The 212,439-nt window shown below is 41.6% G+C and overlaps 11 protein-coding genes and 1 non-coding gene across 20 annotated transcripts; 6 read left to right on the top strand and 6 right to left on the bottom strand.

Moving 5' to 3' along the window:
• Window positions 1–1,958: 1,958 nt before the first annotated feature.
• Window positions 1,959–8,526, top strand: arxa (aristaless related homeobox a). Of its 2 annotated transcripts, none has more exons than XM_075452599.1 (5): window positions 1,959–2,471; window positions 2,816–3,374; window positions 4,820–4,865; window positions 6,325–6,656; window positions 7,515–8,526. In XM_075452599.1, the coding sequence occupies exons 1-5, from the start codon at window positions 2,282–2,284 to the stop codon at window positions 7,780–7,782; spliced, it is 1,395 nt and encodes a 464-aa protein (XP_075308714.1). In that variant the 5' UTR covers window positions 1,959–2,281; the 3' UTR covers window positions 7,783–8,526. The 2 variants fall into 2 exon arrangements, with proteins under 2 accessions (XP_075308714.1, XP_075308715.1); XM_075452600.1 differs by having other exon boundaries at window positions 7,490–7,577.
• Window positions 8,527–13,183: 4,657 nt separating this feature from the next.
• On the bottom strand, window positions 13,184–65,603 carry pola1 (polymerase (DNA directed), alpha 1). Of its 2 annotated transcripts, none has more exons than XM_075452494.1 (37): window positions 65,401–65,603; window positions 64,663–64,790; window positions 64,166–64,262; window positions 63,992–64,066; window positions 63,789–63,904; window positions 63,559–63,621; window positions 63,236–63,337; window positions 62,952–63,105; window positions 62,685–62,862; window positions 62,101–62,273; window positions 61,882–61,994; window positions 61,684–61,797; window positions 61,501–61,575; window positions 61,262–61,400; window positions 60,934–61,088; window positions 60,461–60,545; window positions 60,182–60,243; window positions 59,597–59,686; window positions 59,340–59,456; window positions 59,047–59,222; window positions 58,758–58,887; window positions 58,249–58,368; window positions 58,052–58,142; window positions 57,833–57,957; window positions 57,606–57,755; window positions 57,125–57,247; window positions 43,971–44,003; window positions 43,432–43,524; window positions 43,111–43,316; window positions 42,780–42,912; window positions 42,439–42,570; window positions 42,186–42,360; window positions 40,983–41,164; window positions 37,552–37,683; window positions 28,664–28,780; window positions 20,983–21,076; window positions 13,184–14,274 (listed from the first exon to the last, which is right to left on the bottom strand). In XM_075452494.1, the coding sequence occupies exons 1-37, from the start codon at window positions 65,585–65,587 to the stop codon at window positions 14,138–14,140; spliced, it is 4,572 nt and encodes a 1,523-aa protein (XP_075308609.1). In that variant the 5' UTR covers window positions 65,588–65,603; the 3' UTR covers window positions 13,184–14,137. The 2 variants fall into 2 exon arrangements, with proteins under 2 accessions (XP_075308609.1, XP_075308608.1); XM_075452493.1 differs by having other exon boundaries at window positions 62,952–63,108.
• A 1,157-nt stretch (window positions 65,604–66,760) lies between these two features.
• pcyt1ba (phosphate cytidylyltransferase 1B, choline a) lies at window positions 66,761–81,016 on the top strand. Of its 2 annotated transcripts, none has more exons than XM_075452793.1 (8): window positions 66,761–67,078; window positions 71,869–71,968; window positions 76,456–76,572; window positions 76,678–76,829; window positions 77,317–77,395; window positions 77,506–77,648; window positions 78,722–78,910; window positions 79,113–81,016. In XM_075452793.1, the coding sequence occupies exons 1-8, from the start codon at window positions 66,764–66,766 to the stop codon at window positions 79,335–79,337; spliced, it is 1,320 nt and encodes a 439-aa protein (XP_075308908.1). In that variant the 5' UTR covers window positions 66,761–66,763; the 3' UTR covers window positions 79,338–81,016. The 2 variants fall into 2 exon arrangements, with proteins under 2 accessions (XP_075308908.1, XP_075308909.1); XM_075452794.1 differs by lacking the exon at window positions 66,761–67,078 and adding an exon at window positions 68,046–68,251 and having other exon boundaries at window positions 79,113–81,015.
• pdk3a (pyruvate dehydrogenase kinase, isozyme 3a) lies at window positions 80,887–90,803 on the bottom strand. 3 transcript variants are annotated; one of them, XM_075452797.1, is made up of 12 exons: window positions 90,430–90,803; window positions 87,458–87,599; window positions 87,278–87,349; window positions 86,587–86,771; window positions 86,402–86,491; window positions 84,910–84,987; window positions 84,628–84,704; window positions 84,440–84,541; window positions 84,219–84,326; window positions 83,970–84,083; window positions 83,344–83,464; window positions 80,887–81,424 (listed from the first exon to the last, which is right to left on the bottom strand). In XM_075452797.1, exons 1-12 carry the CDS (start codon window positions 90,530–90,532, stop codon window positions 81,414–81,416), a joined length of 1,203 nt encoding a protein of 400 aa, XP_075308912.1. In that variant the 5' UTR covers window positions 90,533–90,803; the 3' UTR covers window positions 80,887–81,413. The 3 variants fall into 3 exon arrangements, with proteins under 3 accessions (XP_075308912.1, XP_075308911.1, XP_075308910.1); XM_075452796.1 differs by having other exon boundaries at window positions 83,340–83,464; XM_075452795.1 differs by having other exon boundaries at window positions 80,887–83,464.
• A 1,269-nt stretch (window positions 90,804–92,072) lies between these two features.
• On the bottom strand, window positions 92,073–101,578 carry slc51a (solute carrier family 51 member A). 2 transcript variants are annotated; one of them, XM_075452619.1, is made up of 9 exons: window positions 101,554–101,578; window positions 101,133–101,435; window positions 97,988–98,139; window positions 97,803–97,876; window positions 97,422–97,580; window positions 96,223–96,334; window positions 94,033–94,179; window positions 93,723–93,828; window positions 92,073–93,548 (listed from the first exon to the last, which is right to left on the bottom strand). In XM_075452619.1, the coding sequence occupies exons 2-9, from the start codon at window positions 101,206–101,208 to the stop codon at window positions 93,400–93,402; spliced, it is 975 nt and encodes a 324-aa protein (XP_075308734.1). In that variant the 5' UTR covers window positions 101,209–101,435; window positions 101,554–101,578; the 3' UTR covers window positions 92,073–93,399. The 2 variants fall into 2 exon arrangements, with proteins under 2 accessions (XP_075308734.1, XP_075308735.1); XM_075452620.1 differs by lacking the exon at window positions 101,554–101,578 and having other exon boundaries at window positions 101,133–101,451.
• Window positions 101,579–106,368: 4,790 nt separating this feature from the next.
• On the bottom strand, window positions 106,369–119,167 carry zdhhc20b (zDHHC palmitoyltransferase 20b). Of its 2 annotated transcripts, XM_075452864.1 has the most exons (14): window positions 119,021–119,167; window positions 117,680–117,706; window positions 117,233–117,327; window positions 117,026–117,146; window positions 116,865–116,934; window positions 116,649–116,681; window positions 116,227–116,347; window positions 115,631–115,666; window positions 115,272–115,404; window positions 111,687–111,813; window positions 111,399–111,488; window positions 111,209–111,327; window positions 109,835–109,882; window positions 106,369–109,739 (listed from the first exon to the last, which is right to left on the bottom strand). In XM_075452864.1, exons 1-13 carry the CDS (start codon window positions 119,136–119,138, stop codon window positions 109,839–109,841), a joined length of 1,134 nt encoding a protein of 377 aa, XP_075308979.1. In that variant the 5' UTR covers window positions 119,139–119,167; the 3' UTR covers window positions 106,369–109,739; window positions 109,835–109,838. The 2 variants fall into 2 exon arrangements, with proteins under 2 accessions (XP_075308979.1, XP_075308980.1); XM_075452865.1 differs by lacking the exon at window positions 115,631–115,666 and having other exon boundaries at window positions 119,021–119,166.
• Window positions 119,168–119,173: 6 nt separating this feature from the next.
• LOC142370343 (arylamine N-acetyltransferase 2-like) lies at window positions 119,174–120,966 on the top strand. Its single transcript, XM_075452866.1, has 2 exons — window positions 119,174–119,281; window positions 119,485–120,966. The coding sequence occupies exon 2, from the start codon at window positions 119,654–119,656 to the stop codon at window positions 120,518–120,520; it is 867 nt and encodes a 288-aa protein (XP_075308981.1). The 5' UTR covers window positions 119,174–119,281; window positions 119,485–119,653; the 3' UTR covers window positions 120,521–120,966.
• LOC142370340 (E3 ubiquitin-protein ligase MARCHF6-like) lies at window positions 120,812–134,192 on the bottom strand. The gene is made up of 25 exons (XM_075452863.1): window positions 133,823–134,192; window positions 132,414–132,513; window positions 131,043–131,116; window positions 130,669–130,812; window positions 130,000–130,072; window positions 129,739–129,907; window positions 129,215–129,401; window positions 128,601–128,662; window positions 128,434–128,466; window positions 128,261–128,312; window positions 128,095–128,153; window positions 127,935–128,015; window positions 127,683–127,751; window positions 127,123–127,197; window positions 125,498–125,632; window positions 125,133–125,353; window positions 124,644–124,781; window positions 124,273–124,495; window positions 123,380–123,449; window positions 122,992–123,173; window positions 122,592–122,726; window positions 122,428–122,517; window positions 122,042–122,174; window positions 121,674–121,809; window positions 120,812–121,336 (listed from the first exon to the last, which is right to left on the bottom strand). Exons 1-25 carry the CDS (start codon window positions 133,839–133,841, stop codon window positions 121,249–121,251), a joined length of 2,748 nt encoding a protein of 915 aa, XP_075308978.1. The 5' UTR covers window positions 133,842–134,192; the 3' UTR covers window positions 120,812–121,248.
• Window positions 134,193–134,566: 374 nt separating this feature from the next.
• trnat-agu (transfer RNA threonine (anticodon AGU)) lies at window positions 134,567–134,640 on the top strand. The gene has a single exon. It is a non-coding gene; the product is annotated as a tRNA-Thr (tRNA).
• Window positions 134,641–135,934: 1,294 nt separating this feature from the next.
• On the top strand, window positions 135,935–137,992 carry cmbl (carboxymethylenebutenolidase homolog (Pseudomonas)). 2 transcript variants are annotated; one of them, XM_075451988.1, is made up of 6 exons: window positions 135,935–136,028; window positions 136,313–136,530; window positions 136,655–136,762; window positions 136,909–137,051; window positions 137,134–137,225; window positions 137,325–137,992. In XM_075451988.1, the coding sequence occupies exons 2-6, from the start codon at window positions 136,316–136,318 to the stop codon at window positions 137,502–137,504; spliced, it is 738 nt and encodes a 245-aa protein (XP_075308103.1). In that variant the 5' UTR covers window positions 135,935–136,028; window positions 136,313–136,315; the 3' UTR covers window positions 137,505–137,992. The 2 variants fall into 2 exon arrangements, with proteins under 2 accessions (XP_075308103.1, XP_075308102.1); XM_075451987.1 differs by having other exon boundaries at window positions 136,316–136,530.
• A 94-nt stretch (window positions 137,993–138,086) lies between these two features.
• Window positions 138,087–142,099, bottom strand: cct5 (chaperonin containing TCP1, subunit 5 (epsilon)). Its single transcript, XM_075451986.1, has 11 exons — window positions 141,861–142,099; window positions 141,403–141,463; window positions 141,044–141,208; window positions 140,644–140,842; window positions 140,276–140,468; window positions 139,732–139,881; window positions 139,493–139,612; window positions 139,121–139,306; window positions 138,897–139,034; window positions 138,591–138,771; window positions 138,087–138,422 (listed from the first exon to the last, which is right to left on the bottom strand). The coding sequence occupies exons 1-11, from the start codon at window positions 141,963–141,965 to the stop codon at window positions 138,295–138,297; spliced, it is 1,626 nt and encodes a 541-aa protein (XP_075308101.1). The 5' UTR covers window positions 141,966–142,099; the 3' UTR covers window positions 138,087–138,294.
• A 232-nt stretch (window positions 142,100–142,331) lies between these two features.
• On the top strand, window positions 142,332–171,275 carry mtrr (5-methyltetrahydrofolate-homocysteine methyltransferase reductase). Its single transcript, XM_075452146.1, has 15 exons — window positions 142,332–142,393; window positions 143,300–143,444; window positions 143,528–143,681; window positions 143,832–143,949; window positions 144,077–144,581; window positions 144,670–144,783; window positions 144,878–145,034; window positions 145,225–145,313; window positions 147,252–147,432; window positions 150,496–150,538; window positions 153,163–153,343; window positions 154,002–154,120; window positions 160,695–160,787; window positions 165,528–165,722; window positions 167,623–171,275. The coding sequence occupies exons 2-15, from the start codon at window positions 143,301–143,303 to the stop codon at window positions 167,765–167,767; spliced, it is 2,238 nt and encodes a 745-aa protein (XP_075308261.1). The 5' UTR covers window positions 142,332–142,393; window position 143,300; the 3' UTR covers window positions 167,768–171,275.
• The last annotated feature ends 41,164 nt before the right edge of the window (window positions 171,276–212,439 follow it).

The following is a 212,439-nucleotide window of genomic DNA, read 5'->3' on the forward strand; positions in this document are numbered from 1 at the left end:
TGCGCCTGTAAACTTTTAGAACTCATTTCGGTTTATACCCACCAATACTGAGCTTACCGAGCTCCTATTCCAGTACAAATCTCAGAGGTGTCACAAAGCTGTTGCTTCAAAATAGATAAAGGCTGAAAAAAAGCCAAACAAACTCGAATGGTTTTCTTGACATGTTTTTTTTTTTTTTTGTCCTTATTGTTACTTTTCGTTTGCTGCCAAGCTCGGGCAGATACATAGCGGAGGGGAAGAGGAGACGCAGAGGAGAGAGGGGAGAGTGTAAATTGCAGCTTGCTGAAGTTTTTGGATTGAATTCTGAAAATGATCCTTTTAACAGTGATGGGTTCTGAGGCGAGGATGGGGGTCATGCCATTCGCAGCGGGTTAAATAGACTTTCATTTAAAATTACATTCTCGATCCATCTCTCCCCCTCACCACTGCGGAGTCCCTTGCATGCTACCCCCCTCCCCAGTGCTGCCACCCTCACCCTCTTTTTTTTTTTTTAAGTTAATCCCCAACTCCAGCAGAGAGCAGGTGATTGGTGGGAGACAGGACTATAGACAGATACAGATATCAACCGTATCAATGCTTAAACTTACAGCGCAGTGCTTTAAAATAGTACAGTCTGAAACAGCTTCTTTTTTATTTTATTTGGTGTTTTGTTTTCTTTCTTTTCTGGCAAATAGATGATCCCACTATTAAGGTCTCTATTTCTATGAGACCGAGTCTCCGGCATGGCTTTCGCAGGTGCTTGCTCGCTGTGGTTGAACATAAACTCCGCGCCAGAGTTTTTTTTCCTTCGCTCTCGGCACAAGGATTCAAACTGAAAATCTTGGTGGGATTCAGCCTGAACTACATGGAAAGAAACAAAGAAAATTGATGGAGATCACGACATGTAGGACTGCAGAATCTGCGCATGATAATAATGGATCTCAGAAAACAAAGACCTGTTACATTATTATTGCTACTTTTGTGAATTAGTAATAAAGCAACTATTTCTATTTTGCACAAGAGATATCAAAATTGGGGAAAATTAATAAGGATAATTGTAGCAATTTATCATAATGCCCAATTGATTTAAATGAGAACTGGTTGGTTTATTAGCATATTAAATTAAACACAATAGGCTACTGCTTCACCTTTGGATAGTATCAGGGCTTTGTATGATAAAATCAGGTAGAATCAGGCAGAAAATTCGATGGTCTTGTCCACTATTTAAAAAAAAAAAGTATTTCAGAAGACCCAAAATACTGAAGTTATGTTGTATTAAAAAAACAAAAAAATAATAAAATTAAATAACAAAATAAACTGGAATGACTTTGAGGCTCTTGGTAGATATCAGGGACCTAACACACCCCTCTGTTCAGTTTTGTTCTGCACTCATATGAAGTGACTCATATAATAGTTTAAAAAAAAATCCTATATTAGTATTCACATTTGGGCACATGGCAAAAACACACAAAATAAGCCTTTTCACAGCAGGCGTTTTGGCTCTGTCGTTTGAAAAGGACAGGTGTTATTAATAACATTAACGGTGGCTCTGTTCGAGTGTCCGATAAAGCCTGTGTCGGTGTGAGCCAGCTGAATGGAACTCAGCCATGATTAATGTTTATTGTTTACACCTGTCACGAACCCTTTAGACCGGCAGTTGTGCTGATTAGCTTATTGTATTCGTACTTTTTAGCACATGATCAATGTTATCAAACACATGTTTTTGCTAGAAGCAGCACTGTGCCCAGACCTGCCAGAAACTGTCGCAATATCAAACTACGTCACTTGAGTGCTGATTCTGGCTGGTTTTGAATAAAAAGAAAAACTGTTTAGATGTGTTCAGGCCCCCATTTATCCGCCGAGTTCGTTCCGTGTAAGGAAACGAACTCCATGGCGGGTTTTGCTGCCTTTCCCTCAAATTAACTTTAATGGTAAAATATATAAAGCAGCTCCGCGCTGTCTCTCTGCTGGCATACACACACACATACACGCAAGAGCCAATCAGGCGCGCGGTGACAGCCTACACGTATGCCGAGCAAGCGCGCGGAGCAAAGAAGCGCCTGGCAGACACGGATTGAAGCGCGAGGCGGCCAAACCGCTGTCTGTCATTAGCTGAGAGTGTGACAGAGGAGTGACTGAGGGGAAAGAGGAGACGGAGGGAGGAGTGAGTAGACCCGGTGAAACAGACACACCGGCCTGAGAGGACAAGCGGGAGAAGGGGAGAAGCGAGAACCCCGTGAGCGTGAGAGGAAGAGAGCGGGAGACTGACAGGCGTCACCGAAAGACGAACCCAGACGTCGACATGAGCGGTCAGTTTGAGGAAGATATCCACGACCGGGGCGAGAGGAAGAGCAGTAAATCCCCCACACTGCTCTCTTCTTACTGCATAGACAGCATTCTGGGCCGCCGGAGTCCCTGTAAGGTCAGACTGATAGGGGCGCAAACTTTGACGGGTCTGCCGGGCAGAGGGGAGATTGACAAGATGGCAGATGGTGAGTTTACTTTAAACAATAATTGAAAAGGTTGCCCAAATTGGTTACTTGGGAGTTATAGCGGGAATGTTGCCAGGTGTGAAAAAAAGTGCGCTCATTTAGACTCAAACTCTTCAGATGGTGGTGCGTCAATAAGAGTTGGGTTTAATGTAGCCCCATAGACTATTTCAGGGTGATTTTATGGTGTATACAAAGCTAATATATTAGTTTCATATTAGTAATGCAGTCTGAAGGAATTGTTGGCAGCCAAGCAAACGAGTTCCACTTTCAAGATATTTGAACAGCTTCATAGGGGTACAGTTTTGTTGTTCATAATTTTGACTTCTTTCGCGTTTCTTTCTCAGGGCCAACGAAAGAACCCCTTTCTCTCAGCGCTGACATGCACCTGCCTCCCAAGCTCCGCCGGCTCTACGGACCTGGGGGGAAATACCTACACGAGCACGCTGAGAAGCTGGACAGGGAAAGGCTTCTCCTGGAGCAAGCCAGCGACAACCTGAAAATCAGCCAGGCGCCGCAAGTGAGCATCAGCCGCAGCAAGTCCTACCGGGAGAACGCCTCGCTGAGCCGGGGGGAGGGCGACCAGAGCCCCGGGGAAGCATCAGAAGACGGTAGCCTCGGACTGGTGGAGCTCGGCCCACTGAAGTTTGAGGAGGACGCGGGGAAGGAGGAGGAAAGCTGCGGAGACGCGACCGCGCTGTCCCCGAAGGACGAGGAGAGCTTGAACGCCGGGGATGGGGACGTGAGGGACGGGGAGGACAGCGTGTGTCTGTCGGCGGGAAGCGACTCCGAGGAGGGGATGCTGAAACGAAAGCAGAGAAGATACAGGACTACCTTCACCAGTTACCAGTTGGAGGAGCTGGAGAGGGCTTTCCAGAAGACACACTACCCGGACGTCTTCACCAGGTGAGAAAAATGTAATCTGTGAACTGTGTTCAAAATAAAATAAGGAAGTAAGAATTAAATTTAAAAAAATAGGGTTGGATATATATATTTTTTAACCTTCTAAAATATCAGAATTCTTATTATTACTATTATGTTGATATTTCTGCATTACCCTATTGCATATGCAAATAATAAATAACAATATACGCTTGCACGTTGAAATATTAGCCTATAAACCTCCAGTAATTATATTACACTTTATTGTTCTAATAATAATAATAATAGCAACAATTATCATTATTAATTATTATTAATTATGGCCGAGTTTAAAAATATGTTACAAAAGACGCTTAATGCACAAAACGCTCTATTTCTTCTTTAACGATACCACGCAGTAAAGGTGATAATTAATAGCATTTATCTTTAAATAAACACTTCCCTGGCCCATAACATTTTCCGAAGCCCGTCCCAGTAATCCCACACGTCTGTAACGGGACACTGTGCGGGATCACAGCTCATAAAATGCCCCCCAGCAGTAAAACCCGTGCCTCGCATAGGTGAACACAATAGGCCTATAAGTGCTGTCGCCGCGAGGACGGCTTCTTCTATTTTTCTTTTTTTAAATCTGTATCCGCTCCTGATCATATGGAGGAGTGTGGTGTTCTTGTCAGGAGGAATAATTAACTGAAGCAGCTCGGGTTACCTGCTGGACTTGATACTGTGCAAAAAAAAAAAAAAAAAAAAAAAAGGCCCAACTAACCTCAAGCCCAAGGGCAGGTGTGTGTTTGCGTCTGCGCGCGCGCACACAAACACGCAGATATCCACAGCAATGTCTTAAGGATTTTGAAGTAAGAAATGTTTTGCAAAACACCATAAATTAGGAGCAACACCAAATTAACTTGCAAACAATTTTCTATTTTTTGTTTTTTTTTGGGGGGGTCCGCTTTATTCTGCTTGGAAATAAAGACCAACAAAGACACAACAAGACACAAGAAGCTACATTTCCACATCTTTTAGCGCAGGGATTATTCATATTTTCCAATCGATTTACTTAAAGGCGACTCCAAGGTCTAATTTGGACTGCAAGCCAATCTTGTATAGCTGAGGGGAGCGTCAATTGCTTTGTGGCAGGCTAGTTTAGATGTCATTATTCCAACCATTATGTTGTTACAGTGACAGGCCTTGGCTAAGGGAAATCTAACAATCACTAGGCCTATTTCTACCCATCCGTGACAGGGAAAATAGAATATGGCTATGGCGTCTTTCTACAGTTCATGGCGGCTTGGGGGGAGAAAAAAAGGAGAAGAAAAAAATCCAGCCTATTTTGGTCGTCTATTGTTGACAGTTAACAACAGGAGGGGACAAAACAGCAATTCTGCGTGCTTCCAAATGGTGAACTGTAACCTTGAATCTTTCTTACTGCCTCTGTCTTTCATCTTTTCTGTCTTTTTTCAAATTCTTTTCAGAGAGGAACTTGCCATGCGTCTGGATCTGACCGAGGCCCGCGTTCAAGTAAGTGGCTCCATTTGCCTTTATCTAAGAGAAGCATGCCTCTTGTAAATCAGATAGAAGGGGAAAGCAGCTTCCCCCTAATGTTTTATCAATCGTCTGTAAAACATCCCCGGGTATACAGCGCTGGATAATAACCGCCGATATGCGTCACTGATTGAGGATCAACGATTATGGGCCAATTTGAGGCAATAATTCATTACAGTAAAATGTGTTAAATGGCCCCAGTCGCCGTGCGGGGAAGGTCTTTCCTGTTATTGAATGTTATTACACGCGAACAGGGAACGTTTTAGTGGCAATTAAGCCGACGCCGGCGATTCATAAAAGGCTCACTTAGTGCAGGAGCAAACACTGTCTGTAGTCCTGGGATGAGATGGTGTTTGAATTCCCATCAAAGGGGACAGATAGGGGGCGAGGGCGAAATGTGTGTGTGTGTGTGTGTGGGTGTGTGTGTGTGCGCGAGAAAAGGACTGGTGCGAAAGGGAGGGGAGGGGAGAGAAAGCGGGGAGGGATAATGCTATTTGATTTCCCATTATGTGATTGCAATAGTCCTGCATTGATCCGATGCTTTGCACTTGGGAGCGAATGAGAGACCATTAAAGGTGTTTGCCCCCCCGCTCCCTCCCTCCCTCCCTCCGCTTTGCACTCAAAGCGTGGCTTGCATGTCGAAAGCCTGGGCTCATAACCAGAGAGACAGTTCAAACACGGTGGAAGCACCAAGAGGTTATGGCCGACGGTAAAACAACAGATGTCTCTTTAGGGGGCCGTAGGTGAACAAATCACTTAACGGGCGCCACCAGGAGGTGATAAAAACTCATAAATTCCCGAGGGGCTGTGTAATGCTAAACAGCCCTCTGGGAATAATGCGTGTGTGAGCGTGTGCGTGTACATGTCGCTCAAGCCCGATCGTTCAATCACTTTCCACATGTTGACATTTTGCTCATTGTGAGAGCCCCGTGCTTTCTCAGTGCAAACTGGGCAACGGTGCATGCGTGGGAAAGTTAAATACTCTCATGGATGGAAGTCGCTTGTTCTACGTCTCTTAAGAATTTAATTTAAAGCGCATTAATTGTTATTGGTGCCAGTTCAGCGGTAATTTTCTGGATCTTTTGTTAACACCGCTCTTAATTATCTCTCCCCACCCTGAAGCCCGTAAAGGGATGGGGGGTTTAATTAGACAGAAAGTAGATTTAAGGAGCCGTGAGCGGCGGGGTATACCTTGCATGTAATTACCGCTGACTTTCCGCCTGTTGGTCATGCATCCGAACAAGACAACTATTGGACTGCACTGACACGACGTCATCAAATATGCACGTCAATGATGCTAATGCCAATGACATATAGCTGTGAAGAAAGCAGGACAGGAAGTTAATCTACACCTATTTTCCTCCTTGAAAAATAAAGCACATATCTGAGGAACCATCTCAGGATAACCATCATGATCTCCCTCTCTGCCCCCCAGGTGTGGTTTCAGAATCGCAGGGCCAAGTGGAGGAAGCGTGAGAAGGCCGGGGTGCAGGCCCACCCATCAGGCCTGCCGTTCCCAGGTCCACTTGCAGCGGGTCATCCTCTCAGCCACTACCTGGAAGGAGGGCCCTTTCCTCCTCACCCCCATCCTGCCTTGGAGTCTGCCTGGACAGCTGCTGCAGCCGCAGCAGCAGCCTTCCCTGGCCTGGCCCCGCCGCATCACAATGGCTCCACCCCACCTTTGGCCACCCCACTGGGACTGGGCACTTTCTTAGGAACGGCTGCCATGTTCCGCCACCCTGCCTTTATTGGACCCACTTTTGGCAGGTGAGTTACAGTGATGCACCGACCTCCTGTGGATCTAATATCTACTCTTTACACATATTTACATCTCAACCTGCCTATCACTGTACCAGCAGGACTTTGCACCCAACCTCACATAAAGCACAAGCTTCACATTTATCCCTGCATTTTTAAAGTAAATCACAACAGTTGTGCAGAAACTGTGCAGCAGCTTAAAATAAACTCTCGGTACATCATGCATCTCTAACCGAAGATGTTTACAGTAATCTTCAGTGACACTCTGTCACTGTTTATCTCAACGTCTGATTATAAATCTGTTACACCGTTAACCATACACAGTGGTGTGTAATCAGTTTGTCAAATGTCTTAATAAATTAACCAAATGTGTGATGCTGCAAATCAAGCTATGAGGAGGGGATGACAGCACACACACCATGCAAGGCAATTAGCTTCTCCAATATACAGCATTAATAACCATGTTCTCTGCATTTAATCTTTCAGATTAGGCAAGTCAGTGTGATGATTTAGACAAATGCAAACTGCCAAACTGAAGAACTCGGAGAAAAATCACAAAGCCCATCTGAGGGCCCATAACAATGCATATCTCAGCATGGGGGGGGTAAATAAATTAATAAATGAAGCCAGATCCATATAAGAGAATCTGTTCTAGGCTCATGCCCACCTCAGGGAAATCTGCTCGAGACAAACAAACTGACCGAACCATATAATGTCCTTAGCGAATGCTAAAAAGGCTCCTTCCTGTGCTCCAAAGTAATGACCAAACAGTTTGTTTTAGCTGAACAGGTATAACAGCTTTGCTGCATTGAAATCCATGAAACCTGATTGTTTTTTTTCAGATGACACGCTTTGGTCTCCTTTCAGGCTCTTCTCCAGTATGGGTCCTTTGACCAGTGCTTCCACCGCTGCAGCTCTCCTCCGTCAGCCCGCACCTCCTGTAGAGAACCCCACCCATGCTGGCTCCGTCCTCCCTGACCCTTCCTCTTCATCCACCACCTCATCCACCTCAGCAGCAGCAGACCGCAGGGCCTCTAGTATCGCCGCACTGCGCCTCAAGGCCAAGGAACACTCAGCTCAGCTCACCCAGCTTAACATCCTGCCCGCCGGAGCCGCAGGGAAGGAGGTGTGCTGAACACTCAACACCAGCTCTAGGCCTCCGTGTCCCGGGCTTATGTCCCATTCCATAACACCCCCCCCCCCCACACAGTCATACCTCTGGAGGCTGATGTCCTGATGTAACTCCTGCCCAACCACCCCCGTTACCTCACATTTTCCCGACAAAATAGCACGACCAAAATCAGAAGAGCACTCGTTAAAAAAAAAGTGTGTGTTTGTGTGTGTGTCTGAATGCAGCTACTGTATTCATCCCTTTTACACTGGAACCACACACTTTCCAGAAGTGCAGAGCACCAGATTTAATATCTTACACACTTTCATTTAAATAAGAATTTAAATATTTTAGAAGCAGCCACTAAAAAAAGAGGAAAAAAATAAACCTTTTTTGTTTGTTTAAATATAAGTGTTTCTTTTTTTTTCACAAATTGTAGATTTTAAATACAAAATAGCTGATTGGCGTAAAAGTATGAGGTACTGCTTCAAAACAAATTCATAGGCAGTATTTGCAAAGATTAGAAATTAGACTCCACCGGTAACATGTAACTGAATCATAGCAGTATCACATTCAGTTCTGTCAGTTTAAGATGAGGTTACTACATTCATTAATTAAAAAAAAACAAAAAAAAAAAACAGTGACAGTTCTGATGAGTGATTCGGTTTCTTTTTCTTCTGTTTTCGCACACACAAACACGCACGAGCACAGTTCTAGCTGCAGAGCCACAGGGGAACCCAGATCTTTATTTTTTGGTTTTGTTTTTTTTAGAAAGGATTCTTGTAAAATGTGGAGAACAGAGTGCTCGACTTTAACACCGCTTAATCTGTATGCATTGATGTGGGCTGAGCAAGTCCGCATTTCGGAGGCGAGTTGGAGGAGGAGGTCCCCCCCTACCACCCCCCGCCCCCCTGAACCAAAGGAAAACTGTCCATAGACCTTCCATAGCCTTCTCTACAAGCCTGACTCCTCTCCACTGCTCGCCTGTCCGTCAGTCAAACTCAGCAACACGACTTTCATTTAAGTTTACATTCAAGACCATTTGCATCCACGTCAGTGCAAGATTTCAGTAAATTTGCGACTTCACTTCTCCCTCCTTTATTATCACCACAGCAGTGGCACTTTCGCTGAGTCTGACTACAGGGCACGCCAGCATGACACGTGAGATGTGTGTCTATAACGACCTGACTGTGTGAGAGAAAACTGTACATACTGTGTAAAAAAAAAAAAAAAAAAAAAAAAAAAAAAAAACCAATACGACAAAAAAGGATGATTTTCAAAACGAGGTCGTGTATATTTCAAGAGACCGTGTTTTGATCATTTGCACTCGGTGTAGTGTTCAATGAATGTCAGCCTGTGTAGAATTCCACCTGTGTTTATGAATTATTAGATTTTTAGATAATTATTTATGTCAAACGTCCCGTACCCCCAGAGGAAATGAGTAAAGGGCGTTTTTCTCTTTTCTTCTCTTTTTTTTCTTTCTTAAGTGATTGTAAGTTTCCTGGTTTAATAATGCTAATTTGAATAAATTACATTGGTAAAACGAGTTATCTTTTATTATTTCAAAATTCCTTAGGACTGACATGCCTAAACCAGGAAAAAAAATAGACTATTATAGAACTATTAATAAAAGGTATTATGAAAAAGATGGGCTGTCTGTCTTACATTGAAGAACTCTTCTTAAGGAAACTTATGGGGCTGCTTTTTTGCTAAAAAACACAAACAAACAAAACAAAAACAGTTGAACATGAACTAAACCCTCTTGTGGAATGTGAAATAAATATCCAACTCCAGTGACAGGTGCTCAGAATGCCTGCAGGCCGGCGGGGACAGGAAAACAAAGATGATGAATGTGTCGCTGCGGAGACGCGCAGCTCCACCTGCAAAAGCGAAAATGTGTGAGGTGTTTAATCCCGTGCGCTGCGTGCGTCTGTCCTCTTCAGCGCAGTTGACAAAATACTAACCATATATTCATGAGCCTAATCCCCAACATGTGAAACGCGCGACAAAGGCGAGGGGTTTTCAATTAGATCGCCCACTTTATCTTGGGGGGCCCGTCACAAAACTTCCTTTAAAACCCTTTAAAGGCGCTAAATTGGTCTTAACATCTGTAATGCCGTGTCGATGGAAGAGAGTCTCCTTTGTCATTAATGAAGTAACAAACCACTTCATCAAACGGCTTTTCACTCACACCCACACCCACACACACAACCTCGCAGAGTTAATTCCCCCCCAAATCTCCCCTCTCGACTGGATCTCAGCACTGATGCGGGACTATTACAGCAATCAATGGTTATTCTCCTCCGTTTGACCCAGCTATGGTGTCCGACCAAATCGCGTGAAATTACCCCGGGGATTAATGTTGTCCTTCTTTATCTCGTCTGAGTCTGTGAAAGCCCTCCTCTAATTCCTTCAGCGCTCTTGTTTTGCGGGTCTCCACGGCCTGTACCTGTTAATCACTCAATTTACTCCAAAGAAGGATCCGATAAGGGACTGATGGAGAGCTGTGTTCATGGATCTCACCCAGCACAGCCTCAGGCAGCCAGCCCATTAGCTGCTGAAATGCAATACATTAACGAAAAAAAAAACAGGAGAATTTAAAGCAAAAAATAAATTCTCCTGTGCGCCCAAACCACAATCCGCGATGTGTGAGAGCTTAATGTTTAAAAAAAACCGTCTTTTGCTCCAACTCATTGAAGCGTGTGTTTTTTTTCTTCTTCCTGTATGGCCCTATAGGGTTTTGATGAGATTGTCCGAGGACCTTTAATCTTATTGTGAATATATCTAATGAATAGCAAACCAATTTGTCCCTAATATCTGGGGAATGCCAGGAGGCGGATGACCCGCTGGGCGCGAGTCTTAAACTTCCTTTGCAGCGCAAAAAGGCGAGAAAATTGAATTGCTGTGGAGGGCCAGTGGCTCTGGATTTATAAAGTCACACTTGTTGGATGTGTGCTCTTTTATTCAAAACGGGCCTGTGTTTGGGATTAGGTGCCAGGAGGCTCCTTCTTGCCTGAATGATCACGGTAATGAATGTTGATGCTTGAAAGGGAATTGGAACAACTGTCCAATCACGCGCCGTTTTCTTGCAAGTTGGTTGCAAAATAGAAGATAAATCTGCATCATTTGGTGGATTGTGTCGATGCACCGGGTCTGAATGCCCCCGCCCGCCTCTCAGGTAAATCCAGGTGTCCTGAAATGTCCTCCCACTGGCATGCCCATTTTCATCACCGCTATTCCACCCGCGCTCGTTTCCCTTCCCCCAGCTGTTGGACTTGATTTGGCCCGTGATTTGGATTCTCCCGGGCCTCGTTTTGCCCACCACGTCCCTACCACAGAGAATAGGTCCAATCACTCCACAGCCTCCGCCGGATCAGTCCTTACTCAGTCCGCGGGAGTGGAGCTCTAAAAAGGCGCTTTGATGAACACCCCCCCTTTTCCTTCCCCCTCTGCTCCCTCTCCCCCACCTCCCCCGAATGCGGCGAACCGGCTCCGATGAAAGACCTGAATGGCAGGGCCATGGCTCCGCGCTCCCCTCTCGGCTCGCCCCTTAATTCCCCGTCTCTCTTGCTCTCATCCAATTAGCTCAGTGTATTAAGCGGTTTATCGTCTCATAACCGCCCTTTCAGCTCCAACAAGGGAGACACTTTGCAATAGGACCAGCTCTCCTTTTGACACCCTCTCTGGTACTTGTATGTTCCACAGCGCTATGAATATCAGGGACAGAATAGGCGACTAATTCCCTAATCAAAGCCTACCTTGTCCGTCGCTGGTCAAAACGACAAGCAATAAAGCTTAACACGACAATACAAAGAGACTTGTTCGACCTTATTAGCTTAGCAGGGTCGAATTAATGCAGGGACCCAATTTGACTGGGTTTACTCCAAACTGGGGGGACAAAATGGGGGCCCTCATTTGAAAATCCTGCAGTTTGATATTGGGAGTAGCAGGGCCTGCGCACATTCAGCACACGGACTGTGAGCTGAGGTTGATTAAATCAGGGGGGGAGAGAATAAGCAACTGTGGGATAAGAAGTGGAGCCGATATGATTTAATAAATATGTAAAGTTATGAGCAGTAGGCTGTAAACGCACAGACACTTTTCTCTCACACAGAGCATGTTCTATCCATTGCAAAGTGAATCATAGTTTAAGTGTTCAGCCCACTTAAGGTTGCCTTCACAAGTCACAGAGGTTTGAAGTGATTTGTGAGGCACGCAGTGTTTATGGAAATGCGCACAGCAGCATGGAGTTGAAAGAAAGAAAGAAAAACGTGGACTGTATCAACACAAAAGACGAATTCTTGTAGGAAGGAAGTGCTCAAACACTTCAAGCAGCATGCTCAAGCAGATTAAATTCAGGCAATATTTAGAAGAGAGGGGCCAAAATACTGCATGAGAAAATATGCATTTATCAGACAGAGATGCAGTCTGTAGTGTTTTTCTTTTCTTTAGCATATGGTTGTTTTAGGCCTCGTCAGTGTTTGGGTCTGCTTCATGAACTTTCACACTGAGGCATGGAAACGCACTGACGTTTGACTAGGGTTAGTTATTCCAATTAAGTTTTTCAGTGTTTCCAGAAAAGCTGCCACATCACAGTGTGAACATATGTGATTGTAATGTGCTGACATATTATTTAATGAAGCTACTGTTAAGACAGTCGGTCACTGCAGTTGTTTTACTGTCAGAAATCAGGGTAACTCCACCATCTCTGAACACATTCTAGCCTCCAGATAAAGATGCTTTTCATTTTTACAAAACATTTGGTCATTTCTCTTTTTTTCCCAAATAAAGTTTCCTGAACATGTGACCTTTTTCACATGCCGATTAATTCCAGTTGGTGCAGTAAGCCAGAGGGGGAGACGTTGATCAAATTAAAATGACAACCACATCATAAACGATGGGTTGCGTTAACAGGTTCACTGATGAAATTTGGGGGTAAAAATGGAGCTCTGAGCAAGAGAGAAATTAGCTTCAACAACAGGTACAGTGACAAAGATCGGTTACTGTTGGATCAACTCACCAAGCCCTGCCAGGTCACAAAAAAAATAAATCGATTTCAAATCCTAAACTATTGTTGTTATAGTACTGCTAAACATTTTAAGTTTGGTCCTTCGGCGCTAACGTGAATCATTCCGGCGACTTCCCAATCACCAATTTTTTGTTGTTGTTGCATTGGATGACTTTTATTGTCTTTTCATGGTATTGAAAAGGATTTTTTTTTTTTCTTATCAGAATCGGCAAGATAGAGCAACAGATTTATCCTTTAAATGTAGTTTCAAATGAAGGTGAATTAGATGTGACTCGACAGATACCACAAATGTTGAGAAGTGGGGAGATGTTTTCTTGATGTTCCCTCGTGTGCACTGGTAGAACTAAAGGATTTCCATCCATCCATCCATCCATCCATCCATAACACAAGATCGACTTCTTACCGATGATGATTGAGTCTTTATTGAGGTACAACTATAAAACATGAGCATCAATATCAAAATACCCAATTCAAAACATTGTGGTCATTACAAAACAAGACATAAACCTTCCTGTGAAATACAACTGTGACAAAGAAAATGACATGCTTTAAAACACAATTTGCCCAAAGCGGGGAGGAGAAAAAACAAAAAACAAAAAACAAAAAAAAGGAGTAAAAGGGATGAAATGACATCAGTTAAACAGAAGCAGTGAAGGAGAAGCAGATCAGCTGTTCGATACTGGGACAAAAGAGCTGAGGAGCAGCGCGTGTGGCCTTCCTCACCCCGCCACTCCCTGCATCCTCCTCACTCCTTTCTTTCATCCACTGATCTGACACACACTCGTCACACTCACACTCGGGATGAATGGTGGTAATCAGAACAAGTGTCCGATCGCTGCAGGAATCCAGTGGTCTTAGTGGCTGAGGTCACTATCATTGGCTAATTAGCTGCCTTTGGAGACTACTGGCTGCTCAGAAGATAAGTCATTTTTTAAATTTTTATTTTATTTTACACACTGACACACACACACACACACACACACGCACACACACACACACACCGGGCTCAGCCAGACTCTGCACATACAATAGACGGTCATTTAGGTATGATTGCTACTCACCCTTACCATACAGAGTAAGGGTGATGGGGTCAAGTCATGAGTGTATATGTGTGTGCTGGTGGTGTCTGTGTGAGGAAAGTGGACAAGAAGAAGGTATGATTGGTGTTTTAAGGCATATAACAAGACCATTAGCTCGAGGGAGGATGACAATGAGGAGGACAAAGCCTTTCGATCACCAATCGCACCACATTTGCAAAACCCAAAAACACATGTGGTTGAATGTGCAAATCGCCAGCTCCGCATCAGTTGTCTGAGCCTTTTGGCTGCGGTTGTCATTGTGGGTGTGTTTTTACTTGAAGGAGGAGAAAGCCTGGAAGAGCTTGGCCAGGTTGATCTCCGAGTAGCCGCTGGTGGCCAAGGCTTTGTCTGCCACTGCCTTTAGCTTGCGATAGACCTCCTGTTCATAGGTCAATTTTTTTAATTGATCTAGAAAAAAGAAAGAAAAGCAGAGAGGAGAGATTAAAATAAAATACAGTGATATCCCGGTCATACCTACAGCCTCCACGGTTCAGCCAACTTCTAAAGCAGGAGGAAGCAGAAAGCCCACCAGCTTTGTCATCCGACTAAAAACACATCAGACCATTTCAACCTTAACAGCGGAGCTACCAGATCCAATAGTGTCTGAAAGTAAAGCTATCACTTTGAGGGCTGCGAGGGCGATCGCGCAGAATTGGACTGATGGGTCGATGGCGCAGGCATCCACGCAGGATCATGAGATCGATAGAAAAGCCCAATGAGAGCATGGAGTCAATATCATGTCCCTGTTATCTCTTCAGGTGGGCTGTAATAGGGCCAGAGAGAGGACTGAGGAATGGCTTCTTTGAGCAGAATGGCGACCACAACCAAATCGTCTCAATACTATATTGAGTATCAAGTGTAGATTAAGTACCATGAAACCAAGTAATAACATGTCATCAGAAAAAAAGTAAGAAAAAAAAAAAAAAAAAGAGAGCAGCAGGTTACACTGAGTATTACAGCGAGCTGACATTAGGAGGTCAGCGACTGATTTCAAAGCATCAACTATTTGTATAAATAGAAAACTTTATTTTTTTATATTTTGAATCAAAACTCACCTCACTCATCTAATTAACTAAATAATTGTTTTAACTTTCAATGCAAAGTATGGATCCTCAAACTCTCATCAGAGAAATCTGATCTAGAGGAAACAGCACCGCGCCACATATATGGAAACGACTATTTAAGATTTCCATGTCAGGAATGACAGATATTATCAGTTCTGTCAGAAATTGATCTTGAAAAGGGGTTTGAGTAACACTAATCTTAAAGAGTCACTGACGCCGAGCCAACTGAACACGTCTGCGTGGGTGTTTCCTCGGGTTCACAAACTAGCAATCGCAAGTCATAATCTGTTCATCCGTTTGTTAGAAGGTCCCAAACACAATACATTTCTTGACTCAATGTGGGGCTAAAAATATTTTTGAAAAAAAAAATCATTTGCAAATCAACAGATGATAAAAAATTGATGGCGGCAGCTGTCATTACATCATGAAGCATCAAGGTGAAGGCCTGGTGAGGCTGGTTTGTAGTCAGATGCATTTAGGCCTGATAAATGCCAAACGCATGCAGGGAACAGAGCTGGGGATTTAGGCTTTGTTGATTTACTAATTGTTTCAGCTTCGCTTCAAATACAAAAAGTGCAAAATTTATCGGTTTTCTAAAAAGAAGAAAAAGAAGTAAAGAATCTGTCTCGAAGAGTGATTTGTATTTGTTTGCAAGTCTACTTTAGTTCGGACTCTAGATTGCATGCGCACACGCAAAGTTGTCCATATGGCCGGTTGTCAAGCCCTCATCAACTTCACAGCCCTATCTCCTGTCTCGTCCTTCCTGCCTGCTGCATTAGTGGCTGCTGGATAAATATCGGCCCACCGAGTGCCCAGGGGAACAAGGGTTAGACACACACAGATCAACAGTGAGGCAGCCACACACACTGAAAGAAGATACAAGACAACCAAGGTAGTTAAACACTTAAAAAGCCCAGCAACACGGCCACTAAAAACATTCAGTCAGAGTAATCACACATGCATGTGTTCACACACACACACACACACACACACACACACACACACCGAGTAGAAGATGGTGTGGTTGACTAAAACGCCAGCGGCAACTATTACCAGATAATCCTCATTTTAGCAAGGACAGGGACGGAAGGGAGAAATGGGGAAGAGGAGAGTCAGGGAGAGACTATTTATCTGGGGATGAGAAAGGTGATGATGCATGATCAAGCGAAAGCAATCATGTCATCATTTCTGAAAGGTAGAAGAAAATAATTCTCCCCTTCTTCTCCTCTCCTCTTCCCCAACTCAATCACTGCGTGGCGAACAGATAAAAGAACAATTTAAGAGTCACAGAGAGGAAAAGAAAGAGGGGGAGATCTAGCTGTAAGTCAGGGCACAGCTGGGAGTGTAGTTTTACAAAAAAAAAAAAAAAAAAAAAGCCAGTGAGAGGTGGAAGGAGAGAAGAGAGGGGGAGACGGTGCTATGGAGGAGGCCCAGACGTTAAAGAGAAAGAGGTGAAAAAACAAAGACCAGAGAGAAAGACAACAGCATGCGGATAGAAAGCTCTCAGGTATGACTGGATCTATCACTGAGGCTCACCAGCCCAGATCTCATCGTTCCCTCCGTCACACTCACACGGAGTCCAGTGCACACATTCTCACAGTGAGTGTATCAGAGGTTATCTTTGCTCTAACTAGGTGTTGTCACACACTCGCACACACACACACTGGTGGAGCTGGGCACGAGTAGATCGGGGCTCTGCACGCTCTAACTAGGTGTAAATACAATAACAAGCCTGTAATTAAGTGAGCATGATGAAGTTAATGGAGATCGGCCATTCCGTCGGCCGCCTCCATGAATATTCTATTAGGCTGGTGGCGACGGGCAGCTGGAATAGCAGTTAATTTAATCACTACTCGGAGCACAGGGAAACTTCTTTGTGTGAGTGTAATTGCACAGAATGAATAATTGATTTGACAATCGCACCCGCGGATTTTGCCACCCCGCTTTGTATCGCCAGAGAAAGGGAGGGGAGCACGGAAGAGGAAGAGGGGAGCGAGAGAGGGGAAGAAAATGGAGAGAGAAAGGAGGAGAGGAGAAAGAAGAGAGGAGCGAGAGGAGGAGCAAATGCAGACAACCGAGAGGTGGCAGGGAAGCTGTCGGTAGACGGATCATTAGAGAAGCGCAGCTCAAGGACAATTTATATTTTATCAATGCGGCAAAATTACATTATTGCTCACACACGCAATCATACTGCCCACACTCAAGATTGAGACCGGGGGGGGGGGGGTAAAGAGGGAGAGCAGGAGAGACGGAGAGAGGAAAAGTGACATGAAATGATTTGAAAGTCATTGATATGGGATGTTCCCAGCTAAAGGACGGACAGCATGCTTTTTTTCCCCTCCACACTGTGCGTGTTTGTGTGTGTGTGTGTGTGTGTGTGTGTGTGTAATCTATTAAAGATCTCCTGCAGTGGATGAAATTACCTCCATGTTTTACTCAGTCGCAGCAATCAGGAACAAAAACGCAACGTACATGTAGATAAGACAGACGCACGCTTGCAAATGCGCACACACAAAAACATCCTTCAGCACTGTGGAGCACATACCAAAATTATAATCCGCGTTGAGCCACAGCCTTTGTGTAGCGAATGCACGGTGTGTGTCATATTTCCCATGAATGTCTATAAAATACTACACTGTTCAGTAAATTCTTGAACATATACAATCAGACTGCACCATGGCCAGACCCAGATATCATTTGAACTACGGAACTCTATCGGCACCGTCGTGATGAGTGTTTACATCCAGTGACCGTAGCACATCAAAGGAAGAGGGCAAAGGAAAACCCTGGCAACATCCTCGGTTGTTTTTAACGATAACTCCCTTTTGAAATTACCCAATTCAGCAGCTGGTGGAGCGTCTCTCCGTCGTATAAGTACAGCCATCAAGCGTGTGCACTGAGAGGAGCAGGAGAAGAAATACTACCTCTTTTACATACAAGTTAGTAGTTTCTGGTGGTGATCAGCGTTAAAGTGTTCATGCTCCACACTGTAGCGTCAGCCCAGGTAAAGTCAGGGAGAGGCTCTTTATACATTTACACATCCAGGTGATTCCTCCCCACTGTGACCTCTGATGGGCCTATGCTGGCCTATTCTTACCTTAAACTGCATTTTGTTGCTTTCCTTCAACTTTTGGGTCTCTCTGGTAGCTCAACTTCTGTTGTTTGACACCATCTTAGCAGCAGGCAAAGGCAATATGGCCAAAAATGACATCAGTGTATCTATTCTATGTTTTTTTTTTGGACAGAATGGTGACACAATGTAAACAACAAAGGCTTTCTGATGGGTTGCATCTGGTGATAAATGCCGTTACACTACTGGAATTCACACAGTGATGAGCTGACCACAGTCTGATTGATCGTCATTGACAGTTTGAGATCCTCAGTGGAGGAAAAAGTATATCAAAGCTGCATTTACAACTTAAGCCACCCGAGTACAAAGTTATTTGCATTCAGGGCAATCACCACCCGAAGAAAGATACAATATTGAGTTGAGATGGTACTCACACACAAACAGTTCCCATATATCTATATTTATGCACACACTCCCACAGACACGCAGAGCAGAGTTAGGTGTGTAGGGTTGTTTGTCTCCTCCCTGTAATCTGAGCTGTGTGGCCCCTGGGTGCGTAATGCAGTAATATGAGGTATTACTGCCCCAGGACAGACGGATAACACCTTCAACCTATATTTTATAGCGGCATGAGCGCGTGTATGATTACATTCGGTGCATCTTTCTTACCTTGAGGGAACAAGGGATGTGTGTTGATTAATAAATTGGATTGTAAGTCTTGTCAGACAGAACAATATGCTGCAACAATGTAAACCAGTACCAACAACACACTGACACATCATGCTGTCTTCAAGACACAATAGATCTGCTGTAAATGTGATCTCTCACCTAAACAGAAGGTATCATTGTTAGTATTATAACTGTTGGCCACCAGTCATATATTGTATGATACAATCCAGCCTCGTAGATTGATTAAGTTAAATCATGGTTGCTCTATTCTGATAAATCATACCTTCATGTTTCCAAAACCTAATAAAAAAAATAAATAAATAAAAAAATAAAAAAAACTGTTCAGTATGTAACTTTACTAAGCAGCCATAACTTTATGACCAGAGGCTGATGTTGAGAAAGTCCTCCTCTCGCCTCCCGAAGACCTTTGAGCAGACAGGGTGTGGGACAAAGAAGATCTGAGGGCGTCCTGGGGTGTCTGTGGGTTCTGAAGGTTGGGTGGGATATATTTGTGGGACGGGCTTGGTATTTGGCGAGTTTGGAGGCCAGGTGATCATCTCAAACTCATTCTGAAGTTTCCACTGTCACGTGGTGAGCAGTGTTACTCGCTTAACCCGTCGTCGGTGTTAATGCAGTGGCTGATCAGCATATGTAGCAGTGGTTACCAGATGGTCGCAAGATGAATTGTAGTGGTCAGGGGTCAGAATCATTGCAAACATTTTTCTGGCTTTTTTTTTTTTTTCCTACGACACATCAAAAACGGGGCGTATCCCAGGTGTCACTGGGCCAGAGGCAGGGTACACGTTGGCCATGTCGCCAGTTCATCACAGGGCCCCACAGAGACAAGCGAGACAAACAACCACGCATTCTCACACTCACTCCCGGGGTCACTTGAGAGTAAAAAATGAACCTAACATGCATAATTTTGGATGTGGGAGGATGCCGGAGTACCCGGAGCGAACCCACACACACACACACACACACACACACACACACACACACGGGAAGGTCCCTACCGGGATTTAAACCTGTGAGGCGACGATGCTAACCACCACACCACCGTGCAGGCCCTGTACAGTATTGTATAAAAAAAAGAAACCCAAGAAAAGAAAAAGCCTGAAAGGAATGAAATCAACAAGACTGCAAAGTGCAAGAGAACATAAAGAAAAGGAGGAGAGTCAAGAATTGATTGGTGATGATTTCTTGCATCTTGGCAAAGACAGAAATAAAAGAAAGCAAAAATGGAGGCTATAATCATGTTAGTGCACCCCCTTCCTCTACAATGGTCCAATCCCTCTATTTCAGCACCTTCCATGCTCTGAGTGGTCATCTGTTGATTACACGTTATATTTGAGTCGGCTGTCTTACTCTTTTGCTGCCTAACTCTGGTCTGAGCTCACACACTTTGCTAGATTCAGGCATACATACATAAATAACATACATACATAAATATTTAATCAAATAAATAAATCACTCAGCCCGGCGGCCCTTTCTAATCAAGTGACATCAATCAGGGAGAACTGTGGGTAAAGAGGTCTTGTGGCTGACGCCTACTGAGTGCACCCAGACCGCTGGAGTAGCGTCTATTTGAGTCCAAGGGGGGAAATATACGCTCCATGTCCCATTACAGGAGAAGGGCTATCCTTTCGTCAGCGCGCCCATTACTCCCCCTATCATTTCCCCAAATCTAAAACCTGTTTTCAATCAACACAGCCAAACGAGTGCCTGTCCAAGAGAGGCAGAGAGAGAGAGACAAAAAAGAGAGAGGGAGCACAGGAGAGAAGGTATTAGAGATGGACAGTAAGGGTGGAGGGAGGGCGATGGAGGGCTCTTTCCTTCTTTCTTCCAGTGATTGGAGCGTTTTGCATTCTGTATGTGTGTGTGATTGAATCCGTCTCCTAAATTAGGGCTGTCGACTCGAGGAGCTGAATGTCCTTAACCCCCCTCCCCTCAACCAATGCCCATGCGCAGCTACTTGTATGAGTGTGCGTGCGTGTGTGTGTGTGTGACAACACTGGTGAATATTTTAAGTGCAGCCTGGGTAAAAGGTTTATGTTGAGACATTGATTGCTAATGCTATGTTGTATGTGTTTTTGCGAGAAAGCATTGTTAGGATATTAAAATTCAAAGTTCTCCAGTGGCTCGACGAACTTGATTTAAGTTCCAAAAGCAGTACGACGGCAGAGGAACAAAGGCAGCAAAAACTGAATAGAAACTTGATGATTAAAGTAAGTTGTATAACTTCAACTCCATGCAGCATGAAATATGTGTGTGTGTGTGTGTGTGTGTGTGTGTGTGTGTGTGTCATCTTACTTTTCTCAGTTTGAAGCATTTTGGCGAATGCGTAGTCCCAGTCAAAGATGAACCGATAGAAGCAGAGCTGGTTGTATAGGGCCTTCTCCGAGTACTGAAAAGAAAGCAAACAATGTTACTCCAACGACACAAGACACACCAAACACGATGAGATGAGCTTTAATCTAAACATTGGGTCCAGTAGTCCTGATTCAAATCTTAACAAATATTTACCCATTCTATTGTTCACATTGAAATAGTTAAATGGTGTCAAAGGGCTACACAAGTACCCGTAGAACTGGAGATACAACCACAAACATCTTTTGGCTTTCCGTTAACCTAATGGAAAACTGAATGTGCTTTTCAAAGGGCTTTTGCAGATGCCGTCAACCTATAAACCACAATGCTATCCAAACTTTAAATCTCCGCCGTTTCACCCCAAAGAAACATCAACATGTCAAAGGATGACGGGTCTCAGGAAGGCCAGGGAGGTCCTCGATCAAGCCTTTGTTTCACCATTATCAATCAGAACGATTTAAGACCGAGTGTCTGCCCAACAACAGTCGAAAACTAAACACGATGAGTACAGCTAAATCATTGAATGTGAATAAAGTTATCGTTACGTGGGGATGTCAGGCAAGCAAATCTGGCGGCTACTTAAAACGGAGACGGGGCAAATTTTAGCCATTTAAAACGACTTAAACTTCATGCACTTCAAACGATCCTCATGATGACTATTGTGAATTTTAAACTGCTTTACGATGGCCTCAGACTGAAGAACATCCGGTAATGCGTTGGTAATGCGCCGCTGTTCAAGTAATCATTGAGTGGTGGCTGGACCATTTATTTCATTTCCACGATCCGTTTTGCACCATTTGTCTCCATATGTTCAGTCTTATATTCATTCCATTCACTTTGAACCTTTTTTGTTTCTTTCTTTTGCTGCTATTCATCTTGATTCCCATCTTTGCTTTTGCTCTACAAAGCACTCGAGTTGTGTTTGAAAAGCGCTATACGTATAAAGTTGAGGTTAAGATATTTCCCACAGCAGATATGTTGACACAACTCTTTAGGGAAGCTGTATTTTGGCACAGCTGATGTAAAGTTGAGGTGCACTCCTTGAACCTGATACTGATCAGTCAAAAAAAAAAAGAAAAAGTCTGACGTATGTTACCTGCACTCTCCATGTGATTAAAGACAACAAGAGACTGGGAAACAGGTTACATTATAGTCTTGTTTTATATTTTCACTACTTCAACCCATCAGTTACGTGCTGTGGATTGATGGAGGAGGATTTTTTTCCAGCCTTTTGGAGGCTTCCTGAGTGGTGAAGTGAGTAAAAAGAAACACTTCAACAAAGATTTTCGTGTCAATGGACTGTAATCTTTCATTTTTCAATGTTTTATGGTTCAAGTTCAAACAATAAAAGCGAAAAGGCAGTTGATTTTTTATTTTTATTTTGTTTATTTCTAAACTTCATGTTTTACACATCAACAGCCCACTTGAGAGGCTAATACGGATGCTATGGCAACAAGACCTGTCCTCTTGCATTATACCTCACTTGACGTACCGTCCAATCGTTAGCCGCTGCCATGGGCATGTGCGAATGAAACTGTGAGGGATATAAACATAACTGTGACCAGGAACTGATTACAGAGGGCAGCTGCTTCAACAGATAGCCATTATTGTCCAAAAAGAGCTACATCACAATGCTATTCTTCATCTGTCATGTTGTCCTGTGCTTACTTTATAAATGACTTCATTCATCTAAGCGATCATTTTTGTGCCACAGTCATGTTGCTGCTTAGTTCGGGTAAAGCAGGAAAGTTTGAGCAGCTGTTATCAATTTGATGACACAATCTGTAAAATTCCTCTTAGATGGAGATCAAATGGCAATGGCAACCCCTATCACCACCTGTTTGGTCCTTTATTCTATTTACTAATGAATAAACATTATTTCAGAATGTTGAAAGTAGAGTCAGTATCATGACAGGACAAAACAAAAACATCGACACCAGAGCTGGTTCACCCGGCAGATTGAGCATAATTCTAGCAGAGGATATACCCTGCTTAAATGACTACACCTCCCTGAGAACATCTCCCTTCCCCTGTGTGACACAGTGAAGCAAGAAAACAAATTTGCTTGCTTTGTTAATCTCCACTGCAATTAAGTGGAGCCACATGACAGCTTGCCAGAGGAAGAGAGGGGAGAGAGACAGGGAGGATGAGCTAGACAGAGCAGTGGGAGGGAAGAACAGATGAGGAGCAAAGGAGAGAAAGAGTAAAGATACAGAAAGAAGAGAGAGATAGCAAAAATCACACAGGGAAGAGGAGAGAAAGAAGAGAGGGGATCAGACCTGATACACCCTCCCTCATAATAGTTTGTTGTGATAAGCCATTGTGAGAGAGGCATGCGAACAGCCGAGGCTGTCAATTTGATTAGCCATTATACTGCATGTTTAATTGCAGTTATTGGCTCGTCATTTCCCTGCTACACTGCAGAGGGCACGCTAAGCCTCGACCCCACACTGCCATCAGGTGTGCGCCGAGTGCTTTATTATTACCACCAGGAAGAATCCCCTGACAATTCCTGCATGTGAAGAGAGTTTGTGTGTGCCCATTATACCTGCCAATCGGCAATGCGCGTAATTGTAATTTCAGTTTTTACTGCTGTGGCATAATCAAGTGGTGAGAGTATCTAATGCAGCTAAACGTGACGTGCGGAAGTGAGTGAGTGTGTGTGTGTGTGTGTTTTTAATGGCTTTCTATGGCTGCCCACATGGCACACACAGCTGTTGACCGTTGATGCACTGCCGAGTCAACAACCAAACCATGCACATCTCATAATGGAGCCTTGGTTACGGTTGCCAAGGTTGAACAAGCTTGGTCGGCACAAATACAGCACACACCCCTCTTCCTCTTGAACCCCCCCCCCCCAAAAAAAAAAAAAAAAAAAAACACAAAACATGCACACACACACACACACACACACACACACACACACACACACACACACACACACACACACACACACAGGGAAAACACTAACATTCAAACAATATAAAGCTGATTGTGGGCGGGGCAGTCGCTGCTTCCTGATTGACTGACAGGTGTCAGGAAGGTGTGGCTAAAATGTTACAGAATTGTTATTGAATTTAGAGCCCCACAACCCCACCTCACTCTCTCACACACACGCGCACGCACACCTACCTAGTCATTCAGCTTGGCGCTTTGTTCCCGCACTGACACCATTTCAATTTGCTCCACAAATCTGCAGCATTTTCAGCCTGACTGCCTAAGGAGCAAACCAGCTGTGAAATTGCCTCTCTCCCGGGAGTGTCGGACCCCCCAGCCCCCACCTCGTACCCCTTGCTCCTTTGCCTCCCTCATCCCCGACTCACGACTCCCCCGCCCCCACCATCGACACACATATACACATCCTGGCCCCTTGTACACAAGCAAAACACACAGGGAAATGTATGTGTAAGAGAAGAAGGGGGGGAATAAGAGGAGGCTAATTTATACAAAGGAATCCAACTTATAGAGCAACGGCACAATAAAACAACCTTTCAAGTCTTGCCCAGTTTAAAAGCACCTGTCTTAATCTTTGAAACAGACACACACAACCACATCTGACCTCGGAAGAAACTTTCTTTGCACAGTACTGTCGCTCGCGTACACCAGTGAGGCGGTTAATGAAAAAAAGGTAGTCAGTCAGACAATATTTCTGCATGCATGTGGGGAGAGAAAGAGCAGCGGCCTGAATACAAACAAAAAACACACACTGAGGATGAAAAGTGTGCAACCCGCTGAAAAATTCAAAGTATTTATCAACTGGTGCACCAGAGGCACAGAAAAGGCCTCACGTCGCACGCTTCCCTCCACACCCTTCCTTAGCTTTGCAGCAAACATAGCGCTCTAAACGCTAAAACGACAGCATTTAAGCCCTCGCACAACCGCAGCTGCAGAGAATGAGAGGGAGTGAGAAAGGGAGGGAGACACATAGAAACAAACATACATTTTCCCTCAGCTGTGAGGCCACAAGGCTTTAAAACTCTTGAGCTTTTTAGATGCGATGAGCGTTATTGCCGGTTGTGGTAGTCACGCCGATCAGCTTCACAAGACACCATAATGAGTCAATATATGTAAATCTTTACTAGGCAAACACGGCGGGAAACAAAGGCATTTAACTGGTGCTCTCGCCCGCAAGCCTCCAACGATTCAGCACCGGTAATTTCTCCCCATTGAAAGGCATAATTGCCTGCTATTTGAAGACATTCATGCTCAATTTTTGAAATTAATTTCAATTGGGGGGAAATGTAGAAATGTCAGCTCCAGTGAAAGGGATTTGATTTCAATTATCCTCGCTCAAAGGACTGTGATTTCCAAATACACTTAAGCAAAATTATGACAAGAATTTTTGTTCGGCAAAATTCAGTGTTTAAAGAGCGATTAGGCGATAATGGGGCAGCTTTGAGCCGGCAGTGAATGCAGCCGTCTCCCTCTGAAAGGCACTCAATTATCTCTGATTGCTCCCGCTATAATGTATCAAATAGAGATACCTGCTATTGCCGTAATTTGTGTGAAAATTAACATGCTGCAATTTCCACTAGAGGGAAAAAGGGAGCTCTAATGGGCGCCTGAGCGTACATCAATAAAACGAGGGGAGAAAAAGAGAGCGACAGAATGGGAGGGTGAGAGGAGGAGAGAAAGAGCGAGCCAAGAGAAGACAGAATGAGTGTAAGAGCTAAGGAGGGGAGGGAGGGAAAGAAAATGAAAAGAAAGGAGCAGGGAAGAAAACGGTGAATAAAAGGGGAGAATAAAAGGAAAGTCAGGACAGAGATTTGAGACAGGGTGAGAAGAAAAAAATAGGCTTTCTGAATCAAGCACCGAGGAGGGAGGGAGAGCTGAAGAGTGAGGAAGAGAGGAAGAGAAAGAAATTTAATTTACTGAAAATATTACAAATTGCACCTGTGCATAACTCCCTCAAATTACCAACCAATCAAGGCAGAGTGCCTATTACTCTCCCATTACATGGAGATCAGATCACGCTCTGAATCTGTGTCCAGAGAGAGAAAGAGGGAGGGAGAAAGAGGATGAGGCAGAGTGAGAGAGATGGATGGATGAGGGAGAAGAGACAGGCCCCATAGCGATGGTAAAAAAAAATGTAGCAATAGAGAAATGGAAGCGCAGAGTCACACGTTAAGATGCTTTTGCAGAAAACCTCTACATACACAAAGAAAAATACTTAACCGTCTTTCTGGCTGCTGCTGATATCAGCTCAGTAATCTACCATAATGCTGGCAAATATAAAAAGGAATTTAGTACACGTGGGCAATCGGGCAGGCGGAGAATCTATCTGGATGCACACAAATCTGATAGAAGTTTCCAAAACTACAACCTTTATAAGAAAATTACAAAACTCATTGGAAAAAAACCTCATTGAAACTGGTGGATTCCTCATCTTCTGTGACCAATCCGTCTTTCACCATTTCAAAACAGCCACGAATGGCCGATGAGTACTTCAAATAATTAGAAACAGTTATGAATGCAATCTGCGGGGCAAAGGTTAGCCTACTATGAGACATGATGTAAATGATTTCTAGAAGAAAAATACAAAGGAGGAGGTAGGTGGTAATAATCAGGGTTTATCTATTTGGCTTCGGCAGGGAATATGCTTGTAGTGTTACATGGCAGCTTGATACGAAAAAAAAAAATAATAATGATAATATATAATGTTTAAATAATTCAAATTTGAAAGTTTGAAGATTAACTTCATTCAATCGGCAGCTTTCTTAAAAGGTTTAATGATGAAACGTTTGACTTTGAACCAATCCAATGAGCATCACAAGAAGAATTATGATAGGCCAATCAGCTCCAGAGGCATTGCTAACCGCATTATCAAGGTGTAAACAGCAGCTTTAGATCACTTGAGAACCCTGTGAAAATATCCGTAGTCTGATTCAGTCAAAGAGAGGCTCAAAAAAAAAAAAAGTTTCTAACTGCAACAGCGCTCTGCACATGAAGATAAAAACAATTACACAGAGGATGACGTAACATCCACTGCAGTCAAGATACAGAACGCTTCATCGCTGTAGATAAATCAGGGAATTTGTGTTTAGAGCATCTTATCAGCCTTTACTCTGTAAATAGCAAAAGTGTGAATAAAGGGTGAGAAATAACATGGCAAATGTATGTGTATTCAAATGATAACTAGCAGCATCCTAAACTGCTAAACCTGGTGAGAAACTTGGATATGGCGCCATTCTACCAATTCGAATAGCTCGTAGAATTTACTCGTGCGGATTACATGGCCGATGACAAGCTAATTTCTGTCTTTAGTGATTGGATAGGGAAAATCCTGTCATAATTTGGGAGCTAGTTTGAGCTATTTTACATTAACGATACACAGGTTGTTCAAAAGGAGATATGACGTCTAAAATGTCTCTCCCCTTTCTACTTAAGTACATCTCTTCTACACTGTACGCCCCCTAAAATATATCCTTTGATTAAATACTCACAAGAAAGAAAGAGAAGATTGGCTTTTAGCACTGCAAATATATATGTTGTTTTTCTGGCTTTGTGCAATAAATACATCGAAAATAAACAAAGAAATAAACGGATTCATTAATAAATTGGCACATTATGTCTCAATGTGCAGCTTTGCATAAAGGGAGAGCAGAAAAAAGGAGTCGTGAGATGATCAATGGAAGAGGGAAGAAGAATTTAGGTTCGCGAGCACAAATTTTTGATGTTTTTCCAATTGTTTTCAACGATTTGAGGAACAATTTTCTTTTTTTTTTTTTAAAACAAAAACTTTTAATCAGATCATTAAGTTTGTACATTTTATGTGTTTTTTTTCTGCAAAAGTGTATAAACTTAACTGCACATTTTAACTTCTGCGGTTAACAGAAAGGAAGCGAGGTACAATGAAGGCAGGCTGCAGCTTTTTTTTGGTGGACAAAGGGTGCATGAGCAAGCACAGAAAGTTAAATGTTACATTCAACCCACAGCGAGTGCTACAGCCCTCAGGCACAGCAATGGCCTGCCTAAGTGGCCACGGTGACAGCAAAAATTGGCCTTCTGGTTTACAACCTGTCGCCACAGAGCCAGACAGAGCAAAGCAGGCGAGGGGCGAGGGAGAACACGTGGGATTTAAAACTGAGAGGAGTTCAGGGTAGGGAACGAAACAGGGATAGTGAGAACGGGACAGAGAAAGAAAAGACTAAAAGTAGATTGAACAATCATGTTCAAATTGACAGGGGAGAGTGTTCCTTTTAAACCCAGCGGTCAAACTAACAAAGCGTTCATAAGGCCAAAGCTACAGACAGATGCTTTAAATGGCTAAACTACCGTGCAGCTCTTGGTGCCTTTCAAACAGACGGAGGCGAGCGAGCATCCCTGTGTGCACGCACGTACAGAAAAAGCTATAGGACAACAAGGACATGAGATTGTATAATGTATGGCGAAATGTGACACTAATGAGCAGAGATGTGGAGGGGAAACTGCAGCTCCATAGCACCATCACCTGGAAAAGGCCAACAGAACACAAAGCATTCGGGTGTGTGGATTCAACTCAACCCCCCCTGCGTATGAGAGAAGAGGCAGCTTTTTGAGGTTCACCGTGTTACTCTCATCCCTGTGTGCATGTATTTAACCCAGCAAGCGTGCAACTGTGATCTCTGACGTTTGTGAGACTCACCTTAGGTCTGAGCGTAGCCCGGGAGCAGGCAGGGCAGATGGGTCCGTGTCTGGAGAAGGCGATGGGCAAACGCCTGGTCCTGTTCTGACAGGCCTGGTCCTCACACACCAACCAGCCCTGTGACAAACACATCAGACGATTTTACTTCCAACGACGACAAGTTCTCCAAACTTCAGAGAGGCTTGAATAGAAGCCTTAAAAACTAAACTTCCAACACTCAATTCTAATGCTACATATCTGGCTGCCTTGCCTCAGAACACAGAAAACCACAATACAATACAATACAATGACGTAAAAAAAAAGTTTGAAAAAAAAACCCAATATACTCTGCAAAATTGACCCATTTACTAAATTCTATTCTGTGATTTTTAAAGCATTAATAAACCTCCAAAAATTTCCATTACTGCAATACCACTGCTTTTATTTTCTTTTTTTAATTTAAAAGAAAACATAAACATGTCAAAAAAGACGTGATTAAAGTGAGCAATAGAAGGAAGGGCTTAGAAAACACACACATACAGCTTCACAGCAAGTCTTCACAACCTTTTGTGATTCCTCATTTCTGAAACATGTTCATGTTGCCGTTTACTTTGTCGATAAAGATGTTCTTTAAGAATTGACAAAAAATAAATAAATAAATAAAAAACTTTTTGTTGGACCGAAACACTTTTTTAAAAACGCTTCTGGTAATGAGGGAATTTTGCTGAAAATTGTTCCTCCCATTTAACGCCTCCAATTCGGCACAAGAAAAAGGAGAGTTTGTAAAGTGAAAACCGCTAAACGAGACGGGGGGGGGGGGAAGGAAAGATGGACGATTACAGAAGTACGCATGTGACTTCACGTCCTACCTTCTTGCCTCTCTTTACATTACATTACAACCTCAGCTGCCGTGCGTCAAGGTGCTGCCGGACAGCCAGAACAGCAGTAGTTAGGGCCTCCCGGGGTGAGGCAGTGACCCTGGGCAGGTGCTGTGTTCTAACCCTCTCAATCTCACCATATTCTTCCAGACTCCTCCTCCTCTCTCTGCTTCTTATGCCCTGTCATTACCAAGGGGGGGTATAAAGGGGAGGGGGTTAATGCCCAACTAATGACAGAGCATAAGACCCACCGCCATCAACGCCTTTGCTCTTCTGCTTCATCCATCTTTCTTTCCTTCCTTCCTTCCATTCACTCAAAATAAACCCCCTCTAAACCACTGCACCTGTCTTTCTGTCCAGAATCCATCTAACTATTCTTTTTCTTCACTTTATATATAGTGACTTTAATGAGACATACAATCATAAAAATCAAGTTGGATAACTTTTTAAAGTCAAACAAAACTATATTATAGTGTTTCTGAAGGTGATTATTTCAGAGACCCTCCAAATTAGACCAACGAACTGCTGGTACCAGTAAACAGTGCCAGAAACACGGTACGATTCTTTTACAACTGCGTTTCTGTGTTCCAGACAAAGCATGTGGTCTGGTTTTAATAACCCGAGTACTCTCATGGCTGCATAAAGTGAACCATCAGAAGCAGGTCACAGTTGGCATGTATTGGCAGCAAAAACGTGCAAATGTGTCGTTAAGCTTCGAATACTCTTAAAACATTTTTGTCCAATTAAAAAGTGGCGCAGCAAGCCAAATATATCCAATGTAATTCCAAACACTTCTTGTATTCCCATAAGGCTTTTACCGAAAAGGGATCCAATCTACAGCATACGCACGCTTGATTTATTTTGGAAAGTAAACAGAGCTGTTAGAAAAAAAGAAAAAATCTATTTTACAGGAAAAGTTTTAGGATGTTTAATGTTTGAAAGAGGAGCATTTCATACAGTCCATATACACACACAGGCTTATCACCACACACATAAACACACACACACACACACACACACGCACATCAGCCAAGCCAACCTCTAAATGAAAACCAAACACACATATGTCCCAAATCAATTAGAAAGTCTTGGAGTTCACAGCTTTACCCACAAATCCCAGTTCCAGCACTAATTACCTTAACACCTTTGCTGCTCTTCAGCAAAGAGCTGAGCATCATGGGAAATGAGACGACTGTGGCATCTATGATAAAAACCCAAGCATGACAATGGCTACACACACACACACACACACACACACACACACACACACACACACACACACCACCATTCACATGGATTACAATTAATTATTTCATTACAGTGAAGGCACACACCAAGTACTGAGGAGGTTACAAAAAGGAGAAAAGCTACCCAAAATACCCTTCTGCTTAGCTATGGTGACCCCATACACATCCACACAAGCCACACATGAGAGAAAATAAAAATTAAATTAAGATTAAGTGCAATAGACCTGTGAGCCACACAGAAAAGATTAAAAACAAGAAGCACATCAGGAGCAAGGCAGGGTGAAAAAAAACATCTAATTGAGGCATTTTGCCAGTGAGGGGGGGGGGAGGTGTTATACAGTCGGACGTGAGAGAATCAAGGCTCATAATTGCATAATTATAGCAGTGGATACCTGACACACTGAATGCAGACGTCAAATGAGTTCCACATAATTTAACCAAACAGAGGCAAGACCAGGCCATGACAGGGCCCACCACGAAATATACCCTCCCTCTGCTTCCTCCTCTTTGTCTGCCCGCCCCCCCCCACCCAATTTCTTGCAAAACCTCTTTGCTCTGTTATTGTTCAGTTCATGGTTTGAGATTTCTACATCCCGTTTAGTGCTGCACTTTTCTGCTGCAGCTCTAGGGACAAATTTAATGGGCCGTTTTTGAATTACAACTCCCTGCAGTCAGAATCATTCTCACCCCTAAACCCTGACTAAAAATGTTGCTTTATACGGGAAAAAAAAAAGAAAAAAGAACCCAGTCAACTCGACAGTCAGCCAAACGAATTGGCAAAAACTGTGATAATCTATTCGTTACTTCAGTGCTGAAGAAAGAAAAGCGCTCACGTTGGACTGTTCGTCTGATGGAACGTGACGGAGACTGAGCAGTATATCGAGCAAGATACAATATGGGTGAGATAACTGCATTAGTATCAATAAAGTTTAATGCTGTTCCGCTGCTCTTTTCTCAGCCGCGGCCCCACTCTCCTCCTACACCACCAAATAAACGTAGGGGGCAGGGGTGGAGCAGGGATTTTAAATGTGGGGGGTTACAGGGGTGGCACATGAGCGCCACATCAAGCCCATAGACACGATGCTGAAGTTGGCATCCGATTCGAGGAATTAAACGGATGGGCATAAAGGGCCATTTCACTGCATTTTGATCGCCCTAAACTAGGTCCTTTATGGAAACTACAATAGTTACACTGCTCAAATCTGGATAGAATTATTCTAAAGAGGGCACAGAGTCTTTAAAACACATTTTATGATTTGTTAAAACTTTATTTGGTCATTGAAAATTCAAAAAGGTGAAATCATCTTGCTGTAAAAGTGGGGGTGTCGAAACATCCCCATCCCCCACGGGTGCGACGCCCATGGTAGGGGGCAAAAGAAAGATTTTGGGTCTCCGTACAGCACAGTTAGCAACGTTGCCCTGCAAACATGAAGTCAACTGACATCAATGAGTTGCACAAGTGTGAACTAACTTTCTCTCCGAGTGATCATTTTACATGTAAATGTAACCAAAAATCACAGCGGTCTATCCTTAGAGTATCATCTCAGATAATTAGAAAATCCAGATTTTAGGAGTGCAAAGCTTAGAAGCTTGAGAGTGACGGTTGGATACATGCAAATGAAAACGGTTTTGAGAATTAAGCCGCATTAAAACAGTAAATACAGGCGGCCAAAGTAGGAGTGAAGCAGACTGTAAGACGTTAGATCTTACCATCATGGACATTATAAGAGTCGGTAACACCCACTAATACTCTGTGTTATCTGTACTTAGTGGGCACTTATTTGCTCCTTTTTCCAGCTAATTTTCCTCATGGACTAATTTGTTGAGAACTTTCTCCAATCATTTAATCAACCGCTCTATGATGGGTCAGAAAAAGGCTTCACCCATTGCCGGTTTTGGACCAGTTTTCCTCTATTCTGCTCCTCCGTTGTGCATCAAACATCAATGTCTGAGGGTAAAGAACTCAGTATGCATATATAAATGCGGCATGGTCTTCAAAGAACTGCCTTTTGAACCATTTAAAAAAAATCAAAACTAGGAACCGATTAGAAAAGGAATATAAATTGGAATTGATAAGAATTAAACAACTCCTGTACTCCTGAAGCGGAGGAGCATCTCCGCTACGACTCCTGTTGCAGAGCACTCCCTCTGTCACAGTCGCACACAAGCTGCAGAAAGACCCCCAAACTGGTTTCTGCGCTTCATCGGTCAAAACTTTCACTTCCAAGGAGAACGGGCCTAAAAAAAAGTGATCTGCTTCTCAAACACACTCTTTCACACGGACACACAAACAGTGAAAAGAGCTCAAACGGTTCCACTTTGTACCTCCTCCACTTAATCAAAGCTTCACTATTCAACAATTTGACCTTTTGTTCAAAACAGGATTATCACCTTCTCTGGTCTTCATTCACCCTTTCTCTCTCGCTCCCCCTTTCTTCACTTGCCCCTCAGCCCGTTTCCAGGGGCGACCCGCACGACGAGGGTAATTGCAATAATTTGTTAAATGCCATGGCAACGGTGGTTAGATGGGAGGGGTTTAAAAAAAAAAAAAAGAAAAAAGAAAAAAAAAGGAGAACGGAGAATGGGTGGTTCAGGAAACAAGCAAATCTCGGATTTTGCAAAAGACAGCGGGACGAGACAAGGAAAGTGTGACGTGTGTGTGTGTGAGATAGAGAGGGTGAATCATGTTTGCCCATTCTCAGGGTGCTGGTTTATTGATAAAAGTGGGGATAAGGGTGTTAGGAGGGGCCTGCAGAGGTAATTTCACTAACGATTAATGTCTCTGTGGTCCCAGCTCAAGACGCCAACACACATGTATGCCTGCTCTTGTGCACACACACACACACACACACACACAGAGCGGTACAGAGCTTTCACTCTATCTGGCCGGACAAACAGCTCTATTTGAACTCTCCCTCGGCCTGAAAGGAATCCTTAATTACACAATATTACCCCTCTTCATTGCCCCGCTGTGTGTGCTGTGTCCACTGCTGTTCGGCCTACAGTGGGTTGTGTATGTGAGGGAGTGCGTGTGTTGCTGTGTGACGTGTAAGTATTCAGTGGTAGCAGCTGTCTCACACATCGTGACAAAGGGGCTGAGCGGGACTCTCTCCCCTCACATTCACCACACTAATTGATTTCTGTTCAGCACTGTGGGAGAGTTACCCCCACATACACACCATTACAGACAGCGCATTCCACTCACCCAAGACCAAGGTGTTGGAAGCTACCCAGAGGGAAAGAGTCCTCTACAAAGACAACGCCGGCATCCAGTTTAATTGACTCTCAGGCTGCGGCCTGAGTACAGTAACAAACCTTTACACATTGTCTGTTTCTACTGTGTGTAAATGGAATCTGTCAGTTTGTGGATGTCTCAGTGTGCATGTACTGATATGAACCAGAGTGACACTAATCTACCTAGTTTTCCTCAGCATCCTTCATAAAACTATAGCAGTAGACCATTCATTTCCAGGCAGCAGCAGGACAACAAAGTTGCAGTCTTAACATTATGTTCAACTGTCATAAAACACCAAAATGAGCTCTGAAAGCCAGCATATGGGCACGCAGCGGCTTTTATGAACTTTTTATGAAGGTAAAAACTAAAAACGCGCTGTGTGTTCAATCTGCCATGCAAAAAACGCAGCAATACGGTAATAAAACGAATATGAGGGACCGCGTTAGCTGTTTGCGCCTTGACCAAAATGCCTGCCACTTCAGAGGAGCACAGCCAGCCCGACTAATCAGCCATGACTAAACAAGGTGCTGCCAACTTTGTGTTCCAGCTCAGGGAGGAACGAGGACCACCAAATCAGTGGCTGCTTTAATCCCAAGACCTTGGAGCGGCATTGCAATCTGCTCCCACCACAACCTTGACTTTAAAGAAACGGCTGCATCTGCATTCTAAAACCAAACTAAAGGCCAGGTACAGCCATAGAGAGTAAAGATCGTCCAAAAGCCGTTACATGTGATCTGTGGACTTAAGAGGCACCTGATATATGATGTGGGATACGCACAGAGGTGAGTTGTGGGATTTTTTTGATAGTACTACATAAAAAATAAAGTCTAACGCTGATTGTAGCTATGTGCAATCATATTGTAAGCCGAGGATGCAACTCATGATGCATAAAATTGTTAACAGATTAATAAATTGTAATAGAGTCGCGAGGACAGCAAAGATTCCCAGCTTTGCAAACTTTGCAAGGGAGGTGGTGAGGGGGATCTTCTGTCTGTAGCTCAGACGCAGAGACATGATGCAACGAATAGACTTTGGAAATCTCTGCGTTTTCTTTATGACTTGTTGTGAAGAGCAGATAAAGCTCCTTGTAGTGCTGATATCAGCACTGCGTGTGTTTGTGTGTATTCACAGTGGTGAGAAGCGAGGAGAGAGCACGCACGCACGCACCCTCACTTGCACAAAAACAATAAATACTTTGGAAAATGCGCCCATATGTCAGCATGCCGTCTCCCCTGCTTAGGATCTGGAGATTTTTTATGGGAGGCTGTGCTATAAAAAAAATTTCTGTTGTCGTCAATAAGGGAAAATATACCTGTGCAAAGGTTTATGGCAGGAATCCAAGTAGTATGAAGGGTTAACCCTGAAGTAAGAGTCACCAAAGCCAAAAAAAAAAAAACTTTATAGACATTTGTCATCATTTTTACACTTAACTATTAATTCGATGAGCAATCGCAAAAACAAACAGTTGGAGCAGCTTTGGCCAAATTCCCGACACTTCTGTTTATGTGCACATCGACTACAGGTGCTGGTCAACGAATTAGAATAATTTGAAATAGTGCAATCAATAAATTCTTTGAATGCATTTTTCGTGCAGAAAGCAAATCAGGTGTTCACCGCACCTGTCCTACTCGTTAGACTAATCACAGAACTCGTTACCTGTAAAAAATTTGCTCAGCTGATCTTTCCAAAAGGCCCATTTAGGCCATTTAACTGTGACACTGTTGTTTTATTGAATTAGAATAATGGAGAAACCGTTTCATTGAATTAGAATAATTTTTATTATAATTAGAATCATCACTTTCTCAGTATTTTGTGGCTGCCCCCTTGGCTTGTATGACTGCCTGAAGTCTCCGCGGCATCGATTTGACCAGCTTGTCGCAAGTTTCCGCACTCACAGCTTCCCAGGCAGTGGCGATGTTCTGCTTCAGTTGGTCCAGCGTAGTAGGCTTTCTGTCGCGAATTTTCCGCTTGATACTGTACAGTATATCAAGATGTTCTGGAAACGTTCCTGATTCCGACTGTTGAGGAACAGTTCGGCGAAGAAGACTTCATATTTCAACAGCATCTTGCACCGGCTCATGCGGCAAAGTCGACCAAAGATTGGTTCACTAAAAAACAGCTTGAAGTTTTGGCATGGCCGGCCAACTCGCCTGACCTCAATGTCATTGAAAACCTTTGGGCCATCGTCAAGCGGAAAATTCGCGACAGAAAGCCTACTACGCTGGACCAACTGAAGCAGAACATCGCCACTGCCTGGGAAGCTGTGAGTGCGGAAACTTGCGACAAGCTGGTCAAATCGATGCCGCGGAGACTTCAGGCAGTCATACAAGCCAAGGGGGCAGCCACAAAATACTGAGAAAGTGATGATTCTAATTATAATAAAAATTATTCTAATTCAATGAAACGGTTTCTCCATTATTCTAATTCAATAAAACAACAGTGTCACAGTTAAATGGCCTAAATGGGCCTTTTGGAAAGATCAGCTGAGCAAATTTTTTACAGGTAACGAGTTCTGTGATTAGTCTAACGAGTAGGACAGGTGCGGTGAACACCTGATTTGCTTTCTGCACGAAAAATGCATTCAAAGAATTTATTGATTGCACTATTTCAAATTATTCTAATTCGTTGACCAGCACCTGTATGTCAAAAATTTCTGGGTATGTGAAAAAGTCAGTTGGTACCAATTTAGAGAGCTCAGGATCCACATGTTCACACACAAGACAACCCGTGTAAGGTCATTTATTTGTAAAGCATCCGATCCAGTTCTATACAAAGTAATCATTCTAGTAGAGATACGTCCTGTATTCCGCCTCGAGCTTTCAATTCAATTTATTTTGTCATTTGTTTTTTGCTCAGATCAACACTTATGATCTAAAAGAACGGCATATGCAGGCCTTGCTCTGAGTGGAAAGTAAATCATGTACATAAATCACGCTACTACAACTCTCTCTGGAGCTCTTTACACTTTGCATGCACAGCATGCTCTTTGGCTCAAAATGCCAGCACACTACCCTGCTGAGGATCTCTTCATCTTTAGGCCGACATCTTTTACTTTTACCGCATCTGCTGCATCCCCCGTTGTGTTAAATGCAGCCCGCGCCTTTGATAGACACTCAGTTTTCACAAGTTCGCACCGTTTCGTGAGGCAATATAGCTGCTTCCCTGACCATTTAAGTGTGCATTTTGTTTGCCAAAGCGTTAACTTAATTTATCTAAAAAAAAATATGTGTTGACAGATAGTTTTACTACAACAGACGCCCAACAGTCGACTTTTTAGCCCAAAGATTTGCTCCTTTTAGATTCTGGCTCACATGTTTTGAGGTGGCTCATATAATTAAACTAATCTTTAATCCACCCAAACTTTATCTTAAGAAAACAGGGTTATCAGACTATCAGCTGGCTACCAGTGACAGTCTAGTAAGTTTTAACACGACACAGTGTCATGACTATCAATTTTTGCCCTCACAAAAATTGAGGGTAGAATCAGTTTCATTCCACAAAGTCTCACCATGATCTGCACAACATGCATGACAAAACAGAAATACTCACAGAGTAGTATTTTTTGATGTGCCGACGAATGTCAAGTAGGAGTTTGTTGCTGATGTTGACAACGCAGTCCAGAGGCCGACTCTCGCAGGGGACGTGACAGCATCGCCTCAAACTGGGCTCCAATTTGTCGCCCTGAAAAAGAAAACGGGTGTCACGTCACAGAAAATCTGCACATTAAAGACCACGAGATCTACAAAATATCTCCGACTGATCGTTTCACTGCAATGCAATGTCCTCGCATCCTGGAACCTCTGCTGATGTCATTCAGCAACAACCCAGTTTGACCGTCATCTGGTCCAAATCAATAACCCAAACATTCAGACCCCCACACCCGCAGACCATGTCCATGTCCCAACCAGTCACAGCTCTTGGTTTTAATGTTATGATTCATCTGTGGATTTTCAAACAAAGCTGTTCAATTGTTCAATTAATAATTGCACCGGGAAGGTTTCCCACTTTCCAAGCCGTACAGGTGCTCCTATTGAGTGTTTTAAAGTCGTCTATGTACAAAATAAAATGGACTTCGGGTGCCTAAAGTAGTCCCTCGTATAGCTTATTTCATGTGTTTTTGACATTGGATGCAAAGACCACTGGATTCAGGCCTGACGTGTTTTGTCAAGTTAATCCAATTTCTATTATTAAAGGGTCAATCATTTACTATAATCAGACTCTCTTCCATGAGCATAAACATACAGTTTGTATTCAGGAAATCGCCACAGCTACATTTTTAACCCTGTAATCAGGAAACGCAATTACGTGCTGTAACATAGAAACTTTGCCATTAACCTTAAACCGCCACAAGGAGCATGTCAAACACTAAAGGTCTAAAAGCTGAAAGCTCCCCTGGGTCTGGCAAATTTTTTACATTATTGTTGGCTGAAAGAAAACAGGTCAGCTTGACCCGCCTGAACTGTCCACTTGACAGCAAGGCTTAAAGCTAATGCAATGAAAAAAGGCAACCACGGTACATAACAATTACACTTAATGCAACAGCTTTAAACACTTGCCCCCTAGGAACCTGAACTCCATTTACCTGTCGCACTGACAGCAGCAAAAAAGAAAAAAAAAACCTTTTCTGCAGAGAAGTCAATGTCACAGAAGTATGCAAGCGACACCCACCACTGCGACACACACACAGATTATTGTTTGCTTGCATAATTCCTTTTTTAGAGAGAAAAATAGGCGAGATTTTCTGACATTTTGAGTCCCTCGGCTCATTCAACTTCTCTAATAGGCGGCTACATGCATTCACTCTCCCTGTCTCAGTCTAGCCTCTGCTTACTTTTCTCCTCCTCATTTTTTTCTTTTAAAGGTCTGCTCCAGATGAAAGCAGCCTCCCTTTTTCCCCCCATTCAATGATCTCCTCCACATCCTGCTCTTTATCTCACTTGTTTCATTCCAAGCTTCATTTTGCTATGTAAACCCTCCCACCTAAACAAGTTGTAGCCATTAATATTCACACACCACTGCCCTGGCAGTTATTCTATCACAAAGCAATTAATATATGAAAAATCCAAAGTACTTTCAACATTTGTTTCAGACTCTCGAGGATGGTTTGACGCAATCCAAAGACAGCAACTTTCAGCACTCGTTTGCAACTTCTACCAACTGTCATCTTTACCGCCTCACGTCTGCGCCTTAAATAACTGCAGCAAACCTGTAAAACACTTTTAGAGGTTTACAATGTCAACTGTCTAACCAGCCCAGTTTTCGCCGGTGTCTTGGTTTGATAATGGGCAGCTTTCACAGCGTTGTGTTTTAACTGCCCGTGCGGGATACCCAACGCTCTTTTCATCCCCCCCCTCTCCGGCTACCCCCATCAAACAACTTTCCTCCCCTGTCTGTCCTCCATCATCCATCACCGCCTCCTCCTTCCATCTCTGGCTCTGTGTCAGTGGAGGAGTCAAGGCCCATCTGTCCTCCCCTCTCACTGAGCTGTTAGACCATGTTTGCCACCTTAATTAACTTACTGTCTTATCAGTTCCAGTGCCTGCATGCATACCAGCCTCAAAAACACATGGCGGATCAGAAATCTGATGATTGCTGGTTAGCCTAAAGTTCGAAATGATTCTGATAGACTGTTTAAAAGACATTTTTCTTCCATTACAAGTAGGTAAGGTGTCTTTTCTTTTTGTGTATTGGAGAGTATTTTAATAAAAGTATTCTTTCTCCCCTCTATGAAGGCTAAAACTAAACCTTACTAGGGTATCTGCCAAAGTGTGGAATGATATCATCCTTTTATGGAGTGTGTGTGTTTTACTCCTGTTCTAATTTAATGCAAGTTCTCTCCTCCTGTCGAGGACAGAGGCTTGTCAGTTTTATTAGTGTCTTACAGACAAGAAAAAGCTGTGTGCCCTGCTCCTCATTAGAGGCTGATAACACTCGAGCACACGACCTTGGCCTGACAAATGGTAGGAGATGAGTGTGTATGTGTGTGTCCGCTGAGCGGCGGGGTTAAGGAAAGGCTTTTCAAGTTGTGGAGTCCAAACTATGCCAATGAAAACAGAGTCCGTTCTGGAGCCAAGCAGCTGTCTAAAAATACAGACACAGCCACAATATGGAAGATGACTAAAGCGTGAATCTTTGACAGGAAGTTTTACCAAAATGCCTTCGGAAACAACACTCTCCCATTCTCGTACTCCTTATTCGTGTCTCTGCTGACTAATCCATTATAATTGCGATACACACTATTAGTGATTACCTCTCTTTGATTCAGTCTCCCTCTAATTGTGTGTGCAGCATGTGCTCTTCTGCCACAGACAAACTAAAAAGGTTTAATGTGGTTTCAAGTGCAGCTCTCACGTCCAAAGACGAGTTCGCGGAAAGTTGATTATCTGGAGTGGTGAAATGACAACAGAGGTAAGAAAGAAAAAAAAAAAAAGAAAGTAAAGGAAAAGGGGGCACTTTTGTGGTTTAGAGAGGTGACGAATCAAAAGAAAAAAAACTATCAGCCCTGACGTTGAAGCAAAGCGGGAGCTCTGTTGGGGGGTTTTCCACCAAAGCCTTTCCGGGGTTGGTCTTGGCCTTCATCCATTTGTGATACTGCAGTTTGTGGTGTGTTTTCAGATGGTTAAAGATCTGATCGGTGTGTTGCTTTGCTGTGTAGACAACTCCACAGCACTCTTTGCGTGCGATTTGTTCACGTTTAACATCACTTTGCCTAAACGCGAAGTACTTTGAAGTGAGGGACAAGCTCTTCATCCTCCTCGTGAGGCGATGCCGCACTCATCAGGCGTGAGGTGTCACTAAACGGTTTTATGAATACAAGAATGACAAGGTGTTTCACATGTCCCGCACAGTTGAAGAATCAATGCGTATTCCAGAAGTATTCCAGTTGTTTGTGTGGTCCAGAAGCTTACTTTATCTTGTGTACTCTTTTAGTATGTTACCCATCTGTAGCTGAATCCGTGTTCTTTTACACATTTACTTACAGCTCCTTCGAAGACGCTGTCGTAGATGTTGTCGGTGCCACACTGAGGGCAGGTGAAGGTAAACCTCTCGCAGTCTTTATAACGCTCTTCGTCACTCAGCTGGAGAGGAGCTCCCAGCATGCCGTCAGCCTCCTCCTCCCTCAGATACTGCTGTTGGGATCTGAACTGAGTCGGGTCCAGACCTGAAATGGACAAAAGCTTTTGACAAATGTTCACAGACGAGCCTGAAACACATTTCCAACCCACATATTTATAAATATTTTTTTTTACTACTATGTCAGATGCAACATGCTTTCTTAAGGTCCTGTAAGACACGCGCTGCTCAATCTGACCGCAACTGAATGCATCAGCTTCAAACCTGAACAAGCACCCCTGGTGGTTTTCAGTGACACTCGTTGGTCGTTGGATTAGGTCAGACCTGGTAACATTTACTGTATGTATAGAACTTTCAACACAGCCCACATCTGATCTGCAGACACACAATAACAGTGGGTCTTAATTTTGTCTTCTGTGTTTCTGACAGATTGCAAAACTGAATATATACCAGTGCTGTTTGAACTTTTGTTACCATGTTTTTCCTGACCATCACTTGATGGAGAATCTATGTGTACTTTTCCCACAGTGCCTGAGCCAAACGAACAGGGGAAAAAAAAAAAAAAAAAAAAAAAGTTACAGTGGCAAATATAGCCACATGGCTCTCTCCTTTAATATTGAGGGCACGTCTGAATGAAGCCTCGAGGAGCGTTAACTGCATGGCATTACTTCAGCAGATTGATGAGGGAGTTAATGTTATGGATCTCATGTCTGACAAGAAATGAAGTTTCACTATATCAGTTGTCAATAGGCTTTATAAAAAGAATGATGACTAATACCATCACAACAAGGTTACTGGTGATATCAGGTATTTGTTGGTTACAGCTTATTGAAACCGGCAAGACAAATATTTATCTATAAATTAGTACAAGAATTGCACCGTGTTGAAACAGCAAATGAGACTTAATTTAACTAAATTATTTCACAAAGTGAGGCAAGGTGATGCCAACAACACCCCTATTTCATCTCAATTATCAACACGTACTTGAACTTTAGATTTCTTTGAATGCTAATCAGTATAATTTGTCATTTTTTCCGAGGCATAAAGCAACGTGACACTCCTCAAGTCAACGTCTTGTACAGTCAGATATCAACCTGTAATTAACTTACCCAGCCATGTAGCTATGAGCACACTGTCAATGCCCTCGATGGGGTCACAGATGCGGGAAACCACGGGGTGGATCTGCTGGGCCAGGTAGTACTGCGTGTCCAGACTGAGACCCTCCTGCTTCTGTAGCTGTTCCAGAGCATAGGCTCTCTGACTGGCCGCCAAGGTGGAGCCGTCCTACAGGAGAAAGAGAAATTCGTTTCCAGTGCATTACACAAGTAACACTGATTGCAGGTACAAAGTACTGACGCCCACCTTGCAGATGAGGTAAGAAACTGTATCTCCAGCTTTGACTCGGCGACCACCCTGTGAATTAATCCAAAGAGCTACATGGACGTGAGGTAGACTCTTCTTATCTGGGTAGTCCTGAGGATCCTTTGTCAGTGCCTGTTTTTTGTTTTGTTTGTTTTTGTGATGAGATGAGAAGTCAAGACAAAACATCAATCTCAAAGTGGCAGTTTATAGTCTAAATGTTGCCAGAAAACGTAGACGATGTGCGCTGTGATGACTTTTGTTGTGATTTGGCACCATATGAATAAAACTGATTTGAAAATTGAACTGAGTTGAATGGACGCAGAATCCAGCCAGGTCCTCACCTTGTGTATCTCGTACTGGTTGAGTGGTATGTCTCCACCCGTTACCTTTTCTCCCACCTCCACCAGGTGTTTCTGGATGTTCTCAACAATGACATCTCGGCTCTGGTCTGACAAGATCTGACCAATAACGTAACTAGAAGTACGGAAAAAAAGGAGTACATTTCATTACGCAAAACAAAGACTTACAATTGACTGTAATTGAAGTTCGTGAACACCCTCAAATTGCCTCGTAGGTCTTTGTATAATAACACTCCAGAAAGTTACCAACTAGAAGACTGTCAAAATGTTAACATTAGCCTTTATAGTGCCACATTAGGCTAATCTAACGTACTTGCCACATTCCTTGGCCAGGTCGCACCAATCCCTGCGGACGATATCCAAGCCTTTGAGCTCCTGTTTCACAGTGTATCGCCCTTCCCCGTGTTGCTCTACTACCAGCGCTGCATATTTTTTCTTCTTCAGCAGCAACAGCGACTTGAACACACCATCGATGTCGATCTCCAGTAGCTTGTACAGCTTGTTCACTTCTGCTTTTATCTGGCATCAAAGCAAGCATACGCAGACACATCACAAAACACAGTAACACCTAAAAGAAAGCCAGTGACAACAACACTGGGGTGGGGGTGTGTGTAAACACAAAAGGGACACAAACCTTATTTCCCAGTTTGTAGACCTCCTCTAGACATCTGCTGTTAGTGTTGATCATGATGGAGTCAGTATCTCCGTAGATGACTTCCAGACTCATCTGAGTCACGAACAAAATTACAGACAAAAATGTAATCAGCCTCCAGTTTCCAGCATACAGAGAACAAACATTAAAACTGCACGATTTTTAAAAACACAAAGCGTGAACCTCGTGAGATTCAGAAAAGCTGCTAGGGTTCAGCAGCTTAACAGAACTCAGACCTGGCTACGCATTCTAACTCTGCAACAGGGCAGCCGGATAAGTTTCCACCAGAGTGTCGATAATGAAACAATACATTTCACTGTCTATTACCGGCCACGCATAAACTAATCAGGGAAATACTAATCAAAAGTGACAACGTGAAGAAATTGTTGTGCCACTCATTAACTAAAGCATTTTTTGGGATGTCAACAATGTCACTTTTTCTTTCTTTTAGCATTCTATGAATTTGTCTTGTGTACAGAAATGATACATAAACTCAGCAGAACACGATGATAATAACTCACATTCTGAACCATGTCTTTGGTGTGCATCAGAATCTGAGGATGAGAGGAGACATTACAGTGTGAACGATACCAACAGCAAGCAACACAACACATACACAATCCCAGTAAACAAACAAATCACTCAGAAACAAACAATGATTAAATATTAACCTTCAATGTTATTTGTGTGTATTTGCTTTAGTGTGTGTGTGTGTGTGTGTGTGTGTGTGTGTGTGTGTGTGAGCACTCACTCAAGTGGACATGGGAGCAGAGCAGGTAACTTGCTTTTAAATGGGGAATAATTGGCTAAGAGGGCAATTATGAGCGCATACTGTGACAGGCGTCTTTTCAACCCACACACATTCCTCACCAAGCAACACACCATCAAACACACATACATGCACCCTAATGACTCGTAATAGCCTTTATAACCAGCAGGGTGAGTGATGGAGAAATAAGAGAGTTCCGATAACGCAAGTTGTCCACTCTGTGTGTGTGTGTGTGTGTGTGCAGGAGAAGAGGAAAGCAGCAGAGGGATTCTAACAGGTGGGGGCCCAGAGAAAAGGGAGGGCAGTGAGGGGGCCTAAGGTCGCTAATCTGGGGGGGTCGGAGGGATGGAACGTGGTGTGACCTGTCACCAGCAATCTGCTCCTCAATCAACCACAGAGGCATATATATACACCCCCCGACTCACACTGTGCTCTATGTGGGGACAAGGACGTGGCTATTTCAGAGTGTGAGGAAGGGGCGGGATCAGGCTTCCACTCCCTGAAACTAGAGCGGGACGTAAGCATGCTTTATGGGCTGCTACATACCACTGTACGGCGGGGGGAGTTTGAGTCATTCACAGAACAGCCTCCTCCGTTAGGAGCCACTGTCAAGGTCAAGGTCTCACCGCTAACACACACACGCGCAGACACACACAATCCCACACCCAAATTTTGGCCTAAGCACAAATGCTGTGAATTGTGCTGCTAAGCTTTGACGCAGACAAAACGACTCCTGCCTGCCTGTTTGGGAGAGGAAGAAAGAAGACGATGACACACATCTTAATGCCGACAAAAGCTCCCTGCACCACCTTAATTTCCGAGACATTTTCAAACCTTTGAAAATGATGCAACTTTTATTAAGCAAAAGCCTTTTAGTGATTAAAGAAAGTTGTGACGTGAACCACAACAACACACAGCGAGTGCAGTGTTGTGTAGTTAACACACACAAGCAGAACATGGTGTATCAACAAAAATATTGCCAACGGATGAGGGATTACAATCTTACCGAAGTTCTAACACCTCTTTTTAACAGTTAATGACTACCTAAATTACATACCTCTGTGGATTAAACCTGCTTTTATAATCAAAGGGGACATGGAGATGTCCTTCAAAAATATAGGACCTTAAGGTTAAAATAACCTTAATCGAGCAGAGTGATATCAGACTGAGAATTGTTGATCATTGTGGTGTAAAATCCTATTTCTTGTAATCAGTTTAATTTTCTCTGTAACAAAGAAAAAGCTTGAGGGAACGACTCTGAGCGGGAAAAAAAAGGCTGGGAGGGAAAGCTGGAGTGGTCAGAGAACAGATGAGAATAAAAAGTGCTGGAGAGGTGATGAATGGAGAGATGTGGGAAAGGGCAAGCGAGGTGAGAATACGTTGATGTAATTGATGTGTGGACTCATTTAGACAGGTTTTCCATATGCTGTCAGTTCCAGCAGGACGGACAGCTTTAAGGAATGAACTGCGTGAAAGACAAGTCGTTTGACCATGACGCTGGAATGCGCCCAACTGACGGCGTGTGTTCGGCAGTGCTCGTCTTTGAACACATACCGACATATGCATACTATACCGACCAATGCAAACACATTTCCCCAGGGGGCTGAAAAGAGTGTCTGTGTGTTGTTCTTCCCCCTGATGACTGCACTAGTCACCGCGGTGCGTGCCGCTCATACGGGGCCACGCAACTGAAAAAGCATGACAGAAGGTTTGTATTACTCGATACAAATTCCCGATATTGTGAGAGCCCTTTTAGAGAGGGCGATGTGATTCATCAGTCTCTACCCATGTTCTCCACATCAACTGTTGTAGAAAAAGGCTTAATGGCCCGAAAATGAAACGGTGACAAAGAACAATGTTGTGTTAAATTATTTCAACAATTCATCTGATTTCACTTGACATCCAACACCAGTCCAGCTCATTCTTCACTAATTGACTTAATTTACCTAGTACCTACTCTGTAAATGTATATAAATCCGGTAAAACGCTCCTTTCCTCACACCATAGGACATCACTCACGTTTCCAAGGTCCCTGCCTCTTTCCCTACTCGACTCGTTGGTGTTAATAAACAGTAATTAGACTGGACAGTAATTGAGCAGCTCATTGAAAAGTGCTCCCACGGAGTGAGGGATCATGACAAAGGACTTGTGAGCAGAACAGAAACTTTTCCAGATGCATTCAACTTGAATACGACATTTTAAGTACGAGCGCTGTGGAGTGGTCTTGCATTACGACTGCAGTCCAACTTACGATTGACATTTTTCTTTTGAGCAGCCCATTTTTAAAATCATAATGGACCCAAAAAAATCTCCGAGACTCAAGGACACGGGCTTCGGGGCACCAGAAAATTGCAGTTTTATAAATGGTGCCACAGTAGTCTGTAACAATCAAAGCTGCTGCAAAGTGATCAAGAGCGATAACTTCAGGAGCACGAACCCACGAGGAATAACGAACTGTCCAGTTGACTCGTGCAACTGAAGACAGAAAGAAAAAAACAAAAAACAAACAAATTTTTTTCCCAGAACAGCTTCATTTGGAAAGACTGCAAAAGATTTGAGGTTTGATGCTTTAACAAAACCCCTTAACACAACACCATCCCATTGTCTGCCGTGACTTTTCACAGCTTGTATTCCACATTTCATTTAGTGCTTTTAACAATGTCTTATGCCTTTGCGCGTGCATCTGCGTGCCAGCACATAAGCTGCATCCATTAGCTGTGAGTTATTGCACCCCGTCACGCTAACAGGCGAGTGGTTAGGCCATGTTGTGATATTTAGATTTTCCCAGCTGTTGCCAAGGTTTTTGTTGGTCTATTCGAGATTTGTGTCTTGTTTTAAAGTCAATTTTAAATAATCTACTTCCCCCTCTTCCTCATCATGAAATCCATTTGGTCTTCTGCGAGTTGCAGTGAAGGACGAAACCAACGGAACGATAGGCAGACAAATGAAAAAGGACAAAATCATTCGCAATGTGGTATTTTGACGCTGCATTAGACACCTCATTTCCCACGAATTTCTCCTCAGCTATGCCACGCGCTTTTGAGAAACGTGGTGAGTTGCAGACTTACTTCCAATATCTCCTCATTGTTGGCAACTTTTCTAAATACTTATTTTTTTTAATACAGCTAAATATAGCAACATGTTGGACAAGCCATGACAATTTCCTTTTCAGGAGGGTAGCCAGGACGGCTCGAGGGCTCGCTTTTCTTCCCTTACCTCAGCAGAGCAGCTGCAGCCTGACCGCGGCTGCAGAGGCGCGTGCAAACCAACTTTCTCAGACACATGTAAACACATGTGATATCATCGACAGACATTGGTTAAGCCATCACCACGTAACAACGAAACACCTAAATGACTGATTGTGTTTTTATGTCCATCCATCCATCCATCCATTATCTATACACCGCTGAATCCGTCGGTCGGGTCGTGGGGGGGTTGGAGCCTATCCCAGCGGTCAATGGGCGAGAGGCGGGGTACACCCTGGACAGGCCGCCAGTCCATCACAGGGCCACACAGAGACAAACAACCATGCACGCTCACACTCACTCCTAAGGACAATTTAGAGATGCCAATTAACCTAACATGCATGATTTTTTGGACAGTGGGAGGAAGCCAGAGTACCCGGAGAGATGTTTTTATGTCATTTAAAAAAAAAAAAAAAAAAAAAAAAAAAAGCCAACTAAACAGGAAAGGCAACTTAAATGGTGTGTTTACACCGTGTAAACTTAATGTCTTAAACTGCTTTAAAACAGTAAAATTTCATTATTAGTTTTCTTTAAATAAACACATTGACACACACAAGCACCCTCTATCAAAGCAGTGTTTAAAATAGCCGCTTTCGGACAGACCGTTCTAAGAAAGTAGTTATCAGAACTACCCTCCTCGAATTTCGTTCTGATAACTATCCTTCCCCTGCGGAACTGTTTCAGTCTGCATTCACACGAGTCGGGACCTGATAGGGACTGATGCGCCGCGTGCAGCCGTCTGCTTCAGTGACGTGTTAGCCGTTAGCCGTTTAGCGCTACATTCAAACACAAAACAAAACGGTAAAAGTAAGGAGAGTAGAAAAAACACCACCAAGAAGCTAATATGGAGAGCGGGGAGGCCACTGTGTTTATGGTCTGCATGATGGTGATATTAATCATGGACGATCACATCAGGCGTCTAATATCGAGGCTGGAAGAGCTCAGAGAGAGAGTCAGGAGACGATACTTTTTCATTTCATGAAGGAAGAAAGGAGAGCAGAGCGCCGCAGACAAATGAGACCAGTGTAAGTTTAACTTATTAAACACCCGCCGGTTGTGTCTGTGTCTATGAGGAAACATTTCAGCCTTGATAGCATGACATGGGGCGTAGCTACCGACCACCAAACACCTCCGTCAGATGTGTTCTATAGAACCATGAAAAGACCCGACCTTGGAGAAGGAGCTAAATAGTTATAGGAACTAAGGGAGAAAGCCCCGAGTTCCTGTATGTCCGAACACGGGAGAAAACGGCCCCGCGGATTAAAAGGTTATTAGAACTGCCAAAGGTTCCTACAGTCCGAAAGCGGCTTATGATGAACTGAAAAAAAATAAATAAATGACATAAATTGCATCGCAATCGTGTCTTTGTGGACATATTGCAACATAAAAGTTTATTCATATATACCATTCACCCTTCTGCTAATCAGCAGCTCAGAAGCGACATGTTGAACCTCAGTGGCAAAGAGCCACTTTTTTGAAAAGGAAAAAAAAAAAAAGAAAAGAGCCTGAGCCGCTGACGATTGTTTTGAAAAGCACTCAGCTGAAAAGCATTTTGGGATGACAGTCGGCCGACTGAAATAGCACATGTGGAAGAACACACCACTGTCAGAGCGGGGTGGGGGCAACATGTGCACAACACACAAAGGCGCTTGAGCCCGCGTATACATACATTTTCAGCACAGTCACACACACGAAGATTAAGATAAGTTTAAATCTCATCTACGCTCAGCTCCATACAAACCCACAGACAGTACAAAATTGTTCTTTCATTGAAATGATTTCACTTGCATGCAAGAATACATAAATGCAAAGCACACACACATACACACACACAGGCAGACACACACACACACTGTGGCACCTGTCCTGGCAGATGCCACAGTTGTGTTTTCGTGTCTGTTGCGAGAAAGGTCAATCGGTTGTAAAGCTGTGTCTGATTTAATACAACCGGCTGAGATCGCAAATGCCGGCTTTGATTGAAAATAACTCGACAATGCCAACAATCCTCCGGTTGTTTGGTCAATTAAAATGTGGTACTTTAAACGCTGGAAAGGACATCTCCTGGTATGCCACTGCATCTCCCCTGGCATATAGGCACAGATACATTTTTCACATGGTGTCAAGCAAATAAGTAATTTACGTGTTCATTATAGCGCTAAACTTGCTCTACGTTACTCAGAAAATGGCATCCGAGGCGCTTGTGTTAGTCTGAAAACACTTGCATCAACCCTGGAATGCAGAAAAGGAGCTTCGACGGTCACTTTTCCTGGTTTGCTTTTTAGAATCTTTAAAGTTTTATTGAACTGAACATGTATATGTAACTTCAGTTAAGTCGGTTAAAACCATTTACTAATTATCCACTCATTTACAACAATCAGCAGGCCTGACAAAGACACCAGATGTCAGATCAATCCATTATCAATTGTAATCCCTGCCATTAGCTCCGTGTCACATGGCCTCATTAGTAGGTGTTACTAACGTCGTCGATTGAATTCTAAACTCTTGTCCCTTCCACGGTCAGCCCTAACAGACAAGCTAATGTAGCCAAAATAGCAGCGCTGCTCCCATGTGACTATTTGTTAAGTCCAGTCCTATCAGGAGTAAAGCCGGCTCTTTAAGGCTGCGGGACCTTGGAAACATTCGTTTCCCTTGACGAGCTCGCCACCATGCATGTGCAGACACACTAATGCACATCAGCGAAAGCGGGCTTATATTCTTACATCTAATTCAGGGAAATGTAAATACGATCCTGCGATTCTGAGACAGCGGCAGGGACTGAGACCCTGAATGAAAGAAATGTGTCCAACAATGTTTAGTCGCAAAGTCTGACAGATGAGGCAACAGATGAGACGTGATAGCATGGTGGAGGTATTCTTGCGTCTAATTCCGAGAAATGGTTCGTCATTCTTGAGACAAGAGGAATGATATGGAACCTGAACGAGGGATGCAAGGGGCAACAACATTTACTTAGACTTCATTACAACCACTTCCACACATGTACATACAGGAGCTTAACCTGAACCAAACTCTGACCTCCCCGCACCCTCAGATCTGTCACACAAGCCCGCTTCTATCCTTCTCTATGCATGCCATCCAATAATGTCAAAGACGAGCTCCCGTCAGGCTGTTTTTAAACACAAGGACAGAGACTCAATTACAACAAAATGGCTTTCATCCTAAGACCCACACACACCTGCTAATGGTTGTCAGATTTGCTGGCAAAAGGGACAAAGGTCAAACCAATCTGCAATCCACAACAATCAGCAGCTTCCGCCGGCCTGTGCTGTTAACGTCACTCGTTAAAGAGGACATAAACACTAACGCACAACTAAAAAATAAAAATAAAGGATCTTCGTGTGTCTGAATCATTTTTACGTCCCCATTAATCTGGAACGACACCGAAAGAGATAAGCTGCATGTTGAAGTGAAGCACTTTTTGATGATCTCACACAGCAAACATTAACATCAGCAACCAGCCAAATCCTATAGCCTTTCCTGCATCTTAGCCAATAAGTTTTATAGTTTTTTTTCTAAATTTCCCTACTTCACAGTTCTCTTCATTTGTCAGGTAAAACCATCCAGTGATTATAAGATCCATTAACAAGTAGTAGATTTGCCTGTTGAGACAAAAATATTCATCAGCCCATTATAACCACGTGTTGAAGATGTCTGTTTCATATATCTGTTCCTCTGCACTCAACTGTTCTCTGGCGAACATACAAAAGAACCCAAAATAACGCTGAGGGGTTGAGGGGGACATCAATCTGTAGTGGACCCTCGACTGTGTAATCCTAAACCTTCACCTTCCTCTTAATACCCATCATCCCTCCCTTTAATACCCACACATACCAGGACAGAGTAGGCCACAACAAATGGTCTGCCGACAAAGGGCAGAGTTCGGCCAGTAGCACATGCACTGATGTATGCATATGTGTGCTGATACCCATCAGGCAAAAAGTCAGAAGACATACCCAAGAAACACAAACAAGAGTCAGGAGAAGAGATAAGTGGGGGGCTTTCATCCCTCTTGAGTTAGCAAATTTGACCAGAGGAGCCACAGCCAAGGGTCTGTCAACCCTCTCCAAGCGCACCCCCCCCCACTCATGTGAACTGTCCCATGGCTGAGAAACCACTGAGTCCCCCGGGCTGACCCACACTGCCAAATGGGGGTTAGGCCTCAATTTAAAATGAGAGTGAGAGAAATATGAGAGCTAAGCCAATCAATAAATACAGAGGACACATGCACATTCACTCTGTACACTGGTCCAAACGGACGAGGTTTAAGGCGTAGAGGGGCGGGAAGGTGGATTTACACTGCGGACAGAGTGGTGATCAGTGTACATGTTACAATTATAAAAATAAAAAGCCTCCTAAATCATGAGATGAAAGTAGAGTGCAAATGTGATGATTAAAATGGGGGCAGGAGAGCAAATGGCAATACCCACAAATACACTAGAAATGCAGCTATAAATGCCAGCTGGCTTTTCTGGCTCGCTGCATTTGGAGACTACTGAGAACTACTTGGCTTACGGTCTATTAACTTTAAGTTCTCCATGCAAATTCAGGAAAACTGGCTCATTTTGCTCATGATATTGCTGCTGCTGTTTGGCGCCTTGCCTGGACCACTAAGGATTCACACAGTCAAAGTGTGACAGTTCAGGTACTGGAAAAAATGCTCTTTAGTGCAACTTTTTCTGTCGAGGAGAACCAAAAATAAATAAATCCGGCACCTGGCAGAATATCAGTAGATTTTATGGATTTCTTAAGATATTTGACACAGTTTTTAAAACAAAAACAAATGTCAAAATGCTGATTTCCAAAGTACTAAATTATCCAAAAACAGCATGTGTAGAAACCAAGACATGCTGTTTGCGGATAATTTATTCACAATCCGCTTGGTTTAACAGCGGGTGTGTTGTGCCGATGCACTGCTTTACCCACACACATAACATGCAGTATAAATAGAGTTGTGTCCAGGATCATAGATACAAAGTAAACAAAACACTAAGATCATGAGAAGTGGGATCTCCTGCTACATCAGCAAGTCGAGGCACAAGTTGAGTACTCAACCCACATTGCGTTCAGATCTGACTGATGACCTTTTGATGCGCATCTCTGCGATATTTTCATAACACGTCTCACCGTGTGTGATGCACTAATGCAGTAAAGCTCCAGCAGAACACAATCCAATCTCTCTACAGTCCCCTCGGCACACTGGGTAACCCAAGAACATTGGGAAAACATTGGAGGCAAAGCAAGCTTTCACTTTCAAAAAGAAGCTTTCGTGTTTCTGGAACCTCTACTAGCAAATAGACTCAGCCGAAATTGTATTAGATACAGCCAGCTAACACCAATGCTCTGAAATACAACAATCCGATAATAAATAAACTGCCTTCTTTTAGTGCTTAACATTCAGTTTATTTAAATCTTTATAAACTGAAGGGAAAGAGAAAGCATAGTTTTATCCGTCGACGCAGATACTGTTTACATTTTTGTTTTTTTTAAACTGATTGAAAAAACACTGATAAAAATATCAAACTTGGATAAATATTGATAAAATAATGCCTGGAGTGGAACCCCAGGTCTGGATGATTTGAGGATATGTCAAGGATACAAAACAGAAACAAAACAGAGAAAAGAGGAAGTTTAAACCATCCTTCCATCGATCATTGTGGGAAGTGAGAGATCACTGGCAGATAAAATGAATGAGCTTGGTTCCCTGCAGCAGGAATATAATGAAGGAAATATATTTTTCTTTTTTTTTTTTTACCGAGTCGTGGCTACATGACAGACTAACACCTAACAAAGAGGACGGATTACAATGATTTTTCACAGCAGATGGTGTAATCCTGGTCACTGAGAGGGAGCGCCTCTGTATCCCCGATGTCGAACTGTTGGCTATGAGTTCCTGTCCATTTTGTCTAGAGTTCACCTGTCTTAAGGGCCATGTATACTCTCGCAGCAGTGTGTCGCAGTGAGCTTGTCGCAGGTATGACGCAGTTATTTTTGATTTATGCCCAATTTTGAAGCGCGGTCTGCGCTATGTTAATTCCACGCCACAACGCAAGAGGGACAATCACGAACAAACTAGGATTGTGGGTGTGGTGGGTGGCGTGTTTCTCTTCCGGTTACGGAGGTCATTTAACAACAATGGCGACTGGACGAATGCGCACTTTGATTGAGATGCAGCTGATCGATCTAGAAATAGAAGAAATATTGCTACTACTGGAGCTGGCAGAGAGGCGAAAGAATCGTCACGGTTAGCGTCACCATTAGTCGGTTAGCAAACCGGAAATACGCATAGTGTAGAGCGGATGTAGAGTTGACCAATCAGAGGCCTCCTTTCTCTCCTCCCTGCGACGATATCTGCGTCACTGTCTGCGGTCAGTTACAATTTTGGGGAGGTGCACCAGAGAGTCTGCGGAAGGGGGGGGGGCATATCTGCGTTAACTGCGACACACACGCAGACGACCTGGTTTCCGACCATAAACAGGCCTTTACCTGCCGATGCTGTGAGTGGCATCAGCTGAAAACACCTCTATCCATTCATGGAGATCTCTGAAGATTTCTAAACATAGTAAATATTTGTAAGCTGATTTCTATCTCATTTTATTTTGTTATCCATCTATGCAAAAGGATTTCTTTAATAATAGTTTATACTGCAGCAATATAGATATACACCATCTGAATTAAATAAACATGAAGGCAAAATTAGTCATTCAAAATAAAAGGTAAAAGGTTTAAAACTGTCAAAGGACCTTTGTTTCACATTTGTAGTTTCTTCAGAGGATGAGAAATTTAAAGAGAGAAAAAAAAAAAAAAAAAAAAAAAAAAAAAAAGGAGGTTCCAGTAGATGCTTTTTAGTCTTCTAGAAAACCCTCGTTTTTTAGAGGGTAGCCTCAAGTCCGAATGGGCTAACTGTATGGTCATTTTGGAGACTCCAGTTCCTGTTGAAGTGTCCTGCATTATATTGCCAATCAGTGTTTATTTTGGCAATGTGGGTGGGGTAAACAACAAACACTGCAGGGTATAATGCAGAGCAGCTAAACAATACTGATTGCAGCAAAGTGCTCGAAATTGTAACGAAAAGACGTTATAGTGGACAAGGACATTGGCTGATGCAAAACCGTCAAAAATAATCAAGGGCGTCCAGTGCACATACTCCTCTCTGTGATGAAATCAGTTGCTTCCTGATGCTCAAGCTAAATTACGACTAGCATACGACCTAGACGTAGGTTCCTCCTACCGTAAGCTAAATGTACCAGCAATCAGCATGCATAATGAGAGCTTATAATGATAGTTAAAAATATAATAATAATAATAATGCAACAATGTGATTACCCTTTGGGATAAAGCATCTTTTCATTTGATTTAATTTCACTATAGGGATTTGTGCATTGTTTTGCTCTTTGAAGGACTGCTTGTAAGCCTCTCTAAACACTCGTAATCCTGCGATACAGGACAACCTAGAATCTGGCTTATTTTCAGTCAGTTATTAGCATTCTACCACATCAGTGAGTCATGACCAGTACTATACAGCCACTGAGGTAGTCCTGGCTAAGTCTAGGCCGATAATGGCTGGACCCACAATTTCAGCTTTGTTTCATAATTTGGCTTTTTTCCTCCCATGTTGTAAGCAGCGGTGTTATTTTTGGAGATTACTCCAGATATCCTGCACAAAAAATAATGCACCTACTGTAGGACAGCAGCAGTTTGATTGGTCTACATTTCAGTTGTGTTTAAAGCAATGAAGTCAGTATATTCTGTCTTAACGGGGCAGCATTAAACTGGTACTAATGAATGCACAGCACGGCGGCCCCTGATACATTTGTATCTCTTACGGCTTTTGGTTTGGTGACAGTTCAATTTTCAGAATGTCAGGTAATTTGGAACAAAAAGTTCATGAAAGGTCCGCTGTGTAGGACGTAGCAACTTGTAGCGGCTGTAATTGCAAAATGAAATCGACTGAATGTTTCCCAAACACCCCTAAAATTGCATTATATAAAATCACAAATATTTTTTAACCTGTGCACAGTATGTTCCTTCATGTAGTTACATGGCATGGTGGGGGGGATGGCAAACAGAGCAAACCACATTATGTAACAATTTCAGAATCGTTGTGAATCGTTATATTGTTACGTAATCTGTTTCAAAAATATTCTTTAATTCAAAACGAAAACACTTCATCAACATTTCTGCCAAGAGTGCTCTCAATGTTACACACTGCAGGCTTAAAAAAAGAAACCTGGGGATAAATTGGCTGTGAAACTCACCGTTTGTAACGCTACTGCGCTACCTTTTGGTTGATTAAGACTCCAAAAACAATTAATTAAGACGTGTAAACAAATCCATTCGGTGAGCCAACTTGTACAGAAAAACGTCACCGTTTCGGATAATGATGTGTATCGTTCTTGGCCAAGACACTGATGCTTCCTATGTCAAGTAAAGCAAGCAGGAGGTAAAATGTACCGTAATTAACTCGTCCAGCTATGGCTGCTGACAGATACGAGCAGTAAGTTTAAGGAAGAGAAACTCCCACCTGACAAGTGAATCAAACGCACAACTTAACAATGTAGCTCTGTCAGCCGAACACTGAGCATGACTAGAGGCACAAATGGACTGATAAAATAACAAACAGGCACAGTGAGTTACTGCCCTGCCCTCTATTAAGGAACACAATGACTGTGTAAGGGGATCTTAATGAAGGACTCCCCTGAGGCAAAGCCTGATGCCTCTGCTGAGGACTTGTACTGTTAGAGCTCATTAAAAGAACATGAGTACTACCACCGACGTAGTGTGTGTGTGTGTGTGTGTGTGTGTGTGTGTGTGTGTGTGTGTGAGGTGTTCAGTTACAATACCAGCTTTAGCCGTTTATGTCATCCAGTACACATGCTGCTTTGCACCAATTTATTGAGTGTGCATGCCTATCAGACCTTACACAATCAGACTTTACATGGAGAGAGTGTAAGTTTCATGATGCGTCTGTGGTATTTTGTTATTGGAAAATGCTTACATAGTGCTATTAATATCTAAGACGCTAAATCGGGTCTTTTATTCTGGCATAATGTACTGGAATGACTGGTCATTTTTAGAACACAGAAGGGCACGAGGCAAGAGGACAACAGACAGGTTGTTAGGGGAAAGAGGAACAAATCTGAGGTAGGACTAAAAAAAAGAAAGAAAGAAAAAAAGAAGATAAAAAGAAATGATGAAGAGAAAGAAAGGAGGTGCACATAAGTGTGTGAATCAGTGTGGAATATGATATAGCAGCGCCCTCTTGTGAATGGAAATAGGGGCGTTTTAGACCTCCATCAAGGACAGACTAAAGAGGACTTCCAAGTGCAGATTGCACTGTTGTCTTTTTTATCTGTGAGCTATAAACCAAAACTACCAAAGTGGATTTTATGAAGCTTTATGAGAAGACGAAGCATGTGCAAATAAAAAAAAATAATAATAAAAATGATAATAATAATAATGCAGATCCAGATGACTTTTATAAGTGCCAGTCAAGGCTATGGCCTTGACTGAGGAATGCGCTCGGAGTGCTTCTTGAGTCTGGATTTGCATTAGATAACAAAGGTTCCACAGCGACAACATCGGATCTCCGTAAAGGACACAGTGTTAATTATGTGTTTGTATACAGTGTGTATACTTGACTCACCTCTCTACCCTTGTGTGTGACCAGAGCAGCGAGTGGCTTAGCATAGAAGCGGCTGAAACTGAATCCCAGACAGCCGTACATACTGTTAGCAGTCAGCTTCAAGGCCTTCTGACGAATGTCGTACTTGGGAACAAATGAAAACAAATTTTACTCTTCTCAGGATATCGTTAAACATTTAATCTAAAACATTACATATATTTTACACGATGAACTGATTTCAAACAGCAAATGGTTGACTTTTGTGGCCCAGATGCTTCTATTATAAGAGAAAAATCTTTGTTCTCCATCTTAAATGCCAACTTGCAAATGACAGAAATGAAATATGAAGTAAATCCACACAATCTGAGAGGGCTTCCTCTCACAGCTGGCTTTCATAATATGTGTATTTTTGTGGTTGTGAGCACAGACATTGTGTGTGTCATTCGCCTGCGTGTTTGTTTGTCATTGTGGACGCACACACAGCGTGTGAACGTGTGCGTACCTGCATGTAGAGATCTGGATTGAGGTCTTGCTGCTTCATCAGCTGTTTGACCTGTTTTCGCCGTTCGACCAGTTTTCTGATTTCTTTGGGCAGGATTCCCATTTCCAAGTTGGGATCTGGAATCTCAGGAATTTCCTCTGCCTCGTCCTCCTGTTACCATGGAAGAACGTGTTTAAAGAAGGTGGAACTTTTCTCTGGTACGTCGGCCGCAGAGGCACTTTACTCACATAATTCTTCTTCTGCGAGTTTTGAGCCTCCCTCTGCACAGTGGTGAAGCAAATGTTGAACTCTTGGATGATTGAGGGGTATAAACTGTTGAAGTCAAGCAGCAGCACAAACCTATCGTAGAAACCTGAAATGATAAATGGTACGGGATTTAGAGATCAAGAATACATGAACCGGCACGACGTGAACGAAGGTACGTCTCTAAGCCCGACGGCACTTACCGACTTTAGGATCCAGCACCAGACCGCCAGCATAGGCTGCCTTCTTCTTCCGCTTTCCCTTTCCTGCATCCACATCATCCTCTCTCTCATTCTGGAGCACAGGAACAAAGCAGCAATCACAAGTAAAACAACTGATTGGAAGGTGGAGAAAAAAAAAAAAAAAGAAGAAGTTTGCATGCATCTGTGTGCATCTTTACCGTCTCCAGCTGGGCTTTTTTGAAAGATGGTTTGTCTGGGACAATGAAGTTCTTGTCATGGAAGGCGTGAAGCAGCAGGAACTCGTTCCTCTCAGAGCGCCCGCCCATCAGCGTGCGAGACTACAGGGAAAAGGCAGAGAGGTATCAGGTGGTGGAAGCAGAAGAGAATAACATTCATGAGCCAGAGAGTGTGAGTTTGATCCGTCCTGAAAGAGTGTTTTTATAATCTTATTATAGCCATAGCCCAACAATTAGTATACCAGGTGACCCACAGCAGTGGCTTTTAATTCACAGCAGCTTAACAAAACACAGTGGCTCTGAGCCAGACAACATTTCTCAGAATCTGTCCTTGGATTTTACAAAAAGTGAGTTGCAACAAGGAATAAAAAGCAATCGTAATCATATTGGTCATTTGTGTGTTGATACAATGACATTGAGCAAAGTATGCGACTACGATAATAAGAGTAGCAAAGGTTGTTAAAGTAATCAGCTGCGTTGCTGTGAGTTACCATGACATTGCCAGCGATGTTGGTGATCTGCAGGGCGAGCGGCAGGACGTTGAGCTCACACATGATCTGGAGGATCAGCTTAGCGTCTGTCCACGTCAACTCCAGCAGGTACAGCAGCTGAGGAGAGTCACTGACACACAAACGCTCACAGTTCAGAATGAACACTTATTTCTGTGCATAAATGATTATGAAGGCAAAAGAAAAACAATTTACAAAGTTTAACAACTGACATACAACCAGACGTGTGTTTCTGAGGATTTTGTTTGAGTGATGCTTGAAACTCACTCACCTGTAGAGATTCTTAATGCCTTCCTGAGGGACTGTGGCTCTCTCAACTTTCAGCACCTGCGCAGCGAGCTCTGTCAGGTGATAACTTTTACAGCGAATCAGCTCCTTGGCCGAGATCTCCACGTCGCACACCAGGCGGCCACAGGTCGCACTCTTCTCCGCAAAGGCGCCGCGACCCTGCGGACACAAAAGCCACACGTGTATACTAAAATGAGGATGTGAAATGTTTATTCACGCGCGTCGTGCCATAAAAACGCAACACACTGTTCCTATTCCTCATCGTTTTTTTCTTACCCCTAATTTGGGCATGTTGGCCCTTCTTAGGCGTCCTATTTTAGACCAGTGGGGAACTTTGCAAACATTGATCCTCTGCAGAAGAACTTCCAAATCAAAACCAAAGAGGTCATGGCCCTATAGAAAGAAAAGAAAAGAAAAGAGGGAGAGAGAGAGAGGCCTGAATGTGGCGCAGCTGTAAGAGTCGATATTCTGAGGATGAGGAAAACTGTAAACACAAAATATATGCAATTGGAATCCCAGGCTCTAAGACTCACCACCAGCACATCAGGGTCGATCTTGTGCATCTTGGCTAGGAAGAAGCCAAGCAGAGTCCGCTCCGTCGCAGCTATCTCCACCTTCCCATTCTAACAAAGGGACAAAGTCTCACGATCGGTGTCCTCACATACAGTCAGTAAAAAGAATTAGCTCCAGAAAGGCTCACAGTATAGATCCAAAATGTATGCTTGTACACAAACATTCCGCAACAGCAAAGTTGTTTTTGGATTTTTTTTTTTTTTTTTTTAACACTTCATAGGTGATCTGAATGACGTAAAGCAAGGATGTCCAAAGTTGGTCCTCGAGGGCCGCTGTCCTGCAGGTTTTAGATGTTGTCCTGCTTCAACACACCTGATTCAGATCAAGACATCATTAACAGGCTTGTGCAGAACTTAACAATCTGTTGAAATGATCCATTTAATCTGAATCATGTGTGTTGAAGCAGGGCAACATCTAAAACCTGCAGGACAGCGGCCCTCGAGGACCGACTTTGGACATCCCTGACGTAAAGCAATCCAGACGACATGAAGAGAAAGGTCATTCTCGCTCAACAAGCTAAGGTTTACAGCCGCGCGATCACTCACCTTCTTCCTCACGGCTTCCTTGAAGTCGTAAGGGAAGATGCAGTCAGCTGGTTTACTGATCACTGAGGAAAAAAAAAAAAAAAAAAATAAAAAAATCACTGCCATCAGATGTTGTTCAGCACGTCCACAAAGGTTAGTCAATATGAACTCCAGCTTACAGCTGATGGTTATTCTAAAAGTGTGTCTGTTACGCATTTATGTGACAGTTAGATCTACACTCGAGAATGTTCTGTTACATTAACAATGAAAAAAGGAAGAGTAGAAACATCATTAACTCACCACAGAAATGAGTCTGATATGGAGGTTGAGGAGGAGCTTTATCCATATGGAATCGATAGTGGATCAGTGCAGCTAGAGACACGATCTGAAGAGGAAAATGAGGATTAAGTTCATGTTCCCATGGTGTTCAATCCTATGATAAAACAACGCATCAGTGTAATACTATCGCTGTTGTGCATATGCGTCACATGTAAATGTTTTCCAACTCATTTTGGCCTAATATACAGTATTTTATTACATTTGGCCTTCACAACATCTCGCCTCCCTTGCTTTTATGGCCCACTGAGAGATGACATGGTAAAATCCAATCCTTTGCAAATGTAAACACTGAGCAGAAATATAAGAATTTCACCCGTTTATACCCAAAACATTGTACATTTCATTGTGCACCAACACGATTCTGCATTCCTACTTACAATACCAAACTATTCAGGCAAAACAAAAAAAAAGATAAAAAAAGAGGAAGTTCTGACCTCGTTTTGGTGAGTCTTGGGGTTCTGAACAGTTTTGAGGCTGATGGACATGGCAGTGAGGGGCGGTGGTGGCAGGTCTTTAATCACACTGACCAGGTCGCTCCTCAGAGCGAGAGCCTCCACCTTACACCAGCTGACTGGATGGCTCATCAGCTCTAACATAGACACAAAGGGAAAAGTTGGCCCATCGGATTAGGATTTTTAATTGTCAACTTTAGAGGGAGTGTTTCAAAGTGTGGTAAGCTGACATGTTTTACATGTGAAATTCCTTTTGAAAGAAAAATTAAAACCAAGTAGATAATCGAGATATTGTAGAAGTCTTGCTTACGTGGCGTCTTGATGTCCAACCAGCAAGGGCCTTTAATCTTCCTACCGAGGAGGAAGTGCTCCAGGCTGGAGATGTTTGTTCCAAAAATGTGGGAAAAAGTTGCCCCCTTAAGGTCAGGCGGCAGGGCAGGGAACTCAGCCTGCAAAAATAAAACATTTACATCACTGTGCTTTCAAAACATACATCTGTAGGCCTGAAGTATCTGGGAATGCTGAACATGCGTGCGTCTGTCTGCTCACAGAGTATCGAACTTCCAGGTACTCGCTCTGACTGGGCACATCAGGAATTTCAAAAGCATAGTTCTTTTCCACTTTCTGCAGAAAGAGAGACACCCAAATCAAACACGAGTTCAAACCTTCACCTACCAACTCTCTGAAATGTGCATTTACACCTGAAGGTCCGTATCAACGGATGGTGCATACCTTGGACTTGAACTTCATAATCTTAAACTTCTCAGAGAGCTCGTTGAACTCCTGGTAAACATCCATCATCCCAACCGGTGTGTCCGACACCTCCCCAGTCTTTGGGTTTGCTCTCTGTTAATTACAGTAAAAATCCCTTCATACTGTAGCAGCCAATCAACGCGCAAGTTGTTTCGTTAGAAAAAGGACCAAACTTACATTTTCACGTGGGAGAAGGTACATGGTCCGCTCAATGTTTTTGACAGTGACGCAGCAGCTGACATGAGACTTTGCTGACTCAATCCACACTTTCCCGAACAGGTACACCACACCTAGTCCACAGTTAAAGTCCGATATCAAAATACGCTCGACCAGCCTAAACGGGATTCGTTCAAGCCTCAAACTGCACGGGTTCTTTATTTGTAAAATACGCCATACCTGGTTGGTTGTATGGGTCTTCAAAGGCATCCAACCAATAGAAGCGGAACACCTGCTCCCCGTCTGCCCCCTCCACCAGCGGGAGCTGACTGGAGTCGACCTGCACCTCCGCAGGAGCTTCACTGACTTTGCCCTCATCCTCTTGTCCCCAAGAGCCTCCAACTCTGCTGGACCTATAAGAGGGAAAATTATAGAGATAGATCAAATTAAAAATGTATTATCTGAAAGTGGAAACAATTGGCTTTGGTCGAATTATTTGAAAGACCCTCTAACTAGAACTAAAGTCAACCTCACACATGAGAACAAGAGCTATATAAGAATCTACTGTATAGCTCTGCCAATTACGAATCAAAATTCTCAGATTTGGATCCGAATGAACATCAAAAGACAAAATGTGTTTTTACTCTGGTAAAATCACATTTTATGCAAATCTCAACAGAGTCAAAGAAGAGCATTTCAAACGACTCCAGTAAAAATGGCACAATAGTTAAAGAGAACTTTGCTTTGTCCTGCAATCACACAACCTCTAAAACAATGGAGTAGAGAGCATATTAAGAAATAAAGACCAAAATAAACCAACTCACAAAAGAAGCGGATCCTGAAGCTCAGCTTTGGGCTCCACTTTAACTGCAGCCACTGTCGACGCTGCTTTAGGTGCAGCATCTGCGTCATCTTTAACCGCAGCCTTCTCCTCCTCCGCCTCTGTCCCAACTTCCATCGGCTCGTCAAAATTCACTCCATCAAATCCCAGAGAGTCATTCTCTGAGAAACACATTATCATAAAAATTAAGCCTGTATTATTGTGATGTGGTTGAACAGCAAAATGATACAGAGCTGCAAGCCTTCTTCACCTTCCTCTTGCTTCAGCTCCTCCACATCGGCCCTTTGCTTTGTTTGAGGAGACGCAGACGTGGATGGAGGAGCGCGGGCTGTTGGCCTGGAAATGGAGTCTGCAGGCGGTGCTCGAATCCCTTTGGCCTTTAGGGACATAGCAGAAGACGACTCCTGCTATCAGAGTGACATAGAGAATTTCAAGATTATTTCAGTGATGTTTCAACAGGCTAATTTACAGATCCTGCCATTCAAATTTAACGGCTCATCAATGCGGTAAAGAATTGTGATGAGCACAGTGTACCTTTGGCGTCTGAGGTTTGATGGAGAAAGGATTCATGGGCGATCCCACAGACTTCTTTTTCTTTAGAATGACAACTGGTGGAGGAGTCAGAAGAGCTGGTTTCTGGAATCGTGTTGACATATTGAGCGAGGTTAGGACCGAGAGATATAGGGAAGACAATGTGTCACAATGACTACGTACAGTTTAGTTCTTAAGCAACCACCTCGTAGAGGTTTCAATGTAATTTTCAGCACGCACGAAAGGTTCGGATAATTCTGGGACAGGCCCAAGTAATTCCTTTAAGTACAGGGTAATTTTGAAAGTGATGGTCAGCTTAGTCCCACCTCAGAGTGCAGGTCCTGTAAGATGTCTCCTAAGAGGTCATCTTTGGACAGGTCAACATCTTTCTGCAAGAGACAAAATTGCAACACTGCATGAGCAACAAGAAAATGGTTCGCTGTTGGTTTGTGCATTTCCAACCACTGCAATGTGAAAAAAAAAATAGAGAGAGCATGGACTAGACCAGGTACAATAAGTGCAGAAAAGGTTACAGGAAGCTGTCCAGAATACACACCTCCACAGGCCTCTTGACATTACTGTTCATGAAGAGGCTCTTGATGGTGTTAGGCTTGGATACGACAGATTTCTTTGCAGTTTTCTTTGAGCCCCCTACTTTAGCGCCTCCTTTGCCTGAACAAAAACAAACAAAAAGTTTTCACACATCCGACCTGTCTGTTTCCCCATCCCCACGTGAAGCAATTTACTCCCAGCATTTACCTTTGCTTTCCACCACGTCATCATCCAAGTCATCGTCAAAGATTTCTCTGCCATCCTCCACATAGCCTGTACCATCTGAAAAAGACAAGGACGCAATTAGGAATCAGGACTTCCAAAGCAGACCAGTTCATGAACGCACGTCGCTGCATTCGGAGTCAGGAGACCGGAGCTCACCGTCATCAATGATCCAGTCATCCTCTTGCCTTTCTCGTACCATCTTCGAGTACTGCTCCTCGTCCACCTCCTCGTACACACTGGTAAACTCCTCCACCTGGAAAAGATCAAATAAACAATAATAGAGGCATGGAACAAATATACACAGCTTGATGTTGGAGAAATTAACAACATATTTCTAAGATGTTTTTCCCAGAACAGGTGAGGCAGCCCAAAGGCCAAGGCTCTTAGATTTACAGGGATCCAGCCAGTTAAGATTTGGCTTTACAGATGACAGTTCAACAACCAAAACAATTTAAAATTAACTCCAAAAGTAACACTCCTCTATTTCATATCCCTTTGTCTAGTTCAGTGAAGATGTTCTTAAAATATCAAGTAAGGATGAAAGACCAAAAACATTAATAGTGATTAATTTCCCAGGATAGTATGGATCTAGCTGTAGAACACAACACAGGGAGAAGCAAACACACATTAACAACGTTTATATGTTGCCTTACCTCATACTTGACCTTTTCCCCCCTCTTGGCTTTCTTGAGCTGCTCCAGTGCAGACTTCCTCCCCACCTTCTCCCTCTTCTCCCGTCTGGATCGAGACTTTGCCAGACCACAGGCATCACCCCCGTCATCTGAGGTGAAGAGCATGTTGTCATGATGACGCAGCATCAGTTTGACCTGTCTAACTTTTTCCAAAGCAACGCTTCGCTGCTGCCAAATCTGCATGTCTAGAGCCTCACAGTGTTTTTCATCTCAGCATCATGCGAAAACACACCAGGTTTTCTATGTATCTATGTCAAAAGAGGGCAACCTTACGTCGTGGGTGCTCAGTCACAAATTGTAGATTTCGGGGCCTTAAGCATAGCTGTCAGTGATTTACCCAAATAATTTAAGTGTAGAAAGTGCACATTCAATGGAGCAGCTACAACACGTAATATACCTCAAAACATAGTCTAGATAATTAACAAAAACACGCACAACGGTCAGAACTCACGGCCAACAGCTAACCTGTTATAGCTTAATTGTGTCTTGTACTCTTTTAAACCCGACCAACATTGAAGCCATTAGATAAAATGTTATTTTAGGGGCAAACCATGTCGACAGACTTGAAAGACACATTCAGTACTACCGTCTGAAGGCTGTTAGCAGGTGTTGATGCCAGCTAGCTAATGTGTTAGCTAGCTACTTCGCATTCCCTGTAGCACAAGTTGGCAAAAAAAACAACGCAAGAAAGAAACTTACCACCGTCCAGAGCGTCCATGTCTTTATCCGTGTTTGATACTGGAGCCATGGCTTTAAGTTTTTGCCTTTCGCGTTTAGTCACTGACAGCTTCCCAATGTGGCGACGACGGTAGGGCAACACAACAACAGAACAATCCGCGCCAAATTCACCTTCCCGGGGAAAGTCATATGCAGGAAGTGACATCATAGTACTGTCGCCCAATAAAAAAAAAAAAGCATGCTGTATTTTGTCTGTCCACATGGTGGCAGTGTCGCACAGTGTAAAGCTCGCTCTGCTCTTCGGAGAGATCACAGGCAGCGTGTTGTAACTTGAAAAGGTAGGATGGGTGGGTGTCATGTAGTTGGTAACACTTAAATAGATTAGGGAAACCGTGAATCTGGCAAGATTACGTTTAATTTTTAAAACAGTTTATTTTTACTTTATTTAATATAGAAAGAGTAATCATCATAATAAAAGTTGAGGACTTTGAAGAAAAAGCATGTTTTTGAAGGGTAACTTGATTTGACCAAATGAAAATTCTGCTATTCTTTCCAATCCGATCTATCACATTGTTGATGAATACAATTTACCCTTAACCCAGTCCAGTTTTGGAGGTATTTTTGTACTTTCCATGTCCCTTATGGGACCAAAATCCTTTTGTGTAGCCTATTGATTTTTTTTCATGCATTCTTTTTTGTGCAAACATCTTATTCAGTTTAAAAATAATACAATCTAAGAAGTTCCACCCAATATATACATTAAAAATTATGTAACATATCACACATCTCCTTGTGCTTTAAGAGATTACTTTCTCTAGCTATTTCCGTATAGGCTGAAACTAGATGTTGTTTAATTACATAGCCTATTGCTTTTATTTTTATTTTACATAACTTGTTATATTGTTTTCACAAGTTATGTCTATTTCAGGTTATGATTTCACAGGCCATTATTCTCCATCCTTTATCCGTCAATGCCTGCGTGCACGATGAAGTTCGTCTCTATAGCAACAGGGCGGGTCTTTAGAGGGCACAATAGATTTCTGTCCCGGAATGGGGCCACAGTAGCTCTACAGTACAAACAACAATGCAAACACAAAGTAGGTTTTGTCCCTCCCCCCTCTGCCTATTTTGGCGTTGTGTAAATAGGACTGTAATAGCTCAGCTTGTTTCTTACAGAATTTACATTACCATAATCATCATATTAGGCTAACAAACTGTTTGAGCACGTTGTAACTTAGGCTATGCACCAATGGGTTGCCATTTGTCGTTGACCTTCCACACAATGGAAGTAAACCTATACCGGTCATATTTGGTTTTAAGAGCCACATTAGGCTTATTCAATTGATTAACCCAAAGTTTATACGTTAGGGAAGATGGTTCATGCATGTCCGATAGGATGGCGTATGGCGCACAGTTGGGTCTGGTCTGGCGCTATGTGGACAGTGGCCCGCAGTTGTCGCTGCTCGTCAGTGATGAGCAGCTGACCTGTCTCTGGGACAGAAGGGCAGTCGCTGCTCTGCTGCACTTTCCTGCTGCGCAGAAGCAAGAACAGATATCCTCCCGACCAGAGAGGAAAAAGCAGGGGACAAACAAACCAGTCTTTAATTTGAGTTTCGCCATGGTCAAACAGCGTCGCGTCAGAGCGCGCTCCTGTTGTGCAGCTGTTGCGCCTTTTTGCTCCAGAAGAGGACCAGTTAAGGTAAGAAGAACGAATTCCCAAAACATTAGCCTACCTTAAGCTCCAAAGTTACTTTGAGATTCTAAAAGACTAAAGGGAGGGATTTTGTCAAGTTGCAAACTGTCGCAACAAACGAAAGAAAGAAAAAAAAAGAAAAAAACAAAGCTCGTAGTTAGATGCCGGTCGCCAAATGTACATTTCTGTGCTAAATAATGATTTGTCTGTGGCTCAGCGTTAAAACAGACTGGCTGTTACAGCTAAAAGACTAACTCTGTAGCTGCTATTGCAGCTTATTAACTTCAAAAACGAACACCAAACGCGACAACACGCACTGTCCTACAGCGAAAGCGTGGCAAAGATGGATCACGAACCTCTAAGCTCATCTGAGTCAAATGTACCCATGCAATCTTACAGAACCTTAGGCTACTCGCTTATTTGACATTTGACACACATATTGCAGTGGCACCGACAGTCGCGCCGTTTGGCACCATTTTTCACTGATGGTGCTATTGAACACTCCGCCAATCCTGTCCGCGTACACTGCTGGACTGCGCGAGCTGTTCTCTGATTGGTCCATTCTCGGTGCTCTCTCCTCTTTCCCGTCGCCATGGAGAAATCTCCTCACAGAGCCCATCCCGTTTAGAAATGCTCTGCTGAGAGGCTGCCATCATGCAAAGATTGTCTATTAGGACAGTGGCTCACTCGCGGCTCACAAAAGTAGCCGCAGAAAGAAGTGGTTGCATCGTTGTTAAATTTAATTTTCGACGGAGAAGAGGTAGGCTAAGAGATAGCTACGGCACGCGATACTCTGCCTTCAAACTGACTGTGTTGTGTCTGTCGCTTCCACTTACAGCGCAGTGATACAATGGCACCGGCGAGGCCTTTCAGCTCAAAAGACAACGTCACATCGGGGGAGGTTTCGTTGTTTCACACGCGAAGAAATAGTCAAAGAGTGAGAGCTCTTCCGTGTCTCGTTTTCTGCGGCAGGGGATCGGGGAAGAGGAGGAGGAGGGAGTAGGAGTAGAGGACAGACAGAGAGAAAGAGCAGGGAGTGGGCGGGGAGAAAAAAGAGGAGACGGAGTTATGAGGAGAGAAGCATCGTCTCACTGATGCTGAGTCACATAGAGAGCTGCATCCCATGAGTCCTTGGGAATAATGGAGGAGCTTGAACACACCTGCCCTCATCCCCGGACGGTAGGGCAACTGGGCCTGAGTGTTTTCTTGCCTTGCAGTGAATGCAGAGTGTGCGTGTGTCGGAGAGATTGGGGGGGGGGAGACAGCGAGCCCTGCTTTGTCCCTTGTTATGAAACAGGTCCTCTCCAGCATGTGGCTGCGGGAGATGCTCAGAGTGCTGAGTGGATGATGTGTTTGTTTGAGTGTGCTGCCGAAAGGAAGAAGGGGTCGGCTCGATATAGCATAAATGTCCTGCTGAGGGGACACTCCTGCAGTGAGAACATAGAGCCTCTTGTGTCTTGGGCTTTCTCTCTTATCGCTCTTATCCTTGGTGTAATTCTTGGTATCCGTGTTTCTTCAAAGTCTCCATTTAGCCTTCTATTCGCCCTATCCTGCATGCATTCTCATGAGACCGTCTCATCTGTACTGTCTTTGTTATCTAATGCCCCATGTCCCCTTTTTGTCATCTTTTAATCCTTCTTATGCCAGATGTTCTTTGCTTGTGCCAGTGTGAGCTTTACTGAGCACGCTCACACCGCCCATTCTGGCAGGCCTTTGTGCGCTCGTTGTCACAAAGTTAAAGCTTTGCCATCTGCTCTGTGCTAAATGACTCCACTCTCGCCACGCTTGAGGGATCCCGGGTGATTAGGTTGCTCCTCAAGACGTTGTTGTGGCTGCTGTTAGGTTGTAGCTCAGATTCTTCCAAAATCTCGACAAGCAGCTGAAAAAAACCTTACATCAAGAATAGCTTTGAACAAAACAACAACATAATTTTGCATCTTCTTTAATTGCTTTGCCTGCTTGAATAAATGTTGTTGTTTTTTTTACTAGTCCACTCTTAATATACCTGTTTCTAGGCCTCTAAATTGCTGGCCACATCTCAGATTGTGTCCAGACGTCCATGTAATGAAATGGCATTTAATCTACCAGATCTAGCTTACTAGAGGACACATTGTGACATGCTGCAAGCTTTATATATTTGGGAATTTCCTTTAGGCATCTCTTCCAAATATGAGTCACGTGCAACCTTGCAACTTCTTTTTGACCGAAGGTCTAACAAACTCGTACTCTTTCTGGCTGCAGTATTGCCTGCAAGGTAATGGAATCGTAAGCAATGAAAATGCAGCCCAACATGGGATTTTTATGTCTTGGTAGTTTCATCGATATATTGTCAGAGTAGTTTATGATATCTTTGGATTTTAGAGTTTATAATCTGACTTCATCTCCCAACAGTAATTATGATAAAATTCAGCCTTCTTTCACCTTTCTGTACGTTTGTGTTGTATCAGCAAATCCTCAGAAATCCCTCCATTCCCTGTCTTAATTGACATATTAACTTACCTTAAATTGCATTTGATACCATGCCATCATGGTATTAGTATAATCAAGTACTGTTAATGCACTTTCTCATCAGTGCATATTTTAACGCTACATATGGGACAGTTTGTACCTGCTCTGCCTTCAACAAGATTGTTGTTAACTCATTCAAAAGTCCTTAAACAAGCCACAAAGTACAAAATGGGGAGCAAGGATTTGGGGGGGGGGGGTGGAGTCTGGGTTGATAGCAGCAATATGTGCGGCACCTTTAACAATGGACTTCAGTTCAAGACCGCAATCTAACAACAGGTTTTTGACTCCCTTGTTTTCATTCATCCACTTGCTGTTTATACATGTACTTGGTTACGATACGATAAGATGTGATACACTTTATTGTCCCCCTGGGGATATTTTGGGCTCGACTTCTGTCACATTAGCTTGCCTTCATGACAGATTGTTAAATATACATTAAAACCTGACAATACTCCATCTGTAACCAGAGATGCAAAGCAGTTGACCAGACAAGGGATGGGGTGAGGCAACAATTTCCTGGTTAGAGTGATCGTGCTTTGAACTAAAATTGTGTTCTTTCACATTGTTGCCTTAAAGCAAGAAGTTTTGTTGGTGGTTGGAAATTTGTGGTGTTAGTGGGCGGCGACATCCAGCCACACCTACCATTATGCACAGCAGGTACCCTCTGGCTTGATGCACTGGTTACAACTATAACAGAGCACAAAAAAGTCAACATAGTCAAGAAAACGCATACGAAGAAAATGTTACTTCAGTAATGATGTATCATGGCAACGAATGATTGAATTTATAATTTTTTTTAATATCAAAACGGGTTTTTACTGTCAGAGAATGTACAGTTTGTTGTGCTATACTGTGACATTTCCCCCCCTACGAAAAATCACCACTCAAGTAAAAATCTATTAAGACTTTAAAATGAGGCTATTTCTGAGAAATCCTCATGAAGTTAGGGTAAAACTATCCTAATTATCCATCCAATCATCCATCCATCCATTTTCTGTACCTGCTCTTTTCAATTCTGTGTTTGGGGGGTGGAGCTTATCCCAGCTGGCATTATGCTAGAGGCAGGGTTAAACAGCTTTTTGAGTTGCTTTACCCTGCAAATGAAACAAGGACCCAGATCAGACCTTAAGGGTAACAGGACCTCTCAGATGTTGTAGAATATAATGAATCGCAGCCGGCTCTTGAATTTCTACCGTCAACAGTTAATTTCTTATAGCTTGCTGCAAGATATGCAATAAATGAAAGGATTTATGATATATTTTGCTACGTTGCTCCTGTGCTGAGCTGCTTCACTTGATGCATAAAAACATTTTGACTTGATTTACCAGGAGACGAGCAGGTGTATTATTTATTTATGCATTTCATGATTAATACACCCGTGTGGGCACATGTCCTTGTGCTTTTCATGCCGGTTCTCTGTCTTGGCTTGCTGGGACACATAATGAAACTGAGCCAGAAATAAAACATGTTTCACTCGCGTTACCTGCTGTAACAAGTCAAAATGTCTGCGAGTAAAGCGACAAGGCGGGTGCTGCTCTATTATTCAGTCTCTTTATGTTGAAATCTAAAAGAAAGATGTATCTATTTTTTTTTCTTTTTAAACTTTTTTTCATCTTTCCAAATGAATGCGGTGAAGACTGTGAAAAACACTTGCTTTCAGAGTCATGCCAGACTCTGGTTACATTGCTGCTCCTTGAGACACTGACGTCAGGTGCCTTTCTTGTCCATAGAGAATAAAGCTGTTTCCATGTCTTCATCCGCCTCACCCACTTCTGCTCTGCACTGGTTTTCTTTCACCGGTGTGAATGAGAGTCAGTTAATATCTCCTGCAGTCAACAGATGGCACACACAGACAGTTTTTCATGCAGGCTCACACTGCAGCACTTTGACCTTGATGTAGTTTCGATATGAGCTAGCAAATACATCCCTTATCTCACTTGTCCTTTCTTGCTCTTTGCTTTGAAATCACACTGCTACTTGCTTTTATCTAGTCCAGTTCACCACACAAGATGTCCCTTTCCCCCCTTTGCATTTTAGCGGACTCCAACACCCCAGTTTCTGTCACGTTAATATACACATGTAGTTGGTTCTATAAGTGAATGTCAGCTCAGTTTCAGTAATCAATAACACTGATTGCAGCGCTGGCTGTCTCTACCACTCATGCAGAGTGAGCATCAGCTGTGGTCAATAACTTAATGGAGGTTACTGTTACTGGGAGGGATGGGCTAAGGGAACCATATTGTACCCCTCGTATACTCTATCTATAACCTAGTCGCTCTCTGTCTCAGACTCTCACCGAGCCTGCCATCTTTGCCAGGGAGACCAGCTGTGACTGTCGTGCACCTCATGAGAAGCTCACCATCGCGCAGGCCCGCAGGGGCACCCCAGGTACACCACCCCCTCATGATCTTCCTCTTTCCTCCTCTTCCCTCCAAGAAGCCTTCTCCCAGTGTTGATGTTTATCGTTTATTCCTCACATCTGCATTTCTATAATGAGGTTACCTACTATATCTACGCTGCTACTTTTTAAGCTATTACAATACTACAGCTGCTGCTAGTGGAGCTGCTTCTGCTAAAATACCAATACTAACATTACTTCTACCTCTTCTTCCACTACCGGTACTGCTGTTACTCCTTATAGGTCTATTACTGGGTTACAACTACCTCAAGTTCCACTTCTGCTGGGTTAACCATTTAATTTTCTACTGTATTTTTACTGGTACATTATTAGTATATTACAACAACTGTAAAAAAAAAAAACAGAACACAATCATTTACTGATCTCACAAACCAATATTTTATTCAGAATAAAAAACAGAAAACATCGAAAGAGGACATCGGGATATTTTGATATTTCACGAAAAACATTGGCTCACCTTGAATTTGATGCAAGAGACACTTTTCAAAAAAAGTTGGGACAGGGCCGTGTATACCACTGCGTAACATCTCTTCTCCTTTTAATGACCGTCTGTAAACATCTGAGAGCTGAGACCAGTTGTTGTACCTTCGGGAGAGGAATGTGGTCCTATTCTTATCTGATACGGGATTCCAGATGTGTTACAGTCCTCGGTGTTCTTTGTTTTATTTTCATGAGGCGCCAAATGTTTTCAGCTGGTGAAAGGTCCGGACTGCAGGCAGGCCAGTAGAGTGGAAGGACTCGTCTATTATGAAGCAATTCTCTTGTAATAGATCCAGTTTGTGGTTTAACTTCCCTGAAAAAGGCGTCATGTGAATGAGAGCATATGTTGCTCTAAAAGCTATTTATAGCTGTGCAGGTCTCCAGATTCTCTTGATATTTTGACAATATTATGTCCTGTAGATGGAAGACTATTCAAAGTGTTTGTGGTGAATATTGTTCTGAAACAGCTTCATTGTTTGCATAGTTTTTTTACTTCTGACCCGCTGCCAGTTAACCCAATTAGCTGCAACTTGTTCCTCCAGCTGTTTCTTTTTAGTATCACGTACTTTTCCGGCCTTTCGTTGATCCTGTCCCAACTTTTTGAGACATGTTACTGTCATCAAATTCAAGATGAGCTCATATTTTTAGTAAAATGGCTCATTTTCAACATCCGATATATGCCTTAAAGATTCTAAAGAAAATCATTGGCTTTTGACACTTGTAAATCATTACGTTTTCATGTGCCTTTAACACACCATCCCAACTTTGTTTGGAATTGGGATTGTAGTTCAACAATCCTGCTCACAGCCCAAATGATGGCAATAAATCTGGAAAGTTTTTTTTTTTATCTTTCAGATTCATGTCATAATGGACACCATTATTTTATTTTATCGTCCACAATTGGAAGCACAAAATCAGTGTTTTGTTTATTTATTGAAAATAAAGTAAACATCCCCTTGATATCAATTTTCAGATCTTTAACTTAATACTTTCTTAAAGCATCTTTGGAAGCATAGAGTGTTCCTAAAATGATTAAACAAACTTTGTGCACATTTCTTTAGAAGGTCCCTCCAATCATCTTATCAGAATAGTTTAGCTCTCCCGGGTTGGATGTGGAAAGTTACTGCAGAGCCATGTTCAGGTCTATCCTGCTCCACCGGATTCAGATCCTGTGTTGTTGTTGTTTTTTTTAGTGTTACTGCTTTTGATTCATATCTTGAAGTGTTTACCTTTTTTTTTTTTACTGTGATCCTGACCAGTCTGGAACAGGTTTTCACCAGGGTGCTTGTTATCTGTATTCATCAGAGGATTGGGCTTCTTATAGTATTAGTGTAGTGTTATATAGATTTGCTCCGATCATTTTTGATAAACTCCCAGCATGCTGTAAATTGCCTTTCTGAAAGGGGTGGCTTCTGTCTTCCTACTCTACCATAAAGACCTGGGGCCTGTACTTCAAAACAGGATTAGTAGCTTAGTGAGGTGACTTCAGGTTCTGCTCTGTATTTTTCAGTATCGCAAAGCTATCTTCCTTCTGAGCAGTGTTGATTGTCATGGCAACTCATGTGGGAAACCAAATCAGTTCCGGTAAGGGGTAGTTTACGATATAAGAGATGAACACCTGTAAAAGCACCACCTCGTGATCAATCGATTCTCTTAGACAGTGAAAAAAAAGATGTTTTTTTAAAGGTTTGTGGACAGAGACTCACAGACTCACTCCAAAGAGTCAAAGACTGACCATGCAGAGAAGCCTCTTCACCAGGGATATGTCAGCAGAGAGAAATGCTCATGTGGCCTTGATTTGGAATTAATATCATCTTTTTTTTTTATTTGTCAAAATCATGACTGGGTCAGAAAATAAATTCCTTGCCTTTTTATGGTTTTCTTGACTTTATAGCATAGAAAATTTCATCAAACTATGTCTGTTAGTTTTTTTTTTACCTCTATCCACAAAACACCTTTTTTAGCAAACATTTTCGAGAAGTTGACAGAAAATGAATTTAGACATTCACGAGAACCCACTGACTCGTTTGTAAGGGTTTGTTTTTTGTTTGTTTGTTATTTATGTTTGGTCAAAAAAAACAAAACAATTCTGGCAGAATAAGACTGAAACTCTCTCACATTTCAAGAATTCAACTCCGGTACATTCATTTGACAAAAAATACACAATCATTATATCTTAAGTTCTACTCATGCTGCAATGACGTGGCAGTAATACCACTTTGTGAATTGAAACATGCACACTGTCTGCATTCTTTTCATCATTTCATTTTTGTGCGTGTTATAAATACACGTTTGGGATTGGTCAGAGTCAGAAACACTGGGTTAAGACCATTACATCAGTTATTACATGATCACCTACTTAAAGGTGATAGAGAATGGTTGAATGGGGCATTAATTAGCCCAAAAAAATTGGTTGGGTCTGTAATGGCTCAGAACCTCCCTAAAAGGCTCTCTGAAACAGCTATGTTACTATGCTGGGTTTAGAATGCGTAGTTTGCCCTTATTGGCGTCGTTTCAGAGCTTATCTGGCAACCTCATTATGAAATGAAGGTAGGTGTTGGCGCTATTCGGTTGCCGTTGCTTGATTGGCTGCCCTTGCTCTCACTGAAAACAGAGCTATAGAGTAATACACTGACTGAAAAGAAAGCTCATCAGAATCAGAATTCGTTTTATTGCCATTGTTAGTGAACAGTGTTCACTAACTAGGAATTTGCTGTGGCGTAAGGTGTAAACATGTAACATAGGATATAATAATACAAAATAAAGAATAAAAATATATCAAAATAAAATGTACAAGGTGTGTACAACAATACACAGTATCCAATATACAGAGCAACAACAGTGCAGCTTCATTAGTGCAATTTTAATTATGGTAAAGTGATTATGGTAAATTATGGCAGGTTATGAGGTGATTATGAAGTGTTCATAAGTCCGACTGCAAGGGGGAAAAACTGTTTTTGTGACGGGAGGTTCTAGTCCGAATGGACCGAAGCCTCATGCAAATAGTCCATGTGCAGCGTGAGAAGGGTCAGCTGTGATCCGACCTGCTCGCCCCATAGTCCTGGAGAGGTGCAGCTGATCACCGGAGCGAGACACAGACTGCAGCGAGCGCGCAGCGAGCTCATAGCTCGCTGCAGTCTGGGTCTGTCCCTGTCGGAACTGACCATGAGCTGCTGGGAACGGAGCTTTGTGAAACTGTAGTCCGTGAAATGTGCAGCGCAAAGGAAAAGTCGGCGGTTGGGGATGCTGTTAAAAATAAATAAAAGCCATTGATCGCGAACATTGCTTTCCGGGGGAAGAATATGTAACGATCGTAGTCCGCTTTCACAGCCTTGGAAGGCTCACCTGTTCCTGTTTCTCGCCGAAGGGGCGTGTCTGAAACGGAGTGGCTGTGGATTTGGGGGGGGGGTGTTATTTCTGAAAAAGTGACGTCACTTTTTCACAAAAAACGGATAGGGGGATATATATTAAAAAGGGGAGTACTTGAAACAGAGGTTCTGACGCTTGGTGGCACTTCGTGTGTACTCCCCACAGCGGGGAGACTCAGAACTAACACCAAAAACGGGAAAAAGACGATTTTGATTCTCTATCCCCTTTAATGTAGAGGGTATAATTCAATGGTTTTAAATTGGTATGAAAACTTTCTCTTGGCATTTTATTTTTATGTGCTAGTCACCACCATTTCCATGCATATCATTACCACTGATACCAGCTTCCCAGCTGACCTCTTATTCGGGTTAATTCACTTGCCCCAATATGTCTTTTGACTTAACATAAGAGGCTCAGGGGTATTTGTCACATTTACATTCAATTAAGGAGAGGTTTCTGTATTTGTCTCACTGTCTCAACTTACTGGGACACCAACAACCTGCTCTTTTTTTTTCATGTTTTGCTTGACAGCTTGAGCCTACCTTAATAACACACCACTGCAGCGAGTCGTGCCTTTCTGTGACTGTTGTTGTGTGTATATTTTCAGTGGACCGGCCTGTCAGAGTGTACGCAGATGGCATCTTTGACCTGTTCCACTCTGGACACGCTCGTGCTCTCATGCAGGCCAAGAACTTATTTCCAAATACCTACCTCATAGTAGGAGGTCAGACGGACCACACACACACACACACAAACACCAGTCCACACCGATTTGTGCAACTGGTTTGGTTTAATGTATGCTTTTATTGGGTTTATCTTTCTTATTTAGTGTGCAGCGATGAGCTGACCCATAAGTACAAGGGTTTCACGGTCATGACGGAGCACGAACGCTACGAAGCATTGAGACACTGCCGCTACGTCGACGAAGTTTTGAGAGACGCACCTTGGACTCTCACGCCTGATTTTCTTGAGAAACACAAGGTGCGTGTGCGAGGTCCATTACAATATGTGGGCGTTTATATTGTGGGGCCACCATCAAAAAACGTTGGTCAGAACAAGACATATACGTTTACTATCAATTTCATTTCATTCAATGTGACTTGTGATGTAGTGCCGGTGGCTTTACTCCCCATCACTGACCTGCCGCCACTGGTAGACAAAGTGATTGAAATAGTCCAGCAACACACTGTCATCCATCACAACAGGTTCAGCCAGCTGGGAGTTATCTTTCAGAGTGAAACTCTTATCATTGTTTAGGAGGACTGCCTTAGATAAGATAAAGCACCCTGTGACTATGGCCCCAGGGTGTGTAATGATGTTTTTAAGACCAAACTCTTATCATGTCCTACTGAAGGCGCGTCTATGTTGCAGACCTTAAAAGACCTTCTGAGCCATGACTTGTTGAGGCATGATTCGAGCCTTGTTTTCTGCCATCCAGTAGCCTACGTGTCTTTTGATTGTTTCTCAGATCGACTTTGTGGCTCACGATGATATCCCATACTCCTCGGCGGGAAGTGAGGATGTTTATAAACACATCAAGGAGGCAGGTTAGTGAGCAGTGTCTTCGTGAGATAGAATAACTGCACGGTTCATGTGAAAAATGGATCCCCAAGCGAGTGATTAACTCCTGTTTGTTGTGATAATGTGTGTCTATCAGGAATGTTTGTGCCCACACAACGTACAGAGGGAATCTCAACCTCGGACATAATTACCAGAATTGTCCGAGACTATGACGTCTATGCCCGACGCAATCTTCAACGTGGTTACACGGCGAAGGAGCTTAATGTCAGCTACATCAACGTAAGACCCTGATCGGTTCTATGTATAAAATCTGCTGCAGTTACTATATTTCTAAACAGTGAACTAACCCCGAACAAGAGCAAGTTTGTTTTTCAGCTTCTAAGATTTCTGCATTGATTACTCATAAAATTTGATCTGATCTCTCTTTAAGTCACAAAAATGGATTTACACAATCCGACTCACTTAATGAAACAGTTTTACTTTTCATGTGTTTATTCAACACACAGAGATATCAGAGATATCTCTTGGGATTCAGACTGGGAAAAGTAAGTAATTAGTTAATAGTTTAGTAACTCGTAGAATCTCCATTAGCAACACCAGCTTCCATCAGATGTTTCCTGTTGCTGTTTGAGACTTTATGTCTAAATAAATGGTTTAATTCCATGCAAATTTCTGGTATCTCTCAACTGAACAGGCATCCTGAGGTCATGCTGATGTATCTTGGCTGGGTTAACGGTCAGGACTTTGACATGGCCATTCCAAAACATGAACATTCCCCCATTTTCTAAACTTTTTGTTTTACTTTGGATCATTGTTTTACCACCAAACACTCAAGCTAAATACTTTTAAACAACTTTGAATAGTTAAGGCCAAGAAGTAGCAAAGCAGCCCCAAATCATGATGCTCCCTCTACCATGCCTATTAGGTGATATGATGTGTTGGTGTGTTGTCCTGTCATGAATCATGAATAGGTTGTTTAATCCTGTACACACTTAGCAAGTAAGGACAACCACATATTGCCGTTTGAAATATACCAGACTCAACAAAATACTTTAATGGTGTTTAATGCTAAGCTTTCGGACTTTGGTGAAAATATATTTTAGCTATTCAACCATACCACAAACATTAAAAATAAAACTGAACCCTCCCGGAAACTGTTTGTTGCACCCCAGTGGGAGTCCAACTTGCTCTTTGAAAACCTCAGCTGTGCAGGTTTCTGCCAGTGTTTTGTTATGTTTAGGTTTCTTTTTTTATGTAATCAATCTATTTAGGTTGTGTTTGTCTGTAAGTAATTAATTAATTCATTTGTGAAAGTAATCAATAGCTCTTCCCTCGACATTTGTTCCCTTCAGGAGAAGAAGTACCGGTTACAGAACCAGGTGGATCGCATGAAGGAAAAAGTTCGTACAGTTGAAGAAAAGAGCAAACATTTTGTGTACCGTGTGGAGGAGAAGAGCCACGACCTGATTCAGAAATGGGAAGAGAAATCTAGAGAATTCATTGGAAACTTTTTAGAACTTTTTGGACCAGATGGGACATGGGTAAGTGGAGTCAGACGTTAACTAATGTTACAAGAAAGTGTGCAAATGTCTAAATCATACTGTACTATATTTAAGTACAAACGTATAAACAAGGCTGGAAATTTTATTGCATATTCGACATTGGACTCAGTTTAATCAGATCATGATCTGATTTCCAGTATGTGCAAGTGTCCACCCTCTTTTTTTCTCCCTCTTTGTACAGAAACAAGTGTTTCAGGAACGCAGCGGTCGAATGTTATCTTACGCCCTGTCTCCCAGAGAGTCCCCCTGCAATAGTCCTCCCCGCGAACTCTCCCCACTGCGGTCTCCCTCTCCCTCATCTCCGCCCGCCCGCTGGTACAATGCACGGCCTTCGCCCCCTAACTCCCCGAAAGGAGCGTCTGCTTCTATAAGCAGCATGAGTGAAGGCGATGAAGATGAGAAGTAGACGGACTCCTTCACACGTAGAAACACACGCCCCTCTCACGGTACACTGCCTTGGAACTCCTCACAAACACACACACACATACACTGCTGCAAACACTGGCTGGAAACCCGAGACAGTTCTCCTCAAAGACGTTGCAAATTTGCAGTGCCAACGGTGATCAGGGGAAATGTAGTTCTGAGCTGCAGAGCAAAGAAGCCATAACTGTTTCTGTTGTCTGGTCAACCAAGCAGACGGAAGGAAGGACAACAAAGATGAGGACGGGGATTTACCATTCACTCCGTGTCCCTTATTCTAAAAGGGACACGAATCCTGTGCAGTATCTGTCGAGAGGATTTGCTATGGAATGTCCAGCACTGACACAGACTCTGAAACAGCCTGCTTATAATATCACAGCGTTGTTTTTTTTGTCCTGTTATGTCAATTTTTAATTTTCTCCCTAAGATGCTAAGATTTCTCTATAGTACTTGGAATATAAGATGTGAGTAGGCTCAAAGTTATAAAAACTCTGTTTAGTCCTTGTAAACTAGAACTTTTTATTCACCATGTGTCATCTTGTGCTTGAACTGAACACTGCACCCCCTAGAATAGCAATGATGACACTGTAAGGAACCTCTTTGTACTCCAACACACGGTTAGTGTTAGTTCACACCAACTTAACTCAATCTCAACGATTGCCGAGAAACGTGAACTTCACTAAACACGTGATCCCATTTTTCAGTAATGACCACTTTCAAAAACCTACTTCTTATGATACGCATGAATATCTACATCGGAAATTACGAGCCTCTGAGCAGCCTGCTTAATCCATAAGAGACCCAACTGATAGAAAAAACAAAACCCAAAGCAATTCTAACTCACGTTACTAAATTCTGCTGTAAAACGACTGTGGAAAGATATTCACTCAGATCAGCCCATGAGGATAATACAGCAGTTATCTGTTTGTCCGAGGAATTTTGATTGTGTTGAGGCAGAATAACAGCCATCGTGTTAACTCCTGAATGTAAACTGAGTCTTGGTGAGACTGCATCTGGAGGGCAAATGTCATCATTCTCGTCTGAGGTTGTGCAAACACTTGAATCCTTCAGCACCACGGCTCTTCATCAGGCCTCGCAAATAATACCTCTAACAGCATCCTGTTGACAAAAAAAAAAAGTTCTTCGCGTTTTGTCGGTGTCGAGCGGACGTTTGTTGACTCTTCGGAATACGTCAGTAAAACCCTGACAAGCTTGAAAATATACAGTACACAAAGACATTGAAGCTACGTGGGATGAACCATCTCGTTGTCGCAAATGTTTTTGTTGCCGTTATCGAAAATGTGTATACCAATTGTTTTGCACAGGTCTGCGCATCCACAACCAAGCCGGAGGAGACCTTTCTTTCACCCAAACAACAGTAAACACCCTCATGCAATGTAAACACCTTAACGTCCTGTACGCACTACGTGTTAATCTGCACTATAGGTAAAAACTTTGGGAATATGTGTCCTTTTTTTATTTTTTAATGTTCAAATAGCTTGACATGTAAATAAAAATGTAGAACAGAAAGGGAATGAATCACACACAACGGTTTGCTTTATTGACACTTGATCTCTTGCTGATTCATGTTAGAAGACTGCTCTGTCGCTTTTTGGTGAATTTTGCATTTCTTGCACATCTTCGTATGGCTGCCTCCACATTGAAGGGCATGCAAATACACCATTTAAGCTGGATGTACAGTAGGATGGAAAACACAGTGATCACTCCACACTGCATGTACAGCAAATACATGTTATAATAGATATGTGATATTCTCTGAAATACCCTAAATATAGTCTTTGACGGTAAAGGTTCAGTACAAGTTCCAGGAGCTTGGAAGATTCTCAGTCTTTTTTTTTTTTTTTTAAATCAAGATGTGAAGTGTAGCTATTCTACGTCACAGCAATTCCTTTACAGCGAGCGTGTCGCCGAGCTTCACTCAGGGAGACTGGCAGGTTTCAAAGGCATTGGCAGTGATGAAATCTTAAAGAGAGGCTGAAATGCAGGCCGCAGGATATCGAAGCTTTCAAACTGAAGAAGCAAAGTCTTCTTTCATTTCACATCAGATGGAAGCTACAGGAGATGAGAAAAGGAGATCACTTCAGACTGATGAACGCCCCATCATCTGCTTTTTACACACGGGTCCAGGTTTGAACACACTTTTCGAAAGTCTGGTCTTTTGTCAGTAGTCGTTTAAAAAAAATAAAGTACCTATTATGGAGGGCTGACCTGGACTTTGGCCTGATAAACTAATTCTTGGGGGAGCGGGAGCTCTGAAATTATTGTTTAAAAGCGCTGTCAAGTACAAATATATGTGCAAGGTTTGTAAAGTGCACTAAAAGTCCCCTGAATATGATCCACATGTTGAAACCGAATGGTTTAATGACATATTTCAGTGCCCAGCAACGTTTTAGTGATTAGATGCTCTGCTCCTTTCCCCGCAAATTCCTCTGCCAGTTTTTTTTTTTTACAGACGCTTAGCTTTGTCTGCTGCGTTACTTCTTGTATAAATAAGGGAAAATAGAGTAGACAGTCTACAAAGTTACAAATAACCATTAAAATATAATCAACAGTAATCATCAATGATTTAAAAACCCAACAGGTATCAACTTCTCAATCGTGGAAATAAAACACAAGTGCATCTGTAAAATTCACAAACTTTGTTCAAACTCATTCAGAAGACTGTAAGGATTAGTTTTGCAAACAAATTGGACACACGGCTGATAGGATGAAGCCAAAAGCAAAGTTAGGAGAACAGGTCCAAGCTGTGAGCATGTTATTTACCCACCATGGCAGATCCACAGCAACATGGAGGAGTGCAATGGAGAAATGCAGAGCAGTTTCTTTTGTTAGGTGCAAAAAAACAGGTCCATTCCTTTCAGGATTTGTACAATACGTCTTGCTGGTGTGGCTATAGCTACTCACCACACAATGCTGGAAATGGTGGTATTTCATAAGCATATCATAAGTGCTCAGGACATAAGAGCTGGACTGCGAGCAGAAATGTCTGTTGATGATCAGTACCATCAATGGTCTACAAATGGGCGGCTGAATAAAGTCAGCGAGTAACGCGAAATCAGTAAGCAAAAGCAAAAATATTCTCAGCAATTTCATTTTGATCTTATCCCTTTCTGAACGCCTTCAAGCCAGATTCTTATTAAATCAAATATACCTTAGGTTTTCCAGAAGTAAGGCTTTTTCTCTCACTAAAAACCAAATGAAAAGGCCGACTCATCAATAAATATTCTTTTTTTTTTTTTTTCCCCATTTTCCCTTACAAAAGATGAAGAAGGAGTAGGGGGGAAAAAAGTGCAACCAAAGTCTTTGCCATGCTAGTGGCACACTGGCCTAATTGTGCATTCAATCAAGAAGCGTCTCCCAAAGGAAGAAAATGAAACTCTTCCTCTTTGCATTCGAACTGAAACTCTAACCCCCCCCCCTCCCGATACTGCCTGTGTTTTGAGTGGAAGAAAGATAATACAAGCTTTTTACTGATGGTGAGAAAGAGACTCAATCAGCAGGGCATGGCTTATTCAGCCACAGGGAGTAACGGCCTGGTCAGCAATGCTGGGGCTGGTAGAAAAGCACAACACGGGGAGAGGCAGCAGCAATGCAGTGAATTTAGCTTGAGAGGATGAGGTCCACATTTGTCAAGATTTACCAAAACTGGTTATTTGGAAATGGGGTTAGATGGTGGGGATCGACACTTTAGAGGAGGTTCGTCATCATCTCAATTTTGAGCCACAACAATGAAAGCTACGCTGATGAAGGTTATTGCCATCGGGTCCAAACTGAAGTCAAGGTAACCCCACCTTAACAAACCTTCGACTAGTGGAATGTAAAAGCAAGTCTGATTTCTAAACAAAGCCTTCACCCAAGGGAAACATTTCAGCGGACATGCTCCACGCAGAGTGCAGGCATTTAGGCTCCCAGCAGAGGGCAATGCCAGCAGGCCGGGCAGAATTATCTGTTGGCTTTGTATATTGACTTGCTGGCATCACGTGGCTCCTTGCTGGGGTTGCTCCAGTCGTCCGCCTCGGGGCTGGTCTTGTAATGTCGCCATGCTGACTTGTTGAAGACAGGCAGGCGCTCAAAGGACTCACTAGACAGAGCCTTTAAATGAGGAAACAAAACATGAGAGAACCATGGAATACCGTCAGTCATTTTTCTTAAATGGAACAGTAAGTTTCTTTATATAATTACTGCCAAAAACAGCAGACAATTAGCTTAGAAGAAGCTAAGTGGAAATAGCTAACATTAACATTTATAAATTTGGGCTGAGCAAGGTAAAGTGTTTTGTTTTTTCCTTCTTATCTTTTGTTAATGCTAAGCTAAGCCCATCATCTCCTAGCATTATCATGATAAATGACTAACGACTGTTATTTCATGGAAAACTATGAAATTATTTTCAAGCTAGGCTAACTAAGCGTAGCTTAGCCTAGCTTACTATAGCATTTAGACAATCCCGCGTCCTTGATCTGTCTAAGCCCACCATATTACCTGCTCACCAGATGTGTGAATCACAACAATAAAAACTGAATTAGGATAAAATAACATCAAAGCTTGATAAAGGAGAAGGCCGTACTTGGACAAAAGGGTAGGACAGAGATATAGTTACCTTCAGGTAGATAACAGCATCAGTGCCCACTCCCTCCATAGAATAGAGCTTCAGATCCCCCTGGAAGTATCGGGCATAAAGCCGTGAAATGGGTAGACCGTAGCCAAAACCAGCCTGGAATAGGAAGGGGGAAAAAACAAAACACTTTCTAAGTACCCAGATTTCATAAACTTTATAAAAAATACATGAGCTGTAATGTTTCATGTGTGACCATTGCTAATACTGAATTGATTTTGTGAGCCTGCGTACCAGCGGGACAGCTCCTGGCTCAAGGCTTGGCGTCGGGGCAGTGGAGTACATGTAGTTAAACAGACGGTCTATCTTCCTCAGAGCAACTCCTCCTCCTCTATCGCTGATCTTTGGGCAGATAAAAAAATAAAATAAATTCAGAGAACGAAGCAGGTGGATAAAGAAGCTCAAACAACACATAATATTTTCTACATTGATGCATGTTTTTGGTGTCCGTTTACCTTAATTGAGAGGTCCTCTTTGCCCAGAGTGACTCTTGCTTTTACTGGTGGTAATCCCTCTTTGGTGTTCTCATGAAGCTCCACTGTTGCCCTCATTGAGTTCTGCAAACAGAGTTCTTTAATTAAGCTCAGCTGAAGTCCTTCTAGGATTTCGGTCACATTGCAGTTCATTACACTGCCCAGCTCACCTTGAAGAGCTCAAACAACATGTGGAACAGATGTGAGGGCACATACACCGCCTGGATGGGCTTATTCGGAGCCTTCACTGGAAGGCAAGAATGCAAAGACTTTAATAAAGATTTGAATAGACACACACACAATGACACAAAGCTGTTTTTTGGGAAGTTAATGAGATGGTGAACCGTAATCGTCGCAGGGCTATATTTGTATTCCCAGGCTGCACCCACAAGCACTAAACAGAGAAACTGAGCACATGGTTTTACTGCCGCGCGGCACCACAAAACTCTTACTGTTGAACTCTTCGATCTTGAGCTTGGGAGCAGCCAAGTAGTACTTCTCGCACAGCATCTTAGCAGTGTCGTAGGCATCTGAGGAGGAAGGGATAAATCAAGATGAGACAGAACAGATGGACCTGAATCGCTCCACTGTTTAGGTTTAGCTTCCTGTTAGAGACCGCTAATGTAGCGTCTGTCCCTTTATGGTTTATAGAGAGTGCAGCTTTTTGATCCACGCTGCTGAAACCCCTTTAAAACGGATGCATGTGTGTGCGATGGAAGGAGCGACTCAGCAGTTTCTACAGATAGTACAGATGCCCAGGATGTCATCGCAGACAACATTTGAATGCAAGCTTTGACAAAGGGACAAGGGACAAGGACATTTGCTGGGCAGCCAGGGGTCAGGTTGTCCACTAACCCAAAGGTTGGTGGTTCAATTCTGGCACCACGCATGGAATCTCTTTTAGAGGGCGAGTGTAAACAGATGAATGAGAAATGTTTTGCAAATGACAGGCAAGACTAAAAATAAGTGGAGGCATCTTACAGAGTGTGACGAGCAACACTTTGGAAGATTCTGCTAACTTTGAACAGCTAAGTCAGGAGAAGATGTACTGATCTCCAAAAGGCACAAAGTCAAAGATCTTTCTGATTCAAAAATCAAACGGCTTGTGGAACAGCTTTAGTGTGAAAAAAAGGATGGAGTCTCCAGCAGGATAATGATCCTGGACAAGCCTCAGAATTCACAATAAACTACCTAAAGAGGCATAAATAAGCTGAGAGTTCTTACAATGGTCCTCACGGTCCCCTGAGCGAGGGGGGGGGGGGGGGGGGGGGCTGCTGTGCTTGTACAAGCTGTGATAGTTGCCAGCAGGGGGTTAGTACAAACTAACCACACAGTGTGTGCCCTAACTTTTTATTTTATGCTATTCTGAAATTGTTGAAAGGGAAAATAAACGCGCAATATTGCCACCAACATTACAGAAATTTGAAATGTTTAACTGCATGCCTTGGGGAAAATCAGAATGAGAGGTTTTCCCCACCGTACTGTGTGTCTCGGTGCACAACCTATCTGCTTATATGCTGAGCTTTGGGCGGAATGACTCTGCATTTTCTTTATGCCCTTCTGGAAGTCATTTGTAAGAGGCCCACCGAGTCACACTGTCTGCACTACACCTTCATGTGCATCGTTTCCCACGAACAACTGCAAACACACAATTCTTGGAAACCAAAAAAAGAACAGAACTCACGCGAGAGAGAAGGAAAAGGTGATTCTGTGTGGTAATGGAATATTAAGTGGTTAGAACAAACATTCCATCAACTGTACCGAAGAAGTCCACACTTTTGTTTGTCATTCAAAACTTTTGAACCTTGTAGCTGCTGCTGCTAAAAACTAATTCACATAATTAGAATGGAATTCCAGCATTAGAGGGAGCCCAGTGTGGATATACGTTAACCTGACTGTACAGTGATTTCACTTATAATAACCAACAGCGGCTCTTGAACTCACCGCTGACGACTTCAGCTACGTTGCAGCTGGGATCAATGCTGCCGATGTGTTTCGGATGAGCCGGGTTGGTGTCGTTGCCAAACAGGAGAGCTGGACACAAACACGGAGAGAAAGCTTGACTGCAGACACAGGTGGAAACACCCCAAACACACTTCAGCCTCAACAAACGCCTCCGTGAGACTCACTGTGCTGGTTGATGAGCATGCGGAACGAGACGCGGTTCGTGTAAAAGCGGTCGAGAAAGTACTGGATGTTACTGCTGATGAAGGGGTCAAAGCCGAACTTTTCCTTGTATTCTATGACCCCCTGAGCCATGGTGGGAACCACATCATTGTGACGGTTCCGGATCTCAATCAAGAGCTCCAGGAAACTGAGACAACAAGGCAACCGAACAAAGGAACAAAAAGAAGAAGAAAAAAAGAAAATGAGTCAAGGTTGTATCTTTGTAAGTCTCGTGGAATTGTCATACTTGTACACTATAATTCACACCCCTCCGGTGGTTCTCTATCATTGTGCGGCCACACAAAATGCTCAGTCAGACAGAGCGAGTATCAATCTTAAAGTTACTGCTGTTTCATTTCGAGCGAGCTCAACAACTCTTGGAAATGTGTTCACTAAGCAGCAAGGCTCTCCAAATTCCTGTCTGCGTTTATCAGTGAGGCTCGGCTGTTTATCAGGCGGGCATTGTTGTGGTATAAACACACGTGTTACCTAGATGTATGCACACAAAGAGGATTAGCTATAGTGAAGAGGAACTCTTCCACAGCAGCCTCTAAAACCAGTGTACAACCAGCTGGCCGCTCGACAGAGCCGTGCTTACCGCTCATGCGTTGTACTTTCATTAAGTTTTTAATCACGGAGTCGATATTCACTCACTCGTTTAGAGTGTGAGGGTCCTCCGGCTTCCTGTTCTCGTAGTCCAGCAGCTCCACAAAGCTCTGCATGTACCTGATAGAGCGAACAGAGATCAGAAGTCGACTTTTACGCACGCTCCTCAACAGCAGACCGCGACCGTAGAGCTGATCCTCTGCCAGCCAGACAAAGATAACTGCTTACCATTTCTGGACCAGTCTGACGGAGGGCTGGCTGAGCAGGTTATCAGGCAGCAGGTTGACCTCTCTCATGGTGTTGGCCAGCCGAACCGGCAACTCCTTCCGCAGGAACATGTAGGAGGTCTTCTCGCACGCATTCTCCCTACCTGAAAGGGGGGGGGGGGGGGGTATTTGTTGAGATTTCATCTTTGAGGAGGTCATATTATGCTTTTTGGGACGCTCCTGAGCCCTTATCCTTCACCTCGATGGAACATGTCATGGAAGAGGTTAAGGAGAGGTGGTTGGAAAAATTCTTAAGGACTTAGGAAGAGACTAGCCTAGAAATCTAGACGCCCCTAGCGACCGCAAATTGAATTTGCTCCGGGGCTTTTTGCTGTAGGGGTCTGGCTTGCTAGGCTAGGAAGAGACGGCTGCAATGACAACTCCATCACACGAAGCTGTGATGTGAGTCGACAGCAGTTAAAGTGCAGAAGTACAAGAAATACGCTAAGAAAAGTTTGGGTGGGTGAAAAAAAATAAAATAAATCAATCAATTCATGTACATAATCGTGATTTTTTTTCATGGGATGATTTTAAAAATAGATTTTTCTCCCCTGAATCGATTATATTACATCATATCCGTGTCCAGAAAAACTTCATCAATTCATTACATTAAGTTATGTTAAAACTAGCCCACATTTGTGCTGTGTGGACATTTCAATTAATTTTGTAACTGTAAACTTTAAAAAAAAATGCTGTACATGTTAAGTACCTCTTTTTGTCTCAGTTGAAATAAATGTCAGCTGCTGGACTGACTGACACAGACTGATGTGCATTGTTTATGGGAACAACTTTCATTCTAGAAGTGTATGATTCAACTTGTTTGTTTTTTAAGGAGGAAGAACATTGCAAATACTGATTATATCGAATCGCAATACTTGTAGAATCCCAATTATCAAGAATCGTGATACAAATCGAATCGTGAACAAAGCATATCGTCCCACCCCTAACAAAAAGTGCTTTCGACGCTTTGCCAAATGCAGTCTTATCACATTGTCACACAAAGCTCATCTCATATATATCTTATTGGAGATCATATGGAGTATTACGTTTATCAAGGTTTGTAATTAAAAAAGGAAAGAAAAATGCCTCAGAAGGTGAAATATTGTGTAATCGCAGACTGCTCACACTCAGCCTCCATGACAAGGTGGAAAATAATTGAGCGTCACTACGAATGCATTGTCCCCAAGGAATTACAGGACAGAAACATGTCCTTTCTTTAATGAAGGATGGGTCCGTGCATCCTATGCTAAAGAAGATCTTAAGTGAAGCACTGGAGCTCCTTTCCTGGGCATTTGGAGAGTTTAAACAGCTCTTATTCACTCAGTTAGGAAGGTTCCTAAGCAAAAAAAGAGAAGATTTTCTTCTGGACCCAAGTTAGGAGCAGCTGTTAAAATGTTTTTCCTTCGGGGTAAAAAAAAAACACCCAAAACACTCTGATACGGTCCCAGTCCCGTTAACAGGTACATAAGATTAAAGAATGGCCTTCTATCGCATTCCCATAAGCGGGTGAAAACCAAAAAAACGAGCGGGGGGCCAAAGAAAATGAAAGAACAAACACCAGAAAGTGGTTTTCTTTTTGATGATAAATATTGGTTTTTCACACTTTTCAAAGCAATGTGCCCGTGACACATAAAAGCTTACTATGTGGCAGCAGCTGCACTTACTGTCTGCTGACACGAGTTTATGGAAACTAAACTAGGAAATCATGAATCCATGAGTCAAAGAGAGGTCAGGCGGATTCTAGCCTCAGATTTAAACAGAGGTAAAGATTTACAGTGGTGGCAAATCTGCTCCTTTCAGGTTGTTCCAGCTTTTAGTAAAGGAACAAAGATGACAGAAAACCTTTGTGCAGACAACCGTGCTGCCACGTGAGTCACTTGAAGACTCTCACCGAGGAAACTCTTGTTGCGGAACAGGTTAAAAATTAAATGATCCAGCAGGATGAGAGGGACCGTCCCACCACCTCAGCTAAAAAAGAAAAACGCCAACTCTGCATCATCAGCAATAACAACAATAATGGAAGGCCTGTCAGGCAAAGCGGGGGAAACCACAAGATGTAAACCCTGGGATGAGGCATGCTGCCCTAAGAGCAAAAGGCCTGAGCCGACTATCCTCAGAGGACGCCTCATTTGTTCCCACTGCGAAACACACCGGCCCACTGCTTCCTCGACACCAAGATCTCACCCTTCACTCAACAAACGCCGAACACTTCCTGTTGCTCACGTCCAATCCACAGCTGTGAGAACATATTGCATAACAGACATGACAGGCGTTCAGTCACAGATGGATTAAGAAAAGCCGTGAGTGCAGCAAGAGGAGGCGACTGTCGTCTTGTACTTTGAGTCTCGTACATGGGTTCCTTTAGGTGTGCCTTGGGAACAAACCCAAGACAAAACTTCAATTTGACTTTTCTTTTTTTTTTTTTTCTCCCTCCACCTTACCTTAAAAACACTTTATGCAGAAAATGCAACAAGTCAAGCTCTTGAGACTGAAAACAACCAGAGAGGAAGAGTAAACCCTCACTGAGAAACTGGGCCAAAATGCTCACGATTCACTGCAAACTGTGCGTGTTGTAGTCCCAGTCAACACCTGCATGCATGGAGAGGTGTGCCAGCATGTGTTCACACAATAAACACGCATGCACCAGAGAGCCACCATGGAGGGCCATCAGCTTGCATGCTGCAGCTCGTACTGTTCTGGAGGAGTTGCTAGAGTAACCAATTCAAATGTCATATCCGATCATCCTCAGTATAATGTTTCACCGCAGCTTGTCGTGGACTTTTTCTATTAATATCAAGTCAGGGCGTGCATGTGACACTGGCAATGTGCAAAAGCGGTTGATAAGAATGACACAAGGTAGCCACAGGCCCCTGCTGAGGCTGCCCTCCCTAACAGCGAGTCATTCCTTGAAGATGGGAGCTCTGCACTACTCACCAAAATCCAAAAACTGCTTAATGGAGAGCGGGGACGGTGAAAACCTGGAGTAATACTCGATTTTCGGGTTCGCGCTTTTCAGGAGAGAGACGAAGAACCTCATATTGAAAGTTTAATGATGATGTCTGGATGTGACGTGAGCGTCAATAAAAACACGACCATATTATCCCTGGCAACTCTGGCAGACGTACGGACAGCGCTCCTCTCTCATCGGCGTCCACATTTCCGGCGGGCACGAAACGACGCGACACATTAATGTCCATGAGATTCCGATCAAAAAAATAACACGAAAAGCTCCCAATACGGCTTCCTGAGTCTACATTTCTAGACAATCAGACCAGGCTCATGAAAGTAAAGCCGGAGGAAAGGTATGATCTGTGTCCTGTGGAGCTTTTCAAAATAAAACACCGCAACTCGTCGTGCGGTGGTTGGTCGCTAATTAGCAGCAATAAATTCATAAATTGTTTAAGTTATTATAATGGCGGTTATGATTTTGTTGTTATTCAACAGTGAAACATTCATAAATGTCTATTGACACTTGGACAGTCATTTTAATCGTTTAGTAATGACTTTACAGCATTTGACATTGTATATTACTTGTTGTCTGCAGACCCCTTTGTATTTTCAACCATGATCCATAACGCACCTTAAACTACAAACTCAAAAGCCAAGGCTGTTAGTTAACCTGGTGAATTTGGCAGACTGAAGCAAATTATTGCACTACTTGATGTTTCATGGTACCAGCTCACTTTTGGTGTGTCACAGTCAAGTCAGTTGCGGTTCACTAATGGCTACCATTTTTTTGTTCAGGTGTTGGATTCTTAACTTTTGGAGCATTTAGCTGTGTTGAGAACAAAGACAAAAAAAGAGCAGTGTGGTTCTGGGCCATCATGAGAACTAATCATTTTAAGTGGCTTCATCTACTTCATTTTTCTCACACAAAAGCATTTTGGTGGGGATACCATAAGATATATCATTGATAACATACGTGATAGCCTATTAAGTAATTGGACAAAAATATTTTTGGAATTTCATAATACATTTTGTCTTATAACTGTGATTTATTGCCCAAATATCATTTGATCATATAAGTAAAGTGATTTTCTCTACTAAATATGAACACCCCAGCATCGTTGATCCTTCACCTGTCTGTGGGATCAACACTAGCTTAGAAACCGTTTCTATTACATGCCAATATTTTGTTTTGAAGGTTCAATCTGGCAGCATCCGGTCCATTGGGGATGTTTTCAACAGCACGTACTTCGTAAATTTCCAACTCAACCGCACTTGGCGGAGGCACTTTGACGCTCTCCGATGATTGGTCTAAATCTGGGAAGTGGCCAACGGCGACAACTTGATTGGTCAGAGGCGTTGTCAATCAACCTCATTTAAGTCACCTTGTTTATTTGTTCATATAGTTCATATAGGGGCAGCGCACGACGAGGACGTGTAGCTGTCAGAGCTGTTTTAAGATGAGACTGTATGTGTTAAAAGCTTTATGTTAAATAACGTTATGTTAACTTCCGTTTTATCAACAGTAAAAACGACAGGCACGATAAGATAATTACTGCAGTTTCACCGGTACTTGTGTCCCTCAGGATTTGATCTCCAACCCCATCTAGCGGTGGGATGTTATAACAGTCGAAAAAAAAAGAATGACACCAGTTATGCATCGATTGAATTTCTATCTGAATAAAATGCTTTTTATGTTGACAGAAATCCAGGGTTGGAAACACAGAATGCAAGAGCACAGTTTATGCTGTATCTGTAAATGTCTCACAAAAATACAACCGATGTGTATGTATATATATATACATACACATACACATACATATACACACACACACATATATATATATATATATATATCTGTATAAAAAAGTTTTAAAGCAGTCGTATACATACATATAATTTGTATTCAAATCGTTATAAATAAAAAAACATATTTGTCAATATTAAAAAACCATTGACCAAATATGCATCAGTTTAAAACTGCTTCTACATTCCCTGCGTTTAGTGTTTCAGCATTTAATAATGCATAGAAAAGTAAATGAGCATTATTTATCTGGGAGGATTTCTGGTTTTAAGACAGGGCCTAGAGGCAACAAGTGGGATGCTAAATTTGAGTGCAAATGGATAATTGGATTCTTTTGACTGTCTACAATTCCCTTCTCCAATGCATCTGTGGCTTCACCATTTTCCAGTTTGGTTTTACGTTGACAGTCTGTTATGTGCTGTACATATTCCATCGAAGGACATTACAGACCTGTAATGTTCGGACGGTGCAACGAAATGTGAGGATTTTTTTTCTCTCTTTCTTTTTGTTCGGGTAAAAACAAGTAGGTCAAAGAGGATACAGCATAGGTATGACAAAATAATCAGTCCTTAATTCCATTAGAATAAATTATATGGTAAAACAAACCAACTTTTTCAACACTCAATCCTTTTAAAAAAAAACAACCATTCATCAGCTATACCGCAGGGCTTTGAGGGAGGTGAAAGGCAGTGTACGCCTTGGACGGGCTGCAGGTCAGTTACAGGGCCAGCAAAGAGACAAATGGCAAGCTCCCACCCACTGCCGATATAGAAATACGTCTTCATCCAAGATGCGTTTGTTTAAACTTTGGGAGAAAGCGAGAGTAAATGGGCACAATGCAAACTAAAATCTACACCTTGTTGCTGCTGTTGTTGAAAACAAATGATAATCACATTGAAATATCAAGAACATCCTCAAGTTCATCAAAGCTTGACATCTATGAAATGAGAAGGAGCACATTTGGTATCTGTGAAAAAAACCTCCTTGGGGGGAGTTCAAATTTTTCTTTTTCAAGCCTCATTCATTCATTTCAAGATTCATTTACATATCATTCGTATTATTTATACAATGTCTTAATCAAATAGCTGCAGAAAAATGAAGACTGACACACACACACACACACACACACACACACACACACACAAATTCACTACTCATGCAGAGTCGGGTAATGGAACCATCTTGGTGTTTTCATTATCGTCTTGCTCTTCTGTGGGTAAAGGTTCATACTGCCGCCGATACAGCAGCCGCGTAACCAGCTTGATAATGAACATCTCCAGGATCAGCAGCTGCTGACTCAACACTGTGGAGACAGACAGCAGAAAGCGGTGGAGGTGTCACCGGTGGGGGGAGGGTGAAAGGTGAGTTCAAGGAGTCACCCGCAGTGAACAAATATATGGATACATGGACTGACTTGCTGCTAACATGTCTGATGGATAATCACACAGATGAATGGACTAATTGTATGTTGACTCACTGTATCCTCTGTCCGCGGAGGAGAAAGGTGGAGAGCAGGCAATAGTTCCATTCAAAGCCAAGATGTTGATGATGGCTGACTGCAGCTGACTCAGGATCAGCACCAGCTGCCAACACAAACACCCCTGCTTGTAAGCTCTGACAAACGTAGTATTGGAAAATTACATTTAAAAAAAAAAAAAAAGAAAGAAAAAAAAAGAGGCAATTCCGCAATCTAGAAAAGTACGGTTGCCTCTGCCAAGACCCTAATCAACACCAAGTGGTGGTGTGGAGCAGCTGTGGTGTGCAGCCATGCTTCTGTGGTGAATTACCTGATACATGGCATACTTGGGGATGATCTTAAGTGTTAGCAGGGCGGTCCTCAGGTGCATGAACATGATCGCTACAGGCCACAGAGCAATGATTGTCAAGATGCCCACGAATGGGTTGATCCATATGGCAGCTCCAGTGATTTCCATCTAAAATGTTTTCGCATTAGGTGATAAGAAAAAGCATTCATTATTCAATATGTTCTTTTTTTTCCCCCAACAACAAAGAATGCGAAGTGGTTTGTTTCGACAACATATTGTATTCTCGTTTGCTCTGAAGGTGTCTTTTTATGTTTGCACACACCCCGAATTCTGACAAATGGATAGAGTTTGTTTGTCTTTTCCTCAAAGTGCAGGCTTTGCCTCTAAAGTTATCTCAGTCCTGATCTACTCCTCGGATATTGGCACAGCACCAGCTTATTACTTAGCACATCTAGCTTTCAGCAGCACAGTTCAATTAGTCTTTGCAGGGTCCAACTTCTCTGCCTCATCTTTTTCCATTCTCCACTTGATTTGGACGATTTTGGCCCAAAAAAAACAAACAAAAAAACAACAAATCACACAACAATGATAGTAGGCGAAGTAATGAGAGAGCATTCTTTACGAGGTGTTTCTCCTGTCCCAGCATGCAACACAGTGTAACATACCCTCACCAATACCCCGTTTAAAGGGCTGGATGAAAACAACTCCTTCAGCACTAAGGAAAAGTTGCTCCTTACCTCAGTAAATAATTAAAGAAAAAGAGGTTCAAAGCCAAGAGAGGGGGCCGTGTTGGCTCTGTCAGGCTATGTTTAACTAAATGCTAACTCTAGCATGCTAGAATGCGCACAATGACAAATGGAATAGGTTACGAAATAATGTTTCTCATGTTCACCATCTCGTATTATCAAGTGTTAGCGTGCCACAGTGGCAGGCAAAAGGTTTTGGGCACTCTTCATCAAAAATACTCAGTTACTGTGACCATGTTTTGAGATCTCAGAGAACTTTATCAGTTATTTTAGCATGTTAGGGCTATGACTAGGATTGTTAGGAAAGGAGATGAAAATAGCAGTACTTTATAAATACCATTACTCTTCGACAACCAGCAGGGGTTGCTATAAACAGTTATAAAAACAGAATAAATGATATCAGCAAAGCTGAAGAATGCTATAAGAAGATAGAGAAGAGTGGAAGGACTGCTAATAGGATTGTCGGTAAGGACCATAATAAGTCTTATTCGGATTAAGACCTTCAGCAAGATTTAAGCAGATGGTGTGATAGTCTACAGTGAGGTGAGCCCTGTAAAAGGTCATCACAGGAAAATCTTCTGTGTCCTCGCTGCAAAACTGAGCATCTGAAGTACGCAAGTGAGCTTCTAAACAAGCCTGATGCTTTCTGGAGACAAGTCCCGTATACTGGCTGAGTCGAACTGATTTAGAACATTATAACAGGGTCATCATCCTAAACAACGAAGAATCCACAACGGGCATTCTGAAAAAGATGAAAGGTGAAGGTTTTACTTGGTCCACAGACTTTAAACCTCTTCCAAAAACGCCCCAGACGGCATAAGAACTAGAATCCTTTTCATGGGAAGAACAGGGGAAATCATCTAAACGAGAAGATACAGACTCTGTTTGAACATGACAAATGTTTCAACTTTTGCTTGTAGTAAGCCACTGGCTTCATTTTCCTTTTAAAATGCAAAAAGCTGTCACTTGCTCTCGCTGGCAATGAATGGAAATCAAAAGTGTGAACAGTGGGGCTTGGATTTTAGCACGCCACTAAATTTGATGCGTAACATTAAAGACAAAGTGCATCATCTAAGGCTGAATTATAAATCAGTGATAAACTCCCATCCTGCTGAGAAAGAAGAGGAGTTCAGAATCCATTCTACATTAATTCATGTGCCTCGGTATGGCTCATTTAGGAGTTACACATCAGTCTAAAGATTGGTGATAAAAGAAGATTTCAACTGTCGCATTTTAAGTGTCTGAAAATATATTGCTTTTCTATAGATGAAAAGATGCAATTTTACATGACAAAAATAAGAAACAAACAGTGTGATCAAAGGTATGTTGGCACCCTAATATACCGTAATCTTATGACTCATTCATCAATAAAAAAAAAAGCTAGGAAAATAATCTGTAACACCACAATTTAGGGATACAGATAAACAGAGGAATGCCATTCAGCTTTTCCACGTTTCCAACTTACGTTTCTCAGGTCAAAGTTCTTATTGGTCCAGAGGACAATGGAAAGGATGGTAAAGACAATCTTCAGGATGGCAAACTGGAAAGAGCCGAGCTTGAGCAGGAAGAGACTGCGCCTGGAGTTGGAACAGAGGAAACAATTTCATGGTCGCTTCTAATCACACGAAATCTACGACTCTCTAAATGCATTTTAAAGAATCCCACACTTCCTGGACTTTAACTGCAAGATGTTTTTGAACGATTCAGAGGAGTAATGGAGACGTCTTTATTGGGTTGAGGCAAGTCAAGATTGGAACGTGATTGTGCAATCACGGCAACACCGACTGTTACGATGAGGGGGCTCTATGATTTCTTATAAACGAATCATGCGAGAGGCAGCTGAACACGTCTCGGCTTGAACCTCGTCGGCAACACCGTGTGCAGACTGACTGTTTTTAAAAGGATTTCGTGCGTGTACTTTAGGGAGCAGCACAGCAAAGTACAGAAGATGGGCACATCTGTTTGTCATTGCTTAACATTAGCATGCACCTAAAATGAGATTCCACAACCGGTTAAATGGTGCAATCAGTATCTAACCAAAAAAATTGTAAAGACAACAAAAAAAAATAACTAACAATGTGTCCATTAGATTGTTGAACTGTGACACATTGTAAGAGTGCAGCTGGTTGCCACTCAGCCAGAGAGGGGCACGATGGGATCTTTGCATGCACGTTGCCCTGCCCTGACAGAGGTAAATGACCGTGAGTGCGTTCAACCTGTGTTCAGAGAAATACTGTAAGCACACAGGCTCTCTGACGCTGTTCAAACAGGCTAAAAACTACATCGAAACCATCCGGCATGGTTGTATAAGTCAGCACACCATCTGTGCTTCATCAATATCGCAAGATGTTCCACTCAATTACATCATCAGTGTCTCAGGAAGGTTAAACTTTGAGACAAAGCAGGTCTTTACCTTCAAATTTTCATGTGAGCATTTTCATACAGTCTCATTCAAAAAGATGCACCCATATGTCAGGGATTAAGGGAAGCTGCTCCACCTGCCAAACTAAAAAAACGCTTGAGTTAGCTGTTCCCAGAGGCTATTCACAGTTAGCGCGTTGTTCAAGGATGACTGTGCCCAGATCAGCAACCAAGGCACCTAAAAGCAAACTGGTGAAGCTGATTGTGAGAACAGCAGAATGTGTGGAAATCTGGGAAATCTACCGTGTGATGGCCACGTGTGGGAGGCAGGGGCAGCAGCAGCAGCACGGCCCCGTGCTAATCCTCAGTTTATGTTTCCCCGTCCTTTTCAGGAAGGCCTCGTCACCGCCTATCTCCTCCAGCATCATGATCAGGAACTTAAACACCACGATGGAGAAGTAGCTGCGAGACACACCAGAAAAAAAGTCGAGAGACTCAGGAGGAGCTGAGAATCGCGGAAAATTGAAACCACACACATTGCACAACAGCACTGGTGTTTTTTCGATGAAACACTCTGAAGGTTGTGAGGTTCAAGTTTCCCCATGACCTCTAACTGCGAGGTTTAAAAAAAAAAAAAAAACAACACAATGACAGCACAGTGATAGATTAAAAAGAAAAACCTACCAGGCAGAGGTCATATCAGTAAACATGATGGCCTTGGGTATCCACAACCCCACGCATGACATGGTGCTAATCACCTAAAAAAAAAAAAAAAAGGAAAAAGAGGACGACGATGAAGGAAAAGTGAGGATTAACAGATTTTTTCCCCCTGTAGCAGGTGTTAAATGATCCTCTAAACCTGTCCTTACCGGAGCTGCCCCATTCACCCAGATGATTACACTCTTCTTATTGGCGGGAACTTTCTTATAGATGAATACACATTCCTCTATGAAGACCAACAGGGAAACGGCTGCCATGAAGGTGAGGATGGAGTACAGAATGATGCCAAAGATGTCCAACTCTGAAAGAAGAGAGGGTAAGTTAAAAGAAAACTAGAGGTCGTTCGACTGAAGGAGAAAGTTGATGCAACCTTTGGTTCTGTTGGTGTAGAGTGTAACAAGTCCTAACAAGATTTAGACCCAGCCTCAAGGAACGACTATTGTTACTTTCTTATTTAGCAAGGAACTGCATGCAGTTGGACTCCGTTAGTTGTGCTGATGTAACAAAGCAGACATAAGAGTTTGTTTTGTGATTTCAGTAGGCCAACACAGGAAGCCAACCACAAAACAGTTTTAGAGTAATTCACGCTGACATTATGAAACGAGCTACATTCAAGAAGGATGAATAAATAAATTTATTTTGGAAAAATCAGTCAGAGGCGGACGAGATGTGTGAATTCGAAACAATTTTCAACACTTTTCTCAGAAGTTTGCTGAAGATTGTCCGAGGCTATGCGTCCGCCATTGCACGAACGTGCAACTGGTTTCGCACACTGCAAACAAGAGTAGCTGGCAGAGGGCGCTTTCCAGAAATAACCCAAAAGGTCGTCATCAGGTGACCATCATGTTTCCAAAAGATGTTTCAAAGAAGGGAAAAAGCATGTGAATGCAAAGCACCAAACAAAGGATGGAAGGAAAGGCTGTACACTGTTTTGGCTCGTTGTCCATAATTGGGAGTAATCTTCCTTTTTAAAATGCGTCATTTATTCTGGGGTAGTCTGAGTCATTTGTGGTAGTCAGAATGAAACCACACACGCAAACACATGCTCCTCTCCTGTGGATTGTTCTCCTCAGGTGGTCCACTGTGCGCGCTTGTTGTTTTTGTCCAGTCACCTTAAGATTAAAAAATGCCAATGCAAATTAAGACTTTTGAAACTTTTTCCAAGTTGCAATCACATGTACTTTGAATATTTTCAGGCTTTTGCGAGCTTGTTGTTTGTAGCCTCTTTATGTGAAACACAGCCGCGGACGAGCAAGGCCATACAGATCAACTTGTTCAGTGAATCGTTCGACTTATGGTAAAAGTTTTTCCTTCTCGTGCACAGTACAACTAATCCAGGATTTTTAAGGTCGGTGTTCATATTGAAATTCAAGACATTAAAGAATAAGACAAGACGCATGGCAAATAACTGACAGAAGACCTTATTTCTGAAATGACCTAAAAAGGCATATCTCTTCACTGCAATGTCTTGTTATTTATGACTCTGCACACACTGCTGGATCTGCAGTCTTTCAATATCGTGCAGTCTTTTGCAGTCTCATTCTAAACACATGGTATGTTCAGCAAACCAATATGTAACTTCAAACCAAAAAAAAACTATGATTTCTTTATGTTTAAAAGTGCATCATTGAATACCCATGGCCACTGATGTAGAGCTACAAATAGATCTGGCAATGTGTAAAAAACACAAAAACACCTCACAATAGAAGTACAAGTGATACCTTTAACCAATGCAAGACTCGTGATGATTTAATGCAGGGAGTTTCATGAATCCCTGCTGGTCCGTATTCATAAATATGTCCAATACTTTATGGAATTACTTCATAGGTCCTTTTTAAGGATGAATTACTTGATGAATGACTGACAATGAGATGTGTAATGAGGTAAACTTGTAACGGTTTAGTAAAGGAGGACCCAGGTGCAGACACGGGACAAGAGTCAGAAGTAAGTCCATTTATTTAGGAACAAAAAGCACAAGAAAAAGCTGGAACACTGAAAAAACTAAACTAAACATAAAACTAAGAAAATAACAAAACCAGACTGAAATACTTGCAGGAGTATGGACAAGGACCGACAAGGAAAACCATGGATTGCTATGACGGAAAAAAAATCATGTGAAGTAGGACGGGACAGTTTGACGGAGGATCTGACAAGGACTGAAAGGAACTAGGAGACTAAATACTGTGGGGAGAGTGATTAATGAATGGGAACAGCTGAGGATGATTGATACAGGTGAAGGGAGTGGAGCTGATGACCGGGCATAACAGGTGTTGTGCCGAGAAGTGCCGAGAAGTGCATGCCTGCCGAGAAATGCATCCCCCATTCGCGGGAGCGCGCGTAAACAGTTTCAGGCGTGTGGATTATTACATTTTTCCAATAAAGTTACAGTGATGATATTGAGCTGACAATGTTTTTTCATTCGTTCATCTTTTTTCTTCATGTAGATGAATAATACATGTACAGTACACTTATGATAATCCCACAATTGTACAGTTTAGAGCATCTCTTTCACCTATTATTATATTATTGTACAAATATTACAAAGTAAGGGCCGTGACTAACACTTTTGCAGTAAGCCAGAAAGCCGGTTGGAGACATTTTCTATGAATATCAATCTTTACTCAGTGTAGCCCAGATAAAATAATCCAAAAATGAACCTAGAACTATGAAATTTGACTATTTTAAATTTAATTTTAGAGACAAATTTGGACTTGTTGAAATTCACATCTGTTAATTTAATCGGGTAAACAAATTCTAATGTAGTTATTCCATTCCAGACTCTCTTTAAAGCAGGGAACCAGCAGGGGATGCATTTCTCAGCAGGCATACACTTTTCGGCATAACACCGGCAGGAGGGAACTGAGGAAAGGTGAGGAAATAGGAAGGCTAGACTAAGAAAACTAAATACAAACCAGAAAAACACACAAAACAACATGGAACATGACAAAACTGGATTGCAGTGACATTAAAGTCCAATCCGTGTTTCTATATTTGTGCATTTATGTTTGTATGTTGGCATCCGATGATCAAATGTCATCATATTTTATTAGAAAATGTTCTGCTTTCACAGATGCTGCGTAAATAACGACCATCAGTTCCGTTTCTACCACATTTCTACAGTTTGGAGATACAAGAAAAAAAAAACACAAACCCCCTCATCCAAACTAATTAAAATTCCAGCAGGGAAGGACCTGCTGGTGCGTAAAGTTGCTACACAGAGGCACATTAGTTGCGGCTCCCCGCAGGAGACGGGACTTAAAGCCCGATCTGTGCCACAGAAGCCGGTGTACTCACGTAGAATGATGTCCATGGCAAAGGGGGTTTCGCCCGTGCAGTGCGGGTCGATAGTTCGGTTTGATCCATTACTCATGTTGTTGGGTTTTCACGAGTGCGTCGCTGCTCGTTGCTGCCCTGTCGGCATCCACAGACTGCAATGAAGTCTGCTAACTTTCCGCTCAGAGGTATTTGCCTCTCGGGCACCCCAAAAAAGAAAAGGGAAAAAAAAACAAAACATACTTGCTGCAGTCACTAGACCCGCCTTCCTCCCTCCCGATGTCATGGGACATTGAACCATGAGTCGTGCACCACTGGCAATTTCTGTAGTAATGAAAAAAGAAAGCAGGCTAGGACGTTTAATTTGTTGCAGATCTGTTTGAGTATGTGTTACAGTTGCACTCTGCTGCCTTCTCATTTGGTTAATGTGTAGTTAACTCACCTTTCGTGGCTCTCACCTTCACTGAACCTCTGACAAACTCCATTACGTAGCCTACAGAAAGACAGCACCCCCCCCCCCCCTTTGATATCCTTGTTCAACACTTTTCTTTAAACCATTTTTGAAAGCGCACACAGCATGCTTTCTGAGCCTGTGGCCAACCCAGTCACCCGCATCACAAGGCCAACAGTTCCCATGGCAGCGTATACAGGAGGTATCATCATGTAAGGCATTTGCTTTGTGCCCTTGGCTTCTCTTGAGCTATTTGCCTATTTCCCGTTTTACACCTAATGGCCGCGATGCCAGTAAAACCATCTCATTAGAAGTTCCCTGCTTCTGAGTCAGGCATCCCTTATCAGAAGTAGCTGGGGGGGGGGGGGGGGGGGGGTGTTTGTTTGTTTGTTTTTATAGAAAAGTCTAATTGTTCTTTTCTTAGAATTCACCCCCATGTGTGCCATGTGTAACTTTCAACAGAGGATCCTGTTTATTCAGGCAAACCTTGGCTCCTGAAAGTGTAAACTGACTTTGCTCTCAATGGCATCCCTTTATCATTGCTTGCATGTTCAGACCCATTATGGACTGATTAACAGAGATGTCTGAGGGCTAAAAAAAAAAAAAGCATCTGTAGGCACATCATATCATAATGAATGAGTGTCCGCTACAAAGTAGGCTATTACATACAGGAAGGATGAGAAGTCCACAGCTTGGGGCAGCTTTTTGCGTATATGTATATGCACAGTGCACGTTGCCCTCTTTTACAAAATACATTTTATGAGCCATGTCTGTCTCACTTTAAAGACTAATGAATCATTTTTTATTCAAGTCTGAGCAACTTTCCCGATCCTGGATGAATGTGGACACACCTTGTTTGTGCTTCAGTGGTGCAGATGAGTCTGAAATCATTTGTCCTGACTAGTCTGAGTTTGGGAAAGACTTGGAGAGAAGAATTTGAAAAGTCAGGCTAGTAATATTCCATTGGATTTTTCTTTTCTTCTAAAATCCACAACACAGCTTTTGCTTAATTTTTACACCTACGTTTGAACAAGTCTATCTCAGAAGAGTCTGTTTGTTGACAACTATCTGAAAGGATCATGTTCATTTGACCAGACTCCTGCTATTTTACGATTCACATCTGGAAGCCAGATATTCAGATTAAAGACCATTGTTGTGCGAAGTTAGAAGCAACTAATAACTAATAACTTGATTGCTTCTGGTGTCCTGCCAGAACTTATTGTACAAGTAGCTTTGTTTGTAGAACCTGAGGTCTCTGTCCAAGATTACTGTTTAATGGTTGTACCTCAATGGATAACTCCTCTAATGGTCTTTAAAGAGATTGTGGCTGCTTCGGCAGAGTGGAATTTAAACCTGTTTTTTTTTTTTTTTTTTTTTTTTTTTTTTTTAAATCAGTGTTTTCCCTGACTCAAAAAAACTGACCCGGAGCTCATTACCTCGAGAAGCTTTTAGTTTACACGAGCATGGATCCACACATACTGTACAAACACATGTGCACGAAACAGGTGAGATCTGTTAAAGATTGAAAGCTTAAAAGAAAGCAGGCATTAGGGGAAGCTCGGGTTCCTCGGAATGAAGAGCACTTTTCTTTTCTTTTACTGTAATGCTGCTGTAGGTGTTTACAGTCTCACAGAAATATCGATGCCAAACATATCTGTAAGCAACTGGGGCTACACTAGCGTCTGTGCGACAGATTACCTGCGCTTGGGTTTGTGTAAGCAGTCATCTCTGGCAACTTCTCAAATGGGGAATATTCTCACTCAAGAGGATGAAAAGGGAGTGGAGCGAAGGAGCAGGGCGGTCAGCAGCAACATCTGTACAGCACAAGTCAAGGGCCTTGGTGTCACAAAGATAGCAAAGGTCAATGATCAACTGGGCTCCTAAAATCAAGTCATCCAAGAGTGTTGACTGATCTGCGGCCAGAGCTGTGTTTACTGTTCCTAATCACCGTCTCTGGCTGACAGAACAAGGCTGCACGCAGTTAAGCAGTTACTACATCACTGAGGGGATTCATCACATGCAGATGCTAATACTGGGGTCCGCTTCACAGAAACGATTTGTGAGAACGACTTACCGCAAATGGTGCCGGCACCTGATGACTGGCACTTTAATAGTGGCATGGAGGATATTAAATGTAAATCCAGTGTAAGTGAAGCGTGGTGTTTGTTATCTGCTGGTGAGGTATTTGTATATTTGTTTGTAACAGGGAACCTTTTTTTTTTTTCCACATTCAACAAAGCCAAATGTTACCGCCTCAGGAGATCTATTCTCTGCCACAGCTTGCACGTGGGAAATAAACTGACTCAACACTGTAAAAACTCCACTCTTCTTACTCAAATGTGGCTAAGGTACGCAACTGAAGCAATATTTACGAAAAGATTACAGCCACTCCGTCCACATTTGCTTAAAGATTAGTTTTTGCAGTTAAGCGCAGAATTCCACTTCTTTTTTCTTAAATCAAAGTCAAGCTACAGCTCTTAAAAATTTTTTTTCTGGAGCTCTGTTGCCAGCTCCACACCTCAAACTGAAGCTGCCAGCTTGAGGTTACACAAGTCACCCTTGCACTGTTTGTGCGGGTGGGGATAGCTACAGGCTTCAGGTTTTATCCAGAAAGAAAGCTTGATGATGCCAGCGAGGCGAAAAAAAACCCCAAAACAGTTCCAACAAGCTTGAAAGTCAATATTTAGTCTGACCAACTTTATTCTTCAGCACAACCTTGAACCCTCGGATACAAGCTTTCGGTCCTTTATTTAAAGATGCCCCCTTTCACCCCTACTTTTTGCCCTTTCCCTCGAGCCATTGGCACAGAAAATAAGACAGCATCCATCAGTACATCCCATCACTTTCAGTAACACAGAGCATCGTATTTCCTTATATGCTGATGACATCCTTCTTTATGTCGGCAGTGCTGGTTCCTCACTGGATACAAAATTAACTGGAATGAGTCCGCACTGATGCACCTAAACTCAGTTGCACTTCAAACTCCCCTGCCCTCCCATATACCAGTAGTTAAAAGTTTCAGATATCTTGGAATTGAAAATTTTCCCTCCACATCGTCCATTGCAATAAAACATTTTCAAGGTATATATAGCCAGAACGAGAAGGACTTTGGTCGAATCTCCCAAATTCACTTCAAGCCCGAATAGCAATAGTCAAAATGGATATACTTCCTCGTGTTAATTTTTACTCTGCCATGATCCCCCTTGCTCCCCCTTTGGGATACTGGGATAAACTTCAGTCATTAGTTTCTAAGTTTATATGGAAAGGAAAAAGGCCTCGCCTAAAACTTACAACTCTCCAGCGAGACAAGACCAAAGGGGGGCTAGCTCTGCCAGATTTTAAAATCTATTTTTGGTCCTATGTGTTACGGCCCCTATTTACATGGTTTAACCCCTGTTCCTCTGTTTCTTGGAGACCTCTTGAGGAGAATATTGTTCTACCCCACAGGTTGCAAGACCTGGTGTATGCTAACATACCATTAAAGAGAGACAAATTACGGCCAGGCCCTGTTATTTCATTTTTACTTGTGTCTTACCGTACTGTAATGAAGTATGTTGGCACAGATTGTAAATGGCATAATCACACACCGATTTTCAATAATTTCTCACTTCTTACTGGTAATATGCCCTTTTCATTTCCGCATTGGAAGAATAAAGGAGTGAATATACTAAAGGATCTATATGGTGTCCATGGTTTACGAGCTTTTAACGATCTACAAGCCGAATTTGATCTTCCTGGTTCATCCTTTTTCTTCTATATGCAGTTAAGATTAGCTATGAGCACATATGGTGTTCCGTGGGGAGCATCTCTTCCCACACATCCTCTACATAAATTGCTTGCTACAGTAGGTCCTACACGGGGGATGGTTTCCAAACTCTACAAATTCATTTCCGGACCCTATAAATCCTTACCAGTAGAGGGCATTTGGAGTTGAGATTTAAATGAGGTAAATGATAAAGAGATTTGCTGGGACACAGTGTGGAAAAACCTTAGTGGCGTTTCCAAAAACCCCAACCACCAGTTAATACACTATAAATATATTCATAGGATGCATCACCCCCAGAAGGCGTTATTCCATGAAGATTATCACATCTCCGAATTGTGATCTTTGCTCACTGAATGCCCAGGGGTCATTCTGGTGTGGTCGGATTTTGGAGGGAAATATCTCTAACTTTAAGTGATATTCTTAAGATCAGGATCCCTGCTTCCCCAGCATTACTTTTGCTCAATGATGAGTCTTCTTTAAATTTGTCCCTACAACATAGTCGTATTCTATGGGCAGGCCTCACAGCAGCCAAGAAAATGCTGGCCCTTAGATGGCAATCGCCACATTCCTTGGCTTGGCAGCATTGGGCCAATTCATTTCTTGAAATTGTCCTGATGGAGTGGTCTGTTGCCCGTATGCATGGAGCCAGCCATAAGACTTTGCAGGGCTAGGAAGCAGCATACAAGTTAGTTAAAGAAAGGGTGCAGCACCACTGACCTTGATTTCTTATTTATTTATTTTTGTTTTGTTTTTTCTCTTGTTGGTTTTATTTTGTGGGAGAGATCCTGGGTGGTATGGAGGGTTGTTATATTGTTATTCCTCTGTTGGTGATTTCTTGTTAAGGAATAAAATAATGTATTTGAAATATATATATTTGTACATTTCTCAATAAAAAAGTTGATCACCAAAAAAGAATTTATCATTTGAGAAAAAATTATAAATTTAGCCGTAGCAAATTAGAGTAAATTTGTAAAGTTGGTTCAAAGTATGATTTTTTTTTTTTTTTTTTTGTGTGTGGAAAATGTGGGCTCTTCCCTTGAGTTAATGTATTTTTTTTTTTTTTAAATAATAATTGAATGATTCAACAATCAGTGTTGGACAGCTTAGCAAGAAAACATTCATCTCAAATGTTCAGATACAAAGACGGGACTGAAGAGGACTGGGGGAAAAAAAAAAACAACCCAAAAACCAAAAAAACCAAAAAAAAAAACAGCCAGTGTTCAAAGAAAAACCTGGAAAGACCTTCAGAAAGCCTGTTGAACCATTGCTCAAGACCGCTCTGGAAGATTACAAGAGGGATTATCCTTGGGAGGATAATATAAAGAAATGAGGGCTTTGGCTCAAGACTTGCTGAATATCTCAAATAAATATGATAAAAAATTGAAGCTGGAGGTTTAGAAAAACAAAAAAAACAAGAAGACATTTATTATTTTCACGTTAATTGTACAGAGGCGTGTACTTCTTCCACAAAATAGGGACAGTAAAATTAATCAGACAAGAAAAATATGTTGTCTTTCTCTTACATTATCAACATATATACACACACATTGTAAAATAGGACAAAAAGAGAGCAAAATGTAGCGCTAAGCAAAGTTATGATAGGCTACAACCTGCACCGTCGAGTCAGACACGGCCTACATTTCAGTCGAAAAGAACCCCACAAAACTGAAATGAGATTTTCAGATTCTTCCGGTTTCAAAAGAGGTTTTATGGCTTCATTTATTCAGTTTTATACAGACCAGAGTAAAGCTAATTGAAAAACATGACACACACTTTGCAATAGTTTGAAATATATATATATATATATATATATATATATATATGTGTGTGTATATATATATAAAAAACACATCACAATCCCCGATATAATGACTGCACACATTTTAACATCAGTTAGCCATCATGCCTTTTTGAGCCAGTCTGACAATTATGCATGTTGACAGACGAGTAAAAATCTCATGGCTGCACAGAAGCATTCCTCCCAAGGACGACAATTATACAAAAGAAAACACTCACTGAAGCGTTACAAAATACACGCACGCTTAGCCTCGAGGCCGATCGGCCCGGAGAGAGAATATAGGCAACTGTTAAACAAGACGAAAAAGGTCAGATGTATCAGAATCGGCGTTAGTGAGCCACGAGTGGAACATGCCACGTTCCTTACATATGCGACAAAAAATAAATAAATAAAATTAAAATAATGTTTAGAAATCCTTCACTTCCACAAAGTCTCTGTGAGAGGTTATACGAAAACGTCTGCACATGATGAGAACATAACCTTGGCTTGGATAATAATCTCCAAAAGTAATTTAATCTACTTTTAGGTCCAACCACAGTGCGATAACGCTGTAACAAATAAGCCCCAGTCGCAGGTTCTTAAAGTGTGATTATAAATACACTTGGAAATATATAAAGTCCAAAGAGCAGGCTGTTTTGAACAAGCCCAATTTTTCCCGATCAAATACCTCCGCTGTCCCGTTTGTGGTGTATTCAGCACAGATGGGACATGATATCCGAGCAACACTTTTAACAATACAAGCCCACTCTGTACAATAGAAAACGCTGTAAACATGGACCTCTGAGTCCGTTTATCTCAGGAGCTTGTGTCCAGCAACAGGGAACGCGATCAGAGAAAAGAGAAGCAGCACACATCAGGAATTCAATGCGTTGCTCTTCACTGTTAATCTGAAAGCTGTACTAAAGTAACATGCTGTGGAAAAGGACGGGACTCCTTTCTGAAGAAATGGTTACTTAAAAAAGAAAAAAAACAAAAACTTTCTTTACAGCTTTTGCCTAAACACAGTCACAAGATAATCAATCTTTAAAGTTTTACAGAATCTAAGGCCTTCGACCTTTCACAACACTGAGCTTATTCCAAAATCACACAGCGACAACGAGAGCAGAAGCCGTAGTTGATGCCTCGGTTTCACTTTCAAAGTAAACTCAAATGTGAGGTAAAAGGAAAGCAATGCAGAACAAATGCATCCGAAGAAAATATGTCAATCCAGGGGAAAGCTGCACCTGTAAAATTAGAACTGAATTGAGCCCGGCCGTCCTGTGATGAACTCTCCGGCTGAATGTGAGCAGAGTTTTTGTCGCCACCTGCTGGTCTGCACTTGCATTGCAACGACATCATGCCCCGCAGTAGGTAGGAGAGACAGATACATGATGTATAAAAATATTGCCTCACATGTGCAGCTGATAACAAGTTTGGTTATGATGACACTGGCCAGTGAGGTTAAGATAAAGCTAAGATGCTGTAAACACTTTAGGTTCAGATGTCAGACCTCCTGACATTCCAGCCCTTATTTTGGCAATGAGTGTTGGCGTCTTGGTCGAGTTTGAAAAAATCTGAGTTGTAGAAAAACAGGCTGTAGACTTCACAGGTCAGACTCTTACAGAACAGGTAGCGATGGGATGTCGAGCGTAAACTGAACAGCATGTTTTAACACCAAGTCGGCTTCAAAGACACAAAGCTCAAATGTTTTCTTTAGAGCCTTTTAGTTGTTAGAAAAAGAAAAATGAATGACTGCCACTTCAACTGTTACATACATTCTATCCCTTACACACAAACACAAAGAATAAACCATTAAGTTTTATGATCAAACATCTGTCAAACCACGGATGCGTTTTGGACACAATTTCTTATAAAAAAAAAAAAGAAAAGAAAAGCAGCACGTTTCTTTTTTGATGGACACTAAAAATCAACAAAGTGCAAATGCGCCATCTTGTGCTCTGATATCCAACTTGCCACCCAAAACCTCGTCTTCGCTGCTGTGCACAGTCCACTGAGCCATGCAGTAGAGTTCTTGGGAAGACAGTCCAGGTTTTTGGTGGAAATCCATGAACCGTAGGTGCGTTCCAACGTTATCGGTTAAAAAAAATAAGACACAAAAACAGGTCACACGGTGGACTGATCCATCTCCACTGCATTAAAGAAACCAAAACACTGCACTGCTCCGTCTCGCCCGCCCCGCCCCTCACACCCTTTTCACTGCAGCATTGTGTCTGTACGATACGTCTCGGTGCGCCCAAGAGGCTTTGGCACAAAATGTTGTCTCATTAAAACACAGAGAGGCTCCAAGTCCCTCTGGGTCTGTCGAGATTTTCTTCATCAATTAATCTTCCACTTGTGAGAAGAAAACACAGCACAAGGAAATATAGAAAGCTGAATGTGAGAATGTGTGTGTGTGAGAGACTGGGAACAAGCGCTTGTCATATTTCTTCTGGAAGTGGCTGTGAGATGTGCTTATGAGACTACATGCAAAAAACTGCTATAAAAGCATCACTGTGCTGTGACGGTCAGTAGAGTGCATTTCCATAGTTACGGGTCTGTGTGGATGAGCTCGCTCTTGGGGGCTAAACTGTTGGGTTGGTTAAGGCATCGTATTAGATGACTGATGAGTTTCTCCTGTGGCAGAGAGGAAACGACAAAATAAAAATTGGGATTCAAAACGTTCACACATGCTCAATGCTCAACAGACAAAAGTGGCTGACTTTGGTTACCTGGTTAAGACTCACTCTCCATAGAGATTATAACAGCTTCACTCTCAACTGTGGAGCCAAACAGAACACGTGATAAATGTTACGTTGGATGTGTAAAACGCACATTAAGGGAGAATGCAATGATCTGAAAGCGTCGTAAACCAATATTTAGTTAATATCAAATGATTAAAGAGCACTTTTTATTTGATTAAAAAAATAATAGTTAATAGTGAAACAGGTCTCAAAAACATTTGGGCAGGAGTAAGAAAAAAAGCTGGAAGAACTTGTTGCAACTGACTCGGCCAACTAGCGACGTGTCTGCATCGCTGAGGTACTCTGTTTGTTTTACAGAGTCAAAGAATTAAAGACGGGCGGAAATTCTACAAATTGTGGAGCGATGCTCTTCAATATAAAATTGGGAAGACTTTGAAATTTCTATCATTTACTGTACATCATATCATCAAAAGATTTAGAAAATCTGGAGACTTCTCTTTGAGCAAGGGACATGACTGACAAACAGTATTAGATTTCAGATACCTTCCCTTCGAGCCCTCGAGTGACTCAGCATTTAAAACAGGCATGACCCTGTCGTGGAGATCACTGCACGGGCTCAGGAACACTTCCAGAAATCATTTTCTGCTCACACAATTCACTGTGTAATCTACAAATGCAGGTTAAAGGCAAGGAAGAAACCAGTCCTCTATGGGCCAAAACTTAAAATTCTTCCTCCAGTCTTAAGAGGAGAGAGACCTTCCAGCTTGTTGTCAACGCTCAGTTCAAAAGCCCTGCATCTCTGACGGTATGGGGGTGTATTAGCGCCAGTGGAATTGACAACATGCACATCTAGGAAGGCACAATCGATGCTGAAAGGTACACACAGGTTTTGGAACATCATGTGCCCCCATTCGAATAAGACTTTTTCAGGAAATGTCGCGCATTTTTCAGCAAGACAAAGCTAAACCTCTTCCTGCATCTATTCCAACAGCATGACCTGAGAGTTTGGGTGCTGGACTGACCCGTCTGCAGTCCAGACCTTTCATCATCCGAAAACATTCGGAGCGTCATGAAATATAAAAGACAACAAAGAAGACCCAGGACTGTTGAGCAGCTACAATCCTACATCAGACAATTCCTCTCCCAAAAGTCCAACAAAAGATGTTTACAAAATGTTGTTAAACGAAGAGCGGATGCTTCAAAGTGGTAAACATCGTCCTGTGCCAACGTTTTTGATAAGTGTTGCGGTAATCAAATTCAATATTAGCTAATATTTTTCATGAAACTGTATGAAACTGTATGAAATGTCTAATTCTTCATTCTTCACAAAAATCTACAATTGTATACATTGTCCAGTCTTTTTCAAACTGGGGCTGCAGTTTTATCCCTGCTGAAGCTCACCTGGTTTGAGGGCATCATCAGCCAGCTGGTCTGTAATGTTGTTGGCGTGCTGCTCGTTGCTAAGAAGGCGATTCTGAGACTCACTGAGTGGGCTCACAGGGACAGCTACGTCAGCCACGCTGCAAAATTAAGCATCTTTAGCACAGTTTCAACACTATAGGGGCTTAATACTATGTATTTTCTATGTCACCTTCTATTGGGCTCTGGATGCAGTGTCACAGTGGCCTGCTCCACATCAGTGTTGACCAGCCGGGTGGGGAACGTCAGACCATCGCCCTGACTGGAGGGGAGCAAGAAGGAAACTAAAGATTAGGGGCGGCAAACACGCTGTGGATGGGTTTTGATTTCCGAAGGCGCTGCAACAACCTGAAATGTCAATATTCACTACGCTGGAATAACATCGGAGTCACCTTTTTTCTTCTTTTTTCTTTAAGTGTAAAACCAAATTAATTGGTTAAACTACACATTTGTCTTTTACCTGGTGAAGATGGGCAGCAGCCAGTATTTCTTCTGGTCTCCAAAGACCTGAGCGATATTCTTCCGGAAACCCAGAGAGAAGCCATTCTTATCAGAGCCTGTTCTAAACACCGGTGCTCTGAATGCCTCTGTGGGGAGGGAGCAGCATGCAGAGAAGGTCATGAAACAATAAAACAGGGGAACAACAAACAGACTCCACCTGTTGAAAACAGAGCGGGTCGGACAACAGAATGGAGAACGTCGAGCCTATGCTTCAGCTGCGACACAGACATTAGTACGGACAGAAAAGGTTGAGTTCATATTTAGAAACACTAAAAATAAATATGGTAAATGTCACATTCTACCTTAACATAAAGAAAAAAAAAGGCAAAAAGATAGCAGTCTATTATATTTGAGAAGCACAGTGAATTCAGTCTTTTCTTTCTCTAGTTTTTGTGTTAACTAAGGCAAGTTTATTTGTATAAACAAGTTTATTTGTATAGCACAATTCAACAATGCTGTTCAAAGTGCTTTACAGATACATTAAAACAGTAGAAATAAAAAGCACGATTTAAATTTTAAACAAAAGAGAAAGAAATAACCTATAGATAAAATCAGTAGTTAAAATGTGATTAAGTTTTGAAACTCAAGCTTCAGATTTGGAGCTTTATTCAAATGCAGCTGAAAATAGGTGTCTCTTCAACCTGGACTTAAATACACTGAGTGTTTCAGCTGATCTGAGACTTTCTGGGAGTTTGTTCCAGACATGTGGAGCATAGAAGCTGAATGCAGCTTCTCCATGTCTGGTTCTGACTCTGGGAACTGATAAAAGACCGGATCCAGATGACCTGAGGGGTCCGGAAGGTTCAAACTGGGTCAGGAGGTCACTGATGTATTCTGGTCCTAGACCATTCAGAGCTTTACAGACCAACATCAGAACTTTAAAGTCTATCCTCTGATGGACAGGCAGCCAGTGTAAAGACCTCAGAGCTGGACTGATGTGCTCCACTTTTTTGGTCTTAGTGAGGACTCGAGCAGCAGAGTTCTGAATAAGCTGCAGTTGTCGAACTGACTTTTTAGGTAGACCTGTTAAGATGCTGTTACAGTAATCAAGCCTACTGAAGAGGAATGCATTGACTAGTTTTTCCAGGTCCTGCTGAGACATCAGATCTTTTAACCTTGATATATTCTTAAGGTGATAGTAGGCTGACTTTGTTATTGCCTTAATGTGTTTTTCCAAGTTTAGGTCTGAGTCCATCACTACACCCAGATTTCTGGCCTGGTTGGTAGTTTCTAGGTGTATAGGTAGAAGTTCTGTGGTGACCTGTAAACGTTTCTCTTTGGCTCCAAAGACGATTACCTCAGTTTTGTTTTTGTTTAGCTGGAGAAAGTTGTGGCACATCCAGTCATTAATCCCCTCAATGCATTTACCAAGAGTCTGTACAGGGCTTCGGTCTCCTGGTGACATTGTAATGTATATCTGCGTGTCATCTGCATAGCTATGGTAGTTTATTTTTTTTATAATCTGTGCCAGTGGGAGCATGTAGATGTTAAACAGAAGAGGTCCCAGGTCGGAAGCTTGGGGAACTCCACATGTGATTCTTGTCCGCTCAGATGTAAAGTTGCCTATTGACACAAAGTACTTCCTGTTCTCTAAGTATGTTTTGAACCAGTTTAGTACAGTTACGGAAAGACCCGCCCAGTTCTCCAGCCGTTTGAGTAATATATCGTGGTCAACTGTATCAAATGCAGCACTGAGATCTAGTAAAACTAAGACTGACATTTTTCCACCGTCTGTATTCAGACATATGTCATTAAACACTTTGGTCAGAGCAGTCTCAGTGCTGTGGTACTGTCTAAAACCTCACTGGAAGGTGTCATAGCAGTTATTTTATTTTAAAAAGTAATTAAGCTGTTGAAAAAACGCTTGAAAAAAAAATAGGAGATTTGAGATGGGCCTGTAGTTGTTCATTTGTGTCTTGTCAAGATTGTCCTTTTTCAGCAGAGGTTTGATTACAGCTGTTTCAGTGGCTCTGGAAACACACCCGACATTAAAGACAAGTTCACGATCAGTAACAGATCTGACTCCAATCTTTGAGACCCTTTTGAAAAAAGCTGTTGACAGGATGTCTAAACAGCAAGAGGAGAACTTCAGCTGACGTAAGATGTCCTCCAGGTCTTTGCTGTTAATGGGTTGGAACTGTGTCATGGTGTTTAAACGGGTTTTCGGTGGGAGACGGTACATATGCTGAACCTGCTGCTGATGTACCAACTGCTTGTCTAATATTTTGGATTTTGTCTGTGAAGAATTTGGCAAAGTCATTGCAGGCCATGGTGGAATGAAGTTCAGTTGCCACTAACACAGGAGGGTTTGTTAGCCTGTCAACTGTAGAAAATAAGGCCCAAGCATTATGACTATTTTTGGTGATGTCAGAGAAGTAGGACTTTCTTGCATTCCTCAGTTGTAAATTATGAGTGAAGTTTCTCTTTATAGATGTTATAATGAACCTGGAGATTTGTTTTTCTCCATCTGCGCTCAGCTTTCCGACACTCTCTTTTCCCATTTTTCACCAGTGTGGAATTTCGCCATGGAGACTTCTTCCTTCCAGAGATAACCTTCACCTCAATGGGAGCAATAGCATCCATAACATTTAACATTTTAGCATTGAAGCTACTGACGAGCTCATTGACTGAACCCCCGGACAGGGCAGGTGTTAAAGAGAAGACCTGGTTAAAGATCTCAACTAAGATGAAAAGGCTGAAAAATGCCATTCTCTGAAGTGGCTAAAAAGCTAAAGAGGCATTGTATCCATATCTCAGTCTCATGAACTGAGGAGCACTAGTTTTTCACTGGACAGTCACGAAAAAGAAAAAAAACCTGCTCTTTACTCTGTGGTCATAACAGAGTTATGTCATAACACGTTTTAAAGTGAATCTGATTCATGCGATTCACAATGTTTTCATATTTCAAATTACATTACTCGTGTGCAGCATTTCTTTTTTACAGTAACAATATAGTTAATACAACTACTTGGAATAAATCAAAAATATAAAATAATTTCAAAGTTATTTGAAACTTTTGCTCATGTGTTCATCCATTCTTCTGAAGTTAGAGTCCTTTAATGCTGAGGTCTGAAGCCAATTTTCCACTAATTTAGGAACACAAAATGGCTTCATATGGCTAAAATCCACTGGACTGCAGTTTAAGTTGATACAAGATGATTTTTTTTTTTACCTGTCCATGACGTCAGTCTAACATTTGATCATGTGATTAACAGATGAATGTATGAAACAGTGGTGACAAAGATGAGCTACAGCGTAATCACCAGCACGTACATAAGCATGTACCATGAGTCTGATACTTAGCACTAAAACCTGGATACATACACTTCAGTCACATTTCAAGAAGTGTCATTTACTTGTCAACTTTTTTTCCAGCTCGACTTGCTTTAATTTTAACTTAATGTCTAAAGACAACAGATGTATAGAAATCTATTAGTCTTCTTTGAAGTGCCAACTGACATTTTCAAACATAAAGAACATTTCTTTCTCATCCGCAACAGGCAAAACTAGTTAAAAACTTATTGAATATGTCAGCGTTTCTTACCTATAGTGGACCTGTTCTTCCCCACAAGCCAGAGGTGGTAGCTGAAGAGGGACAGAATACTGATGCAGAACATGGCCGCCACAAAAAAAAGAAACAAGACATGGAATTTGGCGTGAGTGTCTGGCAGCTCATTCTGGGGAAGACACGGCAGAAGAGCAAAGCGGGACAGGAATCAGTAACAAATTCACTTTGAGGATATTTATGGAACAGAAGGAAAAAAAAGAGAGGGAAAACAAAAAGACAGAGCGATAGGAGAAATGAGCAGAGTCTTGTGTGAGCCATGTCACTGCATGCACACCACGATGGCATAGATGGAGAGGCGCTTCAACATTAAAGGCTTCGGAGGATAGCTGGGTTACCTTTGGGCAGTTTTCTGCCGATTTCCTCCGGCAAAGCTTTAGTACAAACAGAAACAAGACTGGTTAGCAACACCAGGAAAAAACAGGTGGGAGGGCAAGGGAGGAGAGAACTAAGAAGAAAATTCAGGTTACGGCCAAGTTTGGTGAAACAGCAGAAAAAAAAAAAAAGAGTGGGGGACGGTGCAAGATGTGCCAAGAATTGAGAGAACAAAGGGATGAAAGAAGAAGAGAGAGAGGAAATCAAAGTGGTCCTGTTAAAAGAGAGAAAACAGAGGAAGGAGAGGAGGTGTTTGCCACTGCATAAGAGGTTCTGATTGATGGAACTGATAGTGGAGAGAGAGACAGAAAAGAGAGATCAGAGAACAATGATCCAGTGTGCGACAACTTGGGATAACAGAGGGGGGAATCAGAGAGGGGTCAGGGGGTGAAGGCTGAGAGAGGACGGAGAAAACAGAGGAGCAGCACAGGAGGGGAGAGGTCAGCACCATGCACAGCTAACTCAAGAGATGCTCATCCTGTCTTTGCCATGCAACCAAATCTGCATCTGCAGACATATATTCACGACAGACACGTACGTGTCTGCACGGTTTACTCACTGTCCAGAACTTTATGAAATACTGCAGAACTGTTGCTGCAATGAACAAACAGTACACCAGCGAGTAGGCCAGGAAAAGGATGAAAAACTTGTAGTTGGGGAAGCCTACACAGTTGTTCACCCTGCAGACACACAAAAGACACATTTGATATCACTTTCTAAGTGGGAATCTTATCAAACTCAACAGTTACAAAAAGTGGAGGCTTTGTGCTTCTGGTAAGGAAACACCAAACATTTTTTTTTTTTTTTTTTTTTTTTTTTTAAAAATCAGGTGCTTAGTAATTTAAAAGGGAGGTCTCTGGTGCTGCTGAGGTTCATTAAACAAAACCTGCACAAGCTATTTAAGGTCTGAGAATGAGATTAATGCACATAATTAGGCATCTGAACAGTTTTTGGCAGAAGCAGGAAGCTGGTCTTACATACCAGGGACAATGGTGGTCCATCTTCAGCACACACCTGTCACATACAGGGAAAAAAAAAAAAGAAAAAAAAAAGGAAAAAACAGAAGAAGCAGGAGAGATTAAAAAGCAAAGACCCACTTTGTTGTAAAAGCTCTGAACCAAGATAAAGTACAAATATATACTGGCTAAAACATGAAATATTCTCACAGCTGTTAGTTAGTAAATATGACTCTCTTACATGTCACAGGCAGAGCAGTGATGACACCGGTCCGGCTTGATGACTTGACAGCGGTCACAGTATCGGATTGCTGCAGCATGGAAACACAATCTTTTGTCATAACTGGATAGCTCTAACACAGGCAAATTCAATCTCATTAACATCTGATGTTACAGACGTACCTCCAGCACCAGTGCGGGTATACAGGGGCAGGCTGGCGGCAGCTCTCCACAGGATCTCCTGCTGGGACTCGGGCCTCTCCTCCTTCTCGTAACGCTCCTTCTCATCCTTTGGCAGGCAAAACTGGAGCGGGAAAGAGTGACATCGCAACAGGGGATTACAGACATGCAGACAGAGGCGGATCGTTTCATAGAGTTGAGTCATTATACCTCTTTGGAGGGGTTGGCAGGCTTGGTGAAGATGGTCTTCCAGTAAGACCACACAAACATGATGAAGGAGAGGTGGAAGAAGATCAGGTAGACAACTGGAGGGGGAAAACAACGTAAGCAGTCCAGTTTGTGCATTAACACTGAACACTGCTACTGTTGCTAAAATGAGAAGCTAGAGGAAGAAACTGTACATCTACATAATTAATGAAAGAGGAAAGCAAATAGCCAATACTGATTGAGGGGGGTTGCTGGGCTTCAAGCAGGAAAGCCTCAGCACTTTGAGAAGAGGCACAGTTTCTGTGCCAGCCCTTTTTAGAAAACTCTACAGAGCACATTTCAACAGACCTAAGGGAGATTAACCCAATAACAGGCCACAGGGCTCAGTTAAGCAAACTTTCAGTCAGAATGGATTAAATAAATGCTGCTTTGATCTCTTGGAACACTTACTCTTCTCTCCGATGCTGGGAATGGTGACTACAAGAGACAAAGAGAAAATGTAAACGTTAGCCCATCAGCTACACTGTGAACAATTAATGCATTTACAGAAATGGCTGCAGGTTTGACAGTCAGCTAAACAGGGCAGGTGAGGATTATAGAAGTAATCCATATTGCATTTGCTGCAAAGCATGCTGGACAAAATAAAAGACCACAGCATAGTCAAAGTGATCAGCTGGCATGTTTTATAAGGTTTTCTTTTTAAGTAAAAGGTTGTATTTTTCAACTTCCCTCTAATGGCTCAGACGTTCTGGAGCTTTTCATCGCATCACAGTCACACTCAGCAGACAGAGCTTGTGATTCAATTGCTTTGTCCACGGTTTCATGTTCACATTTTGATTTTATGTAAACCAAACTTCCTCGGGGGAAACCCCCCTCGCCCCCCAAAAACTATAAAACTATACTCAAATCTCAATTTGCTGTGGAAATCTGAACTTTCTCGGAAAAGTTTGTTTTTCAAATGAGAACGACAAAAACAAGAGGCTTCTAATGAAAGACATGTAAAACTCAGTTTGACAGCTCATGCTATATATTCTGTGGGCTGGGGATTACATGGGGAAAGCACTATTATTGAGCCTAAACACAGACTGAGGCTTCCTGAAAATATTCGTATAGTCATTTAAACTGCACTTTTGTTTAATTTACACGTTGCAAGAAAAAAACCCCAAAACATTAGACACAGACATCAAATTCTGTAGGGGTACATTTGTGATGCTACAACAGAGAAAAATTTGAAACCACTAAAAATAAACGAGCTGTACATAATTCATAAGTCAAGCCCATCAAATCGTCTCTTTCCCTCCATTTACCGACAAAGTTACAGCACTATCCCTCATTTGAAAAGGGGGGAAAAAATACATCTGAGCCTAAACAACCCGCTACTAAACCAATGTGCCAAGCTAATTACTGGTCCCAGCAGTCTATTTAGGATGAAAGTACTGATGTGGTCAGCCGGCCAAATACCGTTTAGCTAGCATTTCCATTCTCCACTCAGACTCTATTCAGCTCGACACAAAAACCACAAAGCCAAGAGGCTCAGCTCTGTGAACAACAAAATTAAAGTTTTTCTGTCGCCAAAACATATCCCCCCCGAAAATAAGGCGAGCCCACAGCTAATAATGAGATAATTCGCTGTATCTTTACTTGAACAGGCTTAACGACACCTTTGTTGAGCTGCACTGCATTCACTTCCTGATGGCAGCAGCTGTATGCTTGTGTGAACGGCACAATGGAAACAACACCGTTTGTAGACTGCAAAAAAATGCAACAGAAGGTAGCAGGACATCGACTTACTTATACAAAGCTCCACCACATAAGCGTAATAGGACCAGCAGACGACAAGGGCGATAAATATCACAGGTATCCATGCTAAACCCCGTTGACAGCATCTCAGTACGTGTGTAGGCGCCATCTTTTTTCCCTCTGCTGGGGAAAAAGGGAGTGTCGACATTTGACGTCACTTGAGCGAAACGAGACAGGAGGTGGTCTGTTAAAAAGGAAATTAAAAAAAAATCAAACAAACAAAAAAGGCAGGTCGACGTCCAATTTTTGACGGTATGAATGTATAGTTTTAATTATTTTAAGTGAAAACATTGAATGTTTATCGCGTTGACATCGTCACCGTCTGTTTCAACTAATTCACATTGCTCCAGAAAAGTGCCCCGTTGGTGTCAAAATGTCTTTAGGGAACAGTGTGTTCCTTGCAGTCATGTGATACGAGTTTTAATGAAAAACATGTGTTTTATGACTGTATCCAGGGAGATGTACTTTGAAGTTTGAACCCTCCTACATGGCACTGTACAGCAGCTTACACTTAGGCTAACTGTCCACTGACCGGGTATTATTGGCCTTGCTTAATTAGGCCTTTTTGGGACAAAAGTTGAAAAGCGAAAGTGACTTGGCGCGCGTCTACAGCGAGCGGCGTAAATGGCTTCCGTGGACATGGACGTGGAGAGGTATTTACTGCGGATTGGATCAGCGGGGTCCACAGCGGAGCCCTGTCTGGAGCTGCTGCGCTCGGTTCACACCCGTCACTTGCTGGCGGTGCCGTTTGAAAACCTCACGCAGCACAGCGGCGGACGTGCCAAGATTGATCTCCCCATTCTGTACGACAAGATTGTAAACCAGCGCCGAGGTGGCTTTTGCTTTGAGAATAACTCTCTTTTCTCCTGGTTGCTGACCAAACTAGGCTTCCAGGTCACCGTGCTCTCGGGTCAGGTGAAGAATTCGATAACAGGTCGCTATGGGCCTCCATTTGACCATTTGATCGTGATGGTGAATCTCGATGGACAGCGGTGGCTGTGCGACACCGGGTTCGGCGTTTCGGGTTTCAGCGCCCCCCTCTCGCTGGACACCAGCGGCCTCCAGGAGCAGGGCCACAGAGTTTATCGCATTAGAAAGGACATGGGGATGCACTTTCTGGAGTGGCAAAAGGAGGAAAACAGAGGGGAAGACGGTGACTGGACGGAGATCTATAAGTTCACCCTTGAACCTCGGTGTCTGGGGGACTTCGCTGAGATGTGCCAGTACCACCAGAGTTCTCCTTCTTCCATTTTCTTCTGCAAGTCCCTCTGCACCGTTTTAAAACCGGACGGAAGGCTCACTTACATGGGCCGCAGGCTGACAACCACCACGTTTCCGTCGGAAGCAACAGGAGGCTTGTTGGAAATCACAATTAAAGATCTAACAGATGAAGAAATCCCTGCTGTTCTCGCGGAGAAATTTGGAATTGTACTTTCATCTCCACTTGTACCAAAGGATGACACAATCACTCCACCCCCCGTTCTATACTGATCTTACTTCCATGTAGTTATAACAGTAGGCCCTATGCCTCTTATGACTCCAAAGCTTTTGTTCTAAAAAGACAACAACGATCACTTCAGTCTTTGAATGACGTCATCCAAATTAGTCTTCCATCCATTGATTATCATGGAAATTCAAGTCTGACTAAATAATGATATATTTACATGATTGTAATATAGTTCTACAATTAGATTGTCTGATTCTGAGCTGGACACCTACCGTCTGACTCAAATTTACCAGTTGAACCAGCCATGCTGCGTTGAGAACACGTACAACAAAAGATAAACTGTAATTTTGATTTAATAAATTATACATACACTTAAGATGTACAATGGTCATTGCGTTATTCCACAACTGTCCTTTTTCATGAGACAAAGTCTGTGTTCAAAGTATTTACACATGTACAATTATCAGGCAGCACTTTACAAAGCAAGGCATGAATGACAATACAGATGTTGGGCTTCAAATCAGACCTGCCTACACCGTTTGTTTGAGATATTACTCTGCAGTCCCATCATCAGGACTATAATACATTTTCCAACCCCATCTTCGATGGGTCTGAAACGAAATCGAACATCATCCATCAAATCCAACAAGATCCACAGAAGATTCAAAAGGATCTGAGGACTGAGCTGAAAAATCAAAGGACTGGGTAACCCACGTGGAGGGTATAGACAGGGTAACTGGAGCAAAAATGTGGCAAGGTGACGCACAAAGGTTTATTCTGCAACTGGGTTGGAAGGTGGGACTGAAGTCGCTCTGCCAGATTTCCGCTCATAGTTGACGAGCCTCTGGCCAACCAAGTACCTGCAGGAACAGAAATCAATACAAATCAATACTTCGTTTCCGTTTTCAGACTTTTCTGATGTAAAAATCACAGTTTTACACTGAAAATATAACTATATCCACTGAAACACAAGTTTAAAGTTAAGAAGACACTAGCTTGATGTTTTAATACAAAAACTGATCCACTGGCATAGAAAGGGGATTGAACCAAGTCTTTAATTTTAACAATTTAAATCAAAATTAGGCTTGATAAACCCCACTGTCACTGTTACATACAGGAAAAGAGGTCCAGCCCTCACTAGCAAACTAAAAACAAATGTAGCTTTCTACCGATGGGCCTACGCTAAGCGGTGCATACTTGTCGTTCTTGATGTGTTCATAGAGGCGTTTAAACTGTCTGATCTGAAAAGAAAGGATGCCGATGAGCGACACCACCATCAACAGGAACGGGTAGATCCTTCTCTGCATTAGAATCTCCATCTCTGGGGTCACTCCTGCAAAACAAATTTAGAACTTTATCCTTTAACATTTCACCTTAAGAATAATTCACTGCAGCAATGTTGTGAATCCTGTTAATAAGTTGACTGAAAATAATTACTGACAGGATGAATCGGATGGAAAGCGAGCGCTTTCAGTAAATGGTTTAGGGGAATGTGGAGGACTTTATTCTCTTTCTTTAGCCACTGTAATGAGCCTTTTAAACTTTAAGTTCATTCAGATACTGACCAACAGCAGGGACCACTCCAGCAGCGATCACATACGGTACACACAGGGACAACAGCAGGACTGAGATGACAGGAGCTGCCAGTCTTCGGATTATGAACTGGAGATCAATGTTTCGGATGCCATTAGCATAAACCTAGGAGAAGTATAATGTCACTGATCTCTTTTTTAGGAAACCTCTGCCTCTTTTGAAGTTGTAAGCATAAAAAAAAATATATATACTATTCATCTTGAATTATTGTTCTGAAATCCATTTGTAGTAATATATATGAGGAATTCTTATCAAGCCTTGCCCAGAGTATGGTAGTGTTAAAATGTCAGAAGTGAATTCCCAATAGAAACTTGGTTAAAAGGGAAATGACTGTGTCAAACACTGATCAAAAATGTACCTGCTCAATGACAGTCTTCAGCCACCACTGAGGGCCCATGAGAGTGATGGCAGCAATGATTTTTGCATGGAGCACTCCAAGAGCCCAGTCCTGCCAGTAAACAGAAATGTAAGAACTCCTCAATGCTTTACAGTACCTTCACGAAATCCTGCCGGTTATCATACCTGCCAGGGATAAAAGAGGGGTGTTTGGTCCAGAGGTACCCTGAGTGGGGCCACAATGACCAGTTCAAACAGGAGCCCCAGCAGCAGAGGAATGACCCCAGCAACCAGTAGAGCCACAACGAGGGTCTTCAGGATCTACCCAAACAAGTGAGGACATACAATTAATGAAAGCATGGATGGCATCTCCCTCGTGAGGTCAAAGTCTGCAATCGCTGGAAAGGTGGATAATGGCTCCAAATCTGGATTATTAATTCAAGGGAAATGCTGGTTCATTTTGGATATCAGCTAATGAGATTGTTATAAGCAACTAAACTCTGTGTTCAGGTCCAGCTTCAAAACAGTCAAATTGCTGGAAAAGGAAACTATTTAACACTTAACACCGATGCTCACTGATACTGACCATGAGGGACCACTCCTGGACTTTGCGCACGATAACGGTGCGTCCCTGTGGCATCCAGGCGAGCAGAACAGTGATTCCACGGATAGAAAGCCAGCAGACATACAGGCCACATGCTGCTGTGTAGAGCTCATGGATTTTGGAACTTCCTGTCCAGAAGGACATCAGCCAGCGGCCGGTGAACACTGAAAGACAGGCGGCAAAACAAACGTCCTCATCGCTGCCAACTTTATAACGGTTGTGGAGGAGGAAAATTACTATCCTTACTTAAAATAGATCAGAGAAAACACCCTGCTTCGTACAAACAGACATACCTTTTAATTAGGGTTTGGGGGTGGGTATAGAGAGTAGAAAATAATCATTTAGTTTAACTGCATGCATCACACCTCACCTGGTAAAGTTAAGCACACCAGACTGGCCACGAGCAGAGTGATGCACATGAATGCTATCAGCAACACAATCTGGGGAAAAGAGAACATGTTTTTGAGTTTGTCTTAGATGCGGTGATGTTTTAGAACAAAAAAAGGTCTCATATACGACACACCACATAACCAAACTCCATCTCCTGCTGCACTGTAAACATGTGAAGATATTTCATAGACAGTAATAATTACAATTGTTGTAACAGATGCATAGAATGGGGTCTAAAACCTGAAAAGATAAAACAGTAATGCACTTCTGCAAAAGTCCCCGTTTCTGCAACTCTTTGCCGTGCTGCCTGCAACCAATCCCCCTGTAAAGCTCATGATATCAATATATGGCTTTTTCACCGTCTTGTTTAAATTAGTTATTAAAGATGCATTTTGCAACAGTGCAGTTTGTGAGCTGCAGTCACCAGATTAATAGCAGTTTTAGAAAAAAAAGCAAGCAGTTTTTCCCTTAGCAATGCAGCTGGGGTGTGAATCAACTTTGGTGTTACAGACATGCGGTCACACATTTATTTATTAATGGTTATGTATTTTCTTGATACATAACCAATGGAAACAGAGTGGTTGTAAACAGCTCTGTACAGTCTTTAAGGACAGTCTTTTACAGTCAATATATTATATATATTCATTTATGTGTGTGGAAAGAGACTCAGATAAGACAGTGGAAGTCAAGTGCACACATGCTTTCAACTGGCTCTCTTTGGGTCCTTAAATGCACAAGTTTGTGGAGGCCCATGGAAAGATTTTTTCCCAAATGTGCTAAGAGAGTTGGAAACTTGGTTTCCCCAAAACATCTTGTGTATTCTGGATTCAACAATCTGCCCTGATAACGTTTAACCCCATGAGACTGTCTCACCCTAAAAGGGAAGCGGAGGGGTCGGTGGTAGGGCTGGAAACCCACAGGTCCCCCTTGCTGCAGGATGGCCTGATGGGCTGCATGCAGCCCCTCCCCAACAGCAGGGGCGGGGTTGTTATTGTTGTTATGATGACCATGCGGAGGGTTGTTGTTATTGTTGTTGTTCACAGGCTGGTTGGCGTCATTGTCCTCCTGCTCGCCAAGGAGGTAAGAGTGGAGGTCTCTGCAGACAAAGAGAAGTGGTGAGACATTCACAGGTAGCCACGGAAACAAAAGTGTAAAAGAATTACTGGGTGAGTAAGAAGCTTTGTATGATGGGCACATAAATGTAAAAAAATGTAAGTGTTAAATTTTGCTCAGGCTTGACTTACAGTAAATAACCAGCGCTGACTGTCCAGGCTCTCACCAGGCCTTTCAGCCACTGCCGAGTGTGTCCCTGCTCCAATAGAGCAGGAAGCACAACCTGAAGTAATAACAGCTCCAAAGACAGCTCACTGACGGGGGCGTCACTGAGGGCAAAGAAGGGAAGAGGGTAACCAAAAAAAAAAAAAAAAAAAACATGACAACGGTCTGCACCATCCAAAAAGCATTCGTTTTTCTCAAGTGTCTGCTGTCTTTTATGTTGAGTTTTTAACAGCTACGCTTAAACGGATAAGTCACAGCAGTCCTCGTCTCTAGTAAAACGCCCTTGTTGACGATACTGTACAGCACCCTGTTTTTGTTCAAGCTATCCTTAAACAATTTTATGGCTATCTACCTGAAAAGGAAGTGTTTTTTTCAACCATTCCAGAGACACAGCAGAGGTTTCACACAGTTTAGTTGAGAGGTGACCCATCGTGTTTTCCATGTTTGCTGGTTACCTGTAGAGCATTACGTTGTATGGGAGGAAAGTGGGCAGCAGCACTTTTATCAGCCTGATCGGCAGCCACAGCATGAGCAGCACGATAGAGCCAAAGACCACCACAGACAGGATGAACCGTCGCAGGTGTCTGTAGATGGGCAAATGAATCATCTCCTGCACTGGGTTAAAATCTGGATCGTTGAGGTTTCTAAGAAACCAAAGCACTCCAGGTCTCAGCACCTGATGGAGACACAGCATGTAAGTTAATAAAGCGGCTGATTTATTAAGTTATGTTCAATCATAAGCTAAATTAACCTGAGGCACACCAAATCGGACAATGCTTCCCTAAAATACGAGGGGAGTCTGTGTTTCTTCACGTCTTACCTCTCTCAGAAGGAGAATAAAAGACGCAAAGTAGAAGACATACACCATCCCCACAAGCCAGTGCAGGAACATGGTAGTGCCAGGTGCTGATTTGAAGCTCAGTTCTCTGTCTTTCAGTGAGGCATCAAACATTTCCTGCAGGCGATAAGACAGTATTACTTTAAAACTGACAATAAATTCAATCAACTTCAGCTTTGGGTCAAAGATGTTTTCTCTTTCCGTTGCCAGTTGTCCATTTTCTTTAGAATAAATTAGCACGTTAGTATAAGTATAGCATGTTAGTATTTCTGTTAATGGCCTCTTTGGAAATAAAGCATGTATCTGTGATACGTTAACATGCGTTTCTTTAAGTTAATATGTTGATGAATTAACTTTGCAAATGTTGTCTGGATTTGTGTAATAAGTCACAGTGACTGTGGCACACTGTATTGAATCGTTTTAAATTCATCCTTTACAGCGAACAGATTAGATTCCCGAGTTCAAAAGGCTGCTGACGGACACGCTGCGCTCCCATCAGCATATTTGTCCCAGCGCAGTTCATGCTTTTGTGCTTTTTCATGCCTTACGTTTTCCACACAGTCAGCAGATCGTTTTTTCCCGCAAATGTTGGGCCACAATAAGAGCAAAACCTACGATACCTGATGCTTATTTCTCTGCAGTACGTCAGCTATATAAACTTTCTAAGCCATCCCTAACGAAGGAGCATTTGTAGGTTTTTACTTTAGAAAAAAAATATACGGGTTAGAAAATTTATTAAAAGCACCACCACAACATGCAGCCTATTACACACAAGTCTAATTGAAAGCCGGTCAAGATTCTGTTCACAGCTGAATAGTCACAAATAAGAGAATTTTGGCTTCCTCTTAGGAAATTTGACGTGTTCCTGTCAAATGCTTTGACTGATTTGGAGAATTACAGAAATTCCAAGTTGTCACTGGAGGAAAAGACTGACTCTACTCCTGCTACTGTGCTGCTAAGCGTTAACCCACCCAAATCACCTAAAAACAGGAGGGAATTAGAGACAAAGAGTCACACACCACAGTACCATGGTACTCTCTCTCTCTTTCCAGTCCTGCAAACCAGTCTGTTCTCTGTCTTTCTTTGTGGTAATGAATGTATAAACTGTGTGAGCTACTGCATCCGCGTTTTGTTTTTGTGCTGGATAACCATGCTAAATGCCACTTCAATTACTTTGACAGCCTCTCCAGACAATAAACAACCATGCTCATTCTGACAGAGTGGATAAAAACAACTATTTCAAGTATGCTCTGAAATTTCAAGTATATCCAGTCACTGCAGCAGCAAGAAGCATTTAAAATAGGTTGAAAAACATATATATATATATATATATATATATATATATATATATATATATATATATATATTACCTGAATAAAGTATTTGGCACCATAATACATTTCTCTATCAAGAGACACATCAAGGACAATAAACAAAAGATAAGAAATCGAATAACCTTCATGTTTACATCATCTGAATCCAATTTAAGCTCCTCAAGCAAACTACTTAACAAGTTTAAGAGGAAACACAAACTAGTGTTGGAAGCTGAGGCTTAAAACGATAGGACACGAAATCATAAGATAAGAATAAGAGCAAGAATGTCTTACTAAAGAGCAGATGTCGAGCCACCAGCCGCAGATCAGTGGAAAAACGCCAATTTCCACAACAACCAGCAAAGACACCTGGAATAGAAGCAGAGGTTTGGTTTACAGAACACTCTGAAAGTTAAAAATTTAAAATCTCAGCAACTTCAATCTGGTCAAAGGGAGGTGGTCTTGTGACATGAACTTCAGGAAATTGAGGAATTTTTGAATGTCTTAGGCAGATACACGTTGCTGCAAAATGATATCTGACCAGTGCAAGTATGACATTTCAAATCTAAAACAGTCCGATTATCCAATTTAAGTATGAAAGGTCTGCCCGTGAGTGTGTTCTATTAATACAGGGAATTATTAAAGGAACAATGTCATCTGAAATCTGTAAACTTTGTGTCGGTAATCTAAAAAAAAAAAATCCTATCTTTTTAGAATTGTCAATAAACTCGTAGACAAATATCTAATTCAGCAATTACGTTTAGGAATAAAAGTGGAAATAAAATAAAATATTTCCACCGAGGTCACCGTCTACAAGAGCAACAAGAAAACAGAAATGCATTTAGAGAGGTTACCTTGACAACAATGTAGCAGACTCCTAGGAGGCGCCGGGAACGTTGGAACCTGACCAGAGCAGCCAGTCCCTTTAGATAGCCATTAAGGATGAATGCTGCACGCACAGGTTGTAATCTGCAATCTCCAAGATGCATCTATTTATATTCCAACAGGAACATGATCTGCATGTTTCAAACTCTCAGATTCTGCTTAGATTAAATTTAGCATTAGAGGAATTCATGGGCTATTTATCTAGTTAGGCAGAAGGATACATGACACAGGATGAGCGTCATGGCCAGCAGTATATAGCCCACGATCGTTGTGATTAGGCCCTCAAAGTGTGATGCTTGAACCTACGGTAAAGCACAAAATTGTATTCAGTGAACCAAAAGTATAATTCAAGGAAAGCATAACTGGATTTTGATGTCTTACGTATTCCTCAAAGCCAAGGCCAACAACGGAAAAGTGCCCAATGTGATAGGGACAAAATGCTGAAAGACACACAGAGAAGAAAACAAGGATGACAGTTCTGGATCTGTGTCTTTGGCGTGGCAAAAAGAACAAGAGTCACATGGAGTGTACTGTTCAATCTACTTACCAAAGACCAGGATGAAGAGTGTGTTTAGAGACACGACCCAAAACACGTGCTCCTACAGTACAAAGACAACAGTCTTTACTCAAGTCATCAAGTGTTAAGACTCGTTTTTCTTACGGCTCCTAAGCCATAAGAAGTGACATTGGAGAGAGAAAATTACAGATATTAGGACTTACCAAAAATACAAGTGAACCATCCAGGCCAAGCATCTAATGGGAAATTTAAATATTTCTTAATTCAATGTGCACATTATTTGTAACAGACATTGAATCCCCTTTAGAGAGCTATAGATGGTGTACAATGTGTTGGTGGTGTTTACACGAGTAATGTCGTGCACAGTTACCCTTTCCCAGGTGAGCTCCTCTGCTGCTCTGTCCCACTCCAACGCATTCCAATTCATGTCATCTACAGTCAGAGATAAATGTGAAATGCAGTTAAGATTACTACTCTGGTCTCATCAACTACTTGAAAAACTGAAGAATAAATAGCTTGCATTTAAACTGCATTTCTATGCTCGTCAGATTGCCCGTAGAACAAAACAGAGCCCAAAACATAGACCAGGCATTTCATGCGTTTGTAAAAATACTTATGAGATTTATTTCATTTTTCTTTTGGCTAATCTTTCAGCTTTTGAGGCAGACAGTTGGTATTATTAACGCCGGTCTGGTCTGAAATGCACCGATTCATTGATGTGTAGTGAAATGTCACGTCATAATAATACAATAATACAATAACAATTTGCTACCAGACCTTCTTTATTCACCTGCTGCAAAATCTCACCAATAATCGTATTCGCAACAAAACAAGATAAATGTGAGCTGAGTCATACTAGCAACATTTTGACACATTGTTATACCATTGTGGAAAATGTCTGCTGTAATACCAGTTGTACAGACAGTACGTCAATACTGAGCAAAATGTACCTAAATGTTAAAATGTTATAAATCGTATTCCAACCTTGAGCTCCATTGTTGGGGTCTGCATCTTCAGCGGCTGCTCCCTCCTCTTCTAACTCTGGGTCATCGGCCTGGTCTGGGGGAACATCTGGAGGCTCAGGTTCTGCCTCATTCTCGGCCGGAGGATCAGCAGGGGCCGGCTGGGCTGCAGGGGGCTCATCAGCTGCTCCCTGACCCGCAGCTTGTGCCTGAGAAGGAACACGAGGCACACATTTAATAGCAGTACAATGCGTAGCACAATTATGGGTTATTTAAGTATACAGTATGGCATGTAAATGCACAAAATAATACAAATCAAATGTGCACACCTTAAATATTCTAATGATCCTGTGACAAAGAACCAGATCCCTACTGTGTGTTTTTTTAAAACATTTGCTGGAGCAGATAAGTGCAATGCAATATCTGCAGATCTTCAACATTTACACCAATTTCTGATAAAACATTAAAACGTTGGCACTTCCAACGCAGTTTGCATTTGTAAACTGAGGTCATCCATTCATTTCTGTGATGAGCCAAAACGAGTACCACATTAGCTTGTCCGGCCGGGTTGGGGGGTGGCGGCTGGTGCTGCTCTAACCACTGAGGGGCGCCGCCATGGACTATCTGTTCTCTGAGCCACACGAGACTGATGAATGCACACAGGGTGCAGGTAACAACGAAGCAACCCTGTAGACAGTCTGCAAGGAGGTTCTCTCTGCAGAAACACAACAGAAACCCATTGAAACCTAAATAACTAAACGAGTTAGTCGTGTGGCTTTCATGCCGGTGAATACTGTTCTCACTTACGTAGAGAGCATGTCCAGCGGCAGCGTCAAAAGAGAGCTCACAGAGCCAGTAAAAAGACACTTGTAGATGCGACCTGTGATAGACATATCAATAAATTGGTGTCATCAAAAACGTATTTAATAAATTGTGTAATTACAGGTTTTACAAAACACCCCAACGTGACAATTTACATAATATGTAAGCATTGAACAGTTCTAGCCTACGTTTTACATTAGGAGGGATTTACATGTCGTGGAGCACACAAAGCATTGCTTGTTATGCAACAGTACTAGAGCAGTAATTCTCTTGATCATGTTAAACTATGCACATGTGCTCATGTGTAAAGCTTCTGCCATTTTCACTTAATCACTGTACGATGTCCTATAGAAGGAGGAAAAGTTAATTAAAGCTGCTTTACTTTTACTTTTATTTTATTTCTAATCATACTGGGTGGATGGGGGGAAAACATAAGCATCAACATACTGTATAAGAAAATATATCAAACAAGTTGATCTGCTAAATCAAAAATAACATTCTATTTTGTTTTGATTCACCAGTTCAACGGACAAATAACATTTCTAGACAAAAATTGACATCTTATGAGAGAGATGTAATCTAGTATCTGGGAGTTCATCCTGGTGACCATGACTATACGTTATCAGTGCATTCATGTTTGTGCACACTACTCACATGCAGTGAGGGGAACCACTCCAAGCCATGCGAAGGCAACCAGTGTGTAATGAAACCAGTAGCGGATGGCTGTGCCCACACTGGTCAGCAGGCCAGCACAGATGTCCTGAATGGGCAGACGTGAGGGCATATCTGGGGAGTAGACTGAAGTGGAAAGACGAAGAGAGTGAAGTGATCCAAATCTTCGCAGAGTGGTTTTATTTTATTTTATGCTTACGACACTGGAATGTATATTAATTAATCAAAGCTGTGTGTCAACAAGAGAAGATCCAACCAATAAATGTAAGGGCACATGCAGACAGAACAAAGACTAAATGAATCATCTTGTCCCATTTCCACTGTATAACTGGGAAACATAAGGCTGAAAAACTTACTTGGTGTGAAAGCAAATCTGTGTTTGCATAGTTCACAGTACTCCTTCCGGCTGTGCTTCAACCATTGGACCAAACTGCAAAGTGACATTTAAACGGTGAAATCTACTAATTGACTTTCATTAAAATTTAAAAAAAGAAAGCTGAATATTTTTATATTTTCAAATAAAATACTCATAGTGTTGACACGCTGCTCATCACACTCGCCTAGCAAGTGTACATTTAAAGAAAGACAAAAACATGACGATATCCAAAATATATCAGCTTTCTGGGTGTGTGATTAGAGCTCATGTGTATCTGCAATATGCAACTTTACCTTAACAACGTGCCCATGCTCACATGCTTAACAAGCGAGTGAGAAGTGAAGCCGTTCCACCGGCTGATTCCAACAACATGGCGGCATTAATCAGGCTTGATATCAGATTTACACGGACCCTGCTTTTAAGCCTTTTAAAGGCTTTTGTTTTTCTTAAATTCTTTTCCCATTGCAGGAATTTTAGGCCAGCTGCATGGTGCGCGCATCCTGCAAAAGTAAACTATCCACACAGAAGTGTGTAGATTTCAATTACCACAGAACAATCCGGGCCTGGCCTGCGAGTCTGCCTGGGGGATTTACATCCACCCGACACTCTTGGAACCAGTGATACTCGCACTACACACCAGACAGATGAGAACACAGAACCACCTCCAAATTACTTGCCAGCACCGGTTTTGTTTTCACGAGGCAAATCTAACACCCAAGGCCAGTAATCTGGAAGACTGTGCGCTAAGTGATAACCTCTGATACTTATGTTACTTTAGCTATCCAGCCACCGCTATAGAAATGATCACAATCCACGGCCCATGTTTCAAGTTATCCGGTTTCATAACGAACACCTCAAGTACACAAACCTACTCTCTTACAGAGTCGGAATTTCAGTTTCACTTTGGAGTTTCTCAGGGAGTGAGAGTATTTGCACTCAACTGTAATAATCTGGCTAACTTTGATTGATTTTATCATCAAAACACTGTTGTGAAATCAAATCCAGATTTCCTTAAACTCAGATTGAAAACAAATTGAATCAAAAAGTTTATTTTTTATTTTTCTTCATAAAAAAGACCAATTATCCTCTCAGAATGTTAAGTTCATATTTATGTAACCGTGATGAATAAACCTAATCGGTTGGAAACATTTGACATAGCTCGACGTTAAGTGTATTGAATACTATTGTTTTGGGTTGCGATGCGACAAGTTGCCAAGTTGTCTTGAGGTCCACGTAAAATATTCAGAATAAAAGCTGAACATTTTGCAGAGGGTGACTAAGGAAAACCATACTTTGCAAGGTCACAATAATGCCAGCCCCCACAGAAGAAGAACCAGCTCGACACACTTACCATTCCTGGTGGATGAACTTGATGCTGCCAGTGCAGACACAGGGGTGATACAGGGGTTTGTCCGGGGTCCCCTCGGAGCGGCACACCCGACAAATATCCGCTGATCGCACAAAGAAACACGCAGCATGTGACTGGTTGTAACACACGATCAAAACAGAGCAAAACAGACGTGCAGATAGACTCAGTATGTGGTCTTATTGGAGGGACACATTTAGAGTCGAGGAGCGATATAACGCAATTTCTCAGATAGGCAGCACACAGATATTTGAATGAGTAGCAAGATAATAAAAAAAAGAGTTTAACTAAAAGGCATTGGTGTCAAAATTAACTATAAGGTAATTGTAGAACCACAACTATTTGAGATGATTATAGTCATGTCTGCGTATTAGCCCTCAATCACCTGTGTTGAGTGAAAAGAACAGAAATGTCATAATTCTGCCTTGTTTTCCTCCATTTGCTAGAGATGAATGACTTAAGATTTTACACCCTTTTAACCTATAGCTGTTATTCATTAAGCGTTCTTAGAGCTGGATTTACAACATAGAAATCAACAGAGCAAGACAACAAAATCTTAATAATTGTCCAATAAAATTTCACAATAATTGCGGGCCTAGTAGTAGATGAACTGAATCACTTTTGTAATACCAGATTATTTGTGGGACACCCAAATGATCTGTGGTGCCCGAAATGTAACAGAGGGGGGAGCACTCCCACACAAGTCCAATGAAAATGTTTGCGGTTGTCAGCTAACAGTTAATTTTTGCTGACATGTTGGACAAATCGAACAATTACTGAAATTAAACCATGAGTGGCTTGGCTAGTTCAACGCAGGCACCTTAAATCAGACCCGATCCCACGTTGCATTTTGTCAAATGTTGGAAACAAAATCAGGCCAATTTATTCTTTATAGATGTGTTGAACAATAAAGGATTTGTACATGTTGCAGTGCTTGTTTCTCTGAACAGTATTCAGCCGCAACAGCTGTGAAATGAACAGCATAAAGGAGCACAAAGTACCTTTTCCCTAAGAAATTTAAGCAGAAATAGTACAAATATCTTAAGCTGAACTGTGTGTGTGTTTTTTTAATGAGTAAATGCACTCATTTACTTTACTCCACTAAGTTAATTGACATAAAACAGGAGAGTGATGACATCACCAGCAATTTCTGGTTCTTTCTACGTGTTCGACTTCATAACAGTTATAATACAGTCGGTCAATGTATTGTGCTCGTTTGCGTTAAAACAACGTTTAACCATCGTCTTCTGAATTAACCTCACACTACCCTGACAGACTATGCTAATCAGCTAAGTTAACCATCAGCAGGCCAACTCAACGGCAAGCTTGGTTCACGTTGTCTTTCCGAAGCTAATTTTTGTTAACGAGAAGTGGAAAAGTAATGCGTGGCTTACCCTCTTCGGCAGTGTCCATGTTACTGGTTAAGCACCAGACACTCTTTCTTCTCGGAGGACCTTGTACAATGAACCCATCCACGAAACAGGCGATATCGTTTGGCTAGCTAGATTAAGCTAGTGAGATGACTGTATCCTTATGGGTCGGGTGCATTGGCAGTCATAAAATGGTTTCTCCACAGATTAACAGCTAAACGTTTGCTTTGCTGTGTCCTTCCACGTGCAGATTGAGTTCCCTGATATACCAGTATGTCTAATTTACGATATAATTTCAATGTAAAACAGTGCACCAGTAAGACCGCGACATTCTATGTGTTGCTAAAACGACAGTTTGAACCTGGATGACAAATGGCTAGCTGCTAAACTGACTTTGCGCATGCGCAAGAAAACAACTAGATCCTGTCACAGCAGCTTTACTTCACCACAGCGTTTGATTTTTTACGACAGGGGAAACTTCTTCAACAACAATCATGTGATTTTGAGGATCAAGTTAATATTTTGTGATCAGATGAATGAAGGTGTTTGAACACAATTTAATTTCATGTGTTGACACAGGAGTAAGTTTTTCAAAGACGATTTAAGAAAATAAGCATCATATTTCAGTCACACGTGTCACAAACATATACAGGATGATACTTCAACATGGTTATATAGGTAACGCTTAATGAGTTAACCATGAAATATAAAAAATTACATAAAATCACCATATTAATAATTTGAGTGGTATCATCATGCTGGATCGGCGGCGCCGTGGCTTAGTTGGTTAAAGCGCCTGTCTAGTAAACAGGAGATCCTGGGTTCGAATCCCAGCGGTGCCTTTTGAATAGACTAAAAGCAACTTCATAGAGATAGATTCCTAAAATTCAATTTGGTATGTGGATTAACGTTCAATGTCCAATATTAAATTAGCTATAATGAATATGAATGAAATTTGTAGAAATCATAAATGTCATTGCAACATACAAGTTAATATGTGTGCAAAGCAACAACATGGTTATTTCTTGGAGACTGACCAAAATCTCTGATAGATATGTGGATTCAGTCTTCTGTTTGTTTCTTTCTTTTAGTTCCATGTACCTCCAGTGACAAAATGACAATTACAGTACAAAGAGAGAAGAAGTTTAAAAGAAGTTGATTTGCCTGGTAGATGTATTTTGTGGGAAAAAGATGTATGAACCATTATTTATATACTCCATATATTACATAACTTCTTGGTATGAATGGTGAACGATGGTGAAGTTTTCATTTGAATGTGTTCAAAAAGTAGTAGCGGAACGATCCCTGCGTACCTCGACAAATATTTAATTTTAGGTTAAATTCAAAGAATTTCTACGATTATCTAATTGAATGCCTTTATTGTCATTGGATGAAATAATTATAATCCAATCAGAAAGTGTGGAACACCAACTGTGCCATAGATCGCTTTGTATGAATCCTTTGAATTTAGAGGCTAAATATGGCATTGTTGGTGTTTTCTGTAAGAAGCTGGTTACTCATGACTTTTCCCTTTAAGTGAATCAATTTGAAAATATGACTATGTTACAGAAAAATGGAAGTTTAAGCAATGCAGTGTCTAGAGTAGGCACAGACCCTGAATTCTAACCTTAGGACAGTATTTCTATGCTCAAACTGTAGGCCCAGCTTCTAAAATCATATCTCAATCCATTCCTAATCCCCCATAACCAAATGTTGATGATGATTATATTTGTCCACTTCAATTAGTATCAATCCACTTAATAAAATTCCCTACACATGACTTCATAGAATGAACACATCTATGAACCTATTTGGTAGAAATATAATTAGTTTCCTTTATTAGTTATCTGATTTCGGCACAATATGGCTTGTTAGTGCGCAGATCTTGCAATCAGTGGTGCGATTCAGTAACTCCAGGCTAGGTCCATTCTCTCTCTCTCTTTTATTTTCTCTATCTCCTCTCTTCTCCCCTCGATTTTGGCCGTTTTTTAGCCAAACAAAACAAAATCTTACCAGACTACAATGGTCTTAAACTGGGGTTAATGGGAGAGCGTTCATCACAAGATGGCGCTAGAGTCCCGGCATAACAGGAGCAGGATAAAGGCAAAATCCGCCATTTCCAGTACTTTTACTTTGAAGGTTTTGAGCTTTGTCACGTGACCGAGTTGTCTGGCTGTATTCGAGCCCTGCAAAAGTTGACTTACAGTGGCTGAAAAAACAGGAACACGCGGTGAGTGTCTGATCAATGCAATTTTTGCAAGACTTTGAAGAAATTTTTTTAGGCATCAAGGGGTTTGACCATAAAAACTTAATTTTTCGAAAAACGCTTCGTCACTGTATTGCGCAAGACGTGAACTTCTCACCCCCTTTACAATTTGAGTAGCTAGATTTGTCTTTTTTCCCCTTCAATTATTTATTTAAAAGCACACAGAAACAAATGTATCTACTTTATACTTTTATATTTATAATTTGGCGTCCTTTTAATAAATTCGTCTGTTTGTTTGTGTGTGTCAGTAGATGGCAAATGAAGGCAAGCCATGCCCTTGTGATATTGGTGATCGGATTGAGTATGGAGGGCTTGGCCAGGAGGTCCAAATAGAGCACATCAAAGCATATGTAGTGAGACCCTCCACAGCATCTGACAAAGCCATTATAGTCATTCAGGACATTTTTGGGTGGCAGCTTCCCAATACTAGATACATGGCTGATATGCTGGCCTCTAATGGATACATGTGAGTAAAATCCAGTACATTAACTGGAATTGTTATTAAATAGATTGGGTTTATAAATCTTATATTTGGTTTGGTCTCATGGCTTTCGGTTAATTTTCTCGTGCTATTATTTTGCTCTGAGCAGCGCTGTTTGTCCAGACTTCTTCGTCGGTAAGGAACCGTGGAATCCAGCACATGACTGGTCCAAATTTCAGGAATGGCTTGAAGACAAAAAACCGACAAATATAAACAAGTAAGTGCACTATCACTTCAGGAGATTTGGCAGCTGAAGGCTGGAATGGGCTAGTGTCATCCATGCAAGCTTCCTTTTGCCTGAAATGTCTGTAGAGATGTGTGGATTTCTGAACGGCTTGCTCGTCTCAAACATTTCCTTCTCAGGGAGGTGGACACAGTGCTGAGGTTCCTGAAGGAGCAGTGTGGGGCCGAACGCATTGGAGTTGTGGGCTTCTGCTGGGGAGGGGTTGCCACACATTACCTGGCCTTACAGTATCCAGAGATTAAAGCTGGAGTGTCAGTTTATGGTATGCCATTCCCGCAGCAGAACATGCACTGTCAATTCTTCGAATTTGCCTTTTTATAGGTTTTCTATGTGTTCTTGTGCAGGAATAGTCCGTGAAAAGGAGGACAGATTCACTCTGAAGAGCCCGACACTGTTCATCTTTGCAGAGAACGATTATGTTATCCCTCTTGACCAGGTTAGTGTCGAGTTTTTGTTGATTTTTACCGATACGGCAGGTTGGCAGATGGTACTTCGGCACCACATTATCTGAAAATAATGCCTTTTCGCTCTTTAGGTTAGTGCCCTGGAGGCAAAGCTGAAGGAGAAATGCACCATGGATTACAAGGTGAAAATATTTCCTGGTCAGACTCATGGCTTTGTCCACCGCAAGAGAGAGGACATCAATCCCGGGGACAAACTCTACATCCAGGAGGCCAGAACAGACATGCTGAACTGGCTCAATAAGTACATGTAAATAAGAGGTTTAAGAAGCAGTACTCAAAGTCCAAGTCTGATACAAGTTATAGCGGAGGACAAAAAAAATAGTGCCTTAAATCATAAGTCAAAAATTGTGGAGGTCCTGTTAGATAGGGAGTGGTGCTTATAATAGTCATTGCTATGGATGACATTACATTGATTTTCCAAATGTTACATTTTCAAAAGTCTGTATAACTCTTCTTTTTATGATAAAATGTGCCTTTAATGTCTATGAAATGGAAATGAAAATTGTTTTTATTTTTGCCAAGTGCAGACTGTGAATACAGTCCAATATTGTTTAGTTAATCCAAGGCCATTAACGCTAAATAACAGAGGGCCGTAGCATTCACACTGGCTACGTGAGATTCTCGTCTCAAATGTGAGACGAGTTCTGGGGCGGTGTTTTTTTTCTTTCCTTTTCACATCTGTAAGGTAAGCAATCAAGGAAAGCTGTTCAATAAAATGGACATGTATTACTGCGCCGCAGCAGAGTTTGGAGGTGTGGATACACGCATGGAGTTCTTGGTGCAGAGATGTGGAAAAAACATCTATTTTATGTTATGGATTGACCACGGTAGAATTTAATTTGGGTCTAGAAATTTTAACAGACCAACATTTTATTGGCGACTTTGATACTACAACAGCTGGGGCATTTTGTATTAAACGATAAATAGCAATATGCAGTGCGGTTTGGACACGCAGCTCTGGGAAGTGCCAAAAACTTCAACAACAGCTCAGACAAAGCTTGAAGAGCACATCCGAGCCGTTTATTTTCACAGGGGGTGGCTTCAGTCCTCGCTCTCTCCTTGGTTTCGGATGTCATCTATCTTCAAGATCATTCTGACCACTTGAGTAGCCAGTAGGATCTGCTGCTTCTTGCCAATCAGGGTCTCAATCACATGTTGCTGCTTCATGTCTGTACAAGACAAAAAAAAAAAAAAAAAAGCCTCCTAATACATCACCTGGCTTTGAAATTGAAGTGCAGAACTTTCTGAAAGCGATAGCTAAGAATCATTAATGTTTTGTTGAAATTAGTTCATGTCGGTACATTAGACACAACTGCAGGGTATTGATGGCTGCTTACCATTGGTGTTTTTGTTCAAACAGTCAATGCCAAGGAAGGGGTTGTTGTCTTTGACTTGTTTGGCTCTGATCTCGGTCATAGTCTGGATGGGGTTAAGCCCACTGTTTTCAGCCAATGCCATTGGAATTACCTCTAGAGCATCAGCAAATGACCTCATGGCATACTGTTCCAATGACGGGCACTGATGGAGAAAATGGGCAGAATTAATAGGATCAAAGTAGTTGATGTGAACATCGTGATTATTCTGATGCTGAAAGCAAAACGTTTCTGTGGTGCATTGAACTGAACGTGGATCAAATGTCTCACCTTATCAGCAGCCTGGTTTACGGCCAGAGCACATGCAATCTCTGAAGCTCCGCCTCCATACACAACACGGTTGTCTCTGACCAAGTTCCGGATTACACACAGAGCATCATGAAGAGCACGCTTGGCCTCCTCAATGATCTGTTCGAAAGACAAAGGGTGAACTAAACTGACATGCACCATATAAATGCGGAATTTAAGAGAGATTAGGTCTCATATGTGCTGACCATTTTGTTGCCTCCACGGATGAAAATGGTTACAGCTCTGGTATTTTTGCACTCTTGGATAACCAACATGTGATCCTTTGTCGTGCCGAAGGAAATCTCCTTCACCAGGCCAGCTGTGCCCAGCTTCTCTGGCGTCAGCTCGGAGAACCTCGGCACGATGCGGCCTCCGGTGGCTATTGCTATCAACTGCACAGAAACCACAATCGACATGTTAGCGAGTACAAAGAAGTCCATTTCAAATGTTCTGTGTTCCAACACTATGAAGCCATAAGCCGCAATGCTTCATAGATCAAACTGCTGAAGTACCTGAAGAATAGTTTGTTCAAATTAAATTAAATCAATGAGCTCTATGACACGTTAAACTGCTCTCACCTCAATCTCAGGCCCTCCGACCCAGCGCACAGCAGGCAGCCCGGTTTGCAACAGAAGGTGGTTTGCCTCATCGTCAAAGCCCCACTGACAGATGGCCAAGTTGGCTCCATTGCTTTTGACCTAAAAATTAAAACACATTTTTAAATACATGAACATATAGTTGCCACATCTATGATAATTCAGAAAACACTTAACTGTTGATGATACATTGGTACCCAATTGGTTATTTGGTTACTAACCTGTTGGATCATTTCTTCAAACTTTTCTTTTTCATACTTCTGGAGGGCTTTGTAGTCCTCCACGGAGGTCACATCCAGCTTATGCTTGGTCTTAGGTTTAGGAGGCTCAAACGGGCAGGTTAGGATAGCAATTTTAACATCTTTCAGAACCTAGAGGGTAGCAAAGAGAAGCTGTTAGCTCAGTTACTGTAAAGTTACATAGACATACAGGTAAACTTATTTTTTGTGCCATGGCAACACCAAAAAGCATTTAGGAGTATCCTTTGTTACATTTGAGCAACAACTTATACATTTCTTTTTTCTGGCTTCCATTTCTATGCATCACCGACACAGTCATTAGAGTCACTTCTAACGAATACCTTTAACAGACTAAAACAATACTTAAATGACTAAAACAGTTGAACTTCTGCGACTGGATATTAGCTTTAACTTTATTTTGACCCTCATGAACTGTCGACTATTCTATTCCTTCTGATCACGCGTGTGTTTGAGTCACCGAAGATGGAGCCAATGGCGTGCTCTGAGGACTCTCCTTTGATCATACCTTGGGCATCTGAGGGTGGCTGAACTCCTTGTCAACTACCACTCCCTTGATGAGCTGTGTGTCCTCCAGCTTTCCTCCAACCTTGCCCTCCATCTTGATGAGCTCAAAGTCTACATCCTTTCTTTCCAGGTCAGCCACAGTGAGGATGGCATTCACTGCAATCTCTGCCATCTGCCTGTGGCACCGGTTGATGCTACAACACAACAGAATTTTTCAATTTAGTTGGTCTGACTTTGTTTCCAATACAAAGTAAACAAGACAAACGGGCACATTGCAAAAGAGCCAAGTATAGGAAGAAACTGAAAAGAAAAAATCCTTCTTTGTAGTATCACCACAATGAAATATATAATATATATGTTCTAACTTACACTTTGGATCCCAGTGTTGTCATGGCAGTCTGAATGAGTGGTTCTGTGTTGTTGGGATCATAGGGGAAGGTTTCAGCAATTTTGTCCAGCTGCTCAATGGCATAGCGTGCAGCCTGGTCGTAACCGTCGGAAATCCTGATGGGGTGGATCCCACGATCTAGAAGCTGCTCGGCCTGTTCAAGCAGCGCTCCAGCTAGCACTGAGGAGGCAAAATACAAAAAAAATAAAAAATTAAACCGGCGAACAAGTATATCTTAAATATAATACAATTACAGGTGAATATAAATTTAAGGATGTGCCATTTATCATCAACAGAATCATTCAAGTGCAGAAAAGTAACTAACCACTATTATGCAGGGCCATCTGCATATCTATTGGACACAATTGCCAAATAACGTACCAACAACTCCAGTGGTTCCATCACCAATCTCATCATCTTGAGACTTGGACAGCTCCACCATGAGCTTGGCGATCTGATGGTCCACATCCATCATACTGAGAATAGTGGCTCCATCATTGGTGACAGTTACCTCCCCATCCCTGTCAACCATCATCTTGTCAAGACCTAGATTTTATAATATATAAAAAAAAAAAAAGAGAGAAGTGACAGCTGTTAAAATTTCTATTCCAACTGTATATTGATGAGGTAAATCCAGAATATATATTTTTTGTTAAACTACACATCCAAGCACTTCTACCTGAAGTTAATCGTGGCTACTAAATCAGAAGATAATACGACAGTACTGCGTTTATACTAACCATTTGGTCCCAGAGATGTTCTAAGTGTGGAAGCGACTGCCTTGGCCGCCATAATATGAGACTGCAAAACACAAACATTAACATGTCAGCACACTCTTTAAACCCGATCTTACTCTTTGTCTTTAGACGTTGACATTTGCAACTTGAAAAAGGAAGTGAGGTGCATCACCGATGACCATGTTGGGAACAGCCCCATGTAGCAACACCCACCGGTCGAACGCATTGAGAGCACATGGGCCTCTGCGTTAGCTTGACTAGCTAATCAAATGATGAGCACTATCCCGCTGTTCGTACACAAGCAGTATAGCCTACCTGTCAAATTTATTTGTAAAACTAACAGGCATATGTACAAACTCACATCGTGATAACTTTATGCCCCAAACTCGTGTAATTAACACCAAATTAACAAACCGTTAGCCAACATCCCGCAGTTACAATGCACTGCTAACCCATTGTACCTTCAATGCGTCAATGCCTGTTAACCGTGTCTTCTTGTCCTGGTCTTTAATGATGATGAAAGGCCTCCCATACTCATCGAAAGCCAATGTCCCCAAACTGGACATCTTGGATTTGGATTAGGTCCCGTAACAAGACTTTAAGTTGGAGAAAAATACACTTTAATGATGTAAATCTGGAGTGTGGCTGAAATGCAAGCCGCACTGGTCTGCAGCGACTTCTGGAAGGCTCCACGGGCGGGGAGGGCGGAACCAAATAGTATCAAGTGTGTTAAATTAAACCTTTGTAAACTCTTTTATACAAAGTAAAATTAACTTGATTCACTGAGCAGATACAAAGAAACTATATGTGAAAATAATTAAATCCTTAAAATAAACCTACATTTTAGGACAAAATGACAGAAAATATTTGTTATATGTGGTTCGTTCCAATCCCGTTCAATCTCAGTTTGTGTTCTAATCTCGCGCGACGTCATGAATTATAAAACTTCATGGAAATAAGTGGACACGTGAATTCTCTCAGCAGTTTCGTACAGGTATTATTTCTCCATGGACACCACACAGCATATATATCGGTTTTTAATGATATCTATACGTGTTATCCTAGTTGTGAAGGAACGTATTGCTAGAAAGGAAACATGTTAGCAAGTTAGGCTCGTCAGGGTTCGGCTAATGTTGTATGTCTGGTTTCAGATACTAGCTGTTGGTCAATCATTTAAGCTAAAACATACAACTATGTCATCGCTATAAACTGACGGCATTTGTTTAAAGTGTGAAAGACAGAAAAATGGTCACTGCTGTCCACGTCTAAATCTGACCATACCTATTGGTATGGTGGTGTTCAGATCTCGGGGTGCTCGTCTATTACTTGTCGAGTTTTGAAGTACGTTATTAAGCTGGCATCTTTGTACAAACATAGGTCCTAATCTGGCTTGGTCATATGAATAAAATTTCTGTCACCTCGAAGGCAGCTGTTAACGTTGAAATACTTGGCTTAGTATTATTGTCTCTCAAACTTCAGTTATCTAGATATTTAGTGAGAGTAAGGGATGAAATACCAATATTTCAATGGATAACAAATGCAAATGAGGATAGAAGCCAATTAAAACTGGGAACTCTATAATGGGAAAGAAGGGCAGCTAATACTACCTTCATCCCAAACTGCAGTAGTAAAAAAATTGCCAAGTAGTAGATATATATGTTGGTTAAACAAGGCCACTTGATTTTATTTGAAACATTCTGAATTTACATTCTGAGTTTAAGCGAACTTCCCCCTGTAGTTTGTTTTGTCCAAGCAGCCTGTTTTATACAGGACATTCTCAATAGATTAAGCAAAGGTGCGAATAAATCAATTAAATTCCATTTAGCTGACTCAGGGTCTTGGTTGAATCCTTCACGAATGTGTGAGTGCACAGATGACACTGTTTTTCTGTATTTTCCAGCATGCCTTGTGAAGGGAAGCCTCGGTTTGTGGTCCTGTACGGGTCTCAGAAGGGCCAAGCTCAGTCCATAGCAGAGGGGATTGCTGAGGAGGCCGAGCAGCACGGGCTGGTTGCTGATCTCAGCTGCTTGAACCAGAATGAGAAGGTACATGATAATATTTTCACTTGCACCAAAGCCACTCTTTTGTTTTATGGGTTTTTTCTTTTTTTTTTCTTAACTGGTTCCAGTTCAATTTGGAGAAGGAGAGGGCTCCAGTGATCTTCATTGTGTCCACCACTGGAGATGGGGAGCCACCAGACAATGCACTACGTTTTGTAAGGTGCATCAGAAAGAAGACCCTTTCCCCTGACCATTATAAACACCTTTGCTATGCACTTTTAGGTAAATTCGTATGAGGGTCTAAAGTAGCTTGTTTCTGTTTTTATTATTGTCAATGTGGTATTTTACATTTGCAAAACATATTTTTGTAAATCACTACACAGCAGAGCTCTGCACATGGAGAGTCTTCATGTTATTCTCTATTTGCCTCAGCTTTAGGAGATACGAATTATACAGACTTCTGCAACTGCGGGAAGACAATTGATCGTCGTCTACAGGAACTTGGTGCCAGACAATTCTATCCCACTGGATATGCAGATGACGGCACAGGGTAAGTTTGCAGAAAAATAGAGTGTAGGCATTTAACCTTCTTCTTCTGAGAACATTTAACTGACACTCCTTTACTTTCCGTTTCCTGTGCTGTCATCATATCATCTTGTGGACTTTGTTTGGTTCAGGTTGGAGGTGGTTGTGGACCCCTGGCTTGAGGGACTGTGGAACGGCATCAGAGAGGCCTTATCAAAAATGGCCTCTGATAGGACTGCTCACCTGACACAGAATGTAGAAGATTCATCCCTAGAAATTCCTGATTCATCCATACTAGATTTTCACCTGAAGCCCTTAAGCATTGCTCACCAGCAGAACTGCGAGCCAGTCAAAGCATCTGTAAACATGGACTCTAAACATGCATCTCCTGTTTCATCCTCTGCTTCTGCTGTTTCTGATCTCAGCCCGGCCTCCTCTGCAGGGAGCACTAGGTTAGCATCCCAGTCTGTTGGTACTGGCAGTGTCTCCACATCAGTACCAAAGGCACAAACCAAGGATGATGGAGTTTCCCATGCTGCATTGGCAGCCTCTTTGACATCCTCCCTTCCGCCGCTGGCTGAATCTTCGCTTAATGTTCCCGCACTGCCCCCACCCTATTTAGATGTTATATTTCAGGAGGTGGACACAGAGGAACAGGTGATGATGAAGCGCAGCTGAAAAAAAAATCATAAATTTTAGTTGTACTTCATTATTCAGCTCTTTAATTTTTTTTAATTTTTTCCAGATAATTGGACCATTGAATAAAGAGGGTCTTCATCAGGTGCCCATATCCAAGGCAGTTCAGATGAGCAGAGGAGATTCAGTCAAGACTGCACTTCTACTAGAGCTGGACATCTCTGTAAGCATCACAAAGCGATGATTATTTAGAATGACTGAAAACATAGATCTGGGCAACGCTTTCACTTTTATGTGTTTCTGTTTTTCATCTCCAGGCTCACCCAGCGATGGACTATCAGCCAGGGGATTCCTTCAATGTGTTCTGCCCAAACAGGGCCGCAGAGGTTGACAGCGTGCTCCGCAGACTGGGCCTTCAGGACAAAGAGAATCATCATGTCCATGTTACTATGAAAAAGGATACTAATAAAAAAGGCAATACAGCTGTTTAATCTGTAATAACAAGGTGTTAGGTTTACAGAACAAAAGAAACGCGCAGAACAACACTGTATCTCTAAATGCGATATGTCACATTGCATGTTGATGTTTGTGCTTTCGCAATGACCCACTTACTTGCAGCACTCAGTTCTTCCCTGATTAGATTTTCTTTCTTTCCATCTTAAAGGTGCCCAAGTCCCCTCGCACATCCCCCAGAATGTTCCACTGCTGTTCCTGCTCACATGGTGTCTAGAGATAAGAAGCGTTCCCAAGAAGGTATTGTACCGTCAAGCAATGCCCTGCAGTGACTTTCTCCGCGAACTGCATAGGCTGAAATTCTATAACGTGACACCCTGCTTGTTGTTTTAGTGTATCAGCACTCAAAGTGGGATTTGTCACTTATGTTTCTTCTCCAGCTTGTGAACACAGCTTTTACTTATTTTGTACTTCTAGGAAAGTACAATATATTGTTTTTTTTATGTCGAACCATAATTCTATTATTTCTATTTCATACCAATTTTGATTTCCTTATTGAACAAGCCCAGTGGCACTCAGTTTACATCAACATTGGGTCTGGGCCTAGAATTTTTGCTCAGATTTAAAGTTTGGTTTGAGAAGTTCAAGCAACACTTGATTTTCTAAGTCAGGAGCTGAGGATGAAATAATCATGAAACACGCCTGGTGCCCTGTGGCCGTGCAGAATTCCAATCACATTTGGTACATGGAAATGTCAGGTGGTGGCAGTCCTGAGCTAAGAGCGGGGCCAGAGCTTTGGTTGAGGATGTTACCAGCATTGGTTTCAACCTTCTCTCACGTTTTGAAACATTGATTGCCGCACTAATGGTGGTGAATGTGGGTCTCTGAGCACCCTCCTGTACTCCGTGTCCTGGCTCTAATGTCCATCTCTGAAGTTACAGCAGTATCATTTCACCTGCTGCTCAGTATTTTGTAAAAAAACAAAAAAAAAACAAATGACCAACAAAACTCTATTGTACAATGCTGATACTCTGCATAGTACCATTGTTTACGCATGTTAATTAATTTTTAAGATTAGGAAAATATGGTGAGGAGATGATGTGTCAAAAAGCTACACTACATTTAAAGTTGAACAGCTTAAATCAGTACACTCCGGAGGAAAAAGTCTAAATGAATTACTTGTAAATTACTTTTTGCACATAGAAATTGATCCTTTCAAGCCAAACTGTTGTCTACTGACAACTTTGGAGTCCAGACAGCTAAACAGTTTATTTAAGCTCAAACTCCCCCATCATAGAGGGAGATAATCACCCCTCAAATGATGTGTAAAGGCATCGTATTCAGGTGGATGTACGTGTACGTTCTGACTCACCTTCTCTACAGAGTCAAATGTTAGAATATATTATCCAATCCACCCTGACACTGCCACAGACCCAGGCTTTGTTAATTTGTTTATACAAAAAAAAAAAATTCTGATTCATTCATTTCATTTCAAATGCCGTTGAAGGTGACGGCTGCTCAGGATGCTCTGGAGGATGGAGATAATAGTTCTTCCAGTGCAAGTTATGAGCGCGTGCCACTAATCTCTGCGCACGCACACAAACTATAATGAGTCGCCGGGATTATTCAGAACACTTTGGCATGACAAATATTTCGATGTTCTGATTACCGTGTCAGTGTCTTGTTGATTCACGGTTGCAGAATAAAGTTGAATCCCTCTAAAAGTCAAAGAGTCTCCATAATTTCTTTAATCCTCAAATTTGAATTCATTGCCTACAGTTAGAAAAACAAATAGTCGTACTAATAAAAAGGTAGTTTTAACTGCAGCGTGCCTTCTGCAAATGTAACATATATATATATATAAATGAATAAGGATTATTGGTTTTGATGAAGTTGAGAATGAATAACTTGCCTCTGTCTTTCTTTGTAGCCTCAGGAGCATTTATAAACCTATAGACACTTTTATGGTATTATGAGCACGTCATGCATATTAAAATGGCTGCATTGCATAACTAGGCTTGTGTCAAGGTCTGTCTCTGCTATTTTTCATCACTGAGAAAACTGGAAAAGCCTTATATTTAATAACTCAAGGACAGTTTGTCTGTCTGGAGTTTTTGCAAATGTGTCTAACCTTTACTGCTGAATGAGGTACGAGTTAGGGAAACTGTAGAGTCACGGTCGTCGGAGTTGCAGAGCTGCTTCAAGTGGCGCCGCGTCTGATTTCTGTATCTCTGTCAGGCATTCCTGCGAGCGCTGGTTGAGTATACAGCGGACGGTGTTCAGAGGAGGAGGCTGCAGGAGCTGTGCAGCAAACAAGGTGCCGCGGACTACAACCTGCACGTGCGAGAGCCCAGCCTCAGCGTTTTGGAACTTCTCGCAGCCTTCCCATCCTGCTCGCCTCCTCTCAGCCTCCTCATAGGTCAGACTTCCTGTTTTTTTTTTTTTTTGCAAACTCACTCTCTCAGTAGGTCTTAAGGTCAGAGATGATCTGAATGTACAAAAAGCAGGGATTAAACTGTTTGTGTAACTTTTTAAAAGACTCCAGGTATGTCAAGTTGGCTCCTCTGTATTTATTTGTCATGATTACTTTTCATCCAGTAGGGGTCACTGTAGCCTCAGTAAAGCAAGTTGTTTGAGCACGGTCCTGTGGCTGATTTTGTTATAGCATTTAATTTTACAGAATGGTCTCGCAGTGTGAATCCAAAGGTTCTCCAGAGGGTCAACACTCATTTCCTGCTTTAATTTTTTGAGTCGATGCAGCTCCATTATAGCTTTTCTTTTTTTCTTGCCACGGTTTCTGTAAATATTGTAGCTCCATGTAAAGATGTGTTTTCAAGTTTTTTTTTTTTCCATTATCTTCATCCCTGCTAAAAATTCAGCTTTCTTTTCTTCTGCCGTTTGTCGCCCACAACCTCCTTTTCTTTGGTCCTCAGAGCCAACTGATAACTAACATTTTCTTTCAGCTCATTAGGATAGTTGGCTGGTCATTCAGTATAGATCCTAATAAAATTTGACTGAAACTTATCCGACAGTGAAATGAGTTGGCTACAGCTCCACATACAAGTTGAGTTGTCCTTTAAAACAGCTGTGTCACAGCTCTTGGCCTACCCCAATGTCAGTTATTTTAGGCCTACTTGCCAACCGCAGCACCTTTTTTTTTTTTTTTTTTTAAACTGGTTAACTGATGCAGAAATTGGCCATCGGGGACATCCATGCCCTCGTGACAAATGTGGTGTAGGAGGCCCCCTCAGGGAAACAGCTGTTCGCTGGTTTATTGGTGAGCCACAGAGTTTTGCAAGGACACAAATGTGCAGGGTCAGTTTGGATCAAAGGTTAATGGTCAACTCTTGACTCAGTATATCTGCGTTAAAGTGCACTGCTGTTGTTTCGCGTTGATCCTGGTTCATTACCTCCACTGAAGGGGAGGTGTGCGCTGATTGGAGCTTAGGCCGTTTTACACTAACTGTAAATAATGAGGAGAGATGTGTCTAAACCCAGATGTCTTTGGCCCGAGTGCAGGCTGGGTGTGAAAAAGGAAGCGCTGGGTATAAGTATGGAAAGATGCCTGCCTCTCGGTGTTAGCTCTTCTGTTATATGGTCCAATGTGTGAGCTGCAGTGTCACACATAAACTTTGGGGGTCATAGGCTGTTTGAGCTACCAATTTTTAATTGGCATCCTTTTCATTTTATGAAATTATGCAGTTAAATTTCTGAATTTTTTTTTTTTTTTTTTAAAAGCTCAATTGTGACTTGTGGAGCAAAGCAATTCAAACCAAAGCAAAGGGAATATATCTGTATCCCTAGCGTGGCCACTGTCTCAGGGAAATAACTAACTGTAACACACTATATATTCCTACTTTTTCCAGCTATAATAAAATGCTGTTGATAATATTATAAGAAATGGTTGTGGAAACCACAAGCTTAAAGTTACTTTATAAATGTTAATTAAGAATGGTAAAATTCTTTCCAAGGTTTAAATGTTAGCAAGATCCCTAATTTCCATTTCCATCCATGATTCTCAAAAAAAAAGTGTTCTTTTTTTTTATCCACTAAAATGGTGCCTTTTTCATATCAATTCATATCTGCGCTGCAAGACAGACTTTTGAGATGAATTGGATTATATTGTTGTGCGGCGTGATTGATGATACCCCTGAAAATAATAATTTCTCAAACTAAATTTGTTGGATCACGGGGCCCTTTTTAAACGCATAATTTAGAATGTGTCCCCGAAGCTGCTCGCTGCGACGGAAAGATTTTGTGCTCGGGAGCTTTTTAAAAGTGGTGCATCCTTTGTATCCATCTACCAGCAGTATTATCGTGGTGCAGTGATGTGAGATGATGGATTGATTGCGCTGCGCTTCAGACATGTGCTGACGCTCCGCGATAGAAAGGAAGCAGCTCGAGCACCTTTGCAGGTGCGCTGGATTGTGTTAACAGGCGTGATGCACCCTCTGATGTGGAGAAGTCTGACTGATAGAAAGTATTGGCGGATATGTTTGTACATGATCATTTGGGCAGTTATTTCTTAGATTGTTTTTTCTTTTAACTTTAAAAAACATCAAAGATGTTGTTAATCCCCTCTGTTGATGCTTAGCTCCAATTATTTATTTCTAAAGATTCATTCAGAAATGATTGAGACTGAGCTGCATCTTCAACAGAAGCATATCGATTATAAAACTAGAGTCTGGCTGTTAAATCCGTCATGAATCCAATTAAAGTTTTTTTTTTTTTTTTTTTTTTTAATCCACATGTTATTAGCCCTATGTTCTCTAACTTTAGAACCTATGTGTTGATTGTGGAGTCGTCTCCGACACCCTGAGCTGTTCAGATATCAGACAGATCGGGCTGAATGGAGAGAGCTGATTTTAGTCCAGCTGTTTGTCTTTGGGAGCAATTCAGCAGAAAAATGTGTTATTGTACAGCCACAGCTGGTACATATGCTGCTGTTTTTACTTTTTCTGGCTTCATCCATCGCAGAGATGCAAATTAAATGTGTGAGAGCGCATAGTAAGCACGTAACACAGCCCTCAATCACTCCCTTCGCCCATTTCTGATAAGCAGTGCAAGTCGCTGCGGAGAAAATGGCACGTTCTGTTGCTGAAGGGTGAGAAGTTATCCAATATGTTTCCTGATTTCTCTGACACCTCCTCAAGCATTCAACATTTTACCCAAAAGAGGGCACCTTCATGGCTGGCGTTGAAATAAGGTCTGCATAAGCAATCTGTTTCCTATTGGTTCCACATCTGGACACTTGGGATTCCATAACCCTGAGTTTGTAATTTCATAAATATAGAAGTGTGTCCCAGAAACAAGACTGTAACCTGGGTGGGAGTTACTGAGGATAGCAGGATGTCTCGGCGGGCCAAGATGACTTTCACATATTTTATGTTTTTTTTTATTTTTTCCCTCCTCCTCTATGTCACGGGTGTAACAAGATCTTAGCAAGACAACGAGATGATTGACATTTGTGCTTGCCTTTCAGAGCATTTGCCGAAACTGCAGCCCAGACCTTACTCAGCAGCAAGGTAAGGTGACAGAAAAATGAGAGTGATGCTTCATTTTGTACCATTTGTATGCTGCTGTGCTCTGACATCCTCATTTACCTGGGTAAAAAAAAAAAAAAACCCAACCGCCTTTGTTGTGTTTTAACTCACCGTGGAGGCTTGAACCCGCTAATTTCCAGTGATACTTTCAAACCGCACTATAAGCAAAGATTAAGGGATAATATATGGAGGCAAATTGTTTGGTCCTTTGACCCCTTGTAATCTCATTGTGGAAATTTGTTGTAAATGTTTTATTGCGGCACGTTCATCGTGATGGATTGCCAGATCCTCAGGTTTGTTTATTAGAAGATATTGGACCATAAACTCTGAGTTTGCATGATGAAATATATATTGATATTGCTCTTGTCAGCTAGGAAGTGCAGTGGCATCCACACAGGAGATCTGCTATTTTGCCAGCTCCATCACTGGGATGGATCGAGCTCTCAAATCACTGACATTTAAGAGGTGTTGGAGAGAAGGAGTAGATGACACCTAAGGAAAGCTCTTTGAGGTTTATAAAGTCTGGCATTTGCATATGGATTTAGATTTTCAGAGGCATTAAAGAACGTTTTATTTTATTATAGAAGTTGAGTTTATATTCTATAGAGAATAGTGTCGGAATGACTATTTGTGCATGTGTGTGTTCCTGTCTGAAGTTTGCCTTGGACATTGTTATGTATGTTGTAAGTTTGGGTATTTGTTGATGTAATTTCCCAACAAGCTCAATAATGGAGGGAAACTATGCAAATGAATGGACTGTAAATATTGTATAGCCTTTAGCGAGTTATAGACCAAGAGTTGCTTCTTTTACCCTCACTTAGCCACACATTGATTTGCTCTTCCTTTAAAGCTAGTGCCCATTAGGTTTGCTTTAAAGATAATGTGGAACAGCAGCATCTAAAGCAATGTCAGAGCTCCTCAGCTGCTCTCATTAGTCCCTTACTTAGCTGCTTATGTGTGTGTGTGTGTGTGCATGTCTTGTGCAGAGAGGTAGTGAGCGTGCAGGAGAGAGGGTGGCTGTAGTTTATCAGATGGTGCAGAGACATTAGAGACCTGCATTATTGATGCTGTGGTCAATAGAGGTCTCCAGTGGCCCACAGGAACTGGAAAGTGAAGGATGAAAGCGCATGAGAGAGCTTTAGCCAGCAGTGAAGATGGGAACGGAGAGGAGGGACAGGTGCTTTTATTTACGCAAGACAGTCGGAAACCTATCCTTCGGGAGCACATCTGTAGGTGCCAGAGTTTATGTGGAACGATTACAATGCGGCTCAATCAATTGGAAAATAAATCTAATTATGTTATAGGTGGATTAAAAGTATCCACACATTTGTTGTCGAATGAAGCCTTAAAGTAAGTACACTCAATAATCCGAAGGGGGAGCAAACATTTGACACAATTTAATTTTGAGATGTTTTTGTTTATTTCTGTTTTTTATTTCTGAAATGTTGTTCATCTCTGCTTGTTCAGTAAATGAAAGACTTTTAAATGATGTCAGGTTGGACTGCTGGCTGGTCGCTTTAGCACCCAGAGGCCTGCAAAAGGTGGTTAGGTATTGCACTGCAGACATAAGTACAACTTTCCTGAGCAGGATGTAATCTTAAGAACTATTTACATATCATTCAGCATCAATGGTGCTTATTGATTCCATGTGCACTGATTCTTCCCCGTTCCAACACCGATGGCTTAATGCTGTGTGGTGATAAAAGCTGAATGTTTGCTCACTTGAGCCTGGAAGACGAAACAGCCAAACTAATAAGATTTAAATTGCTAGAACAACAGGACAGTTTTCCACTTGAACTCTATCTTAAATTAGCCTGGGTGCCAGCCGAACTTAGCCCCGCCCATAAAAGTTTTGGTCGGGAAGTTCGGTCTGGCTCTGCTCAGTTGGGAAATCATTATGCCCGACCAAGAATCGGTCGACCCAATCAGATTGCCAGGGCGGCTTTATACGATGATGGACAGATGATCAACAGGGACATTATCGACTGCGTCACTAAAGAGCTGAACATGGCTGCCGCTGAAGAGCTAGGGTGTGTAGATTCTGCCATCGAGTCTGTTCTACAGGATCTCCGCATTGCATTCATTTTGAAAGACGAACAGAGGAACGCGATAAAGGCTTTTATCGATAGAAAAGATGTTTTTGCCGTCCTTCCTACAACAAGTGTGTGTTGCTTAATCTACGTCACATACTAAGTTGCTCTGATTGGTTGTAGGTCTATCCAATTGAGCGAAGAGGCATTTTTTCTCCTGGTTCGGTTGAAACACGCCCCATACTCAAAACTCTATTGAGCGGTATCAGACTCACATTCTGACTAGAATCGTGAGTATGACGTAGTCAGGCTAATCTTAAATGAGCTCGGGTCCAGAAAAGGTGGTGACTCTGAATCAAATGTTTTTTTGTTTTTTTTTCTTTAATTGAAAATGTTTTTGTCTGTCCATCAGGATTCATCAATAACATTGTGCCCTCCTCTTTATTTCCCTCTATTTTCCAATTCTCTGTATATCTCCCTGGGTGTCACTATATGCGTCTTTCACACACACTCACACTTTCCCCGTGTCTCCCTTTTTCTGTCTTGTATACGTTCTGTGGCTATATATATCTGTAGCTCCTGTCTGAGGTGTCCAGGAAAGCTGCATTTTGTCTTCAACGTGGTCGAGTTCCCAGCGTGCTCTGGGCGGCCTGTGGGGGGCCGAGGCTTATGTACCGGCTGGCTGTTTGACCTCATCAATCCCGGCCTGGTGTTTCCTGTGAAAGCTGAAGCTACCAGCGGCCTGGCTCTGCCAAAGGTAATGAATAGACTGAAGGAAGGAAAACTGAAAGTAGATCTGTGGCCCATCTGTGGCCATTGCTTTTGCTGAATCATTTCTAAGTGCTCACATTTGATGATACAAGTGTACAGGTTCTGTAGTCGTTGCAGCCCAATGCTCACAGAGCCAGAAAAATTAGATGCGCCTCTTCTGACGCCGTTACAATTTAGCTACACATTCCCTCTCCTTCCTTACTTTGTCCTTGTTTAGAGCTGTAGGATAATGGCCAGATTACTTTTCCTGCTATTTCATTGCAATCAAGTGGTTCTTGAAGAAAAGAGAACGCACGTGTTGTGCAACACATCAAATTGTGCAATATCTGGCATTGGGGATTAAGAAAAACGACCTACTACATGTTTTATGCTGCTCTGGAAACTCTTGAATGCGTAAGACACTAAAAGAAAAAAGAAAAAAAATTAGCTTTGGGCCAGCTGGGTTTTGTTAATTAAAAAATTAGCTTGCAGCAAGCAAATCCTGCCTACCACAGACTCTATGGATTCCAGTTAAGTTTTCTCATTAGTATGTCTTAGAATATTAAGCAGATCAATTAATAGAGTTCCAGACCCACAGTGGCGTCTCAGCATTGTTGTGATTATTCCAATTCTTTAAAATGATTTGTAATGGCCTCTGACCTTAGATCCATGTGAGTCTGAGGCCCAACTGCTCCTTTCGGCCCCCCTCGGACCCGTCGGTGCCCTTCATTATGGTCGGACCTGGAACTGGAGTTGCTCCTTTCATCGGCTTCCTCCAGCAAAGGTATTACCTTTTATTTTACTTTACTTTTATTTCTCTTTTTCTTTTTATATTTTGATAGTATAGTATGTTGTGTAAGAAAAGCTTGAACAAAAGTGTGGGGGAAACGGATTGATTTGATATGTTTCTGTCAATAAATACAAAAGGAAATAAGGGCCAGATTTCCAAAAGACATGAAGTTGGAGATGACGCACTTTTATCGAGGTTACTTTTTTTTTTTTTTATTGCAGTCTTTTGCGGTTTTCACATAACAGAAAAGAAGAGTTTGGATAACCTGCATTTCCACTTCTTGACAATGCCTCCTTTGGCAAATATGTGTTTGAAAGATTTTTTTTAAGATCGTTTGTATGCAAATCTCATTTTTTTTAAGGTCGTGGATTTTTCTCTGGTGCTCAAGTCTGGGAAGTGCAAGGGCCACGAGAAAAACCTTCAGCTCGCACCTCTGAGGTCATCAATTATAAATTTTAGATGCTTTTTTAGACCGTTGTACTGTTGTAGAAGCCATCCTGTTTTCATTCTCACATCCTCTGCTGTCTCACAGATGGTGTGACACCTGTTTCCAGAATTTGCTGCTATTTAATTACATCCTTATATCCTATCTTTCCTTGACTAGTAAAAATGTTCCCTGTGCCGCTAGCTGCAACACAAGACCCAAGAATGACTGATCCACCCCCATGCAAAAGTTGGAGAAGCCATCTTTTCTTGAAATTTAGCCATCTTTTCCTTTAAAAAAAAAAAAGAAAAGGGTAAAAAAAGTAGCATCCACAGGCCTTTCGTAAAGGCCTCATGCTTCTTTAAATGTTCATTTGCAAACTTGTAGAATGATGTAGACTTTATTTGACTGGGACACAGCTGTGTTCGATAGCATTCGGATGCTATCGGCTGGGGAAAAAGTTTGAGCTGTTTTTTTTTTTTTTTGTTTGTTTTTTTTTTTGTTTTTTTTTTTCCATGTTAATCAGTCATGTGGTCCTTGCCAGGTCTTAAAATGAGGTACATTCAACCTCAGAAGAACAGCAACATGTGACATATTAATGATCGTGTTAAGCTTTGAATTCTGCATCTCCATAATGCATTATGCATTAATTACCTTATAAAATCTCATATCTCTCGAGATGCCCACATATTTGCATGGCGAGCCTACGTTTTACCTCTGAAATAACAGAAATGAAAAATAATACCGTAATCTTTCTTAAAAGGATGAGGTTTTTTCATCTTTAACAGTAGCAGAAGTTGTTGAGCAAGAATGGCCAGACTTTTACATTTTGAGACCACCCATTTTTAAAAATAAATAAATTAATAAAAAAAAAAAAGAGTCTATCAAGTTCAGCATAATATTGCTCTCAATCCTGTGCCTGTGCTGTGTGTCTGAGTAAGCAGCTGCTGTGGGTCAGTTCATGTCAAGCATCAGGTTGTGTACTGAGTGGTGCCAAGTGTGACACAGATTATTCCTACTAAAATTGTGCACCCTGTGATGAATATTCACAATGCTGAAGTGATGTTGAGTGCACATCATCCCCCATATTTTTCGAGCAGTCTGCACAGAAAGCTAAATGAGACCCTGCCGAAAGCTTATGAAAGTCCGCGCCGTGTGCGTCATGTGAAGAATAATAAATTCCAGCAGCTAGGGCTGCGATTGTGTCAGGGATTACTTCACAGGTTTTCCTCATCTCACCAGGAATAAACCAGACCTTGTCAGATGCGCACGTTTATGACTTCGGTAATAAAGAGCCAGGATTCAAAGCAGCACACAAGATGTTATTGATTTTGAAAGTGAAAAGTCCTGAAGGCGGTGGACATGTTATAGCAGTAAATCATCGCTTGTAATTGCCCATGAGGTGGTTTGAGCGTATTGACTGTAAGCAAAGTAGGTGGTAGTTGTCCCCAGTTAGTTAAACCATCACTGAGTCTCTCCCTGAGGAGGGCTGTCATTTAAAGGAAGATGTGACATTTTGTTTTATTTTCTGAGCTTCTGAATTGATGGCTGAATGAAGATTGCATGAGGATGACCTGTCAGAGGGACTTAAGGTGACTGATGCTTCTCTGTCCAGGCTGATGCCAGTGTGTTTAACCGTGCTCACAGCCACCGTGACTTGTCAGAGAGCAGAGTAAGCCGTTTTTGTTTTACTCAGGCTGACGTTGTCTAACTCCTGGGCGGCTTTGTATAAATGAGGTTGCGCCCCAGTCAAATCCAATTGTCTCTAAATCCTTGGGATGTCTGCTGTGTTGCGGTGGGTGGCGTCAGTGGGTGATTGCTCTAAGAGGTGACACGGCACCAGCTGAAGAGGTGGCAGCAGTGGATTGTCTGCAGCAGAAACGGGCGGAGTGGGGGGTTTTAGCCGTTGGGAAGGTGGAGCACTCGGGATGGCACATGTTTAAGAACAGACCTGGTCACGCTACGTGTAGATGGACCCCACCTCTTAATGATGACTTTCAGGCAAAAGTACAGCGCTCCTTTTTGCATTGCTGTGAAACAAACATATCAGTCTCTTTTTCATTCATGCAACAAAGCCAAAATATTGCTATTAGAAATCTCAGACAATAATACTCATGTGTTTCATTAACTGATTGTGGAGGGCTTTGTTTCCTAGTACAACACATAGGTCTTGGTGTTTATTTTCAAAATGACTTTTCCAATTTTTTTACATTCTATTTTAACATCTATTTCAAGAGGCTCTTCAGTGTTACGATACAAACTCATGTTAATCAATTCACCAGCTCAGCTGCCCCCTCTTGCTCTTGTGTTTCTCATCCTCTCCCCCCCCCACCGCCTGCTGCGTATTGTGCTGAAGGATTGTATGAACCTGTCATGGTGAGCGTCATTGTGCAGAATCTAACTTGAGATTCCAAACAAAGCCTCGCCAGATGACACTGCACTCTGAAAGCAGATAACAATCACCGGTTTGTCAACGGGACGCCGTATCTGCCCCGAGGCCCTTGAAGGGTCATGTTGGCAACAGAACGACATGGGAACACTTCGATTCTTCCCATCTTTCCCCTTTCTCCACCCACTGTTAATCGATGGCAGTTTGCAAAAGTGCTTTGCACAGGTCTAGAGCTCTGCTAACAAGTGGAAGAAGAGTTTCTAAAGGTCATAGTCTCACTTGGTGGTAGCAGGAGATTACAACCCCCCCTCTTGTCTGGTATTGATTGTTGTTTGCAGTTTTATGGAAAAGTGATTTATATATTTTTTTCCTATTGGTTTAGCTTGGATCATTGACAGTTTTGAAAAGAAATATTGTATTTTAATTGAGCGGTTAGCCTTAATCTTTTCTCGCAGCTGTCGTCTCCTTCCTTCGGGAGAAAACAGAAATCAGTTCAGCTTAAAACTAAGGCACGCTCATAGGCATGCTTTACACATTCATTATGAGTATGTTTGTTTAAAGTTTGTGTGGACAGTGGTTTAGCTGACATTAATTAGTCTTACTCTGTTGTGCTGCTGTTCATGGATGTGTTTGTGGAATATGATATGTGGGATAAAGCCTTGAGCTGTTGTATTGAGGCTTTTTTTTTGATTGTTTGTTTTTATTTTGTTCTTGTTGCATTTTTAAATTTACAGAACCACTCTGCTCTACTCTCATGAAGCGGCAAAGATAAAGATATGAGATAATTGTGATGTTTGCCAAGTCTTAACCTCGGTTTCCTTTGCAGTTTCCCCCCCCCTGCTGATCATCTGAATGGTGCTGAAAGGCAACCGCTTCTGATTTAGGCCCCAAATAGAGTGCTCTGTGGATACTGCCTCCCTTCTCCTGGGATTGTATTGCAGGCTGTTATATCGCCGGGATGTGATGTGATGTGATTTGTATTCAGGGAAAGGCGCCAGTGTGGTCTACTCAGAATGGAACCCAGGTTTTTCATATTGGTATTGATCCCTTTAGGGCAGTCGGCGAGAGGAGAGAAACGAGCCCACTAAAATGAGTTTACTTGAGGCTGTTTGCAGATCAGAAGAATCTCATCCAGGATGCTAATGGATGGGATCTGAGCATTCAGATCGAGGCAGCCAGACAGCTCTGTTACGGAGCCTCATGCACAAAGTTCAAACAAAATATTTGTTTATTAACTAGTTAGCTTGGCATTTAATTAATGACAGCAAAGCTTTGTACGAGTATTCACAATCACACTTTTGCATTGATTCGGTATCTCCCTTGGGCTAATTAATGTAGAGCCGCTTCGAACAATAGATTAATCTGTTCATTATTTTAAAAGATGCAATAAATCTTTTAATCCTCTTGCCTAGAAAATGTCTGGAGATGGGAAAACATGTCTAGAGCACAAGGTGATCTGAAGACATTGGCCCTCATTTATCAAGCCGTCGTAGAAACCATCGTAGATATGAGCGGAGAACTCGTCGTACGCAGAGGCTCAAGTGAGATTTACAGAACATGCGTACCACACCAATCCCATCGTAAGACAGAGCGGCTGTTGATAAATCCGGCGGGTGAAATCCATCGTAATGATCCTAACCACGCCTTCTACAAAAGGGCCGCACCTCTAGATTTGCGACATGGATAGACGAAAGGCGGCAAAGAAACGCTGTCAACGCTGTTGACAGCTGGGACGGCTGTCAATAGCGTTGGCGATGTAAATCGCAGACCGGACGAGTTATGTATTTTCCCCTACTGTGATGGTCAATAAAATGTGATAAACTCCAGATTAAATTAAATCTAAAATTTAACGATGTTTTACTTTTTCTCCAATAAGATCAAGAAGAAGTGGGGGGGGGGCTCCGATCCAGGTTTGGATTTGAGTGCCTTGGAGGAGAGGGTGGCTGGCCTAATCGGAGCTACGTCTTTTTTCCTTGAATAACAGAATGTGCAGGCTGGTGGGATCTCTGGGTACGGGGTCCTCTGGATGTACATCTGGAAATGGCACTCCATTTTTTTGGGCAATGTTATGGAGATCCCCGCATGCAATAATAATATTGCATACCTTTTCGGGCGTATATAGAAGGGTTCCCCCGCAGCCGAGAGACAGATCCACCTGCCCTTTAGGAGCCCTAACCTCTCCACAGTGCGCAGTGTTAAAGCGCCTCTCCTGTTCGGTGTGAGGGTGCGCGGTTGAATAATGAGCCATCACTCTTCCAATTACGGAGTTGTACTTGTTTAATTTATTTAATTTGCGTTTATGTTTATATTTATGTTGAAGTCAAATAAAACATGGGCCTTCTTTGAAGTGATAAGTCTGTAATTTTAACCAAGGGATTTGTTGCGACTCATAAGGCACGCACTAGTGACGCTGCTGTTTATGTATGCTATTGCAGTCACCGCAAGTCAAAATGGAAAAGTGCGTACACGCCCTCAGACCTGTCGTGGCGATTTCATCTTTCCTGCGCTCACGATGGATTTGATAAATGCCAACCTTTGCGCAGAAAAGAACGTACACACGACCTACGCATGTTTTCCGTCTTACGCAAGTTTGATAAATGAGGGCCATTGACTTTACATTGACATAAAACACATAAGAACATCAAATACTCAGATTTAAGATGTTGAGCATGGCAGTTAATGGGAATATTTGCTTGACAAATGACTATATCCCATTTCATGACCTTTTTTCTTCTTTAAAAGCAGAAACATCAGCCCTGTCTCTGAGTCACTTGTAAGCCAATTGAAAGTTTTTATTAGATTTTAGCAACTTCGGGGTAACAAAATGATCAACTTTATAATTAAGTAAGAAAAACACATTTTCTGGTTCATATCCTGCCTGGTTTTGATATTTGTGTGGTCTTTCATGCCTTCTTTCATGTTTTATTTTTTTTTCCGTCTTGTCCTTTTCATCATTCTGTATGAACGCAGACTTGTTACCTGAATCTTAATAGGAGTTTTGTTTTCCCATGGCTCGAAAACACAGCAGGATTCATTAACTCGGTGAATGGCACAATATGGGGTTCAGGAGACGCACTTTTATAAACCCAGTAAAGCAGTTCAGCACAAAGAGCTGAGCCCTTCTTCGTGGTCGGTCACTTCAACATCCACTCAAGCCTCCACAGGGTAACGGATGATGCCTGGTCCTTTTGACCATTAGCTGACTGATGGCATCGTGAAAGGTTAAGGGTCAACTGTTGTTATCTGAGACAGAGCTGTCACCTTCGCAGCAGGTGTGTGGCACAGATAACCACATCCTCAGAGTCGCTCTGTGCCATTGTGTAGTCTGCAAGGGGTTCTGGGAAGTTTGCCAATCTCAAAAGCTACAGGAGGAATTGCTTTTTAAGGGGCAGTTGGTTTATTTATTTATATATATATATTTTTTTACTGAAAAACAGTTGGACACACAACATGGGTGCGTAACACGTTCACACGCTCACCGAGGCCTACTTTCATTATCAGCAGCTGTTTTTTGTGATGGGAGCCATCCTGTTTGGGTAAAATTTAATGGCGCGTATAACGTCCTCGCTTCTTCGCGCAGGCTCGTTTCTCTGCTTTTAGCAGTTGCGGTGCTCGGTGTGCTGTCACTGCAGACTGCTTTACAGCATCTCTTCTCTTCTTTAACCTCTGCTGCCAAGAAGGGCTCCCTGCCCTCCATCTGGTCTGGTTGTCTGTTTGAATTGATTCACTGCTAACATTCGCTGTTTGACTTTCAGAGAGGAGGAGAGGAAGAAGAACCCCGAGGCCTCGTTTGGCGAGACCTGGTTGTTTTATGGATGTCGCCACAGAGACGGAGACTACCTGTTCAGGTAAGCTGTACGTTTCTCTTCAGTTTAGTGACCATCCGCACATACCATTCTATACCTGCTTAACCTTTTAATGTGTCACATTTATTCCCTGCCTCTTCACATTCCTACTGCACATTTCCTGCATTGAAACCTGTGACCTGACTGATGGAAAAACATCTCAGCCTGTATTCACGAGGTGGATTTTCTTTCTTCAGTTCTGTTCTTTGAGCACTGGGCAACTTTTGTATTAAGCTTTCAGCAGCTCAAGGGTATGTCGTTAGATGGAGGGGAAAAAAAAGGATATTCATACCAAGGCCACACTTTCTATACTTTTAGTTGTGATGAACAAAAATCTGATAGCATAAAACCTTTTTGCTGAATGGAACTGAAGATGAACAACATTAAAGCTGCACCAACAGAATTTCTCTCTGTAAACGGTGTATTTAAGTGTGTGTAATGTCCGGTTTCTCAGCTTAATGGAGCGTTTTAGCTTCTTTTTGATGTTTGTTTTTGGTTTAACACACTACAGTAGCTCCAGCAGCAACCGGAGGGGCTGTAGCACAGAGCAAGGTCCTCACAGCCAGGACTTCTTTTTGTTGGCTGACGTGACAAAACCAGAAACGTACATTCAGAGAAGATGGGCACTACGACAGGGGTTGTAATGTTTCTTAACGAACTCGGGCTTTCCTCTTCATAATAAGATTAAAGCAATTTTTTTCTTTGATGTTTTCTCATATAGAAAGTATAGAATGGACTTAAAAATATATTTAATCTGTTCTGAATCCCTGGCCGAATGCGTATTTCTCATGGTCACATGACTCAAAACCTCCAGTTTTTTTTTTTTTTCTTTCTCATAACCGCCAAGCTTCCGTTGGACTCAGCAGGTTTTGTTATTTAATGTATTCCTTCAGCCGAGAATCTACATCCTGAGTTTTTAATTAAATGAGTTCAGGTTCAAAGGGCTAGTTTTTAATTAGGTTTGAAATCCATGGTGGATCTCGTATTTCAGAAATGAAAAGGTGTCCCTGAATCTAACGATTGAAAAGCCAACATTTGTTTAATATCTGTATGTGGTACCGCAGTTACTTGACACTGCAGCATTTATTTTGCACAATAGTAAATGCTTTAGATTTGGTTAAAGTGTCGGACGTCATCTTTCAACACACCTACATGTCACCTTTTCTGTCTGATGTATCATCAAGAAAAAAAATTCAGTCAAGTGGTTTAATCCGAATGAAGTGCTTCTGAGCAGGTTTGAGCCATGAGGTTACCATGGTGACGCGGCCAGATTGAGAAACGGCCACCTTTGGGACACTGAAAACTCAGATTTTCAGCTCTGAATAGCTCGCTAAGCCACTAATCTATCTAACACCCCTCAGGAGTTTTTCCCACTAAAAGCTCTTCAGCCTTTCCTCTGATGGTGGCAAAGATCAAACGGAGGTAAAAGTGGATATAGTATTGGATTTTAATTTGTCATCTGGACGCAAGCCTGTTTCCATATGAATGCTAATGTTCCTTCACATCTGCTGCAAGTGTAACCAAGTAACTATAATTCTAGATGTCAAGAATGTTTATAGCTTGTGCAGCCATTTTAAAAAAATATATTTTTACAGCCAAACTTAAATTGATTAAAAATTTGCTATTGGATTCAGATTTGATCAGCTTGGATTGAGTCAGAACCAAAGTTTTCTTTGGACACTGGCTGCTATGTCACTCATTTTCAGTCGAGTCCTTGCACCAAGGACTGTTTTTTTTATTTTCTCTATTCTTTATTTGTTAAGCCTCTCTTTACACTGACCTATGAATCATTCAGGCATTCAGGCAAAAGACACCTAACCCAAATGATGAACCAGAGTTGTGTCGACAGACAACTTGACAAAGACCCAATTTTAAATGGTATGGTTAGGCTTGTCGCCAAGACACATAATTTCTTCCCATTTCTTTTTTTTTTGTATCCATGAAAACTGGCAAAGATAACCGTTTAAAGGACATAAGATATTATTTTTGCACCAATGAGGTGATTCATTAAGACGTTCTTTTTGAAACTTAATTCCCACAAAACAATTGAGGAAACTGACCAACCGGACGACAAAATAACTGTCGGGCCTTGAAAAAAACGTTTGCAGCATATGAGTGGTATCTGAGAGTGACATTCTTTGCAAATAAGAAATTAATCCTGACTCAGGAGCTGAAAGATACACCTGGAACTTCAGTTGATCCGGACACTGTTCACTGAAGCCTCGTCAGAAATGGTCTCCGTGGAAAGGTGGCTGTCAAGAAGTCGTTCATGAGGAAGAGAGAAAAGGCTGAGGTATGCCACATGACACAGGAAGTGGAGTGATGAATAAATTGCCGAACCGATTTCCTGTTTTTCTGGAAATGCGTAAGGAGGAGAGGTGACTCCAGACTTTTGCACATTACTGTATGGGAAAACAGTTCTTATTGACTGGTGGCAGACTTTTCACTCACAAGCAGTGTCAATTATTCACCTACGGAGCATCAGAGGCCGTTTTTCTATATTACTTAAAAAAAATTTAAAAAAAACAACGAACAGGAAAAAGCGAGTTTGATCCAGTTAAATTGTACTAAATATCGGATCACTGCTCCTAATTTGCTGCAACCTGATGTCACCCTGCGCAGATATCCTTGCTCTGATCACTTTGTTTTGGCTTGACTTTCTCCTAACTACATACTAATTGCTTGGCTCCTCTTGGTATCAGCGGCAAGCATGTGCTCAACGCCGGCGCTCTGATCAAGTCTATTTCCAGGATTAAATAGTGTGAATGGATTAGCATCCTTAATCACACAAGAATAGATCACAGAGGATGTTGTTTGTTCCCCTCCGTTTCTTCCCTCCTTTACTTAAATACTAGCTCACAGCCAGGTAGTATGCGGCGGTTGTTCACAGTGTGGGCTTCTCTTATGTATACCCCCACAGTGTTGACCAAAGTGATTAGTCTGTGTTTTATGAGCCACCCATGAAGAGCTGCACTCGATTTAAATAGGCGAGCAGAATGAGAACAACATGCCAGCAGTTGATATTTGTCTGCCTGCATTCATCTCTGTGGGATGTCTCTCAGAGTAAGTGCAGCTTGATGTCTGGTCTTGCCTTGGACTGCGGAAACCTGCTTAGCAAACTTTGTCACATTTCAGCGTCTGCTGTCTTCAGAGAAGTGTTCCGTTGGAGTCCTAAAAAGGGGGCAACGATGTTGTCAAGTCGGGATGCAACCGCCTCTCAGATTGTTTTCTGAATGCAAAAAACCAACGAGGCTTGTGATGCGTCGCAATTCAGCCGCATCACTTAACGTCCCTTTGACGGATCGATGCCTGCTTGTCACATCAAACATGCCCTCCCCTCATCTTTTGGCTGCACTTATGCTCTACACCTCCCTCTGCTTTCCCAGCCTCTTTGAAGCACGTCATTTCATACTGCAGGCCAAAGTTGACTAGAAGGACTGCTGGGCTCATGTTAGTTTACTGCCACAGACTGTAATGTGCGAAAACACAACGAGGACTTTGGCACGTCATAGCTCTCAGAAACGCTTTGTCTGTTGTGTATCTAAGAAGTCTATTGCACTTTGGCATCTGCCAGTTTCTGCTCACTTGGTTATCACTCTGTGATGATTTATTTTCCAATGTCAAACAAACGCCGCCCCACAAATTCTCCCACCGTTATTCATGCCTCTCTTGCATTCAAACAGACTCTGTAATCATCACACAACTTGGTAAAAACAATGGGATTTCTTTTAATGATGGTCTCCAATCAAACGTTGGATAGTAAACATTGCAATGGAGGCAATAAATCTGGACTTTTTAAATGGAACAAAGACAGCGAGGCCTTTAGTATTCACACAGGAGCTTCTGTGTGTTTCAAAAAAATAAATAAAAATCCTTATTTCAGTCTGGGAGGTTACGGTAAAACACAGACGCCCGAGGTGAAAGACCTTTTCCAGTGATCTCTGAGTCGGTTGTGTTTGGCTGTGTCTGCGTGTGCCGTTATGTTCATTCCAACTGCTTAACTTCAAACATGCCGCTCTGAGCCACAGTGAACCTCACTCCTTAACCAGCACCGTCCTCCTTCCTTTCCTTCCTTTCCTTCCAACATTACCCCCGGGCCTGGTCACAGAGGCAGAAGAACGAGTTAGTTGGCAAGCAGAACACTGACTGGGAGCAAGGTTGCACCTCACTGGAAGGCTGAGAGGATTGATTGTAAAAAGCTGCTTATAACAGTGACTCAACCTTGCTTATGAAATCTGTATCTTTTTTTGCACATCTTTTGTGAAACAAGGTAAATTGCATGTCTGGCACAGCTTTGATCAGACCTTTTGCCCATCACTGTTCCAAATCATTGAGCTTGATGGATGTTTTTTATCCACAGGAAATAGTTTGAGGGGTAACACACCTTGTAAAGCAGATATGCAGTCTATTGCTAAATATCTTTAGAGAGTATTGGGAGGGAAAGGGCAAACAGCCATTATGCAAACTATGTTGAATATATTTCTAGATTTAGTTTCTTGCTTACAGCAAAAATATGCAACTTTTTTTTTTTTTTTTTTTTTTCTATAATGAAACCATCGAAAGGTGCTGACAAAGCCGCCATCCCACTCACTACAACATTATCTTCTCTTTTTGCATCAGCAATTGAAACCCAGGTCTCCTGACTACAGCTTTTAGAAAACTCATTTTCACAAATCAGGAGCAGCTGTCCAACAGCACGAGAACAACCTTCTTAACTCCTAAATGGAATTTATTTCGTCCCAGGGAGGAACTTGAGAGCTCCGTGTCCAGCGGCACCCTGAGCCACCTCAAAGTGTGTTTCTCCAGAGACGACAGGAAGGATGAGGAGGCCGTCACCTCAGCACCACAGCCCAGATACGTCCAGCACAATCTGCTGCTTCACAGCCAGCAAGTCACCGACCTGCTGCTTAGACGAAACGGTTGTTTCTATGTCTGCGGGTAAGACCGACTATGATTTTAAATCCTCTTAATTCATCCTGAATGTTTTAAAGCCCCTTTTCTACTCCATTTTACATTAGTCCCAACATCCACCTGGCAAGGTTATGTCACGTTTTGGCTGCCTTTCTTTCAACTCGGTCCCGGCTTTTTCTGGACTCTGTTTACGCGCATGGCCTACTTTTGGCGGGTCGCCTTGAGTCTCCAAAGCCCGGGAATTGATTTCTACATCAATACAGATTTCCAGTGTATTTAAAGATGCATTAATCACCAGGTCTGTTTAGATAAATCACTTTTACAAGAGAGACCAACTGACCATGTGCAACAATCAACACATTGACATGAAAAGATAAATTGCGTTCTGGCATAGTGTCTGAAAGAAAGAAATGCTGAGTATTTGCAGATGTAGTCTACACGAAATGTGTCCAGAACGTGGTCGTTAAAGTGAAATTTTCTTGGCCTGTTTTACCTTCAAAGAGCAAAAATCAGTGGATGTGAAAACCGTTTTGCTAGTTTTTATTTAACTTGAACGTCTAACTGTAATAAACGTAGAGCGACCGTTTTCTACACACGCCACTCTGCCACTGGAAATCCGTCAAACTGAGGTCCTTCTTCAAAATCGAAAGGAAAATTAATTAAAGCATCCCACCCCTCATACACCTAATTTTATTTTATTTCCTAAACCGTTTTTTCTCTCTTTACTTATCTCACAATATTGAAGTGCATCGCAGAAGGATCTTCCGAAATTGTGTGTTTTTGGTGAGAAACTTTATTTTTCCCCCAGCATGGAGGATGTCAGTGTCGAGTGGGGAAGTTAAGATAATTACCACATGGATAGTCATTAGCATATTGATTCAGAAGCTATAGATGCTAATTATAAAGCTATTCCCATCAGCTGTAGCTATGTCATCACCATAACATTTAAGTACTGTTTAATGATATACATTCTATGTTTTTTCCTCACATGAAGCAAAGTATTGATACAAATTTAACAAACGGAGGGAGCTGCTTAAACATTGTGAACAACAATAGGCACACCGAGACAAAGTTGTATCCCTAAAAGGGTCTAAATCACCACTGATGTTGTTCCACACCATCACACTCCTGCCTGTGTTTGCCCTCACTGTGGTAGTTCAGATTCATGTCGGACATGATGGACCTCGCCTGATCTCAAAAGATTTTTTTCCCTGGTTCTTTTCTTATGCTTCCAACATTCAACTGGTGTCTTTTCAAGCTCTGCTAATGGGCTGTTTTTTTAATCTTTAATTTAATTTATTTCTTTACATTATGCATGGCATGCAACATTTCCCCCACTGCTTTTACACATGAAAATTCCACAATAGGTGCTGAAGCGCTTTCCTTACAAAGATGATATTTAGCTTTCTTCTTTGTTTTTTTTTTTTTCAAATACAAATATAATTACTTCCCAGATTCTCTGGATACTGTTGCCTTTGCTTTGATGCAGCTTTGTGTTCTGTTTATAGTAATACGCTCACTCTGCCTCTCCATGTCACAGCACATCGTCTCTGACAGTACAAAGACGACAGTAAAAACAACTCTTGGGTATAAATCATCCCAAATCCTGTCAACATTGTGTAGGTGCTTGCGTTTTTTTTCTTCACTTGAGTTTCTCACAGTCTGGGTGCTCTCCTCACCTCGGAGTAATTACTTCTGAGAAATCTGATCTGTGTGAATTTCTCAGTCGGAAAATATCACTGTTAGATGATGGATTTCTGTCAGTAGACAGCAACATGGAGATTTCATAGAGATTTACATTCTCTAGGACTGGGTGCACTTGGCTTTATAAGATATTGGCTTGTCAACAATGCAGGTTGTTTCAAAAGAAAACGTCTCTTAATTATGTTTTCCCTTTTCCTAACAAAGCTGCCTTTTTACTCTCCAGGGATGCAAAGAACATGGCTAAAGACGTGAATGAGGCCCTGATAGAGATGATTAAAACAGAGCTGCAGTCGGACAAACTGGAGGCCATGAAGAGACTGGCAACGCTTAGAGAGGAGAAACGCTACTTACAGGACATCTGGGCCTGATGGTGGATAAGTAGATAAGGGCATTTTGCAGCTGGACTCACTTACTTTCACTACACCTTCGTTGCCTTGGCTGTTTGAACAGAACTGACCTTGGTCAGGCGCCAGTGATGGAGACTGGTTCAACAGTGGGGAAAAGGCTTTTGGTGTTAACAGGACCTCTTCGTTTGTTCTTTCTGAGGAAAAGGCTTTTATTTCTGCCGCCTGTGATGGAGCGACTGAGAGCAGGATAGTGCTTCAACTTAGATGGACATAGCGCATCGATTTGTATTTCACACTCGCAGGAAAATGTTTATTCTCATTCAGGGAAGAAATTAATCATTTTCTCATGGTTTCTCTGTTTGTTTTGGGGATATGCCAAGTCACCACTGCCAGCTAAATGCACCCCGGTGTGCCTCTAGAATTAGTTGAAATTGTATCATTGTTTGTTTTTGTTTTTTTTCCCCTTCTCAATTACTCACCAATTTTAAAAGGCACCACTTTTATTATTTAGGATGAATTTCTAATTAAACGTTTTAACTAACAATACATGATTTGTTTGAATGAAGCAATCGGTTGAATATTGAACAGAGATGAGATGAACGCTGTCTTCAGTAAGGAATAAATCGTGAAAAACGAGAGTGGTATGTTTTCATATTTTTTGTTAATGTTCCTAATGATTTGGAAATCTCTCAATTGTAAAACCAGCTTGTTTGACTTGTGTCAGCATATTTTGTTCATGAAACAGTAGGTGTAGCATCGTCTTTATGCCATTTTAGCCATTATGGAGGCTGCTTTTAAAGGGCACACTGTATGTGTATTTATAGGTGAATGGGTTTATTTAGGCTCAACTAGAGGAGGTTTATGTTTAATCCTCAAAAAAACACAAAATTGTTCTCATGCTGTACTTCACCTGTCACCAGAAATGTTCAGTTTCAGTTTCTTTAAGACCCCTCTTCTGAAATGTCCTGTCTGTTCCCATTGGTCAGCCGATCGTGCCAAATAAAGCCTCTCAGCATGAATTATGTAAATTTACAATACATTTATGTATTTCATGAGGATATCATGAGGGAGAGGAACAGCCTGGATTACAAATGAGACGTTTCAGACCGATCAAAAGCAACACCAACCCCTTGCTGTTGATTCATGGCTTTTGGAACTCTACGGACCTTTTACATGCACAAATAAGCTATATAACACACTAAAGGAACAGGGAAGAAATTGAGCTTCATAAAGCCGGGCTACCACACCCAGATAATACTACTGGGACTCTTATCAGTCCTGTGTGTGTATAGGCTCAACTACCATTTCCATAGGTGATCTGTACATGCGCAAAAGTTCTATCATTTTTAATTTTATGTATATTGATTCAACGGAATGTCCAGTAAAGCTGCTCTCATTCACATATTTTTGACTCTTTATTCAGTCAGATGGCTAAAATTGGTCAGAAATTGTAACCGGAGATCAGCCCATTCAGACTGAATGGACCAAAAAAAGAAAAACACCATTCAAGTAACTTGAGGATTCTATGGATCAGTCGAGCTGTAACACCAGCTCATCTCAACGGTGCATGTAACTGTTACAAGTGAAAACGAGCAGCCCAAAGCAATTCATCCAGCTTGACATACCCAGCAAGACCTTGCGGTATGTTGTTCAAAACGGCCGACAATCTTTGAAACTGTGGCTAAAACAAACGCGCGTGTTGCTGTGTCATCACCGATTTTTGAAATAAAAACATTTCACGGTAAACTGTTGTTTAGTGATGTTTATCATTACCCTGCACACACAGGTGTGTTGGTACATGACCCAAATGAAGTGTTGAAGTGTGTGGGCGTGGGGACTGGAAGCTCTCCCGGTGTGCTTGAGAGGCAGTGGGAATTATTTCTGAGCTAATGAACTCTGATTGATTGGGAGTGATTGTTTTATTTAGATTTAGAGATAATTTGATTCTTCAAGGTGACTTTGGGTGGAAGATGAAGGCGCACGCTTTTAATTGAAGGCTTTTTACGATAGGCTTGTGAGTGCAGCGCAGAACCCCAGAGAGACGCTTCTTAGAACTAAATCTTCCAACAGCAGTCTTTTTTTTATTTTATTTTATCCTCTTGTACGGAGGGGAGAGAAAAACATGTTTACAATTTCTGCCGCCTGACACAGTATTTGCTGCACTTTTGAGCCGCGTAAAAAAACCATCCACTTTCACAGATAACAGTCCCTGATGATGAATAATTGGTTTAATACGGTGTTGTGGAAGGTAGAGCTGTCCTTGTGTTTGTCCAGGTGCAGCTGGCTGCGCCACCTCACCCTCATCTCTCAGTGTCCTACTGCTTCTACTCCACACACAAGAGCAAAGGAGGACAAAATGAAAATAATGATGCTGGATTCACTTAACAGCATCACCAATCATCACATGATGCATATCCTCTATTTAATTGCAAGACTCCCAATTTGTTGCTGGAGACATTACAAAAAATGTTTGTGTACATTAGGAAGAAAGTTAAATCAAAGTGACACAACTGTAATCTTTATTCATGACAAACTTAAGAAGCATGAAGTACACTTTGAGCTGCACTGTCCTTATTTACCTACCCCATTAGCATGGCCTCATCTCCATCTAAAAAAAATAAACTAAATGGCGGTTGTGGAGACGGAAAGCCTGTCGGCTGCTTATGTCACCCTGTCCAGGGACCACCTACGACTAATGAAGTTTTAGATTAAGTTTTCATAATTAAAAAGGTTCACTGTGGCAGCTTTGTCCCGCAGCGATAGTGAAAGGCAGAGCTGTGGACATGGCCAGGAATAAATCAGAGCTGCTGGAGGTCAGTGCCGCCGCAGAATAGTAGCACCTCTGTGATAGATGCCCACTGTTAAGAATGGCTTAAATGAAGCAGAAAGATGTGTGCCGAAGATAATGACTGTTATTATGGAAGTGAAGAGAGAGCCAAGTTGGGAAATGCACTTTATGCCCATGACCTCAGAATTAGAAAAGACCTGCCAAACATTTTGCTCCTTGTTGCAGAAAATGCAAACAGTGAGGAAGAGGAGATTAACTTGAACCTCTCACACTCTTCCTCGTTCAACTCTGCAGGGATGGTGCATACTGAAGGTAATAACTGCAGCTCAAACGAGTTGAAATTTTGTCCCTTCTGACGAAACTTGGGTGGCTTCAGTTTTAAAGAGATGTGTGTGTATGTGTGTGTCTGTTTGTGTGTGCGTGATGCTGAGAGTAAAACCACAAAATGAAAGTTTGTGAGAACGGCTCAGCTCTGTGTTCTCGCATTAGCTCAGGCAGAAGAAATCTTCCTCGCCAAGTTCTGTCAGCTCCTTCTCAACTGTGTTTTATCACTAAAAAGACACACTTCCTCCCTGTCTCAGCTGTTCTCCGTCTGCCGTCAGTGACCCAGGAATGTCTGCTCAGCTCTTTGATGTGGCATCAATGACGGCCCTGCGGGTGCGCACTCGCTTCGATAGACGCACAGCGAGAGCCGCAGTCAGCCTGCTCTCCAGTGTCCCAGCTGTGCGCAAACACTTTAACTTCAGCATTTGTCAAGGGTGCTGCAGGAAAATCTGTGTTTCTCTAAACAGGCTGCAACACTTCTATTGAGTTTCCTGATTTCACTGTGAGATACCAGTGTTGTTTTGGTCTGTTTATTGATGAGCAGGAGAGATATCCCCACTTCCTATTCAGTCAAACAAACAGTTGCTGTAATAAATACTGGCCGGAGGAGAAAATATTCAGTAAAAACCTTTGTGGGTTTGAGGAAATATTTCCATGTTGGATTCATCTGACCAAAGAGAGCATGAAAAACGGAAGAATAACTTTCAAATGTATTAACGCGAATGCTTTTGTGACAAGTGTATGACAGATGGTCCGTGGCAGTCAGGTACTGCATATCCGCATCAATTAAACAGAAACTGCTTAGCTAATCAAATGTATTAATGACGTTTCAGCGATGGGTGCGAATTTCTGTCTCATTTGTCAAAGAAATGTAAAAATTGGTTGTGCATTTTTTAAACTTCCAACGACAGACGAACACTTAGCAGAATTTATAGCCTCCTTGGTCCTGACAGCCATAATGACTTATGCAAATTGGAGGTTAAGTGCCGAGATGAGGCTGTTCAGCAAAAACAGAGATGTGCAAAGGATTGATGGAAAGTGGAAGAAAAGGCTGACGGAAGGATAAACTGTGGGCACCTGACATTTGTCACCTTTTGAAGCGTGGGGTACATAGAACTCGATCAACATGACCTGCTCTGGAGATATTTTAAAATGCACCTGATGAGAATAATTTGAAAAGGAAATGCATTTCTTTATCTATCATCATGCGTTTCTAGCGTGCGATAGATAAATGCAACCCCAATTTTGGTGCCTATAGCTCTGGCAGTACAGTGGTCATTTTTCTCTTGTCTGCTGAATGAATGTAATGTGATTCCAAAAAAGTTGGGGTGCCGTGTAACGTGAAATAATAAAAGAATACAATGGTTTGCTAATCTCATTCATTTTTTCAGACCAGAACATGGAAAACATAACAAATGATGATGCATTTTGCTGTTTCATGAAAAATGTACCCATCTTGAATTTGATGACGGCAACACTTTGTTGTATTTTGTATTTGAGGTGTTTCAAATGTTTTCAGCTGGTGAAAGGCACCTGAACTCTTTTACTATGAAGCCATTATTTTGTTATACATGCAATTTGCAGTTCAGCATTGTCTTGCTGAAATATACTGGAGATGGCCTTCCCTGAAAATCCATAGGCACTAATGCACCCCATACCATCAGAGATGCAGAGATGCAGGCTTTTAAACTGAGTGCTGATAGCAAGCAGGATGGTGTCCATGATTTCCTAAGAGAATTAAAATTTTGATTTGGGTAGCCACAGAAGAATTTTTTTCCATTTAGCCTCAGTCCATGTTAAATGAGAGGATGGATGCAACAGAATCATGTCTGTGTTTTAATGAAGTGCCGGCTTACAGAGATGTCTCCAGATTCTCTGCAACGTTTGGTGATATTTTTTAACTGTAGACGATGGATTATTAAAAGTAACTATGTTGAGGAACATTATTCTAAATTTTCATCACACTATTTGCTTTTTTTTTTGCAGAATAGGCAACGTCTACCAATCTTTAAATCTGGAAAACTCTCCTCAATAAGGTGCTTTTATTATGCTCAATGGTGTTACTCACCTGTTTCCAAATAACTTAATTAGTTACAACATGTTCCTCCAGCTGTTTCTTTCTAGTTTTATAAAGAATGTATCTCAGGTATTATTGTGCTATGACAAAGTAAATAGGCTTCTTGTGTTTAATGATGCATATCCTCCTATATTCTCCTCTTGCTAAACTCCGCTGTGGCACCAGTGACTGTCCAAACCTTACCCAGTGCCTGATAAGCAGCCATGAGCTGTCTGGTGAGTGGGGCTCATCAGTGGCAGATTAATGTCCAGCTGTATTCCCTGCACCATGCTGTGAAAGGGATGAACAAAAGGAGGCAGAGAGAGGTGGAATGGCATTGTAAAGTGGGTAAGACTGATTTTTAAAGCCTTGAGATTGGGGAAAAATATTGACCAAGCAGATAGTGAGACAGGAATGCGAAAATCCTTTTCATCTGTGGAGAGCCCGATAAACAGATGAGGACTTGAAGATGAAATGGTGACGGACATTTCACAGATGTGCAACGGCCCAAGTGCAGAAGCTCTCTCACTCTTGATTTATTATTGTGCCTGTTGTGCAGAGGGAGGTGGTGCAGGTTGAGTTGCAACATCATTTGACCCTGTTGCAAATTTGACTCCTGCAGGGATAGACTCAAAGCTATCACACACATTTGCACATAAATTAAAAAAGATACAACGCAAGTTGCTTGTCCTCATATCAACGGTCCAGGAGCCACATAAAGAGTTTATACTTTCATCAAGCACATAATGTCGAAAAGAAGTGATACACAGTCCCCAAGGCAAAAGAAGGCAATAAGAATGTATTTAAAAACGAGCAACTGTTTGTATGATAAATCACCGTCCCACAAAGTGACAGCACATGTGCATGTAATGGTACAGCTGGGATTTTACTCAGTAATTACTGTTTTATTGAAAAATCTATAAGTACAAGGAGCAATTACAAAGGTTATCACATAAAATGTTAGTGCTGCAGTGTATCAGTGTTCAAGACACATCATTCATCACTGGAGGAACTGTGTTTTTCTGCTCATTTGTGAGACTAAGTATTAGATAAATTTGATATGCAAAAACATGAAGAGTGGAGATTAAAAAACTTTGAGAACAAACTACTGTGATAAAAGGTGCTTTTAAAAGACTCACTTTTAGAACACCTGAAATACAAAGTTTCAAGCTACATGGAAACATGCAGCTTTTTTCAAAATCTTGTCTAAAAAGGAGAATGTTTGCCATGTCTGCTTTAGACTCAACTAGTTGCTTGGCAACTTTGCATTGACGTCAAGAGTCGACAGCTCTGAGGTCAAACGCACATAACCCCCCTGATCCACAACTTGACATACGTTCACGCTGTTTGTTGGAGGAGCTTAAACAAACCTCATATAGACCAATAAAGTCATGCAGCAACAGTTTTAAAATTACTTCACTTTACTTGGAATAATAGATTGTGTCTCTGATCTTTCCACAAAATCTTCATATGACAAAAAAAAAGAAAGAAAAAAAGCAGTTATTAAATATCTTTGAATAATCGTCTCTTACTTTGTTCTAAGCACGTTATTGCACAATTATTGAACAACACGAAAAATTTTCACGTTGCCAAAGTTCCTGAAATTCCTTTGTTTTTGAATTAAGACGTTTCGCAGTCCAAAAGCTGTGGGGATGCATCCAGTTGGGGGTGCTAAAGAAAAACCTTACTGACATTTGTACTGACTTTTTTTAAGGTTTGCTCAGAATGTGTAAAAAACACTTGGCACAACCTCTTAAGCACTTCAGGCTTACCTGGAGTCATCTCTAGTAGTAGCAAGTAGGGCTCTTTGAGCAAACACCACAGAGGACACCGCTACTGGAAAATTTATGTCTGCAAAGAGTTAAACACATTTCACGCCACTTTTTGGGAAGATTTTCACTTTGAGGGGGAAACCAAAGTAGATATATTTGAGAGTGCAATGTATCAGTTTGTTTATAAGTGGCAAAATGAAAAAATATATTATAAGATCACCGCGCTAACAGTAAAGCATGGTGAAGCTTCTGTCATGCTGTGGGTCTGCTTTGCTGCTCCTGGTACCAGAATCCCTGAATGTATCATAAAAAAGATGAAATCAGCAAATCATAAAAGCCTTTTAGGGAGTTATATGTAACTCATTGTCAGAAAACTGGAATAAAGGTTTGGGCCTTTCAGCAGGATAAAGTTGAGAAGCACACATTCAACAGAACAGGAAAGTTACTGGAAAGGAAAAATTTGTCTATTTTAATTTACACCATAATTTGAAAACCTAGGGGACTCAAAACTCCTGCAACACTAGTAGCATATATACAGAGGGACCTATTGTGAATAAGTTCAATAAATGATTGTATAGTACTTATTAGAACCTAGCAAAGGATAAGTGACTATATAAGTGTAGACTATTGCTCATTTAAGGTGATAACTTGATAAACTACACACAGACACATACCGTACATAAATGAACAAGTTCTCTTAACACCGGTTCACTGTGCAGAGGATCAAAGTCAAACTGACCAAGTGAGCACCGTCTCTATGGGAAAACCATTTGAGTATAAATTACAAAATTCATTACATGAAAGGACAAAACAATTGGACGCACGCACATTCAGTTAGGATTGTAATTCTCCCAGAGAACCATTAAGGTGGAGTTTGATTCAGTGCCAGTGATTAAAAACAGCTTAAACGTGGCTCTTTTTTCTTCGGAAGCTATAATAGTTTTACAATACACAGCCATCGCTGTTGCTAAGTAACTGGTCTGGCAACTGGTCTTTTCATCACTCCACTTATTTGCAAAAGTCTTTGTTATCTGGAGTCAAGGCGTCTTGGTCTGAAAAGTACGGGTAACAACGCAACTCTCCAATTTTATGCTGTTACAATAACAGTGACAATGAAAGACAGGAAAGTCTGAAGTCAACTTTTCATCAGAGTATATATCACAGATATGTAAAATAAACCCATCCCTTTCAAATTGCTGCTAACGCAAAAAGGAAAAAAAATAAGCAAAAGCTTAACTTCTGTTTTGTTGAAGAATATTTGCTTTTTTTTTAGAACTTTTAACTCCATCACTCTCTCCATACTTTCACCTGTTATAAACAGCTGGGAACTTGATATGATATCAGTTGTAATATGTGTTAAACAGATTTTGATTAAGCTTAAAGCTCGTAGCACTCCTTGGTTGTCAAAGCTGAATAATTGCTAAAATGTTACTAAACATTTTCCCAATATGATGATGGGAAGCAGATTTAAAATGAGGTTTTCCTCAAAATATTTGCAGTTTCACTTAGCTGTGTAAGAACAATTTTATGACTTTACTCTATCAATGGTGTGAGAATGACATTTTTTATTTTCCTGCTTCAAAAAGTCAGAAAGTCTGCTGTGGAAAAGGTTGGCTGCTGGAGTACTAGAACGTAACCCTGTGCAAGCTGCAGTAACCAGCCTATCGGATGTTTGATTTCTCTGGTTAACTCGACCAGGGGCGCATATTTAACAGCAGGTGTGACACACAAATATATCACTTTTGTCACAGCTCTACTCTCAAACCACTTGCACATGTCAGGTTCTCGTGCTTTAACATTAGCATGACATCCTGCTGGCTCACTTTATTGCAGTTCTCACCAACTCTGCCCAATCGACTTTTTCATATTCCTGTTATTCACCCACACCTCCGCTGATTTTCTCTCCCACCTGCTCGTTAATTCCAGTTAATTATGATCACCTGGGCTTCCAGGTGTAAATCAGTCTCTGATTGGATAACTTGAATAAAAAACAGCTGTGGGCTTTGAGGACCAGGATCCAAGGTCACTGCTCCAGTCATGCTCCTGTTTCTCTTCCCTGAACAGAATATCAAAACTAATAAACTAAAAGAGGTGCCAAGACCTCCTATGGTCCTCTGAAAAAAGTAATCATATTAATAAAAAGTCACCTGCTGTATTAGACCATATTGTATTTCCCTTGAGAGTTAAACCACTTGCTTATGTATGCATGCTTGCCGAGCACACATAAACACAAACACGCACACCTTTAGACAACTGCTGAAGCTTAAATTTTGCTGTTTACCTGCAGACAGTCCGTGGTTCTGTGATAAATCACGTCTCTGACAGATGTCTCAGGGTTTCACACAAGCTCACGAACCTCGCCCTGAGAAAAGGAGCGAATGAACGAGACAGACTGCAGCAAATCCTCCCTGCAAAGCTCAGTGGAGGCCGGACAAAGAAAGTGGAAAAAAAGACAGATATTCCACTGAAATGTGTTGCAAAAAGGACAAGATTGAGGCTAGACAGCAAAAACTTAATATCTACTCATAAACTTGTAGCCTTAAGTGTATTCTTTATTGATAAATGATCTGGTAGTTTACTGCAAGAAGTCTGGCTGAAATTTTCGAGGCAGGCATATTATTTTTTGTACTTTATTATTCTGATTGAATACCAAGGTACAAGAGGTGTGACAGTAGTATTTGCATTATAACTTTTAGAGACCGATGAAAAATACCTTCCTCCAGTGATCATCATGTAAAAATACTGCGCACTGCACCAGAACAGTAGCCAACAGTCATTATCGAGTTTTTTTCCCTCATTTTAATTGGATCTCAGAATCTTCTAGCTGAAGAAAAAAGTTGTCACACCTAATTACGACTTGCTAATAATTCTGTATCGTACACCCCATACTCAAAAAATGAATTGACCTCTCTTCAAGGATTTTTGCTGGTCATTTAATTGTCCGTCCTAGAGAAAATATTTCATGCTTTTTGCCCTGAGGCAAGATGCATTACCATCCTAAAAAATGACCTCAGCATCACCAAACCTCATTTGGATTAATGCAATGAGAAAAGTGTCCGAAATGTCAGTGGTCACCCGCGCATTTACTATAATTAACTGCCATCTCACTTGGTCAAACACATATCATCAGTGATTGTGGAAATTTGCCTGCTTTCTTCAGGTGGTCATCTTTATTTCTTTCATTGGACCAGCAACAAACAAAACTTCCAGCATAATCTCCTTGTCCAATGCAGATTGGTGATTCATAATTGAATATTATTTTCATCCAATCATCCACAGTTTATGACTGCTCTCTTTAGCCCACTGTAACCTTGTCTTTTAACTGTTTAGATTTTTCTATTTGCCTTATCTGGATGGAAATCCGGGGCTGCACGGTGGTGTGGTGGTTTACACTGTTGCCTTACAGCAAGAGGGTGCTAAGTTTGATTCCCTGCTGGGCCCTTCCTGTGCAGAGTTTGCATGTTCTCCCTGTGTATGCATGGGTTCACTCCTGGTTCTCTGTGATGGACTGGCAACCTGTTGTGCAGGGTGTATCCTGCCTCTCACCCAATGCTCTCACCCCCCCATGTGATTCCATAATTCTTTTATTGGGGGGTATTTTTTTAATGGACAGGTCAGTGAATAGAGGCAGGGGGCAATTTTCAGCTGTTAAATCACATTGTTTAATTCACGTCATATCAGGGACTTATTTTTTCTTTGAGATAAAACAAGATGGATGAAAATTCTCCAAGAGAGGTGATTCCATACTTTTTTGCCAGGGGTTGTTGCCTCATAAAACACACAGTCCATCATTCTTGTAACTCATGCAGCGAGGATTAGGGTACCGCATTTCCCTGGAGAATCCACCATATGATTCTTGATGGAACAGCAGCTTGTGAAAAAGTCCACACACTCATCCATCACTCCTTAAGTCATATTTTATATAGGAGCTAGCTGCACAGCCAAATCACTCATCTCTTAAGTCTGTTTCAAAAAATACTGATTAGTTTTTTGTCAAATAAAACAAGTCTTGAAAGTACAACTTTAAATTATGCAGTGACGAGGTAGCGAGGAAAATTGCTCCATCTGACTCCGCATGCCACCAGCCAGCAGTACGTCTCATTTCTTGATTTGACTTACATGCACCTGGAGGTTTGATCTGTCTTCTGCTTTCCTGCTGCTGACAAACATCCCCTTTCATCCATATTTGAGTTTTATTCAGTCTGCACTGACAGGAGAGAGCAGCAGAAACACAGATAACTATCTAAACAGAAACCTTCAGAAAACATAACATACAGCGAAATAACCTGAGCCTGGCAACAAGGTAAATTACAAAGTTGCAAGCTGACTGACGGACGTGCGCTCAAAGACTGGGGCGTCTTTGGATCAACTTTACCAGTTAAGTATTGACTTAACAGGATAAGACAGCACTGATGTTACTATTTGCTGTGCGATGCTGAGGGGCAGCTCTGTGGTATTAGCACTTACCTTGGGCTCAGACCTGGCCTGAAAAGATAATGTAACACTGGATTGCTCCTGTATCAAACAGCATATAGAGTAGATACAGCTAATTATGTATTCTATTGAGCGTTGAGGAAGATGAGACAGAAGGGCAGATACACACAGTAAAATCCAAAGAAAATGGCCCTCAAATACCTGACGTTTTAACCACCCGAGTGGCCTTGTCAGCAGTCTAGTTTAAATTTCATCCTTACTTTGTCATGGATGGGTGTGAAAGGCAACATAGATTTAACTATAAGCTGTCCCCCTTAAGCATCAAAGATTGCTTTGGACGTGTGATGATTTGTCCCCAATGGTATAATAGGCAATAACATTTTGGCGGTTGTCCAAGACATGCTGAGTATTTTATCTGCACCACAATAAGACTTTGATAAACAGCTCAGACAGTCAGTTTGAAATATGCTGATCCGTGTCAACAGGCTTCATTTAGGAAAATCCCAAAGAGAAGAAATTGTGCAGTCCAGCACTGAGTTATATCCTAAAAATGTAATTTTCCTATTTTTTTAAACTTTAATAACCAGATACCTATCTTCTCTATTCATTATTAAATCTTAACATCTATATATAAAACTGTTTTTCGGTGCAAACATGATACTGGGGCAATAGCTACATGCTAAAAGGCATAAGTAGTGTACTGTAGCACAAAGCAGGTACCGTACCTGGAATTCTATAGTGTCACACTTAGGTTAATTGAGCTATGTGACTACCGCACAGGACCTGCCCTTAGCTTCAGACTGGTATTAATTTTATTAATGGAACTTTGCTTGGTTTTTCTGCACAAATCTACGCTTCCTAATAGCCTTTAGGGGAAGATAAGCAGAAAGTATGGGAGTTAACTTGAGTTGCTGAAGCCAATGTAGTTTAACTTTTGGATCCACAGAGGGGGTTCATAATTGCCCAAAACTAAAATGCATGCATAGAAATGGAAATAAAATCTAAACTGGACCTCTGTTCTTGTAATACTATACAAAGTATACTGGATATAACGAATAAATATGGATCTATATCTACACAGGATTCAGCATGCACCACAGAGTCAAATTCAAAGAGTTGCCCTCTTTGAAAAGCAACGAAGGCAAATGAGGTACGGGATTAGCCGAGGAGCAAAGTCATTAGCCAGGGAGATGTCTGTAATAGGCAGAAACACCAGGGAAAATGAAGTCCAAAACACGTAGAAGGTCATAACCAGGCAGATCTGGGATGACGCGATTGGCACCCGTCAGAGGGCAAGTGGAAGTGGACCGGTTTACAACATATACTATGGAACTAATGAGGTAAGGGAGAACAGGTCAGCAGGGGGGGTGTGGGTATTACGGTGACAAGGAAATGCAGGAGGTATCGGGGTCGCAGCAGGGCAGATGGAAGGGGATGGGTCTGTAATGACGAACAGTCAGTGGGGATGGTAGAGGGCAGGCAGCAGTAATGAATGAACTGTGATATCCATATGTATGCATTAATAGTGTGATCCTGGTTTTTAAAAGACAAAAAAAAGATGTGTGTCTAACTGAGCATTATCAGTTCATGTAACCAAAACGCACACTTTTTCAAATTTTCATTTTGAAAAATTGGTTGAAGCAAGTCCAGACAAAGAAAAAAAAAATGACATCCTCTCACCCTACACACATAACAAGGTTCAACAGAGACACACGAGCAAGTGGATTATTCTAAAGGAATGTAGTCAGAGAGACTCAACCTTGGTGTGGTCCTGAGAGGGATAATAGCTGGGGCAAGAGATGGAGACTGGGCGGCTAATGAGGCAAGTCACTAATTAGCCACCAGTGTCACTGGCCTTTCAACTCTCACTTGCTATGAGTGGGAGTGTGTATGTGAGTGTGTGATAGAAACCGAGGAGGAAGCAAGGAGACTTGTTACAGTCATTCCATCAGTCGTGCACTTATATCCTTCATCTAACATGGAACTGTTCAATCTAAAACCAATCAGAAATAATCTGATGCAATCAGAAATAGAATGAAATTGTACGCTTTACAGTTTTCAAACAAAGCTCAGCTGTGACAGCGTTTGTTGCCATGGTATTCTAGGTACTGGCTATTTATTGTCCAACTCACCTCCTCTCTCAGGCATGATATTCTGGAATGTGTCTGTGAGTTGCATGGTGGCGCACTGTGAAAAATAATAATTAGCCAGATCATTATCAGTTATCTTTTCTATCTTTTTTTTTTTCAAATAAAGGCATATTTATAGAATAAAAAAACAAGACTCTCTGCTATACATAATTACTGCCAGTGTGTATACAAAGAGTGCATTTTTAGCAGATTACCAGCTTTTCTTCAGTGCCTGTCCCATATGTTATTAACAGGGATGCACTGTAAGCAGCCAGACTTCATTAGATGTGTTGACAAGGTCAGCTCCTCCACAAAAGATTCAGTGCAGAGATGACTGACATTAATTCAACAGTGCATCAAATGCTTGGAAAAATAAATAAATAAATAATCAAAAAGTGCCTCATGCTGCTGCTCTCTCTTCTGGTTTATTGGTATTGAGGTCCCCCCCCCCCTCTGAAACTCATCCTGTCAGGTAGTTAGGATAGATGACACAGTCCGTCTCCCCTCAGCTGGGGCTGCATGTGGCCCTGAAGGTCTTCTCTTCTCTGAGCCACGAACTGGGTCCTCTTCAAGCTCTTGTCCATGAAGACTGTGCGATACTGCTCACTGTAACACGCAGCTGGGCAAAGGTTATGCTACATAGATTTGTGAGTAAAGTTTTATTCCAGGGTGAGACTGAAGCAGACATTCAGAGCTGGACAGAGAGGGTACATGCAGCTCTTTGTAGATAGGATGGATTGCCATCATTCCTTCCTTTTGGCATTTAACAGGTATTGTATATTGTATAATCTGGTGGTGCTTCACAATTTCTCCTTCTGAACACATATGATGAGCTAGAATGTTAATCTGACATTGACTTGACTCTGTCTACTTTATGACAGATCTGCCCCCTTCTTGCATTTTGCCACTGATCCCATCTGGAACTCAGGTGAAATCTTGCAGTGTTGGACCTTGGCTGCAGACGTGGGAAACTAGCTTGTGTGCAAAGACCTTCAGACACCATAGGGGTTTGCGATTTCTTTTTCCTCTGCTGCTTATCTAGAGGGCAGAGGAGGCGATGGGACTTTACTGAAATTGCTACTGAACAGAAAATTGGAGAGTTTCCAATCTAATTGCTTCCAATGCCTGCATGTCCATCGGTCAATGTTTGGAAAAGCTCTGAGTAGCCTTGGCTGGGAGAACTGTGTTTCACTTCAAGTTTAATTACAAGGTTTGCACCTAGATTATCCATTAAATAAGAATGATAGTGATAATAATGGATGTAGTGGTTAGCACTGTTGCCTCACAGCAAGATGGTTCTTGGTTTGAATCGCAGCTGCTGCCTTTCTAATTTGACTTTCTCCCACTGTTCAAAAATATACATGTTAAAGGGATAGCTCGCCTCTTTTGACATGAAGCTGTATGACATTCGATACTAGCAATATTATTTATGAACATTTTCTTATCCCCCGCTGCATCCTGTGAGCCAAGTTCCAGCCTCGTTTTGGCGTTGACGAAGGTAGTCCGGCTAGTTGGCTGGGGCTACAAAAATAAAGCGTTTTGCTTCTCAAAACAATATGCGTTCAAATGAGTAATACATTTGCATCACAAAATCGTTGTGCAGGAAAAAGTCAGACCTCACAATCGCTTGGCGCTATTTTCTCTCCCTTGTATCACTCCATGATTGCCACCTGCCAATAGCCAAATACTAGAAATAGACAAATAGACAAAAGGAAATGAGAGTGGAATAGTGTTAAGGTTCAATTGGAGCACGCTGTGGACCAACACACATATTATCCATTCAGCCATGAGATTTAAGTTAACAAATTATTCCTCTCTGAAGAGAATCACATACAAGATTCCAAACTACCGATTTATCTGGGACACATCAGCACTAAAAATTCATCTCAACAGCAAATCCTCTGAAGCAAAAAGAAGTCTCTTAAAATCTCAAAATTTAATCCCAGGACCTAAAAATAACTTTTTCTGACCACACCGAACATTATAGCTGAAACGGCATGCTAATTACACTCAGGCAAAGAACTTTTGAGATATGCACTCTGAATATTATTCTGGACTCGTAACAGAAATGTTGGTCACAGACCAGACAGCTTTTAATGAGAAAACTGTGATCTTATCATTTGGAGTTGTTTTGCCTTCTCAGTAACTGGACAGCTTTAACTATGACTTTTTATATATGTTATATCAAATCATACCAAAGAGTGAGGACAATGAGAGGCCAACTGTGTAAATGTTGCTGCCAAACCTGAATTGGATTTTTCAACTGGAGAGTGATCACTAAATCCTCTCAAGCAGTGCTTGCTGCAATACTTACTTCATCAGTTAATATTCCTTTTGAATAGATAGTAAAAGCTGTTTTAAAAAAAAACTTTATGTCTGTATGCAGTGCATCAAAGAGGATCATGCGCTTGATTCGTCAAATATGTCAATAATGACACATTTTTGGCCGTGAATAACAGTTTTGTTTCTTTCTCTTTTGTTTCAGTATATTTCATTCTGTTTACCCCTTTTTGCATTATAATCTTTTTCTATAAAATTTATACCACTGAGATTGTCTTGACTGAAATGCGCTCGGCATTTCTAGTCTCTCACACTGAGGTGCTCTGAAGTGTATGCTGAAAGGGTTCCTAGTTGCATGAGCTCTGCCTCACGTTGGTAATGAAAACTGTGGGACTGTCCCCTAAGACTCCTCAGATGCTGATTGATTGGAATAGATTTGCAGCACTTTTATCACTGCATCCACTCCCAATGCTTGGCGTGGCTGTAAAATAAGTCCTGAGCGACTGATGCAGAATACCAAACACACTGAAAAGGTCAGTCAATATCTAATTGCTTTGTCAACTCAGGCTTTATTCGTATCTTAAATATTTGATATTGCCATAAAAAATTCATAGGTAGGATAACACATGATGACATTAGAGAAGATCTCATTAAGCATTTTTCATAATGAATGACTTTTTTTTTGGTCTCTAACAAACTACTTTACATGGATATTCATACCTCTGGGACACTTGTCTCCACTGTGTGAAACTGAAAACAAAGGAAATGAGAAAAGGTTTTATCTTATTGTGACGATATAAGATAAGAAATCCAGCGGCGACGGTAACTCCACCATTGTGTGTTTCCAACAGGAAAAAAAGTGATAACCTGTTTGTTTGATGATAAAAACATTTACTTTAGTCCTTATCTAATGCACTAGAAGGACGATTTGTCCCAACATCAGCAGTTTTGGAACTTCGGCTTTCTCTATTTCCAAAGATGAGAGATCCACTTCATTTTAGGAGTGAGCTGCCCTGTATTCCAATCAACTCCCAGCCAAAACGCTGGACGCGCCACTGATGGAGTCCTGACAGGAGTCAAAACTAAGAGTGCTGATAAAACACCATCTTCGGAGTCACGCAGTGAAGAGCAAACTTTGTAGAGCTGGATTAATGCTCTCTGGCTCCCGAGCAGGTAGGCAATTACTTGTGCTAACACTGATATCCCCTGTAACGCCCCTCGATGGCTGATTTCTCTTTGTGCATGCCAGTGTGTCTTCATATGTGTGTTAGAAAAGAGATAATGATAAGGAACCTCTTTGCCGTCTTGTCTAACATAACATATATATATTCCATAAATGCTTCAATAGAGTTAAGACAAACAAATAGTAATGAGGTGACTCAGTTAATGTGTGTGTGTGTGTGTGTGTGTGAAAGAAGCTAATTTGCACCTCTTGAGCACTGCAGGACTTAATTTTAAACTCCACTGCACTGGGACTTTATGCCATGAAAGGCTCTGAGTCACCTTTCAGTTTGGGAGAAAAACAATGAACACATTTGCAAACTAACTGGTAATTGAGACAATCTTATTAAAACTTTTGGCCTATGCTAAAAAAAAGGTGACAAACATTCTTCAAAAGCATTACTTTTTAGAGAAAATCTTTTCTAAGCACATTGTGGTAAAGTGTTTCGGGAAGAGTTACAGAGAGAGAACTACAATGAAAGCATTAGTGTGACAGGTGTGTCATTATTTTTTTGTTGAGTGAGGGTATTCATAGGTATTGTCTACACTTTATATGCAAGAGTTGTGTCTAAAAAGTTACCCGATGCAAGTTTTCCCAAACTTTTTGGGAAAAAATGTGTCTCTGTTCACTTTTTTGTCTCATGTAACTCTTCTACTTCAATCGCTCAGATGTTGCTGCTGTGTAGCAAAGTCACCCCTTCCAGCACCACCACTTTTATTTATCTTTTTAGGCCTCACACTGGCACAACCCACCCTCACACACCCATCAACCCCTTCCTGCACTACACACACCCACACCTCATCAACCTCTCTAATCACTGGATGCACGCATGCCGTCCTTCTCATGCCAGGCTGACTGACAGCTGATCGCTGTGACTGACCTTGGTTGGTCATTTTTCTGACAAAATCTGACAGAGAAAGAGTGAAACCGAAAAGAGAGGAGTATGTATATAATAAAGACAGATTCAAAGAGAGAAAAAGGGGATTAAAGAAAACAACAGATCCGCTGTCAAAACAGCATCTCTGGTGAATTTAATGCTGCATGCATAGGCTGGGGCAGGGTGTCATGAGCGGGTCCCCTCAAAGGAGAATGAGTAGCTGGTGTGGAACCGCAGGGCCACACACCCATTAAACACTACAAAGCCTCCTAATCAGCCTGCGTCTCCTGGGGACAAAACATGCAACCTCGCCCCATCACAGCAACACAGACATCTGAACACTCACACACACACACACCTATATCCATGAAGTAATCCAAAAGCTCATTTTAAAAAAAAAAAACAGGGAGTGCAGTGAAGGTTAGAGCTGAGAGAACAGAGAGCTGGGAAGGATAATGCTTTTTGCCATTCTCCGCAGTGCTGGGGGGCAAAGCGGTTGACATTTACAAGATTTCACTTGACTGAATCATTAAGCTTGTTTTAAATAAATATGCTGAGCTGTGTCATAACTTAGGGGGTCAGGTCCCATCCTGCGTGTGTACTCATTTACTGAGGTCCTGGCGAGGAGTAAGGTGTGACTTTAAGTTAAGGTAGGACTAGAGTTATGCCCCTTTTCCACCGAACATTTTTGTACCAACACAGCTCTACACGGTCCCACTCTACCCTGGTTGGGAGCTTTTCCACCGCGGGTTGAAGGTGGGACCCGTTACAATTTTGAGCCCCGGCAAGTACCTGCTTCAGAGGTGGGTCTAGTAGGTACTTGTCGGTGCTAAAACGTCACATGATCAGTGCTGTCCACTGATTGGTCAGGTGAAATTACGTCATACACGCAACGAAGCTCGGGGAGCTTTATGTATGAAACACCCGCCATGTATGAAAACACAACTGCGAGAGAACCAGAGAATAAACAGAATTGTGAAGATGGAAGACCAGAGAAAGAAAGCCAACCCATGGACAGTGAGCGAGGTGCAGACCTTTCTGTGTGTGGTGGCTGAGGACCGCTTACAGAAGGAACTGGACGGAGCGACGTGAAATGAGAAGGTGTTCCAGGATATAACCAAGCTGATGGCTAGCCATGCTATCACCGGAATTCTCAGCAGTGCCGAGACAAGCTGAAGAGCTATTACCGGCAGGTAAAGGACCACAACAGCCGGAGTGGGTCAAACCGAAAGACATGGAAGTGGTTCGACCAAATGGACGGCATTTACGGTCACAGCCCGGCGAACGGCATGGATACGGCGACGTCTTTGTTGGAGGCGATGAAAAATGGTAAGTTGTTCTTATCCCATTGGTGCAACGCATATGTCTTAACAAATGCATGTTTTATATCGTAACAAATACATGTTCAGTCTTTAACTTGTGTAAAAAGTTACACAGACGTCTCATAAGTTGTTCTGAGTGAGCTAGCAAACAACGCTGTTTTGGAAGGCTAGCACAGTGTCTCACCTATGCGGTTAAGTGTATGCGTTTCGTATGTTCACACTTTTTATTTTTTTTCACTCAAGACTCGGTTTGTGCAACCGATGAGTGTTCGGTTGCTGAGGTCAGCGAAGATCCTCCAATCCTGCAGGCTTCAGAACCGACAATGGCATCGCAATCTGCAGCTGAGGCAACAGCTGATCTGCATTCCACCGGCACCAACACTGGCGTCGCCTGTATCTGAGACAACTCCTGCTGTTTACTTTTGTGCTGTCTTTTTTTAATAAAGAGCTTGGTTTAACTAAACAATATGGATTGTCAACTGCATTACACATTACACTCCATCATTGTGTTTACTTTTGACTAACCGCGGCGTGACACTTTGTAGTCACCTGAAACCGACGTCACGTTAGTGGTGAACGGGCCGACTCCGCCCACTTCCAGGCCACAGTTTGGGTGGAAAAGAAAATGTTACTGGTGCCGTGTCGTGTAGTGTTGGGCTATATCGAACCGAGTAGAGTAGGGCTAGCTTGGCGGTGGAAAAGGGGCATTAGACATGTATTAGTTATGTAAATAATCAGAAATAATCATGCATGACTTTGTTACACATAAAACACAAACATGTTTTTAACCATTCAGCACAATCGTAGATGATTAGTCAGCAAGTCTACAAAATTAGTTTTCAGAAACATGAGAAAATGAGCCGTGCTCTTTTCTCTGATGCTGATGAGGATGCTGATGGACCAGACACTTTCGGACTAGATCTAATGAACCTCACTTATGAATCAAAGTGAGGTTATTCAAAGCAAACCAAACTGCTTAGATTTGAATCAAAAATGTACTCTGTGGATAGTTGAAATTTCTGATAACAACACCGTTAAAAATCATTTTGTGAGCATGTCCTGCCACAGCTCAGCATGGTAAACTGAAGGAGCAGTGCATCTATTGATCCAATCCGTCTTTGAAAGACTGTGAAAGTTTGTATTAATACCAGGTAAAACTTTAGCCAGGATTTTGCTGTAATCCTCAGCTCTATGGAACCATGGCACAAAATCAATCCAATCAAAGCCCACCCAGTCATCTGACTTTGGCTATCTGAGTACGTCACTGATTCATTTGACTAAATGAATCCACATTTTGTAACTCAGGTACACCAGAGCAGTAGCAACATTAGCAGTGATCCAAATGGGAATGACAGGAAGAAAACTGCAACAAACAAATCTAAAAAAGCATGAATTAGCAGAGCAGCTACATGAACTGAAAGATGGAAGAAACTCAAGTATGCAAAAACAGTAGCTAGACGGAGATACACGGAGATAGGCTGGATAAACCTGTAGAGTGATATAAGTTTTTGCTGAAAATCTGAACAGTTCACTGAATGACAGCTTTTCAGATATGCAGGTCCCTGAAAAAATGCCAGGTTTGCTTTTTATTTTAGTTTAAAGTTGGACTTGAGTAAATTTTAACACCCAAATATATATGCTATCAAGCACGGATAAATGGATTTTCCTATTGTAAAAATTGGCTTTGTTCTTAGACATTATAAATGAAATTTCATTTCATTTCATTTCATTTTTATTTATATAGCGCCAAATACAACAAATGTCATCTCAAGGCACTTAGATAGTAAGTCCAATTCAAGCCAATTGGAATTCAATTAATTAATAATAATCATAATTCATAAAATAATCCAATTCGTTCATATAGAGCCAATTCAAAAACAATTTCCTAGCTAAGAAAACCAACAGATTGCACTGAAAACTTTTTGTTTTTCGGTCCAATCTCCCGGCCTGAGCGGCGTGCCTGAGGCGACTGTGGAGAGAAACGACTCCCTTTTAAAAGGAAGAAACCTCTGGCAGAACCAGACTCAGGAAGGGTGGCCATCCGCCTCGACCAGCTGGGGTTTGAGAAGACAGAAAAAGGGGGGGGGGGGGTGGGGGGGGCAGGGGGCCACCGCGACGGCGGCACTGTAACACCATTCAAAGGATATCTGTTGGAACAGGGAAACACGAGTTAATGACCACAATAATATCACATATACATAAAGAGAGTAAAGTGAGGAAAGGTGTGTCAGATGAGGCCCCCCAGCAGTCTAGGCCTATAGCAGCTTAACTATGGGATGTTTCAGGATCACCTGAGCCATCCCTAACTATAAGCTTTATCAAAAAGGAAAGTTTTAAGCCTGGTCTTAAAAGTGGAAAGGGTGTCTGCTTCCCGGACATTTACTGGCAGCTTATTCCACAATTGAGGGGCCTGATAACTGAAGGCTCTGCCTCCCATTCTACTTTTAGAAACTCTGGGAACCTCAAGTAAACCTGCAGTTTGGGAACGAAGTGCTCTGTTAGGAAAATATCTTACAATGAGATCTTTAAGATATGATGGAGCTCGGTCATTAAGAGCTTTATATGTGAGGAGAAGAATCTTAAATTCTATTCTGAATTTAACAGGGAGCCAATGAAGAGAAGCTAAAACTGGAGAAATATGATCTCTCCTGTTAGTTCTCGTCAAAACTCTGGCTGCAGCATTTTGGATCAACTGAAGGCTTTTCAGAGAATATGTAGGACAGCCCAATAATAAAGAATTACAGTAGTCCAATCTTGAAGTAACAAATGCATGAATTAGTTTTTCTGCATCACTCTGAGACAAGATGTTCCTGATTTTAACAATATTACGAAGGTGAAAGAAGGCAGTCCTAGAAACCTGTTTTATATGCGAGTCAAATGATAAGTTCTGGTCAAAAATAACTCCAAGGTTCCTCACTGTAGAACTAGAAGCCAAGGAAATACCATCTAGAGTAGCTATATAGCTAGACAATTTCTCCCTGAAACGCTCAGGTCCAAAGATAACGACTTCAGTTTTGTCTGAATTTAGCAGCAGACAGTTCTGAGTCATCCAGGTCTTTATGTCTTTAAGACATGCTTGTAGTCTGACCAACCTATTGGTTTCATCTGGTTTTATAGATAAGTACAGCTGAGTATCATCAGCATAGCAATGGAAATTTATGCCATGCTGTCTAATAATGTTACCTAATGGAAGCATGTATAAAGTAAAAAGAATCGGTCCAAGCACAGAACCCTGGGGAACTCCATGACTTACTCTGGTGTGTGAGGAAGATTCTTCATTTACAAGAACAAACTGAAATCTATCAGATAAATATGATTTAAACCAGCCTAATGCAGTTCCTTTAATCCCAATAACATGTTCAAGTCTGTGTAATAAGATACTGTGATCGACCGTATCAAATGCAGCACTGAGATCCAACAGGACAAGCACAGACACAAGTCCGCTATCAGAGGCTAAGAGGAGATCATTGGTAACTTTCAGCAGTGCTGTTTCTGTGCTATGATGCACTCTGAATCCTGACTGAAACTCTTCAAACAAATTATTTCTGTGTAAATGATCACAAAGCTGAGCTGCAACTATTTTTTCAAGAACTTTAGACATAAAAGGGAGATTGGATATAGGTCTATAATGAGCCAACACTTCTGAATCAAGAGTAGGTTTTTTAAGTAAAGGTTTAATTACAGCAACCTTAAAACCTTAAAAATAGTTTCAGTACTTTTCCATGATGACCTAAAGTGATCCAGGAATGGGAAGACAAAACAAGTGGAAAGCCTGGGAAAGCAAGGGCAGATTCACACACACATATTGTTTGGCTGATCCAGAGAATATGACGAAGCATGTTGAACCTGCTCATGTCCAATCATACTCGGTCGAGTGTGAGTCCAACCTATGAGGCTATAAATGCAAATGATAACCGGAAATCGAGGCTCAGTCTGACGGACTTCCTGCGGGAGCTCTGTTCCACTGAGCCCAGCGCTGATATGCTTTGACATGTGACAATAAACACTCCAATAAACACTTTATTTTACATGAGATTCCTCCGCCTTGTTCTTGAGCTGCCATCGAAAGAATCAAATCTAACACTATAATGTGCCCCCTTTTAAATGTTGCGGTGTTTGGAATTCAATACAACATAGCTCTTAGTCTTCTAACTTTTTTAAAGAAACTTTTGTTGGACTCGACTGACATCTTTCCATGCAAATCTCTGAATTGGCTTGTCTTCAACTTTGAGGGGAGCCTTAAGGTTTGGGTTAGGCTGTCTAAAATCAATCGGAGCTGCTGACACAAGTTTATCTCACATGCTCCATTTTGAGTTCTTGGGTGTGGGCTGTTTAATCTGTTCTCCACATACAGTATGTTTCCCTTTTAGTATATGTAGCTCTGCTTTTAAGTCGTGACTTTTGTCATATTACTCAACAGTAACAACATATTAGCACCTTTGATTCAATGTTTCTAATCATTTTCCTCATTGGTTTTAATGTTTCAGCTCCCCTTCCACAGTTTAATGTTGCCATCCTGTTCTCTTCTTGTTATTTTTGTTTGCTTTGTCTGTTTTTTTTAATTTTTTTGCAGGATTTCAAGTAGTGACTCTGGCTGATTTCTGGACTGTGTTCTGTTAATTGAGATGTTTTCGGAAGGCAATGTCTGCTCACACAGCTCGAAACCTGGATTTGGAAAATAGACATAAATCATCACAGACAAAAGGTTTTGCTCGAGGAGATACACAACATCCTCTTCCTGTCTCTCCATCTGTAAACAGCCTCTGTGCTTGACATTATCAGAAGATGAGGACGTGCTTCCTGTTCTTGTCCCATTATTTCCTCGTGATGAATCTCCGCTAATGGCAAGTCTCTCCTGAGGTGCTCTGTGGTGCTTGCAGTGGGCTCCTTGTTAATTGGCCTTTTGACAGTGATGCCCACCCACCGTTGGCCAACTGGGGTTTGATAAATGAGGTGCTCCCTTTACTTGCACGCCCTCCATGCTTTGTGTTGTGAGAGTTGAGTGAAGTGGGCGTTTGTTTTTCGTAGCACTTTTTGAGAGGTAAAGTACGTAAAGTATGCGCGCGAGCACCACAAGATGAATAGTGCTTGTTTATTCATACGTGTGTGCGCTCTGTATTCAGCAGGCTCCCAGCAACTACCCTCACATTTTCTGGGCCTGTTTTGTCATTGTTGTTATAGTCATCGAATGTGGCCAGATGTAAACAGCTCGAGATGATCAAACTGGGATGTTATTCTTCCCCATATTTTATTGATGAATATCTCGTAGCCATATACAACCAGAAGCAAATGTCAGGTGCAAGGCTTAGCATTCAGCGCTTTCAGTAATCAAACAAATGTATCAAAAAAAGGGCAAAGATAAAAAGCTTCTCCACCAGCTACTGTATATGCCACGGTGGACCAGAATGCAATGCAGCCTCACAGTAAGGCTTAGCTTTCATATCAGGCATGAATTTCAGGCTCATCAAACTTTGATGCATGTGTTCTTGAAAGCCCAGAAAACTCGTTATCTTGACCTGCTGCTTAATGTTGGAAAACAGTTCCTGTATGGACGGGTAACTTTTCAACTGAAATCTGAGGGATTTTGGTTATGTTTATGTGATTATTGATCTGAATTTGGAGCTGGGTAAATGTAATGCAATATTCAAATCCGATGACACCACTCTACACATTACTGATGATGTGCATTGACTGAGCAGTTTGGACAGGCGACGTTTTAATTGATAAATAATACTCAACAATGTTTAATCTTTAATTGTTATACATATTCCCAGGGATATTCAGTGATTAAGAGAAATTATTTACATTTGCACCATTGTCGCTTGTTATGTTGGGAAACACTACAGTAAATATCTGACATTGTCATAACACTTAGATACTTTTGCCATTTATGCATAAAATAAATGAGCAGACAAATGAATTAATCCGAAAAAAAATGGCTGCAAATTCTGGTTATTAAACTACAGAAATAAAGTAGCAACCTCTAGGGGGCACTAAACTACTAAATTAACCCCAGGTCAGCATAATTTATGAGAAGGTGTGCAGTGCACAGACTCCAGAAGAAACTCTTTTCATTTCAGTGCACAGCCCGCCAAGGTTGTATTATTACATGTTTTTCTGGTGTAAGCCCTGCTCTAATAGAAATACCTCTTCTGTCCTTGCATACTAAAGAAATATTACTTCTAAATGTCTTTTACAGTTTTTTAATCTGAGGAATATAACGGGCTGTAAGTCAATCAACATGCCAGACATTTTTTCCCAAATTGTATTTTGACTCTCTTCACCTCCGTTTCCTTTGTTTTGCCTCACAGGCTTGTATTCTTCATCGCTTCCTCCTCCCCTCCTGCTTGTCTCTTTCAGTTTGCTTTTAATTCCTTCTTGTACTCCACTTTATTCTGTATACACTGTGTTTATTTCCTCACTGCTGCTTCTCAGCCTTTTAATGGATTAATCTAAGTGCTCTCTCGGTGCCTCGCAGCTGCTTGTTGTTCTTTATTGCTGTGGAGACTTGACCTAAAGGCGATGCAGTTCCTTCTCTTGTTTCACTGTGGGCCTACAACTTATGCCCCTGATGAGGTGGCCCTGCTGAGCTCAGATTCATTAGCAAAAAGACTTGAAGTGGCACTACATATCACAGCATCAGGTACTGGTGGATAACTTTTCACCAAGGTGTGAATAATGCATCAGATTTTGTTTACAGGCTCCTCAGACATTATGTTGTCAGCTCCAGTCCTCTGCTCCTTCGCACTAAGAGCCTCTAACTTGCCTAAAGATGAATAAGACTCACAGGGAATCACCTTGCAGTCAAGTTAATGTTGCCTAAGTATGCACAGGGACACTGCTCTTTGGAAAACACTCTGGGTGTCGCTAGGTAGGACATGCATGATAATTTCTCGAAGGACAATATCAGCGAAAGGTGCATGTCCTCTAGCCTCCACTCAAATCCTATTTGGACAGGAAAACTGATTAGAGTGTCCCTATGTGAAGGGGCCAAATCAGATCATGTTTGCTGCTCCCAGTTTGATTAGAGATTAATTGAAAAAGGAAACCAAACCCCAAGGGAGTAGTGTGGAAATAAAAAGGGTTACAAAGCCTCACACACACACACTTCACCTCCCTCTCTGTCTGGGTTTATTGCTATCTTTGGTTTGATTACCCAACCTGCTCTCATCAAAGCTGAAAGAACAAAGCAGCTTGCATGATCACTCATTCATTCTTATGGCTCTGACAAATAAAGGATGCTGTTGATTTGCTTGAAATACGCTACGCTGGGCCCACTTCAATGTTTGTTTTTCTCCTTGTTTCATATAGAACGCCTCGCCTTAACAAGAGGTACAGAGCTGAAGTCGGCTTTGCCTCAAAGCTGATTTGTCTTGAAATTCGTTGGCATCTTTAAACTCACTGCAAGAAAATACATTTTCGAACATAACCACATGTGCTGAACATTTTAGGCCTTGCTTCCCCCCTATAGTTATTGTTGCGATGACAGGCAAATAAGCTTTCTGCTATCTGGTGACACATAGTGCACTTAACAAAAACAGGAACAGACTTGCTTCTAATGATGCCAGTAATTTCTGAAACAGATGGCCTTTGATTTCACCGGCAGACAAAAGCAGGCTTCTCATTTCAAGCTGTCAGCCCTTCCATTCTGTTGGCTGAAATGAGACAAATCATGGTGCTGGCAGATATTATCAGTCATGGCTGGCTTGCTAATAAGGCTAATAATAGCTTAATAGTTGAAACCACTGTCTTTGGCTGACTTTTTCACCCTTCATGCAGGCTTGTTGCAAAACATGACCCCAACAAAACCTTTTCACTCCCATACTGTGGCACAGCATAGTGCTGAATCTAAACTAAACCTTGCTACTTCACACATCACACATGTAGTCAATGTCTGTCAAATACCGAATAAACCGTTGGCCAGAACTTACCCATTAACTGCACACATGACATTTTAAAAATTTTCAGGAATAAATACAAAAAAAGTTTATTTTCTATGATCACGATATCTTCAATAAAAACTACATTAGTGATTAAAATCAACCTAAAAGACCTCAAACTGTGAAATATCTAATGACAAAAAAATAAATAAATGTTGGCTTCTACAGGCTTGATGCACCTGTTTGTGGGCTGTAATTTTCTACCATTTTTCCACTGCTATGGGTCCAAGCTCCATGTTGCTGCAGTGGATTTCAGCAAACTCCAAAGGTTTCAGTCGGATTTAGGTCAGGACTCTGCAGGGTTTTAAACTGTCCATCTTTCCCATTTCAACCATCCTTTTGTGCCGCTGGATGTGAGCCTCTAGTTGTCCGACTAAGATACCCCTCTGGGCCATGTGGTCCTCTCTCACTGAGTTTCGTCACAGCTCCAAGCGTTGGAGGCATCTCATGTCTGTTATGACAGGGAAATCTCTGACAACTGCCTTGTAACTTTAGGATTTGTCATGTTTTTTGGTACTAGCATTTCTAATGCTCTCTGACAGCTCTGCTGTCCATACGTTCACTTTTTGAAAAAAATGGAAACAATCCTTCACTTTTTTTATCGTTAAATTATCATTCATTGGCTAATTTACTGTATGTGCTCACTGTCTTACTGAACAGTACATGTTTCCCTCTGCATTATAGACATTTGCTTCTCCCTTAGCAGCTGTCACCTTAATATCCAGTCATGCTGGCCAAGCCTGTTGAATGCATAGGACTCTGTCCTCTGTTATCAGTTACTGTTGGTAATTGAACTGCTAAGAAACAGTTAAGACTGTGATTTTCTTATTTAATACTTAAGCTCACTCATCACCCAGCATTACTTAGAAACAGGGCGGGTCACAATAATCGGGACAGGCTTTTGTTGTAGGCCCCTATTACCAAAAGCAACACATATAAACTCTTTTCCATTAGCATTAGTTGACAAAATTATCAAATTGATCTGGGAAGATGTGGCAGGAACACAACTGTGGATCTATGAGAAGCTGCCTTTGCTATTCTGTTATCAAAAGGTGCAAAGAAGTTTTTCTGCTTACCTCAATGCCTTTCGACTGGAAACCAGAACCAAGTAGTAATCAATATCTCTACTGCTGGTCAGAAAAACATTATTCTCATTACTGAGGTCAATTGTACCTTAGTTGTGGTTATTAGAATTGTCTCCTGAAGTTCATCATTCAAGCCTGTTTCCACAGAGACTTACTTCTCTCCCTTAATTAGTCCCACAGAAATAAACAAAGTTTGAAAACAACAGCACATTAAAAAGCAACAAAAAGTTTAAGACATGTATCATGTTTTTGAGATGTTTGGGCATAAGAGGTTATTATCCTCGAAAGAATGTAATGCTAAATTAGGTGGGAAAGCAAACATGGATGTTAATGTACGCTTGTGGTTTATGTCAATATTAGTATTTGGTTTTACTGCCACTAAATTCCATAATACCACTAAATAGCATTTAACCACCAAGACCTATCAAAATATTCTTAAGAGTAGAAACTGACTGATTCAAACTGAAATTAGATTTTGTGTACATCCATTAAGCAGCAGTTGATATAAGTGCACTTGAATGACAATTGAATAAGTTGAAACCACTTGTACCTCTTTTCCCCACAGCAGGGGTGATATTAGTAATGTGTTACAGTGAGAGAACTGCCTGATGTTCAGCCATTGTAAAGGGCTTTATAGCTGTCGTGCCGTTTGATATGGGCCTACCACCACCAGGGTTGCACCATAAATCTCGCTCATTCGGCTTCCTCTGCTCCTTAGCTCCTCTGCTCTCCTTTTGATTGAAACCATTGACCAGAAACATTAATAATGAGAAGAGTTTTAGTCACGGCCCATAAAGTTGTGCTTTGCAGTCGTTAAAAAAAACTGTGGGAGGGAATCATTTGTTGAGTTTTTGATGTGAGCTGTGTTAAAGGCAACTCGCAGTGTGATGATGGCCGCGGCAAAGCAAACAGTCAGGCTTTTTGAGTCTGTTGGGATGCCGAATGAATATTTGAAATTTGTTTTTGAGAGACAAATTCATCACATTAGCTTTCATCATTCCTCGTGATTAAGTACTGCTGGTTTCTGGCTGCATGGTTGAGGATTTGTCATTTTCAAATTAGTATAGCCATCTTGCTTTTGCAGGCATTTGTTGTTTCAAGTATGAGTGTCTTAGTCTGTGAATCAGTGTATGAGCTTTTATTTGCTGTCTGATAAGTCTGGATTTATGTCCTCGGTGGAGAGTTTTACTCTGATTCAGAGCATATCCTCTCCAAGGAATGTTTAATTCCTTGACAAAACTCCATCAATTCTCTTTGTTTGTAGTATACAGTTTATGTATCAGTTTTTACAACAGTGTCCTTGAAGCTTATGTACTTGTAAGGGTGTGTGCATGCATGCGTGTTCCTTTTTTCTCTCAAGAAGAGCTGTCCCATCCGTCTTCTGCGCTCCGTAATGGAGCTCAGAATGGCTTACGCTCGGCCTTCTGATCTGTCCTCATTTGGTTGGCATTTCGTTTCAGGCCAGACACTCTTCCTGTGACACAGAAAGAAGCCCAGACTACCTTCCTCCAGCTGCCATCCTTGGTGCTATTTCTCCGTTGTCCTTTCTCTCGCTCATTTTTTCTGACAAAAACAAACACGCACTTAGAGACGCACGCATTTTCTTCCCTCGTCTGCATCTCAACTTTCACAACACAGTCGCTGGGTGAGGCAAAAATGAGAACAAATTGATATGAATCCCAAGGAGAGAAGAAAAAGTATGGGGGGGGTAAAATGGTGGCGTTGTCTGCCTGCAAGGCAACTGTAAGCATAAATCCAGTGATATATTGCCATGATTTTCACTGTGTAAGTGCGTCCGTTCCTCATTATGATGCCCATAATGTTCACACTAGCACAGCTTGAAGGACAAGCAGATGTATTATCTCCATCAGATGCTTTTGGTTATGTGTTTTGATTTAATATTTGCCATCACTATAGAATGCAGAAATCCTAGCAGCTTAATTTGTGCGAAGTTACTCCTCCTTCAAACATTGTTGTCAGTTTGTCAGATATGAGGCAATGGTGGACTTAAAAAGGGTTACACAACAAACAAACAGGCAGAGTCTAACTTAAAGGGGTGATCTGCCACAAGGGCGAGTAGTAATGCATACAAGCGGTTTGCTGCAATACTCCCTGAATACCCTGGGCTTTAAACTGAGGTCTACAGCAAGTTGAGACAAACCTCATCTCGGTTGAAGGCAATTCCCCTTTGCAGCGTCTCTTTAGCCCTGAGCTGCTGGGCCGAAAACAATGGCAGTCCATCTAATCATGAGAAAAAGTAAGTGGGGAGGGTTAGCAAAAGTAACAAATGGAGGGAGGGAAGCTGAAAAAGGGCCCTTTTGTGTTCATGTGGGAGTTGGCACATGAGTGAGTGGGGTACAGAGCTTCACAACGTTAATCCTATGAATTCTGAGGCTGGTCTCAAAGGTGTCTAGAACTCAGATTCACCCTACGTACCACTTCAAGGGAAATAAAACTGATAAATGCTAGAATCCAATTTTATTCTCAGCCCACACTTAACCTTCTCCCATGTTTTTCTCATTGAAAAAGAGACATCCTTATTTTTGCATATGCAGGTGCCCCTATAGATTCTGCATATAAAGCTGTACTTATGCAGAGCCGCATTTTTACCCAGTGAAATTAATGTAACCTTTAAACTTAAAAGCATATCAGCAAGAGCACAAAGCGCATTCAAAAAGCACACAATTTTTCAGATCTTCTGTTGAGCGTGGAAAAAAAAGGTCCGCTGTGTAGGTGTGAGCAATGTGGCGAGCTCTTAAGTCTAGTCAGCACAACATGGCTCCTCTGAGCTGCTGGATTGCCCAACTGCTGAGCACTGCAAGTACAGTACATCTCAATTTGTTCTGGGAAGGATCAAATTCTCCTGGCTTGCAAATCTTACCAAGCAGCAGGCCAAGCACACGATGAAAAACTGGAAAACTGTAGGAAATATGATAAAGCCGAGTTTGAACCACCAGAATCAAATCGAAGTCTGGATATCTGTATCAATAAACTATCTGTGGGGGGACAAGCCAAGATTGATGTGAAGTAAATCAATATGATTCAGCATAATTACAGGCTGCATATTACCTAAATTCCCATTTCACATTCCCCACGCTTTGTTGATGAACGTAAAAGACACACTAAACATCCTTGCATTGGGCGAATAATACAAAGTCTTGTCTTCCAGGACAGTCCATGCAAGACTGAAGTCTTATTAATAATCACAACCTTTTGCTAGATGCTATTAATCATTCACTCAGAGTTGGCCTGACACAGAAAGAAGAAAGTCTTTAAAAGGTCTCGAGAAGGTTGAAGAGCAGGGGTTGAAAAAGTACAGCTCTGTCCTAATTACCGTCATCAGTCACTCTTTCCCTTGATTTATCTGATCCTCTTCCGGAAATGAAAAACCCCATCACCAAGTCTAATAGCCAATATAACAGCGGAGGAAGAACTGTACAACGTAAGGCCGTTTCTACTTAATATCAAACTCTATATCTTTCTGCAAGGTGATCTTAAATGAATAGCCAGATGTTAGCAAAAAAGAAAGGGCATTCTGACAAACCAGCTTAAGGGGTTAACATCAAGCTGTCAGACCAGGGTCGGGTATGGTATTGAGCAGTTTATATTTATGTTTTTATGGAACCAGAATGGCAAGGTGACTTACAAAAAAACAGACATAATTTTAGTTGCGAAAGCAAGGACATCTGGTTATTTAGCCTATGCACAGCTTAGTATTAGCTAAAGGTGGGCGAACTATGTTATTTTTTGTTATCTTTTTTAAATATGAAGACCAAGAAGTTACTATTGATGTTTTGAGTGACTTTATGTCAAGACAAATGTCCAACTTGATTTGGCAACGTTTTTCTGTAACAAGAAACATTTAGTTTGACAAAATGATCATTAAGAGCATTAGATATCAGAGTTATTATTTTATGATGAATGCCATTCTGGTTAGCCTTCTTTTGTTATTAGAAAGGGCAGGTTAAGACAGATCTGTGAGTATATACATTTGTGTTGCTCAGAACATAATAAATAATAATAAAACAATTGCACCATCGTGCTGCCGTCTGGAGAAGATGGTTGTTGTGATTCAACCGCCAGTCACACTCATATTGATGTTGATATTATCGCTTGTCTTCTCCATAGGGACAAAACAAAATTGTAGTGGAAACTACCTTAAAAGTGGCACGCTATAATAAAAAGGCATTTATTTTTTTAAACAAAATTTCCAGCGAGTAGGGAGCATGTACATTCCCATGTGAAGTTGTATCCCTTCAGCTAAATATTTTAGGTGGGAGTGGAACGGATGATCGAGCGGGCTGACCCAAAGCCCCTCCTCTGGGCTCAAACAAATTAGCAGAAAGCATTCAGCAGTCAGCTGGAGGAGACAGAGCCATTTTTTCAGCGTACAAAATCAACAGTCGTCAGAAAATAATAAGATGCCGGCTGTTGTTTACTTCACTGGATTCAAAGATTCTTCGTTTCAAAATTACTGCAAATTCTGAGTGGCAGAATGAAAACAGTGAATGGTCAAGAATGAGTACTGAATGCAAAGTCGCACACAGAGGCTCACTGCCTCCCACATTACTTTGCAGATTATTTTCCAGTTTTGCAATTTTGTCTGCAGTCCTCTCTCATACTTTCCAGGACACCTTGTTGTAGATCGATAGCTCATCACAAAGCCCATTAGCGGAGAGGATGAATCTAATGAGATGCTTGAATGAGGAGTTGGTGTAATCCAGAGCAGCGGAGCCTGATTTTTGCTGCAAAAAACACCAAGAAGGATGAATTGTTTAGGTGTTTAGTGAATATACAGTAACACTACTCCTAAACAGCTTGCATGACAAACATTTTCAGTTTCAAATGCCTTATTTCCATTGCGACTGAGAAGTTACCTAGACTCACATATCTGTGAAATGAATGTTTCATTTTGTTGTATGAAGTCAGTAATCAGTCTTACAGTGTTTTTTAGACATGTTTTATTTGTTCTTATAAGAGCCATTATAGCCAGAGTTGAACAAAACACAGTGACTGCTTTCCTGTAATGATTCTGAGGCAAAGCAGGTGCCCAGTCATCACACATTTCTGATTCCCCATTGTTTCCTAGTTAAAGGTCATCAGTTTTTGAATGAGCATGAATCGCTTAAGTATTTCACTGTCTGCGTACAGTGCTGTCATTTATCATAAAGACAAACCGTGGCCATTTTAGAAAATGGCAGAAAAACAACACACTTTGTAATACAGAGAAATGGAAGATTTTACAGCAACAGAGGGGGCAATGCGTTTCTCTTTCTTTTATTCAGCTCTGTCTTTGCCTCTCTTTTATCTGTCGTCTTCTCTCTTCAACCCCCCTTTCTCCGCATCATCTCCTTGGGCTTCATTTGTCATCCTGCAGGTGATGAGTGCGGTGTTTTCCACCCTGACCTCTACTCTGTCCATAATGAGACATCAGCTATGCTGCCTCATGCTCACACAACCAAGACTGAGACCCGGGTCAAACGCTATTTGGAGATACACTTTCAGTTTGCTTGGGCATTTGAAGCACTGGGCTGGATGGATCATTCCACATGGAGGGGCTCTAATGAACAATAAATAAGGCTGTCCCTTAGAGAACAACACATTTAAAAATTGAACAGTGCCTCGATGGACAGCTCATATGACACTATGTGACCGATCAAAATCATGCTCGGAGTAAATAAGTCTAAATACAGCTTGAGGGAAGTTTGATATAGTGACACTAAGATTATCCTTTCTATTAAATAAAAACTTCAACCTTGAATATCTGTCATCATTCTAACACCCAGTTAAAAATATAGTTGTATGTATGTATATATAGATATAGATATAGATATAGATATAGATACCTATATATACATCTCAAGAGACTTTGCAGGTAGATATCTTCACCTACTATGTCAGATGTGTTGTGACTTTTTAAGAAGAACATTTTTGAATCCTTGGCAAACCTGTCTCACTCTGTCATCATGTTTTGAGTCAGGCACAGCAAAAAATAAACCAGCAGGACAGCAGACACTGTAATGTCTGCAAGGAAAATTTGATAGCTGCTTGTGTGAACAAGAAAAACATCTTTGTGTGTGTGTGTGTGTGTTAGGCCATTAGTTGTCAGCATACTTTTAAACATTCAGAGACTTTATGATAAGGGTTACAGGGGAAAATTTTTTCCCTGCCAATTTAGAGCTACTAATTAACCTGGCATGCATTTGGACAGTGGGAAGAAGCCAGAGTACCCAGAGAGAACACACACAGAAAGGCCCCAGCAGGGATTTGAACCTGAAACCCTCTTGCTGTGAGGTGACAGGGCTAACCACAACACCGACATGCAGCCCAAGGTTAATTTGTACCAAATTTAAAGAAAAAAAAGTGTGAACTTGTGTTAACCAACAAGCATGGGAATACATAAAAAAAGAAGAAGTAGTTAATAATTGAATAAAGAAAAATGTAAATGAATTGTTAGTCAGTGATAGGTTCTTGATCATTTTTGTTACTTATCTGGTCCACATATATTAAGGTAAGTTAAGTAGTTAAGTGGATTTCAGGATATTTCCTTTCAACATACATGATCAGAATGCATTAATGACAAAGGGTTTATGTCAATGTTTTTTTCTTTAAAAAAAAAAAAAGTTGCACTATCTAGGGGTAAATTGATCAATCTAGATCACACCATGTTAAAATCAAAAACCATTTTTTTCCATTTTTAATACTGATTGAATCATTCATTTTTGCCTTTACAGATACTCAGATTCATTATTATTCAGAAGACTTAAACATTCCAAAACCAACCAACCAAATTAAATTCAAATTTCTTTGCATTTCTGAAACTTCTTTGAAGACCAGTGGTGTAACCCTAGAAAACCCTAAAGAACAGACCAAATAGAGAGTTTATTGAAAAAATCTGAATAAAAACTAAAGACTGCTGCCCAAGTCAAAATGACCATGATCTATGTGAAAGGCAAAATTAGTCTTTTTTTCACTTTTGTGAATTTGAAAAGAGTTTGAGTTTATTTGATCAAAATATAATGAACACATGGTGATGCTTCACACCAAATCATAGTCAAGTATATATTTTCTTAACAGATAGTTTACCTTGTTATAAACATATTCATCAATCCATTTTAATTTCAACTGCTGGCTTAATTTACCCCTCAGCATATGACTCACTTTGCCCCGGACTTGCCATTTTGTGAAAAGATGAAAATCGCTCGCTCAACAATTTGGGCTTCTATTTAGCTAAATGATGTCCATGGTTATATAGGCTGGCAAATTCCCAACATGCATCAGGAGTGATTTTAGAACTAGCAAAATTGGCTGTGATTTAGCACCCATTATATTTCATATGCCAAAAACTAGTTTGAAAGAAAATTGGTGCCTCTTTATTTCTGGCACAAGTGATGGATTATTTCAAAATAAAAGGTCACATGACAACAAAAGTGCAAGGTTGCCAAGACTCAAGGAGTGGGTCGCCTCATCCCACATTCCCCGATAGTTTTTAGGCGCTTCAGTATTTCTATTTTCTTCTTCTGTTTACTCCTGGACAAGCCAAGAGGTAAAAAAGTCCTTTAAACTATATTGTATTTATCTTTAAAGCTATAGAAAACGGTTACTTTTGATTTATATAAAAGACATTAGAAATTCTCTGAACAGCATTTAATTCAAGATACTATAGTTTTACAGTGGATAACACTAAAAAATATACAGGTACACTGTTTACTCAAATTAAGTCAAATTTAGAGAGTTGATAAGTGGGTACTCAGATAAACAAATCCAAAGAACATACAGCAAAGCAGCTAAAGTTCTTGGAGGTAAAAAAAAAAGTGGACATTTATGGGACTGCGGCTCTCCAAATCGCAACCCAAAGAAGCTGAATTTCAGTTGGTAAAGAAATTGTTTAAGATGTCCAAGGAAGACCCACAACCAAACATGACAGCTGCAGTAAACACTTGGCTAAGGATCACACAGGAGAAAACCAATTCTTTTTTGGTATCCATGGGTTCCAGACTCGAGGCATTTATTGCTGAATTGGTTATGTAAATTTGTTCAATTACCGCTGAACCCTCGAAAATGTGGACTGTGTATAGAAATGATTGCAATCAGGGTCAGACTGGAAACAAAATTCATCTCTGGCAATTTTCATCTGGACAGGCCCCATTTTCCCTGGTGCTTACTGCTAAGTAAGGCAATCTAAAACATATGAAATCTACTACTAAATTATATTGGACAGTTCACCTGTTCCCTCAAAAACCCAGACAACGCTGTTCACTGAGAGAAAGTGCACACAATGTAGGGGTTCACCCCTTATATCTCACGCAGAATCTCTTAATCTCTACCAATATTAAATTATTGATAATGATATTAAATGCTTTGCGGTGGTGTGGTGGTTAGCACAGTCGACTCACAGCATCAAGGTTCCAGCTTCCTCCCACAATCCAAAGACATGTACGTTAGATTCATTGGTGATTCTATTGACCATAAAAGAGAGCGTGAGTGTGCATGGTTGCCTGCAATGGATGGGCGACCTGTCCAGGATGTTTCTGCCTCTCACCCAGTGGTGGCTAGGATAGTGATTTTCTAATCACTGTCTGCCTTGATTTATCTATTTTCTCCTGACCTCTGTCATTATCATGGATAATGAGACACCTACCTATCATACAGTATAGATACACTACATGAGGAGATAGATTCCTCTACTCAGAGTGGCTGTTGCAGCAACTAAGCTGCACAGTGGTGTGGTGGTTAGCACTGTCACCTCACAGCGAGAGGGTTCCTGGTTTAAATCCCAGCTGGTACCTCTCTGAGTGGAGTTTGCATGTTTTCTCCATGTATGCATTGTTCTCTCCAGGTACTCCGGCTTCAGGTAATTGGTAACTCTAGGTGTGGTTGGTTGTTTGTCTCTGTGTGGCCCTGTGATGTAATGGTGACCGGTCCAGGGTGTACTTCACCTCTCGATGACAGCTGGGATAGGCTCATGACCCGAGTTGGATTTGGCAAGTAAATGAAAAGAAAATGGATTGATTGATGCTTTCAACGGAGCAAAGCTGTTTCAGTCATTGTGCTAACTGGCTGTTAGCAGAAAGGTCTTATAGTCATGCTGATATGAATGGTATCTAGTTATAATTTTCTGTTCATGAAGAAATAAATCTTAAAATTTCAGTGAGGAATTTTCATTTTAAGTGTTTAATTTTATTACTAACATTCAACTTCTGGCATCCAGTAGTTCAAGTACAGATAGCCTTTCATGCTTTTACTGATGTTTCCATTGGCATATTCCTTAGTTTTTCTGCTGAACAACGGTCATATTTCCATTATAGTGATTATAAAGTGAGTGATCTGCCTGAGCTGCACTATTAACATTGAGTTCTTCCTCAATTATACTCCAGAATGAAAGGCTCTGCTTCATCCAGTGCAACATTTTCAGATCTCACAATCCATCAACTGTCGCCATTTAGAGGGAGCTTTAAAACGCTGAGAGACATGGATCACGACTTGGGGACAATAGTGGTGGAGCAGACGGTGGAGCTGAAGAGCCTGAGAGGGAGACTGAGATTCAAGCAGAGGGAAAGACTTTGCTTCTGACAGTTGAACTTAGGTATATGTGAAAGAAAATAAAGAGAGCAAAGCTGATAGTGATGACTCATGCCTGAACCAGCAAAAGTAAAGCTATTAGCATAGTTTGGCAGGAAGTTAGCAAAAAAATCTATTTCGCAATTTGTTTTCCTTTGTCGCATGCTACATGCTGTACAGTAATTGAGTTGTAACAGATAGTAATGGGTGAGATTTTCAGCTAAGAGGCAAAAGTAAGGAGTAAAGACGATGCTTTTGTGTCAGAATCAGAAGCAAGTAATGTGTTCCATGACCATGATGGATGTAGTAAGATGTTAATGGTTTAACTGTGCTATTGACATTGACACAGGGATGTTTATATTCACTGGTGCTTGACAGAGGTGCACAAACACTTTAAAAGGTTCACAAAGTTTTTCAACCACTGATAATTTTTGATATTTCAGCATACTGTGAATATGATCAATATGTTTCAGACAACTCATTTGTAGACGTGTGAAAGGGCACAAAGAAAGGTTTGATGCTTTTCCAGATGGAACAGATTGTGGAATCATCTCTAAAAAGAGTATGGACTCAGTTCTCAGTCAGACAGCTTTTGTTCAATATACAAATGGAGGGATAACACCGTACAACACTCGATATAAAAATAATGCATAGTTACAAAAGAGCAAGAGAGCAATGAATCAGGGATGACATGTAAGTTAATGCCTCATTCATAAACACTTCAAATCGAGGATTCACTGGAAGATAAAGCTTATGTAGTGAATCAGTAATTCAGTCATAATGAATAAACCATAATAATTCATGATTATTCATCCCCACTTTCTTTATTCAAGGTTCTTGATTCAGTCTGATATCAAACACAGGGCAGTACTTAAGAACAGCACTTAGCATTACTTATCACTCCAAGTAATTAATCCCAGTTAATCCACGAATGCAGAAGACTGTGTTGTAGTCTTGTTATATTGATAGTATGTGAAACAAGACCATCTAGAATAAACATATAAAAAGAAGAAAAGACACATCTCACAAATGCTCTGCCACAAATATTTTGAGCAGATGATACTGTCTGTAGCAGTACCTGAGAAGTGATTATTATTCTGCTGATGGTAATACATAGTTTCCTGACTTTGTGTTTGCAGAAATAGTATCCACAATGATTCACAAGAACGTGTCTGGCACTGCGCAGAAATACAAGTCATTTGTTTGTAAAAGCTCAGTTTCCACTCAGACTTTTTGTTTGCTCAAATTTTCTTAGGATGGTATCCATATTTAATGACTGCCATTGCTGTTTATTTTTCTACATATCAATTCAAATATTTCATTTCAGGATAAATTTGGCTTTAGGCTATGCTATTAATCTTGCCACTTGATTTGTTACGATAGTAATTACAATAGATTTCACTTTGTTGGATTAGTTGAGCTAATCTTTTGAATGCCTGGTTGTAGCTCATGATTTCCCTCTCTTTTATCAACAGACCTGTTAAACAGCGAATGGCAGCTTTGCTAGAAAGACCTGGACAATTAGAGCGCAAAAAACCACCACCCAATGATGTTCAAGGACCATTGAGGGTCAAGTGCAACTTCGAAAAATAGTTGTAGAAGATCTGGGAAAATGAAAATAGGTATGATAACAATAATGTTCCATAAAGCTCATCGTGTTTCTGAATGATGAAATAGCTATAGAGGAGTAGCTGTTTTGCTAGTTTTTATCATTTCTTTCTTTTATTCTATGACTCTACAGAAGCTTTGCATCATTTACGATTGGAATAGAATTAGAAAAAAAATTATATTTATCTCATACCGGGCCTTTATGCTTCCACTCAGTTCATCCACTGTGAAACAAGCCCATCATTGCCTTTGGCTCTTTAAGGCCCCCTGCCTAAAATCCCACTTTCTTCTGATGGCTGGCTTTGAGGAAACCTGCGGGACAGCTCCCAGTACACAATAAACATAACTTCCTCCTCATGCCAATGCAAATGCTATAAAAGCAAATTGCAAAGCTGTTTCCTGCAAATTAAATGGTTCATCTTCATATGTTCATATTAGGTGAAATATTTTGGATAAGATTGGATCATTACAGAATGTTGTTAGAAAATTGAGTTGTACATTTTGGGTCATTTAATTGAATGAGACTATCCCTACTGTTATAACCTATTGGGATGTTTGCTCATCCAGGCCAATATTACCAACAATGACGTGCATTTTTTTGGATGGTGGGAAAAGCCGGAGTACCCGGAGAAAACCCATGCATACATGGGGAGAACAGGCAAACGCCACACAGAAAGGCCCCAGCAGGGATTTGAACCAGGAACTTGCTTACGTGAAGCGACGGTGCTAACCACCACAACATAGTGCACCCCATAATAAAAATTAATTGTAAAACAAAAAATTTAAAGAAAATAACACTGATGTTCACCACAACGTCTTTGCCTTTTCTTTTAAAGAGCTTGGGTGACAGATTTAGTGTAATGAATAATAAGCTGTTGTTCATATGCTTAACTAGGCCTACTATTTATTGGGCTATAGGATCATACATTTAATTTTGAATGGTTAGGTGCAAACTGTTGACGGTTTACTGGTACTGCATATTTAATTGATAGAGATTTTCCTTGCTTTTATATGTACATGCTCATAGCAGCAAACCAGATTAGATGCTTTGGCCTCCAGAATGACAGCTTATGGAAAATAAACTGTGGAGAGGAAGATGGAGATGGGGAATCAGACCTGAACATCACCATGACTGAACTACAACTCAAACACAATGACACAGAGCATCTGCAGAAGAAGAATGAAGGCAACACTGATGAATTACACCACCGCTCTAATGTTATATATGGATCCCTATATTGTCAAGCAACACTCAACATAATTGGACATTTGTACATGAATCATTTTGATTAGGATAAAAATGAAGGGGCCATATCACCTGGAATAGAATGAATCAAAACATAATGAAGAAAACATAAATTACAGATATTTTCTCCAAAGGCAAGATGGCTTTCTTCAATGTGGTGAGAAAATTCACCATAGAAACTCCACTGAAGTACAACAAACTTACATCTGTATTACTTATAATCCAGCATTAGACCAGCTCACAAATGGATATAAACACACTTACGGCTCACAAGGCCGGATATGCAAATCCCTCTTTAATTACCCCCATACTAAGTCAAGTTCATAACACCAGTTAGGGGAGGCTACTATTACAGACTCGTGGCCTTTGATTACTGACAATGGAATATTTTTGGTATTCCCCTTTTCTGCAGTAATGGAAAAATCGCATCCAACTTAAAACAGTAATGAAGTTATTTTAATATTTGTCAAATGCCTTAACTCTTCAATCAAATGAGCGAGTTTAGGATCAACATCTCTTTCTGAAGATCTAAATAATCAAGACACTTCAGATGATCCTTACTTCTCTGTGTAACGGTTGATGAACATTGGGTTGCTTGTTTATACTGTAATAGTAACTAGTAGCTATAAAGATAAAATAGCGGCAATAAGCCTTTAATGAGGTTTCATTTTGATGTAAATTTCTTGAGATTGAGCTTTAACTGAATTCTTTGAACGACAAGTCTTTTCAAGGCCATGTGTTCTCTTTATTATTTAGATACAAATTGCTTTTGAAGAGTTTAGCCTTAAACTACTTTTCATCTCATGATTCAAAAACATTATTTATGGGCACAAAAGTACAATGATATGATAAGTGAGACATAGAGGGTGCAAAAAATACAGATTTTGGATTCTGTTAGTATTCTCTTTGCTAAGATCCTCATGTGGAATGAATGAATGTGGAAGAATATTAAAAGTAACATGATTTGTCTTTGCACAACAGATTCTAAAGTGAGTTGGAATGACATATGCTGAACTATGCGAGGACTTTCATGAAAATGACATAGTCTGCATGGCAGCATATGTAACTACAAGATTTGTATACATTGTTTGTATTATCCACGCTGTGTGCACTAATGCACCTCCATACCATCACAGGTGATGAACAGCTTATGAACTGTGTGTTGATAAAATGCCTAATGGTCTCCCCTTTCCTTCAACTCGTCTTAAACAGACATATGCCCAGAATAGCAGAGTAGAAGCATTTCTGGATGTTGTTTTCCTTTTATTGTAGTTTCACCTTACATTTGTAGATGCAGTGCTTCCAGTACTTCACTGTTCATTCAAAACAGAGTTCAGGGAATTAAAAAAAATGGAAAAGGGGGAAATAAAATGTGTCTGTTTTTAAGGCAGCTTGAGGGGACAGAAGATCATGGCCACAGAATACTGGTCTTCATCCTTGTGTACAGAACTTTTTGTTAATCCTTTAAATATTTAAATGAACTCATGTGTTGTAGATGATCAAATTCCAGTGTGCAAGCAAAACATGACAACAAGTTGCACAAGATCCATTTATGTAACATTTAAATAATATAACAAAAAAAATCTTAAGTTTCACATGCCACAAATGGAACATAATATAATATAGCTCTTCTCTTGATTGGCCTTTTGTGTGACAAAAGTAAAAAGAACTGATTGCAGCGAATAACGTAGTTTTGTGGACGTTCACTCTTGTTGCTGAGAAGCAAATGGGCTTCAGAATATGCTATCCTCAAGAGGTTTGATTTTAAACTAAATCGCCATGTTATTAAAAAAAGGTCTGGCTACATCTCTGTGTTTGTCCATTGAATCCCAGTGACAGTGAACATTTTAGCGACACCTCTGCACTGTTCATAAGACCAGCCCAACACAGTGGCAGTCATCAATAGCCCTTGTGAGTGAATCTAGCTCTGACAGAGCCCCTCTGTTCTGAAAGGTCTCCCACTGCGCAGATACCGAGGAAGCGGAACAGCGCCAGAGCAGCTGGGCATGCTGAGGAGAATCAGGACTTGTAGTGAATCTGGCAGGGGAAGACGAAGGAGACATGGTGGGTAATTGGAGCGCAGCAATATCCGCCATCTTGGCTCATTACCTAAATAACAGCTTTGATTGAGGTGAATAGGCCCATAAAGGGTTGTGGCGGAGCTGATAAGCTTTGGAAGGCTTGGCCAGTGTTGCAAGGCTTTTGGCATCCGTGAGGACTCTTGGCTTCCTGGAGCTGAGACCTGGATCTGCAGGATGGGGCACCTGGGATTCCAGATGTCCTGGCGTAGAATCTATAGTGGCATCTCTCAACTGGCATTAGAGCCTAGGATGACATTCATCCCTCAGTCTGGCATGCCGGAACTGGAGCGTCGCGTCAACTTCCTATGAGCCCCCACATTTCTGGCTGGGAGGGCGCTGCTGGAAGTTGTGCTTCCTTCTGTCTGGAATAGAGAAAAAAACAAACAGAGTGCAGGATATATGGATGGCACTGCTCTGCTTTCTGGATGCTAAGAAACAACAACAGATAGCACCTAACACACTACAGAGATTACAGCTGCTGTTATATTTCAGTACATGGTAATGCTTATCTGAAATGAAGTCGCATAAGGGAATATTTGCCTCAAAACTACAAGCACGGAGAGAGAAAGAAATATACTTAAGGGGATGCTCTAATACACTTTGGGGCAGTTAAAGTATATTATGTCTGAGTTGGTCTATTTAGAGCCTCAAAGTAACAACAAATAAAATTACCTTGGTCTCAAGTGTAGAGAGATACACCGTAGGTGTAATACATTGTAGAATTTAACGTTTAACCCCTCCCCGCCCACCTCAAGCATTCTGCTTCATGACAGGCATCACTGTTATTTTCCGACTGGAACAAACACAACACTTCATGGCAGCTCATAAATTGTTCAGTGCCTGAGGCTGTTCAGTCAACATCTACTTCCATCACTTCCCAGAGCTCATACAAACACAACACATCAGGATACATTCATCCCTGTGTCTTCTCACCAAAAGCATTTTGCATCGACTGAATGAGGTCTTGTCCAGGACTTACCTACAGTAGAACTTCTGATTAGCTTCAGAGCAACTTCACAGTGTTCACTGGCTACTTCCACATCCAGTTGTTGTTGTCAGCTGGCAAAATTTTAGGGCCTGTGAATGTTTAGCCCTGTTGAAACGGCAGCGCTTACAGGATGATGGATCTGTGGCAGGAGACACTGCAAGATCAACCTGAAGGACAGTTACCCATCTGAGTGAGAAAGAGATCAGGTCTCAAGAGATAAAAGAGGTGTTTAGTGAGATGTTCACGCTCTGTTACCTACCAGACAGAAACGTTCTTACTCACTCACCTTGTTTGCCACTCAGAGGCCTTTGTGTACTAGCTGCTAATTAACAGAGTTTTGAGTGCTTTAGGCATAGACAGGCTTGACTAAATTTTGGGAAAACAATCCCACTTAAAATACGATTTTTCGTAAAAATAAAATAAAATCTTAAAAGTGCATTACCTTTCAGAAGTTGCTTACAGTATTAGCAAGTATTTTTTTCCAAAAGAGTTTAACGTGCTCTCCTTTGTTTGGTATGTTAGTGTTTACTAATTAGCATTAATACAAGTACAGCTCAGAGTGATGGAGACGTCATTCGTTTTCAGGTGTTTTTTTTAACCAAAGCTTTGAACTTTCTAATTGAACTAATTAACTGAAATTGTAAAATAGGATCATCTGAAGTAAAATAAACAAAGTGAAACAGAAATAATCAGCTTTATAGTCAGGGAGAAACCAAAGTAATTAGCATTTAGTTCTCTGTCAGCCCCAAAGGCCAACATGCTCATTCTCATAAAGCCTACTACATGCATAAATTAGAGATTAAAGATGACACTCGTGACTTCTTGATGCACATGCAAGCACTCACACAGTCAGACACAAGCTCTGCTCTTGTAACCTTTCGCTGTGAATTTTAGCAGTCCTCAAATGCCACTCTGGGAAAGTCATTCATCGTCCTTGAGCCTGCTGTCAAAGTGGAATGTCACATGTGTCTGACTGACTG

This window comes from Odontesthes bonariensis, chromosome 20, assembly GCF_027942865.1.
Source record: "Odontesthes bonariensis isolate fOdoBon6 chromosome 20, fOdoBon6.hap1, whole genome shotgun sequence".
Lineage (NCBI taxonomy): Eukaryota > Metazoa > Chordata > Actinopteri > Atheriniformes > Atherinopsidae > Odontesthes > Odontesthes bonariensis.

What these genes read in the sequence shown, in the direction of transcription:
- arxa (XM_075452599.1), top strand. Translation starts at nt 2,282, where the DNA reads ATGAGCGGTCAGTTTGAGGAAGATATCCACGACCGGGGCGAGAGGAAG. An exon ending in TGACCGAGGCCCGCGTTCAA is followed by an intron (nt 4,866 to 6,324) that starts GTAAGTGGCTCC and finishes TCTGCCCCCCAG; the next exon opens with GTGTGGTTTCAGAATCGCAG. An exon ending in ATTGGACCCACTTTTGGCAG is followed by an intron (nt 6,657 to 7,514) that starts GTGAGTTACAGT and finishes GTCTCCTTTCAG; the next exon opens with GCTCTTCTCCAGTATGGGTC.
- pola1 (XM_075452493.1), bottom strand. Translation starts at nt 65,587, where the DNA reads ATGATGTCACTTCCTGCATATGACTTTCCCCGGGAAGGTGAATTTGGC. An exon ending in CATGGACGCTCTGGACGGTG is followed by an intron (nt 64,791 to 65,400) that starts GTAAGTTTCTTT and finishes TCTTCACCTCAG; the next exon opens with ATGACGGGGGTGATGCCTGT. An exon ending in CCAACATGCCCAAATTAGGG is followed by an intron (nt 59,223 to 59,339) that starts GTAAGAAAAAAA and finishes TTGTGTCCGCAG; the next exon opens with GGTCGCGGCGCCTTTGCGGA.
- pcyt1ba (XM_075452793.1), top strand. Translation starts at nt 66,764, where the DNA reads ATGTCCGATAGGATGGCGTATGGCGCACAGTTGGGTCTGGTCTGGCGC. An exon ending in GGCCCGCAGGGGCACCCCAG is followed by an intron (nt 71,969 to 76,455) that starts GTACACCACCCC and finishes GTATATTTTCAG; the next exon opens with TGGACCGGCCTGTCAGAGTG. An exon ending in TACCTACCTCATAGTAGGAG is followed by an intron (nt 76,573 to 76,677) that starts GTCAGACGGACC and finishes TTTCTTATTTAG; the next exon opens with TGTGCAGCGATGAGCTGACC.
- pdk3a (XM_075452795.1), bottom strand. Translation starts at nt 90,532, where the DNA reads ATGAGGTTCTTCGTCTCTCTCCTGAAAAGCGCGAACCCGAAAATCGAG. An exon ending in GTCAGACTGGTCCAGAAATG is followed by an intron (nt 87,350 to 87,457) that starts GTAAGCAGTTAT and finishes TCGCTCTATCAG; the next exon opens with GTACATGCAGAGCTTTGTGG. An exon ending in TGTTGTTTGAGCTCTTCAAG is followed by an intron (nt 84,542 to 84,627) that starts GTGAGCTGGGCA and finishes CTCTGTTTGCAG; the next exon opens with AACTCAATGAGGGCAACAGT.
- slc51a (XM_075452619.1), bottom strand. Translation starts at nt 101,208, where the DNA reads ATGAGTAATGGATCAAACCGAACTATCGACCCGCACTGCACGGGCGAA. An exon ending in GGGTGAATGGGGCAGCTCCG is followed by an intron (nt 97,877 to 97,987) that starts GTAAGGACAGGT and finishes TTTTTTTTTTAG; the next exon opens with GTGATTAGCACCATGTCATG. An exon ending in ACTGATATGACCTCTGCCTG is followed by an intron (nt 97,581 to 97,802) that starts GTAGGTTTTTCT and finishes TGTGTCTCGCAG; the next exon opens with CTACTTCTCCATCGTGGTGT.
- zdhhc20b (XM_075452864.1), bottom strand. Translation starts at nt 119,138, where the DNA reads ATGGCGCCTACACACGTACTGAGATGCTGTCAACGGGGTTTAGCATGG. An exon ending in TACCCGCACTGGTGCTGGAG is followed by an intron (nt 116,935 to 117,025) that starts GTACGTCTGTAA and finishes TCCATGCTGCAG; the next exon opens with CAATCCGATACTGTGACCGC. An exon ending in GAAGAACAGGTCCACTATAG is followed by an intron (nt 111,814 to 115,271) that starts GTAAGAAACGCT and finishes CCCTCCCCACAG; the next exon opens with AGGCATTCAGAGCACCGGTG.
- LOC142370343 (XM_075452866.1), top strand. Translation starts at nt 119,654, where the DNA reads ATGGCTTCCGTGGACATGGACGTGGAGAGGTATTTACTGCGGATTGGA.
- LOC142370340 (XM_075452863.1), bottom strand. An exon ending in AGGAGCTCACCTGGGAAAGG is followed by an intron (nt 128,467 to 128,600) that starts GTAACTGTGCAC and finishes ATTTCCCATTAG; the next exon opens with ATGCTTGGCCTGGATGGTTC. An exon ending in TACAACGTAATGCTCTACAG is followed by an intron (nt 124,782 to 125,132) that starts GTAACCAGCAAA and finishes CTTTGCCCTCAG; the next exon opens with TGACGCCCCCGTCAGTGAGC.
- cmbl (XM_075451988.1), top strand. Translation starts at nt 136,316, where the DNA reads ATGGCAAATGAAGGCAAGCCATGCCCTTGTGATATTGGTGATCGGATT. An exon ending in AAACCGACAAATATAAACAA is followed by an intron (nt 136,763 to 136,908) that starts GTAAGTGCACTA and finishes TTTCCTTCTCAG; the next exon opens with GGAGGTGGACACAGTGCTGA. An exon ending in AGCTGGAGTGTCAGTTTATG is followed by an intron (nt 137,052 to 137,133) that starts GTATGCCATTCC and finishes GTTCTTGTGCAG; the next exon opens with GAATAGTCCGTGAAAAGGAG.
- cct5 (XM_075451986.1), bottom strand. Translation starts at nt 141,965, where the DNA reads ATGTCCAGTTTGGGGACATTGGCTTTCGATGAGTATGGGAGGCCTTTC. An exon ending in TGGAACCACTGGAGTTGTTG is followed by an intron (nt 140,843 to 141,043) that starts GTACGTTATTTG and finishes TTGCCTCCTCAG; the next exon opens with TGCTAGCTGGAGCGCTGCTT. An exon ending in TCGGAGGGCCTGAGATTGAG is followed by an intron (nt 139,307 to 139,492) that starts GTGAGAGCAGTT and finishes GTTTCTGTGCAG; the next exon opens with TTGATAGCAATAGCCACCGG.
- mtrr (XM_075452146.1), top strand. Translation starts at nt 143,301, where the DNA reads ATGCCTTGTGAAGGGAAGCCTCGGTTTGTGGTCCTGTACGGGTCTCAG. An exon ending in GCTTGAACCAGAATGAGAAG is followed by an intron (nt 143,445 to 143,527) that starts GTACATGATAAT and finishes AACTGGTTCCAG; the next exon opens with TTCAATTTGGAGAAGGAGAG. An exon ending in TCCTCTCAGCCTCCTCATAG is followed by an intron (nt 147,433 to 150,495) that starts GTCAGACTTCCT and finishes CTTGCCTTTCAG; the next exon opens with AGCATTTGCCGAAACTGCAG.